This window comes from Lemur catta, chromosome 4, assembly GCF_020740605.2.
Source record: "Lemur catta isolate mLemCat1 chromosome 4, mLemCat1.pri, whole genome shotgun sequence".
NCBI classification, from domain to species: Eukaryota; Metazoa; Chordata; class Mammalia; order Primates; family Lemuridae; genus Lemur; species Lemur catta.
The window spans coordinates 1,638,351-1,883,505 of record NC_059131.1 but is presented as its reverse complement, the minus strand read 5'-3'; the positions used below and the strand labels follow the sequence as shown (position 1 = coordinate 1,883,505).

At 49.9% G+C, this 245,155-nt stretch overlaps 4 protein-coding genes across 9 annotated transcripts; 3 read left to right on the top strand and 1 right to left on the bottom strand.

The window, feature by feature from the left end:
* The first annotated feature begins 2,928 nt into the window (after positions 1-2,928).
* RNASEH1 (ribonuclease H1) lies at positions 2,929-12,525 on the top strand. Of its 3 annotated transcripts, none has more exons than XM_045548975.1 (8): positions 2,931-3,173; positions 4,857-4,972; positions 6,206-6,376; positions 8,035-8,134; positions 9,844-9,898; positions 10,406-10,490; positions 11,057-11,181; positions 12,136-12,224. In XM_045548975.1, the coding sequence occupies exons 1-8, from the start codon at positions 3,046-3,048 to the stop codon at positions 12,142-12,144; spliced, it is 789 nt and encodes a 262-aa protein (XP_045404931.1). In that variant the 5' UTR covers positions 2,931-3,045; the 3' UTR covers positions 12,145-12,224. The 3 variants fall into 3 exon arrangements, with proteins under 3 accessions (XP_045404932.1, XP_045404931.1, XP_045404930.1); XM_045548974.1 differs by having other exon boundaries at positions 2,935-3,173; positions 12,114-12,525; XM_045548976.1 differs by lacking the exon at positions 12,136-12,224 and having other exon boundaries at positions 2,929-3,173; positions 10,410-10,490; positions 11,057-11,144.
* A 15,005-nt stretch (positions 12,526-27,530) lies between these two features.
* Positions 27,531-36,031, top strand: ADI1 (acireductone dioxygenase 1). The gene is made up of 4 exons (XM_045548972.1): positions 27,531-27,734; positions 30,096-30,215; positions 33,353-33,532; positions 34,900-36,031. The coding sequence occupies exons 1-4, from the start codon at positions 27,615-27,617 to the stop codon at positions 35,017-35,019; spliced, it is 540 nt and encodes a 179-aa protein (XP_045404928.1). The 5' UTR covers positions 27,531-27,614; the 3' UTR covers positions 35,020-36,031.
* Positions 36,032-45,362: 9,331 nt separating this feature from the next.
* Positions 45,363-120,043, bottom strand: TRAPPC12 (trafficking protein particle complex subunit 12). Its single transcript, XM_045548971.1, has 12 exons — positions 119,915-120,043; positions 111,376-112,607; positions 104,956-105,072; positions 89,900-90,013; positions 86,649-86,787; positions 72,526-72,638; positions 60,824-60,896; positions 56,451-56,524; positions 51,671-51,769; positions 46,671-46,771; positions 45,941-46,028; positions 45,363-45,722 (listed from the first exon to the last, which is right to left on the bottom strand). The coding sequence occupies exons 2-12, from the start codon at positions 112,600-112,602 to the stop codon at positions 45,480-45,482; spliced, it is 2,388 nt and encodes a 795-aa protein (XP_045404927.1). The 5' UTR covers positions 112,603-112,607; positions 119,915-120,043; the 3' UTR covers positions 45,363-45,479.
* A 2,151-nt stretch (positions 120,044-122,194) lies between these two features.
* Positions 122,195-233,639, top strand: EIPR1 (EARP complex and GARP complex interacting protein 1). 4 transcript variants are annotated; one of them, XM_045548969.1, is made up of 9 exons: positions 122,195-122,423; positions 134,326-134,409; positions 144,199-144,331; positions 195,020-195,176; positions 215,745-215,844; positions 228,393-228,529; positions 231,031-231,198; positions 232,559-232,726; positions 233,134-233,639. In XM_045548969.1, exons 1-9 carry the CDS (start codon positions 122,382-122,384, stop codon positions 233,306-233,308), a joined length of 1,164 nt encoding a protein of 387 aa, XP_045404925.1. In that variant the 5' UTR covers positions 122,195-122,381; the 3' UTR covers positions 233,309-233,639. The 4 variants fall into 4 exon arrangements, with proteins under 4 accessions (XP_045404925.1, XP_045404923.1, XP_045404926.1 ...); XM_045548967.1 differs by lacking the exon at positions 122,195-122,423 and adding an exon at positions 128,143-128,279; XM_045548970.1 differs by lacking the exon at positions 122,195-122,423 and adding an exon at positions 129,067-129,185.
* The last annotated feature ends 11,516 nt before the right edge of the window (positions 233,640-245,155 follow it).

Here is a 245,155-nt window from a genome sequence, read left to right as displayed (position 1 = left end):
TGGTCACTATCACGGCCACCATGCACGGTGACATTATGTCCACTTTCCATAGGACAGAACAGAGACTTCGAGCAACTCACCAGATTTGAACAACGTGTAAATTGTCGAGCTGGAATTTGAAGCATGTATGTGAACTTCACAGCTAGGGCAGGAGGGGATTGGGTGCAGAATGGTTCGTTTTCCTCATTCAGTTCTCCAGAGTATCGATACCGACTACTGGACCTCACAACAGTCCTGCAGCATCAGTGCACCTGGAACTTCAACCCCGTTTTGCCAGCAAAGAAGCTGAGGTCTGGACAGGGTATGTCACCTGACCAAGCCTTACAGAAAAGAGCACCAGGCATCAAACTTGCACTAGCTTGGCCCCTGTTCACAGCTTACCTTTAGGGCCCATCATCTAAAAGGGCTAAGTAACAAAAGCACTTTGTCCTCCCTCACCCCCAAGATTGCAATTACAGTGCCATTAGCACAGTGGTGCATCCATGGGTCCAGGGCTGCCCGGGGGGTTTCTGCTGCTATTGGGTCTGAGTGGGGAAGCCAGAAGGATCTCTGCAAGGAGCAGATCCTGGGGAGTGAGCAAAAGGAATGATGGGGGGAAGTAACATTCCAAGCTTATTTGACACCCACAGTGGATTATTTTAACATCCTTCTCTGTTCAACAGAAGTATTTTCAATTACAATCATGTAATAGTCAGTAGTAATCATTATTTTCTCAATGCTTCTTTGGTTTTATTTTTATTTTTATCTTTTTGAGATACAGTCTAGCTCTGTTGCCCAGGCTAGAGTGTCGTGGCATCAGCCCAGCTCACAGCAACCTCAAACTCCTGGGCTCAAGCAATCCTTCTGCCTCAGCCTCCCGAGTAGCTAGGACTATAGGCATATGCCACCATGCTCGGCTAATTTTTTTCTATATATGTTTTTAGCTGTCCAAATAATTTCTTTCTATATTTTAGTAGAAACGGGGTCTCGTTCTTGCTCAGGCTGGTTTCGAACTCCTGACCTCGAGTGATCCTCCTGCCTCGGCCTCTCAGAGTGCTAGGATTACAAGCGTGAGCCACCACGCCCGGCCAAAATGTATTTTTTTTTAAATGTAATTGTTGATTTTAAAACCAAAGAGGCCAGGCTCGGTGGCTCACGCCTGTAATCCTAGCACTCTGGGAGGCCGAGGTGGGAGGATGGCTTGAGCTCAGGAGTTCAAGACCAGCCTGAGCAAGACCCAGACCCCATCTCTACAAAAATTAGGAAACAAAATTAGATGGGGGTGGTTTTTGCGCCTGTGGTCCCAACTCCTCCGGAGGCTGAGGCAGGAGGATCGCTTGTGCCCAGGAATTGAAGGTTGCTGTGAGCTAGGCTGATGCCACAGCACTCTAGCCCGGACAATAAATAAATAAATATAAACAAATAAATAAATAAATAGATAAAAAGAAATGAGGAATAAAATCCATAGCCAATTTTAAGTCAAATTAGAAAAGTTGAAATGTTTAAAATTTATGTTCCTTGAGTTCACACAAGAACTCATCTGACCACACTAATACATCTCACCTTTGCCCGGGCATCCCTTCTCCCGGGAATATGGTTCCTCCTCCTTTCAGTGAAATTCATGGGAAATGAACTTTTTTTTTTTTATTAGCCTTCAAAACCTCACCGAGTCATGACGTTATGTCTCACCTGACCTTCCAGGCACAGTTACACACTGTCTGCTCTGTCTGGCACGCATTTCTCAAGCAGCGTGTTCCACCTTGTAGTCTATTTGCTGACAGGTTCTTCTCTGGGGATTCCTTGGCGCTTGGACCTTGTGTCCCCAGAGCCTGACCAGCACACAAGGTGCTCAAAAGGGTTTGTTGAGATTTAAAGAAAATTAAAGTAGTGTAAAATTAATGTGGAAAACAAAGCTTGCCAATGGAGACTTTTAAAAGGATCTGATTTGCTTACAGAGCAAAAGGTCACATACTGAGCAGAACTCCGAGACGTCGCCTTCGCAACTACACCCCCCGCCCCCTCGGCTCCCAGTGCTTTCAGCGCCGACACCCCCTGGTTAAACGCCCACTTGCAGGGGTGCAGAAGGGGACCGCACCCTCCAGAGGTGTGAGCCAAAAATGGCACCCTCTTCTCCCGCCGTTTGTACTTATTCACTCTTTGTCTTTGTGCCCACTAAAAATAGGCAAGCGAGCAGCCTTTCTCTTGGTGGCCTGGGGGAGCCGTTGGGGGACCAGCGTGACGCCGGGGGTGCCGGGCCCCAGCGTGGACGAGCTCCCCGCGCTGGCCCCGCGGCCGAGGTGGGGAACCAGGCCCAGAGCGCCCGCGACCCCCGAACTGCCGCCCGGCGGACGCGAGCGGCGGCCTCCCTGGGGGCGGGGCCTCCGTGGGCAGGTGCGCCCCGGCCCGGCCCGCAGGCCCCGCCCACAGCCCCCAAGCCTCTCTAGGCTCCGCCCCACGCCAGACGAGACCCCACCCCGGACCTCCCCCGGGTCTCACTTTCTTTCTTTTTTGTTTTTTTTTGAGACAGAGTCTCGCTCTGTTGCCCGGACTAGAGTGAGTGCCGTGGCGTCAGCCTAGCTCACAGCAACCTCAAACTCCTCGGTTTAAGCGATCCTCCTGCCTCAGCCTCCCAGGTAGCTGGGACTACAGGCATGCGCCACCATGCCCGGCTAATTTTTCCATATATATTTTTAGCTGTCCAGATCATTTCTTTCTATTTTTTTAGTAGAGCCAGGGTCTCGCTCTTGCTCAGGCTGGTCTCAAACTCCTGAGCTCAAACGATCCTCCCGCCTCGGCCTCCCAGAGCGCTGGGATTAGCTGCCATCACTTTCTAATTGGCATCCCAGAAACCGACGCGCTCAAAATGCACAGGCTCCAGGCCCCGCCCCGCTTCCGCCTCCCCTAGACTCCGCCCTTCCCTAGGCCCCGCCCCCTCTGCATGGGCACGGGCCCGGATGTGCGTCATCTCTCTGCGCCGGCGGCGGCAGTGTGATTGTTGGGGGTTATTGGGGGTGCTTCCGCGTAGGGCCCGGAGCCAAGATGCTCGTCGGTGCCTGGGAGTGAGCGATGGGCAGGCTGCTGTCGCTGGCCCATAGAGTCGCCTTGGCCGCCGTGCACTGCAGCCGTGGCTGTTGCGGGCTCGGGATGTTCTATGCCGTGAGGAGGGGCCGCAGGACCGGGGTCTTTCTGACCTGGTGAGTGTCCCTCCCCCGAGGCAGCTCCCTGCCGGCGCTCGGTGAACCCGGCGGCGGGAGCCTGGCTGTCGCGGCGTGTGCCACGCCCGGCCTCTGTGGGTGGGTCGTGTCTGCGCCCCGCCTCCCTGCCCGGCTGGCGGGTTCCGGGAGGCTCCGGGCCTGGCGGCGCCTTCGCTGAAGTTCTGTTTGGAATACCAAAAACGCCACGTAAAGCTTGAGGGTGGCCAGGGGCCTGTATTTAATCCTTTTGTTGTTGTTGCAGTTAGAGAATTCCCAAAAGGTAACACGTAATCGATATCAAGCAGCATTGCCAGATTTTCCGTACCAGTTAAATTGGAGCTGGAACTCAGTACCGTATTTAGTCTTCCCTGTGTTTTTAGAAAGAGAAATTATGATAAACTGGTTTTTGCAATTGGATCCCTGTAACAATCCTTGGAGGTGGGTGGGATTATTCTCATTATCAGGTGTGTTTCCAGTGGCCAGGAAGCTCACAGGGCAAGCAAGTGACAGAAATAGGTCTGGAGCCCAGGTGTTTTGACTTCACGACCAGAACTCTTCCCACTGTGTGATATCCAGGTTTATTATCTGTGTTTACCTATGCGTGGCAGCTAAAGTATTGAGGAAGAAGCATCTCAGAAGTTGAAATTTTTGCTATAATGGAATGATTAATAGAATTTCTTTTACAAAGACCCCAGAAGTTCAGTATGCTTCGAGTTTGAGGGAAGTCTTATGGTGCTTGTGTACAGTCTGGCTGGCATACAGTAGAACACAGAGTGTAGAGTGATGTGCAAGATAAAACTAAGCACTATAAGGTGTGACCCTTTGCATCCAAGGAACTGACAGCCCATCTTTTTCACACTACAGTCCCTCCTCTGTGTCTACAGTCCACATACTTGGACTCAATCAACCATGGATCAAAAATATTTGGGGAAAAAATAATAAAAAATACAATAATAACAATTGAGCCCAGAAGTTCAAGGTTTTGGTGAGGTATGATGATGCCATTGCACTCTAGCTTGGGCAACAGACCAAGACCCTGTCTAAAAAGTAAACAAATAAATAAAACAATTTAAAAAAACACATAAAAAGACAATACAGAAGCCTGGGTGCAGTGGCTTACACCTGTAATTCTAGCATTTTGGGAGGCCAAGGTGGAGGGTGGCTTGAGGTCAGGAGTTCAAAACCAGCCTGAGCAAGAGTGAGACCTTGTGTCTACAAAAAGTATTTAATAGAAAAATTAGCCAGATGCGGTGGCATGTGCATGTAGTCGCAGCTACTCAGGCTGAGGCAGGAGGATTGCTTGAGCCCAGGAGTTTGAGGTTGCAGTGAGCTATGATGATGCCATGGCACTCTAGCCAGGAAGACAGAGCAAGACCCTGTCTCCAAAAAAAAAGTCAACACAGTATAACTATTTACATAGCATTTACATTGTATTAGGTATTACAGGTAATCTAGAGATATAGGAGGATGTGTGTAGTTTATATACCAATAGACCATTTTATTTAAGGGACTTGGGCATCCTCTGATGTTGGTATCCATCGGGAGAGCAGGGGGGATCCTGGAACCATTCCCCTTTGGATACCAAGGGACAACTGTATTCCCAACTTGAGAAAAGAATGTTAATTAAAAAGCAGATAAGTTAAAGGGAAGGAGGAAGGTAATAATACTGTATCTCTTTTCCAGGAATGACTGCAAAGCACAAGTGGACCGGTTTCCTGCTGCCAGATTTAAGAAGTTTGCTACAGAAGATGAGGCCTGGGCCTTTGTCAGGAACTCTGCAAGCCCAGACGGTTCAGAAGGTAGTCACTGCTCACATCAATGTGACATTTTAACCTATGCGAAGCTTTTCAAATCCCAGATGTCATTTGATCTATATAGCTACCTTCTAGGCACATAAAGAAGACACTGTATTTGTTTTCATTTTACAAATTAGGAAATGGGCTGGAAGCAGTTAAGAACACTGGTTTGTGTAAGTAGCAGTATTAGAGACAAGCAGGACTCAGATCCCCTGTTCCATTCAGTGACCTCACTGTGCCGTGATTTCTTGTCTTTTTAAAAAATGGTTGCACTGTTATTGGACTGAATAGGCTGTGATTTTAAAGGGATGAGTGTGGTTCCTTTCATGGCACGCACTCTTGTGGTGTTTCCTTCTTATTTAAGACAGAGCTATACAATCTGGATTTCTTCCAATTTCATGTGTGACAGAAAGCGTGGCTATTGAAGTTTAAGGCCTAATATAAAGGACATCAGATATACAGGACTCAGATAAGCAAGGTGTAGAGGACAAGTTTTAAGAATGTATCTGAACCTACCTTGAGGAAGTGATTTTTCATTAACTTTACTTATGTACCTTTTTACTGTAGAGGATTAAGACTGAGCAGAGCACAGTTTTAATCAGTTTCTCTTGAAGAGTCTCTGTCGAGCCCACTAAGATGCTCGTACACCAAGCAACTGCTCCTTTGGAATGTCACCACAATCCTGGACAAAGCACAGTTCAGAGAGAGGCAGGTCATCTCAGAACCCACCCCTAAGGGCTCGTCCAGAGGCAGGGAGACCATCGTTCAGTGCATTTCTGCTTTACCCTCTCCCTCCCCAGTGGCTGTTAAAGAGACTTCTGGTGGAGAAATCAGTTTTGGACAGAAAGCAAATTTGAAAGTATGGCTTTTGTCTTTTTGGTTGGGGTTGGGTTCTTAATACTTCCTTTTCACAGATATTTCATTTTTAAACAATTAGTAATTTATTCATATCTCAATTCTTTCAATATAAGTATGTTTCTCTTTATTAAGTACTCTAAATCTTAACAAAGGTTAATTCTTTTTTTTTTTTTTTTTTAAAGAGATTAGGTCTCGCTGCATTTCCCAGGCTGATCTCAAACTCCTGGCCTCAAGCAATCCTCCCACCTCTCCCGCCTCAGCCTCCCAAAGTGCTGGGATTATAAGCATGAGCCACTGTACCCAGCCAGATTTCTTCATTCTTAAGCATTTCATGTTATGTTCATTGTTTCTGGCTCATGAGTAGACTCTGTCTTTCAGGGCAGAAGAATAAACATGTACAGGAATCACCAATGAAAGCCAGCAAGCGACCCCGTGAGCCACTGGATGAAGATGAAGATGCAGATGAAAGCGCAGAGCCATGTGCAAAGCATGTCAAACAGGACACAGAATCCACCCCTCCAGTTAGCAAAGACACGTTTTGTTATATGGGTATTTTTTTTTATTTTTTTATTTTTAATATAACAATCGTGAAAATAATTATGTAAAAACTTTTTTCACTTTCTTATGGGGGAATTTGAGCTGTTGTTTATTATCCTCATTCTTATCTGTAAAGGTTATTTACAAATCAGTATGGTCGCTATTTAATATGATAATTGATCAAGTAGTGCAGAATTAAACTTTTGGATGTCTTGGGAAAACCATTATATGGACTAGAAATGAAAAACATTTTAATCCTTTGAAAGACAGGCAGGCATTCCCCATGCACACGGTACTTATGTCACTAAGGTAAGGAAAATGCCAAGATTTTAGCTTCTTTAAATAACAGAGGCCCTAGACGGAGCTGTTTATTACAATCAGTTAGCACCAGCATTTTAACCTTTTATTTTTAATATTTGCAAAACATAAGCGATCCTGCCTTACCCTGAGAAACAAAGTAGTAATGAACTTTTCTTCTACCTTTAACCCCAGGAATCAGCTGTATATATTTAGTGACTTAGGCTATATAAGTCTCCTTTTTGTCTTCTACATATATGAACAGAAAATAAAAATAGTATTTTTTATATAAATCAATATATTTGTAGGTTTTAATTTAATTCAGGGGAAACCAATAGGAAATGTTTTATCAAGCTATATTTTAGATCAGTTTTGTAGTTATGTAAAAAAAAATCAAACAAGTATTCTTTATTTGGTTATTTATCGATAGGAATTGAAGCAAGTCCTTGTGGAGTAGCAGGGGCGCGAGCCATTTGCAGTGTGCCGACAGCTGCTTGAAGTGCCTGTAACAGGTGCTCACTGCTTAGACAATTCAGTGGCTGGCAAGGCAGTTTGCAGTCATGCTGATAGAGTCAGGTTCCAGTGGGACCGAGGAGGCTGGCCTCACACCCATGTGCTTGCAGGCTCCTAGCCCACTGCTGTGAGGACATGTCCCCCTCCTTTCCCAGAGGCTCCTGTCCCCTCTGCCTCTGCTGTGCTCGTCTGCAGTCCTTCGGGCAAACGCCTCCTGCCCTGCTGCCTCTGTTTGCTCCCACGCCCTGCTCTTGACACTCTGCAGCCTGACTTCTCTTCCACCATGCTGCTCAAAGTGGTGCTGGTCACTCGTGGCCTGAGAGTGGCCCCTATCGGTCCTTTTCCACCTTGTTCTTTGCAGTCTTGGTATGTCGATCACACCCTCTGCCTTGATGGAAAGAAGCTAAGATGGGGCCACACTTGACTAGTGGCAGAAATGCCAGGGGAGAAATGAGAGCGGTGTTGGCCAGGGGACCGGGCCTCCTGGCAGGCAGGGTCGCCGTCATACTGAAGTGCTGCTTGTCTCTGGGTGGACGGCTTTCCTGAGTGAAGGTGACCCTGCATAGAAAGGACAGGGTCATTTGTCCTTTGACACCTCAATGTGGGTTGTAAGCAGCAGTGAGTTCTCATTTGCAAAGTGTCTGCCTTTGCCCTGAACTTGCCTGGCATGTGAGACCAAAATACAAGCGATTTCAAGCAAAAAGTGTCCGGTGCCCCATGTAAGGAATCGATCCTGTTTCTACAGCATTTTAAATTGCCCTCTGAGTTCAAAATGCTGACGCAACCACAGTGAAATTCTGAGGTGGGTCTCAGTGTTCAGTAGTGTTGACCCAGCAGCACTTACTGTTTCCCTCCCACAGGAGACTTTGTCGTCGTGTACACCGATGGCTGCTGCTCCAGTAACGGGCGCAGGAGGGCGCGGGCAGGCATCGGTGTTTACTGGGGCCCGGGCCATCCCCTGTAAGTAAGCAAAGGGAGCTGAGTTTGAGCTTCACGTTTTACTGAATCACATTCCAGAACTTGTGATAAGGTGAGGCAGGATCTGCTTATGGGGCGATTATTTGGAACCTGCCAGATAACGGCGTTGGCAGGAGATAGCAGAAGAGCAGAGCTGTGATCCGTGTTGATGTGGACTAGTGGTCGAGCCTCGCTCGGCATTGGCTTCCCGGTCCCAACTCTGGATTAGTCTGTCTCACTGGTGAGCTTTTACGCCAGAACGACCTCACTACCTCTGAACTGCAGTCACCTGGCACACCGGAGCTGGTCTTGGCAGGATGCCCCGGGGCTGGGAAGCCCTCACGTCATAGGCCCTCTTGGAGGTGGTCCCTTGTTTTTCAAAAGGAACAAAGCCAAGGTGATGTGAAACGCGATCATTCAAATACACCCAGCCCCTGGGCGTGAGTGCCCCTGCAGAGTAGCTGGTAGGCTGCTGGGTTCTGTGCAGGGCCCACAGCACTGGCAGGCTTATTTAATGTAAGTTGCTCATAGTAATTTCACTGTACCTTTCCATTGAGCTTATAGTTTACAAAGTTTTTCACTTTCTTTCATTGTAACTTCTCATTTTGGCTTGGAACCCCAGAAAAGGAGGCAAGCCTGTGTGGCACTGAGTGTCCGCGGGTTTAGTGCTTGCCTAAGACACCTATTAATGCCTCTCAGGTCCAGAAATTACACTTGCCTCTTGGCTTCCAGAAATTAAACAGGGCAATTGCTTTATACTGTTCATGCTGCGTTTTCAACTCTTCTAATTCAAGAAATGCCTGTTCTTTTAGGAAGCTCTGGTCTCCAGGTTACTCCAGGGTTTTTTTTTTTTCCCGTTTTTTTTTTCCCCCCCCTCAAAGACAGGGTCTCACTCTGTTGCCCAGGCTGAAGTGCCATGGTACTTTCATAGCTCACTGCAGCCACCGACTCCTGGGCTCAAGCGATCCTCCTACCTCAGCCTCCTGAGTAGCTGGGACTGCAGGCATGCACCCCATGCTTACCTAATTTAAAAAAAAAAAAAAAAAAATTTTTTTTAGAGACAGGGTCTCACTATGTTGCCCAGGCTGGTCTCAAAACTCCTAGCTTCAGGTGATCCTCTTGCCTTGGCCTCCCAAAGTGTTGGGATGATAAGCACCAGCTAGTGTTTTTTCTTTTAGTAGAGGTGGAGTTTGGTTTCCAGGCTGGACATGAACTCCTGGACTCAGGTGATCCTCCTGCCTCAGCCTCCCACGTAGGTGGGACTACAGGTGTGCAGCACCACACCCAGCTTACTCCAAGATTTAATTACCTGATACGAGGGTTTTTCTGGTTCCTTGGTTTCTTTTTCCTCCTTTACTTCCTGAAGCTATCTGGAAATTTCCGTCTAAAGTCTGACTTTCTCCATTTTTATTCCTGAGATTTCCCCTGGGAGTCTTCCCACTGCTGCCACAGGGCCTAACCCGGGTCTGCAGAGGACTAGCGCTTCCTCTGCCCGAGCCCAGGCAGGCCAGAAGGGGCCCGAGTGCAGAGACGTCCGTGCTCCTCCCTGCTTCGGGCAGTCTCTGTGGGCTTGAGTTTTAAAGGCTGTGTTTTTATCTGATGCTTTTATGTTTCAAGTGAAAATACACACTAGCTTATTGTTACCCATTAAGAGGAATCACTTTGAGAATCAGGTTTATAATTGTATTTTCTTTTGCACTGTTTTGAAACAGAAACATAGGCATTAGACTTCCTGGGCGACAGACAAACCAAAGAGCAGAAATTCACGTAAGTTATCAAATATATTTGTTTCATCATTTTTTAGCATTGACTATGAACATACCAATTTTTTAAAACTATCTACATATATAAGATTCTAAGTCTAGAAGAAACTTGGGGATAATAACAATTATGAAGGATAAGAATTTTTTAGAATAATTTTAAGAATTTATTTCAAATAGGTGTCTACACAGAATTGTATGTGTAGCATTATTTCACATGGAGAATATAGTCACAGTACAGAAAAAGAAGGGATTTTTTTTTTTTTTTTTTTTTGACAAGCACAAAAGTGAGGTTCACTGAGGAGAGAAAGGACTACAGGGCAAGAGCAAGGTACGGGTTTACAGAGTGTGATATATTCGCCACCGAGGACGACCAGACCCTTTGTCACAGCAGGAAAAGAGCAAAAGGAAGGGTGCAAAAAGGGCAGATTTTTCAATTTTGAATAATTTTGAGCATCAGTAATGTCCAAGTTGAACATTTTCTATAGCATGACTGTCAACTTATTTTTTCAAGGCAGCCTGTAAAGCCATTGAACAAGCAAAGGCTCAGAACATCAGTAAACTGGTTCTATATACGGACAGTATGTTTACTATAAATGGTAAGTTTTCGCATTTTGTTTCTTCGTGTTTTTCTGGTAACTATGAAGGGAAACAGGTATTTCTTTCCCTACTAGGAGGTGTTGTGACAGAGCAGGACCCAAATGGCAATGGGGGTGACATTTGGCTGGCCAGGTACAAGGGGAGAGTGAGGATTTTGGAGTCTCAGTTCTGCTGCTCCTGTATTTCCCACATGCTGCTTATTTCTTTGTTGGGTACTGGAGATGTGGTCACGAGTGGGGGAGCCTCTGCTCTCCTGGCACTTCTAGTCTAAATGTGATGCCGTGTGTAGGAGCACAGCGAGGATGGTTTTGAGCCCGGGAAGGCTGTCTGGAGGAAGTGACATCTTAAGCTGAGAGCTGTAGGCTGAATACAAGCTAGGAAAGGGAAGAGTCTTGGGAATTTCAAGCTGTGCCAAAGGCCAGAGCAACCAAGACCAACCAAGGAAGTGAAGAGTCCAGGATGGTGACTCAAATACAAGGGGGAGCAGTTGTAAGCGGTCAGACTAGGGAGGTGAACAGGCCGGGACACTCAAGAGTGACTCACCAGTGCACATACGTCCCCACAGGTATAACTAACTGGGTTCAAGGCTGGAAGAAGAACGGGTGGAAGACGAGTACTGGGAAAGACGTGATCAACAAAGAGGACTTCGTGGCGCTGGAGAAGCTTACCCGGGGTATGGACATTCAGTGGGTGAGTGTCATGGCTGTTGTCACCGGGTAGTCCAAACTTACTAGGGACGAATGGTTGCCATAAGTGATTCATGATGTAACGGTGTCCATGAAAGTATTACCATAACACATATTAAGACACATTTGATTCTTCTGATGATGGTGTGAGTGACACTGTTGTGAGGAGAGTATTGCTGGGTACAGACCACGCAGGCAGTGTGGTTTGGGGGTGCTCTGTGGTCGTCACGTGTGTTAGTTGCACGGTGACGCCTGGCCCAGGCCCACCTCGGCACTAGTGAAGGGAGCTGTAAGTCAGCCTGTTAGTGTATTTGGAATGAGCCATAATATTAAATAAAACTATCATAAGGTTGTGTGATAAAGCCTTAGTAACACAACTTTTATTACAAAATGGAAACTCTAATAAATCATTTTTATTAAAAAGTTTTTTTTCTCAAGCAATACAGAGCAAGATAAACTGCAACCGTGGTCTCAACCCTACCTTGTGTGCCTTCCCAGGGACCACTGGTAGCAGTTTGGTAGCCTGACATGTAAATTTCAGCAGCATAAATGGAAACAGTAGTTAAATAAGTACGTCCATTCTTTTAAAGACAGTAATGTGTGTTGTGTCTGTATACGTCCACCCAGCTGTACACACATGTGTTTTGCCTGGAAAGCTTGCCAAGTCCCATTGCTAAGTGGGGAAAAAAGTCAATGTGAACAGTAAAATCTAATTTGTAGAAAAACAATGGAATTTTTGTAAATACATCATCGCATAAATGCTTTGAGAACATGTATCGTGCTGTTCAGAATCCCGTTGGGAAGAGGAGCTGCAGAGGAGAGCTGGACTCCACAGTCTGCTCTGAATAGTTGAGCTTTTTCTTACAATGAGAATATAGTTGTATGTTGCTTGTGTAAAAATTAGTAAAAATAATGGGGAAAAATTTGTTTTAACAGATGCATGTTCCTGGTCACGCAGGATTTGTAGGCAATGAAGAGGCTGATAGGTTAGCCAGAGAAGGAGCTAAGCAATCTGAAGATGGAGCAAAGTGACTCTGGTACTTGAGGAAACTTGAGCCAGTGGCTGTGTCGCAACTTGTCCCTGCACGGACGGGAAGACTGCAGGCTGGGCCATTGCCGTGAATGGGCAGACCCGGCTCTCACACAGAATCAGGGAGGCACGTGGCTCTCTGTGACACGAAGTGGTTACCTGTATGATAAATTGAACATCTCTAAGATGTGAGAATTGTGTGAGATTTCAACTTTACCTTTATTAACACTGTTCTTGCTTGTTTTATTGCAGTCTGGCCCCAAATGTCATGGCTTTGGTTTTGATAAGGAATCAATAAAACATTGATTAAAAGATGCAGACAAGAAGTCTAGAAACATTCTGAAAGCGTTCATTTACCTTCCGATTTGCAGAATTTGCAGGATTGAGTCTCCTGCTTTTACAGGTGACCTGTGCCCGTGCGCAGGTTGGAGAAGGATGAGGCCCGGTGTCAGGGCCCGCAGCGCAGCAGGACAGCGTGAGCAGGGTCTCGGCCCGGCTTGCCTGCTCGCTGGGCACCTGCATGTGGGTTTTCAAAGCCTGCACACAGGCCACCCTGGCTTCTAGACAGCTCTCAAGGGAGTTACTACTTTTAAAGACCAAGAGGCATAAATAAATCTTCCAAAAATTTATTTGGCTTCTTTTGTTAAAAATACTGTGCAGGTTTTAAAAAAATGTTTGACATAACATATTTAGTTTCAAACCTTTTTGTCATAAATAAAAACAGAGGAAATGGCACAATTGCGTAGCTTACTGAGTTATTACTGTGAGGGGAGTGCCTGGCATCCACCACCCTGGTGGGACGCACCCTTTGCCAGGTGACCCCCCGTAACACCCCACCCCCTCCAAAAGTAATTCTGACTTATAGAAATGACTTCCTTGCATTTCTTTTTCATTTATTTGTTTTTTATTGAGGTAATATGTACCTACATAATTTACCGTCTTTACCATTTTTAAGCGTACAGTTCAGTGACTTCCTTGCATCTTTTCTTTTTTTTTCTTTTTCTCTTGAGACAGAGTCTCACTCTGTTGCCCGGGCTAGAGTGCCATGGCATTAGCCTAGCTCACAGCAACCTCAAACTCCTGGGCTCAAGTGATCCTCCTGCCTCAGCCTCCCGAGTAGCTGGGACTACAGGCATGTGCCACCATGCCTGGCTAATTTTTTCTATTTTTTTCAGTAGAGATGGAGTCCCCCTCTTGCTCAGGACGGTCTCGAACTCCTGAGCTCAAACGATCCACCCGCCTCGGCCTTCCAGAGTGCTAGGATTACAGGCGTGAGCCACTGCGCCCGGCCACTTCCTTGCATCTTGATGGCAGTTTAGCCTTGTCCACTTTTTTTTTTTTAACTTGACATGTCTTAAGTTGCAGTTCCCCTCCATCTCACTCTTTTCCCTACAGTTTCTCTGTTGAAGAACCTGGACCATTTGTCCTGTCATTTCCCGCAGTTTGGACTTTGCTGATCACATTTGTGTGGTGCAGTTCAGGGTTCCCCTGCCGGCTGCGTTCCCTGCAGCCGGATCCAGAGGCTTGACCAGACTCAGGTTTGACACCTTTGACAAGAGGAGACGTGGTTAGATGCTTTTATCCAGGAGTCTTTTGGTGGTGACAGCTGCCGATGCTCAGGCCAAGATCCATTAGTTATTTGGGAGTTGCAAAATGGTGATACTCTGCTGGTACCATTTTGCTTGAATTTGTTGGCCAGATGGTTTTGTAAGAGATGCTTCCCTACATGTACCAATTGGTTACCCAGTGGTGCAGTTCATAGAGGAAAGACAGCATAAGCGTTTGATCCTTTGCTTTTACATACTAAGTTTTCAAGATAATGAATTAGTTCTCTGTCATCTTAGAATATAAACACTTAACGTTTTATATATATATATATATACACACACACATATATATATATACCAAGAACTCATGGAGTTAAGCATATCTGATGGGTTTTAATCCGTTTCCATTTTTATCTCTATTTTTAACTCAAATTGTAGCTTTGGTCAGTGAGAGGGAGTCTCTTAGGTTGGCTCCCTATTCCTTTTGATGTGCGTGTGTCCGCGCACGCACACATACATGCCCGCACACAGACGGGCACACAGCCATTGATGGCCAGCTTGCAGCCTGGCATGTCAAGGTGCTCTAGGCCCATCTTGTACATCTGCTTCAGACCTGCGTTAAAAGAAAAACCTTAAACAAGTTAACTTTAACAGAGTTTCATTGAGCACAAAAAAGGTTCATAAACCAGGTGGCGCTCAGGACCAAAGCTGTGCAGAGTGCTCGTGTGCAGGCTGTATTTGTGGCCAAAGAAACACAAGATACACGGAAATAGCCGGATTGACTGCCTGCCAGCATTTGGCAGCCTTCGGCCTGCCTGCGATTGGCCGAGGCTCAGCTCCTTGTTACAGGAGTTTACCAGGTTAGGTTGCAGTTAGGTTACAGTTCACCATGTACGGAGGCCGCTTGAGGCCAAACTTAGTTCAGCTTACCACCTGGAATGCACTGTTTCTCCAAGAATCTCCAGTGGAAATGGTATTTCAAATCCACGATCTAGGATACTCACTGCTACAAGGTTGGTCAATGTTTCCAGGCCTTTTTATTGGACAGAACTATTAAAACATTATAAACGTGCACACACACACATTTAAAGATAAAATATTTTCTGAGCTCTATTGATATTCCCAATACAAATCAGGTTTCCAGGGCTTTTACTTAACTTTTTCTAATACGTCTGTGTCTCCTACACTGAGAGTCCTGGTTCCTAAGACATGGGATGATGGACTAGAATATCCTATAATCAGACCGGGCGTGGTGGCTCACGCCTGTAATCCTAGCCCTCTGGGAGGCCGAGGCCGGAGCATCGCTTGAGCTCAGGAGTTCGAGACCAGCCTGAGCAAGAGCGAGACCCTGTCTCTACAAAAAATAGAAAAAAAAATTAGCTGGGCATGGTGGCACATGCCTGTAGTCCCAGCTACTCAAGAGGCTGAGGCAGGAGGATCACTTGAGGCCAGGAGTTCAAGACCAGCCTGGGCAACACAGCAAGACCCTGTCTCTATAAATAATGAGAAAAATTAGCCAGGCGTGATGGCGCATGCCTGTGGTCCCAGCTGCTTTGTGGGGTGAGGCGTGCGGTGAGGCAGGAGAATCGTTTGAGCCCAGGAGTGTGAGGTTGCAGTGAGCTATGATGACACCACTGCACTCCAGCCAGAGCAAGGCCTTGTCTCAAAACAAACAAAAAAAGACACCAAAACACTACTTCTCTTCATATTAGCAAAAATGCAAAAGTTGCTGAGGCTGTGGGGACACACGCTCACCCTTCCCTATGGCAGGTCCGGATTAGTTGGTTGACCTTTTAAAAATTATTTAGACAAACTGTCAGAAAACTAGGAGGCAAAGATCACAGAAATTAGTATTTTTCAGTAAGTCCTTATTTTCCATTTTCAGAGATGTAAAATAACAAGCACAGAGAGGCTGCTCTGGTTTCGGGGCCCTCTCCTGGTGACATTCCTGTTTTGTTTTTTTTTTTTAAATACCCGAGCAGCACAAGATCCCTCTGTCTTGAGGCAAAAGTGCTGAGTCTCTGGTCAGGAGGAACGGTGCTGGCCCCTCACGTCCAGGACCGACAGTGGTGACACCCAGGCCCGCTGTGTCTCACCCCAGTCGGGTTTATGAGCACAGGCTTCTGGTTCTACTTTCAAAACATCCCAAGTCTGATCAAGCTAGTACCTCGTGCTGGCTCAGGCTTCCCAGCTTGTACCATGCACAGCCCCTGGCGGGTTTGCACCTTCCCCTCCCCCTCTCCTCCTCCCCCTCCTCTCCTCTCCCCTCCCTCCTTGTGTCACAGGTGGCTGCAGAATTCAGCAGTCACGTTCTGTCCAGGCTGGTAGGGGAGAAGCAATAAGCTGTGCAGCCAGGTGTGTCGTAGGCCACACCACCCCGGTGTGTGTGAGTGTGCTCTGTGACAGTCACCCGGCAGCGAAATCCTCAACGATGCATTTCTCAGACTACATCCCCGGCGGGCCGGACTTCTAGCCTCCGGGCCTGCAAGGCAATGAGCGTCTGTCGTTCTAGTCCACCCGTCTGTGGTCCTTTGTGACCTTCAAAACTAACACTCTATCCAACTGCCTACTAGGCTTTAGAAAAAATATAATGAATTAGAAAAAAAAAAGGATATATCCCCGTCGTTAAGTAACACGTGACTGTACTTATAAAAAAAATAAAATACACAGTATTAGGGAAGATCATAAAGATTAAATTTGTATGCAAATTCCAAATAAATGCTCTTCTAACATTTAATGATCAACTTCTGGGAGCAGAACGTTTTCCTATCACGTTTATGATTAAAATAGCTGTAGGCGGCTCCCCACGGGGGCTTGGAAGGAGGATCTCTTCAAAGTCTCGAAAGTCGCCACTGACGAGAAACTCTGTGCACTAAAAGTGGATGAAAATGTTACACAACCCTCATTTCCTTTCACCGACAAACGTAAAGTTGAAGTTAGATTTTGCACCCACTCAAACATTTCCACATCAGGAATTAAGGTGCTCAGTTGCAAAACACACGTGTGTTAATGGAAAAAAACCCAACTCCGTAAAAGGTTTATCCTGAGCTGAGTGTGTGTGAAGAGGTTGGACATCTTTTTTCAACATTGATCGGCCTCTCGTGTGCGTGGTTTCCCACCCAGAGAATGTGGCCTAGTGCTCTTACTTACGCCTTCTCTGGGGGGCTTCAGAAGGGAGACAGAGTTCCTGCGGCATCCTCGAAATTGCTACTACGTTTGCGCCAAGTTAATCTGCTTTCTAGTGCAATTACTAAGACTGATTATTGTTTATGTATTGAAGAGCCACTGTCTTTTGTGACATCAATGCCATGATACCGGCTTACTGAGCTCTTACTATTTCCAACACTCCCCCCATGGATTTCCTCGTGTTTCCAGGGATGCCATCCTGTCGTCTGCTAGCAGCTCATCTCCCCCCTTCTCTCGTGTCGCTCATGACAGCCCCACATCTGCCTGCCCGTCTCACACTCCCCGAGTGTGCCCTGTTCAGGCAAAGCATGCTCGGTTATGCGTTTGTCAACTCTTACCACTCAGCACGCTCTCTCACCTTCTCGTTGGCATCTCCCCACAATCCAAAAATGCACCGTCGTGTTCTCTGCAGTTGCACTGCAGCAAGAATAGTTACGCTGCGCAGTAGATATGGTTTTTTGGGAAAGCTCCATGTCCCCAGACGCCCCCGTCGCTCTGTGCCCCTCTCCCCAGCCACTGCCATGGCGGCTGACCACTGGCTTCCCCTGGCGCCCACGTGCCAGGCTCTCCCGGTGCAGAGGCTGGTCCCGCTGCCCAGAACAATCTTCCCGGCGCCTGCCCAGCGGGAGGCCTTCCTGCCGGCCCCCTCCCAGGAGCTGTCGGTTTGGGTCCCACACCTGGAGACCCCCTCACGCCTCCGGGGGGGGTGGGCCGTGGACTAGCAGCATTGGCAACACCTGGTGGTGATTAGAAACACCCTCAGGCCTCACCCCAGATCAGGATCTGCATGTTAGCAAGTTCTGTCCAGGTGGTTCATACGCACATTCAAGTTTGAAAGACGCTGGCGAGAAGTAGGAGCGAGCAGACTTTTCCTGTAGAGTCAGCTAGTAAATATCGCAGGGAATCTGGGCCACGTGGGTCTCTGTCGCAAACACTCTTCTCTGCTAGGGGACTGCAAATGCAGCCGCGTGTCCTACGTAAATGGATGGGAATGTCCGTTCTTGCGCTGTCCAGCCGCGGGGCACACGTCCTGCCTGGCCCGAGGCCCGCAGGGAGGCCGCACCGCAGCCCGGTGGTTCGCATCCCCGGGTCCCTTCCGCGACGTCACGGCCCCCCTGCAAGCAGGCGTTTCGGTGGTGGCTGCGATCAAAAGCAGGTACCTTGCGAGTCCAGCGTGGAACAGGAAGTGAGCGTGGCGTGTTCACTCCGATTCCCGGGTGGGAAAAGTCATGCGGGGTTCTGGGGCGCACACATCCCGATCCAGGGGTCCCCCATCTTTTTGGCACCAGGGACCGGTCTCATGGAAGACAATTTTTCTAGGAGGGGGCCGGGGCGGGCAGAGGGGTGGTGCGCGGAGCTCTGCTTCCCGCCGGGTCCCTAACAGGTCGCAGGCGACAGTCTGGGACGTGTCACCTGAGAATGAACCACAGGGGCCTGGTGGTGCGGCCTGCAGTCCCCGCTACTAGGAGGCTGAGGGGGGAGGAGAGCTGCCTGAGGCCAAGGAGTTCAAGACCAGCCTGGGCAACACAGTGAGACCCTCATATGTTTTTAAAATACTGTTTTTAAAAAGAGATGAAATAAAAAATATTTTCTTTTGATTTTTGAGTATTATCTTTTTAGATGACTACTAAATTGTTAGGGTATAACTGTGTCAATATTGATTAAGCTGGTTAGACTGTGTTGTACACAGAACTGTTAGGCATTTATTCTGACCCAGGGTGCATGGAAACAACGACTGAGACAGTAAGTAAGTGTCAGAGCTCTGGGCTCTGCCCTGGCGGTTTCTTACTGTTCTCTATAAATCGTTTCGTTCTTGCTTGACTCTCCAATGGGAATGTGAGTCCCCGGTTTGAGGGAGTTTTTTTTGTGTGTTTTGTTTTTATTAATCTTGTCTCTGTAAAAAGGGGCTCAGTTGCTCTCTGTTTCTTCCAGGACTTAGATGTGTCCTATCTCATCTGTCGTACTGTTAACCAAAAAAATATACTGAGGTTCACAGTGTGGGAAGCAGAGCTTTATGTCTCATTAAGGGCTGCAGCCTGTGGTGGCCATTCCGACAGGCTGGAAAGCAGGGCCCTGGCCACAAGGCAGGGCACGTGCTTCGAGGCAGGGACAATGGGAACAGGAATTTATACTGAGCGGGGTGAGTGAATATACATATCCTAACAAACTATCGAGGAGTCATGAACATGTACGAAAGGAGAAACATGCGCCTGAGCAGTCGAGCTTTATACCCCTTTCCTGAGTCCATGGGGGGTAGGATTTTATTTTTAGGTCACAATAGCACGGAGGCCCTGCCAGGAGTCTGTTTGGATGAGGCTGCAGAGGCTGCAAGCCTCTTGGGAGAAAACTTGTCCAAAAGGGAGATGTGAAAGCGCAGCCACAGCGCGATGCTCCCTCAGCCCGAAGATGCTCCTGATTGTATGTTTTAACATCTCCAAACTCAGAACGTCTTGTGATCAGCGATGTGTCGCTGCGTAGCTGTTTTTCCCCATTCCTAATGGCACCTAGAATGCTCATGTGCCTTATAACTGACAGATCTTAGATCCGCCGAAGTATGCAGCTTGATCCAAGAAAATGTCTCAGGTCTGGGGAGCTGGAGAGTCCTCCCAGAGGCGTGTCCCTGAGTTTTGGAGGGGCTTCAAGTAAAAATAAACAGAGTCCCTATGCCCAAATCTCTGCAATTGCTGGAAACACAAGGTGGCAGTGAAGTTTTGGGGCACAAATTAGGAAAAGGGATTCCTTGTACTTCCGAAGAAAACTTGCCCACCTCAGCCCTGCATGGGCAGGGAGCGTTTGCAGCATGGACTCACCACCAACCAGGCCCAACATGAGGGTTTCCATGGTGACAGCAGAGCCAGGCCCAGAGGTGATGGGCTGACTCAGGGCTGGAGGGAGAGAGGTGGTGCCTGTTCTGAGATTGCTGGGCTTGTGTCCAGGGGCACAGAGACACTCGGGTCCGAGGCGTGCAGAGAGGTGAGAAGGGACAGCAGAGGCTGAGAGCAGAGAAGGTACAGGTATCCCAAACAATGGTGTTTACCAAAGAATGTTCTATGGAACAGCAGTTTTAAAAGTAGGAAATGCCTCTCCAAAAATTGCAAAACCTTTTGTTAGCATTAAACCGCTTCTTCATTACAAGTCACCGCTTTTCAGAATGGAGCTGGTATACGCAGAGAGCCCCAAATTTTTTAACCTCAAAACCGTTTTGTTTATGTGACATGGAACACATTTTGGGAACTGTCTTATTGGAGTGTTTTGGGGACAACGTCATCCTGAACATGATGACAAATGAAGAATGAGATCGCCACCTCCCACTGGAATAAACGACTGGTTTGACTCTCATCCTGGGAGCACTCAGTTTGGGATAACTCACCGCAGTGCTGTAAAGAAGCCTGCATTTTCCTCCCAGGAAGAAGGGCCTGGAGTGGTGTGCTGTTGCCCATCTTTACTTCCGAGATGTGTTAAGATCCAGAGAAATGTTTTCCTTTTAATTAGTTTGAACAAAATTTTACTGACTGTGGCCTCCAGGCAGCTGTTTCTAATGCTGCTTCTTTGATAAGAAACCCGGACCCGTACTTCCTTTCTTCAGTTAAAATTTACATGCACAGATGGGTTTTTCTTGATTCATAAATGACATAACTTTTAAAAAAGATTACTGGGGGCCACACTTGGTGGCGAGAGGATCGCTTGAGGCCGGGAGTCTGAGACCAGTTTAGGCAACATAGCAAGACTCTATCTCTACAAAAAATTAAGAAAATTAAAAATAAATTAGCTGGGTGTGGTGGTGTGTGCCTGTAGTCCTAGCCGCTCAGGAGGCTGGGGCAGGAGTTGGAGGCTGCAGTGAGCTACGATCGAGCCACTGCACTCCAGCCTGGGTGACAGAGCAAGACCCTATCTCTTAAAAAAAAAAAAAATTAGAAATTTTCAAATATATACACAAAAAGAATGGTTTGATGAACATCCCAGTATCTCTGTCACCCAGCTTCAATAATTATCAACATTTAATAACCTAATTTTGAATAATATTCTGAAGTGTTTTTTTCATCTTTAGTACTGGGCGTGTCTCTGATACAGGACGTATTAAAGTCTCTTGGCATCTTGGGCATCTCCCAGGGAACCTGCCGGGCTTCCTGGGCCCGTGCTGAACAGGACAGTCTCACTGGCTGTTCTCACGCAGGCCTTTCTGTTGGCCCTTATTTACACAGGGGCCGTTTATTTTTAGCTCTTTGTGGTTGAGGGCTCCTGAAACAATCCTCAGTGGCTTGTAGCTGTCACCAGGTCTCCTGTTATCCATTGCGCCCCTTCACACTTTCCACAGTTCCCCCCGCACCGAGGCTGTTGCAATTGGAAGCCATGAGCTCCCTCTTGGCCCTCAGAGGCAAACCAGCGCCCACGGAGGCGCCTCCCCGGGACTGGGTTTACTACATTGCTCAGACCGGGTTCCTGCAGGGAACGGCCCGGGGTGCAGGACCTGAAAACAGGGGCTGAAAGCAGTTCTTCTGCCCATCTCTTTTATTCTCAGTCTATTAGAAACACACTCAAAAGCAGGACGCCTTGGCAGTGTGGTATCTGTCGTGACCATCTGCCGAGTTGGTCTGCCCTCTCCCCTCCCTGCGTGCGGGCCCAGCAGAGCGCCTCCCCCGCTGGACACCGGCCAGGCCTGTGCTGTGGCGCCTCGACCTCTGGCTCCCACGGGGATCTAAGGGGTGGACATGTGGCTCTAGCTGGGCCACCTGGAATCTTCCAAGAGACTGGATATCCGGATATTACATAAAAGAGCTCCTTTTTCCTTGAATTATAAGCAAGCACGGTTTTAGAGCTACTGGTGGGTGTGTTTCCTGACATTTGCAGAGAGCTCCTTATGGTAGATGAGAACTAAGCCAATGCACAGAGAAAACAGGGTGGAGACACGGAGGGAGGGAGGGAGAACGAGGGAGGGAGGGAGAATGAGAGAGGCAGAGAGACAGAGGGGAGCAGAGCTGTTGGCCTCCCTTGAGCCCCGAACCCAGTTCTGCTGAGGCAGCAGATCCGCCCTCACCCTTCTTGGTTATGTGATCCAGCATATCTTTGTTTTGGTTTGTTTTATTTGCTTAAGCATCTTGTTGGATTTCTGTCACCTGCAACCTAAAGTACCCTGGACAGTAAGTTGAGAGCTGTGGTTCTTAAGGCAGCGGGGTGCTCGAAGTCAAAACTATTTTTGTAACAATGCCAGGATGACATCTGTCTTGCTCATGTGACAAACATTGCATAACAGTGCAGAGTCCACAGTGGGCTCAGGTGTCGGTGCCCGAAACGAGCCACGCTGGAGTACAGACTGCACCAGCCACTTGTTCTTCACGCACCTGCACGGAAACAACAAAAACAAAAATAAGCCCTAGTTTCTCTTAAGAACGTCCTTGATGAAGCAGTAAAAATGATTGATTTTGTTAAAAAATCTTGACCCTTGAGTAGACACTTAATATTCTCTGTGACCAAATGAGAAGTATGCAGGAAGCATTTCTGCTGCGTACCTGAGTGTGACCAGTTGTCTTGCAGGAGGGATTTTGGTTCCCCAAGCTCAAGGTTCTTCTCCTCTAGTGCAACCCACTGAGAATGCAGCTATCATCCGTCTTCGTCCTCCGCCTGGTGGGAACTGGTGTTCGGGAACCTGTGCAAGACGCTGGCATCTGGCAACTGCTACAGCTGTTGCTCCTGAGCCTACGCTGTGCTTTGGCTCTGACCCAGGAGTCTCATGACTTCTGTCAACACCCAAGCGTCTGGGGCAGGCCATCTCGTTAGCTTGCAAGTAGGATAAAACCTCAGATGCTTCACAGTTCCTTCCAGAGGAAGGAATGACACTTGAAGGAAACTGCACTTGATCAGATAAAATTTAAATGTTGTTACGAGTACACAGCAGAGGTCAGCAAACTCCAGGCTGTGAGCCAAATTCACCGTGCAGCCTGGTTTTGTATGTTCCACAAGCTAAGATGGTTTTTACATTTTATTTGTATTTATTTTTTTAGAGCCAGGGTCTTACTCTGTCACCCAGGCTGCAGTGCAGTGGCCTGATCAGTGTAACCTTGAACTCCTGGGCTCCAGTGATCCTCCTGTCTCAACATCCTGAGTAGCTGGGACTACAGGCGCACACCATGCCCGGGTATATTTTTTTATGTTTTTGTAGAGACAGGGTCTCACTATGTTGCCAACATTGGTCTCAAACTCAAGGAATCCTCCTGCCTTGGCCTCCCAAAGTGCTGGGATAACAGGTGTGAGCACCCGCACCTGACTGGTGTTTACATTTTAAAATGGTTGTTATCTAAGTACCTACATACTACCCTCAATTTTGCCTCCTGACCTGCAGGGCCTAAAAGGTTCACGTGTCCCACCTTCCTGTGGCTTGGGTTTCCCTGGTCCTCTATGGCTCTGCTGTTTCCCTAGCGGTTTGCTGACGGGCCCCTGGGCTGGGGCACTTTACGAAGCCCAGACGGAGAACAGTCTGTGCCGGGCTGCAGCGACGAGACCATCTGCCTTTCAAAACATCTAAGCAGATTCTTCCCACGTGTCTTGCGTCAGGGAGATAAATTCTGTTCGGGAAACATACTGTTGGGCTGCTGCTGGCTATTCTTCTGGAAGAAACAGTTCAAGTTCAAAAGATTCCCCTTCAAAGGAGGAATCCCGTGGGCCAGCAAGGTCCACGTGAAATGACAAGTGCTGTCCTCATCTGACTGCCTGCTTGGATGGTGCTGGCAGCAAGCGCTGGGTTTCCTTGACAACTCTTCAGGCATCTTAAACATGTTGGTTTTCTAAAGTATGGGTTTTTGTTGTCATTTTTGTTTTTTTGAGACAGGGTCTCACTCTGTCGCTAGAGTGCAGTGGTGCCATCATAGCTCACTGCAACCTCAAACTCCTGGACTCAAGGATCCTCCTGTCTCGGCCTCCCGAGAAGCCAGGACTGTGGGTGCATGCCACCACGCCTGGCTAATTTTCCTGTTTCTTTGTAGAGACAAGGTCTTGCTGTGTTGCTCAGGCTGGTCTCGAACTCCTGGCCTCAAGCGATCCTCCCACCTCAGCCTCCCAGAATACTGGGATTACAGGAGTGAGCCACCGCACCAGGCCTAAAGTATGTCCTTTATGGCATGAAACTTCTCCCCTTCCCACCCCCCCAGTGGAAAAAAGTCATCGACTGAAGACAGAGGCCAGGAAATGGTGGCGACACCACTGAGTGTGCTGCTGCAGCCGAGACGGGAGCTGGAAACACTCGTGTGGTTCCAGGATGTGGATGCTACAAGTGAGTGAAACCATATCACTACTTCTCACGCTGCATTTCAGCAGTTATGTACACAGTGTTGGGCTGGGTGCCCTGGGTTCAAATCCCATCTTTGTCACTTCCTGGCCATGTGACCGTAAGTTGCTTAAGCTCTCTGCACCTCAGTTTTCTCATCTTTAAAATGGGGTAACAAGCAGCACCAACCTCACAGGGTGGTCAGGGGTTGACGGAATAATATACACAAAGTCTTTACCACCCAGCACACACCACTATTATTATTGTTTCTATTACTATTTTCTAGGGAATGACAAAAGCAGCTTTAGATATGAGATAGGAGGGCAGTTACGGTATGTTGTGAAGACTACTTGGAGTCTTTCCCATGCCATCTCTTCAATTTTCTGTCTTTTTTTTTTTTTTTTATGAGACAGGGTCTCACTATGTTGCCCAGGCTCGTCTCAATCTCCTGGGTCAACCAGTCTTCCCACCTCAGCCTCCCCAGTGGGGGATCACAGGCACACACCATGTGCCTGGCTTAATTTTCATTCAACACACTTTTTTTTTTTCAGCTTATTATGGGGGTACAAAAGCTCAGGTTATATATATTGCCCATGTCCCGTCCATCCCCCTGAGTCAGAGCCTCAAGTGTGTCCATTCCCCAGACAGTGCGCCTGGCACTCACCATGTAGTCGTACCTCCATCCCCTCCCCCCCCACCTCCCCGAGTCAGCACCTTCAAACATGGCCATTCCCCAGACGGTGCACAACGCACTCATCATGTAGGCATGCAGCCATCCCCTCCCCCCACCCTCCGTCTCAGTCTGATACCCAGTTGGTATCCTTCCTCGATGTGCATTTAGGTGATGATCAGGGAAACCAATTTTCTGGTGAGTACATGCATTCAACACACTTTTTAAGAAAAATTGTCTGCTCTGTACCAGGCACTGAAGACTAATAAAACACATTCTCCGATCTCAAGGTATGTGTCATACTCAGCAATACAGACAAATGCATTCATTCAGCAAGTACCAAAAACATGGGGTTGCCAGTCCTCTGGCGAAGCGATATCAGTCCAATGAATCATTACAAACCCTAACGAGCCCCATAGAAGTGTCTAACAGGGAGGTCTCACCTAGTTGTGTAGGGAGTGGTCAGAGAAGGCTTCTCTAAGGAAAGGAAATTAGGCTGAAATCAGAAGTATGTACGGGAAAAACGCACTTGGAGGAAGGAAGAGCATTTTAGGTGGGAAAACTGCTTGGGGAAAGGCCCTGAGACAAGGAGGAGCGGGAGATTCAGAGACCCCGGAAGGCCGGAGTGTCTGGAGAGCAGAGCACAGGGGCCTGGGCCGGGCGGTGGTCAGGGCCAGGCTGGAGAAAGGAGGGTTAGAGCAGAGAAGAGGCACGGCCTGGTTCACTCGGCTGCTCTGCATAGAATGGCTGGCACTGGGGTGGACGTGGAAGTGGGCAACTTCAGTAGTCAGTTCCATCGGCAAGAGAAGACGCGGAAAGAGTTGGGCTGGAGAGAGGTGAATGGATTCAGTGTGTTTTGAAGCAACGTGACTCGATAGATTGGATTGGATGTCCAGGGTGAGGGAAAGAGAAGACAGGAAGACGTTGAGACTTTTGGATTGAGCCTCCAGGTCGTCAGTGCTGCTGTTCACTGAGATGGGAAAGGGTAAGCGTGTTAGGGTGAGTGGGGGGATCGGGAGTTCTGTGCGGGTTTGACTCACTTACTGGCCATTGTGTGCGATACAAGCTGATCCTCAAGTCTGAGGCTCTGGAATCAGGTCCAGGTTGGAGACGTGGCTGTGGGGTCAGCAGCGGATCCTGGACTAAGGTCACGTGGTGTGTGTGTGGCTCAGAGCAGGACAAGGAGCCCACCTGGTACCATCCACCACGTAGTGGTGGTTCAGAGCAGCAGGGGCCAGCGGGGGCCTCAGGGGCAGTGCCAGGAGACGGACGGAACAGGAGAAGAAAACGTTTCAGGAAAGGCGTGGGCAACTGCCATGCGTGCTGCTGCCAAGAACAGAGTGCGGAGATTGGATCCAGCAATAGGGTAGTGTTTGGTCACCTTGTGAGTGGTCTCGACCGCGTGCTGAAAAGGGAAGCCTCGCTGCAGTGGCTTAGGGAGAGACAACGTGAGGTGAGAGACTGCGATTAGTGCAGGAGAAACATGGGCCACGACATCTTAGGCAGAGTCCTGAAGGATGAGTGGTGACTGGTCGAGTGCAGAGCTGGAGGGATAAGCTCTCTAAGAGGAAGTGGTTACACTATTTGCAAAGTCACGAGAGCAAGAGAGCGGAAATACATGTGTGCTTTCTGTGCAATATTTCTGGAAGTTCTAGAGTTGATCGTACGCTTTGGGGCTGCGCTCTCTTAGAGCGCTCTAGTTTAAATCCTGTAGGTTTTACAGTTACTTGATTCATTAAAGAGACTAAGAGAATGGCTGAGATAATCTGATCTTTTTTAGCTGATTGCTTTTAGAAGACAAATCTAGGCTGATCGAGCAGCTGGATTTTTTTTTTCTTGTCAGCTCTATTGATAATAAATTCAGAATTGGGAAGGGGAAGATTTTTTCCCCTAGGATGTAATATCAATACATTGCAGTATAGGGGAGGAAGAAGATAGGATGAAAAGAGGAAAAACGAGTAAGTTTTAAAAGTTGCGGGATAGTGCTGCAGACTGTTGATATTGCAAAAATCTGGGCACTGGCGCGGGGAGGGAAATGTCCCACGTGGTACCGGGGGTCCTCTGCGTGACCTGGTCTGGCTTCAAGCCACAGCTGTGCTCCGTATGGGCTGCATGTGCTTAACAAAGTCACTTTAGTTTGCATTTGCTTCTGCGAACTAAAATGAAATCCGAAGCCCCCACCAACTGAACGGACCCCCTTCCTGGCCAAGGAGGCCCCAGAGAAGCCTCTGCAGGGCGGGAGGCCCGCTCCCCTCAGACACCCGCTCCCTCAGCAGCAGCCATCAGGTGTCCTCGGCCTCCCTCTGTCCCACGCTTCCCGCCGGGATCAGGCTGAGCCCATTTTCCGGACGGGCCCGCGAAGGGCGCGGCGCTCACCCGCGCGCGCCTGTGCACGAGTGCCGCGCGCGCCCCGCAGCGTGAGATCCGCATTCTGGCGCCCCCCGCGGCCGCGGCCCTTCCGGGGAAACGCATCGCTCCTTCCCGCATTTGCGGCCTCCTCGTTTCCCCCGCGGACGCGGTCCCCGCTGTAAGACACCGGTCGTCGCACGAGGGGCTGGGGGGGGCCCGGGAGCCCACGGCGGGTCAGCCCGGCCTCCCCGTCTCACGACGACGACGCGGTGCGGGGCCGCCGCCCCCGAGCCGCCCAATCGCCGGCCGGGCGGCCCCGCCCCACGAGGGCGCCCTTCGCCCGCCGCAGCGCTCGCGGGCCCCAGGCACGACCGCGACAGCCCGGCGAGGCGCGACCATGGTGCAGGCCTGGTACATGGACGACCTCCCCGACGACCCCCGGCGGCCCCACCGCCCGGAGCACGGCCTCTCGGTGGGCCTGGAGCAGCTGCGGCGGCTCGGCGTGCTCTACTGGAAGGTACGCGCCGGCGCCCGGGCGTGCTGCGCATGCTCAGCAGTGGGTCGGTCGGGTGGTCGCGGCTCCGGGAGCCGGGCGTGCTGCGCATGCTCAGCAGTGGGTTGGTCGGGTGGTCGCGGCTCCGGGAGCCGGGTGGGTCGGTCGGGTGGTCGCGGCTCCGGGAGCCGGGTGGGTCGGTCGGGTGGTCGCGGCTCCGGGAGCCGGGCGTGCTGCGCATGCTCAGTAGGCTGGGTGGTCGCGGCTCCAGGAGCCGGGCGTGCTGCGCATGCTCAGTAGTGGGCTGGGTGGTCGCGGCGCGGATCCTTCCGCATGTTCAGCTCTGGGGCCGCCAGCGCCCGGGGAGGGTCGGGGTCGCGGGGTCCTTGGGATGGTCCGGCTCCCCCCGCCTGCCTGGTCTCCCTGGTTTAAGGACCCCGGGTCCCCACCAGGCGGGTGTGCGGTGTCGCCCGGCAGGCCGAGTTAGGGGCTGGGCGGCGGGCGTCCCCTCCGGGGGCGTCGCTCTTGGGCGGTCCCGGGGGGCGAGGGGTCAGCGGCCCGCGCGGGCCCTGCTGGTGTCCTGCCTGCGTTTGCACAGCCCTGGGCCCGGTGAGCTTGTTTGTTTCCCAGGTTTACCGCGGGGGGAGGACAGGTGAGGCCTCGGGTTGGTTAGGAATGTCCGGATGAGTACAAACACTGCTGCCCTGGGGCCCCCGCCATTCCCTGCAGGGGATCGTAGGGTCCTGCCGCATAACTTCCTTAGAGATACCTGGTCCCGCTTAGTTGGCACAAGAGGGGAGTGACCGTGTCCCTGGTACCTCTTGGGGGGTAGAGGGGCTCGCCTCTGCGTACCAGATGCCAGTCTGTGAGGGGCCATGCGTGTTAGTTTTTGTCGTTTCCTGGGTTAAGATTTAACACCAAAGCACTCAAGTGGCTTATAGTTTCTATAATGAGAGGAAAATAAGTTTTGATTTATAATAAAGTTAATTTATCCACAATCCAAAAACCAGAGGGTTCGAATTAATGCACTTCGGGAGTTTCCTTGCGCATTTGACAGTTTAGAAACAAGAATGAGATTACAGGTGGACTTCTAAATGTAGTGAAAGAGTAAAATAAGACTTATTTTAAATGGTAGCTTTTGGTTTATTTTATTTTTTATTTATTTTATCCCACTCTTTTTTTTTTTTTTTTTTGAGACAGTCTCACTCTGTTGCCTAGGCTGGAGTGCAGTGGCATCAGCCTAACTCACAGCAACCTCAAACTCCTGGGCTCAAGCGATCCTCCTGCCTCAGCCTCCTGAGTAGCTGGGAGTACAGGCACATGCCATCATGCCCAGCTAATTTTTTTTTTTTTTTTAGTAGAGATAGGGTCTTGCTCTTGCCCAGGCTGGTCTTGAACTCCTGACCTCAAGCAATCCTCCTGCGTTGGCCTCCCAGAGTGCTAGGATTACAGGTGTGAGCCACCACGCCCGGCTGAAATTGTATGCTCTGTGTTTTTGTTGTCCTGTGTATTTATGCATGCTTTCTTAATAACCATTCTGGATCAGTGGTATCAAAAGACAAAATTGCAACAAATTTAGTTAAAGATCTAATTGGCTTTTATTCTCAAGTCATGAATCTGGGCATCCTCTGTTTTACTAAATAAAATGAGAGCTCCACTGGGCAGTAGCAGAACAGCGAGTTTTGTAGGGTGGGAACAAAGAAACAACCACAGAAAAGAACAGAAAACCCCAAAGAAACAGAACAATAGGAAAAAAATGCTGATTTTTTAACAGCAAGTTAACTTCAACTGTTCAGGTTACTTTTTCTGGTAAGGGTTAAAGCAGAAGGGATTTCCTTATTACACTGACTCAGGTAGACTGGAATCTCCTGTTTTCAGGAAAATTTGGTCTGTTCGGGGATCTCCCTGTCGCCTTAAAGCTTTAGTTGGACTATGTGGCATTTGGCGCGAGCGACTCCATATTGGTTTGGTCTGGTCAGCTGGGCCCAGTGCAGGAGCTCAGACCAGGACAGCAGGCCTCCCACAGATTGATGAGACCCACCAAGGAGGATGGTGGCAGAGAAACAGGACACAGAGAGGGACCCGTGGACAGGTTGGACAGGCTTGAGGCAATGAGAATGTCACCTCAAAATATGAAAGAGTCCCCCAGGATGGACTGCAGCAGGGAAGGGAGGTAGAATCAAACAGAACTACATGACTTGTAGCTGGTGTTTGGAGCTTGGGACGTCCATTGAAGGAAGTGCAGAGGAGGTGGAGGAGGACGAGTTTGGGGTGACAAGGGGACACATGGTACATTTGGAGCGTGGTCGTACTGGAGACCTAGAAAGAGACTGTTCCCACATCTCGTATTAACGTGGCCTCCTTTTGTTGTTTAAACTCCTGTAGCTGGACGCTGACAAGTACGAAAATGACCCGGAATTAGAAAAGATTCGAAGAGAGAGAAACTACTCGTGGATGGACATCATAACCATAACCAGAGACAAGCTCCCGAACTACGAAGAAAAGGTGTGGGAGCGCTGGGTATTTGGGGAGGGGGGTCGTGTCCTCGCTTGGATTTTGATCCGATGCACTGGGAGGTGGCCCTCCTCAGTCTTGTTGAGTGCGTGGAGTGTTACTTTTCCTTACGTTTGCACATTCACCAGTGAAGCCATCTGGGCTGGGGGTTTTCTTCGTGGGAAAGTTTTTAACTATAAATTCAATTTCTATAAGAAATGCAGGGCTATTCCTGTGATCTGCTTCTCCGGTGCACTTTGGAGGTTTGTGTCCTTCAGGGCATTTGTGCTTTCGTAGGAGTGGTCAGATTTTCTGCCGGCAGGTTATTTGCAATATCCCTGTTGTCCTTTTGACATCCGTGGCGCATACGGTGCTGTCCTGTCCTTCCTGGTGTGGACATGTGTGTCCTCTCTCCTCCTGGGTCTGGGCACAGGCCTATCAACACTATTGATTCTCTCAGAGAAATGTTGGTCTTATTGATTTTCTCCCTTTTTCTATTTTTATTTCATTGGTTTCTGCTCTTTGTTATTTACCTTCTTATGTGGACTTTGGGTTTAATTTTGCTCTTCTTTTTCTGTTTTCTTGAGGTAGAAGCTGAGGTCACTGACGTGAATCCTCCTTTTTTAGGAGAGCCGTTCAGGTGGTCAGTTTGCTCCGGGTGCTGCCTCGGTGGCATCGCGCGGATCTGGATTTGTTCTGTTTTTATTTTCATTCAGTTCAAGAGACTTTCTAATTTCCTTTTTGATTTTATCTTCGGCTTATGCAGGGGTTTTTCCTTTTTATAAGATATGTGTTAGTTTCCAATTATTTGGGGATTTTTTTTTCCTAGAGATTTTTCTTTTATTGGTTTCTAGTTTAATGCCACTTAGAGAATATACGTGGTCTGATTTGAGTCCTTATAAACATGCTGAGACTTGCTCTGTGGCCCAGCATGTCGTCTGTCCTGGTGAGCGATTCGTGTGGGCTTGAGAAGAACGTGCTGTGCTGCCGCCGGGTGAGGTGGTCTGTGAGTGTCAGTCGGGACCAGTTGGTTGATGGTGCTGTTGGGGTCAACTGTGTCCTTCCTGAGTTTCTGCTTGCTGGATCTGTCAGTTACTGGTGGGGGGTGTCGAAGTCTCCAGCTGTAACAGCGGATTTGGGCCCGGAGGCTCACGCCGGTAATCCCAGCCCTTGGGAGGCAGGGGCAGGAGGATCCCTTGGGCTCGGGAGTTTGGGGTTGCAGTGAGCTATGATGACACCACTGCACTCCAGCCTGGGCAACAGAGCAAGATCCTGTCTCTAAATAAATTAAAACAAACAAACAAGCAGTGGATTGTCTGTTTCTGCATGCGTTCTGTCGCATTAGCCTCACATACTTGGATGCTCCGTTGTCAGATGCGTGCAGGGTAGGGATTGGTACGTCCTCTTGGAGAATTGGCCCTTTTGTCATTACGTAGTGTCCCCTTTGTCCCTGGTGCTTTTCCTTGTTTGAGATTAATGCAGCTCCTCCAGCTTTCTTTGGATTAGTGTTAACATGGTATATCTTCCCCCATCCCTTTCCTTTAAACCCGTTTTTGTATTTAAGATGGGTTTCTTGTAGACAATATATGTAGTTGATTTTTTAAAAAATCTATTCTGACCATTTCTGTCTTTTAATTGGTGTATTTAGGTCATTCACATTTCAATGGATTACTAATATAGTTGATTTAATATCTACTATATTTGTAACTGGTTTCTATTCGTTGTTCTTTTTTTTTTTTAATATTTTCCTCTTTTTCTGCCTTGTGTGGCTTTAACTGAGCATTTTATATAATTCTCTTTTCTCCCCTCTTAGCTTATCATTTAAATGTTTTAGTGGTCGTCTTAGAGTTTGTAATACGTATTTACCCAGTGCCTGAGTGTCCCCAGTTCCTCCCTCCTGTCCCTCAGAGCAGTGGTCCCCAACTTTTGGCACTAGGGACTGTTTGGTTTCATGGAAGACAATTTTCCCATGGACTGGGGCGTGAGGGGCACTGAGCTCCGTGGCTTGGTCCCCAACAGGCTACGGACTGGTACCTGTCTACAGCCTGGGGGTTGGGGACCACAGCTTTAGAGCATTGCTGTCATTTATTTCACTGTCCATATGTCATCATCAGCCAATACGTTGTTACTATTGTTACTTGGAGTATACAGTTACCTACTAGATCCATGAGGAATACAGAAAATAAAAGATTTTATTTTACTTTTTTTTTTGAGACAAGGACTTACTCTGTCACCCAGGCTGAAGTGTAGTGGCTCAATAATAGCTGACGTTACCCTTGAACTCCTGGGCTCAAGCGTTACTCCTGGCCCAGCCTCCTGAGTGCCTAGGACTGCAGGCACATGCCACCATGCCTGGCTAATTTTTTTTTTGAGAGTCTCACTCTGTTGCCCTGGCTAGAGTGCAGTGGCGTCACTGTAGCTCACAGCAACCTCAAGCTCCTGGGCTCAAGTGATCCTCCTGCCTCAGCCTCCTGGTCAGCAGGGACTATAGGTGCATGCCACCGCGCCCAGCTAGATTTTCTATTGTCTGTAGAGACAGGTCTCACTCTTGCTAAGGCTGGTCTCAAACTCCTGAGCTCAAGTGATCCTCCTGCCTCTGCCTCCAGAGTGCTAGGATTATAGGCGTGAGCCACTGTGTCTGCCCAAACTTTAAAAAAAATTTTTTGGAGAGATAGGGTCTTGCTGTGTTGCCCATGCTGTGGAGCATGGGCTGTGCGCAGTGCACCAGGGTGGGTGTAAGCATAGGCGTGACGTGTCTTTGGGGCAGTTTCGCTGTGTGAGGTTGGGCCAGTGACTTAGCCTCTCTGTGCCACCATTACCATATCTGTAAAATGCGGATGGCAGAGAGTGCCTACCTCATGGGGTTGAGTGCTTAGTGACGTATTTGGAACCTTGCCTGGCGCATGGTGCGATGTGAGTGTTCATTCTTTCTATTCCTGCCTGATCATTGGTAGGTTTTCTAAAACATTCTAGCTCCACCCCTTGGCCTTACGGTAATGATAACTCTCAGCAAGTGTCGTTTCCGTTTTTATAGAGAGGAGGTCCACTCCCCTCAGTTCTGGTTGTAGAAGGCTCAGTGCTGGGGGCACCTGGGCTACTTTGCATGACTGGGCTCCGGGAGACTTACAAAAATATCCCTCCTGCACTAGATTAAGATGTTTTATGAGGAACATTTGCACTTGGATGATGAGATCCGCTACATCCTGGACGGCAGTGGGTACTTCGACGTGAGAGATGCAGAGGACAAGTGGATCCGGATTTCCATGGAGAAAGGAGACATGATAACGCTGCCCGCAGGAATGTACCACCGCTTCACGGTGGATGAGAAGGTAGGAGCTGCCGGGCTTGTCCTCAAGTCTGGCCTGTGCGGGGTGTCAGAGACTCCCGACACTCCCCCTGGCTGTGCTGTCCTGCCAGCCGTGCTGCATGACAGTGACAGACCCTGTGAGTCCTGGCTTTGTGCTTCAAAGAGATCACCTGGAGCCGGTGCTGGGACACCCGAGGTGACAGCTGTGTATTTCATGGTAGCCTCAGCAGCCTCCACCTTCGTTCTGGGCAGACCGTGGCACTCATGTTAATGCGCCTGCTGCGGTCGGACAGAGAGACAGAGGTCCCGCTCCTGCGTTGCGAGAGTGTCCGACCCGCACTTTGCTGTGACTTCCAGGGGCACGTTGTGAGGCATCTGTTGGGTTGTTACTGTGTCATTTTTAAGAGCATTTCCGTTTAGAATTTAACAGTAGTTGCAGTCGTCAGGATTGTCAATAGAAACAGAAATAAGGCAGCTCTTCGGTTCTCTGGATGTGATTTGGATTAAGCCTGCGATTTAAGTGTCATTTTGGAGTAGACAGTAAACACACATGGTGTAAAATTGAGAATTGTGCAACGGTGTACAGTGGAAAGTTCCCCAGCCCCCCTGTTTCTCTCCCTGAAGGTAACAGTAGATGGTTTGGGAAGTTTTTTTAGAGACTTTATGCATAGTCAGGAGAATGTGAATCGGTATCTTTCTGTCCTCCTCACGCAGGAGGCAGCAGACTATACCTGCTGGCATTTTGCTTTCTTCTGCACGCTGTGCTTTGGGGACCATTTCCTGTCCCCGTGTCAGGAGCCTCTCCCCGCCGCAGCTGCCCAGTGCTCCGCTGTGGCTGCACGCGGATTCGTTTGACCACTGATGTACCCCACTGAGTGGATGGTCCCTGAAGATGGCGTGTAGATGGTTTCTGGTTTTTGCTGTCGTAAACAGGGCCATCATAAATAACCCACACGCTTGTCATTTTGTACTTAAGTGTATTTCTCTGTAGGAAGAATTCCTGAAAGTGAAAACTGGATTAAAAGGCACGTGCATTTTGTCTTGATGAACAGTGGCAAATTTTCCACTCCTGCCTGCCGGCAACACGAGGGCCCCAGTGCTAATTCTTAGAAAGCTGCACCCAAGGGAGACAGAGGGGAAAGTGGAGCGCCCTGCAGGCAGGAGACGGTGCTTGTTTTCATGGCGGGTGTGTTTCTGGAGAGCTTCCGCTGCAGGAGCCGGGCTGCCTGACTTGTCGGTGTCAGCGGATACAGTGTAACCTGAAACCGTGAAGACACAGAATAAAAACCGAAAGAAGTATTCACAGTCATTTGTGTTAATAAATTATTATAAATAAGTAGAAAGCCACCTGGTTTAATGAGCTGCGGGATGTGTTTGTCTGGTTTCTAGAACTACGTGAAGGCCATGCGGCTGTTCGTGGGAGACCCCGTGTGGACGGCGTACAACCGGCCGGCGGACCATTTCGAAGCCCGGGCACAGTACGTGAAATTCCTGGCCCAGACGGCGTAGCGGCGCTCCCGGGGAACTAGCACGTGCCTTGTGAAGGTCCTAAACAGGATAACTGAGCAGGAAATCAGCTGTTTTCTCTTTGCTTTTGTATGGTAGATGTGAGGCTAGATCGTCTTTCCTTTGCAAGATTCTTTGATCAGAATTTTTTTTTTTATGGAAGGAGCTATAAAAATGATTTTTACATGAAAGCAACCTGGAAATGTCAGCAAGTCACCTTCATTTTTTCTTAATCAACACTAATTCAGTAGCCCTGTTGGTAAAGCGTCCACCTGAGACACACTGGGCATTTCATCTCAACATGCAGCTCCTCAGATGCTCACTCCGGGTGCTGTCTCGGCCTTGCAGGGAGGTGCCACAGCCAATAACACAGCTAACCAGCTAGAAGACACTTTGTTTCTCCCAAAATGATGCCTGGGGTGGGGCAGGGTGTGGAGGAGGAGCTCTCGCGTCAGGGGCACACTCTGAGTTGCTCATGCCACTGTCTCGTTCAAAATACAGGAACCACTGTGATTTGTGCTCACGGCTTGGAGTTACCTTATATTCAAGTACATGTGGCATTTTGCCTGGTTTGTTAAAATCACCCGTTTGGAATCTTTGTATGATCATATATGTCGGTAACCAGCTTGTGTGTTATCTGTGTTAGTATTGTTTGGGTGTGAGATTTCTATGTTATTTTGAAATCAAGCTTTTAAATTTTAACAAGAGAATTAGTACATTGTGTTTCTACTTAACAATCCTGAGATACAATTACACCTAGTTTGTTATAATCATAGAAAAGCCCCAAATTCCCCTTACATTTTATAAGGATTTTTATCACCTCCATACTGGTCTTGGGGGTCTGTTTCCCACTACACAGAGGAAACTCAAGCCTTAGATGTTTAAGCAAACTTTTGTCTCAATTTTAGGATTAAAATGTACACAGGTAGCATGATATTAACACAAATATCCCAGGGCTTGCTTCTGTCAAGTATTATTCTATTTTAATAATTAAAATATGAGCTGATCTACTGGTTTTTGGGGTTTTTTTTTAGAGATTCATTTCTAAATGGTCGTTATAAATGGAACTTGTTCATTTTTACAGATAAAACATGAAAAAGACACGATCACTTTAAGTGGCTTTTTTTTTTTTTTTTTTTTGCTTAATATAACTTTTCGCTGCAGGGATCCAGAGAGTGCTGAGGGCCGTCCCTGGCCGGGGGGCACTGGGGTGCAGCTCCTCGCCCGTGCCTGGGTCTGTTGGTGCCAGGGCTGTGCTCACAGGCAGGGGCAGTTGGGCGGGGGACGCCTCCGCAGAGCACGTCGGGTGCCGTGTCGCTTGGCCTCCCCGAGTATCTCATGTCTGCATTTCCTAAAAGTCAGTTTTACCCAGGTACAATTTACACACAGTGAAATGTACTCATTTTAAGTGTATTTGTTTATTTATGTTTATTTTTAAGAGTAGAGACAGGGTCTCGCTGTGCTACCGAGGCTGGCCTCAGGCTCCTGGGCTCCAGCGATCCTCCTGCCTCGGCCTCCCAAGTCAGCTGGGGCTGCAGGCGTGCCCACGCCCAGACATTGTAAGAGTTTTTACAGCACGACAAGTGTAGCACAACCACAGAACAGTTTTCATAGCCCCCAAAGGTTTCCTGGGTCCCTTGTTAGTCCCTCCCCCACCCCATCCCAAGCAGCCGCTGTCAGTGGGTTCATTGTGCCTTTTCTGGCATTGATGCAAGTGGAGCCACAGCCTGTGCTTTTGTGTCCGGCTTCTTGTGTTGCAGCTTCTACCCCCTAACCCGTGTCCACTGTCTCTGGCAGTGCAGCCTCCCGACAGCATCCCAGACACCAGATGGGCTTCAGGGAGCTCGAGGGTTGGCAGACTCCACATGAGCGAGGGAAAGTCGACTAGAACAAGGCAGAACGGCAGCGAGGCAGTGGAGCCCAGGGAAATGAGGGCTGCTCTTTCTGGAGGCTTCACTGTGAAATAGCTGAGGTTTCTGGTTCACGCTGAGTGTTAGAGAAGAGACATCCTCTACAAACCCACGTTCACTAGGGCTCTAAATCAGGTACTTTCCCCAAGGAGCCCAGTCGTTAGTCTCCCGGTTTGTAAGCTGTCGGTTCAGAGCGGGCTGTGCTTGCTGGCTGAGTGAGACATACCTGGACATGTTAGTTTTTCAAATGTATCCTCTTTTTAAAGGCATCTGCGTAGCGTTTATTGCAGTGGCATTTATGACTGGGATCGTGACAGATCAGAACACAAATTATTGTACTTAGGTGTGGTGTCACACTGGTTAACGTGTTGGCATTTTAGAGAAACTTCCATTCTTTCCTGCTGTATCACGCTGGGGATAAAACCACACCACGGGGAGCCCAGGCCAGTGGGTCCTTCACTGTGAGGTGTAGACACGGATCATCCAGGAAATTCCAGCCTTGCTCTTTGTGGATCCAGATTAAACATTTCATCCTGAGGACGTCCTAGCCCCAAGGCACTTCACCTGTCAGAAATGTGGCTTTTCAAGACTCCTTCATTCCTGTGGTGTCCGCGTCCCTGTTTGGCTTTGCCCACCTCCCAGGTGAACAGGCTCCTCTCGGGTTCCGTTTCCTGCCTGCCGTCCGTCCGCTCATCCTTGTCGCTGGGTGTAGGGGGAGGAGCCGGGCGAGTGGGGGTCCACGGCACCCTGGGAGGCGCTGCTCAGCCGGGCGGCTGTCGCGTGAGCTCGTGAGAAACAGTCACAGCGTCCGCACAGCCAACTTACAATTCTGAACCCGCAATTTTAACAGGTCCTGAGCTGACATCTTGGAGAAGTGAAGGGAGGGCAGAGGCTCGTCAGGCTAAGCTGAGGCACAAGCCAGGGAGGAGCTAGACTCACGGCGGCCGCCCCGATTCCTTGTGCTCCAGCTGCCACGCACCGACCACGTCATCTACCGTTTGGTTAAGAAAATACAGCTACTAAATTCAGTTCTTGCATCAAAACAGTACTTTAAAATCTAAACATGTAGTCTATTATGGGTCTTATCTGGATGGGCTAGTTGCTCTGTTTACATACAAAGCCCACGTGTAATCCCACGTGTAGTTGCGTGGTTTCTGCTGTGGTCCAACGGATCCGTTCCAGAGGCTTCCACGCTGGCCGCCTCTTGCCACTAACACCACTGTGACCTGGTTCACGAAACATCCCCACTCTCCTGTCAGCCACCAAAGCTGGTGGTAGTTCCTCCGAGAATTTGGAGAAATATTTGTTAACATGTGTCTACAAGCCAGGCAGGTTTTCAGCCTCCTTAGAAGTGGGTATCCTGAGAGGAGCGTGGGTTTACTCTTCGTTTAGGGAGGTAAGAGCTTCACAGTAGAGACGCAAACGCGGCTGCAGTGGGCACCGCACGGCACAAAGGGCTGTTGATTCGCCGATTCGCAGGAAGCCAAACCCAGTCCCAGATGAATGGAGCTTTGTGTGCTCGCGTCGGTCGTGTGCACGCATGTGTGTGTGCGTGTGCACGCACGGGCTTTCCGTGTGCTCTCTGGAGAGCCCAGGTGAGGCCGACCATGACAATGCGGGCCGTGAAGGACGCGCCTGGGTTCCTGGGACTCTCCCTGTGAGCCCCCCGGCAGGAGCGGACGCCGCACCCCCCTCAGCAGTGCGCCTCGCCTCCAGTGAAGAGCAGCTAGTCCTGTGGACGGGGGCGTTTCATCCTAATTGCACAGCGCGGTTTTCAGCTTCAGACGTTTCATTTTCCTAATAGGGCTCTGACGGCTACGGTGAAGCCCTTCTGCTCACCGAGGCTTGCTGGTTTTCCAAGAGCGCGGCCTTTGTCGGGCGGACCGAGAGCTCTCATGGTGCCGGGTGGCTGTGAATTAGCACCTTGACAGCAAAACACCTCGCCGAGTGTGGGGGTCAAGGTGGGAGGGGCTTAGCGAGGAATTTTTTTTTTTTTAAGCAGCTGATATACTTTATTTTTTTTTTATTTTTTTATTTCAGCATATTATGGGGCTACAAATGTTTAGGTTATGTATATTGCCCTTGCCCCCCACCGAGTCAGAGCTTCGAGCATGTCCATCCCCCAGACAGTGCGCACTGCACCTGTTAGGTGTGTATACACCCATCCCCTCCCCCCCCATCTGCCCGGCGCCCGATTAATGCTATTCCTGCTATTCCTATATGTGCACTTGGGTGTTGACCAGTGAAACCAGTTTGATGGTGAGCACACGTGGTGCCTGTTTTTCCATTCTTGGGATACAACTTGCCAGTGTGAGGGTTTCTTGCATGTTTCCTGGTGCCTGGCGTTTGGTAGAAGTCAGTATCTAGAATGTTACATTCTGAAAAAGTCATTTTTCTGAAAGCTGTTTTCACTTGGAAAGTGTCTCATGCAAAAGTTTCTAGAAACCTCAAATAATGTCATGATTCACACAATGAAAGCTTAATTGCAAAAAGTCCAGCATTCTAGGGATTTCGAGGTGAAAGTAGAGGGAAGCAGGGCCTGCGTGTGACGCTGCTCTTGGGTCTGGAGCAGGGAACAATCCACGTAGATTCTCAGCTGAGTCACACAGCGGCCTGGCGAGGGGCACATCGATGAAATCAGTGGGATTTGCTCCGGTGCTGCACGCTCTCCAGCCTGCCCACCGCGGATTGATCCCGACGGCTCTCTGGCGCCAGCTTTATTGACTGCCCTGCAGAAGGGCACGGGGCCCTCCAAGGACACAAGGACAACACCAGCAGGCCCAGGGCCAGAGGCTCTGAGCAGGGCTTAGCCACGTGGTGGCACCGCAGCCGGCCCAGCGGTCCTGGCAGAGGCTCCACAGGGACGTGGGCACGAGAGCAGGACGGGGACGCTCTGTGGGCTGCGCAGGCAGGAAGGCGTCGGAGCGGACGGAGGTTCCACGAGGTGGTGAGTCCCGGTGCTGCGGCTCCAAGAGCCGTGTGACCTGGGCAGTTTTGCTAACCCCCCTGTGCCTCAGTTTTCTCACCTGTAAAAGGGAGCACCGTGCACCCGCCGAGCAGGGTGGAGGTGAGTCTGTGAGAGCTGTCTTGGTGCTGTGCGCCACACACAGGTGTGTGGGGAGAGGGTGTTCAGAAGGTGGCGTGTCACTTCTTCTGAGAGGCAGGACTTCATGGACTTGTGGTGTTCAAACAGCCCGAGGAGACCGGAAGGGCCTCGATGAGCGGAGGCCCCACCCTGTCCTGGCTGTGCCGGCGGCTCCAGCCCGAGGCAGGAACACCTGTGTCCAACAGCGCGTTGCGTTTGCAGGTTACAAATGTAGTTACCCCGTCACGGTATTACTTGAACAGTACTTGTGTTCCCCAATAAAACACAGAGAACATGCTGAAACAGCATTTGTGCAGGAGATGCCAGGGTTTGAAAGTGTGTTAGTCTGGTTGCTTTTCCTTCACATTCGGGGGCAGAAGCGGAAGGAAGGCAGCAGGCTCCTGGCAGGGAGAGTGGTGGCTTCATCGTGAGCGACTGTAACTGTGACGGTGATAGGAAATGGATTCCGTGACTCTAACACACACACCTTTAGGAACAGCGTGTCATCCTGGTTTCATGTACCGGGGGGTAACAGTGGCTCGGCTTTCTTAGGATAGCGAGCAATCCCTCCAGTGTGTGTAGCAAGAAAATCTGCGTGGATTTGCTTTAGTTCCCTTGCCCGGAGAGCAGCCCCGCACGCAGCACGATGTTTGTTCTTGTTCATGTATTCCGAAGGTACGCATTGTGTTTGAAAACGTGCCCAGCGCCGGAGAGAACAGACAGGAGGCAGGGTCTTGAGCCGCCCGTGTGAGGCTCATGCCGGCAGAGAGGGATGGCGGACGCCCAATGCCAACTGCTCGAGTGGGCACAAATCTTGGGCCACAATCTCAGGACTGCAGGAAATGTCCATTCTTACGTATTTTAAGTCAAATTAAATCTGTCTCTAGCCTCTGGCCTCTGAATTGGGGGGAATTCAGTTTTGTGGTCACTGGGTCTCCTTCCCCTGCAGAGGACGGGGCCAGAACTCCAGGCTCAGGCGTCTGTGTTGTCAGGACATCCTGTGGCCCTGGCACGCTGGCTGTCCCACCACACAGTGCCCCTGACCAGCAGGCGGCCGCCCTCTGCCCCCGGGGCCAGGCCTGGGAACCTGGTGGCCTGAATCCCCCTCCCAGGCTCAACGTGAGGAGGGACATTCTGGGTCCTGTCCCATCCGCGGAATCAGGGCCCAGAGCCCGGCCAGAGCAGCACCTGCAGACAAGCCCAGGTGGGGCAGCTTCTCTTCTGCCCCTGGCGGCAAAGCAGGAGTTATTAGCGTCATCTCTGTGTGCTTACACCTGACGCCAAGCGAACGCCAAGGACCACGTACGGGCCGCGCCTGCGCAGCAAGATCCAGGGAGAAGACGCGCAAGTTGGCACCTCAACAACTGTCCTGCAAGCTCGGGGCCTGCACATCTGCTCTGCTGGCCTGCAGTCTAGCACAGCGTGTCGGGATGGCAAGGGAGGCGCGGTGAGGCTGGGGGCACTGGAGCGGGTGTTGAAGGGGAGGCCCTCCCCGGGGGCTGAAGGCGGCGCCGGCCTGAGACTGCAACGCTCGCTGTGCAAGGGCTGCCCGGCCAGCAGGTGCAGCGGAGCCTGGAAGGTCCCAAGGTCAGACCCAGAAGGAGAAGGAAAGGGGAGTGTGGGCAGGAGGTGCCCAGCCCTGGCTTTGGGGGGCCATATTGGACGGGAAAGATGCGTGGGGGAGGTTCCAGGCAGAGAAGACAGCAGCTGGGGGCGTGGCCTTCGAGGGGACGCGGGAGAGACTCGGCAGTGGTGGGAGGCTGAGGCAAGCACCCCAGGCTCCAAGGCCTGCCGCACAATTGGCATCTTGTCTGCGGCCCTCAGACGTGGCTTCCCACACTTGCACGAGCCCAGGAAGGCCCTGGAAGCTGTGCAAGCCCAGACTGCGGGCCCAGGCCCAGTCTGAACCCGTGGGCTGGGCTGGGACCAGGACGTGCATTTCTGACGCGTTCTTAGGAGACGCTGAAGCTGCTGGTCCGGGGACCCCACTTTGAGAACCACTGATCTAACACTGCGTCTGGGGGAAGCGTGGGTGGCTCCCAGGTTCAGCTGAACAGACACACTCGGGGGGGGGGGGGGGGAGTCCAGCTCAGGCCCCGACGCTGCCCTGGCGACTGGCGGGCCGGGCGGCTCGGACCACACAGAAACCAGGACGGAAGCAGAATCCCGCGAGATGACTGTGAGCTGCTCTAGTTTAAGTCCAGAGTTTTGACAGAAGGAAATGGGGTGGGTGCAAAGCCGCAGGGCTCACAGCCAGAGCGCGTGCTGCAAGCAGACCCTCAGCTCCCTTTGTCACCCATGCGTGCTGGGGGCCTGCGGGCCTTGGGCGTGGGGTGCAGGCTGAGCCCGAGGCCCAGGGCGGCGTCTGCTGCGCGAGGGCCCAGAAAGGCCGAGGCAGGCGACGCGCGGCCCGGGCGAGCAGCCCGCGGCGGACAGGAGCCGTCTGCGCCGTCCGTGCGCCCCCTCCCCCTCCCCCTCCCCCTCCCCTCCCCCTCCCCCTCCCCTCCCCCTTCCCCTCCCCCTCCCCCCTCCCCCTTCCCCCTCCCCCTTCCCCCTCCCCCTTCCCGCCGGCCACTCCCGACTGCGCAGGTGGAGGCGGAAGGAGGCGGAAGGCGGGCAGGGGCTGCGCACGAGCCGCGCCCACCTCCACTCCGGGGGGGCCCCAGCCGGGCGGGTGCTGAAGTTGGAAGGACGACGGACACCTGCGACACAGGCGTCCGAGCCGGGACCCAGGGAGGGCGTCCCGCCCAAGCAGCGCACGCAGCGCCCACAGGCCTGTCGCACGACCGGCCCCTGCGCGGCGCCACCGGGCCACCGTGTGCTCACCGAGAGCACGTGGCCAGCTGCTCACGGGGTGCGGGGCCGCGCTGGGGAAGGTGGGCGCAGCTTGCACGGCGCCTGCGCAAGGCGTGGCTCACGCGGGGGACTTAATTGCGCGCGGCGCCTCCGAGAGCAGGAATCCCACGGCGCTGGCCCATCTCCCGCCTGATGAGGTCCCAGCTTCCTAGCTGGAATATTAATGCAAGCTCTGTGACGGCTAGCCGTTCCCTCTGCTTGGCTCCAGAGAAGATTTCAGGGATGCATTTATTTAATAAAGGGAAACTGAGCGTAAACTACAGTTATAACTGTCATCCCAGACATGACAGACATTCATAGCAACGCTTTCCTCTCCTAGCTTTAAGAACTTGCAGAGAAACGAGGCAAATGATGATGCGTCACCCCGGTGAGCTGAGCCTCACCCCAGGCCGGCTCCGAGTGGGCCCCTCACCGCCCTGGCCAGCCTCGGGCTGGGCTGGTGGAACTGGTTTGCTGGGCTTGCGTCCAGGGCCGGCCTGGGCAATGTTGGCTGTTTTTGTGCAAAACTGACCTGGGTTGGTTTTGAGCTACTGACCTGGGGACAGGTGCTGTCATCCACTGGCAGTGCAGTTTCTCTCTGCAGTGGGTGCCAGGTTTGAGCAGAGGAAAGGACTTGTCACTCATTCTTGTGGCCAGATTTGAAGGGAAACTCTCAAAGTGAAGGACTTTAAATGACGTCAGCTTTTTGGGATTTTTAAAATTAAAGCTTAATTTTTCTCTCCTTTTGAAGAGAAAGATTTTAAAACCTCCTTGGTGTTCTCTGGTCCTTTTGTCAGTCTGGTCTCTTTCTTCACCTATTTAATGTGCAGTTGTGCCGTATTTCAACAAGTGGGTTGAGACGGCCTGGTAGATGCTGTATTTGTATGTTTCTACTTTATTAAAGGAATGAATAGAAATAAAGCTTTGTGCAATAGACATTTATATTATAGAGTCTTTAAAATGACTTATATTTAAAAATGTATTAGAAAAGCTAGATATTTAAAGAATCTTTGCCAGGCTTCTTTAATAAATTGAAGAAATTTTCAGGTATTTTAAATGTTTTAAGGATAACTATGTGAATATTAAAGCAAATGTCCTGACTTTCTGGCATGGAAGAATATACAAATACTGTGCACCTGGGCTGGAGGACGCCTCCCGGCCCACCTGCCTGTCCGTACAGTGAATGGTCTCCTTGGTTTCATCACGCCCACGAGCGCCTCTGTCCTGTCACCCTGTGTGGCGTGCAGAGCCCAGGGACAGACTGGCCGTCCTGTCACCCCGTGTGGCGTGCAGAGCCCAGGGGACAGACTGGCAGCCCTGTCACCCCGTGTGGCGTGCAGAGCCCAGGGGACAGACTGGCAGCCCTGTCACCCCGTGTGGCGTGCAGAGCCCAGGGGACAGACTGGCAGCCCTGTCACCCCGTGTGGCGTGCAGAGCCCAGGGGACAGACTGGCAGCCCTGTCACCCCGTGTGGCGTGCAGAGCCCAGGGGACAGACTGGCAGTCCTGTCACCCCGTGTGGCGTGCAGAGCCCAGGGACAGACTGGCCGTCCTGTCACCCCGTGTGGCGTGCAGAGCCCAGGGACAGACTGGCCGTCCTGTCACCCCGTGTGGCGTGCAGAGCCCAGGGGACAGACTGGCAGCCCTGTCACCCCGTGTGGCGTGCAGAGCCCAGGGGACAGACTGGCAGCCCTGTCACCCCGTGTGGCGTGCAGAGCCCAGGGGACAGACTGGCAGCCCTGTCACCCCGTGTGGCGTGCAGAGCCCAGGGGACAGACTGGCAGCCCTGTCACCCCGTGTGGCGTGCAGAGCCCAGGGGACAGACTGGCAGTCCTGTCACCCCGTGTGGCGTGCAGAGCCCAGGGACAGACTGGCCGTCCTGTCACCCCGTGTGGCGTGCAGAGCCCAGGGGACAGACTGGCAGCCCTGTCACCCCGTGTGGCGTGCAGAGCCCAGGGGACAGACTGGCAGCCCTGTCACCCCGTGTGGCGTGCAGAGCCCAGGGACAGACTGGCAGCCCTGTCACCCCGTGTGGCGTGCAGAGCCCAGGGACAGACTGGCAGCCCTGTCACCCACCACCAGGCGCCAAGGTGTTTGGCATCAGGCTGAGAAAGAATCCGCTGAATAAAACTGGTGCGTGTGGTTTTGGGTGTGGGAGAGGAAGCGAGAGCAAGATGAGGGTAGTCTACGCATGCGGTTTCTCTTCCATTATTTATAAATCCTCCAGAACATTCAGGCATGTGTCGAGAAGGGCTCATATTACACCTTCCAGCCTTTCTCTGAGTATGCTCAGAATTAATAAACAAACCAGGCTAGTCTCCAGGAACAAACTCAAGGATCAATGTGTGCCACGGACTTCCTGTGCCCACAGCCCCATTCCGACCGTGTGACCATCCTGTGGTGTTTGCGGCAGCCGCAGAGCCGCAGGAATGGAGCTGGCTGGAGTATGACAGACTGCCAGGCAGTCTGGGCCTGGGCTGTGGCTCAGGATCACAAGACGACACTCCCAGACACCTGTAAAAGATGTTGTTTTATTGACTTCCCTAAAGTTGCATGAATACGTTAGCTCTATGTACACAGTTTACAAAGATCCAGGTTGTTCCGGAAGGCAGCGACACAGCGGCCGGGGGTGAACTACGCCAGCTTGAGGCACTGCGTGTTGAAGCTGTCCCCCTCCCTGCTGGCAACGGCCTCGAGCAGGCACTGCTTCTTCTGCATGCTGCGCGAGGACTCCAGCTCGTACATGGTGGTCAGGTTGAAGAGCACACTCTCGTGCAGGTAGTGCCCGGGGTCCCGCTGGACCAAGGCCTCCAGCTGGCGCAGGGAGTCCTTGAGCTTGCCCAGGTACAGCAGGCACACGGCCGCGTTGTTGTTGGCCTAGGAGAGGGCACAGGAGGGTCACACAGGGTCGGCAGACGCCCGCCCCCCCTGCCGGGTCACCACCCCCAGCGAGCACGGCAGCCGCCCGTAGCCCATGGACTGCAGAGAGGCCGCAGTGCCGCTCCAGATTCGTTCAGTGCGCGTTTCCAGCGCCTGCGAAATGCAGAAGGTGGCAGGCCCTGTGGTCACTGAGTGCGCGTCAGCTTGGATCGTACCACTGCGTTCGTGGGCTCCAGCCTCAGGATCTCGGTGAAGAATCTGTGGGCTTCTGCGAAGTTGTTCTGCCCGAGGTGGAGGAAGGCTCTGTAACACACGCAACACGGATGCAGTTACGGGGGTCAGGTGCTGGTGCACACAGCACAGGTGACGTCTGCCCGGGCTGTGGCTCCCAGCAGCGTGGCCGCCCTGCCCTGGTGTGCTCGCTGCCTAGCCCGCATCACGCATTCTGGCCCGCAAATTAAAACCACTCTGGTTTGTATTAATTTAGGCAAAGAAACTTCACCTAGGATTCCTGCCTGCCACTCGCACTCTCCCATCTTGCCTGTGAACTTCCTCCCGGGCGAGGCTTCCTCTTGACAGCCACACACGCACACAAAGCTGCACTTTGTCACACGCTGTCTTACTCAGAGAAGCCAATCACGGAACAAAACACATGCATCCAAAACAGCTGGTGCACAAGAGGCAGTAAACATTTACATGTTTACGTTGATGGTGGGGGCAATACACGCAGGACTTTGAAGAACACGGGAAAAAAATCAGTTTTTATGAGTAAAAGCGCAACACTGAAATTCAAGAAAATACCCATGTACTTCTTGGGTCTCTCAATTCTGACAGACAAGACGGGAAGAGGCACAAAGAGGGACATTTTCTCCAGATCAGTAAGCAGAAGTTAAACTCTTTGGGGAAATTTGATAAGATATATATATATAGTTTCAAAATATTTACCTGTTCATTAAAACCATTATTTTACCCTGTGGTCCATCCAATTTCTGTGTCACTTTCTCAACTTCTTGAAAATATTTTTCAGCTGTTTTTATGTCTCCAATCTGCTTTGACAAAATTATTTAGTCAGTTTAATTGACAAATGTAAGTCTTACACCCACATATACAGTTTCCTAATATCACATTATAATATGAAGACACTCATGTTTCGGGCAGGAGAATATGTCCATTTTAATCATTAGTAATTAGTAATCATTACTTTTTGTAAAAAGACAACAGATATTCAAGATACAGTGGAATGCCAACTTCTATATGTCAGAGATTCAGTTGTTAACATACATGCCTTCTTTAAAAGTCTTACAGCTAGTAATTTGTACCCTTTGAAATGAATTCTGGCATAGCATTAAGTAAAAAAATAAAAATAAAATGAATGATAAATAATAAAAAACTTAAAATTTTGGTAGACTATGGGCAGGCCTCGAGTCAGTTTTATTGGTTATTTGTGCCTAATAAAATGGTAGTTGTCATCAAATTTGCAAATTGCAAAGTAATATTTTGACCAAGTGATACAGAATTCTGCCATAACAAAACCATAACCCACTCTTATCGCACGCGTAAGAAAACCATCGGCTCCCTGAATCACACTAAGCTGACAGGGCTGGCGGCCCAGGGCGCGAGAGGACCTGCTGTCTCCGGCCGCCGTCCCTGCAGAAGCGCAGCGTGGCTGAGGCTGTTAAAAGGCAGGTTCAGGTTTTCCTTTGTCGTCAGAAGCACAGGGAAGGAAGTAAATGATCTAATGCTTACAATGAAAAATATATAAAAAAGCTTCGCACACAAGGCCTCCGCGTTCCAGGGCCCAGCTCTGCGTCACAACGTCCTTTGTCACACCACACACCAGGGGGACGTGTGCTGCTCACACGTACGTGCGGGGGAGCTCGGGCGGCAGTGACTGAGCAGTGCGGGTTCACTTCCTTCACGCTGCTCATGGCGAGCACCTGCCAGTCTCCAGCAGGTCTGCTAGACGCTCACAGGGCTGGCCGGGAGACAGTTCTCCTCGGGAACCGTGCGTCTGCGTGTCCACGCAGGGGCCCGGCTGCTTGGATGCTTGTGCAGAACACAGCGTGGGAGGCTGGAGCACAGCCCTCGGGGGCAAAGGGCACACGTGCTTATTGGCCAGTGGCAAGGATTTAGGTTTTCCAATCTCAGAACTGCTCTCCAGCGACAGAACCCATCACGAGTATCCTGGAAGTACCCCGAGGAGACCGGGGCTCAGTGTTGGGTAAAAAAAACGACTGTCTGGCTACACTGCTGCTGCTGGGATAAATATCCTTTGTCTCTGACCCAGGAATCTCACCTTTTGCCGCATTCATGACAATGGCAGCTAACTTCATAGCTTACAAGTAGGATAAAACCTCAGACCCTTCACAGCTGACAGTAAAACTGCCCTTTATAAAACTAATAAAAAGTCATAAGGTGGGAACAGTCGCAGGGCCCGAACTGTGCAGAGCTGTGTGCGTAGTTACAATGCACAGAGAGGTGTGTATCTCCGGCCGTCGTCCCCCAGCTGGCTTCCTACACCTGCTCCCTACTCAGGAGTCACAGAGCTGATGGTCATGAAGGTTCTTAGCTTTCTCCATTGCTGCCATAGACAGCATCACCCTGGTGACACCTAAGGCTGGCCTCTGAGATGTCTTCTGGACCCTGCACTCGGGTGGACCAGCTGACCCAGCCGGACCAGTGGCCCAAGGGGACAACGCAGCTGGTCTTGCAACCTGGGGACAGACTCAGCACGAGCAGATGATTTCTGCTTCCCGACCCCGTGAGTCCATCCCCAGCCAATCAGCAGATCCGATTCCCAGCCCTTTGCCCGACAAACTATTAGTGTCTTCAAAAATCCTTTCCCCCCAAGTCTTGGGAAGGCGGATTTGAGAACCCCCTCCTATCTCCTCACACGGCGCCAGAGATATTAAACCCTTTCTCGGCTTGTCACCCTGCCGGCTCAGCGTATTGGCTTCCCCGTGAGTGGCGGGCAGTGGACCTGGCAAGGCTGTAACAACAACGTCATCCCGCAAAAGGAAACACCACATGAGGAAGAAGAAAAACAAAACGAAATGAAACACACGAGAAAACACCCACAAAGAGAAAGCAGAGCGGCATTTACCCACCGCGTCCCTCCTACCCCGCGGTCTGAGGCAGCCCGCAGTCTCCTCCTACTGACTTCTCACTTCCGAACTGACTGCAAAGAAACCGGAGTCAGTGTGGGCTCAACAGCACGGCCCTCAGCTTGAACACCTGAATTTCCTGCAATGTGTTCACGTTAATTAAAATCCTGTTTAACAGGACAGTGTTTCGTATTCACCTGGAGATTATTACAGCTAATAATCAAGATTTAATAATAATCAGGTTTAATAGGCACTGGGGACTGTGCTGAGTGCTTCAAACACAGCTCATCTGACTCTATGGCAACCTGTGACACAGATGTGATTACTACCTTCATCTTCTAGACGAAGAGAATGAGGTTCTCAGGGGTTGGGCAAGTTTTGGAGGTCACACGGCAAACACCTGACACCTGGGGCTCAAAAGCCAGGTCTGCCCAACTCCCAGACCACACTGACCCCGCACCCTGAGGCCTCCCAGGTCAACAGAGGTCGGCAGGAGCAATTTTGGGGGAAGATAACAGAGAAATCTTGGTGTGTTCTTTGCCACCCACAGATTGTCTGATGATTTGAAAGCAAGTTTACAGGTTCATATTATTAAGATGTAATTGGGATTTAAAATCCTACCGATTGCTAAGAGTTAGAAGCAGCTGAAAAGAATTAAGCAATATAAAAAGGCAATTATAAGTTTTACAGAATGTCTAGAAAATAAATCAATAAAACACTAGTTATTTAAAAAACAACAAACAACAGGTATCAAAACTAATCAAGAAAAAGAAAGCATAAACAAACATAATTAGAAATGCAAAAGGGGAACCACCCCGGGCAGAAAGGAAGTGGAATTCGTGACAAAAGAGGACTATATTTTACTTTATGCAAAGACGTGTGAAAATAGGACCAAAGAGGTGATTTTCTAGAAAACTCTAAATTACCGAAATGGTTCCCAGAAACAGAGAGAGGAAACCACAGGCACAGAACAACACCGAGGCAGATTAGTAACAACAATAAATTATGAAAAATGCTCAGTGTCACCCCTAGAGCTCAGCATAGGCAGTTCTTAGGTGAATTATTCAAACCTTCAGGAACAGATAATTATTCAAAATTTTCCAAGGAACAGAGAAAAGAAGGAACACTTCTTACTTTTATGAAGACAGAAAACCCACCGTATGCCTTTGAGATGTTGCTCATGTGCACACACAGACCCAGAGACCAATTTCACCTATAAACGCAGAAGTCTGGGGAAATACGCCCCTCGGAGCTTCAACCTACCGGTCTGTCCCATGGAGCAACAGATCCTAAGGCGAGTGGAAACGAGCTCCACGTGGGTCTGGCTGGGGCTGGGGTGGGCTTTCTCCTCCCCTCTGCAGCCGCCTGTTCCAGGCTGTGCAGCTGCAAGAGGGAGCCGTCTGGATCCCCGAATTACCACGTGGAAGGGAGCTGCCCCCCAAGCTGCCCAAGCCCCGGGGCTCTGCCCGGGCAGGAGGCGCCGTCTGGCTCAGCAGAGGAGACCATGGCGGTTGCCCCCACGGACGCCGCCCCGACTCACTCCGCTGTGCCCCTCACCGGACAGCCCTCCGGCCGCGGGAGAGCCACATCCCAGGCCCTTCACCTTTCCCCTCTGCCCCAGCTGCCGGGCTCTTCACCATCTCGGTTGCACGGAAGCCCTTACAGATTGTCAATGGCCACGTTAACATGTTCCCAACACGGAATGTCCTATATGCTGCAGCTGTGAGCTGCCCGATGAAGAGGACGGTGGAAATGAGTTTTCTCTGTGGTACGGACATCAGATGATTTTAAACACATCGAAAGACAGCACTGCTATTTTAACAGCTGCAGTAGGTTGCCAGATTACGTTAAATTTACAGTCAGCTAAAATTCCCAGTCACGCGCTGTGACTTCTCCCGTGGGTGACAAGGGTTTCTACAAGCATCCCCGGGTATGGCCGGGCAGACGACGCGCACGGCTTGGGGTCTTGCTGTCACACAGAGCGAGGGCGCCCAGGCTGGTCGGCTCTGAGCGCACGATCCTCGGCCTCTAGCGCAGGCCGTTCTGTTGCGCTCCGTGACAGGGCCCCCACGCGTCCCAGGAAGGACTCACATGAGGCCATGCTTATCGGCTTCTCCTTCCCCACCCATCGTCACTGAACCACGGGGGACTCGGTTTGCTGTCCTGCTCGGCAGGGGCCGTACCTGTGCCGGTGCGCTCCTCCCCACCGCCAGCCGACCCTCGCTCAGTCCCGCTTTCCCTGCCCACGTTGGGACGTCACCTGTCACCTCACCTGTCACCTCGGAAGCCCTAGATGAGGGTGAGGGGCGAAGGCTGCCTTGTGCTGGGCCTGCGAGGGCGGGGGGACTGACAGAGATGAGGTAGGGACCTTCCTGTCACCAGATATTCCAGGGAAACGCATTCTAGCTTCACGACGTTCTTGGCAAAGAGGGTCTGTCCCAGCTTTCCGCGCTACTGAGGCCCCGTGGACTTCCCTTGGCCCAGCACACACGGTCCTAGAGTCCTTTCCCACAACCGTCAGCGAGCGACTGCTGAACTAAAATTCTGTGTGGGGTGGTCATCCCTGCTCAACTGTCCGCAGGGGCCATTCCAGTGCCCCTCCTGCCACGCCCTCTGTGAGTTCGCACTCAGCAGCTGCCACGGAGGCCGGGACTAACCACACTCGGACCCAATGACTGCAGGAGCCAGGCCTTCTCCCGGCGCACGCATGTGAACTGGAGTATTTTCTGCGCCATTTCGTATGTTCACAAAACGGAAACTAAGCAGTCACCCACCCAAGCAAAGCACCCCCAGGGCAAGGCCCCACCACAGCGCCCCTGCCGGGGCCCCGGGCCCAGGTACCTGCAGGGAGATGCGGCCGATGCCGCTGAGCAGCTGCGGCTCCTGCTCCGGGCAGCACCGGATCACCGCGTGATAGGCCTCCACCGCCAGCACGTAGTCCTGCGGGGGAGACAAAGCGCTCTCAGTGTTACCCGGTTAGCGGGGCACAAGCACGCGGCACGTCTGTGCGGAGAGGACATGCCAAGCCCGCGCTGCAGGAATCGGGGCAGCGGCGCCTCCGACAGAACCATCCCGGGCTGCGCGCTGCGTGGGGCAGAGGGGGCCACGCTCGCCTGGCTCCGTGGGTCACGGGGCGCTGGTCGTCTGAGTTGGGCCTGAGGGTCTGTTTCCCGCTTCCACCTTCCAAGCAGCGATTCATACTTTACTTGCACTGTGTCTCTAACCTGTTTCCTGACAGGTGATTAAATGAACTGGTGAGGTCCGTCTTGTCTCCGTCCTCCAACCACAGAAGCCGAAAGTTCCAAGTGTCTGTTAGGTAGAACACTGTCTGTGCTACGAACTGAGCTCAAACCTTTCGCTGTGACCAACCCACAGACACTGCGGAGAGGCCGTCCCTGCGCGGCAGAGCGCTGTGCCGCTGCTCTCTGCGGTGTGGCACGTCCCTCTGCCTGAGCGACAGCTGCACGGGGACCTCTTAAAAGGCTCTGCCAGCTGCCCTGCTTGGCATCCGCACTCTGCGAGGGCCCGCCCCAGCCCGAGGCCCCTCCTCGGGGAGGGCAAGGCCCGGTGGCCACCGTCGTGCGGTCCACCTGTTGCTGCAGGTGCGTGGCTGATGCCCGTCGGACGAAGGCTCCTGACAGCAGGTAACAAAGGGAGACCAGTCACCTTTCCCAGGTGTGAGGAAGTCGGTCTCAGAGAGAGGTCCTGCCAAAGGCGGGGGACACAGTGGTCGGCCCGTCTCAAGCACCTACCGAACCGGTGTTCTCTGCAGCATGGCAGTGACCACCATGACACGCACTGAGCAGGCCCACTGAGGCAGGCACTGGGCTCAGTACTTCCCAGGCCATCGTGCGGGTGACAGCACAGTCAGCAATAAATAGGGCCCCCAGTGGGGTTTTCTTCTGTCTTACTCCGAGTGAAACCCCAGAAGGTACCTTTACTTTTTATTCTTCCACATTTCCAATTTCCTCCAAACTGGGACTGGAGTTACCAGTTTGCTAATTGGGATGTTATAAAGAAAGAGGACAAAACTCCAGTCGGGCAGAAACAAAACGTAAAGACTCTCTCCCTTCTAGTACCTTCCAGCACAGCTCGTTAAAACTAATTTCATTCAAGGCCAGATGCTCTGGAACCAGACAGCACGTGCCTCGGTTTCCTTTCCCATGACTTCTTGCTGCCTGTCACTGCTGGCTGGCCGGGCCACCCTGCCTCTAGCTGTGCGAGCATGTGTGCGAGGGTGCACAGACCGGGCCACGGGGGAGCTGCGGCTGCAGCTGGGCCTCCCGCCCGGGGCTGGGTCCTGCTCTGGGAAGTGTGGGGAGAGCAGCCCGGCTTCCAGACGGGGGTGGCATCACCACACTGGGCCTGCCCACTCTCATCCAGCACACACCCCCTACTTAGTGTCCAGTGAACCACAGGCAACTTTTGGCTTTCTTGTTATTAGTCCTGAAGCGTCACTGGGTCATGCCTGTGCCTCACTCCCGCCCTAACGATACTCCTGGCCCCAGAGAGCCGGGTGGCAGCGTGGAGGGGCTGAGGCGCCCACTCCTAGCGGGCAAGGCCGAGGGTAGCGTCACCACCTTAACAACTCTGTCGGTGCCCGGGGCCAGGGGTCAAGGTTTCTGAAGATGATCTGATACAGCAAAGGAGAGATTTTAAAAAGACCAAACAAGGATCCTTGATGGGAAAAGTTATTTTAAAACACTGTTCCCCCAGGAGCACATTTCTGAGCAGACGCACGGGCTCGGCACCCACGAGAAGGCTGCACTCTGGGCTGATGGGCGCCACCCCCGCAAGTCGTCCGGCAGGGCCAGGCAGGACGTCTGTCCAGGAGCCGGCTGCAGCCGGGGGAATGAATTCTGGCACATTTCAAGGAGCCTATCATCAAATAAACCAGATCAGAGTTTAAGATTGTGTCAGAGAGCATCTTTAAGTTGATTATTATTTAATGAAATTGTTTATTCACTGAAGATGGAGGAAATACAGCCCCTTTAAGGGAAAATGGCTGAAAGCAGCTCTTCAGAGACAGCTTAATCTACTCTCCAGATTATACGTATTTGACTTTGAAAAGGACACGAATGACTTGCTTCCAGGGACAAACCTACTTTAGCTCAATCGTCACCCTTTTCTTCCAGCAGCCACGCTTGTTCAGTGGCTGTGAAACTAGATTTACAACCATTCTGCAACTGGACAGGCCTGCTGCAGTGCAATTTAAGCAAGAAAAAAGGAGGTTCATGCAGTTGCACCCTCCTTTCAGTGAGGTGAGAAGCCACAGCAGGGGGTGATGCCCATGCAGAGTGGGGACCCCGGGAGGGAAGTGCCCCTTGGGGGGCGCCTGAGGCGAGAGGCATGTGCACCTGGGTGGTCTGCCAGTGTGGGCACCTTAAGGCACCTGGAGGCCTAAGGAGAGGAAGCAACACTTAAAAAGTGGGAAAGGTGAAATTTTTAAAGCATTGTAATACACTCGACCATGCCTTACAGTATATTATGCAGATATTCAGGGCTGAACATATGAATAAATTTCTCATCATTAAAAAGTTAAATTAATATTGATTTCACTGTAATAATAATGTTATTCAAAATAATTAAATGGCTGATTAAATAACTCATTGGTAGTCCATAATTTAATTAACACGACACCCCATATAGTGAGACCACACACTCCTGCAATATCAGGCATGGTCACTAGATGGCACCAGAATGCATGTGCTTCAATCAGCCTTAATTGCAACATTTTTTCACTCTTTTTAAACTCATGAAAATGAAAGATTAAGCTAAACTTTCACATTAAATTACATCCATTGTAAAAGTATTTTTGAAACACAATAATATGTTCAGTACTGAGTCCCCACAATACAGGTAGAAGACTTACACTTGGTGCCTGCTGTTGTTATTACTACAATAAAGAAAAGTGTTTTTATTCCATAATTTTCTATTAATGTGTCTTAAAAAAGCAAATAAAAACCTGTGAGCGGAACAGGTAACTTTCCTCCCTGAGGAGTTTCAGCCCCATGATTAATGAGACATCAGTCCTGTGAATTTACAATTTGTTCTTCGTTTCTTTGCATAAGAATGTTCTGGCAAACCAGTGGCTTTCAGGTGGGCCACTGTGGATTGCTCAGGCCACTAGGTGGGGGTGTCAGGGTTGGCACAGCAGCACTGGGAGGATGGCCTGTGCTGGAGGCAGAGGGGACGGGGCCGGTGCTCCGGGGCTGTGGTTACTGCCAAAGCCTCCCTGTCCCCAGTCCGGGGAGCGCCTGGGTCAGGGGCGTGTGGGGGCCGCCCTCACTCTTCTCGGAGGGGAAAGCCCTGCAGAACCCAGGGAGGCGGTGGCACGGGCGGTGGGGGGGCATGGAACGAAGTGAGGACAGTGACCACAGTGACGCTGCAGGCAACTGGCCTCGGAAGGGATGTCTCAGACATGGCAACAAAGGGACGAACCTGTTCTGGGCAAAGACATGGAACTTACAAACTGTAATTTCCGTACCCAGCATGTGGCAGGAGACAGGAAAGCCATGTGGACGTGAGAGCCGGGAGGCATTTCACAGCCTCGGTTCTAGGCCCTCATTCTAAAGGAGGCGGCCAAGGCTTGCAGATGTGGGAGGTTGTGTGTCAAGGTCACTTGCTACCGAGGACGAGGACGGACAGCCAGCATCGCACACCGCCAGAGGCGCGGAGGCTGGGCCCTGGGACTGCTCTGGAGCCGAGGCTGCGCCCCTTCCTGACTGGCCCCAGGCTGCTGGCGGCTGTGACTCCACACCCACACCCAGCCTGCGGGGCGGAGCCCAGGGACATGGCCATCTCCAGGGCTGCCACTTCAGGGCTGAGCACAGAGCCCTGGGAGCACACATCTCCACTCGGCGCACGGCTGCTCTGCGGTGCCGGAACCAAGCTCAGCAATGACCTTGGGCAGCCTGAACGCCGGGCGGGTGTGGGAGGAATTATGATCTGTCTCAGAATAGCCCAGAAGATGTTGAGAGCGCTGCTCTGGGGCATCTGCTGCTAATTGATTCCAGACAGCAGCTCTCGGTGCCCGCAGCAGCTGCAGCGCCACGCTCGGCGGCAGGGAGCCGGTGCCCAGGGCGGGAGGTGAGCCAGGCGCGGGCGCGTCTCAAACAAAGAGGAGCCGGAAACGCTGCAGCAGGCTGGGGAGGGCTGGGCGGAGAACAGACTGGAAAACACTTGACTGACAGCCTCAGTGCGGCGCCTTGATTTTTAAGCTGTTTCCTCAGGGGGCTGAAAGCTCTGGGGCGAAGTCCTAAGAAGTAGGTCTTGTGGGAGAGCCTGTCTTCAGATGCTGTAAGCATCAATCACAAAGTCAAATTGAGATAAAAAGGAAAACACCCTCCACAAAGGCAGGGAGAACAAAGGACACCTTTTCGGGATGGAATTCAGAGAAAAACGGGGGCAAGTGATGATTTTAATTAAACGATTCAGACCCGTTTTAAACAACTAGGTTGATAATGTAAATTCCACATTCTGTTGAAATTTCTTTCAGGAGAAATGGAAGTAAATCTGGCTCCGGGGGGTGTTACTGAACCCCCTGCCACACAGTCCCTGCGCACTAAACCCTCCTGCCTCCCGGCCAGCCGCACCAGGGCACCCCTCCGCACCGGCGTACCTTCATCAGCAGCAGACAGTTGGCCATGGAGTACGTCACCCGGCCCAGCCGCGACCTCCACAGCTGGACGGACGCTGCAAAGCAAGGGCAGCCTGTGAGTGAGCTGTGAGTCCTCCCGTTGCCGCCCGGGTGTCAGCCTGGGATGCTCAGTGCTGCGTGTCACCACCCGGGTGTCAGCCTGGGATGCTCAGTGCTGCAAGCCGCTCCGTGACAGAAACCGCACGCACACGGGGACCACCGGTGCGGGCTCTGGGAAGAGACCGTCTGCATAAACGGTGCAGCAACAAAAGCCAGGAGGGCGACAGCTCGGCTTCAGCCCAAAGACCAAATAATCCAACCTGAGCCATGTTTCCACGAAACCCCAAGAAAAACAGCAAATGACATCCATGACCACCCCCTGCCCGCAGCTGTGACTCGTCTGGGAAGGCCCAGAGTGGCCGCAGGGCCTCCCCAAGCTGACCCGCAGGAGGCCGCTGCCCGGTGGGCTGCGCCCGTGTCCAGCCACAAGCCTCCCCGGCCCGGCTGCAGGGCAGGGGGAGAAGCTGCCAGTTGGCCGAGGAGCGCCCCACCCGGGTGTGAGACCCAAGCGGGGGCTCTGCTCCAGGTACCTGTGACCTTGGGCAAGGGACCAACCTTCTCAAGGCCTTGGCTCCTTAATCTTTCGGAAGGAACCAATTCCTGTCCTATCTCATTCACGGGGCTTTGCGAGGATTAGCCACGATGGTAAAAAGTGCTACTAAAAGGGTAGCAGGGTCAAAGCCGCCCTTCCTGGCTGTCTGCACGGTGGTGGCATGCTGCCCCGCACCTTCCACGGGGCCTCATGCTGCCCTGTCCGCGTGGCATCTGCTGCCACGGGTAGCAGCCGACCGTGGCCTGAGCCCGGCCTGGCCTCGTTCTCTCCTGCGCATCCGGTAGTTACCAGCTGTCTTTGTGGACTCTGGGGTGCAAAGGTCCCCTAGGAGCTGCCGTGGGTGACAGGAGGGCTGAGCAATGGCTCTTCTGTTCATGCCTGGGATGACCAGGGAGGTCTGGCAGGGGACTGAGCTGCTTTTAAACCCATTTCTGCCCACGCTGACTCGCCTGCCTCCTGAAGCTCACCTTCCGCTGCCGCACCAAACGTCAATTTTGAGGTGACAGTCACCTAGAAATTATGTGTATTCTTGGAGGGCTTAGGAGCATACAAAAAACTTAATTGCTACAATTAAAAACTTAACTCGCTTTGCCTTTCAGCAATTAAAAGTACATTAGCTGCTCGTATTCCCTTATAACATTATTTTTGTGAAAAGAAATTTTGAACAATATTTTCTTAATGAATGTAAAATTTGTATTGTTTCAACAAATTGCAGATTTATTTTGATGATCTCTGCCGATTCCTTTCCAGCCCTGAATCTTCCCCTATTCTCCTCGTAAATCTGATGATCTGTGTGACTTTTTGTTAGATTTCTAGGAATTGCTCTATGATGTCTAATAACTGTGTCCTCATTCCGGTCACAACAGCCACCCCATGAGAATAAAGTGGCCCAGGTGCCACCAATGCTGGGAATGGGACATCCCCGTGCACGGCGACTTCTCTCCTCCAGACCGTGGTGATTCACTTGCACTCAGATTCCACGATAGCCAGCACACACCTGCACACACACACACCCCACACCACACACACCCCACACCACAGACACCCAAACCTGGCAGTCATGTGGGTTTCTTAAATAAAGGACACACTATTTAAGCATAAACGGGGCCCAGGTCAGTGGGCCCAGCAGGGCAGCACCTCCCCTGCCCATGTGCACCCCTCTCCTCTCTCCGACAGGAGTGCTGGACCTGATTCCTGGCCTGGACCCGGTTCCTGGCCTGGCCCGCTCACTGGTGCCCACCCGGGTTCTCTCCTCTTCCACTTCTGGCTTTTGTCCCCTCAGAGCTGGCTGCAGAGGGAACCCCCAGCTTGCCAGCGAGGTCCCACCAGCCTGAAGTTCCTGAGAAGCCCCCCTCGTGTGAGGCCCGCGGAGACGCAGGCTGTGTCCCTGGACTCGGGAGGTCAGGTGGAGGAGGGGGGCGCTGCGGAGGGGAGGCGGCCGGGCAGCCAGGCCCGGGGAGGTGCCGCCCCAGGAACCAGGGAGCGAGGACAAGGGGTGGGGCCGTTCTGGGGAAACATGAGTAGTTCACCCTTGCTAGTGCACTGCACACACCTGCACTGCACACACTGTACACTCCACACACCTGCACTGCACACACTGTATACTCCACACACCTGCACTGCACACACCTGCACCGCACACACTGTACACTCCACACACCTGCACCACACACACTGTACACTCCACACACCTGGACCGCACACACTGTACACTCCACACACCTGCACCACACACACTGTACACTCCACACACTGTACACTGCACACACCTGCACTGCACACACTGTACACTCCACACACCTGCACTCTGCACACCTGCACTGCACACACTGTACACTCCACACACTATACACTCCACACACCTGCACTGCACACACTGTACACTGCACACACCTGCACTGCACACACTGTACACTGCACACACCTGCACTGCACACTATACACTCCACACACCTGCACTGCACACTGTACACTCCACACACCTGCACTGCACACACTGTACACTCCACACACTGTACACTGCACACACCTGCACTCCACACACTGTACACTCCACACACTATACACTCCACACACCTGCACTGCACACACTGTACACTGCACACACCTGCACTCCACAAACTGTACACTCTACACACCTGCACCACACACACTGCACACACCTGCACTCCATACACTGTACACTCCACACACCTGCACTCCATACACTGTACACTCCACACACCTGCACTCCATACACTGTACACTCCACACACCTGCACTCCATACACTGTACACTCCACATACCTTCACTGCACAAACCTGCACTGTACCTGCACACCCTGTGTACTGCACACACTCACTACACACTCCACATACCTGCACTGCACACACCTTTACTCCACACTGTACACTGCACACACCTGCACCGCACACACTGTACACTCCACACACCTGCACCACACACACTGTACACTCCACACACCTGGACCGCACACACTGTACACTCCACACACCTGCACCGCACACACTGTACACTCCACACACCTGCACCGTACACACTGTACACTCCACACACTGTACACTCCACACACCTGCACTCCGCACACCTGCACTGCACACACTGTACACTACACACACTATACACTCCACACACCTGCACCACACACACTGTACACTCCACACACCTGCACTGCACACACTGTACACTCCACACACCTGCACTGCACACACTGTACACTCCACACACTGTACACTGCACACACTGTACACTCCACACACCTGCACTCCGCACACCTGCACTGCACACACTGTACACTCCACACACTGTACACTCCACACACCTGCACTGCACACCCTGTACACTGCACACACCTGCACTGCACACACTGTACACTGCACACACCTGCACTGCACACACTGTACACTGCACACACCTGCACTGCACACACTGTACACTCCACACACCTGCACTCCACACACCTGCACTCCACACACTGTACACTCCACACACTGTACACTCCACACACTATACACTCCACACACCTGCACTGCACACACTGTACACTGCACACACCTGCACTCCACAAACTGTACACTCTACACACCTGCACTCCATACACTGTACACTCCACACACCTGCACTCCATACACTGTACACTCCACTGCACAAACCTGCACTGTACCTGCACACTGTATACTGCACACACTCACTACACACTCCACATACCTGCACTGCACACACCTTTACTCCACACTGTACACTGCACACACCTATACTCCACACAGCTGCACTGCACGCATCATACACTCCACACACGGCAATTAGAACATTCTTCTCATAGTGCAAATCTGCTTGTGTCGGCCTCCCAAGCCCCTGGGTGAAACAGCCGGGCATCCTCAGCCTGACCTCCCAGCCTCTGCACACAGCACCCACCTTCCTCTCCAGCTCCTCCTGCAGCAGCCCCTCGAGCCTCTGTCCCCAGGCTCCACACACCGTGCAGGGAGGCCTCCCCAGTGTGGAATGTCGCCTGGGGTGTGTGCGATTATGCAGTGAAGGTGCATCTTCTTCCCCGAGAGCGGGCTCAGGTCTAACTGTGTACATCGGACTCAACAGCACCAACCACTGTGCTTGGCTTACCCAGGAAAGAGTGTGTGCGTGTGCGTGCATGCATGCATGTGTGCATGCATGTGTTGAGAGGAAGAACGGAGCCTGCGGGCACTGTCTGACGGCCGCCTGCTTGGCTGCGTGTGGCCCACTCACCTTGTCTGTTCTCTGGGGTCATGTTGCTCACGCTGCCGTCCTCAGCCAAGCCATGCTCCAAATTGGTCAGGATCTGCAATCATTTCAAATGAGAATGACAAAACCGTGGAAATGCGACTTGCTCCTAGCCGTTGTCATAACGTATTCTTGGCACAGCGAATTTCTATGCATGAAAACAGTCTGTCAAGGGATGTTCCCACAGGCACATTTCACACATTGCTGATCAGTGTCATGAGGGGTGGATGGGGACTCTGCCCCCAGGTGATGGTGGAATTGGGGTTCGTGACGCTCATAAACGTCTCAGACAGTATATATAGGACATGTTTGTTTCTATATAGAAAAGCATCAAGCATGTTACACGTGAGAATGATTAACTTTTGTGAAAATATCAGTCTTATTTCTCCAGGACAAAGCAAGGTGCTGTGGCATTTCCTTTTTTTTTTTTTTTGAGACAGGGTCTCACTTTGTCACCCAGGCTAGAGTGCCATGGTGTCATTGCATCTCACAGCGACCTCAAACTCCTGGGCTCAAGGGATCCTCCTGCCTCAGCCTCCCCAGTGGCTGGGACTACAGCACACCAAACCACCACGCCCAGCTTATTTTTCTGTTTTTGGTAGAGACGGGGTCTCGAGCTTGCCTGGGCTGGTCTTGAACTCCTGACCTCGAGCGATCCTCCCGCCTCGGCCTCCCAGAGTGCTGGGATTGCAGGCGTGAGCCACCACACCCGGCCCTGTTGGCCTTTTTAATGTACCAAATAAATTAGATGAAACTGTCACTTCCATGGTTTTTACTGTTTGGTTAGGAACTTTTGGTTGCTTCTTCTGTGTTTTGGTTTTCTCTGAAATAAAAGCTTCTGTAATTTGGGTAGAAAATTCACTTTTTCTGAGGGCAGGGTGAGGGAAAAGAAGTCCTAAGTGTGAAGACTGTTTGTCAGGGAGAAAAGTACAGAAATGTTACGTGAAAGGAGGTGACACTGCAGCCACGAGCCTTTGGGAAAAGGTCTTGCACTTAGCGGGTCAATCACCACGTCCCCAAACGACCCACGACCGCTCCGGGAGGCCAGGGCACGGCCTGGTGGGGAAGCCACTGCGGATGCCCGGCTGGTCTGCGAGGTGAGGGGCCCAGGGGCAGCGGCTGTCTCCTCACCGGCGAGGGCCCTGAATTTGCTGTGAACAGAAAGGGTTTTTCCCTCTTAACGGTTATCTTGTGTCACCTTAATGCTTCAGAGGACACACCTGCGGTTCAAACTTGTGACCTTGGAAAGAATCTAGTGGGTTTAAACCAGGTCAAATGACAGTTTTCAGCAACTCTGTCTTCTGAAGAATAATCATAAACACAGAAACTGTCAGGAAAGAAAGTCTTGGTGTTACCATGGAACTAAGTCCCCGCGGGCCAGGGGTGCACGGGGAAGAGGCGAGGGGGAAAACCGTGCTCCGGGGCCCCAGGAGCCCCCGCAAACTCCAGCGGGCCCAGGTTCCACTGGCCAGGCTTAGTGCCTGACAGACCAGAGCCAACATGACGGGCGGGAAGGGTTTCCCTGGGCTTGAGACAATCCGCATTGCTCAGGCGGAGTGTAGATGGCCGGGGGTGGGGTCTGGGCCTGCCCCTCTCCCCTCGACACTGCAGGTCAGCCCCACACGCTGAGGCCGGGGGAGGGGGTGGGGGGGCGGGCGGGAACGCTGTGGATGTGCCTGGCTGGGAGGGAAGACCCCTGCCGTGGGCGTGGTGGTCTCAGCCTGGACTGCACTGACAGGCTGAAGCCCCCGGCGGACAGGAGAAGTGGGGTCCCGGGGTCCCGCAGAGGGGCAGCAGGGAGGAGGGTCGGGAAAGAAGGAAGGCTTGCTCAGCCCGGTGGGGCCGGGCCCTGGCAGAAGCAGGGGCTGCGCCTGCGGCCGAGGCACCAAAGCCACACAGACGAGGAGGGAGGCCTGCCTGTCTCTTGGGATGACCCACATGGCTGAGGAAGGCTCGCGGGTGAGAGACGGAGACCCTGAGCGGCCGCAGCCTTCGCTCCACACGGAAGGCTCTTGCCGGCTGGGGGCGAGGGGTGCGCCAGAAAGGTGAGTGTGGGGACCTGGGTCACCGCCGTGCTTCAGCCCGAGGGCGGGGACAGCTGGAGAAGGCACCCAGCGCAGATGGGCAGACACCGTAGCAACGACTTTCTGACCCTCCATGACTACTTTTAATTTTTAGGACGTATTATTCAATGATGCCAATTAATAGGTCCCAGTGTGACTCAGAAGGGCATCTTTGAATGGACTGAACGAAACAGCAGTGCCTAGTTAGTAGCTTGTCACTGTCTATCTAGAGACAGTTGTCTGGCTTTGTACAGTAACAGCACGTCGATTTACAAAAGGTTATTTCTGTAAAGAAAAGTGACAGACACTCTCAACTCAAAGCTCGAATTATTTAGGACATGCAGATATTGCAAGAAAAGGCTGAAAGTGTGTAGTCTGCAAATGTGGTGTGCTTGTCATTTCCTCCCTGGTTCCTTCTGCCCTGGACAAAGGGACCAGAGTCCAAGTCTAAATCAGACACCAGTTAGTCCTGCATTCCCCACGAGAATAAAGGCACGACGCACCGGCCCCACTCATCCTAGAAGACGCTCTGGAAAGGAGAAGCATGTTTTGAGCGTGGGTGGCAGGCCAGCGTCACACGGGACCTAGGTGCACAGATGGCTGCTATTTCTACTTTATTTGATATGAAGCCCCAAAGACCAAGTTGTTTCTTTCAGCTCCACCCAATTTAAATAAAAAGGACGTTACGACCCAGGTGAATGTGCCACCCAAGGTGCCGGGCTGTCTGGGCCGAGTAGGGCTGACTCGCGGCTGTGAAGACCTGCCTGCGCCTTTCACTAGCATGTCGGCTCCGTGGGCTCCCCCCCTCCCCAGGCCCCCGGCACCTGGCACCCCGACCGCCATGCTGCTTGCCGCTGGACAGACGCACACCCCCGAGGGCAGCGGTGACTGCAGGTGACCAGTGTGGGGTAAGGAGGGAGACACTGGGGTCCCTGTCTCTGCCCAGGACCCAGCAGCACAGCCGGCTGCCAGAGCGTGATGATGAAGGCCACGGGGCTCAGAGATGCGCACCGCAGGGGTGGGAATGGGTGGCTTCTACGTTCATTCTGCAATTTAAAAAAAACGGAAAAGATACAAAATCTGTGTTTTTAAGACAAAATCCCATCAACAGATTAATGGCTTTTAATGCTCTAGAGATGGCCTCAGCTAAGGTCTCACCGGCCTGTGGCGGAAGCTGCAGAGACAACCCGGTGCTGTGCTCAGGAAGGAGCCGTGCAGGCAGGCGCGGGGCACAGCGCCATCGGGTCCCTGCAGTCGGGTGTCCCAGGCTTCCGCTGTGATCACACAGACACCTGGCGGCAGCTTCCGTGTGCAGGGCACTGGTCCAAGTGCTGCACAAATGTCCTTTGATCTTGTAACAACCCTAGGAGTGGGTCCGGCTGTCGCACTGTCACACAGATGGGGAGACTGAGGCAGGGGGAGCCAGCACTCACACCAGGTGCATCTGTGCCCTCCCTGGCAGCTGCGACAGGGAGGACAGAGCTCTGGGTCCACGTGCAGGACTTGGGTGTGGACTACGCGGGGCAGGAAGGTGGCGAGGGAAGGGAGGACGCAGGAACAGAGCCCGCACTCCCGGCTGGAGCACAGTTCACCTGCCCAGGGGGATGGAGCCCTGCAGGGGACAGTGTGCTGGCTGGTTTCTAGGGTTACCAGCCTCGGTGGTGGGAAGCATGAGGAAACCATGGGCAGGAGCAGGAAGCGCAGAGCCAGGCCCGGTAACCCAGGCCTTCTGTCTCCCAGGGACGGCAAGCGGTTATCGTCTCGGGGAATCAGAAGCAGTAACCGTGACGGGACCCCACGCCGAGGGATGGCATCTCTGCACTACCAGTGAGTCCGAGTCTGCAGAAAGGGCCACGTGCTGCAGACGCCTTCCTGCGCGTCACCCGGGAGCTGTCCCTGACTGGCTCTAGATGGGTCGAGAGCTCTGCGTAGCTGTCTGGCCTTGACCATCGGTGTAGGCAGGGCTCAGCAAACGCCGTCAACTACTGGGCACTGTGTGCTCTACAGATGTGGGCGCATGACGGTTTCAAAGCACTAACAGTATTTGGTTTAATCACAGAAATAACCCTGAGGAGGAGGCACTGCCACACCCACCTGCAGAAGTACCTTCATGCTTTCTACGTGCCGAGCACAGTGGCACAGGACCAAGAACAGAGACGTCTGGCATCCCAGGATGCAGGTTCGAGGTCAGGCTGACCTTAAGCTAACTTCTCCAAATTTCTATTTCCTTAGTTTCCTATTTTCATATGCCCATATTACAAATTATGGAACTCCAGTGAGAATATACTTGAAGTGTTTCGTAAGCTTTAAAAGTGCTGAATGAAGATTAATTACAAATAAGAGGAGAAGCAACCAGAATTCTAAAAAATCCCACCGTCTCAGGCTTTCCCTGTGGTTTCTCTTCTACCCTCATCCTTGTAATAAACCATGAAAGGTTTAGATGTGTGTGATTTGGGAGCAATGAGATCAATGCTGCACTGACTGTCAAACAGTAAGTGGATCTTGGAGACTTCCAGGAGCGTCCCCTGCAGCTGTGGGCTGCCTCGGGGGAGGGGAGACCTGGGAGCTGCGCTGAGCTCTGGCTGGGAGGCAGGGGGCTGCGAGGCAGTCTCAGGGCCCCGACCAGAGCTGCTCTAGTTGAGGGGGCACCTTGCAGGGTCAAGCGGTGCTCAGGCCCTCAGGAAGGGACTGGGCTGGGGGCTGGCTCTTCTCCTGAAGGGTGATAAGGGGCCTGTGAGTCCAGAAGCGTGAGAGACCCCAGCTGACTGACCAAGGCGCGGTGGTTGGAAACACTCCCCACATTCTGGAACACTCCTCAAAGTGCAGAGCCTCATCCCCGTCCCCTTCGTGTGGGCTGCACTCAGTGACTCTTCTAACAAACTCCATCAGGCCCCCCTTGCTCCCTCCCTCCCTCTTTCAACTTCTCTGCAGGGAGCAGCAGCCACCGGGTGAGGACACCCAGGCAGCCCGAGGAAAGGCCCACCTGCCTGCATGCAGCAGAGCTCGACACGCGTGTGAGGGAGACCCTGGGGCCGATGCTCCAGCCCCAGCCGAGCCTTCGGATGATGTGGCCCTGCTGACATCCTGACTGCAGCCTCAAGAGATGCCCTGAGCCAGAACCACCTGGAAGCTGCTGCAGACTCAAGACCCACGGACGCAGTGAGACCACACGTCACCGCTGTTTTAAGCCACAGAATTTTGGAGTCATTTGTTATGCAGCAATAGGTAATTAACACGCAGGTAAATCAAAGCTACCCAGCACTTTTTATTTAAGGCTTCCCATGAGAAACAGTGTATTAAGGTCAATGTACTCAATCCCTTTGGAGGTTTAGTTTTCTTTAATTTGGAAATTCTGAAATGGGCTCCTCACTGGGTATGTTAGAATGAGCTCATCTCTGGAAGCAGCTGCAGTCATGAGAAGCTGCGTGGACTGGGGGTGGGGGGGGCGTGAGGAGGAGATGACAGCGGCGACACTGTCGGGCTGGAAGAGATGGGGCCGGACTCGGCAGTTCTGTGTGGCGCGGAGGGGCCGACCAGTGTGGAGGGGAGAGTGCCCTGGGCCGGCTCCGGGAGGGACGGGCTTTGCTGAACAACGCAGACAGCTGTCAACACCCGCCACAGCAGGGGAGGGAAGGTGCATTATTCAAAATAGAAAACCTGGTTGTGTTTTGCCCAAAGAGAAAATTATACGCCTTGAATGAATACCCCAGCTGCCTGACTCCATTTATAACCAATACTGCTTGATCTCAAACCCTATTTAAAAAAGCAATTTGTAACCTATTCATATTTAAAGAGACCCAAACCCATGTTCTCAATCATATGCAGTTGTTTGGGGAGGAGGTGAAGCAGGTGTTCTAGCAGGTACCTGACACCTTTGGTCTGGGGACTGCAGACTGAAGGAGGCTGTCCCCTTGGCGGCTGTCAGGGGTTGTGGGGTTGGGGTGAGACAGGTTTGGGGAACTGGTTTTATTCATGAGGCTTCCAGCATACAGACTGCTGAGAAGCCAGTGCTAATTCAAGAACCTGAAGACCCTCCTAACGGTTAGACGGTCCGACCCCGAGAGCCTCGGATTTCTCTGGAGTCCGAGGACCTTCCCGTCCCCCCCAAGCCTCCTGGGGGACCTTTCAGAAAAGACGCTTTCCAAAGTGAGAAGAGGTTTCTTGGAGCTGCTCCTGGGCACTTAAAGAGCTATCGAACACTCGCCACGTACCAGGCTGGTGCGGAGTCCCTTGCGTGTACCACTGACCCAAGCCTCTCCGCAGCGCAGGTGGTTGGTAACGTGCCGCGTTGGCAGACAGGAGGCGCGGCTGGCGCGGGCTGGGCAGCCGTCCCACAGCCAGCGGGTCAGGGTCAGACCCAAAAGGTTCCAGGCTGTCAGCCTGGCTCCAAAGCCACTCTCACAAACACTGCCTGGGGGGTGGGGGGGCAGTGTCCTTTGGGGCCTTCATGCCCTGAAAATACATTCTTTTTCCACTCAGATCACAGATTGAGAGAATAGATAGTGCCAAGAAAAATGAGGCAAAGAATGCAGAATGTAGGACCTTTTTCACCACATCAGAGGCCTGCTTTTCTCTGCGCCGTCATGATGCTCAGGGCTGGATCATCTGCTGGCTCCGTGGCCCTGTGGCTCACGACCGGGGCATCAGATTTAGTGTTGGGTTGGAGTGGCAGCGTGGCACTGTTGGGCGTTCCCAAGTCCACGTCCTTGGGTTTGCAATGCTGCACCCTAGAGGGCTCTGAAAGTGTGAATTCCCATCGTGAGCTGGGTCACGATATCAATCTTGCAAACCCCATGACAAGGGACGCCCACCCCGTTCGGCATCTCTGGCTCCCCAATTGTGAGCACAGCTGGGGTGCTAGGAGCACAGGCCCCCATAGCAAAGGGCAGGGACGTGGACTCCACTGAGGACACAGGGGTGATCCTCATTCAGTCTCTCCTGTCTTCTCTCTGCTCGCCAGTCGCCCCATCCCATCTGAGCAAGCCACTGTTCTCTGCCGCAGCAGCAGATGACCCAGGCAAACGAACCTCCGGGTCAGGCAAGGCTGCCGTCGCCGTGCCGACCACCCCACTGAGCAGCTGGCCCTGAGCACGCTGGAGGCCAACAATGGCTGTTCTCACTAGCATTTCTAACTTTGTTTATAAATAAAATAGCAGAACTGAAGATGTCCATCTGTCAGAAATCCTTTCTAGGAAAGATATAACCCTTACTAGGAAGAAGAACTAGTTCCCACTGCCACCTTTTTAGCAACCATCAGTAGAGACGCAAACCATGCTGACGTTGTTGAGTATCTGTCTTTGTCCGAGTGCACAAACACGTCCCTTCTCCTTGCCTCCTCCAGCTGGGGCCGAGTCTCTGAAGCGCTTCTTGGAACATGGGCCCCTCAGCCCGGCTGAGCTGGGGAGGTGGGGGCCGCAGGGTTGGAGGGAACAAGGGAGTTCGCTCGAGACTTTGCAGGCACGTCCACACCGGCCACACATTGTGTCTGGACTGTGTCTGTCTACGCAGACGGCTTCTAGAATTGTGTCTGCCTGGCTCTTCCCAAATGGTCTGCAAAGTTCTCTTGGACCTCAAGGTGGAGGGGCCCGCAGAGCAGGTGAGGGGGGCAGGTCGGGGACAGAGGCGTCTGCTGCTGCGGACAGTGTGGCCATTAACTCTTCCACGCCAGGGCTGCATGGAAAATTTATTTAAGTCATGGTATATTGTATTCTTCACTGATGTAATTATATTTACACCAAACATTTACTGATTCACTAAATGGCACAAAGACAATAGATAAAAGCAGTACTGTGGAGCACTTTGCAAAGATTGTAAGTGACGTCCTGCTAAAACCGGGCCCCATATGAACACGCACAACATCGTCCTAATGACGCCTAACACTCACACGCCGCGCACATGGACGGACGCCAGTCACTGCCGAGCCGCGTGGGGAAGCTGAACTCTGCCGCGGGGTCTGGTTCCCACCCTGCCCTGGTCGCCAGGAGCCCAGCACCGAGTTCACCCCAGCATCCTTCTACCTCACAGTGGCACTGCTGGCTTCGTTTTACTTTCTCTTTGCCCCATGGACCTCATTTAATTTTTTTCAATAGAAAAAAGTCTAATTATAAAATTAATACATGTGTTGTGTAAGACTTGAAGATAAAAAGGGAATTAAAATGGTCACATCGTCTACACCACTCACACATCGGTGTCTCTTTGCTCCAACATGTATTATTTCAGTGGGGTCATATCGTAACTGTGATTCTGTAGGCTGGCTGTGAAAATTAGTATCATGTCCCAGACACTTGCCCACACGACGGCCGTGGCGTGGCCATGCGGACACCCCACCACGCCCAGCAGTTCGCGTCATGACCAGCCTCCTCCTCTGCTACTTCAGCATCTTAAACCTATGCAACTCTGGCTTGTGACCCGCTCATGATGGAAGCGACAGGGGACAGCTCCGCTTGGCCTGTCCCCAAGAGCTGAACGCCATCTCCGTGCTGCAGGGAGGAGGCGCCACCGGGTGCAGGTGCTGCGCTGCCGTCGGCCCCACCCTGCACGGCCCTCTCTGCACCTCACTCTGCAGTCCCCAAGGTGCCTCCTTTCCAGGCAGGAAACCCACGCTGGGAACTGAACCCGAGAAGACCCGACTTCTGCTGGAGGGGCCGTTATCAGGCCGCAGGGCTCACGGCATCTGCACACACGGCAGCACACTCGTGTTCTGAGCGACCTGAATCCTCTGATTACTGCGGGATGAAAACCTGCCACTGCCCTTGTTTGGTTCTTGCTCTATCATTTACCCCCTTCCGAAGCATTTGATTCCACAGTCATTCTTGACCTCTAGCCTGGAAAAACTGCTTTGAAGAACAACAGCAGATGCCACACAAGCAATGAAAACAAATGGGACAGAGAGTTCTTGGGGAATATGGACCAAATAACTTACTTGCTTTCTTTCTAGAAACAACGGTCCCAGTTTTGCAGACTGTCCCTGAGTTAGGCATCTCAGATCACCACGGAGGCTCCTGGCCAGCCCGTGGCCACACGTGCAGCCCCAGTACTGGCCTCCTGCCTGTTCCAACCCCCCCAAAGATGCAAGAGGATGTGAGAGCTCAGCCTGGGTGTGGCCCAGCTCAGCAGCTGACGCTGGGAACAGCCAGGCAAACTGCACGGTGTGGCTTCCTAAGCAGCCCAAGCACGCAGGACGGGGAGTGTGACGCTGTCGTCTCTGGGCCGAGGCGTGAGGCAGGTGCAGAGGGCAGGGCAGGCTGGGGGGGGCACATGGAGCGAGGAGGCTTGATGGGAAACGGCACCGAGGGAAGGAAGATCTAACACTCTCCACTAATTTCTTCTCACTCTGTTGGACTCTCCGCACCCACTTAGAGAGTCCACAGTTCCCTGCACCTACGGGAGCCCAATTTTTGGCAAAGGCAAATGCAGTAGGGAGTTGCTAAAATTGCTGGCACTGTCAAATTGATAGATAAGACCAAACTTTAGAACTGCTGCCTTACAAGGCATCAGGGGAGAAACTGTATTTGGGGGAAAAGAAATACAGTATCTTGGAGGCCGAATTTCAAAGGGGCAATACTGCCTCTGCTGCCCACCTCACGGGGTTCCCGTGCAGGGTAAATGAAATAGGGCATGTGCAAGTGCTTTGAAAACTATGAAAAACAAGCAGTTATTAGGAGCCAGCTGCATATTATAATTTTTGCAAAAAATAAGGTCATATTTGTCAAATTCCCCCGTTCATTTCCCAGCCATTATGGAAGTTTCGTGGGGTCCCAGGATGGTGCTGGTGTCCGTACCCCAGCAAGGGAGCAAGGGGCCTTGGTCACCTGTGCGGACCCAACTGCAGAGCGGTGCTCAGGGAAGAGGTCTCTGAAGCCACATGGCTCGGCCTACGGCAGGCTCCACCCTCTCTGCTCATGCCTCAGTCTCCCCACCTGTAAATTGGGAAGAACCCCCTCCCCCCACCCCTTCATAGGGCTGTTATGAGAATTCAATTAGCAAGTATTTGAAAAATGCTTAGCAACAGTAGCTGACTCATGAGGACACACAGGTGTCAGTCCGGTGGAGTAAGTGCCAGTGCTGGAGCCGTGGCCTAGGCGGACCCACTCTCCGCCCCTCCCCCACTCTCTACTGCCTCCCCCCCCCCCCCAGAGCTGGTGCTGAGTGGTTCCTCTGATGGTTACACTGTATCATGCATTTAAGGAGCTCCATACTGTAAACAGGAAATACTTTAGGACCAGGAAAACTGATTTGCAAAACTATTTCAGCTGACTTATCTTTTCCACCTTCAAATCACCCTATGGCACAGAGTTTTCTCTTAAATACTATAAAAATTTCCCACAATGTGATACCGAGGTTAATGAAAAAATCAACTGTATACAATTTAGAAAGTCACTGATTTAGAATTTCTCAATATCAATTTATGTGCTTCCTATTTTTGAAAATAAATAATTTAACTGTTTTAAGATTTAAGAAAGTGGTACAATGTAAAAAAAAGTTGGTAACACAATTTCCCATCAATTGATCAAAGCATAAGTAACTTAGAAAACTTAGAAAATTTATAAAAGTCAACTTTTCATCTTTTAAGTTATGGCATTAAAAAAACTGAGGCAGATAGAAAGCCCAAGGGTAGCAGGTGCCCAGAGATGCCTGTGTCTGCCCTAGGGAGGGCTGCCTTCCGCACAGGTGAGCAAGGCCACTTGCTCCCTTGCTGGGGTACGGACACCAGCACCATCCTGGGACCCCACGAAACTTGCACAATAGCTGGGAAATGAACGGGGGAATTTGACAAATATGACCTTATTTTTTGCAAAAATTATAATATGCTGCTGGCTCCTAATAACTGCTTGTTTTTCATAGTTTTCAAAGCACTTGCACATGCCCTATTTCATTCACCCTGCATGGGAACCCCGTGAGGTGGGCAACAAGGCTGTATTATCCTAACCTGAGACAAAGAATCAAGAGGGCAGTGAAGCCCACAGCCTGTAAACAGCAATGAATCTAAACCCGTTTCTTCCTATGTCACTTAACGTCGTAATTTGATCTTCTGCTGATGCCACAGTTTGGTGCCTTCCACGTAATTGTCACTTCACAACCAAGAACAATTAGGAAGGCATTCTGAACTGCACATGCCTTTGGATCAGTATTACGAGTGACTGTGGCCAACGCACAGTGCCACCTGCTTTGACTCTGCGGAATTAGACCACCATCTCTTTCCTATTGCTCCAGTGCCTCTGTCTGGCACGGAGCAGGTGCTTACAGGCACTTCCGGGACACATGAGGGGTCCGGCACACTCAAGCACTCAGCAGGCTACCTGGGCACGTGTTCACATGTGTGATTCTCACACATGGAAAGCGTTTCTGCCTTTCATCTACTGATAATACTGAGGAATAAGGATTTCAGGGCTCAAGCTGTGTCAAAAACCATTCACCACCCCTAAAAAAGCTTTCAGCACGAGCAAGGAATACACAAGGAATACATGGTTGCAGGAGTTGGGTCACCTCGCCTTCCAAGGGAAGAGGTGGCGACAGTGTCACTTGTTGGGTGGGATGTGTAGGGACCCTGCAGTGCACGCTCGTGGGGAGGGGACTGAGGTATATGCTCTGGGCGGGGGTGGGGGTGTGAAACGCCGCCCTCACCTTGCTGCAGACGGTCTTCACCCGGTGCAGTCTGTCCAGCGACTCCTGCGGATTCCCCAGGTACTGCTGAAGTTCTGCGTGTAAGATGCGCATCGAGAAGGGGACCATAGAGCCTAGGAGCAAAACCAAAGTTGAGGCAGTTTGTTTGCTGTGACTGCGAACACGTTCACACCTGGCACACCTGACGGAGGCATCCTCAGAGGTCCCAGTGGAAATGACGACAGGATCCCTCTATATCTTGGTGAGATATTCAATGGTGTCAGCTATAACATAAACGCTGCATTTCTCTATAAAGCGCTGTGTATGTCTAGAAAATTATCCAAGGAGACAGGTGGATGTGACCACTATTTCCATAGCTGCACTGTAAACATGCAGAAACTATCACAAAATGAATAACACAGTAGAGCCAGCCCCTCCTCCAATAAGACAAGAGAGAGTATGCTCAGGTAACCCATAGTATTTCCTAAGCACAGCAAGCTCAGGTAGAAGGCTGCTTAGGTTGGGCTCCCCAGAGACCCTGAAGGGAGAACGTGTGAGCAAGCGACGGTTCCGGAAGTGCTTCTGGAGAAACCAGCAGGGAAGCAGAGCAGGGGTGCATCTCAGGCTGCATCCTGCAGAGGGCGGATGGGCCCCCTGTTCTCAGCGGGGCCCCTGGAGCCCAGATTCTGTCTCTGGGACATCCCGGCGGGAGGCGAGGGAGCTGGACGTGCGAAGTCCCTCCCCGGGGCTACCCTGGCTCTGTGAGCGTGTGGGGCAGAGGGAGGAGAACGCACAACAGGGTCCAAATGTGGCTGCCTCACCTCCCAGGCGAGGGAGCTTCCTCGTGGAATAGGATCGGAATCTGATCTGTATTATACATACTAAGTGCACACAAACCATCGCACAGCCTGTGCTGAACATGAATGAGATAACTATGGAAATGCCAGCAGAGGGCAATCACACGGATTCCGCAAAGGGCTTTTCACAGTAGTCCTGAGCTGTTAATGCTCAGATCCAGAACAGAGTTTGGAAGATGCTGAGAAAACAAGCAGTGTGGCTTCTGCAGGAGCCTCAGCCTCTGGCCTCCATCCGTCCGGCTGTTTGTCAACCAGCACTGAGGGTGCACCGTGAACCACACTGAGGGCAGCTTTATGTTTATGGTCTTTAATAAGAAGGTCCAGAAAGGATAGTAAAAAATAAGTAACACGATGGAAAATAGTTTCATTGTGAATGTAAGTCTGGAGAAAAGAAAGATAATTGTTGAATTTTAAAATGTTTAAGTTGACTTTTTTGATGACATTACATAATTTCTGTCTGAAGAGGATAAATGACTGAGTTGAATTTATGGCATGAGCCGTTTCAGTTTCCCAGAAAGGAAAGTTTCTTGGCCACCAGTGTGACTAAACGTGGGACTGGCCCTACGTGGCAAGTCCTGCGTATATCGTGCCATTTCCCCCCTCTGCACCAAGTAGAGAACAGGCAATGATCGCTCCCACACAGTTAGAATTTACCTCTAGGGAGAGAGTATACCAAGAACCCTTCGAGTTCTACAAGCCACGCACAGAACAAGACTCCACTGGAAGTTCTTGAACCCAGTTTATAAATCAGCTGTATACATGAAAGGTGGCAGGAGTTATCCGCACTTTACCATGACAACTGCCCACGAACCTGGGCAAGTTTCTGCATTTAAAAGGACATGTGAAAATACTTTGAACTAAATTAAAATAAAAGTACAACTTATCGAAATTTGTAGGATGCAGCAAGAGCAGCGCCCAGAGGGAATTTTTTAGCATTAAATGCATATATTAGGAAAAAAAGATCTAAAATCAATAATCTAAGTCTTCACCTCAGGAAATTAGAGACAGATGAGCAATGTAAGCCTAAAGTAAGCAGAAGAAAAGAAATAACAGAAATTAGAACAGAAATCAATGACATTGAAAACAGAAAATTAATAGATAAAAGCAACAAAACCAAAAGCTTATTCTTTGACAGGATTAATACAATTGATCAACCTTTCTCCAGGCTAACCAAGAAAAGAGAAGACATCAACTACTAATACCAGAAATGAAAGAGAGATCATTACTACTGATCCCATAGACACTAAAAGAATAATGAACTATTATGAACTGCTCTATGTCCATAAGCTTGCTAACCTAGATAAAATAAAAGCTTTCCAAAAAAAGCCCCAGCCCCAGACTCCAGATAGTTTTAGTAGTGAATTCCACCAAACATTTACAGAAGAAATGATATTAATTCTCTACAATCTCTTACAGAAAACAGAGGCAGAGCAACACATACTAATTTACCACGTGCACCCAACGTTACTCTAATGCCCAAACCAGAAAAAGACATTACAAGAAAACTGTAGAATACCACTTCTAAACATAAATGCAAATATCCTCAATAAAATTAGCAAATCAAATATAATAGCACTGAATTCAACAAAAAATTAGCAATCAAATCCAACAATATATAAAAAGAGGCTGGGTGCAGTGGCTTATGTCTGTAATCCTAGCACTTTGGGAGGTCAAGGTGGGAGGATCCCTCGAGGCCAGAAATTTGAGACCAGCCTGGGCAATAAAGTGAGATGCCATCTCTAAAAACAAACAAAAAAAAAATTACTTAGGAGGTTGAGGCAGGAGGATTGCTTGAGCCCAGGAGTTTGAGGTTGAAGTGAGCTAGGATGATGTTACTGGACTCTAGCCTGGGCAACAGAGCAAGACCCTATCTCAAAAAATAAAACAAAACAAAATGACAAAAAAAGAATTATAAAGAATGTCCAAGTGGAATTTATTCCAGATATACAAGGCTGGTCCAACATTCAAAAGTCAATTAACATAATCTGTCACATCCAACAGGCTAAAGAACAAAAATCATATTAATAGATGCAGAAAAAGCATTTGACAAAATCCAACACCCACTCACGATAAAAACTCTCGGCAAACTAGACATAGAGGGAAACGTCCTCAACTTGGTAAATAACACCTACAAAAGAACTGCAGTACTAACAACATACTTAATGGTGAGAAACTGGATGCCTCCCCCCTAAGATCATTAATAAAGCAAGAATGTTCCTTCTCATCACTCGTATTGAACATCATACTAACAGTCCTAGCTACTGCAGTAAGACAAGAAAAGGAAACCAAAGCTACATAGATCGAGAAGGAAGAAGTAAAACTGTCTTTGTTCACAGATGACATAATTATGAAGAAAATTTCAAAGAATCAACAAAAATACTCCTAAACTCATAAGTGATTAAAGGTCACAGGATATGGGGTAAATATGGAAAAGTCAAATGGCTTCCTAAATACCAGCAATGAACAATTCGGACTTGAAATTAAAACCCCAATACCATTTACAGTAGCATCAAAACAAATGAAATAATTAAGTGTAAATCTGACAAAATATGCACAAGATCTATATGAAGAAAGCTACAAAACTCTGACAAAAAAATCAAAGAATAAATGAAAAGATATTCCACGTTCATGAATAGGAAGACTCAAGATTGCTAAGAGGTCAGTTGTTTACAACTTGATCTATAGATTCAGTGCAATCCCAATCAAAATCGCAGCAAGTTATTTTGTGGTTATCCACAAAACGATTCTAAAGTACTACAGATGAGCAAGAGACCCCGAATATCCAACACGGTATTAAAGAGGGTAACAAAGCTGGAAGGCTCGTACCACCTAACTGCAAGACATACTGTGACGCCACAGTCATGGAGACTGCGTGGCACTGGCAAAAGAACGGACGGCGGAGAAACAGACCCTCACAAATACAGTCAACTGGTCTTTGACAAAGGAGCAAAGGTAATTCGATGGAGAAACGGCAGCTTTCTCCAACAAATGGAGCCGGGATATCCACATGGAAAAAAACGAATCTAGACACAGACCTTGCATCACAAAAATTAACTCAAAATGGATAATAGGCCTAAATGTAATATGTAAAAACTATAAAACTTCTTGAACAGAACAGAGAAGAAAATCTAAGGGACCTGGGTTTGGTGACAACTTTTTTGATATGACACCAAAATCACAAACCATGAGAGAAAAAAATGTTAAGTTGGACTTCATTAAAATTAAAAACTTAAGCTCTGGGAAAGATACTATTAAAAGACAATGAAGAGACAAGTCACGGATAGGAAGAAAATATTTGTAAAACAAACAAACCAATTAGTAAATGGGCAACAGATATGAACAGACGCCTCCCCACTGAAGGTTTATATTAACAAATGACAGACAAGCGTATGAAAAGATACTCAACATCATTCTGCCTTTAGGGAACTGCAAACCAAAACAATGAGATATCACTACACGTTTGTCAGGATAGCTAAAAACCCAAAAAACTGACAACAGCAAGTGCTCGTGAGGATGTGGACCCAGAGGAACTTCCATTCCCTGCTGACAGGAAGGCAAAGTGGAATGGAAGTGAAGCATATGTTACCATAAGAGCCAGCCATCACCCTGCAGGGATTCACCCAAAGCATTTGAAAACTATGTCCACACACACACCTGCGTAAGAACGTTTACGGCAGCTTTAGTCATAACTGCCAGTAACTGGAAGTAACCAAGATACTCTTCATTCGCTGAGCGGATAAACAAGCTGTGCTGCATCTATGCAGTGGAATGTTACTCAGTGACAAGAAATGTCCTACCAAAGCAGGAAAAGATACAGTGGGACAACAAATGAATATTCCTAAGTGAAAGAAGCCAGTCCGAACAAGTCCGATTATATTATCTTCTGGAAAAGGCAAAACCATGGAGACGGTAAAATGACCAGGGGTTGCCAGGGGTGGTGGTGGGGGGGGATTAACATGTGGAGCACTGAGGATTTTTAGGGCAGTGAAACTGTTCTGTACGATACTACGATGGACACATGACACTATGATTCTTTTTTTTTTTTTTAGAGACAAGATCTTGCTCTGTTACCCAGGCTGGAGTGCAGTGGTGTCACCATAGCTCACTGTAACCTCCAACTCCTTGGTTCAAGCAACCCTCCTGCCTCAGCCTTCGGAGTAGCTGGGACTACAGCTGCCACCACGCCCAGCTAATTTTAAAATATGTTTATAGAGGTGAGGTCTTGAACACGTGGCCTCAAGGGATCCTCCTTGCCTTGGCCTCCCAAAGTGCTGGAATTACAGGTGTGAAGAGTGAAGGGAGAACCTGGGGGGGGTTGTCCTCTCTCTGTGTGTGGCATCTACCCCACCTCTGCCGTTGGTTTACAGATGGTCACGGGGTCTCCTCCCCTGCACATGTGTGTATGTGTGTTCGGAGCTGTGTGCACACCAGTGGTCTCACATGACATTATGCATTTGTTAAAACCCACAGAATGTACACAACCAAGAGTGAACCCTAACGTAAACTATGGGCATTAATATTAATGAACCAATTCTGGCTTACCAATTGTAATAAATGTACCCCACTATTAGAAAATACTAATAGATATTAATAATAGTAATGCAAGATGTTAATAATGACATTTTCTAGATGGTATGTGCAGCTTCAAAGTTCATAGCTTTGAATGAAAATAGACACTTATTTTTAGCCTAAAGCTAAAAGCAGACTAAAGAAAGTTATTTCAATTAACTGCATATGCAAGCTGGCAGGGGAAGGTATCAACACATTTTGGAAAAGAGTTACAAATGCAAGGTGAGTTCAGAAGTAACAGGAAAGCCTATTGCATCTAAAACTTTGCCCCTCAAAGTGGTCCTCTGACCATCAGCAATTTTTACCACCTGAGACCTTGTTAGAAATGCAAGAATCTCAGCCCACCCAGACCTACTGCATCAGAGCCTGCACTCTACAAGGGACTGGGTGATTTGTATACATATGGAAGACTGAGAAGCACTGCTCTAAAACATTACCTTACTGATGTGAAATTAAAATGCACTAACCCAAAAGTTACCAGGCAGTATCATTTATATTTTTATAAAGAAGTCTCAAAATGAACATCTAAGCTCATTAGGATCAAATTAAAACATGTAATCAGAACTATGTAGCGTATTTATCATGTATTATATAAGACAACATCCTCCTTAGTTATTATATTAATATACATTGTTTCCTTGCTATTTCCTGCCCTTTAAAAAACCATACAGGCATTTAAAGACTATGGGGGTCGGGTGGGCAGTAAGGCAAGGAAGGTGGAGAAATTCTGCCTGAACTTTAATTGAGGACAGCAGAGAGCTGTGGGGGCCAAACACGGCCCCCCCACGGGCTCTGCTCTGCAGCCAAGAGCAGGAGGATGAGCCGTGGTCGGCGCTCCTGCGACAAACACACCTCAGCGCTTCCGAAATCTCACACGTGCTGAGGAGCTGCCACTGATACTGCCTAGCAAGGGCCTGGGCGGGACATTTTGTGAACAAAATTTACCCCTTTCCCTCCTTGAATTTGAGGGGCACGTTGAATAAAATCACAAATAAAACTGATATTAATGTAGCAAAATTATTTCAGAATTAAATTATAACACATTTTTTAAAAAGAAAATAATTTTACCATATTATTTTAAAAAATATTAATGAGACCTTTCCCTGCTCCTGACACAACACTTGAAAGTCAACAATGTCTCCAAGGAACTTCTGGGCACCTGTGTCCCATGGAGGGTGACAGGCGCCAGCTCCGCCTTCCCGCCCTGCAGTCCACACAGAAACCCGGCCTGAGGGCGACTGCCCAGGCCCTGCAGCAGGGGGACAGTCGTTTCCTCACTGTGCTGGCACTGTCCCCTCACCCCATCTTCTCCGTGTGCAGGGTCCTTTCCCAAGTAAACAGCAAAGTTCCCTAGTTTCTGCCAATTCATCAAAACCTGCCAACACGCAACCACACAGGCCCCTCTGCAGCGCCTCTGCAGGGAATGTCAGCCGGAAGGTTCTGGCGGCATCCACCAGGCGTCCCTCCCAGCCTCGGGACGGAGGCCGCAGCCAGCGATCCTAACGGGCTCCCTTGACTGGCATCTGGACACTGGACTCTCGCGGCAGACACAAAAACAAGGGAAGACGGAGACTGGCAGCCTGGGCCCGTCTCTTCCTCCAACACCTCGTCGTATTTGTGTCTTTCTTAGAAATAAACGGAACAAAGCAGCGACTGAAGCAGGAAGAAGGCTTCCTCCTGGTGGACTTGAGTCATTGAAAAGGTCTTGTATAGATCAAAAATCTTAAAGAAGAAAAATCAAAAGGAACACACATACACAGCCTCATATGAAAAAGAAAAATGAAGGAAATCAAATCAGAAAGAAAAACACCCCTGCCTAGAAAAACTATGCTGTTGGTAGAATCAAAACAAGAAAACAGCTGAAGAAACACTGCCTATGAATTCTAGGTGGAACATGCTACTTTAACAGACATTTATTCAGCACGTTTTAAGTGCCAAGCACAAGGCTAGACACTGGATATACAAAATGAGAGACATGGTCATTGCTCTCAGGGAAACCATTCCTTCTCTTCAATAAAACACACATACAAGCTGCTTTAATGTAATTCACACTTTTGTTTGTTTTACATAAATGCGCATAAAAGTACGTTTAAACTGATTCTCTCAGGGGCCAAACCCAGCCCGTCTCTAAAGAGCTACACTGGGAATCTCAGCAAAATCCTGGTGCTGAGGACAGCTGTCAGGCAAGATGACACAGGCAAGGCTCCGCAGCAGCCCCAGGGCCTGCCTCTCTCCTGCAGGGAGAGAGTGGGGGGGGTAGTCAAAACCTGTAAGGAAAGAGAATTCCTAGTGGATCTGTTTCTTTGGATATTCCCACGTATCCTTGTGACCGGCTGAAACCTAGGTTGCTATAAATACTGTAGAAGCGCTCTCATTAATCATTTAGAAAACAGTAAATGAAAATACTCCTACAAAATTCATTTTAGACAGTCCCCTGTCGTGCTGAAGACCCACACTGCCACTACAGAGGAGAGAACCGTGCCAGACATCACCCAGGCCTCGGTGCTGGGCGGTGACAAGTGAAGGGAAAAGGGGGCGGCTCAGCTTCATCGCAGCAGCCAGGCCGCTTCCCGCCCAATCCCACCCCTTGCCGTCCCTGCTGGCAGATCGCGTCACCTCTGGAGCTTCCTGCGCAAACCAGAAGACGCGGATGCGGCCAGGTTGCGTGAAGCCTGGGCTGGACACAGGGAAGCTGGTGCCACCTGCACGCAGAACGTGAAGGGACCCCGCCGTGCCCTCTGCCCAACCTTGGCAGCTTTGCTCTTCTTCAGTGAGGCACAGGCTGGGCTGAGCAACAGTGTGCCGCAGCTCCGACAGGAAAGCGTGTCGGAAAGCTGCGCACAGGCGCCTTTACTCGTCTCGGCCTGCTTGGCCGTGACGTACGGTTGGTCAGGTCACATCAGTCTGTTATTCCTGATGTGATGGTACGTGGAATCAAGACGATACTCCTAAAATGCATTACTTTTCAAACAAAAATGGTTACGCTGGCATTTTATTTTATTTATTTATTTTTTTGAGACAGAGTCTCACTCTGTTGCCTGGGCTAGAGTGCTGTGGCGTCAGCCTCGGTCACAGCAACCTCAGACTCCTGGGCTCAAGCGATCCTTCTGCCTCAGCCTCCCAAATAGCTGGGACCACAGGCATGCGCCACCATGACCAGCTAATTTTTTCTATATATATTTTTTAGCTGTCCAGATAATTTCTTTCTATTTTTAGTAGAGACGGGGTCTCGCTCTCGCTCAGGCTGGTCTCGAACTCCTGACCTCGAGCGATCCTCCCGCCTCGGCCTCCCAGAGTGCTAGGATTACAGGCGTGAGCCACCGCGCCCAGCCTACATTGGTATTTTTAAATTAGAATTTTTTTCAGGGTTGGAAAGAATATTTCCAAAATACATAGCAAAGTATTAAATACCTAAACTATAGAAAGAACATCAACAAATCCACAACAAAAAGATAACCCAATAGAAACTCAGGCCACGACTATGAACGCATGAGCCCCTGAAGAGGACACGCCCACAAAGGACATGAGAACCGGGCAGGGGTCAGAAAGACATAAGTTACGACAAGAGGCAGAATTTCAGACCCACCAGGTAAAAGTCTGACAGTACTTAGTGCTATACAAGTAAGGAAACACAACATTCACTGTTGTTGGGAGTGGAAATTCATATCGATACTTTGGAAAGGAATTGGGCTGTTTCTTATAAAACTAAAAACACAAATGCCATACTACCTCACAATGCCACTTTTAATTTATATTAATACCTCAGAGAACCTCTTGATCATGTGTACAAAGAGAAAAGTACAAGGATGTTTGTAACACGATTGTTCATGAGAGCCCAAACTGGAAAGATCCTAACTGTGCATCCTCACGGACGTGGATGGATATGAATGAGGTTAAGTGGGAAAAGGAAAAGCAAAATGAAAGATGCTCTCATGAATTACATTTAAAAAGCACATAAGACATTACTCTCTTGAGATATATAAAAGTGTCTGTATTTCCGTGTGTGCGTATGAAGTGAGTACGTAAAAACACGATCTGGAAGGAGACGCAACAACTGCACACTTGTGACTGCCTCCGGGAGGGGATGGAGTTGTGGCACAGGCTGGAACAGTGATGGACACTTCCATTATTATAAAAAGGTCAGAAGCCAACATGAAGAATGGTTATATTTGTCAACTGTCTGAGTGTTAACATATTTGTATTTAAAAATCTATTAAAATAGTAAAAAAAGTAAAATAAAAGTAAATAGTATATAGAACAATACAGAAAAATCAAAATATCTGAATGTGCACAAATCATTCCTTCTGGATCCTGGGTAGCGAAGCAGTGCTCTACCTGAACTGTGATTAGGATTCACAGACAGGGACTCTATTTCAAAGTCAGAGAACTACAAACAGGAGAGAAGATATACTTATCTTCTTCTCTGTCCCTGGAGACACATGATACATGGTATCACTATACAACTGAAGTTCAAGTTTTAGAGATAAGACAGTGGCTAAGAGCAAGTTTTCTGCCAACTATTTTTATTGTTTTGACATCTTCTACCAGCGTGACCAACAAGATCCTGAGTTTCCCAAAGCCGTATGACAACCACAGACAGAAGAGCTCAGTTGCAGAGTTTCATGTGCCAAGTCTGAGGTCACCAAGCTGCACGGCCTTTACGTGTGTCTCGCAGGGATGCAGGGAGCTGCCACTTAATGAAAAGATGTGGACAGTCTGCTCAACCCTCAGCCAGCTGGTTCCCAAACACCAAATCTGAGCCTGCGATGACCTCCCCTCCACCCACTGTATGAAGTCTGACAAGAAGCTTCATGCAGCTTCTAACCCAGCCTCCTGGGCCCTGGGTTCTAGGGAGGATGTCCAGCCCAGGAGGGGAAGCAGTGCATGGAGTGCGAGGAGGGCAACAGAGGAGACAGTAAGAGCCAGCAGGGAGAGGGGCACCGAGGTCCTAGCCGGCTGCTGCTCAGACCTCGTGCGGCTCTGACCTCAGCTCTGTGCCACTGTCCTCACTGCTCCTCCTGGAGCGGGAGGGAGAATCCCAAACCCCCAACTAAAAGACAGTGCTAAGTATGAGGAAGCAAATCTGTCTGGTTTTTTTTTTTTTTTTTTTTTTGAAGGAGGCCGAAAGTAATTGACTGAAATTGGTAGAAATGTCAGAGAACTATATCGGTCATGATACCGTTTGTTCCTTTCTTGGATGAAAATTTAAAACAAAAAAACATAATGATTTTTACACATGATTCATTACATGTCTTGTTATGAATATTCTGAATGGGTAAAAATTATGCCCAATATTTAAATGAAATATATTAAAGCTTATTCATAAAAACTATTTGTTTATATCATTATAGCCTCCTTTTTAAAGCACATTTTAACGACTTGCTTTGCTTATGTATTGCAGGCTAAAATGAAATGAATGAATCAAAATCCTACATTTATGCTTGTTACACCACAAAATGAGAAGAATTAGTAAACGTTCGGCATATTATTGTGGATGAATGTTAATACACTTTAGCTAAAACATATGTATGATTTATGTCTATCTCATAATTTAAATTAGCTGCTTAATGATGCATAGCTACTATCTTCCCTTTACCCACTTACCAATGCAGTTTAATTGCAGGCAGAATGAGAAGATACGTTCCAGCCCAGACTGCACGTCCTGAGGAAAGAAGCTCTCAAAGAGGAGAGGAAGGAGGCCGGGTAGCTCCACACCTGAACTAAGAGCTTTTATTCCTTATCTTAAGGGAAGCTCAGTGTCCTCTCCATCAAACTTCTCTCCTTAAAGACGACTGAATGTGCAGTGGCGTGTTCAGTCCGTTATAACGCGGGACCTACAATGGGATGCTGAGCATTCAGGGAGGCAAAGACCAGAAAGAGAAGGGAGCTGGAGGTTTTGGTTTGGCCACCAGAGGAAATACCGCCTTTTACTCCTACTTCAGAAGCAGCTGAGGCATGCGCGTTGTTCCGAATGCACAATCCTGCTGTATGTGGACCTCAACAGGAAAAGACGCCAGAGCGTGTCGTGCAGCGGGCCCAGGGCACCTGGGGGTTCAGAACAGTAAGAGACGGGCCTGTGTGCTCAGAGTCCTGAGTTTTTCTTGGCAGCAGACAAAACACCTATGGAAATGCGCTGCCAATTCCCAGGTCCAGGCAGAGAGCCCACAGAAGTGGGTCCAGATGCTCGCCTGTGAGTGTGAACGGGGCGGGAAGGGCAGGGCTGGAGGAGACGCCGGGCTGCAGTCAGCCTTAGAGGGAAAAAACGTTATTTTATACTGAAGGAAAACATAGCTGCCCCTTCGAAGAAATATGGGCACAGTCGTCTCTTGACTATCAGAGACACCAGGCATAATTGATTAAATAGAAACATCCCCAAATTTCCCCATTTAACAACGGCTGGAACCTTTCTATCTTTTCATCACAATTGTTAAGAAGGGACAGACATACTCCTCTTTTTGGGCTGGAAGTTTGCTCAAGGCCTTACATGCCAAGGATGACTCTCCAGTGGCTACAGAGTGGCGATGACGGAGTCAGGGAGCCCTGTTAATTTACAAGCTAGAAAAGTATTCCTTGAACAACCAGCGGTGGCTGCACCTCCCTGAATGCACAGGGGTGTGGGAATCACTGACATGCAGAGTGGACGGGTGGGCTTCGGGGAGGGACACGTATGAGATGTATTCACAGAGACGAGGATGGGGAAGGCCCTGCTCCCCAGTGACCATGCTCACAACCAGCGTGCGGGAGAGAAACACCCGGAAAGAAGTGAAGCATGTTTACCTATCAGGCCAGTGATGCCAGCAAGGGGCCCCTCAGAAAGTCCTAGAACCCTCCTGACCTCACTGTTTCCACCTGTTGGCCACGCCCAGGCAGATGGGCCCCACTTCTGAGCATTCTCCTTCACGTGGCTCCTGGCTTTGGTCTGTCCTCCCCGGGCGTGTGGAAGGCTCAGAGGTCGGGCCCGACAGACTACTGGGTGTAAGAAGTGTCACAAACCAAGGCCTGAGTCTACGTCCACAGATAACAGTGCAGCGGAGTCCCCTCTGTGGATGACAGTGCGGTGGCTGGTCCCTTCTGACCGCATCTGCCCACTTGGCTTGGGTTCCCGTCCGCTAAATCATGCTGCCCAGCCAAGACAACCTCTTCGGTTTATGCGCTCTTCTAGGTATTAAAACTTACTTTTTTACTTTTTCTTTTCTACAAGGGGTAAATTCCTTTAATCAGAAGGAGAAACATTTTTGATACTCGTGAGGCTAAAGGTCAAAAAGCATCCCACATCCAATATGATAAATATCCCCTTCCATTCTGGGGTAACTCAGGATAATACCGACTAGTTCCCGCCAACGCCACGTGAAAGGAAAAGCTGACGAGGACGAAGCGTGGAGGACAGAGGATGCTGACCCCCGTCCTGTCCTGTATCTCCTCCAAGGAAGCAGGACCCAAGTGATAAGGAAAGAACAGCACAAGAAGCAGCTGAAAGACGTGTTTTTACTTCTGGCCTTCTTAGTGCATCTATTTATCTACCAATATCAACCAAGTTAAAAAGAATGTTGATTTAAATTTTTTGAAAGTCTATAGAAATTATTATCTTTATTATTGAGCAGGTCTTTGTACTCTCTTGTACTATCATTATTTTGTATTTTCTACCTCCAGTTAGGCTCTAAGTTTCCTGACAACCAGGACCATTCTTTGTAGCTCCACTGTTGCATCCAACAAATGCCTACTAGTTGATCTTACAAAAAAAGGTCAGTATTTGAATGTCACGTGTTAATGATTAATTCAGAACAGAATAAGAAAAACAGCAAATGCAGCAATTATAATTATGTGCCAGCCACTGTTCCAAGCAAGTTACATACATGACATCATTTAATCTTCATGACGCCCTAGGAGGCAAGCAGGATCATCACCTGCTCCACTGATGAGGATGCTGGGCACAGAGACACCAACTAACTAGCCTGAGTTTCACGCGTCAGCCAGGAAGTCTGCCTGCAGAGCCTGGGCTTCCAGTACCTGAGCTCATGCTGCCTCTCCAGAGACATCCTTCCGAGGCTGTTCGCTATTTTGTGCGGGGTTTCAAAGGTATCTGTCAGGTCCTCCACCAGGGACGTACACTCCACTTCAAGGCTCCCGGTGGCACTGAGGTCTCCGTAATCTGCCCTCCCTGCCTCACTTCTTGTTTCTTGCCCCCTCCCAAACTGCCCTGTGCTGTGGCCCCGTGCTTTCCAGATAATCGTGTGACTGATCCAGTGGGTGGGCCATAACCAGACTCTGAAAACAAATTAAATCAGAACAGACACTCATAGAAAACATCGCAGTGTGCGCCACGTGGTAAGGATGAGTGTTGTTTTAGGAATGGTTCTGCTTCACTTATATGCACATCCACGTCCTAGGGGGTGGTATGGAACTACTTTTTACTGTGCAGTGCGGTTCGAAAGGCCACCACCAAAGTCCCTGCAGCAAATCACACTGCTTTGACGCAGCAGGTGCTTGATGAACGGTTGTTAAACGAACAGACGAATGCGTCAGTGAGCCCGCTAGGTCAGGGTATTTATAAAGCTGAGTGAGATCGTTTTGTGAGTCAAGGCTTGTTGTGAGGTACCTATTTGGCTTTTTCAGGACTGGGTGAATAAAGAGAACGGAGGATGCCTAATTATTCATAAATCAAAGTGAAGCACAGCACAATACACGCAAATGTACGAATAGTAAACAGCACTGCCTTACCCCTGCGCCCAGGATATACATGAGGGTAGTATTCATAATACAGATCTGGCTGATCAAGGTTTCCAAAGGGTTCAAATTCCATTTCAGCATTCTGGAAGAGGCCCAACTTCACTAGTAGTGCCAGCCTCACAAACCAAAGCTAAAAACGCAAAATAGAATGGAACAATAGGTTACCTATATGTATCAATTTCAGAAATTCCTATTCCCTCTTAATCTGTATCAGAGGTTAATCTCTAATATATTAACACAGGGGCTAACCTAACTTTCTATCTTTGCATAACCATGTTTATAAAAATACTCTGGCAGCTGGGCATGGCAGTACACGCCTGTAGTCCCAGCTACTTGAGAGGTTGAGGTGGGAGGATCACTTGAACCCAGGAGTTCGAGTCCAGCCTGGGCAACACAGCAAAACCCCATCTCCAACAACAACAACAAAAAAAGAAAAAAAATCTTGAGGTTAATAACAATGTAAACAATTTTATACTATTGTTTACTCAGTAAGTAAACAATACGCATTGAGCAGAGTGTGTGTGCAAAGCACTATGCCAGGTTTAGGGAGATAAATAAGCACAGCCCCTTCCAGAGTTTATCATCTGGAAGGGGTGGGCACTGATGGCAAAAATGGGCTGGGGGGCAGGAGAGCAGGAGGGGCTATAGGAGACTGGGCTGTGCTGGAGCACAGCCCTGAAGGGCGCAGAGCTGCGGAAGCTGCTGGCTAAGGGAGGGCCCACAGGCGCAGGGCATGGTGGGAACCGAGGCCCAGCGAGGGCAGCTCCCGCGTGGCCAGCAGGTGGTGTGCAGGGAGGAAACTGGGAATTCACGTTAGAGAGCTCCAGGGTCAGGACTTTTAGAATTATAAGGTACCGTCGAATATGACCTAATTCATTCTCACCTTCCCGATGAGAAAAATGAAGCACGTTCAGTGCCCACTGGTGGGTGAGTGGGTGGAGGAAGTGTGGGGCACGTGGAATACTACTCAGTCCTCAACAAGGAAGCCCTGTCCTTTGTGATGACAGGGACGAAGCTGGTGGACATTACCCTAAGTGAGATAAGCCGGGCACCGAAGGCAGATGCTGCACGTTCTCGCTCACACGTGGATCTAAACAAGTTAAATGCGTAGAAGCAAAAAGTAGAATGGTGGTTACCAGGGGATACCGGGGAGATGCTGGTCAAAGGGCACAAAATTTCAGTTAGACGGGAGGGGTAAGTTGAAGAGATTAATTGTACAACATGGTCACCACAGTGAGTAACAACGTATTGTATACGTGAAAACTGCTAAGAGAGTTTAAATTTCTCATCACAAAAAACACCCCTGAAACGGTAAGTATGGGAGGAAATGTATATGTTAATTAGGTTATTTTGCCATTCCATGTTATCCATATATTAAAACATCATGATAAATATATAAAATTTTTATTTTTCAATTAAAAATTAAAAAAAGAATTCCTGAAATAAGCTTAAAAATGAGGTAAAAAAGAAGCAATTGCTATAGATCATATAGCAAGTAACAGAATTAAAAGATGAGAATCAAATTGAGTCTAATGGTCTTATTATTATTTTTTTAATAGATGAGGTCTTGCTGTGTTGCCCAGGAAAGACTCAAATCCCTGGGCTCAAGAGATCTTCCGGTCTCAGCGTCCCCAGTAGCTGGGACTACAGGTGCACCTGCCTGGCCCCAGTGATCTCGTGCACGTGTCTGTGACTGTGCTGTGGAAGGTTTGAGAAGATGACATTTAATTTGGCAGCCAGTGGGAAGCTATTCACAGTTTTTAATCTGCTGTTTTCAGCCTGGGCCAATTCGCCCTCCTTAGGCAACCTGGGGGTCCCCTGCTCCCGGGGGGCCACCACAACGGCACCAGACTCAGCGTGGACACTGGCTCAGCACAGCGCACTACAGCCAGAACTCCTGGGCTCCAGTGCCCCCGCCTCAGCCTCCTGAGCAGAAAAGCAAGATGGTCCAAACTGTGCTCTAAGATCATTTTGGCGGCAGTTTATTGAATAAATGTGCACAGACTCCAAGTAAGTTCACACAGGAGGCTAAAGCAACATTCCACTGAGGGCCTGAACCGGGCGTGGTGATGGCTTTCAGAGAAGCAGAAGAAAAATAACCTACGATTTAGCAACTCACTGGATGGAGAGTCTGGGAGGCGAGACACAGGTCTAAAGTTAGAGCTGCTCTTACCCTTCCCCTACACCCGTGGTCCCCAACCTTTTGGACACCAGGGATCGGCTTCCTGGAAGACAGTTTTCCACAGAGAGGAGGGGCGGGGGGAGGCAAGGGGGGCGTTGTAGCCTCGGCTCCACCTCAGATCAGCAGGCTCTGCATTCTCACGGGGGGCACAACCCGGGTCCCCCGCATGCGCAGTGTGCAGTGGGCTTCGCGCTCCTGTGGGTCTGAGGCCACTGCTGATCTGGGGCGGGTGGGGCTTGGGCTGTGGGTGCAGCTGGGGCTTCGCTTGCTCGCCCGCTGCTGTGCGGCCTGGTGGTGGTCCGCAGCCCGGGGGTTGGGGACCGCAGCCATACACGGTCCCCTCTTAGGGGTGGAGACTGAAGAAAAAGGAGCCTGCTTAAAATACCCAAGCCACCAGGTCTCCCCAGAGTCATTCCTCTCGAAGCTCTTCAAGGTTTCGGAGTGTCTGGTGATCTGTTTAGTTCTGGGGATTCCCACGTAAGTCAGAAAAACTGTTTAAAAAACTCCCCAGGAAAAGGTAAGAATTTATAAAATTTCGCAGCTGTTCCTTCTCATCAGAGTTTCCTTTCATTCACAACTCTAGTCTGTGCATTCCTTTTTACTTTTTAAATCTTAGAGCAAGTGGCATTATTACACCAGGAAAAGCAAAGCCATGGTACGTGGACGCTCACTCCCGGGGGCAGACAGAACCAGCCGCCCACTCGGCCCAGACCCGCCCGGGAGTCCCAACTGGGAGAGGCGAACCTGCCTGCCAGCCTTAAGCCAGAGCCCGGCTCCACTGTGAGGTCGGATGCTGAGCACCCAGGGAGCGAGCTTCTGGGGTGCACAAAGGCTACTTCCTAACAGGGCACAGCGAGAATCCGGTTCCCGTGGGTATAATGTAAGCAGATAGATAAGAAAGGAAGAAGCAGGGCCATTTCATACTGAGATTAAGCTCAGGATATGAAAATCCATTTTTTTGTGCTCAACTTGTTCTACTGGCATGAAAGGCCACAGTCCCGTCCATGTCCCCAAGTTGTGATAAGCACAAATAAAAGCACAGCACCAACGGCGCTCTGACCTGCAGCGAATCCGTCGTGTGGCTGGTGGGCAGCCCGCTCTTGCCGTAGCCCTGGCCGTGGGCCGCGAGGAGGCGTCCGCACAGGTCCACGGCGGCCCTCCAGTTCCTGCAGCTCTGCAAGACACGACGGAGTGTGTCACCCAAACACAGTGCAGGACATGGCGGAAGGCGTGACCCAACACAGCCACCAGACACGCTGCCCGCCCTGCCGGAAGCAGCTCCATGCAGCCATCAGTGACCGTGGCGGACTCAGTCAGCCAGCCGGCATGGAGGGCAGTGCCATTTGTCTGCACGTGTAATCAGGCAGCAAGAGAGCCAAGCGGCACACAGTTTGAGATAAAATCATAACAACATTAAAATTTAACAACTGAGAGAACACAGACAGGAGACTTTTACTGGAAAGCCCCCCCATCCTCCAATCTGTAAGACTGGTTTCCTTTGTAGTCAATTGAAAGGTCAATAATTTAATTTTATGCTATGTGTTAGATATATTTGTTTGTATCTGCAAGATCTGCACGTGACTACAAGTGGTTTTATGTGTTCAACATAATTCTAATTTATCAATAAGAAAAAAAGTCAATGAACTATGCTAATGCCACATGTGACAGACCAGTGGGTCACTACAGGGCATTCTTCACATGACTTCTTGCTACAGCTTCACCCAGGGAAAGGCTGGCTGGTGTCACATACTGGTGCATTCACTTGGACGCGTGTGTTTATCTTTGTCCTTATGCAGTAGAGGAGGGAGGGGCTACTGGACAAATGAATTAGAAAATATTATTGGAAAGAATGTTTAAATCTTTTCAGAAGCTAGAACTGGATACTCAATATGTATTTTTCTCAATATAATAGGCACTACCTTTGAATACCATAGATGTGCCCATTTACGTAGTCAGTCAACAAACACCCTTTCAGTGTCTCCTGCCTGGCAGAGACTGCAAGGCTGGGGTTGGGGTACCACGGTGTGAATGAACACCATGTCCCTGACTCATTAAGTGTAGGATCTAGCAAGGAAGTCAGACATTAAACAGGCTGTTTTTCAAGGATTAATTAAATGATTTTGTGTGCAGCCATGTGCTTCTTTAGTAAGAAGTTTAGGAATTTACATACTTAAAAATACGTGTTAGAGCATGTCACACACCTCCTCTGCATATTAACTCCCGTGTGCACTGCTCCCTCTCGACATCTCCTCGTGGCATGCGAGGACACAGAGGACGCGGGCCTCTTAGTGAAGAGCTCATGAGGGAAAATGGTTCTCCACTTCTCACTAAAGTGGCTCTGCAGTCCTCTCTTCGGGACTCCCTGGGCGGGAGCTAATGATGTCCTCTAACTTCCTGGGAGGCGGCCGTGGCCGAGGGAGCGTGCTGTGGTCAGGGGCCGGGGAGCTCGTGCGTTTAGGGGCCCTGGCACGCTGCCTATCCTTGTGGGCTCAGCGCTGGCTCGAGTTTACAGAGCTGAGCTGTCTATCCCACCTCAGTGATAGGAGGATTAAATGAGGTGGTAACACAACAGTGCCAGGTATGAAGCAGACATCAGAAATGTTAACAATGCAGTTAAAAAATTCCCAAGTTGTTGCTACATAAATCCAGCCTGTTCTTCCCATTTAGTGTGAATTAATGATTTCTTTTTATAATGCTGTCAGCAAGGACCAACACGACCTCCTTGTGGAAGAATCTTTTTCTCTTTTCTATCTTTTGAGTATGTGTTGGCGTGTGCATGCTTAGTGAAATCGCACGTGTGAGGGAAGGAACCTCCGGACAGCCGGCTCTCTTGCTGATTAGCCCTGTGACCTGACACGAGCCACTGGCTCTCCCTGGGCTGCGGGCATCTCAGGTTCCTCCGGGTCTTCTCTGGGGACAGTAGTTCATTTTCTTTTCTTAGCTGAATAACGTCTCATGATATGGATCACCAGTTTGCCCACTCACCTCTCTTGGTTGCCACTAGTTATTGGCAACCATGAATAAAGCTGCTACCCACTGTGTGTGCAGGCTTCTGTGGGGGTGTAAGTATTCAGCTTCACTAGGTGAAACACCTAGGAATATGGGCAATAACCGAATCGCTTCACTGTACGTAAGAGAATGTTTGGTTTTGCAAGAAACTGCCGAATTGTCTTTCAAAGCGGCTGCACCACTTCGCATTCCTGCCAGCAATGAATGACAGCCCCTGTGCTCCACATCCTCACCAGCACCGGACGCTGTCAGTGCTGTCTCTGGGTTTGGGCCATGCTAACAGGTGTGCTGGTATCTCACTGTCGGAGGGAATTTTCCACATTTTCTCCCACGTGTTTTCCTTATACGGTACCTGCCGCAGCCCGACAGTGAGCGGCAGCCTCCGCGGCAGCAGCCAGCCAGCTGCAGATACTAACTGGACCACTCACATGTGATCCCTTCAAACCTTGTAGTTTCTGCTTTTGGTGATGAGAAGACTGCACAGCACATGCACTGCGGTTCCCACGGCTGACACGGCCCCACCACGCCTGTCCCCCACATCGCGCGCCTGGGCGTCCTCACCAGCGGGTGCTGCCGCTTCACCGCGGCTGAGAAGCACTGGTCAACCGAGAAGACGAAATTGGTGCCACCTTCCCCCAAACTGTCCAAGTTAATGCAAAATAGTTTCAAGTACCAGAGGATTTCTGTGTTCTGGTTGACAGTTCAGAAATATTTTTAGACTGGTTAAGATAGTTTACTGAAACTATCTCCAAATGCCTTCTCTGGTCTAAATGCAATGCAATAATCACTTTATATAATACAAACGGCTATGTATACTCTCTTTGAATTGCAAATGTGAAAAAGTGAGAGGGAAAGATACCCTGCCAAGTGTGAACCAGTTCTATTTATGTATCTGAGCAGATCCTGTATCCAGGGGCGATTAATGACTGCTCCCTTCCCCGGTTCCCCAGGTTGAACATTCTGGTCTCTCCTGCTGGTGGCATCTCTTCTAAACAGAGGCTGGAGCGCCTTCCCTCGGGAAGTGACCTACACTGCGGATGGGAGGAGTTAGCCAGGGAGGAGGGCGGAGCAGAGACCTGGGAGAATGTGCGCAAAGCCTGAGCACGCACGGGGAGCACAAGGTGCACCGTGACGGCTGCATGGACTGAGGGGACACAGTGGGGACCAGGGCACATGGGAGGCTGGTGAGGCTGAGCCCTGCAGGCCTCTGCAGGCTTCTGAAAGCGCAGGTCACAGTAGTGTCACGTCACCACACCCGTCCCCCTGCAGTGAGGGATGACATTGAGGAACCTGAGCAGATGTGAATGGAGCAACCACTGCCTGTTTCTGCCCACACAGCTGTTGGGGCCCCGCGTCACCCAGCCTCACGCATCTGTGTGCGAGCTGTCGAAGGCCTCGTGCCACCATGGACCAGACGGGCAGTCACAGCAGAGACCCCATAAGCAGAAGGCCTAAAATATTTATGCTGTGATCTTTTACAGGAAACACTGGCCGACCCCAGTCTAGACTTTTTACTGGGTCAATAGTTCATTGCCTTTTACTTCAAAGAGGACTGTGGACTGGTGTCAGACCAAAGTGGTTTGTGACAGGTCCGTGAGGACAGGCAGAGAAGCTGACACTTTTGCAGCAGTGAGACAGAGCTCTGTCTGCTAAATGCAAGGACAACAAAGAAGGGGCCTATATTTGGTATATGTTTTCCTTGTCATTTTCCGGTAATTAATTGCTCACTATACTGAATTTTACAGAAGTTGTAGTCTGCTAAAGATTAGAAATTTTTAAAAAGTACCAGTCTCTTCAGCACTGAGCTTGAAAAGCACGGTTGTGGGTAGCCTGAGCAGGGCAGCAGAGCACAGGGACCTGAGCGGGCAGTGGTCTGCCACAGGGTGAGGACTCAGGCTTCTGCTGAGTGCGGCGGGTGGGCGGGGTGACAGTCCTGAGACAGGGACGACGGAATGGGAACTGATCTGATCTGATTCTTGAGCTGTTGAATTAGATGGGCCTTTCAGATATCCAAGAAGAACAGAAAAGCAAACAGCTGTATGTGGGGTCCAGAGCAGAGGGGAGGGGCCCCGAGACGGTCCAGAGCAGTCACAACTGTTTGGGGGCATGGCTAAGGTGAGGCTGGCTAGAACCAGAGGGCAGGAGGGGACAACAGGATCCCCGAGGGCTGTGGGGAGAGACAGTCCAAGGATTAACCCTCAGAGTGGAGTGACTGCTGCCTGGATCATGCCGATGTGTTTATCTGGGTTACAAAATGAAGTGAGATTTCTTCTGAGATAACATGTGCCTGCTCTGAGTGACTGGGTACGATGTGTTCTGGCTGCCAAGTGGGTCACATTTCCCAAAACTGAATGAGCCTAATCTGCAGTCCTACGCGTGCTGATGGAAATATAATTAAATCACACACTCAACATACTATGTGCTAAAAATTAATTATATCCTTGTAAGTTTAAATTTATGATCAAACATTTTAAATAACTCATAAATGTGTGAGGGGGTACCTACTTGACTGATTCTTTTGGGGGTATTACGTTAACAAAAAGGGCTCTAAGCTGATTAGTGAATCACGCACAAAGAAACAAGGGCCTGAGTTAGCAAAGGGCGGGACACGGCAGGAGAGAAACAATTATGGTGAACATTCTGGAGGTAAAATTTCCAGATTTTAATCATTAGCTAGCAGAGGGGACCCTGGAGAAGCAGCAGGTGGAGGCGGTGGGAGGCGGTGGGTGCCGGTGGGATTATCACGTGTACTGACACCTTGTAAACACCTATCTCGTTGCCACGCAGGCGGCGGCAGCTCCCATCCACTGCACACCACCCACCCCTCGGGCACGTCACAGGACTCTTAGTGCCCTCAAATCTTTTCTTAAAACATGATTTTTAATGGTGCCTGATATTCAGTAACACAAACACGGACATCATTTGTCAATCTGGTTCCCTGCTGTGGATGCCTGCACACGGGTCGGAAGCGGTAACACTGACCACTCACCGAGAGCTGCTGGTTGCACTGACCTGGCCAACGACATCCGACTAGCACGCGTCTCTAGGATGACCGTGGGTCGCTAAGACAAGATCATCACTTTGCCACTACGATGACGAGTGTCTCAGGGTAAAAGAAATCAAGACCAGGCTCCCTGCAGTCTAAGGAGTCAACTTTCTGACTATCACAAACGGAAGCAGCACAGAAAGTCACAGAAAATCGAAAAGTGCTAAATGAGGAGACAAGGTATGTGCTGGTTAGATGAATTAACATTGCCAGTTTTTGTGAACAAAAGTTATAAGAAGTTAAGAAAAGAAACTGTAAGTAACAGTTAAGTTCTACCAGTACCCCTGCTGTCCCTGCGCACTGAAAGTGCCAACTGCTTTCCTCCGGATGTGTGCTTGGGAGAGAGACCACGTTCATCTTTGCGTAATAGAGGAATATGATCCTCTGCACACAGTGGACACTTACCAAGTGCACGGTAAGTGATTTGTAGTATATTTTCCTTATTTTGCTTTTATATAACTTCTATTTGTATCCAATACTCATTGCTCAGTCAGGTCTTTTCGGTTGTACTTATCAATGTATTTGCCTACCGTTGTGTAAAAAGCATCCTTAATTTTCAGCGAAGTTTTAAGTGTGCTGGTCAGGTGTAAAATAACAGTACAGGCCATGGGAACTGCAATTATATCAATTATTCAAAACAGATGACACCTCCAAGTCTCTGAGCTGGCCGTGCCAGAGTTGGAGACGACGGTGAAATGTGCCTTGGGTGAAGGTGCAGTGGCCTGTGTTGCCACGCCCCCGGGGACCCTTCGCGGCTCCCAGTCTGAACTCACCTGTCACTGCTCACCCAGAGATCCCACCTCTTCAAACCGAGCTCAAATCTGATCTTAACGATGTCTTTCCTGCCCATGGTGAAACCTTCCTATTCTTAATTCCTATTTCTCCTTAAGCTCTTTGGAGCAGTGGCTTTATCTACTGCATTGCTTTTTAACTTCTACAAATTACATCTCTAGGCTTAACGTGCTAAAAAAAGAAAAATTTCTGAAAGTATTTCTTTTGCATGGCATTTGGCATGTACAAAAATTGTGTAACAGACATTAAAGTCCTAGCATTACAAAAAGACGGTTAAAAAATAATATTTAACCACACTAGTAACCAAAATAAAGCAAATTACAATTTACTAGTGAGTTGATCTTCACTAGTAAAAAAAAAAAGAAAAAAGAAAAATGCAAATGCTGTTGTAAGCCTAAGAAATTAGGAAAAAAATTGTTTTTTAAAGATACAAGTCAGGGTAGGCAAGGAGATACTATAGCTAGCACACTCTTGTTGTTGATGAATGTAACTGGAATAATCTTTCTGAAAGACAATGAGTAATAAATATTAAGAGACTCAAAAAGGGCCGTACTTTTTGGCCTAGTAATTTGCTTTCTAAGACTTATCCCAAAGGAATGATCACACATGCAGAAAAGATTTCTGTACAAGACGGATTCATCCCAAGGTTATTTATAATAGCTTCAGATTATACAGCTATTGAAATGTTTTAAAAGATTCTTTAATATGGGGAAATGCCTACCATATGATAAATAATAAAAACCACAAAACTATATAAGCATAATATGAAAGTTGTGTATAGCATGTATGCACAAATACATATGTATCCATTCATTCTCAGATATACACACATATGTGTATATATATTCATATATACTAAAATGTAAAAGAGCAGTAGTTAGTTTTTTTATATTATATTTTTTTAGTTGGCAGCTCTCATCTTTAAGGGCAATGGTTAAATAAACGATTTTTTTTTCCAGTTTTTCTGCAGCAAGTAAGAACTTGCTATTTGTAAAACCAGGAAGAAAGAGGTTTGTGAGTCAGGAGCCATGCTGTGCACCCGCAGGAACAGCACATATGCAGACGAGGCTTCGACCTCCTGGGCCTCTGGCACCAGACTGTGTGCGTGCCCACTCTGTCCACGCAGTGGCGGCCCAGAGGGACCCGTCACTGCACTCCTGTGCCCAGGCAGCACCGGATGTGCAATCACCGGACTCGTGATTGCTGGAACACCACCGTATTTCAAACCAAGTATGGAAGGCACAGGTTACTAATACCTATAGCCGCTAAAGCAGGAGGAAAGTTTTGTTTTGTTTTTTCTGAAAAACATAAGGATTTAGACACAGTAGATACAAAGTCTCCTTATGTTCAGTTCCCTGACGCCTGTACAGCTCCCAGGGAACTCAATTTGTTACCTATCTGACAGATTCAAAGGCAATTAGAATTTGTGTGGGTGCAAAAATTTATAAATGAGAAAATTTGATTATGAATATTTATATATTTTTGAAAACAAATATGAAATATAACACAGTAAAGGCTCCTATTTCATTTTATCCCATATGTATAGATACACCAATAAAATATTTAAATGTATAATAAAATTACTTGCAAGGACTTTGCAAATACAAAGTGTTCCATAAATGATTAAAAATAGTAAAATACATCATATAAAAAGCCTTCAGCTCTTGCCATGATTTCATATACTACGATGTGGTTTTCTATATCTCAAACTATATTACTACTCTTAAACATGAAGCAAAAACCTACCATCTTAGTCATTTTTTTGCAAATGTAAATCTTTTAAAAAGTGGCTTCTTTCCTGACTGAAAAATAGAAAGCAGAAATGTTTATGCTCCTATTACAGCTTCCCTCAATAAAATTTTCCCATAGATGACTGAATATGAAAGATTTACTTGGATAATTGCTGCTATTGATTAAGTGCACACTATTAGGCTAAGCAATTTTCTGATTAATATTGATTGGTCTATAAATGACATGGAGTCATATCTAAACAAACTTATACTAACCTGATAGCCAATTTTCCAGATGTCAGAACAACTCGATTACTTGAGACAGTAACACGAAATATACCCCGTGGCAGGGAGTCTGGGCAGCCCTCTCCTCCTCCATTCTCAGATGGAGACTCGGTGGGCGTGAGGCTGGCAGACCCGTTTGAGGCACTGAGTGTGGGAGGGGAGGGGCCAGGCCCAGCCCAGCCCCGGTGCCCACCCAGCGAGGGCCCAGCCACGCAGGGCACCCCCGCAACTCAGGCCTCTAATCGCTAATTCAGATTTGAACTATCTGCTGGATTGAGAGTCAGACATGCCAGTAGAGGGAACAAAGAGATGAGGATGTTTCCTTGTATCATCATTAGAAACAAACAAACTAACAAAAATTAAAGGAAAAAGCACAAAAAAAATCATGTTAGAAAAGCCTACCATTTACAATTAATACTTTTCAAAATAACTTTTTTTCTGATGAGAGGACACACAATACTTGTTTGGCTACAGTTGAAGTTTACTTGGATTTCAAAATCACTTCCAGGCACAGGAACACCTTTGCTCACACCGAGGGGAACCGTACTCATCTCCCCGCAGGGTCAGGATTTGCCATTGCATCCCTCAGGGGGCTGAGGGACACGGCGGCCACCGCACTGCCATGGGGTCTCCTGAGGAGTCCGATGAAGGGACTCTGGCAAAGGATGGGAAGGGACAGTGATGCCCCCAGGGTCTGGCAACAGAGCGAAGCTCTGGGCAGGCCTGTGCCGAGGGGACCAGGGTGCAGGACAGTTGTCACAGCCTGCAGAGGTTCCTGGCCACCAGGAGACTGCTCAGGTGAGGCAGGGCATGGGGAGTGCAGCGCACCCCACTCCAGAGGGGGGTGCATGGGAATAGACTCATGGGGCAGGTGCCAAATGAGTTTAGTCAGGTCACATTTTGAGGCCAAAAACAATTTTCAGTTTTTAGGGCTTTCCTGGATTTCACAGCCATGGCTAAGGGATCACCGACCTGTTTCAAACATTAAGAAAAGCTAAGCACCTTGTGGGCAGCCTTTTGCAATTTACTTTTATTGCTTAACATTGGTTCTGAAGTTTATCCATACTGATGAACGTGGCTCTAGTTAATTTATTTAAATTGCTCCAAATTATTTAATTGTATATAACATAATTTTCTTTTTCTTGTTATTAGACGTTAAGGTTTTCAATAAAATTTTTGGCCAATACAAATAATATGGCAACAAACATTCTTGAACATGCCTTCTTACACACATGTACAAGCGCTTTTCTAAAGTATGTTACTGGAAGTGGGATCGGTGAACCAAAGGTTACACAAGTGTTTATTTTATTAGCGATTGTCAAGCTGCTCTGCAAGGCAGTGAGGCCAGTTCAGGCTCCCCCCACGACGCCGCCTGCCCTTGCCACGCGGGGCTGCTGGTCTGACGGGCTTGTCCATTTCCCCCCCTCGCCAGCATTTCCCTTGCAGGAGCCTCCCACTGGAGGCTTGCCCACGCACATCGAGCGTGTTGGGGGGTTTATTTTACCAGCCTGGACGAGCACAGCCTCCGCCTGCTGATATTCAGACCTGCCCGTGAAGTGACCTGGAGCGGAGGGCCGGGGCGCCTGGTGAATGCAAACACGCAGAGAGGAGAGAGGGGCCGGCTGCGCCCCTCCTTGCATTTCCCTGCGCAGCTCTGGGCACCGCCTGGCGAGTCAGCCGGGAGCTATGGGGACGGGACACGGAGTCCGGAGGCCAGGCCAGAGGAACCCGTGTGGCACAGGGCTGGAATGCCTGGCACTGTTTTCCTTCTAAAGTGGGACGTGACTTTGCCACCGTGAGAGACAGAGCCAGTTCTTATTACCACATGCTGTTTGAAATTATAATTACTTATTTTCTCAGCGTGTTTTTGTTATTTTTATCTCATTTGTTTTCTACCTTCTTGTTCCCCTTCCTGGTGGTTTTCCTCCACTGTCAATGACAGATGTCAGACATGTGCAATGGAGAAATCATCTTTAAAATCAGAATTTATACCACATAAAACTTTAAGCTCTTTGAAGGAAATCTCATGAAAGTCTCACAATTACTGTACACAACATGTGGAACTCTGATAATAAAGTTAGAGAGGAGAAAAATATCTAAATTTAAATAAATATTACTTTCTTTTACTAGGATTAAGATATACACTGTATTTGAAAAACCAAACAGGCATTCTACTACTTCCAAAAGATGAGAAAAACAGTCTAATAAAAATCACTCAAGTAACTAATAATATGTACATAACTTTTCTCCATCTAAGACTCAAACAGAATCATTAACTCTACATATGATACCACTGAAGTGATTAAAATGTCCTCTTCCCCGGGCTGTGACATTCATTTCCCAATAAATTACAATCTTAGAACACTCTGACATGACTTGGGAAAATACATTCAGAATCTCTTTCCTGGCCATAAGGCAATAGGAATTATTTTAGGACATACTGTAACTAAAATACCAGGGCAAGGTAATGATCTTTGTATGAATACATTTCCTACCTTACATAAGTTTCCTTGTTAGGACTGTTAATAAAATCTCTAATGGTCTCGAGTATTCTCAATGTATTAAAAAAAGGGAACCATTGTATATGTCTGTTAATACTGGCAACAACCACAGCAGGTAAAAAGCCTGCAGAACAGCTAACATGCACAGCTTCGTGTACGACTTTTAAACTCATCACTGTAAAATAAAGTCATACTTCAAACACAGCCTGTTACTCCTGATGATGTATGAGAGTTTTTTCAAGGCCAAATAAAGGGACCACCACCACCCTCTCAGCAAAGGGACAGTCAATCCACGTTATCAGTTTCACACGGGCCGGGCAGGGGCACCTGACAGGGGTGGGAACCTGCGGCCGAGGGATTCAGTCAAAAGGCCACACCACACTGAAGGATCTGGAAGGTCCACACCCCTGCTTAGGACCTATAACTTCATTAACAAATTCTCAGGTAAACAGATCTTAAAAATCAGTTGTTTCTTTCCCCCTTTAAAAAAGAGTATCTCTATATCTTTCCTTTCCAAAGCTTTCCAATCACAGTAATGACTGCAGAATCACTTCAGTAAAAGAAACTCAATGGAGAGTTTGATTGACATTAACTGAAAATTAAACTTTGTGTTATGTATAAAAAGTCTGCTAACCACCTAAACAGTGATTCTTATTTACCTTTTTGAGGACACATACTTCTGTAAATATGATAAAAGATGCTGAGAAAAAAGGCAATTTGGGGGCACACAATTTCCAGTGGTCTGCAGGCTGCCAGAGCATCTGTGTAGTCCACATGAAGATGCCCACAGTTACGATAATTTCCTACCTCTGCTTTAGGACAAGGTCTCTGCCTGGGTTTTGCATTTACCCGAGTTCGTGAATAAAGACTTTAGTGTGTGTTTTGGTGACGATGTGAGTGATGTTTCCACGATGGGGCGGAGGGAGGAGAGGCAGAGGCTCTGGGGAGGGTTTGGCTTCACAGACTCTGGGGTCCTTCAGTCCCTTCAAGGGTGAACAGGATTCTTGCTGGGCTCTCAGGATTCCCGCGAGTTAGAGAACCAGGATTCAGGGAACTGGTGTTCAAGACCCAGAATAATGAGCTGCTCTGCAGGAGGTGGATGCAGAGTAAGGGGAGGGAAAAGGGAGAGTTCACTGCTAGGGTCAGGATGCAGCTCTGTTTTTGTTATGTCTGAAGACACTGATGAAAAGTCACCCTTGAGTTATAATAAATTTGTGAATATGGAATGTATTCTTCCTTAAAAAAAAATAACAGCATAGTACTTCTAAATCTGAGTAAACTACGTAAGTGGTTAAGAAGGCAGAACTTCCTGCAGCAAGAACCGTATCTTAGCAACCTTTACTGCTATTGCTTGAAATAAGAGGCTTAATGTGTTTGCTGAATGAATACAAAAACTGGAGAAACACAATTGAGAATTCGTTTCAATTCCATCAGATATGAAAAATCTTCTTATGGGCAAATCCTACTCCTGGATACAACCCAGTCCTAGAAGCTACGGCAAAGTGTAATTCCCCCAGTGCATACATTCAGTGTTTCAGAAATACAAAGTCACTGGTAGGAAGCAGTCAGTGAGCAGAAACCACCACCAGAAGCGCGGTCTTCACTGGGCTGTGTGGACTGTTCGGGGACACAGGGCTATAGGGACAGCTCTGACGACCAGGAGCTAGGACCTCTGGGTTGTTGTACTGGGCCATGTTCTTCTCCTTTCTACCTTAGTTTTCTAATCTGCAAAGTGAGATTTTGGACTATATTAATTTTCCAAAAGAAAAAGAAATTCTTTTTGAGACAGGGTATCATTCTGTGGACTGCACTTGAGTACAGTGGCATCATCAGAGCTCACTGTAACCTCACAATCCTGGGCTCACGTGATCCTCCTGCCTCAGCCTCCAAAGTAGCTAGGACTACAGGCACACGCCAACAGGCCTGGCTAATTTTTCTATTTTTCGTAGAGACGGGGTCTTGGCATGTTGCTATGTTGAATCCTGGCCTCAAGCGATCCTCCTCGGCCACCCAAAGTGCTGGGATTACACAGGCCTGAGTCACCAAGCCCAGTCTTCAAAATTTTTAAATAGCAAAACTCACCCACCACTCCCTCCATCCCTCCCCCCACAAAAAGCAATCTCAAGAGAGACTTCAACACACAAAGCAGACACGGCTGAATGCTCCGCTGGCCCTGGCCCTCCCAGTTCACCCCCTGGCCATGCCCACGGCCACCTGGAGGCCCTCCCTGGAACCCCAGTGTTCTCGGAAACACAGTTTGAAAACACGCCGGATTAGACCTCAACTCCTATCGAATCCTCCTCTCCTTCTCTCATGGTGGAGGAAGAAAAGTTCCATCGTTTTCCAAAGTAATCTTCCGCTATGGTTTCGTTTCTTCTTCACTCTTCTGGGGACTCTGCTGGCAGTCCCCGCACCCCAGACCCCATATGAGTTTCTGCATCCATTTCTTGAAACCAACAGTCCGACTGGACTGTCTCAAAAGAGTAGCTTCCTCCCTGGGGCCCTCTTCTCTACCCATCGTTTTCCCATTTATTTATTCAAAAAATGTGCGCCCCTGGCTGCCCGGCTGTGCAGGCCCAGAGATCCACCGGTGAGTAAGACACGCCTTCCCGCCTGCCACGGCGCTTACCGCAGGTCTGTAACTGTGGTGGTCTGGCTCGGCCTCCACCCCGAGTTACAGCATTTATTATGACACTGATGACATGTCACCCTCCAGTGCAGACACGTGACGGAGTCAGGATAAAATCCACGTAACTAAGAGCTCTTTGCCAATGTTCAGGACTTTTCCAAAAATAGGCTCTTTTGGCAAGACCCCAAAAAAGATTTTCCAAGAAAAACATCAGCGATCAAAGGCAGATAACAATCAGGACTGAAGAATAAGAATATAAGAAATTAACCTTTCAATGAAATGGAGAGGATTTTAATTCTTTTTCCTTTTATAGGAAGCAAGAGATCTGCTGACAACAGAACACAAGAAAATTAAAGCTGGGCTGTGAAGTCAAAAGAGAGGGACCAGGAAATCCAGTAACTGAGGGAGCGAGGCCCCGGTTGACCTCCTGGTGGTGTGCAGCCCGCTCCGCTTCCCGAAAGGCCTGCACGTGGCAGACACTGGGGTCTGCTTGTCACAGCTGGGGGCTGCGCCTGGCACAGAGCTCTGGGCCGTCACTGCAGGGGCAGCCCCGACTTGTCCGGAGCCCAGGGAAGCTTCTAAAATGGTACAGAAGTCACAAAACCACACACAGGTGTGAGGATGTCTGAATTCAAGAGAACTAATCAGTTAAGAGAAGGAATTTGGTTACTTTGCTGAATGCTACTGTTAGAGATCAAGACACAACTCCCCTCCTGCGGTTCTGGTTTAAGACTCTGGCCTCTGCACACACCAGTGATCTCTGGCAGAATGAAGAGAGGAATACACCTGACTTTCAGATACTGACTTAAAGGTGGAGGCCATGTAACAAGAAAGGAACTAGGATTAATTTATTCTGAGTTTTACTATAAAGTCTTTGTGCAGCCAAGTGATTTGCATGCCACCACTGTCTTAACACCAGAGATGGTCGCCTCTCAGTGGAGACTGCACCGCAGGCTTCTCCAAGACAAAATTTTAAAAATCTCATTTTCCTTTTTACTTCACAGGCTCACTTTCCCCTGACTTAAATGGGCAGCAAACTTAAATCCTCAATATATTTCCACATCTCTCAACTATTGTATCTTATAGAACTTAAGCTTACTCACAACAGGTGAAATCTGGAGCTTCGTATAGAAGAATTAGTCACAACAAAGGAAAACGAGCTGGGGACTCTCAGAGAAGTGAAGCAAAGTAGGAGACTCCCTTCTCCTCTGCAAAGGTTGGCAAGTGAATGCGCGCCCTTCAGATTGTTCACCCAAACCACGATGAGCACAGAGACGATGAGCCACTGAAAAGTACTCAGGGCGAGGGCTGAATTTCAACACGAGAGTTTTTGACAGCCAGGGGGACCTGTTCCCAAAGTCACGCACCTCACTCTCCAACCCCTCTGATGAAGCACCCGCTGACTGTGCCCACACGCGGAGCAGGGTGTGGCCGAGCCCACGCTAGGACCAGCTGCGGGAACAACTCCACAGTGCACTGAGGAGGCCACGCTGCGGCAAGGGGGCAGTGGGGGACGTGGCTGTCCTTTCAGAGTATCTACCAGGTGGCTGCCTTAGGATTCCTGAATGAAACGTAGGCAAGAGAATTCCGGTATTTTCTCCTTAATAAAGGAAAGCAACTCAACACTATTAACTCTGTCTTACAGGTTAGAAATTCCCTGGAAACAAATCAACATGTACAGTATTGGTGATCCAGTATTAATGAATTTTTAAAAATCCACTTATGGAATTCCTGGCAAAGTTTAAAAATGTTTAGAACTCCACCTATTCAATAATAAAGTTTCTACCTGAAATGGAGAAAATGTATATTTTAAAAATCAAACATAACGTCATTCATCTCTGTTGTATTTGATGAAGCATACGTGATCAAAGTATATGACGCTTCAAGTAATTTGATCATTTAAAACAATGGGATTTTAACTGATTAGACTTAAAAATATCTGTGTATTAATATGATGTTTTTTGCTGTTACAGGACTGATACCTAATACAACAAAATTCTCACTTATGTGCAGGGCTCTGGATAACATAACACATTCAAAGTAACTAACTTCTAGAGAAGATATTATGAAGGAAGGTAATACCTATCAAAAAACAAACTGAAAATCAAACACATTGTTACTCACAATGAGCTGTTTCAACCCAACAAAAGACTGTTCCACTGAGCTGGCGTTTAGGACTTGTCTCTTTGCTGCAGCTTTTTCACCCAGAAAGCGAAGCATCAAGTCTTTAACTGCATCTCCCTGGAAAGAATGTAAGAAAAATATGTCAAGACAATAAAATGTCAATTAAACTCAGCAAACCAGAACTCATAACTAAACAAAATCCCTCTTTTCTCCATTAGCTTATAGAGGTAAAAATGTTGGTTACATTATCATAAAACTTCAGTCAACCAGAAGCTAAATTACCACGACTGTTAATAAAATGTATAATTTTAGTTTCTTCATTTGGAAGAAGAAATGTTAAATCACCACCACCTGTACCAGCTTACAGTAAGAGCCAAAACCAAGCCGGGAGAGGGGCTGCAGGTGAGGGGCTCGGGAGGCCTGGGACACGAGCGTGGCTGCTGGGAGGACCACCTGCAGTGGCCGGGCCCACGCTGGGGCAGGCCTCACCAGTCTGCCCGAACCCCCTCCATTCACTGTGGCTGCCTGCGCGTGCAGGAGAGGCTTTAGGGCCGGGGCGGAAGGTGAGTGACCAATGGCATGGAGCGGCCACCTTGCTTTCGACACTAGGCTCACTGGCCAGACGAGGGACAATGGGGCCTCCCTTCTCCCAGCAGGTCCTTCTCGGCCTTGCTCAGCCAGGCCCTCTGCTCACAGGAGTGGGGCCACTTAGTGCTGCAGGCCAGGGGGGTCCACATTCGCCCCTGCACTGGGGCCATTTCTATCTCCTAACCAGACTCTTCAGATGATGCCGATCTTTAGACCGTGCTAAAGAACATGGCAAGTGGAATCTGAAGCATGTTACTTTAAAGGGAAGACACAGAAGGGCTGGGGGAGCAAGGAGGAGCTTTTGTATGGGCCGGGCCGGGAGAGAAGAGATGTAGCGATGGGGGACCCACCAGGGATCAGTCTCTTAGCTGGGGTGGGACCGGGGACGTGCAAAGCAAGCAGCCAGGTGATCAGTGTTTCCAAGCCTGCAGAACTGCCTGTGCCTACAGAGAAAGGTAAGGCACGCTGACTGCAAGTTACCAAGTTCAATGCCGTATGGGGAGAAGCCGGTAAGCACCACTGTCACACCCGCGGTCTCCAGCGCTGTTTCCTGGCTGCAGTGGAGCCAAGGGCGGGGCCCACTGGCTGCACACCACACCCCTCAGGTCTGCAACAAGGACACTCACTACGGCATGGCCCACCACAAGGCAGCCCAGAACAAAGAGCTGTGACAGGGACAAAGCCATCCCTCTCCCTACGGGAGCCTGAGGAGAGGCGCTGCAGTGAGGGAGCCGCACTGAGGTCCCGGGAATCCCTGAGACAGGAGCAGCCCCAGATCCGCCGGCCCTCCCTGACGAGTGCCCTGGCGCCCTGGGGGCAGCGGCTGCTGATAGAGCAGCACAGCACAGGGCCCCAGGGTCTCTCTAAATCTAGGACAGCTCCAAGTGGGGGGCAAGGGTGGGGGTGTCTCGGCACAAAGCCTGAGCCCCAGGGAGGCTAACGCTAGTGCTGCAGGACAACAGGGAGCACATGGCCACCGAAGACGGAGAAAACTCAGTGTGGAGGTGCTCCCTGCACGGACCTCACCACTGGCTCGGATCCCTTCCCACTGTTCTATGCTGGCTGGGGGAGAAAGCACAGAAGCAGCTCTGCTAATAAGCAAGCTGATTTCAATCTTTTGGTATCTTTCAAAATGGTGACACTTAAAAGAAAAGCAATAACTAGACCATGCGAGCCAGAGATGCAGAAAAGCTGCTGACATTGTCTGCTTCTCCCGCTCTGCCGCCGCCCTTCCATGGAGACACTGACGGCCTGTGGCGGGGGTGGGGCGGAGCCTGGCGGCGCCAGGTCACGGGCCTGCCTTTCCCGGGGTCTCAGCCTTCTGCTTGCAGCGGCCAGGCCCCGCATCTTCCCACACGGGGCAAAGGTCTAGGAGCAGCAGTTTTATAATTTCTGCCTTCAGAGAGTTAAGGTGAAGTACTTCAAATACCAGAGCCACAGAAGCAGCTAACTGATCTAGGAGCGATAATTAAAGGGCAAAATAAAAGAGCTTAGACATATGGCTCCATAAAGCTTTGCAAAAATGCAACTCGTGTCAGACAAAGAGCATTATCTTAGCCAGAGGAGCGGGGCCAGGCAAAGAGCAAGTCAGATCTGAACGCCGGGGAGGGAAGGCCAATCTGAACCCCCATCCCTGCAACATCCTCAACTAATGAGACCACACGTAAAAATCTCTTGTCCTTAAAATTCTCTGTTAACACTGTAGTTACCACAGGAAGTTCCTGAAATATTAGCATATGACTAACAAATATCCTCCCTTTTAGAAGTCCAAGGATGTGACAAACGTCTTAAGACAAACCTAACCTGGCTGTGTCACTAAACTGAGGGCAATCGTGGCACAATGAGAGCAAGATGTTTTGGATGCACATGCTGCAGCGGGCACTGGAGTGTGGGGCCACTTGAGGAGAGGGCGCTGTCGCACCGGGAGGGTGTCCAGGCAGAACCAGCGGATTCTTAGAATCAGCAAACCATTAAGTGAGGGTCTGCTCTACCCAACGCAAGGTTCAGGGAACACGGAGCAGATCTGACGTGAATATGCCACAGTCTGGAACTCATCACAGTCTGACAACGTAGAACGCGGCCGCACTCTCCTGGTCGGGTATTTATGGAAGAGAAAGCGGCTGGTTCTCACAGCCAGCAGGTGGTGGTGGGCCTGCAGCCCCTCCTGCAATGCGGAACGGTCTTAGTAGTTCCTTCTTGGTTTTAATGGCCAAAGACAAAACAGAACCCAGAGCAGCTGATTCAGAGCGTATGGGCCGTACTGTCCGGGACACCTAAAGAAACAGGGGTCACGGGGCCATGTGTCCTTGAAAAGACGCAGCGCCTGCACCTGGCACACAACATGCTGAGCTTCCTGCCAGGTCTCCGGTGGAGCCACTCACTGTGTCCCTCCTGGGAGCATTCTGTCCTCTGGCTCTAGCGCTTGCTTTCTCCCAGGCAACGTGGAAACACCTGAACAAAAACTACAAACAAACAGAAACAAAACGAAACCCCCAACTCAAGGATATGGAGAAACTGGAACCCTCTTACATCACTGGCGGGAACATGAAATGGGACAGCCGTTCTGGAAAAGACAACCTGGCAATTCCACACCTGGCTACACGTCAAGAGAACTGAAACCACATGTCCACACAAACACCTGTGCATGATGTTTACATTCGCACTGCTCAACAGGGAAAAGATGCTAACAACCCAAATGTCCACCAACTGATGAATGGATAAAATATGGAATATCCATACAATAGACTATTTATTACTTGTCAATAAAAAGGAATGACATGCTGATCCATGCTACGACATAAATGGCCCTTAAAAATGCTATATTTACTGAAAGAAGCCAATCAGGAAAGACCATGTCTTGTATGAGCCCATTTACATGAAATGTCCAGAACAAGAAAGCCTGCAGAGATGGGTTGGCTGGAGCTGGGGTGGGGACAGGAGGACGGGGAGTGACTGCTAATGGGTTTGAGCTTCTTTTTGGGGTGATAAAAATGTTCTAAAATTAATTGTGACAATGGTTGTATAACTCTGCAAATATACTAACAGTGGTTGAATTGCATGTTTTAAATGTGTGAATTTATGGTATATGAATTATTAATATATCTCAACACTGTAGAACCAAAAACAAACATAAACCTCTTTTCTTATGAGGCCCTGAACAAATGGGGATTTTGAAAAATGTTTTCACAGGTAAACGTTACCAAGAGGCCTGGGCCAGCCTCTCCAGTCCCCCCTGCTCCGTGCACAGGCTTCAGTTCAGTGGAGGGTTCCTCAGACTGGGGACTGGAGGAGAAGAACAGAGGCCCACCTGTGAGTGTGGCAAACAAAAGCAGCAGCAGTAACTTTCGCTTCTGTCTGTTTCTGAGAAAGTGGGACTGGACTTACTGTCCTAATGTGAACAACCACAACAACGGACAACAAAATTTAACAACTGTTTTCAGACACGGAAAAGGCTGTAATCTGAGAGAAGGGAAAAATGAGTTGAAGCTGGGCATGGTGGCGCACACCTGTAGTCCCAGCACTTTGGGTGGCTGAGGCAGGAGGACGGCTTGACCCCAGGAATTTGAGGTCACAGTGAGCTGTGACGCATTCCCATATGCAACTCTAGCTCGGGCAACAAAGCAAGACCCAGTCTCAAAAAAAGAAAAAAAAAATTACTAGACATGTGACAAGAAAGTACATGTGGCCCATAACTAAGAGAAAAATTAAATAGAAATAGACCCAGAAATTACAGAGATAATGGAGTTTTCAGAAAGAACTTTTTCTTTCATTAAGAGACCTACATTGCTCAGGCTGGATACAAAACCCTGGGCTCAAGTGGTAGCTGGGACTACAGGTTCATGCCACCGTGCCCGGCCCGGAAGAGAACTTGAAGACATCTCTTATAAATGTTCTCAGGGAGCGAAAGTAAAACTTGAAAATGACAAGGAAAATAAAAGATATAAAAAAGAACCCAATAAAAATTCAGGAGACAAAAAATGTGGAAAAGTCACTGAACAGGATCAACAGCAAACTAAAAAGTAGAGATAACTTAAGGACACAGCAATAGGAATTTCAAACTTAACCATATACACACAAGAGACAGAAAAATAAAACAATACCAAAAACATAGGCTCAGTAATGCTGTGGCCACATCAAGCAGTATGTGTAACCGTAGCTTCCAGAATAGAGGAGAGAGGGAAAACACAAAAAATATTTGAAGAACTAATGACCAAAAAATTTCCCCAAATTGACAAAAATGATAAACTCCCAGATCCAGGAGGGTCATTGATAGATAAACAGAAAGCAAGATAAACAGAAAAGAAAACCATGTGGAGGCACACAAGAATCAAATTGCTGAAAAATCAGAGATAACATCTTAAAAGCAAACAGGGGAAAAAGTACACATTGGGTATGGAAGAGCAAGGGTAAGAATTTCTGCAGACTGCTCATCAGAAACTATGCAAACTGGAGGACAATGGGATGGCATCTTAAAAGGCAGTGGAAACCTGTCAGCTGGTTTTAGAGCAGTTAGAGCAGTTCCAGGTTCACAGCAAAACTGAGCAGAAGGAGCAGAGATTCTAGACGCCTCCTGCCCCCCCACATGCACGGCCTTCCCCACCATGGACCTCGCTCACCAGAGTGGTTGCATCGGCCACAATCACGAACCCACACTGACACATGAGCACCACCAAAGGTCCGTATCACAGTAGGGCCCACTCTTGGTGCTGTGCATTCCATGGGTTTGGAAAAATGAATGACACGTCTCCACCATTATAGTGTATATACAGGGTGTCCCCAAAGTCATCATACATAGGGAAAATGGGAAATTGTAGCTAAATGTACCTTTACTTACAAAAGATTCATTATAAAATTTTACAAAATTTTTCCTTTGTGTGGAGACTTTTGGGACACCCTGTAGTTTCACTGCCCTAAAAGTCCTCTGTGTTCCACCTATTCATCCCTCCCTCCCCCCAACTCCTGGCATCATTTTTGGTATCTGCACAAATATCCCACCGTAAAGATGAGAGGAGTCGGCGTCATCTCATCAGCATTTGAGCCTCCCAATAACGGGCTTTTACATTATTTCAGATTCTTTGCAATTACACACTTCGTTGTGATGGACATCACAATAGCTGGTTATTTGTATACAAATATGATTATTTCCTTATAATACATTCCTGAAAGTGGAATTTCTGGGTCAAAGGATATGCATATTTTGATGTGCATTTTAACTTTACTTAAAATGTTTGTATCAGCTTCTTGTCCCACCAGGGCCACCTTAGGGGGTTTGCCCACACTTCAACAAACAATAAATAATTACAAACAAAACATCTATTAGATAGAAAATGGAAATAATTTGATTATCTTTGATTACTAGTGAGACTGGACATTGCATATCACCATTTACCATACATACAACATTTAAATATGTATTATTTTTGGGGTTTTTTAATTGAATCTAAAAACTTTCTACATCAAATATGTTATATATAATACATGTATGTTTTTCCATATTTAGAAAAAAGCAGTGGGTTTATCATTTACTAGACTTCAGATGTCATAAACTGATCACACAAAGTGTAGCACTAATTCCGAGAATTATGGTGTAACTATCTACCTTGCTGGTATTTATTTCTATGACTCTAAGTTGTACATTCAATACATTATGTTAGGGAAACCAACTAGAATTCCTAATTACCTAGTGACAAAATTACATAGACTCTAACAACCAAAATTTTAGGAACTAGTGACAAGTAAGGATTTTCCCATCCTTTGAAAGGTGCTGTATGTATTTTACAGAGAGAGATAAAAAGGGACAAGGCGTGAACACAGAAACATTGCGTGTCTTACCTGAATGTTGTCGAACCTGAGGCCCGGCATGGTGAGGTTCTCCTTGTCGACGAACACGGTGCTGTACTGCTGGGTCGCGACTGCCGTCAGGATGTCCCTGGTCCCCTCGCTGGGCAGCCAGGCGTCATTCCTTCGGTCCATCTCACTCATGCTCAGGGCCGTGGCAAAGGGGTCATCGCTCCCCGCAAATACGGCCTGTATCTGTGAAAACGGTTTTGGAGACTCGAGAATTTCTAGAGAAGCCGTGGAAACACCTGATTCTGACCTTTCAGCCCCTGCTGAGCAAGAAGGGTCAGTGGAGTCCGGGGAGGTTTCTCCCACTGGAGCAGTGAGCGAAGACAGTTTTTCTGGAACCGATGCGCCTGCGTTGGGATTGCTGACAGAAATGAAAGAGGAAGTAGTGAAGGAATCAAAGAAGTCAGAGGCCAGCGAATTAGTGTTGATCGTATCTCCAAAAAACTTGCTCAGGCTGGGACTGGGCTGCACCACCTGAGGGGGCGTCCTGGCCGCCGTCTCACTGGCACTGCTGAAACTCGGCGACTTCACCATCTGAGACTCGAAGCCATCGTGCAGGAACAGGTGAGGCTGGGAAGGAGCCGAACTGGACTTGCTGAAAATGGTGCACACGGGGACAGGCTCGTCTTTGGAAGACGCCTGGCTGGAAGACGTCCCCGACACCTGCTCTTCTGAGGGAGCCTCGTCACCCCTGGGCGCCGGGTCCTCTGCATCTTCGCCCTTGAACTCAGGCGTGCCTTTCGCTTCCTCTTGTGCCGAGTCTTCTTTCAAAGACGCTCTGCTATCAGGGGTCATGTCTGAGATGTCTTTGGGTGTGTCGTCCCCATCAGTTTCGCTGCCATTACTCAGAGTGTCCATCTCTTCCTTACCTGTGACGTTTTCCAGTCTGTGGTCAGCGCTGCCTTCCACTGGCTCCATGACGTCCTGCAGACAGCCAAGGTCACCCGCGCCGTCTTCGCTGCTATTGGGCGAGTCGGAGATGAGCACGCTCTCCATCATGTGCTCGGTCAGCTTACCCGCGAAACTCCTGGAGCCTTCTGACACGGTCTCGTTCTCTTCAGAGCCAAACCCGTCCCCACCCAGATCGATGGTTTCCTCGTGGTAAAGAACCTGTCCCTGTCCTTCCGGAGGCCCCTGCGGAGAGATGCCCTCAGCGCCCACCTGCGCCGGGGGGCACTCCTCAGTCTGGCTGCCACCTTTAGCACTCTCCATGGCGCCTGAAACAAAGAAAAACGCAAATTGGCCTTCTCAGCCTTCTCTTTCAGTTACCATTAAACTAATTTTACCTTGTTTTTCAATTGAAGAAATGCTTATTGGTTATATATTCAAAAGATTCAAAATTCAAAAAAATCCATTTCTCCAGCCTCTTATCTATTTAATTTTAATTGTGGGAATATACACACAAAATATTTTACCATCTTAACCATTTTTAAGCTTAGTAGGGCTAAGTACATTCACATTTTTATACAATCTCCAGACTCTCTTCATCTTGTAAAACTAAAATTCGATCCCCACTGAACCACGCCATGTACACCCATCTCCCCAGCCCCAGCATCCGCCTCTCTCCTTTCTGTCTCTATGAATCTCACTGCTCTAGGGACTGCACAGAAGTGGAATCATAAAGTATCTGTCTTTTTGTGATTGGCTTGTTTCACTTAGCATAGTACCCTCAAGGTTCATCCCTGTTGACATACCTGTATGTCAGAATTTCTTTCCTTTTTATGGATGAATAATATTCCATTGCATATATGTACCATATTTTGTTTATCCATTAATCTATTGAAGGACACTGGGTTGCTTCCACCTTTTAGCTATTGTGAATATTGCTGCTATAAAAATGGGTGTATAAATATCTCTTTGAGACCCTGCTTTCAATTGTTTTGTGTATACAAGCAGAAATGGAATTTGTGGGTCATACGGTAATCCTATTTTAATTTTGGGGGGGAAACTGAAGAACTATTTTTCATAGTGGCTGAACCATTCTGTATTCCTGCCAACAGTGCAGGAGTGTTCCAATTTTTCCACATCCTTGCCAACACTTATTATTTTCTGTTTTTATTTTTATAGTAGCCATTCTAATAGGTGTGAGGTCTCCAGCCATTTGAATACTAATTCTTTGATTCTCAGTTGAAGTACCCCTCTTCCATGAAGCTTTCCCAAGACATTCCATCCTGTAATACTTTCTTTGCCTCTTTCCCGAAAACTTATGCTTAATTCTGGAAATTTGAGGCAGTGAGAACGAGACAAGCAAAAGTTAAATGGTAACAAAGCAAAGGTATCTTCACTGAGCACCGAAGCCGAGACAACAACAAAACCAGACAGCACTTACTGGCATGTGCCTAGCATGTGCCTGGCGTGTGCATGCGTGTGTGTGTGCTCGCTCGCTCCCCTCTCTCAGACCAGCCCTGTGACATTTTGCAGATGAGGAAACTGAGGTTCAGAGAGGCTAGGGACCTTGCTCAAAAGCACACAGCTGGTAAGTGGAGAAACCAGGACTTGCTGAGGCTGAAACACTGGGTTGCCACCGGTCGATGGAGGCCACAGAATGAGACAAAGAGCTTGAACTCTAAAAAAACATTTGTTCTTTTCCTTGAAGAACTTTTTTTTTTTTCTGGCAAAAGTTACTTTATATAGTCCTACTCTCATAGTGAATAAATTCAAATTAAGGAAATCTAAGAAACTATGATAATAGATGAGGGTTTTCCAGGAAAAAAAACCAAAACTACATACCTTTTTGACTTCAAAAACCACACTTAGCTGACCTCTAGATAGAGCCCCTTTCCCTCATTCGCAATACTTCCATCACAGTATCCTACTTAGCTGCCCCCCTTGTATAGCCAGGGGCACCCTGAAGTCTGAAAACATTATTTTAAAGTAGATAATCAAAGTCAAACATTTTGAAGAAGTTTCTGGTCCAGCATAGTTACTAATTACCCATTACTTATGTACTTACCCAATAATTATTAGTTATAAATGAGTCAAAAATACAATGAAAAGGCCTGTAATCCTAGCACTTTGAGAGGCTGGAGCCCAGGAGTTGGGGGCTGCAGTGAGCTATGATCACGCCACTGCACTCCAGCCTGGGAGACAGGATGAGACCCTGTTCTTAAAAAATATATATGTATACAAGGAGAAGGAACAAAATCCCCCTTTCCTGCAATGTCTCGCAGTGAGCCCAGGGAGGAAGCCACCCCAGAACACCAAAGAGGGGACGTGCCTCTACGTGGTAAGGCTTTTCTGTCAGGTCCCCTGTCAGGAAGCGGAGGCTGGGTGCAGAGACCAGGCCAACAACAAGCACGAGGCTGTGCCCTGTCCCTCCCCGGCCGGGACTCCACACCACTCCAGTGCTTTCACCACTGTACTCCAGAAATAAGGGTCTGTTCCGGATAAGATTACAATCAGAGAAAGAGATTCTCCCTCCCTCTCATCTCCCCTCAGCCCTAATAAGGTTTTAGTTTCTAAAATTAATTCTGATTTGGTCTCATAGATAGCTTTAACAATTTTATTTTCTTTTATGAAGAAGCTGTCAGAAAAAAAAATTACTACTATGAAGATGTTGCTTTATACCTTTAAGATTTGGGGAAATCTGTTTGCCAAAAATATGATAAGAAAGAACATTGTCTAGGAAAACATCACCAAAATAATAAAAACTAAGATAAATATGCTTCTTAATTATATAGCTTAAAAACTTTACAAATTGATAAAGAGAATTGATAAAATACAAACTTCTAAAATTTTCATTAGTGCCTGCAAACCACTCATGAGAAGACAGGCAAAGGAAAAAACAAACTTTATTCTTAAGTAAATATTAAAGTTATAAATTGCCCTAAAGGGATTATTACTTTCCCTTTTACACAAATAAAATCATCTAGATTTTATTCTACATTTTATCTTACAAAGTAAAATGCTTGTAAGCAAGGATCTGAAGGTTTACTTCTCTGCAAAATTAAGAAGAATGATCAAATGAAAATACTATAATAAAACACGATTTAGATGATGATTTTATATATACATAAGAAGACATTACGTAGAAAAATATACGCATATATAAACTATATACCTAACATTTTGTGGTAAGGCATGTACCGTCTGTAGCAAAACAGCCTCCTCATGTCTAAGGGTTTCCTTGCTCTAGCCTTATTCACATGTAGACACTAGTATCAACCATATACCTATAACCAGGATAGTTCCACAACCACTAAAAAGGTATAATCAGAATATGTTTCACTTCTTGGCATTTATATCTGGCAGATTTGGCAACTTTCCCGATCTTTAGGAACCTACCTCTGACTGCCATTCCTCTCTCGCTATTTTGTTTGTCTGTTTAAGTCTGAACTGGAGACAACTTGCTCCTTCCTTTCCTTCTTCTCCACACCCTCCGCCAAATAAAAGCACTCAAGGTTCAATCTTGTTGCTCTATTCTTTATTCATAGTCTCTTCCTTGACTTTTTCTATTGTTTTTTGTTTATTTGTTTGTTTTTAGAAACAAAGTCTGGCTATGTTGCCCAGGCTGGTCTCAAGCTCCTGGCCTCAGGCGATCCTCCCAGCCTTGGCCTCCTTGACTGTTTCTGAGATTGAAACATTTTCTGGGTAGAGCAAGCATGGTGGTGGGTCACATCTGTAATCCTAGCACTTTGGGAGGCCAAGGCGGGAGGATCGCTTGAAGCCAGGAGTTTGAGACCAGCCTGGGCAATATCGCCAGACCCTACCCCTATTGAAAAAAAGGTAACACAGTAAATAAATTAAAATATTTTTTTAAAAAGCAGAATCAGTAGTTAAGCCTTCCTACAAAGAAAATACAGGGTTCAGATAGTTTGCCAGTGAATTCTACCCAAAACCCTACTGTACAAAATTCTTGCAAAGAGAAAAAAAGGAGCATGACCCAATTCACTTTATACAGCTAATATAATCTTGATGCCAAAATTTGACAAGGCCATACTAAAAGGAAAACTATAATCTCACTCATGAACATAGATATAAAAATCTTAAAATATTAGCTAGCTAAATCCAGCAATGTATTTATTTTTAAAATAAACTGAGTTTATCCCAGAGATGTAATGTAGGCTTAATGTTAGGAAATCTATTTATGCACTTTAACACATTAATAGATTAAATAATAAAAACTACTATCTTAGCAGATGCAGAACAAAGTATCTGATACAATTCAACATCTGATCGAGATAAAATCTCTTAGCAAACTCGAAATAGAAAGTAACTTCCTTAACGCAATAAAAGGTATCTACCAAAAACCTAAAAGAAATCTCAAATGGTGAAATGTTTAGACCATTCTCTTTAAAAGCAGGAAAAAGATAAAGACGTCCTCTTCCAATATTTCTTTTTGGTCTAAAAGTGGATGCCCAAGGCAGCAGAATAAGACAAGAAAAATAACTAAAAGGTAAAACAAAAATTGAAAAGGATTAAAACCCTTTATTCTTTGTATGTATGATTATCTCCCTAGAATACATCAAAAATCTAGGGTGTGAAGATTAAAATATGGCAGGGGCAGCACTGGTCAGGGAACACGGAGCACCAATCGAGGAAGGACTGGGATTTTCAGAAGTGATGTTCAGACAACTCACGATACACGTGAGAAAAAGCGAACTGGAATCCTGCCTCACGTCAGACGCACGATCAATTTCAGGCACATTAAAAACTTAAATCTGAAAGGCAAAACTTTAAAACTTTCAAAAGAAAATGCAACAGAATATATTCTCCAGGTGGGGAAACCTCTTACACTAGGCATAATAAATAAGCACAAATCATAAAGGGAGAGATCAATAAATTTGTTGTATTAAAATTAAAAACTCTTATAAAAATAGCCCAAAGAAAGTAAAACACAAATACATGTGACTGAGAAAGGATTAATATCAAGAATATGTGAAGATTTCCCAAAAATTAACAGGACACTAAATGATCCACTAGAAAAATAAGAAAAGAGCTGCACATGTTGAAAGGGGCATACATCTGAATATCCAGGTTGGGAAACAACTTGGTACTATCTAGAAAAGCTTAACAAGCACATACCCTATGATACTTGATTTTTCCCATGACAATTCCATTTTTCACCTATGGTCTCAGTAAAATTGTCAGGTACTGCCTTTCACTCTTAAAGGAGTTTGGTTGAGACCGTAAATCTGTGGTCACGGTCCTATGACCTAGCAATTCCCCTGCCAGTTACACATCGTGGAGTAGCTCCTGCATGTGAGCGCCCTAAGCTGCGATGGTGAATGCTTATAAACAATAAATCAGAATACCTTTCCCTCAAAACCACAAAAGTAAAAAATCTGAAAACAGCCACTGCCTGTACACATAATAATAAAACAGACAGATTGTGGAATATTCAAAAATGGAGTATTAAAACAGTGGTAAAAATGAATGAACCATTTCATCTAACACATCAATACACCTGAATTTCACAAATATGTGCACAAAGGAGTAGGAAACGAGCATGACTCTATATATTAAAAAATATGTTATCTAAACAATTATTGTTTTAGGAACACAAATGCATTTGGTAAGACTACAAAGAAAAGCAAGGATAGAATAACACCCATTTTAGTTGGGGAGAGGGCTGCAGGCAATGGCAAGGGAGTTTTCAAAGCAAGGGGTAACGGTCCATATCTTAAGCTGGTGGTGGAAGCTTGGGCGGGGCTTACAATGATCTTTAGGTCTTACATGTACATTATAGGTAGTCTTTACAATTCATAACTAAAAAATGGAAAAACATGCATCTGTTCTTGATTTGTATGTGATATAAATCTTTATTCCCTACTATTATGGCTTCATTTTTATTAAACCACAGCTATGATTTTAAATTTACATAAGCATCATAGCGCAGCAAAGAAATCTTTCTCCTTGTCTAATTCAGTGCTCTGCACAATAATGTGCATAATTAACTCTTTAAATTTTTATGTATTACATTTGAGTAATTATATACTTGAAAAATAAAACATTCCTAAGAACAATTAAAACTTGGTTTTCCAGGTTCACTTCCTGGACACAGACACTTTGTAAATAGAAATCTTTTACCAAATTGCAGCAATGTAAACCTTCTTTCCATAAGAGTACTATGCTGTGTAGTGGAAATCTAATCAGCATATATTTATAAAACTTTCCATGTAATAAACACCTACAACAGATCGAGTGTTTTACCTATACTATCTTATTTAATTTTCACAATAAACTTATCAAGTACTGTTATTATCTCTATCACAATACAGAGAAAGCCAAGTGATTTGTCCAAAGTCACACTGCTGATACTTGATGGTGACAGGATCCTAACACAGAGTTTTCTGCCCATTGTTTTTCCACTCTGCTGTCCTTGTAAGATGCCGGGTGGATAATGACCCAGAGCAGCAAGAGTGGGGCAGAAAGAGCCCTGAATGCAGGGATGTAACAGCTATGCTGAGTCTTAGCCTCACTACTAAGCAAAGTGACATCTGTCAATCATTCACCCTTATAGATGAGGTTGGTACATCAGGATAAAGAGGATTAAATAGCACCCATGCACCGGCACCTTTTAAACTGTGAAGAGCTGCACAAATACAAGCATAGTAATTAGAATTTTAATGATAAAGCAGAATAGTTAACATGCTGTCTTGGAACTGTGAAGATCCTGTTAGAAATCACAAAATGTAAGAACTGAATGAATAATCCTCCAACTACGTGACTCTACTTGCATTCCACATCCTTCTCCCACCCAGTCCACACAAGGGCCTGGCTCATTGTCTGCCACTCAAGACTATCTTTTGAACTTATGAAAAGAAGCAGGGAGTAAAGTGTTTGAATCCAAAGACACCACATCTTCAAGAAGCTGTAAAAAGGTAGAAACTGTAGGTCCAAGAAAAATTTTCCTTGGGGTTAAACTCTTATGGTCAAGAGTGAAAAAAACAGACACACGTTAAAACACATCTTTGAACCCTATGCTTCTTTCCAAATAAATGCTTTTTCAGTACTCACAATATATATACTCTAGGGCAGCTTATTATTAACCTCTTTTCACAGGAAAGTCAACTAAGCATCGGAGAAGTTGAGGGGCTTGCTGGGGGACAAGCCGGCCGCACGGCATCAGAGTTTGGGGTCTCAATTCCAGACCCGAGCGCCTCCGTGCAGAGCCCGAGTGACAACTCCGCGTGTGTGCCGGCTGATCGTTTGCAAACTGACTTTCACCCTCACTTTAGAGGCCGCAGCCTGGGGGGAGTTGCCAGCCCTGTGCAGACGTGGAGAGCGACGGCGGGAGCGCGGCTGGCGGCATGGAGGTCTGGGCCCCAGGCCTGCGGAGCAGAGGTGCCCAGGGAGGAAAGGACTCAGGAAGACCCGGGGGGCCGGGCCGAGGGCCGGGGGCTCCAGCCCCGAAGTGGCCCCGGGAGGCGGACAAGCCCCAGGTAGGAGGAGGGAAGCCCGCCCCGCTCTGGGAAAGGACTCAGAGGAGACCCGGGGGGCCGGGCCGAGGGCCGGCGGGCTCCAGCCCCGAGGCGGTTCGGCACGGCCGATTCCCTCTTGACTGCGGGTCCCTGATCCTCACCTGCCACCCGCCCACTGGGGCCGTGACCAGGGTCCGGGAAGAAGGTGACGGAAGCCAAGAGGCAGGCAGAAGACAGCGGGCTCAGTGCAGCTTGTGCGCCTGCGCCTGCCGGTACGCGAACGGCCTACTTCCGCGCATGCCCAGTGCAGGAACCGGCGGTCCTCGCCGGAAGCGCGGCGCGTTTCCGGTTCGTCTGTGGTGGGCGGGACTTGGAGCCCAAGGTGTGAACGCGGGGCGTGGCGAGCAGTCGGGGTTGGGTGTGGAGCGGCCCTATTCTGGGAAGTGGGGCGGGGGCGTTAGTTACCCTCTGTCTAGCTCCACTCTGAATTCATTCTGACACTCGGAGGCCACAGGCAAACCTGTGGCAGAAGGGGCAGGTGGAGGGAGACGCTTAGGCTATTTGTATTAGCCACTATTTCTAGGAATTTATCTTTGTGCTTATCTGTGTTTTCTACCATGCACCTGTATTTGTATAATAATAACATTTATGATAAAGATAGTGGTAGTAATATCAATGATAGGTGGGTGGATTTGGTGGGTGGACTTAATCTAGATGTATGAAGACCCTGCATTCTCTTAGCAAGTTAATTTGGGCAGATGCTGCGGTTGAGTACTATTCTTAGGTGTGGACCTCTGCTTACTTGATTTCTAATACATCTCTGAAGTCTCCTCACTCACGCCTTAACTCTGTGCCAGGCAGGGTGCTGGGCACTGGGTGTGTAAAGGAAAATAAAAACTTCAGGATCCCCCCAATCTCCTTATGCAAAAGGGAAGGAGGCTGAGTCACATAATGCCCGCTTCCTATCGAGTAGCTAGCTGTTACTAACAGTATGCATTAGTCAGATCCCCACAGAAAAGTCCAAGCTACAGGCATCTACGAAGGATTGCCCCCTAGATCATTCAAATAAATTCTTTGCTGGCCTCTCATAAACAAAGACATGCCAATTGTAACTTTAGGCCTGAAGTCTAAGTACAGCTCCTGAAACTAAAGTCTATTTGATTTCATGCTGATGTTGATTACAAAATTATCTTCCCAAGTGCAGAACAGAGACAAGATGAGGTCACTCATTCCTCCATCCATCTAGAGATGTCTGCATAATTGATTCTTCCTTTACTCTTTTTCTCCCCATACATTCGCCTTATTTTCCTGGGCACTAACTAAAGTCTCATAAAAATGTAACCTTTTGCCTTGCCGCCTACCTGCCCTTCTTCCTATACACCTTCCCCTGCTTTAAAGAAATGTATAAATACTAAACATCTTGAAAATCTCTTCAGAAAATAGCCACAGATGCATCTGTGGCTTGCGTTTTTCCTGGAAGGACCTTAAAGCTGGCTTAATAAATCGATTGAAATCCTTGCCTCAGTCACTCATTTTGGGGGCCAGGTACCATTGAGCAAAACCAGACCCAGCCATCTCTGTCATGGAGATCAATTAAGGGGAGAGGGAAAAGCTAAATAATCACAAAAATGGAAGAAAGTTGCATGGTCCTGGACACCCTGGTGGAAGCACTGATGGGGGTTCAGCTATGATATGATTATTTCGTTTTCCATGCGATGTCATTCCTGCCTTCCAAAGGCACTGCCCAACGTCAAGGCAGGCACTTTGGGTCTGCTGCACAAGAGGGGCGACCTCTGGGGATCCACGGTCTTCCCTTCCGACTCCCATTCCAAGGCAAAAGCTGGCTCAGTACTGCCAGTGGCGCGGTGCCGGCTTTCGGCGTTACCTGACTCGGGGTAGTGCAGCCTTTGCCACAGCCGGTGCCGGCGCCCGCGGAAACGCATCAGGCATGACCTCTGACCTGGGGATCCTAGGCCGAGCCTGGGGGAGTCTGACGGCTCAGGTGCGCACCCTAGCCCCCTGACTACCCGCGCACCTGCAACTGTTACTCAAATTTGCACGTCTCATCTGTAAAGCGAGGTCTAACGCTTATTCGTAGGTTAGAGCGAAAACCTTTACGGCTGTGTAAAGCGTGGGCCCAGCGCTCGGGAATGCCACATAACAGTACAAATGACAAAACACGGCAGCATCTCAGAGACAGCCTCTCCCGCCACCGATCATTCTTTATCGGGTAAAACTCGGAAGGAGACTTTTAGGCGGCCTTCCGCGGCGACCTGAGGTCCGCACCCGCCCCGGGTCGCTGAGCTCCGCCTCCGCGGTCTCCCCACCCCGCCCACCAACCAGGAACCGGAGCGGCTGAGAACCCGGATGGGAGCGCAAATGGGCGTGCCCATGAGCCCTGCGCCGCTGCCATTGGCCTCCATCGAGGAGCGCGTTGATGACGCACGAGAAAAACAGGAAGTGGACCCTACGGGAGCCGGTGTGGGCCGCAAAGGTGCCCGTTCGGAGCCGTTTGCGGTGCGGAGGGAATGAATGGGCACTGGGAGCTCTTCTGCGAGGTGCTGATGCCGCGGCCCTAGCGAGAGCCTCAGTGTGTGAGCGGCCGGGGTCGGGCCGCCCTCCCGCACCATGGAGGATGATGCGCCGGTGATCTACGGGCTGGAGTTCCAGGTGGGTCACTCGGAGGGCGCAGGTGCGCTCGGCCCGGCTGCTGAGGGCATGCGCAGTCCCCCAGGGACGTGCTTTGCAGACCCGCCGCCGGCTCTGCGTGGACTCGCGGCCGCCCCTGGGGTCCCTTCTTGCAGAGGGGGGAGCTGAGGCTTCGGGAGGCCCAACGGTTGCAGAGCCAGCACCGAGTCCAGGTCCCTTCGGCCGGGTCCTGCATGACAGCAGGGTTGGCGGCCGTCCTCCTTCCACCTCCCATCCCATCCTGAACATTACTTCTGGCCTGGGAATGATCGCTCGCTTCGTGTACTCATTTGTCTACACGTACACCTTTTCCTCTAGAATTTGAGTTCCTGAAAGCAAGAACTGTGTCTGGTTTTTAAAAAATTGTTTAATTCTGAAACAACTTAAGGTATACAGAAGAATTGCAAAGGTGCGCATAAAGTTCTTGCGTTTCCTCCATCCAGCTTCCCCTGATGTGTGTAACGTCTTACATAACCACGGTAGATTTATCAAAGCTTAGAAATTAACCTTGGTATAATAAAGTAAGGCAAAGACTTTATTTGGATTTAACTGTTTTTCCACTAGTATCCTATTTCTTTATCATCCTGTATTCTCTAGTGCCTAATCACTGTGACTAGCACATAGCAGGTGCTCAACAAATGATTACGAACTCAACTCCCACAGCATAAGCATTGCACATGGCAGTTCTGGACAGCAAGAAAGCTGGTGTGGGCAGAGTGAATGAGCGGGAGGAATGAGGTAGGAGATGAGATGGGAGGGTAGATAGGTGAGAATTGTGCAGGGGCTGTTAGAGCCCTGTACTAGTTTTCATCTATTCCAGTAGCTTTTGAGAATCTGTTACGACGCTTAAGGCACTGAGGGATAGATAAAAAACACAGTTCGTTGCTATGGAAAGTACCTGATACATAATTGGATGCAGCAATATGTGTTAAAGATGTAAATGATATCTGTTTTCCTTTTTTTTTTTTTTTTTGAGACTGTCGCTCTGGGTAGAGTACAGTGGTGTATCATCATAGCTCACAGCAGCCTCAAACTCCTGGGCTCAAGCAATCTTCCTGCCTCAGCCTCCCAAGTAGCTGGAACTACAGGCATGCACCATCACACCTGGCTAATTTTTTCTATTTTTAGTAGTGGTAGAGTCTCGGTTTTCTCAGGCTGGTCTCGAACTCCTGACCTCAAGCCTCCCAGAGTACTAGGATTACAGGTGTGAGCCACCATGCCTGGCTGATATCTGCTTTCAAGTAGGTTACAGAGAGAGAGGCAGCAGTGTTAGTTACTAAAAGCATGGATGCCACGCAGACTCCTAAGATTTAAATCCTGGCTCCAGCACTTACTATGTAATCATAAGCCTCAGTTTTTTTGCCAATAAAATGGGAAAATAAGCATCTACCCCCACCCCTGTGGCTGTTACGAAAGTTCAATGAGTTAATACATTTAATTGAATCACTTAGAACAATGCCTGGCATACAGTGTGTTCAATAAGTGTTGTTCTAATCATCATAATCAGACAAAATTCTTACAAATAAATACCATACAAGGCTGTAACTAAGTGTCATATGAGTAATAAACTGTGTTACAGGGGTTGACTGATGGCTGTATCACATTCTTGAGAGTGACGGCTAAACTACCAGTTACTGAGCACTGAGCTGTGTCAGATACTCCGCATTGCACTGAACAGCTATTTCATTTAATTCTTACAGCAATCATTTTTGGTAGATGTTTTTATTCCTGCTGTATAGATGAAGAAACTGAGGCTGAGAGAGAACAGTTAGCTGTCCAAGGCTACTTAGCTGGTAAACGATAGATTTGGGATTCTGACCTAGTTAGGATTTAAACCCAAGCTGACTTCAAAGCCTCTTGACCGTTAAGTTCTATGCTTTCTCCTTAACTGGGTACACATGGGGCTGCATAGGGCGGGACCATATGGGTAGATATAAGGTTCCATAATCTTTTACTACCTAATGTAGTACAGTTACTTCTGTCAATGCTACTTAATAACGTATTGATCTCACTCAGAAATCTCCCAAATAACCCAGAGGTTTTGATCTCCAGTATTGGATCTTTGAGATTAACTTAAATGTTATTTCCTGAGATTTGAGAAACTAATAGAATTGATCCTCCTAAGGGAGTCAAATTTTTATTGGAATTTCTTTATCTTAAAAGAAGTAGCTGATTGTTGCACTTATTAGACAGTTCCACGGGCCATGACTTTTTTGAATTTGAAGAACCATCACTGCAGTAAGAATAACAAGAACTGAAAGTGATAGTAGTGTTTTGGTCATCAGTGATGTTCCCCTCACGTGGAGAACAGTTTACATTAAAAGCTGGAGAGCTGATATTGACCATTGACTGAAGGGAATGAGGCTTGGGAGGCAAAGTCAGGTACCACAGCTGCAAATAAAAGGCAGATGACCAACACAAAGGGTCATTCATTTAGAAAAGTGCTGAGCAGATTAGTGGTAATTGTTTTGAATTTTTTATAGTATAAATGAAATTTCAGATGCTTTTACACACTTTTAGTATACCGGTCAGTAGCAATCAGTTTTCTAAATATGAGTTTAATGAATAGTTCTTGGTTAACAGTAGATTTTTCTGACTATTTCAAAGTCTATACAAACAGGTTGATTTCTTTCCTGCAATCTTATTTCTTTGAACTTCTGACATTAAGAGACCTTTAGCTGTGTGGGTCACATCTCCACATGGTAAACATGAGAGCGATGGGAGGAGTGAGCCTGTAGCCATTGGTGGCTGTGCTAATATGTAAGTTGCCGGGGCAGGCATGGGATTCACGATGGACCAGCACAGCCAGTGGGTACTGCAGGTGTGGACAGAGCTGTGGGGTACATCTTTCAGCTCCCGTTTGAGTCCAGTGCTGCCCCAGTGAGCAGGGCCAGACCACAAAGGGTGGTCAAAGTTGGAGGGTGAGTGACAGAGACGACTTGGGCTCATTTCAAGTCTCTTTCCCCTGGGTTTACCACCAACATCACTAAGCAAGCAGAGCCAAGGCCATAAGCCACACGAGGATATGAGTGCCCCCTTTCTGTTCTGGGAGGTTCTCCTGAAGTCCTGAGGTCAGTGCAGCCAGGTCAGAAAGGTGAGAAGAATGTGGACTTGTTGCCTTTTCTGCCATCGGGCTGAGGGATGGATGGGCCAGGCCATCACTAAAGGGTCTGCTTGCTGCCAAGTAAGGAAACCCCTTTGCCATCACACCTACCCTAGAGGGTCTGCAGACTTTTACCTTTTCAGAGTTTTGAAGTCAAAGATGGAGATTAAATTTTTCAAATGCTTTTTTACATCCATGGAACTGATCATTTGGTCGTATTATTTTTCTCTTTCGATCTCTTTGGTCAGTTACGTTAGTAGCTCTCTAAACACTGGACCCCCCGTGCATGTTTGGAAAGAATTCCACTTGATCGTGGAAGGATGCTCCGCCGGATTCGGTTTACTTAGCGTTTTCTCATTAATGTTTGTAAGTAATTTTCTGTGTATTTTCTTGGTTGAGTTTTGCTTCACTGCTCTGCTGGCTTCATAAAAAGCACTTGGAGTTTTCCTTCTGTTTCCGTGTTTGAAACAGCTGAAGTGGTGGTGGTGTTGCCTGTTTCTGTGGCTTCTTGTTCTTATACCGCTGACCCTTTGGTTCACGGTAACTCAGACTTGTGTTTCTTTTGAAATCAGTATTGGTAACTTACATTTTCCTGGAAAATGCATTCATTTTTCAGTTGGGAAATATTTATTTATTGCCTGCAATATGCCAGGCACTATTCTATGCGCCTGGAACCCAAAAGAGAAGGAAGCAGACAAAATCCCAGCCCTTGTGGGTTTGCACATCCAAGGTGCAGGGCGATCCTGTGGCGCAGTGGAGCATCTGGGAATGCAGGGAGTCTTTTAGTTTGGTCCTTTTGTTTTTTTAACTTTATCAGTTAGGTGCTTAATTTATTTGTTTTCATTCTTTTTTTTTTTTTTTAATCAATATGGGCATTTTCGACCCATGGATTTTTCTTCTGAACACTGACTTCTTGATTTTATTGTTTCCTGGATATCTTGCAGTTTTGAATTTGATTTCTTTTGTGATCAGAAATTTGTTTAAGAGATCTTTCTGAACTCTGTCCGCTTTCCATGCGCTCTGTCAGCTCATGTTTAGTCCTCTCGAGTTGTCCTGCCATATCTTCTCTGATCTCTACTTTGAATTTTTTCTTTTTTCGTTTTTGTTAAAATAATTTTTTATTGATGTATAATGGATGTATATAATTTCAGGGTATGTATGATAACTTAATACATTCATATAATTTTTAACAATCAAATCAGTGTACTTGGGTTATCCATCACCTTCCATATTTGTCTTTTCTTTGTGCCAGAAACATTCAAATTATTCTCTTCTAGCTATTTTGAAGTGTACAATAGAGTATTGTAAACTATAGGTCTGTCGAACACCAAATCTTATTTCTTCTGTCTGTTGGTGTCTTTGTACCCATTAATCAACTCTTTATTCCCCGCTTCCCAGCCTCTGGTAACCGCCAGTCTACTTTCTATCACCAATGAGGTCCACTTTTTTAGCTCCTACCTAAGAATGAGAACATGTGATATTTGTCTTTCTGTCCTTGGATTATTTCATTTAACATTATAACCTCCAGTTCCATCCACATTGCTGCAAGTGACAGGATTTCATTCTTTTTTGTAATAATACTCTGTTGTGTATATATACCTTATTTTCTTTGTCCATTCATTGGTTGATGAGCACTTAGGTTGATTCCGTATTCTGGCTATTGTGATTAATGCTGCAGTGAACATGGGGGTGCAGATACTGTTTTCAATATGCTGATTTCCTTTCCTTTGAATATACACCCAGCAGTGGGATCGCTGGGTCATATGGGAGTTCTGTTTTTAGTTTTTTGAGGAGGCTCCGTACTGTTCTCCATAGTGGTTGCACTAATTTACATTCCCACCAACAGTGTACGAGGGTTCCCCTTTCTCCACATCCTCACCAGCATTCGTTATTGCCTGTCTTTTTGATAAAAGCCATTTTAATTGGGGTGAGATGCTATCTCATTGTGGCTTTGATTTGCATTCCCTGTTGATTAGCGATGTTCAGCACCTTTGCATAGACCTGTTGGCCATCTTCTTTTGCGAAATGTCTATTCAGATCTGTTGCCCATTTTTAATCGTGTTATTTGATTTTTTTGTGAATGAGTTGCTTGAGCTCCCCCCACACTCTGGTTATTAATCCCTTGTCAGATGGATGGTGTGCATGTATTTTCTCCCACTCTGTGGGTCTTTTTCCTTTCTGTTCTTTTCTTCTTTTTCCTTTTTTTTTTAGAGAGATGATTGTTCTATTAATTTTTATGAATTTATGTTCATATGTTTGTTCACAATTTTTAGCTATTCTGTGGCAACATTTTCTGGTTTGTGTTTTCCATCTTCTGATGTCTTTTCTGTTTGTCTTCCCTCCCTCTCTCCTTGTCATGCCTTTGCCTAGCACCTGTGCTAGTTCCTTTTGATCCTTGGTCTTTTAGTGGCGAGTCCTTCCTGGTCCGGCTTCCTGCAGGCTCTGTCATGGAGTCGTGCCAGGCCCACGTCGCAGGCTGGCAGGGATGCTGCGGCACGGGCCGTGTTTGTGAGGGATTCTTTTAGCTGTCACCTGTTGCAAGCCAGAGGAGACTGGTCAGTGCAGGTGGCCCACAGTGCAGCGCCTCTGTCCTGGACTCTGCTTCCTGAGAAGGTGCTGGTGGCCCTGTCTGCCTCCACTTCACTCCCACCATGTGGTGTGTGGGACGCGCCTGCCACCGGCCTGCACACCTGCTTCTGTGGTCCCACCCGGGGGCTCCAGCCTTGCCCCTTAAGGTCAGTCCGCAGAGCTGCTCCTGGGGCTTGTCTGGGATGTGCTGCCTCCAGCGTCTCCTCTTGTTTCTGACCTTCGAGGCCTCTGCCGTCTGTCTGTGTGCTGTGCTTTTGCATCATGGGTGTTTCCAAGTTTCGCTGCAGACAGAGTTTACATTTCTGTTTTTCATTCTCCTTCTTGCTTTTGTGTGATTTCCCAATTTGAGAGGAGAGAAATGGAGTCTTTACCCCATTGTTTGAAAACCTAAGGTCCAGATTTGATTTGGTAAAGTAGCTTTTGTAGCAAGGTTGAGGAGGAACTTGTGTCAGGAAAACTGGTTACGAGGTTGTTAAAATGTAATTTAAGCAAGGAATGAGGGAGGTGGTGCAGGACGGGAAAGGGGCCCTGCGGGAGTGAGGACCCAGGAGAGGACTGGAGGTGTGGAGTGGGGGTGTAGCAGGAGGTCTGGGGAGGCCGGCAGGGCTGCACAGCTGGGCTGCTGTGGGGGGTCTGCGGGCACCTAGCAGAGCTGGCTCACAGTGGCTTAGCGAGGGTCTGGCCGTGAGAGTCCCATTTGGAAATCATCAGCCTATCAATGATGATCATGCTTAGGGGAAAGTGAGCCGCCTACAAGGAGGGCGTGGACTGAGAGAGGCTGGCATGCAGCCCGGGCCAGCAGTGCAGGGTGCAGAGGGGAGGGGGTTGGAGCTGATGGGAGGGCCCCTGGTAGGACATCTGGGGGCTTGGGCGGGGTGGGGGACAGAGGTGGCTCTGAGATCTGGCAACTGGGTGACACCGGTGGCCAGAGCGGAGGCCAGGCCCTCACGAGGGGAGGAGCTCGTGGCAGCTGGAGGGCATTCCCTGTCTTCTTGCGCCATCGTGAATGGATAATGGAGGTGTGGCGGTCACCGTGGGAGGGCGCATCAGGGGTAAGGGGAGATGTGAGCTGTTTTTCCATAAGGGGCAGAAGCCAGAGCAGGGAGAGGTGAGAGAGCAGAGAGCTGTGGGGAGGTGTGGGGTGACTTCTGCTGCTGAAAACCAGGGGGCTGGGGTTACCCCAAGGGCTTGAGAGGGGATGACTCACAGCTTGTGCCGGTCCCGGCACGGTCCTTGGCCACGGGGAAAGGCCGGGGCTTCCCTTTGGCCTTGTGTGAATGAATGAATGAATGAATGAGTGAATACATGACTGTGAGGGGTGGAGCCTCGGGGCTCCTAGAAACAGTGTCACTACCTCAGTTCTCCCTGGGTGACCCAGAGGTTTTGTTTTCCTTCGATGCAGTCCAAACCTTTTGGGTGTGGGAGGTGAGACACGGGTATTTAGGTAGCACAGAATGAAAAGTTGGGATGCCCCCCTTTTCCTTTTACTTTTTTCCTCTCTTCCCGCCCTCCTACCTGCCCTCCTGGCGCCGTGGGAGCGGAGCCAGGCGAGGGGTCCTTTCTGGAGGGAGGCGCCTGCGGCAGGAGGGAGGCGGCTGCCCCGCCCCGGGGCCCCCACAGCTAAAGCGAAGCCCCCTCTGCCCGCCCGCCTTGGCTTCCTGAGTGCTGCTGTCCGTGGGGAGACTGGGTGGAGAACGGTAACGGGCACGGCTTGCTACCTAGTCCTAGTGCCTGTGGGAACCACTTAGTGCTTGGTCCAGTAAGCAAGTGCATGTGATTGTGACTTTCCAAGGACGCCGTGTGCTCAGCCCACACTTGTGGGTTCTGGTACTTACGGCTCCTGTAATGTCCTGACCTTCCTAATGACTGTCTCCTGCCGTGGTCTGGACCCCTGAGCGTGTCCCAGTGCTCTGGCTGGTTGGGTTCACTTCATGGGGCTGACAGACTAGGAACAGAGCTCTGTGAGGAGAGTGCCAGGGCCCTTCTTCATGAGAGCTGGGAGAACACGTGACATTTCTGTTCCGACTGCGACCACACGTGTCATTTGTGTTGCCAGTGACCCTGCTTCACGGTGAGAGGATGACTGGGCTTCACTAGGGAGTCTGGGTCCTTCTTCCTCGGCAGCTGCAGGTGACAGAGGCTGTGTCACTGCACCTCTCTGGTCCTCAGATGTTTTATCTATGAAGTGGGGATGCTGCTGTCCATCCTGTCTACCTCGCTGAATTCTGGGATGAACCAAGACAAAGCAGGTGGAGACACTTTGTCACCTATTATACTATAAGAATTTGATACCATGGTAGAGTCATTGGAACACCTATGAAACTATCACACTGCTAGACTTAGAAAGGTCATTTTATCATTGCTTTAATCAAAGAAGCAGAATTACAGACATGGATAGATGTCTATAGGTCTGTTACCGGAATGGCCAGAATTAAATAATTTTTGGAAAGCTCTTGAATTAAACTTTTATGAGATTTCACTGTGATTTTTAAAGATACATTTTAGATTTGTCTATACGAATGATTTCCCTCTTCCATTTTTAAAAAAAGAAGTGTCTTTCCTTGTGTGAGCTCGAACAAGACAGTTCCAAATTTGTCGTGCTTTTCTAAAACTGTGGCAGCTTTGCGCTCTCTGAAACAGATGATCTATTTAGGCTTTTTTGCTGCCTCTCCAGGTATGCCGTTCCTGGCTCTACAAATTGCTTTAGAATGAAGCAAATTGAATGCCGGTTCATTATCTTCACTCAAGTAGCTTCTGCATTCTTGAATTGCCCTTCTTTATTCAATATAATAGCTACTAATACAATCTGCTTATTTTTTCCTTCTATTTTATAGTGATGGCATTTAATCCTGCCTGTGTCTAATGTTGCGCTTGTGGGTGCATATTGATAAATGCTAATTTGCTGCTATTATGGTCTGTTCCAGTGTTTTTGATACTTAATCACATCTCATCTTGTCTTTCCGTCTTTCTGAGGCTCTGTCTCCTCTCTCCTCACGCGAGGCCACGTTTGCCGAGGGCAGAGGTGACGCCTCTCGCTCTTCGGTGCCTCCAGAGCACCTCCCAGGTGGGCACTCCTCGAAGCGCAGACAAGTCCTCTAATGCAAAGTATCATTTCCTTTCAGATAGGTCCTCTCCTGGGTCCTATTTTGGGGGACTTTCAGGCCTTTGTCATCTGGGTGACAGCATGTTCCTGTGTTTTGAGGTCTTAACGTCCTGTCTGAAGACGGGCCTGACCCTGCGTCTCCACTGCCCTGGCTCACCTTGGAGCGGCCGGCCCCGTGTCTCAGGGGTGGCTGGCACCCTCCCGCAGGTCCTGTCTTTGTAGCCAGAGGCGTTTCAGCTGGATGGAGTTCCGAGCCTCCGTGAACTTGCCGGCACTATATACACAATTGTATGTATTGTGTATGCACATTTTTGGCAGAAAGCCTATAGATTCACAAAGAATTCTTCGTTTCACAGAGAGATCTAAGGCTCCAAAAATTGTTCAGCCGAGTTTGCAGAAGAGGGTAGAGGAGTACTGACAGTGGGAACCTTAAAGCTGCTTTGAATAGTTGAATTGGCTGAAATAGATTTTTTTTCTTCCAATGTCTAATAAATGTGAATGCTGCTCTAGACATACGTTTTCTTGGTTCTATTGAAATGTATTTCGGTGGTTGATGTTTCTGCGCTGCTGACTATTTTGGGAAGGGTGGGAACATATATAATGTGGTTACGTTTTCTAAGAATAGGTCATGAAATTGTTATCCTGAACATTTTTGCGATGGACACCCCAGAGATCTGATTGTTTTGCTCCAGCTGTGGAAACCAAGTCAAAACTAGATAGACCAAGTGGTCAGGACAGCTGTTTAACTGTTTCTCTTACCCTGTTTCTAAATGAGAGAATCAAGAAATTGGGGACAATATGTAGGAACTGACGTGATGGTTGAAGTAGTAGGTGTGTTTCTAGGTCCTCGTGGGGAGAGGCAGCCATAACAAATTACTGCAAACTGAGTGGCTCAAAATAACATAATTTTATTATTCTACACTTCTGTAGGTGAGAGGCCCAACATGGGTCTCACTGGACCAAAATCAAGGCATCAGTAAGTCTTTCCTACTTCTTGGAGACTGTAGGGGAGAATCGGTGTCTTCGTCTTTCCTGACTTCTGGAAGCATCCACATTCCCTGGCCTGTGTCTTCGTTTGCACATCTGCAAAGCCAGCGGCGGCTGCCCAGGCCCTGCGGGCGCTGCAGGGTCCTCCTCACGCCGCCCCCTGTCTGATTCTCCCTTCTGTCTTCACGTCTGTCTCTGACCACGGCCTGGAAAGGTTTTCTGTTTTCAAGGACGCATGTGATCAAGTAATCCGGGATAATCTCCTCAGCTCAAGGTCCTTAATTTTACTACATCAGCACAGTCCCTTTGCCATATAAATGAACATATCCACAGGTTCTGGGGCTAGAAAGTGGGCATTTTGCGTGGGCCATTATGATGTCTACCTCAGGGACTTGGTCCAGGTACTAAAACAGAGCTGGGTGTGAATTTATAAGCCTGAAGTATGAGCCACAGCTCTAATAACCAGTTGTTTAATCTTTTCCTCTCTAAGCCTCAGATTCATCACCTGAAATTCTTAATTTTGTCTTTTAATTATTGAGCACATTAAGTATAGTTATTGTAACTTATGCTGTCAGATACTGCCTCGATTTCTCTTTCAGGAAATCTAGCAGCTTCTGAGACTGCTGGAGGGTGACAGCTCTCAGCTGGGTCTTGCTCCAGGACTTGCCCGCAGCCGAGCGGAGTCCCTGTGCCCATGTCACATGCCCTCCCCAGGGGCAGCCTGCATCCAGTGGTGACCCATGGGGGTGGGGGTTAGGAGGCCTGGCCATCTGGCCTCAACTCTGAAGGGCTGTCCAGCTGCGGAGCCACCGATGGGCTGGCAGAGGTTGCAGGTGCAGTGCCGTCTGACTCCCCCCTGCCCCACCCCACTCCCTTCACCCTCCTGTGGGATGGCTCCCAGGAGCACTCGCCAGGAAGTCTCCTCCTTGCGCATCCTGGAGCTTGCAGGGGCGGGGAACCTGCGGCCTTGGGGCCACATTTCGCCTTCTGGATCCTTGAGTGTAGCCTTCTGACTGAATCCAAATTTTACAGAACAAATCCTTTGAATAAAGGATTAACTTAGAGCTTGTTGCCCAGGGCACCTGGTTATTTGAATCCTCCGCAGGTCTTTTTTTGTTGGTGGTGGTTTCTTTTGGTTTTTGGTCATATGGTTTTGTCTTACTGTGTGACTGGCTGTTTTTGATTAAACGTTAGACATTGTATGTGCAAGACTTGAGAAACTTTGGATGTTACCTTCCTCTGGAGGACTGACTTCTTCTGGCAGGAGGCTCCTGGCCTAGGAGCACTGGGCTGCTCGGATCACTTTATTTCTTTATTTATTTTTGTATGTTTTGTCTCCCCCTTCCATTTTCTTGGATCACTTTGAATCCCATGGAGGACTGAGATAATTTGGAGCTGTAGTCTGTGCAGGCTGATCTAGTTCACCTAGTCCTGGGCTGTAAGCCTGTGGCGTTAGCCCAGCACTTTATGGGGCTCTGGACTTTGGCTTTTGTGCCCAAAGATCCACGAGTCTGCCAAAGCTCCTCAGCGTCGGCCTTTTAGCTGCAATCTCCAAATTGACAAACGCCTCTAGGTGAAAAGTGGCCAGATTTTGGGCTTCTTCTGCAGGCTTCCCTCCTTTCCTAGATCTTGGCATTTCTTTGTTGCCTTGGTAGTTCTCTGAGGCCTTGAAACAGATTCACAGTATTTTGTTTAGTTTTTCCAGTTGTTCTCCGCAGAAGAATTGGTTTAAATGCCCTACTTTGCAATTGCTGGAAGTTATTTTCTACTGTATTGTTGAAGTATAATTTGTTTAACCAATCTATTACCGTTAAAATAATGGTTTTGTTAAAAAAAGTAATTTAACCATTGCTATTTAAATAATTTACATCTTGTTGCTTAATTTTTGTGCCTATTTACAATTCTTTCCATATATAAATTTGAGGTAGAACTGTTGTGTTAAAAGTGTACAAAAGTTTATGGCTTTTAATACATGTTTTTAAATTGCCTTCCAGACAGCGTACTAATTTGTACTTTATCAACAGTGGATGAATAAACTGCCTTGTTAATCTCTATTAAATCTAACTTCATAAATGTGTATGCTTTTTCCTTCCCTCCTGCAGGCACGTGCTTTAACACCTCAAACTGCAGAAACAGATGCCATTCGGTTTTTGGTTGGGACGCAGTCTCTTAAATATGATAATCAGGTAACTATTTTTGACAAATGTATACATGTTAATTACTAAGCCTATTCTTAGTTTTATAACCATTTTGCTCTTGATTTTTCAAGCAACATTTGAGAACAAAAATTAACGCCACACAAACAAAACAGAAGCTTTCGTTGGATTTAAATGTATCTTTCAAATCAAAGAATATTATCCAACTATATATAATGATCGAGTTCAATAACTTAAAACTTATTCTGTTGAGCATTACTTTTGTAGTTTTGTTTTGCTTTTGCTGTCACATTTGAGTCAACGGTTATCTTCAGGTGGTGGGAATACCGGGGTACATGCCAAGACCCCCAGTGGATACCTGAAAACTCGGATAGCACTGAATCCTACATACGCTATGTTTTTTCTGTGCATACATACCTATGATAAAGTTTAATTATAAATTAGGCACAGCAAGAGATTAACAACCATAACTGCTAATAAAATAGAACAAATATAACAATATACTGTAAGGAAAGTTACGTGAATGGTGGTCTCTTTCTCTCTCTCTCTCAAAATATCTTAATTGTATGTCTTAATATACTGATATATGTAAGATACACAGTCTTCTCTTGGCGGTGACGTGAGGTGCTCCAGTGCCTGCGTGGTGAGGTGGGGTGAGTGACGCAGGTGCTAAGATGTGGTCTCAGGCGGCTGTCGACCTTCCCAGGGTGGAAGGAGGGTCGTCTGCTTCGGGCCATCCCAGATGGTCAAGCTTGGTGACGTTGGTGGTTGGACGTCAGGAACGGACAATGTCGATGACTAACGGGGAGTAGCTTTTATAGCCTGGATCCACGGGACAAGGGATGACTCAACGTCCCTGGTTCAAGATGTCATCACGCTCCCCAGGCGTGCAGTTTAAAACTTAAGAATGGTATATTTCCAGAATTTTCCATTTAATATTTTTGGCCCACATTTGACCACGGGTAACTGAGAGCTCAGGAAGCAAAACCTCGAGGAAGAGAGGACTGTGGTTCTGGTTTCTATCGTGCAAGTTGTCAGTCCTTGGACCTGGTGACAGAAATGTTTTCATATTAAATGAGAGATTTTTGTCCTTCTTAATGATCTGTCTTACACAGAAACTCAACTTTCTGAGTGTAAAAAAAGCTGTATATTTGATTTAAATTTTATGGCAACAAGTGTGTAAATGTTTGGTAGCCTTCTCTACACCCTCCCATCTGCCACAGAGACTTGAGCGATTTGGCTGCAGAACTGCCATTTCTCTGCCTTCTCGTTCCCTACAAACCTGCTCCTTAACCTGCTCATTCAGGCTTGTAGCCTCTGGCTGCAGTTATATTTTTTGAGTTGTGATTGAATTAAAGGATAAATCTTATGACTTCTATTTCCACACTTACCTACAGTTCTCTTTTGTCTGTGAATCCATATGATGGGTGTGAGAATGTGTTTTTGACATACTGATTTTGTCTTTCTGGGAAAGGTATGTGACATTTTTGAGATGTTCATCCATCCATCCATCGACTCATCAAATGCTTGTTTAGTAAATTAACAGAACTACTTATTTATTTTTCATTGTTTAAATTTTTCTCTACAGAAGGGATCTCACTATGTTGCCCAGGCTGGTCTAGAACTCCTGGCCTGGAGCAGTCCTTCGACCTTGGCCTCCCAATGTGCTGGGATTATAAGCATGAGCCACTGCGCCCAGCCCCAGAACTCTTTAATTCTTCTCTTTAATGTGCAGATTACACAAAAGTTGAACAGATTTGTGTGCCCTGAGTTGAGTGTGCTGTGAAATGGTGAAACTGACACGCACAGACTCACAGTAGCATTAGTTTCACCACTGCACGACATTTTCTGTGTCCCTGTGTCCCCCTCATCTCCTGGTGTTCCCCGCCCCATCTCACGGTGTCCCCATCACCTCACGGCATCTCCTGTGTCCCCGTCGTGTCTCAGTGGTGTTTGTGTGGTTCTTTAGCAGCGGAATGTTGTGGATCCATCTGGAACCAAGCGAGCAGGCTGTGTGGGCACGTGGCTTCGTGAAACAGGGCCCTGCCCCCGTCCCGGCCACAGGTGACTGAGCTGTGCTCCCAGGACAAGGGGGTGGGTGAGTTGGCTGCAGGGCTGGTGAGGGCTGGTCCCATTCTGATGCCTCAGTTGATAGACAGGTTTTATTGTCCCCATTTTTAAACAGATGAGGAAGCTGGCCATAATCAGTTACCTGGTTTTTAAGGGTGTGGAGCTGACGTGTGGCAGAATCGGGGGAAAAAAACACACGTCTACTTCTCCCTCCTCCTCCCTTCCCTGTCACTGGATTAACTGTAAGTCGTGTGCAGTAGCTATGCTCGTGTACCTGAAGCTTTGGTGTGCACTTTTGCTCAGAGACACATGTCAACAGTGCACATGTGCTGTTGCCATGCGGTGTCTCTATGAGATGAGATGTCCTGGGAATCAGGACAGCTCTGTCCCAGCCCCACGCATGGACCCCCTGGTGTCCAGCTGTGCACATTTCAACAGACAGGAGAGTGCTGGGGTGGGCCCAGGCTGGCTGTGGGCAGCAGCCCGTGCCACGCCTGTGACAGTAGACACTGAAGCCCCCCTGCCCCTGCCTTGCAGCTGGAGCTCTCGGGGCCTGTCCTGGGGATTGCTGGCTGGAAGGGTTGATGCCCCTGGCTTTGCCTCAGGCTGTCCCCTCCCGGGTGCTCATTAGCTCCCTAGAACATGCCGGCACCTGCACCATCACTACTTAATTCAGCTGTGCTGTTCTTCTGACACTGTTAGGAAGGTCACGGCTGCTGACCTTTCTTTGTGGTGTGGACTTTTCACTCTGCACCCTCGGTGCTGCGCAGGGCTGTGTCGGAGCTGTCCGTGCTGGGAGCAGGACGAGGGTTTCTGGGCTCTTTCCCCTCTTTCTGGGGTTCTCCTTTCAGGGGGAAGATGGAGCTTTTCCTGGAGGTGTGTGCCTGGGCTGCGCAGCAGGGGGGCGTGGTGCGGGGGGATCGCAGACGGGGACCTGTGCTCACGCACTGTGCCTTCTCCCCAGTTTGCCTCATCTTTCTAACACAGGAGGGGTGCGTCTCAGTCCTCCTTCCGGAGACGTCTGGGTGTGCCAGGGTGACAAAGAGGCCCAGGGTTGCCCTCTTCTCACGCAGTCCCGTGGTTAGGGTCCCCATCAGTGCAAAGGCTGATGGTGCTGCAGGGCGGTGACAGAATGGCTCCTTTCCCCCATAACTCTTACATTTTTTGGCCACAGTTGTATTGTTCTGTGTTTGTGTTCTGGTTAATGACGACTTCGTTCTTGCAGCCCCTCTGCCTGCACACCCTGTCCAGGGCTGTGCTCAGAATCACCAGGGTGACTGGCACAAATTCAGGCTCCCAGCCCCACTCAAGACTAACTAAACCTCCATTTCCACCCCCTCCCTCCTTCCTCCTCCTCCTCCTCCTCCTCCTCCTCCTCCTCCTCCTCCTCCTCCACTCACCCATCCTTTTCCTTAATGATAAAGGACTTTGCTGCCCTGGGTAACTGGAGGGTCACCAGATGGCCTGGCCTCCTCCCTGGAGGCCGGATCAGAGGCCCACGCCTGGTACAAGCACCCATCACTCTCATTTCTGGCCTCAGTGCAGGCCTTGTCCCCGCGGGCTGTGTGTCGGTGCACGGCCAGGTGTCTGCGGACTTGGGGAGCTCTGTGGTGGGCCCTTTCCCTCTCTCAGGTCAGCGAGGCTGAGGTGCAGTATCTGAAACGCTCCCTGGTGTTACGCTTTTCCTTACTCCTCTGAAGCATTGGCTTCTCTCAGGGCCGGCATTCCTGCCGATCCGCCTGGACGGTTCTTCAGCTGGAGTGGAATCTGTGATTCTTCTCCGAGGTTTCTGAGTCTTCACCTCTTCTACCTGTAGCTCGTATCATCTGTTCAGTCTTTCCCTTGTCAGCCCTTCTTCTAGTTCCCCAGCTTGCAGGGAATTGCCATCTTTTCTCTCTCCTGCCTCAGTGACATACGTCTCTTGATATCGTAGGATTTACAAATGTTGAAGCAAGGGCCCAGAAAGGGTTAGTAACTTGCCTGAAGTAACACAGCCAGGAAGTGGCAGAATCCAAACTAGAACCCAGGTCTCTTGACCCCCAGATCACTTTTGTTTCAGCATATCATGGTGAAGATAAATAGACTGCAGTAGAAAACGCATTTTCAGGGTACTAACTTTAACTGAGTAAAGAAAATTGTCTATATGAGACCATAAAAATGACTTGCTCTATTCAAGCTCTCACTGCAGGTGGCATTCTGTATTGTTCCTAAGGAACTGCACAGCAGTGGCTTCGGTAACGGGCAGTGAGGCAGGGGAGCATTCACAGTGAGCTCGGAGACAGAGCACTTCCGTGCAAGCCCGGATGCTTCCAGAAAGGAGGGAGGGTTGATTACGTTCATCTCGGTGGGCTTCCTAGTACATTTTATAACTCTTGCTGTAAATTTTTTTTAGAGGGTCAGCTATGGCCTTAGCCCAACACTGCTAGATTCAACTTAAAAAAATTTAATAATTGTCATTCACATTATGTGAGTTTGATCTTCATTGTAAGTGATTAAAACATTTTTAAAAATCAGATATGGCACGAGGAATTGAGGGTAGCATTTAGGCACAGCCACGGCATGCCCCGTCTTTCCCGACCTGCGAGCCCATCGCGGCGGGTCTGTCTTTTCTGCCCCACAGTCTTCTGCACTTGCCGTAATCACAGCGCTGTCTCCATTGTGTTGCTTGTTTTTGCAGCTGGCCTAGAGCTACACAGATTTATCCAACAAACACTTCTTTGTACCTCCCCGTGAGCGGGTTAGGGGTGGTGCCCTGCAGACGGGGTTGGGGTCCGGGCCCTGTCCTTGTCACGCAGCCCACGGGGCAGGGCTGCAGAGCACGTGCGCCCAGCCCTGGCACTGCTGTGTCCACGGAGTGAGCTGGGCACCTCACCTCTTCGGGCCTCAGTCTCTTCGCCTGTGCACTGTGGCTAATAATACTACAGGGCCATGTTAGGATTAGAGGAATGAGTGTATGTAAAATACTTGGCATGGTACCTGGTGCACTGCAAACCTCGGCCGTTACTGTTTTCGTTACAATTTGCTTGTGGTGGTTGCTGTCTTCCCATCCTTTCCAAACAGTCCGTGAAAATGTGCACCCGGCACCTGTCTGTGGGTCTACTGTAAAGTAAGGATTTGTGGAAAGATCTTAAGTCTCCTTAGGCCTAGAAATGAAGGTGAAGGGCCACCACCAGAGCATACCAGGAGTGCAGGCTCCGCTGTCCCTGCCCCCGGGACGCGCTGTCCCCTGTGCTTGCCGGGTGGGAGGACGAGCAGAAGGGAGACGCGCTTGGATGGAGCAGCAGCCTCCGATTGGAAAGCTTTGCCTCGTGTCTTCGCAGGAAAGGGAGCAGCTCTCGGGGCGGGGGGAGAAGGAAGGCGGGCCCAGACAGGGCGAGATGGCCCTGAGACTGGCGGAGGCTGAGGAGCCTCGTGCCAGGCAGGGGACGGGACTTCCTGGAGGGATGCGCTGTCCTGAAGCTGGTGCACGTGGCCCAGACGCGCTCCTGCTCCTGCAGAGCGTTCCAGAGATTTGCTGAAATAGTACATTTAAGTGCATTCTTTTTTCTAGTGTTAATGGATTTCCTGGTAAGTAGGAAATGTGTCAAATAATGAAGAGAAAAATTCCTGAACAACACAAAAATTTTTCACAATTTGTGTCTTACATTTTAGTCTGTGTTCACATGTGATGGTTTTATTTAATCATTTATAATCTGCTTTTAAAATTTAATACTCTTATACTATTTTTGGTATTTATAATTGCCCTTAATCATACTTTTAAAGCTACATAATATTCCACGATATACCTTTTTCATTTATTGTTTGGGGCAGATTTTAAGAAATCAGATTATTGTTTCGATTTCAACATTTATGAAGTTCTCATTTACACATTATAGTAAACCTTCTAAAAGAATTATACAGATTACAATACGTACAGGTTTTACTAAAGCCTTTTTAGGATTGGTTGTCACCACAAAAAAAAATTGGCTAATATAATAAACATTGAAAATTGGTATCACAGAATTCTTATTTTAAAAATTTTAAGTGATTGGTTATAATAAAGAATAAATTTTCCTCACCTACTTATTTTTTAAAATTTATTTTATTTTATTTTATCTTTTTGAGACAGAGTCTCACTCTGTTGCCCAGGCTGCAGTGCAGTGGTGTCATCAGAGCTCACTGCAGCCTCAGACTCCTGGGCTTAAGCAATCCTGCCTCAGCCTCCTGAGTAGCTGGGACTACAGGTGTGAGCCACCATGCCTGGCCCTTACCTATTTGTTTGTTACTTGTTTTTACTCCAGTGGATTTCTGCTTATAAGGTGTAACTCATGCATGAAGGTGCACATATCCAAAGTATACAGCTTGATGCATTTTTGCACACATTCTCCCACAGCTGTGCACACGTACATGCACCATGTGCACCTGTGTAACCCCCAAGGAGACCATCCCCCGCAGCCCAGCAGCCCCCTCAGGGTCTGAGCCGTGAGCAGCCAGCGTTCCCTCTCCAGATGGCTTTGCCCGTTCTTTACTTCATGTGACAAAATCATACAGCGTTGGTCTTGTGTCTGACTTTCTCCCTCAGCACTGTCTGTGTATGTGTTTGCTTTTCTAATGGTTGTATTTCACTTTGTGAATCAACCACTATTTATCTACCCATTCTATTGTTGACGGATATTTAGGCATGTTCACCATTTTTGGCTATCATGGATAAATCTGCTGTGAGAATTCTTGCACATGTCTTTTTCTGGCATATGATGAGTCTGTGCCCGGTAGTAGAATTGCTGGGTCAGGCTGGGTGCCGTGGCTCACACCATGTAATCCCAGCAGTTTGGGAGGCTGAGGTCTGAGGATCGCTTGAGCCCAGGAGTTTGAGACCAGCCTGAGCAACATAGTGAGACCCTCTCTCTACCAAAAAATAAAAACGATTAGCCAAGTGTGGCACGCCTGTAGTTCTAGTGTCTGGGAGGCTGCGGCAGGTGGATCACCTGAGCCTGGGAGTTCAAGGGTGCAGTGAGCTATGATCACACCACTGCATTCTAGCCTGGGTGATAGAGCAGAGTGAGACCCTGTCTCTAAAAAATAAAAAAAAGAATTGCCAGGTCAGAGGACATGTGTATGTTTAACTTTAGTGAGTTCTGAAGTTCTGCCAAATGTTTTTGTTAATAATTATTTAGTAATTAATGGTCAATAGGTTTTCAAATGTGTAACATGTCCATGGAGGGAAAGAGTGTTTGTAGATAAAATTTACTTGAGTGTGGAAAGGAAAAAGTATACAGTAAACCTTCACTTTAAATAAAAAGTGCTGTGTTAGTTTCCCTAGTTCTTAGCTGCATAATCTGTAATTCAGAAGCTGCCCACTAGAAATATTTCCAAACCCACTGTTAAAACCACATTGGCCAGCCTGGGCAAGGGTGAGACCCTATCTTTACAAAAAATAAAAAATTAGCTGGGCATGGTGGCACACACCTGTATTTCCAGCTACTCCTGAGGCTGAAGCAGGAGGATCACTTGAGTTTGAGGCTACAATGAGCTGTGATGACACCACTGCACTCCAGCTTGGGCAATAGAGTGAGACTCTTTCAGAAAACAAACAACAAACAAAACAACAAAAAACCCTACCACATTAGGCTATGAGTACAGGGAAAAACTTACTGAAAATAGTTCTAAAAATAATAGTAATGATTTTTAGTGTCTCCCCAAAAGCAAAGGGAAGACCCTCGTGTTCACCGGGCTCTAGCTCTGCGTGAGGCCTCGCCCTGCCACCCCTGGTTTCTCGTTAACCCCAGGAGGCCAGTGCTGGTGTCTTCGCTGTGCACATGGGGAAATTGTGGTTGAGTCTCACACAGCCCTTCTGTGCGGGCGCAGGTTTGAATGCTACTCTGAGTGAGTCCTGAGCGACTCTTATTTAAGAGGACAGGAGGTTGTTTTTTCATGAAAACATTGCATGAGAGGAAGCAGTCAAAGGTCTAACAAGAAGCCGTCTGAAGCAACATGGCGGGCAGATGCTAGTGGCTGTCATGGAAATATGTATTAAAATACCATTAATGTTTGTTTTTTTTTGTTTTTATTTATTTATTTTTTTTTGAGACAGAGTCTTGCTCTGTTGCTCGGGCTAGAGTGAGTGCTGTGGCGTCAGCCTAGCTCACAGCAACCTCAAACTCCTGGGCTTAAGCGATCCTACTGCCTCAGCCTCCCGAGTAGCTGGGACTACAGGCATGCGCCACCATGCCCGGCTAATTTTTTTTTTTTCTATATATATTTTAGTTGGCCAGATAATTTCTTTCTATTTTTAGTAGAGACGGGGTCTCGCTCTTGCTCAGGCTGGTCTCGAACTCCTGACCTCGAGTGATCCACCTGCCTCGGCCTCCCAGAGTGCTAGGATTACAGGCGTGAGCCACCGCGCCCAGCCCATTAATGTTTGTTTTGATTGCAAAAGTAATATATATTAATCATGAAGAAATGTTAAAAATACAAATAAGTCACAAAGAAGTAAAGGAAAAATACCTATAATCCTACCACCCAAAGATAACCAGTTTCCTGCTAGCTCTCTTGTCTGAACATTGAGTACCTTTTTAAAATAAAAAATGGATGTAGCATTTGTACAGTTTTTAAAATTTTCTCTTCTCCTTAAATATATAATGGACATTTTCCTGTGGCATTAAATATTCATTTACAGTATATCGAATGGCTTCATAGTATTATATTGCAGCCAGATACTGCACTTTATTTGAACAGTTCTCTACTGCAAACATTTGGGTGACTTGTACTTTTTCATTACAATAGTCAATGCATGGTGAACATTCTTGGATATAAATCTTTGTACAGGTCCATGGATATTTTCTCAGTGCAAATTTATTTTTAAAAGAATTATGTTTTATCATTTACTTGGATATTGATAAGAGATTGAATATGAAGTCATTTTAATTCTTTTAAAAATTATCATGAAAAGCATGGAGGTAGCATATTTAACTTTTTCATTTAGTGGCTAAAATAAAATGCTATCACAATTAACGTACAATGATAGGTCCTGACAGCTTGCTGGACCATCAGAAGTCGAGAGTCAAGCCTGGCGGCTCACACCTGTAGTCCCAGCTGCTTGGGAGGCTGAGGCAGGAGGATCCTTTGAGACCAGGAGTTCGAGGCTGCAGTGAGCTGTGATTGTGCCACTGCTCTCCAGCCTGGCACAGCAAGACCTTATTTCTAAAAAGTTAAAAATAAATAAAATAAGAAGCTTAAAGTCTGCTAATATACAGTCTTTTCTTACTGTTTCCTACCTTAATCACTTCTGATGTGTGAGTTGAGTTCTGCCCACTACGGAGTAGGCCGAACATGGTCAGTGTCAGACCTAATTAGGCAGCAGTGCCCTGCCACGTCCTTCCTTCCCGGCAGACTCACCGCAGGTCTGAGAGGTTCTTGGCCGATCTGGACAACCCTGAACAAGTCTGGCTCCAACACCAGTGATGGCCTAACCTTGGAGCCTCTCGAGGACAGAGCTTTTGGGGTCTTATTTCTTTAAGACTAGATATGGCCAGAGGGCAGTGTTGTGTAGCTTGCCATCCTAAAACTACTGTACAAGGATTTCATACCTTGTCTTTGGAGAGGAGTGCAGTAAGAATTAAATTACAGAAGTACATCTTGTTAGTATAATAGGAATAACAATTAAAGATGTGTCTGTCATGAAATGCATTTGATTATTCTTTGTAATCATAATGTTTAAGATGCTGAGGAAAGCATTTGAGATCCTGATGTGCTCTTTCCTTGTGTTTGTAGATCCACATCATAGATTTTGATGATGAAAATAACATTATAAATAAAAACGTCCTCCTGCATCAAGTGGGTGAGATCTGGCACATCAGCACCAGCCCCGCGGACAAGGGCGTGCTGGCGACCTGCTACAACAGAAGTAAGTGCGGCTTTCCTGCTATTCGGCAGCTAGGGGCTATTACGTAAGACTGGTTTTGTATTGCTAATGGGTCAATGCGTGACTTGTAAGACTTGACCATTAATGAAGATGCTGTGTGCACGAGAGGGAGGCTATGACACTGTGAGTAGATGTTTGCAGAAATCATTACAATCCTACGATTCTGAGAATTGAAGCTGGAATCACAGCTATTCCAGGAACTTTGACTTCTCAGATCAGGGGAGAACCGTGCTGGAGGTTCTGGAAAGGTGGACACAGGTGTCCTGATATGTTGACCACAGCAGTTGGGGCATAGCAGGGATTTGACCCTTTCTCATTGCCGGGGCGCAGGTGTGGCAAGGAGAGGCTGTGGCTGTCCTCCGGTGCTCCTGGTGGCAACGGCTCCATGCACACGTGCAAGTTGCATGTTAATACACCCAGATAGTGTCTAACCCCTGCTGCTGGTCTCCACCTCTGGGACTGGCTACATTTACGTCCATGCAAGCATCCGAGACACTGAACTAACTCTCAGTGCTCCTCGTTTTGTCATTGTCAGTAGCTACGTTCCAAATTCTGGCTTTGGGAAAAACTATCTATTTATTACCTCCTTTTCTCTTACATAAGCCAGAATAAAGTCTTTGTGTTTTTTCGATATGTAGTTTCTAAAACGTTTCCTTTTCTCCCACATGCTGGGATGCTTTTAAGACACTTTTAATGCATTCGGTCTCGTATTTCCTCTCACTGCCTTGCTTCCAGAGCATTCTGCGCTTCGGCTCTCTGCTGCTTAGAATCCTGTGTAAGTTTCTTTCTACTTTAATTTACATTGAAAAAAAGAAAAGTAGCTGTAAAGTTAAATAGTCAGTTATTTACTGAAGGGTCTTTCCCTGTACGCTTTATCTCTCGTGTTTAGCTTTAGAGCCAGGACTCTGTTCACAGGGACGTGTCTCCAGCCCAGCTTCACTCCTCCTCCTCCTGTCATCAGGATGAGCCCGGTCATTCTTCTGTGTGTCTTTGCCTCCGGGGACAGACAGCCCCGCCCACTGGACTGTGACCACCGGTGGTTCCCCCAAGTCCTCCCAGCAGCACATTTGAGATGGTGACCTCGTAGGCGCCTACAATTGTGCAGCTGTTGTGTTTGACAACTAGGGGTAAACACTGCCTGACGCTACGCAAGTGGCCCCTCCCCCACTCGGTGTTTGGTTTTGAGTATTTTCCCACTGGTACCTGGGTGCCTGCCCTGGAGGCCGCCTGTGCCCTGCGTGTTGTTCCTGTTGCTGCCCCGGCACCCCCGCATTGCTGGCACCTCTGCCTCCACTCGCCTAGGCCGCTGCTTGCCCCCACCCCTCTCAAGGGAGGTTGCAGCCTTCCTTTCTTGGAGAGAACCAGAAGCTTCCATCTATAAACATAGGATGGTCCTGCTTTAGCAAGGTGACTTTCACACTCTTTGGACCAAGCTCCCTTTTGATGAACTCAAAGTCAGCTGACCTCGATTCCATCTCCCAAATGGAGTGTCCCATCACCTTCATCATTGCCAGCCGGTCAGAGGCAGGTCCTTGGTCCTGCCGCTACTCGAGGAGGGGCTATGAAAGATGTGACCACTGGGGACCTACGCCATGGCCTCCCTGGGGTGTGTCTGAGCAGTGGCCTGCGGGCTGTGTGCCCTGGCCCTCGAGTGTGCAGAGCACGTCACCGCTTCCCCAGAGTCTCAGCCAGCAGCATCCCCGCAGAGTCCCAGCACGCACCAGCCGAGTCGAATCTGGGTGCAGATCGGACGTCCGGTGTGGTCTTTCGGGCACAGCTCCCAAGGCACAGTTCCTCTCTGCCTGCTGAGCTGTGGCACCAGACCAGCTGCCCCCACACACCCGACACACGGCGGTGGGCTGGGCACAGGATAGCAGCTGTCGATGTTCCATTCAAGCAGGGGGAGAATGGAAGGAAACAAGGAGCCACTGGTTCATTGAGGTCCCTGTGGGAGGCCCTGGGCCTTGTCTCCACCCTCCGCATCGTCCTTCCCCCACCCTGGAAGGCAGCGCATGGGTGTGCGCAGCTGGGCTGGGCTGGTGGCCTCCTTCCTGCTGGAGAAGTTGGGGGCTCCAAGGGCCGCCTTTTGTTTTGTCCACTCTCTGTCCCAGTTGGTCCAAGCTGATAGCGGCTCAGCCGGAACAAGTTCCCCAAGAATCTTGTAGGTCTTTAGTGGCTTTCATGGGGATGCTGTCTGTTAGACACAAGTCTAACTGCAGATGTTTTAGGGATGACCCTTCTCTACCTGGGCCTCCTGCTGAGATGGCAGAGGGGCCTTCACCCTTCACCCTTGACCCTTCACCCTCACCCTCTGCCCTCTGGTCTGACAGAGGATCTGTGAGATGCTCCCTTGACCACTTGAAAGGCCCTCCTGTGACCTTTCACTCTGACCTTGTGATCTTCCCAGGGTTTCAGCAAAAAGTTGTGTGGCCAGCCCTGACCTTTTCTCTGGGACACGCTCTCCTGACAGTCAGTCTCTTAATTTTAGCAGCTTTTGCCATCTGGAGAGGCTGTTTTCAAAGCTATCCAGCCGTCATTCCTTGTACTTAACAGCTCTTCCCTCCATCTGTCTCTCCTGTCGCATTTGCCCCACTGAGCTGGGAAACCCCTGTGTGCATGTGTGTGCTGTATGTGTTTGTGCATATGTGTGCGTGCACGTGCATGTGTGTGCATCTGTGTGTGTGTGTGTGTGTATGTGTGTGCGCGCACGCGCACGACCGGCTTGCCAGGGACAGACCTGCCCCCGAGTCACTGCAGCTTCCTGCCTGCAGGTCGCCAGTGCCCTCCTTCCCGTATCGTCCCGGGCAGGCTACGCTTTTCTCTTGCTCCTCCGAGGCCTCCCAGCCTCCACCCGCTGCCAGGATCCAAAGCCCTCCCACATTTGTGCATTTGTGAGAGTGGCAGCCACTTCCGTAGTTGTCACGTGCTGCACGAGAAATGACTACAAATACACCAGCCTATGGCGGCGGCACATACGTTGTCCCTCCCAGTTTCCATGGGTTACGCCTATGCATGGCTTAGCCGTGTCCTCGCCTGGGACCTGAAGGCTGCCATCCGGGCATCAGCCAGGCTGTGTCCCCATCTGGGCTTGGGTTGCTGGCAGAATCCAGTTCCTGGGGTTGTCGGACTGAGCGCCCACTGCTTGGCTGGCTGTCAGCGGCCGCTCAGCTCTAGAGGCTGTAAGTGGTCGTTGACTTAAGCTGCTGAATTGGTGGTAATTTGTAGCAGCGATAGAAAACCAGTGCAGTCACCAAGCACTGCTTAATCTTGTTCTGGTTATTCATAGGTGTAAGTTGATTGCTTCCTTGAAGTCACCCCAAATCTCTCGATTTCGAGTCGGGGGCTTCTGGAGACCAGCTCCTCCCACCCGTCTTTGGAGGCAGCACAGATCTTCTGTTAAATATTTCCCTAATCTGTCAACCTCTCTGGGAAGAAAGACAAAACTGTTTCACAACAGGCATGTCTAGGTTCCAAGAATTCTATTTTGTTCCTGCCACAGGCAGCACTGAAAGATTCTATCCTGTATGGAGGGCGGTTTTCCGAAGTGAAGTGTTCTTTCTTCTGCTCCGAGCAGGAGGGAGCAGCACAGCTTCGCGGCTTGTGCTTAACCTTAGCCCTTTGCTGTTTGGAGCCATTCCCAGGGTCGCGCCTAATCTAGCCTAATCTATATCAAGTCATCTGCCGACAGTCACTCTCGTGGGACCAGGTACAAACTGCCCTGTTCAGAGGCCTTCAGACGAGCTTGGAGTTAAAGAGCTAAGCTTGCTGTGCAGTGTTGTACAGAAGACACGTTTCAGAGGGACTTAATATGTTTTGCAAACAGACACTTTTGTTCCGTGTTTTGCACTTAGCCTGCGTATAAATTGCTAGGCCTCCATGTTTCAGTAAATTAAATATTAATTAAATCCAGAAGCACCACAAGACTGACGCCTTGCGTACGGCTGAGGCGCCATGCGCTAGAGGGTGTTCCCCAGAGCAGTTTGTCGGTTTCCGTGTAGTTCCCAACTGCTGAACCCCAGGAACTCACACAGGGGACCCTCGTCGACATCTGAGGACCTCATATGGGGGGCCGGGCTGGCACCCCCGGGTCACTGGGGTGTGGTGGACGGACCTGTGGCTCAGGGGAGGTCAGGCCGGCACCCCTGGGCCACTGGGGCATGGTGGATGGACCTTGGGTCCAGGGGAGGCCAGGGTGGCACCCCCGGGTCACTGGGGCATGGTGGATGGACCTTGGGTCCAGGGGAGGCCAGGGTGGCACCCCCGGGTCACTGGGGCGTGGTGGGCATGTGGTCAGCAGGCAGAAGAGGCAGCCCCCGGCAGAAGTGGTCCTCAGAGGGGCTGTTCTGTGTGGGCCAGGTCTTGCGTTTCCCATCAGGTGTAGTGTGCAGGGACAGGTGTGCGAGCACAGAGGATGCTAGGACCAGGAGGTCTGGGTCGGAGGAGTGATGCCAACACACGGCTCCCCAGGGGACTCCTGTGCCCTCCCCCCACCTCCGTGCCTTTCCGTGTCCCTGGTCCCCTTGCTGCCCTCCCTTCTGTCCATCGTGAGCTCTTCTTCACCCCTAGAAACACGGGATAACCTTGCATGTAGATCTAAACAACAGAAAAGGTTGACTGTGCAGATAGGGAGTGAGACAGTGCGGGTGGGGGAGGAGGTAATGGGGAGGTGTAGGTCAAAGGATACAAAGTAGCAGATCTATAGGATGAAGAAGTGTAGAGAACACTCTTCATAATAGTGTATGGCAGCGACCCCAACCTTTTTGGCACCAGGGACCAGTTTCATGGAAGTCAGTTTTTCCATGGACCAGGCAGGTGGGGTGGGGACGGTTTTGGGATGATTTAAGCATGTTGCATTTATTGTACACTTTATTTCTGTTACTATTACATTGTAAGATAATTATACAACTCACCATGACGCAGAATCAGTGGGAGCCCTGAGCTTGTTTTCCTGCAACTAGATGGTCCCATCTGGGGGTGATGGGAGACAGTGGCTGATCTGACAGGAGGAGGAGCTCAGGCTGTGATGCGAGCCATGGGGAGCAGCTGTGAATACAGACGAAGCTTCGCTGGCTCACCCGCTGCCCACCTCCTGCTGTGCGGCTGGTTCCTGACAGGCCACGGACGGTACTAGTCTGTGGTTGGGGATGGCAGGTGTATCGGACTCGGGACTTTTGCTGAATGACTAGATTGTAGCCTCTTTTGCCACACACGAGAAACTAGCAACTAACGAGATGATGGGTATGTTAATTTCTTTCACTACAGTAACCTTTTTTGCTATCCATATGTATCTCATAGCATCATGTTACACACCTTAAGTTTAAACAATACAATTTATTAAAAAAAAGAAAGAAATACAGCACACAGTCACCTCCTCCTGGAAGCCGCCCCCCCCAGCCCTGGCCGGGGTCTCCGCTCCGTGTCAGTGCTGCGCACGGCCACCTCTGCCCAGACTGTCTCTGTGTTTAGTCTGAGTTCATGCGTCTTCCCTGTGGATGGGACACCCCTAAGGGCCTGGCACGCATGGTTCGTCTCTGCGCCCAGGTGCCCTGGCTTGGGGGGCGGCATGGCTTTCGCCTCTTGTGCTGGCAACCTCTTCTCTGAAACGTGGCGCAGTTTGGATGAGAAACCGTATTGCTGTGAGACATAGCAGCTACTCAGACAGGATTGACAGATGGAATTGGCTGAGTTAAACTGTCTAGAAATAATCGTCTTGGTGAGATTTAGGAAGGTACGGTGGATTTGTTTAGGAGCTGTGGTGCTAAGAGTGCCGAGTAAATCAGTAGGAGGGAACGCGAGGAGAATGACAGCTGGACAGCTGCGTTCACCACGGCCCGCGCCCACGGGACGCAGTGCGCTGGCGGGAGGAGGCAGGACCCGAAGCAGGTTTCTTTCCTGCCTTTGCCTCGCTCCCTCCAGCACACACTGCTCTGTGCCCCTCATGAGGTGTCTTGTGAGTTTAGTGAGAGCCACTGTCAAAGCCCATGGAAAGGGGAAAGAGGGAAGCCACATGTGAAACGGCCCAGTTACTCTCCGACGTTTCTTTCACCTCGCCAGCAGGGAACGTGGAGCCGGGCAGCGGAGGCGGGAGGGGGCGGGCGCCGGGGTTGGCAGCTGGGAAACCTGCACCTGTCTTTCCCCCTGCTGGCTACTCTTTCTCTGATCCTGGACCAGGCAAGTGACCTCTGGGCTTTCATCTGTAAAGTGGGCACAATTAAACTAACATCATTATTTAAAAGAAAATGATGAGGAAACATGAGGCTGTGCTGAGTGGATGTACTTCAGCCTTGCATCTGTGCCCCGCACGGACAGGGCCCGGGGGCTGCCCCACAGTCCCGAACCGCGGTGCTCTGAGCGTCTGGACTGAGCCACGTGCTGGGTTGTGCCCCTGGTGCCCAGGGGTGGTGGGTCATGCCCCTGTCAGCCCGGCCTCCTCTGCACTGGAGAACAGCGGTGTGGGTGCCCCCGGCTCACGGTGCCGGCACCCGCCAGCCCGGGAACCTGTCAGTGCTCGCGCTTCCTAAACGGGGCACGGCGCCCTCCAGGATAGGTGGCAGAGTGCCCGGCGCGCTTGAATCCACAAGATAAATGTGGTGTGCCTTTCTGTAGTGTCAGTTTTATTTGATTTTACGTAACGACAGCATTTGTAGCCTGAGATGAGTGTAGACAAGTGGCCCCGGTGGAAGCCTGTGCTTGGCAGCGTGGAGGGTGAGGAGGAGACACCGGAAGGCTCGAGTTTAGGCCGCAACTTCATTGCTAGTGCTGGGTGCTTGGGAAGGTGCCCGGTGTTTTTGACCTTACATTTTTATCATCCTTGTGCTACGTGTGAGGAAACAGGGTGATGATGATGATGACGATGACAGCAACAAAGACCATGGCAGTGGCAGCTCCCACGTAACGCTCGTGTGCCAGGCCCTGGGATGCTTGGCGGGAGTCACCTAGTTTAGTCTGCTACCGCGTGCGTTTCACAGCCTGGGGACTGGCGAGGTGACTTGCCGGGCAGCGGCATGGTTAGGTTAGAAGTGTGCAGCTCGGCCCCAGAGCACCTGGCTACAGGGATTAGGCTCCAAGGATTTTGCTTCTGAGGCAAGAATTTTGTAAACTGCCTTGTTATAAAAATGTTTTCTTATTATTGGTTTTTGTTGTGTAGGATGGAAATATAATTGTTACTTTTGAGTGATGTTTATAATGACACTCAAATATTGGAGTTTAGAGGCCAGTGAGATTAAAGATCTCAAACACTTGTCTCCTTTATCTCTTTAGAAATACACTTAAATTTTATAGACCCAAATATTTTGTTGCTTGGGTAAGTTCCAAGTGTCTTAGTTCCTTCTTGTCCTTTTCGAGGACATAACAGAGTCCTTTGACCTTCTTCCTCTGGGCTCTGAGTGCCATGATTAGAAACATACTGTGCCAGGACGTCTTGTCTTTCCAAACTGGGCTGGACAGGTGGCAGATGAGTTCAAAGGTGTTATACGTACAAGTCCCCTCCTGAGTTTGGACTGCAAGCTTGGGGATCACGGTGTAGCACGTTCCCAGAGTCTATTCTGGGTTCTGAGTTTTGAATGTTTGGTAAGGAGAACTCTGATTGCCAGAGCGTTGCTGACTCTGTTGGGTTCCTGACACTGGGTGTGGGGACTTGAGTAGCAGGCAAGTCCAGGCAGCAAGGAGCATCGCCTCTGCGTTTTTTAATACAGTCTTATGGAAATTGGATGGAGTCCAGAACACAGGGAAAGTTTTGATTAGCTTCCCTGTTTTGAGATTGAATCCTGTATTGCTTCTCATGCTTCTCACCAACCTCTTTGGACCCCATTTGTGTAGTTTCTGCGTCCTCATTGACTTTCTGTAGCACCTCCAAATTTAGTATCATCTGGAAGTTTAATTAATGTGCTGTTTACTGCTCCTTCCAGATCACTAATGAGGATGTTAAATAAGACTTGATCCCAGAGCACCCGCCGGACACCTCCTTGCAGCTTAACGCCCTGTCGTTTGTCAGTGCTCCTTGTTTATGGTCCTTTCCCAGGCTTCCGTCCACAGGGGAGTGCTTGCGCGGAGCCCAGCTTGAATTAATTTTTCCAATAAGACTGTAAAAACACCGTGCCAAATTCCTCCCTCACCTCCAGATGTTATTTGCCGTGTTCCCCCACGGCCTGGTGATTTGTGCTCTGCCCTTGGCCCTCGCCCTCCTCCGATGCACCTGCAGTTCTGCCGTGGAGGTGCGGAGAGGGAGCAGCCTGCTGCCGTGGCTCTGTGCGGCTGGCACCCGCGTGAGGTGCGGTGGCCTTGAGATGATTCCCCGCCTGAAGTGCCGAGCATCCTGCCGCCATGTCAGCCGGGGCTGCCGCAGCAGAGTGCCACGGCCTGGGGGCTCAAGCAACAGAAATTCATCGTCTCCCCGAGATGAGGGTGTCGGCGGAGCGGGTTTCTCCTGAGGCCTCTCTCTGTGGCTCGCAGACGGCACCTTCTCGCTGTGCCCTCACGTGGCCTTCCCTCTGCGCACGTGTGTCCCAGGTGTCCCTCCCTGTTCTCGTAAGGACACCAGTCCTGTTGGTCGGTACCCACGTTATGGCCTCACTTAACGGTAATCACCATCGTAAAGACCCTGGCTCCGGCACAGCCACCCTGGGGTCAGAGTGTCAACCTGTGAGCCATGCAGCCCACGCAGCCACGGATTCTTTGATGCCGTTATTTATGTGAGAGGTTTGGGGGTGGCCCCCTGTCTCCATCGGGCTCTCATACCCGATGGGACGAGCGGTAGCCTGCCCGTCACCACACCGTGGGCCCTCGGCCTGCACACACTGTGCTTTTGTGGTTCTGACGACAGGTGGCATTGAAGGCCTGGGCTCTGTTTTGCTGAGGCATTTTGAGTTGCTCACGGTTGAGACTGTCTGGGACGGGCCAAGGAGTCCTTGTGGCCAGGACAGGTGTGTACCGGGTCAGGCCAGCGTCTGCCCTGCAGCCCTCTGTGTGGTCTTTCCTTGAGGTCTCTCTGCAGCGACCCCTCTGGGGAAAGTGAAAATTAAAAAGCTTCCTTGTGAAAAAAGCAAACATGAAGGAAGATGGAAAAACGTGGTAAAGGTTGAAAAGCAGTTAGCTGGAGGAATGGGCTCTACTCATAAGCACGTGCGTCTGGCCTGTGAGTGGGATTGGGCCTGGACTCCGTCTAGATGTTCGTGGATTTGCAAATCTGAGTGTGATGGTCGTCCGTGGATTGCCTCGTAGGAATTTTATTTTAAGTATGTCACTTAAATGTGTACCTAAGCCAGTGGGTGTGCCACTGTGGCCCTGCAAGAACACGGCAGACGAACGGGGAGGAGCTTGTCCTTCTGTGCGTTTGAGGGCTAGTTATTCTCTCTGTGCGGTGCCGGGGCAGGTGCTGGGGACACCGAGGTAGAAACACAGGGGGCTGTGGGGGTGATGGTGGGGGGGCTCAGGGTGACAGTGGGCCGTGCAAGTATGCGCAGAGCAAGGGAACACGAGCTGACGGGCAGTGGCGGTGACCAAGCTGGGGCGAGAGTGCCAGTGGGCGCCTGCTGCCTCTTGGCCCAGGTGAGCCTGTGCTGGGCCTGGGAGAGGTGGCTGGGGGTGGGTGGGGCTGGGTTTTCTGGAGGCGTCAGGGTGACATCAGAGCCCAGAGTCAGAGAATTTCTGGGATCCGATGTGCATTTTAAGAAGGTCACTGAGGGCCAGGGAGGGGCTGGGTGGTGAGACCCCGGCAGGCCGAGAGCCTGGCTGGGATTGCCACCTCCTGCTCCTCTTCTGCCTGTCCCTGTCACTCTGTGGTCCCATGACTCACCAGACATAACACTATGCAAAGGCAGTCTTTAAAAAAAAGAGGCACGTACTATGAAAATGAGAAAAACCTTTCAACATGCTGGTAAAATTTCAGGAAGACCAAAAAGGATTATATGCTTAAAAATGATAAATATCCAACCATGTTGTAGAATAAATGTAAAAAGATGCAGCAAAAGGGTTAATACATTAAGATTTTAAAGTTTTCTGTATAATTGGCAGCGTGCGCAGCTCATTCTGGGGCCCCAGGAAGGGTGGCTGAGTGGCAGCTGGCATTAGCGGCAGCCGGGATCAATCTCCTGCCTCTGCACTTGTGAGAGCGCGTCCCGCGTTAGCACTGGGGTGAATTTTTCAGCAGAGGAAGGTGAAATGTCAGGAGGACTGTAGATCATGCCAGCGCTGCGTCCTCAGGAAATTGGAACCACGAAGAGCTGTCAGAGCTGCGGTCCCTGTGAAGTACGGCTGGCGCGTGCTCTGTGTCCCCAAATCCTTCTCCCGGGGAGTGTGGGAGGAGGGCAGCGTTGGCCGGGGGAGCCCTCCCTGGTCCCAGGGCTCAGGGACACTGACCCGGGCGTGCAGCTCGGCTCAGGCTGGCCCACGCTGCTGCGGGGACCCTGCTAATGAGGACCCGGGTGAGGGTCAGAGGCGCATGACATGACGGCCCCACTCCCCGGTCAGCAGCCTCTCTGCTTCCCTCTCTCCCACCCAGCCTGGGCCTCGGGTTTCTCACGGGAACAAATACAGTTCAACTCCCACCACTGGTTTTCCTAAAACACAGATCCAGACCCTCAACTTAGAAGCTGGTGTGGTCGAGCCCAGGCTCCGTAAGCAGGCCCGACCTTGGTGGGGACAGCGGCGGCTTATGTTTGGGCGAATGGGGACATTTCCCCGGGCCGACGTTTATTACCTCTGAGGCCTGAGCAGCGTGTGGCCCCCCTGTGCCTGTGGGACCACGGTGGGTGTTTAACGCCCTGGCGTGTAAAGTCTGGACCACGTCCTCCTTCCACGAGCTCGCCCCAAGCTGCCTCCCCCCGGCCCCCACCTCCCGCCACGTCTCTCCACAGTCCCTGGGCTCTGTGCGTGGCCCGAATTCCCCCCGTGCACTTTTGTCATTCTCAGGTGGCTTTTCGTGGTACTCTCTCAACCTTAAATGTGCTTCCTCCACATCTTTGCCTGTCAGAATCCATTTCATCTTTCAGGGATCAAGACAATGTCCCCTCTCAGCTCTCCTTCTCCTTGCGTGAGGCTGTGTGTAGGGGAAGGGCTGCTTTCTGGCCTCCGTGGGGTGACGTGGAGCCCTCGTCCCAGCTGTGCCTCCTGCTGGCTGTTTGGGTGGAGGTGGCTGCCAGCGTCACTGGCCACCAGGTGTCCCCTGGGCTGATACAGGACGGTACCTTTCTCGCAGATGCGTGTCGAGGCTGAGGTGGGGAGTGTGCATCAGACCTGGGGTTGCCAGATAGAACACAGGATGCCCTGTCAAACTGGCATTTCAGATAAACAAGTATGTCCTGTCCTAAGTATTTTTATTTCTCAATCTGTTGGCCCTAACCAGTGGGCACACCCCAGATAGGACGCCTGGTTAGACACCGTGCACTGCAGGGTCAGGCTGTGGTGAACCCACGTCACAGACCAGCAAAGGCAGACCAAGCACCTTTACCCATCAAGAGCTTTCCTGAGCCTGGGGTTCCAAAGATTAGCGGAAGTACCCAGTGGAGGCCCTTCCCACCTCCACTGTTACTCTCAGGGCACAGTGGTGGTGGGCACCCCGGCCCTTCTCCCTGCCTCGTCCTCGAGGGTCCCTCTGGGAAGCCTGGGCTGGTGGCCTCTGCAGTGGGCGCCGATACCTTTCACAGCTGGTCCCCGACTGCTCTGCCGGTCCCACTTCTATGACTGTCCTGTCTCGTATGTGGCTGTGTCCCTAGTGCCCAGTGCAGATCCTTAGATATAAGAATAAGTACTTGAATGAACGAGCACTTCATAATGACAGCTGTCCCTCTGGACCCATGGGGGGTTGGTTCCAGGACCGCTGATAGATGCCAACATCTGTGGATGCTCAAGTTCCTGATATAAAGTGTAGTGTTTGCATGTAATGCATGCTCGTCTTCCCATGGCCTTTAGGTCATCCTTGGATTACTTACAATACCTAGAACAATGTAAATGATAGGTAAGCAGTTTTTATACTGTATTGTTTTTAAATTGCTATTGTATTGCTGTATTTTTTACTGCTCCCCCCCCAATAGTTTCTGTCTGTGGTTGGTTGGATCTGTGGAACCCCCCCGGACATGGAGGCCAGCGTGGCTATGCACCGCAGGGCCTGGCCCTTTCCTTCCGGTGATGGTGTTTGGCCTCCAGTTGTGTAGGGAGCTCCGCTGTGCTCAGATCGGAGGAGCTCTGGAAAGGCCGCCATGTCTAGGTTGTGTTTTATTTTTGTTTTAAATGAAAATATGCGTTTGACTCTTGAATAACACAGGGGGCGGGGCGCTGACCCCCTGGGCAGTTGAAAATCAGAGCATGACTTTTGATTCCCCCAGAACTTAACTACTAACACCCCACTATTGTCCAGAATCCCCACCGATAACATAAATAGTTGATTAACGCATACTTTTTATATGTATTACATACTGTATTCTTATATTAAAGTAAACCAGAGAAAAGGAAGTGTTATTAAGAAAACCGTAAGGAAGAGAAAACATATTTACCGTTCGTTACAGGAATTGGAGCATCCCAAAGGTCTTCCCGTTGCGTGGGCTGAGAGGAGGGAGAGGTTGGTTTGCTGTCCCAGGTGCAGGGGTGGGAGAGAATCCGGGTGTAAGTGGACCTGTGCCGTTCAAACCCGTGTTGTTCAGGGTCAGCTGTGTTTCTGTGAGGGTGATCATGTGCCTGCTTAGAAGCTCAAACTGCGCGAGGCTGTGTATTAGTAAACGTGAGGTCTCTCCTTCACCCCTGACTGCCAACCCCCTTCCCTTTGCCACGGGCAGCCACTGTTCCCCCACGGGTGTCGGTAAGTCAAGGTTACGCATTAGGGTTAATCTGAGAGGCAGCAGTGTCAGGGCCGGGTGCCAATGCTCTGGGAGGACAGGGAACCGTGCTTTCTCATACCATGCCTGAGAACTTGGACATCATTTTAAAAACAAACATGCTTTATTACACCCGAAAATGAGTGTGTAAGTGAATGAACCGTTCTTTGTTTGGAATGATACTTAACTCACCCCAGCTGAGAATCTGACGGGGTGCATGCTGTTTGGGCCTGAGAATGAAGGCAAAAACAAAAACTCGCAGAACTCAGCACCTTTCTGAGGCCTGCACAGCTCTGGGAAGAGAAGTGGCCGGGCGGGGAGTAGGTGGTGAAGTCTGAGCTGAGTGGAGATCCCACTGCCCTCGGTGCCTCCCCACTGTCTGTGCTGGAACTTGACATCTCACCGTTGGAAGCCTTTCCTTTTGCATCTTTAGGCTAATGTCCTTGGAAGGAACCACCCTGGAGAACTTGGAAGGAAAAGGATCTCTGTGTCCCTGGTCCAGCCTGCCTGGAGCTGTTCCCAGTCGGTGCCTGGTGGGGATCAGCTGCCAGTCAGGTCTCAGCTCACATACGGTCCCTCCAGGCGGGGGCAGGGGCAGCAGGGGTGCCAGGCAGATGGGCACTGCCCACAGTTTGGGTCATCCGCGTGGTCTCTGTCCCTTGCTGTCTGGCTGTTCCTTCCCTGGCTCTCAGCCTGCCCACAGGCTGCCACCCCTCTGTCCCTGCGCTAGCACTTTCCCAGGGCTCCCTGTTAGGCACAGTCCTGGCCACGGAGGATGTGAAGTGGCATGGGAGCAAAGGACAGAGCACACCCGCCAAATCACGGAAGCAAGAGGAAGCAAGTGATGGGTGAGGGAGCGGAGGGCGGAACCGTCACCTTGGAGATTATTTGGTGGGCAGCATGCTGGTGCTCCTGTCCGTGCCTGCCCTTCTGGAAGGAGTCAGGGTCCCCAGGTGTGCGTGAGTGGGAGGCTGTGGCGTGCTCTCCGCAGCGCCTTCCAAGCTGGCCTGGGAGGAGCGCTGCAGTCAGGCCCGAGTTTGCGTCTCAGCACTGGGGTGAGCTGCGGCCAGTCCTGCGCCCACCCCGCCAGCCTCACGTGCCTCGTTTATAAAACCGGGCGCGTGGCGCTCACCCTGCAGCATCGTGTGAAGACCACACGGTCACCTTACGTGGTGGCCGAGAGCAGTGTCTGCCACACTGCCGTTCTCGTCACTGATGATGGAACACTGGGATCTCCCAGGGGGCTTTTCTGCCCGCTGCCATGCGGCTGTGTCTGGGGCCCTGCTCGGTCCTGGCCTGGGTCCCTGGCCGTGGCCCTTCCTCACCGGGAGCCTGCGGTTCCTCCGTCACCCATGGCCTTCACCCGTGAAGCCAGGCATAAAACTTCCACTTTCGCAGATGACAGACACCTGCTGGAAGCAGGAGCAGGGTGGTGGGAGGCAGGGCAGCGCGGGAGGCCCTTGGGAAGCTGGAGTTGGGCAGGACGGAGAGTATCTGAGTAGGGATGACCGCAGGGTCCCGTCGTGAGTCTAAAACGCGAGCTGCACACGTGGGAAGTAAGCCTCATCCCCTGAGCAAGTCCACGAAACCGAGCGGGGCTTTCTTTGCCAGCAAACTCCGATTTATGCCACAGCCGCCTGACAGTCAATGCAGCCTGGGCCTCCCGTGGAGACGCTGCCGTCAGCGGGACAGCGGCTGGAAGGTCAGAGCACGGCAGGGACGTCCCCAGAGGCCACAGGCATAGCAGACAGAAAGGGCTGAGGTGGCTTCAGGTCACCTCTGGAGGAGAGTGGTTGACAGATCGGGAGGGAGAGACCTGGAGAACATTTGGGAAGCTCGTGAGACTGGTCAGGTTTTGGAAAGTGGGGACAGTGGTGTTTCCTGGCCCCCGCGGAGTGATCTTGGGTCAGGGCGGGGTGGGGGGTTTGTGCTGTGTGTTGGAACCACTGAGGCACGGTGTTTAGTGTCTCATCAGTAGAAGTGCCCCTACCTTATATGCTGTAATAGTTGATAGAGCAGAACAAAGCGAGCAGATTTTACTCCCCTGGCCTGTGTTACACACTCCCAAGCTGGTTCACTCCCAAAGATATATGATTTTCAATGATATTATAACTGCTAATTCTGTATCTTTTTAGTAACTCTTCCTACATGCAGCAAACTGAGTGCTGCTTTTCTGTCCTGTGACAGCCACCTCCAAAGCCCTGTCCCAGGGGGTTCAGCAGTGGCTGGGTGACACACCCCACTGCCCACGAGACCCCAGCGTCAGGGCCTGGAAGGCAGGGTCTTCACAGCTGGGTTCCTGCAAGCTCCACGTCGCGCCTGCCCATGCACTTGGTAGAGTGATGGCGGGGCAGGCGTAAGTGCGATTGTCTGGCCTATCTGAAGTCTCAACATTTTTTGAATTAAATGAAAGAGAATGAAACTGTTATAACAGAATATCAGATGTGTCCAGATTTCAAATATTTGACTATCTCCTATGTGTTCTAAGTGTGAACAAAAAGTCCCACCCAAAAATTGTTCATAATTAAATTCTAAAAATCTTTTTTTTTTTAATGTGAGAAGAAATCATTTCCAGAGTCTTCAGATTGTTAAAAGTGTGTTGAGTTTGCCACATCCAGTAACTTACAATGTTAGGGGTGTTGCCTTTGGTTGCTGAGCTATCTCAGAATTGCCAACTTGATTTCACATGAAATTGATGATACTCTGAAGAATTTAGAAATTTGGGGTCTCTGTGTGCATTTTACATTTGATTTTGAAAGAAGATTCAATAAGGAATCTTGCTTTATAAGGTTGTTTATAGCAGACACCTTGACTGCATGTGGGGCTGACCCTAGAAAGAATGCACAAGTGACAGGTGAACAAGTGGAGAGACGAGAGCCTAGGGATAGAGCAATAGAGATTTCCAAAACCTATGTAAATTTTCTATAAACATCCATATAAAATTACAGAGCCTAGATTATTAATCTAAAGAGTTAGCAAACTATTTTTAGGGGAAGATTTACTAAAAAGATAAGGAATTAGTAATTAATTATTGAAACTCATATTTTTTTTAGAGGAACCAGATTTTGAGAGTGTATAACATGAGACCAAGGAGAATAAAATCTTTTTTTTCCCTGATCTATAAATATTAAACCTTAGAAGGTAGAGGCATTCTATTGATAGGCACACTTCCATCTGTACACATAATAGGTCGAAGTAAATAGTAACTTATGTTTGCACACTGCTTTTCCGTTTTCAAAGCACTTTTCAAGCTGTTTCAGTTTGGTATTTCTGATAATCTTCTGAGAGTAGACATCTTCATATACCCTGTTTTAAAAACAAGAAAATAATAGAAGTTCATAGAAATGGATTTGTACATGGTCTCAGATAACATACCAGCATCAAGTTTCCAAGAAAAATTTACTTTTTTTCCAAGTGGTTATTTTCCCTAATGTACTGAAAACTACACTGATTTGCTTATTTGGAAAAAATTCGGTGTTTTGGGGAAAAGAATCATAAAACATTTAGTAGTATACCAAAGTCTAATATATAAAAATAATTTAGAAATATTTCTATGCCATTGAGAAATGCCACACACAGGTACAACTGTACTCTAAAGATTTTTGGGGGTTAAATATAAACATAATACGATCTTACTATAATGTTTAGGTACGTTTTTATTTTTAAATTATCAAGACTTTTAAAAGCTTTTGAGGACTTGCTGGTATCACAGATAGGGTGTGTCTGAGAGCAGAGACGGGGCGAGTCTGAGAGCAGAGGGCGGGCGTGTCTGAGAGCAGAGGGCGGGCGTGTCTGAGAGCAGAGGGAGGGCGTGTCTGAGAGCAGAGACAGGGGGCGTGTCTGAGAGCAGAGGGCGGGCGTGTCTGAGAGCAGAGGGAGGGCGTGTCTGAGAGCAGAGATAGGTGTGTCTGAGAGCACAGACGGGGCGTGTCTGAGAGCACAGACGGGGCGTGTCTGAGAGCAGAGGGAGGGCGTGTCTGAGAGCAGAGACGGGGCGTGTCTGAGAGCAGAGACGGGGCGAGTCTGAGAGCAGAGGGAGGGCGTGTCTGAGAGCAGAGGGAGGGCGTGTCTGAGAGCAGAGGGAGGGCGTGTCTGAGAGCAGAGACGGGGCGTGTCTGAGAGCAGAGGGAGGGCGTGTCTGAGAGCAGAGACGGGGCGTGTCTGAGATCAGAGGGAGGGCGTGTCTGAGAGCAGAGACGGGGCGTGTCTGAGATCAGAGGGAGGGCGTGTCTGAGAGCAGAGACGGGGCGTGTCTGAGAGCAGAGGGAGGGCGTGTCTGAGAGCAGAGGGAGGGCGTGTCTGAGAGCAGAGGGAGGGCGTGTCTGAGAGCAGAGACGGGGCGTGTCTGAGAGCAGAGACGGGGCGTGTCTGAGAGCAGAGACGGGGCGTGTCTGAGAGCAGAGGGAGGGCGTGTCTGAGAGCAGAGACGGGGCGAGTCTGAGAGCAGAGGGAGGGCGTGTCTGAGAGCAGAGACGGGGCGTGTCTGAGAGCAGAGGGAGGGCGTGTCTGAGAGCAGAGACGGGGCGTGTCTGAGAGCAGAGGGAGGGCGTGTCTGAGAGCAGAGACGGGGCGTGTCTGAGAGCAGAGGGAGGGCGTGTCTGAGAGCAGAGACGGGGCGTGTCTGAGAGCAGAGGGAGGGCGTGTCTGAGAGCAGAGACGGGGCGTGTCTGAGAGCAGAGGGAGGGCGTGTCTGAGAGCAGAGACGGGGCGTGTCTGAGAGCAGAGACGGGGCGTGTCTGAGAGCAGAGACGGGGCGTGTCTGAGAGCAGAGGGAGGGCGTGTCTGAGAGCAGAGACGGGGCGAGTCTGAGAGCAGAGGGAGGGCGTGTCTGAGAGCAGAGACGGGGCGTGTCTGAGAGCAGAGACGGGGCGAGTCTGAGAGCAGAGGGAGGGCGTGTCTGAGAGCAGAGACGGGGCGTGTCTGAGAGCAGAGGGAGGGCGTGTCTGAGGGCAGACACAGGGGGCGTGTCTGAGAGCAGAGGGAGGGCGTGTCTGAGAGCAGAGACAGGGGGCGTGTCTGAGAGCAGAGACAGGGGGCGTGTCTGAGAGCAGAGACAGGGGGCGTGTCTGAGGGCAGAGGGAGGGCGTGTCTGAGGGCAGACACAGGGGGCGTGTCTGAGAGCAGAGGGAGGGCGTGTCTGAGAGCAGAGACAGGGGGCGTGTCTGAGAGCAGAGACAGGGGGCGTGTCTGAGGGCAGAGACAGGGGGCGTGTCTGAGAGCAGAGGGAGGGCGTGTCTGAGGGCAGATACAGGGGGCGTGTCTGAGAGCAGAGGGAGGGCCTGTCTGAGGGCAGACACAGGGGGCGTGTCTGAGAGCAGAGGGAGGGCGTGTCTGAGAGCAGAGACGGGGCGTGTCTGAGAGCAGAGGGAGGGCGTGTCTGAGAGCAGAGGGAGGGCGTGTCTGAGAGCAGAGACGGGGCGTGTCTGAGAGCAGAGGGAGGGCGTGTCTGAGAGCAGAGGGAGGGCGTGTCTGAGAGCAGAGACGGGGCGTGTCTGAGAGCAGAGGGAGGGCCTGTCTGAGGGCAGATACAGGGGGCGTGTCTGAGAGCAGAGGGAGGGCGTGTCTGAGAGCAGAGACGGGGCGTGTCTGAGAGCAGAGGGAGGGCGTGTCGGAGAGCAGAGGGAAGGTGCATCCCAATCCACTGACAGCAAGGAGGAGGTGGAGTGGGGTGATGGGAAGTAGAAAATCCCTGCTGGATCACAGAAAGTCAGTTATTCACACCTAACCACCGTCTAGGTACAAACAGAAATACATATATTGTAGGGAAAACCGTCTGTTTCATAGACCAAGTGGAATTTTGGAATTTTGACATCTGAAAACTACACCTTACCATTGTAGGACATTCATTCTGGAGATGTGATAACTGAGAGATTAAAAGGCTTGCTTGAGATTTTAGAAGGTTGTACTGTATGAAATTCCTAACATTTGGCCAGTTTTGACCTATAAAAATGGCAGTTGCGTATGTTCACGTGGTGATCCAGCCACAGTTCCCAGTGTGCTGCTGTCCACAGCGTGCTGCTCTGCAGACTGCATTCCGGCACTGGGATTTCAGGATCACTGGCGAAAGGCACTTGGAGACCAGATGGTCTGACCTCATGCGTGTCTGTCCACCTAGGCGCTGAGTGCTGCAGTGACTGGCCTGCGGGCACTTGATGGTACCTGGTGGCGCTGGGGCTGGGACCAAAGGTCCTTTTCATTCCCTGTCAGAACCAGGCTTTCCACAGCTTGTCACAATGGGGGACGTCGCTTAGTGAATGACGTCTTAGGGACAGATAGGGTTGCACAAAGACTGCCAAGATGTCTCTCTTCCACCATTTGGCAAAACCTAAGAAGAGCTGTGTCACATGTATAGCTGTAACTTGAAGAGTGTGTGTGTGTGTGTGTGTGTGAGTGAGTGTGTGAGTGTGTGTGTGTGTGTGTGTGAGAGAGAGAGAAAGAGAATGTTTTCATTTCTGCAATTTAAAACATACATGTAAAGAAAATTTTACCTGGTTATAGGGTAAAAGCCAGTATGATTTGCCCATTGAAAAACAACAAGCCAGTATGCTCAGAGAGCTCTACTCTAGAGCAGGCAATGCTCATACCAGGCCACACTTGGCCCCCCGTGGCATCCAGGTCTCAGAGCAGCACTAGAACACTGGGCACAGCCGCCAGGACGGCAACCACTTGAGGCCGAGTGCTCCAGGGCAGGGTGGGAGTGGTGGAGGCTCATGTAAGAGGACCTGCAAGGAGACGCGGTGGCCATTCTCCATGACAGCGAGACTCCACGATCACCCCCTCGACTGTGCTCGCCGGGACTTAATGAATGGCATTAGGGCTGGTCTTGGCTTCCTGAAGTCCAGGTCCCACCCTGGTCATTTTATTGATTTTGAAAAATGAGAACCCCGTTTTAAATGTTTGAGGTTTTTGCACCTCACTGGGAGTGTCATGGTGGGGTTTTATTGTATTTGTATTGCTGATGAGCAGAAGAGGACTGGGGCTTCTCTCCCCAATTCCAGAGGGAAGATGGGGCGCAGAGGGAGGAGGTGGGCAAGGGAGTGGTTAATGCTGAGTCCAGCAGGGCCCTGCAAGGCGGGGCTTGAGTATGGAAGCCGCCCCCAGCCGCATGTTTCTTCCCCCGCCCCTGGGAAGCTTTCAGGCAAACACTGGGGCCTCCCCGGAGCAGGAGGAGGGCGCACACCTGACCGTGGCTGGGTGGGTAGGTTGGGGCCCTCTCAAGGAGAGCCTGAACGTCGGGGGACACGGCCTGGCTGTTGTTAGTGTTGGTGTGAAGCGTTTCTGAACACCTGAGTGTGCGTTGCAATGTAGCAGATCAAGAACCCAGCAAGCCTGTGGGGAGGATGCTACAATTTGCTTCTTGTGGTGGCAGAACCCTCAGCCAGGGGAGAATCATTGTCACAGAACCAATTTGCCAGTGCCACCCAGGGAGTGCGACCCCGGGGAATATCAGGATGACGCTGGAAGCTTTAACTGCCTTCAGATTGATCTCGTCTCCTGGGACACGGAGACAGGCCGGTAGGTGCAGGGGAAGCAATAGATGGAATCTGACGTTAGCAAGACGTGGATTCAGGGCACACAGCCTGGCCATCAATAACCTCGTCACGTCTAGGCCGGACCAGAGGTTTTAAACCTTATTTTAAAGCCACAGAACCTGTTTTTCATAAACGACAAAGAAACCTGATATGTAAGATGTTAAATAGGTTTATAAATGTCTGAAACCACAATATGTAAATATAGACTATAAATATACATAAAACCCCGGCGTACCAGGTGACTAAGAGCAGAGTCCCTGTGGCTGAGAGGGTGGGCTACGTGAAGTCCCGCCTCTCTGCTAACAGGTGTCTGTGGAGGGAAGGAGAGGAAAGTGCAGCAGGTGGAGAGGACACCTGAGCGTTACCTGGGGGTCCCTGCCGGAGCCGAGGCAACAGATCCGCCAATGGTGACCTCTGCTCAGCCCCACACATCGGAAAGTGCCCGGCACTTTGGAAAAATATTTGTTCAATGTAGTGAATGAGCAGATGAGTGAAGGGTTTCCCTGGATCTACTTAAAAAACAGAACAAAACTTTTCATGGTCTAGGCCAGGCTAACTCTGGCCCACTGCCTGGTTTTGTGAATAAAGTTTCATCGGCACACTCACACTCATTCACACTGGGTCCTGGCTGCTTTCGCTGTGCGACAGAGTAGGGTAGCTACAGTGGAGACTGTGCCATGTACAAAGACACGATGTTTATGGTCTGGCCCTTCACATAAAAGTTTGCTGTTCCCTGGCCTGGAATGCGAGGGAGGCTGGCTGACCCCGTGCGCCAGGCTGAGCGGGAGGTCGGCCCTGGCATTCAGCTCTTCACAAGGGCGCGACCTCGGCGTAGGAGGGAACCCACAGTCTGCTCGTCTCCACCCTTTATGTGGTGTGTGGGCAAACTCCTGCCGTTTCCTGAGCCCTGGGCCTAGGGTTTGCCTCCCCGTGAGGTGTGATGTCAGCGCTAGTCTCCGTGCCCAGCAGATGACAGCAGTGTGGCGGCCTGAACGGCGGCCCTCACGCCCCTGGTGTGGGTGCAGGGTCCACCTCCCACTGTCTCTTATCCTCTCCCCCTTTGCAGCCTCGGTCTCCCTCGCTGTCCCTTGCTCAGGAGTCAGACTCTGTGGATTCTCCGTCACTGTGCCTCTCACGGTCCTTCCTTCATAGTCACCAAATACGGTTGAGCCCCTAACCTGTGCCACGCTGTTCCAGATGCTGGAGCCACAGGGGTGATTGGTACCCACTGATCCCTGCCTCTCAGGAGCTCACGGACAAAGAGGAGCAGCTGTGCTACAGAGAGAAGCACCTTCCCTGCCACCGCCTGCCTGGCAGATGTGTGGGAGAGGCAGATGGCTTCCAGCTTAGGCAGAAGAACAAGGTTAGTGCCCAAACTGGCAACCCCTAAACATGGAAGTCAGAGACTGTGAGATGCTTGGTCCTGGACAGCTGAGGTAGAAGAAAGGGCAGAGCCCCAGGTCACGTGTAAGGGAAAAGATGTCCAGGAGGCCGGATGGAGGGTGTGTGCAGGGGGAGGACGGGCCGGATGGAGGGTGTGTGCACAACAATTCAAGGGTCCAGGTCAGGCCAGGCATGGTGGCTCACACCTGTAATCCAGCAGTCTGGGAGGCTGAGGCGGGGGAGGATCGCTTGAGCTCAGGAGTTCGAGTCCAACCTGAGCAAGAGTGAGACCCTATCTCTATTAAAAATAGAAAAATTAGCCAGGCATTGTGACACACCTTGTAGTCCCAGATACTCAGGAGGCTGAGGCAGGAGGATCGCTTGAGCCCAGGAGTCTGAGGTTGCTGTGAGCTAGGCTGACACCAGGGCACTCTACCCAGGGTGACAGAGTGAGACTCTGTCTCAAAAAAACAACAAAAAGGTTCGGGTCAAAGCCAGGTTACAGGTTCAGGTGAACTGATTGAAAACAGTCACATGATTATAATGATTCCTCCTGTGGGATTTTTCTGATGAAAAATATCACTATTATATGATAAAGTTTTTCATTTATGTCTTTAAACATATTTGTTAAATGTTTATTATATATAATTTTTTGTTTATTGATTTTGAAAAGTTCAAGAGGGAAAACATGATTTGCACTTTGCATACCATCAAAGCATTATTAAGGTTAATATCTGTTTGGAGTCTGTGGTGTTCAAATAGCCACTGTTTCATTTAATTAAATCCAAGGCAGAAGCATTCTTCTTACTGAATAGTCTGTGCGGCTTCTGCTAACTTCACTGCACATTGCAGGAGATGTTTAGACATTATAGCGATGCCGTCCCAGGCAATTCAGAGTTGTCTGTAACCAAGTTCAAGATAGCTTGATCATTCCTTGATAACAGCTACTTTCTGATTTGGGGAGGTAGGTCTTACCCAGAGCATATTAAGAGAGTTTGCCCTCTGTGACTTCCCCGCAAACCCTGGAGGATGGAACTGGGCGGAACGTGCCCTGGGGCAAGGGAGGAGCAGAGTGGGGTCGGGGGGTGGGGCACACAGAAGCAGAGTGGAGGTTGCAGGGTCAAGGTGCCCGTGGTGCGACCCTGGCTGATGCCCCTGGTTTTGAAGCAGGTGTTTTTCCTGCAGCCCAAGCCATCCCCCGGGTGCCAGGGCTGCTGCGGAGGCGGTGCTGTCTGCTCTGGGGCTTGTAGCCTTGCCGTGGAATGACAGGCACAGCAACACCCATCTGGTCCCACCCAGGCCCTCGTGCGCAGCACCGTTTCCCTCTGCCCTTCTCACGCACCTGCTGAAGCCTCCAAGGGTCTTGCTCTGCTGAAGCCACCAAGGGTCTTGCTCTGGAGGAGCCGCTGGCCCGGTTACCACGTCTGCCCTGGGCCTGCTGACGCGTCCCGGGACCCTGTTAGAGCGTGCTGGGGGCAGGCGCAAGGGGAGGCCGGAGTGCGAGCTCGAATGTCACTGGGTAAGCTGGAGGCGCTGAGCAAATGCCATTATTATCCTATAGATTTGGGTGTGGTGATTTCTCAAGATTGTTCGGTGCTGGAATGAGAAGAAACAAAGGCAGCCTTGAGAAGGGATGGCAGAGGACTTAGGAGGACTCACACAGTGGGAGAAGAATACCATTTTTATTGGCCTGGAAGCCTGTGTTTGAACTGAAAGGATTTGTAGCATTGGTTCAGCATGACTTATTTTGTTTTCTTTTCTCTTTCCTTTTTTTGAAACAGGTTCAGAAGGTATGCATGGCTTATTTTGTTTAATGTGGGACAGCAACTCTTGTTTTTGTTTTCTACCAATGACAATTTTTTTTCTAGGTTTAGCCCCTAAGATCTACGTTTCGTTTTAGTTTCTTTTGGCAAAACACTTTTCATCTCTGCCTTGTAATCTTACTGGTTTTGGTAACAGTTGGATCCATTATAAAGAACTGGGCATTATGTTAATCTTCCACATGCTACTAGCATCATCCTGGGGAATGTCACTGCTGTGTGGCTGAGGGTTTTGGTGGCTGTCACCTCTGCATCGCAGGAGGCTGCTGCCTCAGAGGAAGCCCAGACACTAGAGTCAGACACAGCGGGATTGGAATCCCAGCTCAGACTGGGGGCAGTGTGGCCTTGGGAAGTGTCAGGTTCTCCAAGGTGTAGAATCATCGTTTGTAAAAGAGAGATACACACCTATTTGGAAGGGTTGTTATGGAGACTGAAGAGACCTGCGTATGAGGTGTGCAGTCAAGGGTGGCCAGCGTCAGCCAGCGTCAAGGGTGGCCGTGGCGGTCGTCGTCCCCAGCGTGGGGCATACCTGGAACTCGTAAGGCTCATGGTCTTCATCGGATGAACATGTTATGAAGCGCACTTGAGGATGACATATGTTGACATGAGATAAAGGACTGGCCAGCCACTCACTGGTCTGTTCCTCACCCTGCACATCCGGTCACTGAGGACCTGAGAAAGTCCTGGTGCCCCAGCCCTCACTGCCATGCAGTGCGTCCCCAGTAGGCCCAGGTGTTGGTAGCTTAAACCGTTCTCTGAGTGATGTCAGCGTGTAGCCAGAATCAGAAACTCTTGACTTGAGACATTCCTCAAGAGCAGAGTGTGTGGCTGCAGGGCCCTGCAGAGCCCACGGTGAACCCGCGTGAGTGGCGGCCCTGGAGTGTGTGTGGCCCAGCCACAGCCCCGATGGCCAGCGGGCAGGGCAGGGAGAGGCCTGGGGCCGACAGAATCCCAGCTGCGCCACTTGCCAGCTGTGGGCATCGGCTGTGGACACGTGACTCTGTCCACCTGACGTTTGCCTAACGTCCAGTTGTATTTCTCCAGGAAAATCGGGAAAATGGCAGTATAGTTGACAGTTAGGAATTTTGGTTTTGCTCTTCATGAAATGATAGCATCACTATCACGTAAAAAGACAGTGACGTGCAGATCTGACATACAGATTAAACGAGAGAATGTGTGAAACGTGCCGGGATGAGTTCTCTATCTGCGGTTCCGCGTGGCGACACCCCACATACGTTTTATATATGCTCCCTGCCAAAGATGGGTGGATGCAAACTGATTCTGGTTACGTTTAAAACCATTGTTTTAGGAGGTATGCATTGTATTTAGGTAAAACTGTCTTTTAAAATGTGACATATTTTTTATAATATAATTTCATCTACATCATAATGTGTTTAGCAACTGGCCACCTCTGCTAGATCCCTCTGGACAGCAGACAGGTTCTGAGTCGTCAGTGTTCAGTACCTAGCAGGGCCTGGTACACAGAAGACGTTCAGGTGTGTAAGGAACTGTGTACCATTCACATAGGACAGTATCCCGTTTTGCATTGATGTGTGTCCTAATCACAAAAAAATCAAATTCCTGACCTCCAAGCGTGTGTAGTGAGGCTAGGTGTGACTGTGGCTCCATCCCGAGGTATCTTGCCTGTCCCCCGATGTCCCCACTGCTGTGGGGCTGGTGTCCGTCCTGCGTCTAAGGTGTGCCCTTCAGGCTGGACACCGGCCTTCGGTGTCCAGCACATCCTCAGCAATGCCAGAGGTGGGAGAATCTCCCAGGAACTGGGGCAGAAGCCAGATTTTAAACCCAGCTTGCTCCCTGCTGGGAAAACTGAAGGTCGGCTCCTGGAACATGAAGTTCACCCAGCTCTGGCCTCTTCCCCTCACTCCTGCCTGGCCGTAGCAATAGGTGAACATTCTATGCTCCCTTGCTTTGTTCAGCAGTGGCAGAATCACCACCCGTGTCTGCTGACACCCGCAATCTGATGGCAATTAGAGAAGGACCCCAAATACCAACGTCCACGTCAGAAAGCCTCTCCCTGTCTTGGCCCCACTGCATGGCCGGACATACCTGCCTCGTCCACAGTTAAGGGGACGGTGTGTCCCGCCTTCCCTCTGTGCTGTTCCCCCGTCACCTTCCTCCTGGGAGGGCCATGGCACTGCACACCCTAAATTCAAGGCCAAATGAAGTCTACAGATGGCCAAATGGCAAGTCCTGTTATAGAGCCGGAGTCACACTTCCCAACCTTTAAGAATTCTTTTTATTCCCGAAGAAGCACAAGCCATGATTGATTCCTGTCACCATGTCCTAGGGGAGAAGAGTTTTCTCGACTGTGGCTTAGGTTTCTGGGTTCCTGGGTTCTTGGGGTCTGATGGCTCCTGGGGTTCAGCATGGTGAGGACAGAGGGTGCGTCTTTGGACCTGCCAGCCATACCTGCCCTCTTCTCTCAGACGCACGTGTTCCTCCTGTCGGCTGTGGAGGTGCTAGAGACGTAAGAACATACCCAGGTCGCTGGGCCACGTGCCCAGCCTCTGTCTGCACAGAGAGCAGGCGCAGCCTGGGGGTGGCATTTTTTGTTTTAAAGCTACGCTGTGGAAGCTAACGCAGACAGAAGAGAATGACAGGGGAGTAATCGAGAGGAAGAGACAGAAAACGCGAACCCCGAGAGGTCGGGAAATATGCGGCAGAGCTTTGCCAGTTAGCACGAGCACGGCACCCCCGAGTCTCCCCTCCCCTGAAGCCAGTGGGAAATATTAGGAGAGCAGTCTGTTGCCTGGGAAGAAAGCAAAATGGGCAGCTAAAACACCAAAAGGCTGAGCAGTGCGTGAAAATCACGGATCTGAAAGACTGCGTTTTAATCATACGAGATAATGGATGTGAAGGCCCTTGGAGGATGCGTTTGGTGCCCTCACGCGGGGCAGGGCAGAGCCCTCGTGCACTCCTGTGCCACCAGGCCACCTGCGGGGGCCAGGGCTGCCGGAGCGGCCACTGGAGGGGGCGCCAGGTGGGGGCCACAGCACGCGGCAGCCCGAGGGTGCCGTCCAGAGCCTCCCCCTGCCCTGGTGCCTCACCCCGGGCAGGAACAGCGGACTGATCGGAATCTCCTTTAATAAGGCCTCCAGCCGACTTTAGGAAGCACGTGTCCCTGCATTTTGGCTTTTGAACATGACGCGTCTGTTGGCCAGAGTGACCGTGTGCGTCTGCGCGGTGCCGCGGAGTCTGGCTGTGCTTTCTGGGCGGAAGTCTTTCTCAGAGACAGTGAAAGGTCGGTCTTGACTCCTGGGATCTGCACATTTGGACTCGAGTCAAGTGGCTGCCACCCTCTGACACGGGCTGACAGGTCCGGCAGCGACACCGGGGCGCCCACGGGAGGGGGTCGCCCGCCATGGGGGAGGGCGGGCTGTTGCTTAGCAACGGATTCCTGTCTACATTTGTTCAAGGACCACAGTGATGCCCTAGCCTTGCAAACGGAAGTCCTTTTGTAATTGCTAGTATTCCTACATCGTTAGTAACTGCTGTTTACTGATACTGCCAGTCAGAGAAGCGAAAGGACTTCCCGAACACCCTGGCAGGCTGAATGATGGAAGACCTATTTTCAGCTGTAACACGTGGCATTTCACAGTCATCTCTTTGTCTGCCCCACGGTGACTCTCGAAGGACTCGGATAGTGTTAATAAAAATTCCTTAAACTGCTGAGGACTCCCAAAATGTGCTTCAGATCCAGCGTTTGAATCACTTTCTGGTCTGGAGGTGCGACAGTGATCTGCTTTCAGAGGACTCGTGTTCCTAGTTAGCAGAAGTAGCCGTGGCTGAAGAATATAACAACATGCTTCGTTTTCCAGCGAGGAACCTGGGGGACTGAATCACAAGCCAGTGATTGCAAGGTCACGGAGGCTGCTGCTCTCCCTGGAGGCGGGACCAGGCGCCTCGGTTCCCTCACCCACGTCCCACAGGCAGGCTGGCCGGGAAGGGAGGGGGGGGGGCCCTGGGCAGTCGGCACAGCCCCTGCCCGACCACGGCAGCTGCCACCATGGCGTTTGTAGGAGTGGCTCCGGGGAAAGGCAAGTGGGAGACTAGGCAGTGGCCGTGAGAATGCAGAGACTCAGCCCGTGCGGGAAGGGGCTGGAGGCTAGGGCAGAGTTGGGGCGAGTGGAGGAAAGCCCTGCCCGCCTCCCAGCCCCGTCCTTACCATGGGCCCTCTTTGTTTTCTTTTCCCCTGAGGAAAACACAGATGTCTGCACATGCCCTCGAGTATGTCTTGTCTTCAGGGCAGGCCTCTCGATGCTGGGAAAGTAGGAGTCGGGGAGACCCCTGCTCTCAGGGAGCTCACCCTCCACACGCAGCCCCTGCCCTCCGCAGACCCCGCACCTGGGGCAGGTCATGCTCTGGGGTCAGGCCAGGCTGATCGCTGCTCACTGCTGGTGTGCTCTGCCCAGGCCGCTCCGACTCTGAGCGTTGGTTTCCTCGTCAGCGTGTGACAGCAGTGACGTGGCCCCCTGGGAATGCTGGGAGCATGGACTGCGCAGCGCCCGGGGCACCGTCCGATGCGTTCGTTCCTCAGCGGGTTTCAGTGCCGTGCTCTGCCAGTCACCGTCTTAGGTGCTCTGTGATACACGCGGGACTCCAGGACACCCCCTGTCCCCCCAGCACACCCCCTGTTTCTTACCCTTAGGAAAATGCGCCCAAAGCCACTGAGGCAAATATGGTCGACGTCCCGGGACACAGGCTGCAAGCTTGGCACCTGTCTGTCCTGCTCGTGGACACCAGAATGTCCCTCAGCCCTAGGTCTTCCTGTGCCCGGCAGGCTGGCCGCCACCTCCTGGGTGTCCTCTGTCCTGCTCCTCCGTGTCCTCTCCTGGGGCTCTCTGAAACCTGTCATCTGACAACGGGAGATTAACGGAAGACGTATCATAGTAAAACATGTTAAATATAAATAGTGCATGTGTGTACATCATACACAGGTACATGTAGCGACAGCAGTTATAAAATTACCCTTGGCTTGTAAATAAGGTTGGCGTGCTTTCTCTTACTAGAACCACAACTCTTATGATGCTCGCGAGTGCAGAGGGTCGGGAACCAGGCGTTCTTGTGTCTCTGCCCATGTGCCTGGGGCTCGGCTGGATGAAGCTGGGATCGTAGGAAGCCTCGTCCACACCCGCGTGTGGCAGCTGAGGCTGCAGCACCTGCACGTGGCCCCCAGCGTGGCGGCTTGGCCTGTGCACAGCGCTGTGTTTCCAGGGCGCGAGCACAGAGGGAGTTGGCTGCCTTCTCGTCCTCGTGGGTAGGAGCTCTGGTGGCGTCAGGCCTGAGGCTCAGCCCAGACCTTGCCTCTGTGGAACCTTTTGGAACCTAGAAGCAAACTGCTCTCATTTGCAAGCTCCTTTGGAGCAGTTCTGAAAGAACGAGCAGACTCATGATTTGAAGTTAGAAGCACTCAATCCCCAGCGTCGGGCATTGAAGGGGCCCGAGTCTCAACTTGAGTGGAGGCTGGGGACGGTGTTTGTGCTCCCTGCCCTCCGCAGCTGTTGTCTGTGTCAGGGGCCTGGGCTCCGCTTTCCGGCCCTCAGTGTGACCCTAATCCAGACTTCAAGGTCTGCTCCAAGGTGCAGCAAAGCCAGCTGCTCCCTCTCCTGGGTGGGGCTCTGTGGCACGTGTGAGGAGGTGACGTGCTGGAAGCGGAGGGCATGGGTTGGGGGCCGGGGGCGACTGTCCAGCTTGCCCTGTCACAGAGGGAGACAGTCCCTCACAGGCCCTTTTCAGTGGTGGTGTGCCATGTCCCCATGTGTTTAGCCAGTTCTCCCTTGAGGGATATTTATTTTCAATATTTTGCTCTTTTGAACAATGCTATCCTGAAAATCCACACATGCACGCCTTTTGTTGTTTGACTTTTTTCTTTTGGACAGGTTTCTCGGGGAGAACGACTGGGTCTTTGGGTGTTCTGTGTGGCTTTGATGCCTGTGTTCCCGCCGTGGGGCATCGCGGGACCCTCCCTGCTGCCCTCTGCTCCCCCCTTGCCACCCCCAACCGCCATGTCTTCCTCTCTGACTCTGCCACTTGTGGGCCCTCCCCATGTGTGCTCTTCCCTGCGTCAGCCGAAAGGCCGAATAGCAAGATGGAGAAACAGACTCAAGTTGGACAGGCCTGAGTTTGAATCCTGCTCCAGTTTAGCTGCTCTGTGTCCTGACAAAGTGCACCTCTCTGCACCTGGTTTCTCATCAACAGGCTGGAAGTAACTCCTGCCTCCTGGAGCGAGGTTAGTGGGGTTGAGGGATGCAAAGTGCAGTCACATAACGGAAATTGAGTCAGCATTACTGCACTTCCTTTTTTCACGCTGCTGGGTGTGGTCTGGATGCTGGTCAGGTGGCCCAGCGTCTGGGCCAGGTCTCCGGGCTGCGCACCGATGGGTCAGCCTCCTCCGCCTGCTTCCTGGCCGGGCCTCTGCACGTCTGTCACGTCCCCTGGGGGGTTTCCTTTTTCTTTTCTCCTCTTTAACATGTGGCCCTCCTTAATTAGCTGGTGTCTGATTCTCCTCTGAGCGTCCTTTATGGTGGGGGAAGCCAAGGTGACACTTTGCTTTAGGACACAAGGTCCTGCGAGCCCTCTTCCTTCTGCACTGCACTCAGGTGGGTCGCAGAGCGGGAGACAGGAGCAGGCTGGGCCCGGCGGGGGAGGGCTGCCAGGTGGGAGATGGCCCTGGCTGTGCTGAGCCCCTCAGGTGCATTCGTGTCATTGTTAGCGCAGTGTCACCTGGCCCTCCTGGCCGGTGCACTGTGCCTCCCTGGTGGGGAAGGAGGCAGGCCCTGGGGTGCGGGCCGAGGGGCGGCTGTGTGAGTGGGCCCCTGGGATGCCCCTGCTCTGGAGGGCCTGGCGCCAAGACAGGACACAGCCCTGGGAGCTGCGGGCCAGGGCAGCTGGCCTCCTGCTGACCCTTCACAGCGGCGAGGGCTTATGCATTTTATCTGTTCTCCCGGTTGGGACTGTAAGGCCGGGGGAGGACTGAACTGGGGTGGGAGGCATTTAAAGTGCTTAAGTAAAAGGGCGGATCATTCCACGTGTGCAGGGCCACTGCTCTCATTCTAGTCGGCAGGCATCGCTTGAACATAGTGCGAGCACGTCCTTGAGACAGCTATTTCCTCATACTTACGCGTTTCGTTTGGGTGGGTGAGGGATGGGACATTCGTTAATAAGGCAGCCAGGTCAGCCGGTGTGTCAGCGGGAAGGGAAGCTTCTGGAACTGCTCCTTGCCCTGTGGCTGGAGCACTAGTGGCACCAGCTGGGACGCAGCTCCTGCAGCTCCGCGCTTCAGCCGAGCACGGCCTGGTGCAGACTCGGGAGCGCACACTTCAGCGGCTGTTCCCCGGGCAACGGCGTCGCGCAGCCAGCTGGCTCTGCCCCGAGCCCATCAAAGCGCACCCTGCCGGGAGCCGGCGCTGCAGCCCTGCGACCGTCTGCAGGCACCGATGTCAGGCGTTCGCAGGCAGGTTTCAAGGTTAAACACGAGGGAACGAGCGAGATGGCTAACTAGACAGCGACGGAACTTTGGGTGTGTTTAGATATGCACCAGGTGGGGGGAATGAAGCGCAAATAGCGAAAAGGAAGCGCTTGGCTTGCCGGAGCCTGCGGGGCTATTTCGTGTTTGCTCTCTACAAAAGGCTGGAAAGAATGAAGGGTTCTGTCCCTCGTCTGAGGGCGAAGCACGTTTGCAGAGTGGCCTGTCAGCCACGTCCAGCGAGCTGTGGCTGTGGCGTGAGCTGCAGTGTGGGCACAGCCATTGCAGGAGGGGACGTCCTGCCAGCAGGTGCTGCCTCACCCAGCACAGAGGGACAAAGGTGGGACAGGCCAGCAGCCTGGCACTGGCTGCTGACACCAACCCAGCAGAGAGCTGCACTGACTCACGCTGGCAGGGTTTGCGCGAGAATTTCCATGAACTTACTCGTTTCATTTTGCTGAGATTCCCCCTCGGCTGAAGGCTGCACCAGGTGGCTCCTGCCAGTTGTCTGTTCTGCAGTGTTGAGTATAAAATCCCCGTTTCCAAGCAGTGCACGTTTTAGAGCATTCTGGTATTGGAACTTGGCGTTGCCACGTAACACTAACTCGGTTCAATTAGTGAAAGCCCCTCTAGCACTTACGAACAGTCTCCGTACCATCCCATAGAAACTTTGGTTTTAATCTTTCACTGCTTTTAAAAGAGTTTGTTGTTTCTGTTTTTTTCCCTCTTTCTGATCTATAGGAATTTGAAATAAGCACAATTACATTTGAAGATCTACAAATAATTTATTTTTGAATCAAGTTTCAACATAGAATTTTAATTTGGGGTGGCTGGACAGAATTATTCGTGATTAAATACTATGATGTAATGAATTTAAATGATATTTGGAGCTGCCACCTAAAGGGAGCATGTCAGGATTTGCTGGGTGCGTCTGGACCCTGTTCCTGCACACGCTGCCGTTCGACAATAGGGACTTTTGGGACAGCTCACCGAATTTCTGAATTTTTCCTCATTTTTTTTTTATCTTGTGTCTTGGATTGCTGTCTTCTATTTGCCTTTTTTCATTATTTTGTGTTGTTTTTCTTTTTCATGAAACAGATATAAATATTCCTGGGTGCCTAATCCTGGAGCTGTTTTAGCTTTCATAACGAAGACTTTTTTTTCCTTAGAATTGCTTTCTCTTTCCTTGCTCCTCAAGAAAAGTGCACCCTGGCAGGTGATATCTATAAAAAAAATCTTCAGCCTTCTTGCAGGGATGCTACGAAGTGGGACAGGGCCACCAAACCCAGAGGGCACCTTTGAGCAAAGAAGAGAAATCTAATTTCTCTTATTTTCAAGTTGCTGAAACTTGAAATTTTTACATTAGTCAGTGTGAGCCAAACCATGATTGCAGGTGGACTAAAAAGTGCATAAGGAGCCCTCCCCCCGACAAAGGCAAGGACAGGGGGCTGTCCCTGGCGAGCATGGGGTCTGTGGGGGGGGGTGGGCACGGTGCCTGGGCTCCCTGAGAGGACTGTGTAGGGGACAGTGCCCCCCAGCAGGTGGCCAGTGACAGAGCGTGAGAGACGAGATGAGGCAGCCCAGGAAGAGGAAGAGTGTCCAGGAGTGGTGGCCGTGCAGGTGGCTCTTAGAAATGACCATGGGGGGGCAAACAGAGGCCAGAGGTGACCACACAGGCAGCGTGAGGAACATGCACTGGGCATGCAGCTTTCCTGGTCTTGTCCCAGGGCCAAAGGGAGCCCCCGTCCACCCCGGAAGGCATGCGTGTGGCGTGGCGCCGGCTACGTCCCTTGAGTGATGCCACACTCAGGGAACCACGTTGCGGAAGCCATGCCTGTGGCCTTCATGGAGTAGGGGACAGAGCTCCCCCAACAAAAAGGGCTTGCTTGCTAATACGGCAGAGCGGGCGCTTTCCCCGACTGGGAACAGGCAACCATCGCGTCCTTCCTGCCCACGGGGAGTTCAAGGTCGTGGGTGAGATGGGCAGAGCCCTGTTCTCCTGGAGCAGCTCGACCCTGCGTGGGGAGGGCAGAACCCGCACGTTCCCCTGCAGCGTTCCCTGGGTAGAAGCTGCTGTCGGCCGGACAAGCAGGGAGATGGTGCCAGGTCCCCGGTGCCACTCAGCCCACCCTGTTTCTCCCCCCGCACCAAGGGCTGGGAGAGTCCTTTGCGGACCCCGCACTGGCTGGGGCTGTTCAGCCCAAGAGGTACGATCTTGAGGCAGCGGGACGAGGGCAGGAGGCGAGAGCTGGGGCACTGGGCTCCAGGCCCCCTGTGTGAGCGAGGGTGAGTGGGTCACTGTCCTGAGGTTTGTTTTCTTGCCTGTAAATGCGGATGATGCCGAAGGTGCTTCGCGACTGTGAAGTACAAAACCTCAGGTTTAAAGGAGTGTTTGCTGCATAAGGTGGACGGTGTGGAAAGAAAAATGTTCTGGAATTAATGGCTGCCTCGTTGGGCTCAAGGTCACAGACGTCCTCCCTCCCAGTATTTACCAGAAAAAGTGTTTTTATATATAAATTGTGTTGACTGGATATTTTTATAGGTGGGTGTTTTTGATATTCCAGGCTGGGAAAAAATATTAGAAACCTAAACACGCCAGTCAACAAATCATTAGATTTTCATAGGATGAAGGTATTGAAGATTTGGGGGGAAGGTGTTAATTTCTGCTGTGAGGGGGTGCTGGAGCGGATTTATAACGGTGATTTTAGAAAAGCCAACCCTTAAGGTGATCCATGCCATTTTCGCTTTAGCTAATGCTGATGAATCCACTTTTTCTGTGTTTTAATGAGAACCTGGAGAGGTCACAGCCCAGGGAGCAGTTTGATGTCAAGCAAATGTCGGTTTCCTTTTTATAGGTATAAAAAGTGCATCCATATATTCAGAGCACAAGTGAATTTATGTGCCAGGTTGCTTTTGCTGGATAGGGGTGAGGCTGCTGGGCCGGTGGGAGGCCGGGCAACACCCCTGCGGCCCCTGTGACCCTGCACCCAGGGCGAGGCGGCCTCCTGGGGACAGTCACTGGGGCATCCCAGGCCATGGCGCAGATAGGAAACACAGACACAGCCGCCTGTTTGCTCGATCCTCTGGGAATACCTGAATCCTAGACACAGCCGGGATGGGCTGTGTCTATCAGAGATGGGCACACCCCTCTGATAGTCTGGGGGTCCCTGGAGCAGGCTCGGTTAGAAGAGGAGAGTCCATGGCCCCCCCAGTCCCCGTGTAAAGAAATGGCCACGAGACAAGCCTGTGGTGGAGCAGGCCGGGCTGAGCTGCGGGGGTTGGAACTCGTGGGGCAGAAGAGGTTGAGCTGGGCCTGCCGCTTCCCGACCTGCTCCCCGCCTGGGTGCCAGGACTGGGGAGGAAAGGGCTCTGGGTGCAGGAGGGCCAGTGCCCCGGGGCAGAGCAGCACCAAGTGGAGGGCATCTCAGGGAGCTGGCTACGGGGTGGAAGATGCATTCCTCTGGCTCCTGCAGAGCCGCAGCGGCATGGAGGAGGTTTGCAGTCGCAACCCCAGGGCCTGTGGGGCAGCGTGGCCCACGGGTGCTGTGTGTGGTGCAGTCGGTGGCAGCTGGCAGAGCAGGATGGGAGGATGCAGATGCCTCTCCATCACCTGCGTCTCGGCTTCCTCTCTGGGGCCTGTCACTGGCACCTGGAGTTGAGCTCCAGGGACAGACTGAAGGAGGCTGGGCACAGGGACAGGACCCAGGTAAGGTTCCGCTGCAGGTGCAGACACTGTTCTCAGGAATAATCGGGGAGGCTGAGACGGCAGTGCTGGTGCAGCCCGACAAGCTGGTGCTCGCTTGGCTCTGCTCACCGTGGGCCTCAGCCAAGGAGCCAGCAGAGGACGGGGCGCCTATTTAGCACGTCCACGCATTGGAGTTGACGCCAAGTGTGCGTTCTCATTGAACCCCCTTCACCCTCACTGCAGTCTGTGGGATTCACCGCGGAGGCAGCGGCTTTCCCAGAGGGTAGACGGCCCACCCAAGGTTGTCCAGGACATAAAAGGGGGGCTGGGAAGTGGGTCCAGGCCTGAGTGGACGTGGAGCTGCCTTCATGGTGTACCAGGAGGCCTCACTCACCCCACTCTTCCTCCTGGTGACAAAGAGGAGGCACAGGAAGCGCCTGGGGGAGGTCTGTCACTGGGTGAGCGAGTTAACATGGAGAAGCACGCGGGTGGCGGGCGCAGACTCGGTGCGGCGTAAACATTTGCAGGTGCTCTCGCCTCCGTCACTCCTCAACACGGTGACGCTGTTCGTCTTCGATGTCGGGTCAGGGCCTTTTCATGGGGCTGAGTGTCCGGCTTCTGTATCGTCCTTAGATAAATTATTCCCGTAAAACGTCACTACGATTGACAGTCTTAGTTTCAAACACTGAGGAGAGAACACACGAGGACCAGGGTGGGCTCTGTGCTTTTGTGGTCCTCCCCGCGTTTCACTTTGCCCTGCCTGCGTCTGAACAGGCAGGATTGTGGTTAACTGGCTTTCACCAAGGCTTTCCAGAGCATCCAACTCGGTTTCAGGGTGACTTCTCTCCCTCATGTTGGAGCGTTGAATCTCAGCCGCACACGCAACTGGCGCAAACAGCTTTGCTCCCAGGTGACCCTTTCCGTGGTTTAAGGTATTACTCAAAATATAAAACGTAAACTTAGAAATTTCAGTAAACTAATCCATCAACGCAGGTGTTGGCATTTTTAACCTAATACTATGGATGCTCTCTGTTTCAGTATTACTTACACCTGGAATTATGCTCCTTGTTAAAACAACCAGAACTTAAAACTATTAAATCAGTGTACATCAACTAAAAACATCTTCCGATAGATGAAATCTGTAGACCTAGAGTAAATCTCCCCAGAGTGTCCCAGCCCGATCCTAGTTCTGGAGAACTGCAACCGTCTCCCTGCTTTTTCACAGCAGTGGCCGTGGAGGAAGTGGACGCAGTCGCAGACCACGCAGCACGTGGCGGCCCCTGCGTGCTCCGGCCGGCAGGAGAGGCGCGGGCTGCACTGTGCTGAGGGGCCGCGGCTGTGGCTGCGGCAGGAAGGACGCTGGTGGTCTGAACTTCTGACCGTGTTAGGAAAGCAAGCTTGCAGAAAGACAGCTCTCAAACAGGCTGTGGTCTACCTCTTGCATGTTATAGGAAAAATTATGTAAAAGCAATCTTTTTCGTAAACGGAAGTTCCAGGGCTGTGGATAAAGTCAGTCCTTGCTCACTGTGGGATCTCCCATCACCTTTCTGTAGGTGAGTATTTGGAGCATCAAAATAGCTAATTATGTTGCCAATAAATCATCAAAGAAGAATTAAAAAAAATCTTTGGTGTAACATTTGCAAGAGCAAGGAAGTAAACAGTCCACTTTAGATTGAATTTCACCCTAAACGGCAATTTAAAAAAATTGGGGTACACTTATCTTGAAAATGTATCTGTGTGCAATAGCAATGCCTGTAGAATTGAATGGTTTTTGCACGTAAGTAGGGTCCTTTCACTGCTACCCTACTGTTAGGTAAATTTCTTAAATATTTATTTGATTAAGGTCATCGATACATACAGGTGTTATGGAATAGAAAAAACGTTAGACTTTTGCTGTTTGTGCTTTGCTGCTAGCAGTTGTGGGACCTCAGGCCTGGGTAGCTGCGGGCAGCACTGTTCTCAGTTGTTGGCAGCCAGATAATTTAAATCAGCAGTGTTTGCCTTAGAGGGTTTCAATCATCTTCCATTCCGTTTAGCCCTGGGTTTGCCGTGACCTTTCACAAGAAGGCGCTTGTGAAGATGCAACTGTTTCTCAGTGGCTCATTCTCTCTCAGTGGTTTTCAGAAATTCAGATACTGATGTGGAGTCTCATGTCTATGGTTGGATATCAGTGAAAAACAAAACGTGATTGTTTAATATTAATTCTTTGAAATATGTTGAGTTTTTAATGGACTATCATAAGGTTAATTTTTATATGTTTCATTTATGCTTGAGAAAAATTGTGTTAATTGTATTAGACTCTTTTATAACTTTACCGTTTTTATTTTTTTCTAACTGGCTCTACCAGTTATTGACAGAGTTGTGTCAAAGTCTCCCACTGTGATTCTGGATTTCTCTGTTTTGATTGCTGTGTCAATGTTTGCTTTATGTGTTTTGGTGCAATTTTATTAAGTGCGTATAGTTAGGAATTTTTTGTGTTTTTCTGGTGAATTGAAATTTTTTGTTATTAAGGAGTGACTTTGGCTTCCTTTGCACTGACGTCTCTCTTGGCTACACAAACGTGGCTGCAGCAGCTTCTGGTCACTCGTCTTTCTTTGTCCTTTGCCTTTCTGCGCCCGTAAGTTTCAGGGGTGTTTCTTTGAAACAACGTTTTGCTGATTTTTTAAAAATCCAGTTTAACAATCTCCAGCTGGTAAATTAGCTCATTACAATTTTGTGGTGACTGATCTGGTCATAATTTGTCTCCTTAGTTTATGCTTTTTTTTTTTTTGGTCCTTTCCTGTTCTTTTGAATGATTATAATCTTGTTTTTGCTCCATTTCACCCCCTCTATTGTTTAAGAAGTGCTGTGCTCTTTTTCTACTCTTTAAATGCTTACTCTTAACATTTATTATTCATATTTAACATAAAACTTGAAGTTAATTATTCGGCATCTCTCCATCCCAACAACGTGAGAGCCTAAGAGCTCTTTTGACCTACTTTCTTCCCCCCCATCTTGGCTATTTATTGGCTGGTATTTTAATTTTACCTTTGGGTCTTTTTACCAACCTCAAAATTAAATACTATTAGTATCACTGTTATTAACATCATCTGTATTTAGATGTTTTCTAGAGCTCCGCCATTTGCTTCTGATATTTTTTAAACTTCAGTTTGAGACCTTCCTTCTGGGTCAGTTTCCTTCTTTCCAGGTATGACCTTAGAGTGACATTAGAAGCCACATTAGTTGAAGGTGTTTTAATTATTTATTTATTTATTCTGATTTTTATTTTTTTTTTGAACCACCGAGAGAAAGAAAGTTGAGCGTGTTTTAGAGACCAAGTAGGTCTCTCAGTTTGGTTTGTCTGAAGATGCCTTTATTGTTGAGTAATCGTTCACCGACTGCATAGTTCTTGGCTGACGGTTCTTCTCCGGCACTTCGCTGTTTCCTGTTTTCCGGATCCCACTGTTGCCCTGGAGGAGTCGGCCCCCAGGCCAGCTTGGGACGATTTTGTCCTTATCTTTGATGTTCTGCATTTTTACTACATTGTGTCCAGAATGGGTTTATTTTTAATTATCTTACTTGGAAATAATTATGCTTCTGGAATCAGAGAATTTGTATATTTCATTTTTCTTCAATTATAGAAACTGCTCAGGTGTTCTCCCTTAAGACGCAGTACCTGCGTTCTCGGACGTACGTCCCACGGGGACCATCTCAGTCTTCACGTCTTTATTACAAACAGTTCTCACCGGTTATTTATAATCTGCTATTGAATCGCCAACTCAGATTTTTATGTCAACAACCATAATTTTTACTTCTAGATACTTTGATTCTTTAAAAAATATTCCTGGTGAATTTTAACAGTCTTTTGTTGCTTATGTTTTTGATTCAAACTTTTATTTCTTTAAGATTCCAATATCTGATGTCATTGGAATCCTAATTTGATGTTTTGGTCTTTTGAGGAACCACTCACTCAGAGTCAGTGTTCCTGTTGAACTTTATCACGTTTCCTGATAAGCCCCTGTGAGGCTGCCCTCAGCCTGGGGACCCTGCGGGGCTGGCCTGGATGCCTCCTCCAGAGACAGCTCACACTGGGTTCTGGGAAGTGCCCAGGGCTGCCAACAACCTAGAACTTCTTGAAGTTAAATTCTTGGTTTAGGATTTCCTGGGCCACCAGTAGCGTAAATTCAAACCCGAACTTGTGTAAGGATCAATGCAGTTTACAGGTTCTCAGGGTAGACTCTGTTTTCTACGCATGGAAGCCGATACCGCCTTGCAAGGCTTAGGGTTAGGAAAAGGGGACGTCAGAACCCGGGAGCTGCAAGGGGCTGCGGAGCACCCTGCACGCACTGCGCCCACTGGCGCGTAGCTGGCGTCCGTGGAGTGGACCTGCGAGCCCTCTCTGGAAGGAGACCCTGGGGACTGCTGTGTGGCCCAGGTGGGCTCACACTCTGCGTGCATCCTGAGCTCCCGTCTGCACCCTTCCCTGGGTCTGCTCCTCTCTGTGCTTTCCAAGTCCTCATTTTGTGGCCAGAATGGAAGCTGCTGCCTGTAAATTGATAAAGATCTGTGTCTCTGACCGTCTTCCCATCCGGACAACGTGGACAACCGAGTGCTCAGAGCTTTGCCTCCTGGCGTGATTGCTCCTCACCTCTTGCTTTCAGGGACACTCGGACACAGAGCCTTCCGCTGGTGCTGTGTGCGAGGCAGAGCTGCCTGCGGGCCGGGGCAGGTGCTCCTCCTTAGTCAGGTCCTAGGCAGCTGCCCAGCAGGTCAGAGCTGTGTCGGGGGAGCAGAGGCAGTGCCTGCTGCGTAGAGTCCACCCACCCAGCAGGGCCGGCCAGCAAGCAGGAGCTGTTTCTTGACAGGAGATTCGCTATATGCAGAAGGGACCCAGGAGCTGGCCTGTGATTGTCCCACTGGGGGTCCCAGGGCTCCATGCAGCATTCTCATTTGCCCCTGATGTTTTGGCTGCCAGTGGGGGTGCTGTGCTGGACCTGCTGCACCACTGCCAGCCCTGCGGGTCGCGGGGTGGGGCCCCTCTGCCCGCGTGTCCTGCGGTGCCTCCCAGATTCACAAAGGCACGCCAGAATCAGCCTCTTGGTGGTGAGGATGCCTCCAGATCACTGGGCCCTTGAAGCGCCACTGAGGCAGGGGCCAGGCTTACTTCCACCCTCTGTGCACTTGTTTTTCTTGGACATCTAAGTTGCCTTGTCCCTGTTGTCCAGCAGGCCCGTCGGCAGCTGTCTTCAGAGTGCTTTGTCCCTGTGATCGAGGTCTCTGTGGGTGAGGTCAGGCTGCGTCGGTCTGGAAACCAGGTAGCAGGTTAAACAGGGAAGTTTAGTGCGAAGAAGTGTGAAGGATGATCAAAGAGTAACTGCAGTCAGATGTGAGGACACTTGCTCAGGTACCCTGGGACTCAGTGAGGGAACTTGGAAGAAAACAGGCCTCGCTGGAGGAGGTGTAGCTCGGCCCACGGGCAGCGGAGAAGTTTGCTGCTTTGGCCAGGCCGGGGCTGGTCTGCAGTGGCTGGCAGCCAGGTGCTGCGCCCTAGAACGTGGTGGGGAGCAGGCGGCCACAGCTGGTGGGTGTGCAGAGGGGCGGAACCCTCGGGGCTGCAGACACGGTGCAGACGGGCCACCTAGGGACCTTCAGAGGGAACCAGAACGCTGGTGTGGGCTCCAGGCCTTCCAGAGCCGGTTGGGCAGGAAGCTTCGTGGCACCAGTTTCTGTGCTGAGAGACCCGTGGAGAGGTGAGCACCAGGCCGCAGCAGCGAGGTCACAGGGGGGCCAAGGGTCCTGTGCTGGGTGAGCTCCCCAGGCCACCGTCACAGCCACTCACGGGACCAGGCTGTGGGAGCCCCGTCCTTCTGCTGGGAACACGGGGCTCACTGTCAAGGAGGCGCTTAGAGGAGTCTGTGCCTCGTCTCCGAGCAAGTCTGCAGGTGCTTTCAGGGCCGAGGCAGGCGGAGTCGGCACGCTTTCCGTAAAGGGCCAGACGGTAAGTATTTTAGGTGTCGTAGGCCACACTCTTCTTCTTTGTGTCCTTTTATGTCTCTTTAAAATGCAGAACAATTCTTAGCTCGTGGCTCCCACAGAAACAGGCTGCAGGCCAGGTGTGGCCAGTGGGCAGCCCGTCCACGGGAGCTGGCGGTGAGCTCAGGAGTCTCCATGCCGGTTTGCAGCAGGAGCTGAGTGTCCGCTGCTGTCCCTGCCAGGTGACGGCCCATGGCTTCAGGCAGCCCTTCAAAGGGAGTTGTGAAAATACAACCCTAGATCGGTCTCTGTAATCAGAGGCCGGGGGCGGCATGGTTTTGCCTCGGCAACAGTAGCAGCTGCGGTTAGAGTCGCCTTCCTGATGAAGTTTAGGATAACGTGCTTCCATTCTCCAAGAACCTTCTGCCACCACGTAGGCCGAACGTAGATTCAGTGGGATTTGATAGAACTCAGCCGCTCAGCATCTTTCAAGGCTTTGATGGTGGTCGAGCTCTCTGTTCTCCCCAGGGTTGGGGTATTGCTTTTGGTTGGCTATTTTAACAGGTGAGGAAACTTCCTGGGGCTTCTATCTGGTCCTTCCTGTCCTAATTGGCTCTGCAGACCACGGGGTGAGTGCTGTGTGGGGACCCTACCAGTGCCAGGGCCACCTATTCCAGTGTGTACGCAGGCATCGGGGAAGTAATTGCTGTGGGGTGGACTTGGCCACAGCTGCCGGGTCCCCATTTGGCCACAGACTGTAGCGATGTCCATTCCGTGGGGATTGGCATCGACTCAGGGTCTGTGTGGCAGTTCTCACAGGTCTGGACCATTCCCCTTTCTCCACGGCCTTGTTACCGCCCAACCCGGCTCACCGCCCGCGACTCAGGAGGAAGCCAGGACACTGAGGCAGCAGGCGCTGCGGTGGGGAGGAGCGTAGCATCACAGGGCACCTGGCAAGGGGAGGAGAAGAATTTGTGAAATCCGTCGCCCAGAGAATTCGGGGGCTAAGGGTTTGAAAGATAGTTTGGTGGACACAGGGCTAGGGAATTGGGTCTGCTGATTGGCTGGGGATGAGCTCACAGGGTTGGGAGGCAGAAATCCTGTTCCTGGCTGAGGACAGGCCATGGGCAGAGGTTGCAGGACCTGTGGAGTCAGTGCCCACATGTGACCTCTGGTCCGGTTGGGTCACTTGGTCCCCGTGAATGCAGAGGCTGGAAGATACCTCAAAGGACAGTGTTAGGTTTTATTACACAGTAGGAGCGGTTGGGGAAGCCACAGATCTTGTCCCAGGCAAGGACGTGTGACGCCCAAGCAGCAGGTCATCGCAGGAAGGTAAGCGGGGGGCCGTGGCAGGGTATTTCCCTAACTGCCTGTGCCTTTGCAGGGTCCAGGCCCCTGCACGGTCCCCCTTGCAGCCCTGTATTAACTTTGTAAGGGGTGGTTTCAGGCAGCTGTCCTGTATCCCCAGTGGGACTGAAAATCAAGGGGCTCTCGGTCCGTGAACGTTTTCAGGTGAAGAGCTGAGGGCCATACCTGCATTGTGGTCACCTGGGCCAGCTTTCTGTGTCCGCCCGTGTTCTGGTGTGTGGACTGAGGGTCCTGAGCAGCCTGCCCACATCTTTTTCTCCTTTGGCCACTGTCACAGACCACCTGGGCTAAGTACTCTGACCGGCGTTTCATTCCCACACCCACCTGTCTCTGGGGCTCATGGCCAGTGAGTCCCCAGCACGCCCGCTCCTCAGTCCCCTTTCCCTGGCAGCGGGGGAGGCTGGCACCTCCTCCTGGCATCAGAGTTGCTGGGCTGCTGGTGCCCAGCAGTGCCTGGAGGATGCGGGAGGGCAGGGAGTGCCTGGAGGGGCGCCTGATGCCGCCGTGGTCCTGGCCAGCCTTGGGCCTCACTGCAGTCAGGCTCCACCCCTGCACGCTAGGGCTGTGTGTTCTAGACACGATGCTACCCCAAGGCCAGTACGCAAGAGTGTTTTTGGCCACAGGTCTTCAGGCATCCCCGTGCACACTGAGGTACACCTGCATCAGGTGACTGCTTACTGGAGCCGTGCGCTGCTTCAGTCATTCTGCTCAGCCTGGGCCAGGCTGCTGGAGATGGCTGCATCCGAAACAGCCTCAGAGCCTTAATGTGCTGGTTGTGCTGCAGCCCTGGAGGCCTCCTCCCCTCCAGCGGGGTCAGAGTATGCCCCCAGCCAGGGCATTGTTAGCCCTTCAGCAGAGCTGCCTGGCGCTGCTGTGCACCCACAAAGCTCTAATCTCCTTTGAGTCCCTCTCGGCCTTTGACGGGGAATCCCTTGCAGCAAGCCTGCACTCCCGGGTGCCCGGGGAGCCTCAAGTACGCCTCTTCATTCACTCTGCCCCGATTATCTTCTTATCTCATTAAGTGCCTTAGTCTGTGTTAACAGGTAAAAGGCAGATAGTGGCGTCACATTGGCCTTCAAGATACAACTTGGCATTTTCTCCTTCAAAGCGATCGTTCTGTGACCCAGGAGGCTTCATTTCACCCCGACTCTGGTGCTGATGAGCTGCGTGAACTTGGAAAAGTCAGTTAACTTCCCCGGCCTCAGTTTCCTCGTTTGTAAAACGAAGGGGCTGTGTTCATTCCGCGTGCTGCGTGGGTTCTCCCCCAGCCCTGGCGTCTGTGGTTCTCTGGCTGTCCCGGCAGCGGCGTGGGGTCGCTGTGCGCCGTGGGGCTGTGCTTTGTGCCCCAGGCTTGGTTTCATATGGAGGCCTGAGCCCTGCCCTCCAGGGGCTCCTCATCATGGTAATGTCACTTGTCACTGCAGCCCAGGCAGCCGGTTACATTGCGGGACCTAACCTCAGGACGGTGTGACAGAGGTGAGAGATGATTGCCTCCCCGCGTGTCACAGCATTTTCCTTCTAAAGGTCGGGGTTTCCTTCTGAAAAACGCCTTAGTTTCTCTGACAGCTGCTCCATGTGCGCTGAATGCTCTGCTGAGATCGTGGCGCTGTGGACATCCTCAGAGTTTCAGAGCTAGCGTGTGTGTCTCCGGTGTAACCCGCCAGTATTCCTCCTGTGAGAGTGACGCCCCTATAAGGATGGCAGGGGCTCAGTGTGTCACCTTGCTGCCAGGTGGACCGTGGGTCTCCAGTCCTTGTCTCCAATCTTTCAGTCTTTGTCCTCCCAGGCAACTGACCGGTCAGCCAGGAAGTCAGCCTTGCCCTTGAGCACGCGCCCTTGCGTGCACGCTGAGAGGGTGACTGGAGCAGTGCCCCTGGCTGTGCGCCTCATGACCTTGCTTCTCAGTGAGCTCTTTGCAGGGGCCTCCCCTGAGCACAGCTGGTGGTAGCCACTGCCCGCTTTTGGCTTGTGCCCCACACCGAGCCCCTCCATCTGTGAAGCACCTCAGCCTTGTCCTCCTCCCTCAGCTAAGCGTACAAGGTCCCCAGATGGCCACCGGCAGGCGTGCAGGGAGGGCGCTGGGGCTCCTGTGTGGTCCGCGCCTCTGCCACACAGTTTTCTTGTGCCCTTGGTCCCACCTGCTCTTCCCTGGTGCACTGTCTCTCTCGCAGCCGATGGATGCCGGCTCTGCCCAGCCCTGACACTAGTGGGTGACTGAGCCTGTCACGTGTGTGACGCATGGCATTTGGTGGCCCACGGTCAGGAGTTCCATCTGCCAAGGCCCAGAAGCATGGTCACGGCTGTTTTTCGAAAGGCACATGGTTCTCTGTGGCAGAGGCATGGCCGTGCTCCGGAACCCCGGGCACCACGTTGTGACTGTCTCCCTGGGCTGGATGTGGCGTCCACGACTCTCTCCCTGGGCTCGACAGCTACCACACCAGTGGTCTGCCAGATGGCGTGTCCCCAGCAGCAGGGACAGCCCAAACTTGCTGCAGAGCCTCGCGGCCCTGAGCTGGCAGCCCTGCCTTACCTGTCACCCGGCATGTGCGCCGGCCCGTGTTCCTGCAGAATGAAGAGGCCTGCCAGGCACTGCGCCTCCTTCTTTGCTCTTACTCTGGAGGGGCAGCCTCAGCATACCCTGAACTGCAACAGAAGGGACAGGTCCCTGTTTCTAGACGGGCGCGTGTCCCACCGTCTGGCCGAGGGCTTCTGAGTCTTCCTCCTGCCTCGTCAGCATGAGGCTGCCAGCGCGGTGGGTCCATGTGACGTTCTGTGGGATGTGCAGGCAGCTCTGGGCCATCATAGAGGGCAGGAGAGCTAGCGCTGTGTGGCAAGACCGGACACTGCTTTCCTCTGCTCGTGAACGCAGCTGGTTCTGATCCTGTCTTCACCAGGGTGGGACAGAACGCACTTGGCGTCAGTGTTCACGCAACACGGAGCCGAGGCCGTGTGAATCTGCTCCGACAAGAGTCCGCGTCCGGCACCGCGGCAGTGAGCAGGGCCCCTGCTTTGTTGAGCTTAGCATGACTTCCAGTGGTTCTGCGGGGCCGATGGCTGTCGGTGGAGGCCGGGTGCCAGGCCCCGCGGATCCGTGACCTCAAGGTGGTCCCAGGTCTCCGCCACCCTTTGATGGGCTGGGTGGGGGAGGACACTTTCAGAGGCTTCCATTCCACCTTCCGGCTAACTCCATGGCCCACGGACCCCAGTGTCGGTATTTCACGAGCTACCCGGTATGTCGATCTCATTTTTCACTCGTGACCTTGTCCAGGACTTTACGTGTTACCTGGAGTCCAAATGCCCCCAGCCTGGCGGGAGGACGTGATGACACTTTGGGTCACCAGGTGTCAGTGTGCACAGACTTTGTGTGCAGCATACCTTGAAACGTCTGGGGATTATCTCTTACCCAGTGCACGGCAGGCACTTAAGGAAATGTCAGCAGGTCCCTTTGGCTACAGACTGGCGTGACTGTTACACTGTATACCTGCCCTGGGGCTGCGGGTCCCTGTCTCCGGGGCCCCTGACCCTCTTCACGGTCAGTGGGCTCCAGGTCTGACACTGGCCGGGTCTGGACTGGGTGAGGGGTCGTGACTTCTAATGGGGCTCCCTCCCTCAGCCTCCTCGTTCCCTCCTGTTTTCCTTTGAATGTGTGTGTGCACATGCACGCATGCCCACACGCGTGTCAGGCACACGGTGCTGTCCGTGCTCGCCTGCCTGTTTTGGGCCCAGGACCACCGATTCTGTTACCGTCTCCACGGTCCCCTGGCCTCGCTGGTCATTGTGATAATTGCTGCCCCCAACTCCTGGCAGTTACATGCCGTCACCCGGCCACGAGTGCTTTGGGGCCACGTTTCACCGCCTGAGTCGGAGCTGCCACAACGCTTGTTGTCAACAAGCCAGGCTTTGCGCAGCCTCTCCTGCAGCGCAGTTACTGAGCCGTCTGGTAAGTGAATGTTCCACTGCAACAGTGTTTTCCAAATGTGTGTGCTGTTTCATGCTCTTTTTAACAATCTGTGACAGATCCAGTTGCTCTGTATCTGTGCCAGTACTTGGTATTGTTCATCTTTTTAGAATTAAATTTTAGCCACTTTAGGAAGACGTGCTGGTTTCATTTTGCATCCTCCGGTGACTGACAGCACGGAGCATCTTCTCTGGTGCTCGGTGAGCATTCGCACGTTTTCTTGTGGGAAGTGTCTGATTCAGTCTTCTGCACTTTCTGAAAATCTAGGTTGTTTTTTTATTATTGTTAAGTTGTAAGAGGTTTTTATATATTCTAGATACAGACCCTTTGTCAGGTGTATGTATTATGAATATTTCCTGCCAATTTGGCCCTTTTTTAAACAGCATCTTTCCAGGAGCAGAAGTTTCTAATTTTGATGAAGTCCAATTAATAGTGCCTTTGGCAAATAGAAGTTCGTAATCTAACGTAGTCTATGCCCCCAGTCTTTTCTTTATGATCTGCTTTCTTTCCCCTGCCATTGAAGAATTTTTGGTTGTCCCAAGGTCGTGAGGATATTCCATCATGTATTCTAGAAAAGATTTCTATTATTTTCTTTTGCATTTCATCTTCAGTCTATCTGGAATTAAATTTTTAATATGTTGTGAGGTAGTGTATGTTTATTTTTTCGTATATATAAATTTGATCCAGCATCATTTGTTGGAAAGGGCATCCTTTGTCCACTCTAATGCAATGGCATTTTTGTTGTAATGAAGCGACCATATATGTAAGGATATGTAAGGGTCTATTTCTAGACTTATTCTCTTCCTCTGGGCTGCTTGTCTATCTTTGTACCACCAATACTATACTGATACCTGGTTTATAGATCATCCAGTTTTGTTATCGTTCTTCGTGACTGTCTTGGTATCTGGGTCACTCATGTTTCCATGCAGATTCTCCAGACTTGGAAGCAGATTGTCGATTTCCACCAAAAACACCTGCTGGAATTTTGATTGAGGCATGTAGACTCTTGACAATGCGAAATCTTCCAATCCATGAGCATGGTCTATCTCCTCCATTTATTTAGCTCTTTAACTTTTCTCAGCAGTATTCTTTGTTTTACCATTTATGGGTTTTTGTGCATCTTCAGTTTGAGTTATTATTGGGTATTTGATTTTTTAATGCTGTTGTTAATGTCATTTTTCCAATTTCGTTTTCTAAGTTTTTGTTGCTATAGATATCCAATTGATATTTTATATATTACTTAGTAGTTCTAAATTTCCTGTTTTATTTCTAATAATCATTAGCAAGTAATGATATTTTTATTTCTTGCTTTCCTATTCTTATACTTTTACTTTTCCCTCGCTATGCTGAAGTGGCTATATTTCAAGTGTGATGCTATCTAGAAGTAGTGGTGCAAAGCACTGTTTCATCCACATCCTCGGGGAAAGCATTTCGTCTTTCACCTCAACGGTTATGCAGGCTGTAGGACCTTCCCCCTTTTTTTGTTTCTTTTTTCTGTTTTTGATGATCTCTGGATCAGAGTAAATTTCCTTCTTTTTCTAGTCTGCTAAGAGTATTAGAAATGAACATTGAATTGTATCACATTTTCTACATCTTTTGTGATGATCATATATTTTTCTCTTGAGATTGTTACTGTGATAAATTATATTGCCTGATTTTTCAAATGGCAAATATTAGTATTTTTATACATCACTGGATTTGATTTGCTAGTATTTTGTTTAGGATTTGTACATCTATATTGATGAGAATGAATGGCTTATGATTTTTCTTTCTGTTAATGCCATTTTTAGCTCTTGATATCAGGGAAATGTTCCTCATGTTTTTTTTTTTTTTTTTTCTTTCTAGAAGAGTTTGTCTATGCTTGTTTTTCTTCTTCTTTAAATGCATGCCTGGGAGAATGAGGGAAAGCATCTGAGCCTAGTGGTTTCTTTGTAGGAAGTTTTTATGTTGGAGTCAATTTGTTTAATAGATATTGGTCTATTAAGTATTTTTATTTCTTCTGATACCCATTCTGTTAAGTTTTGCTTTTTCTAGGAATGTATCATTTCATCTGAATTTTAAACATTTTAATCTAAAGCTGTGCATAGCATTTCATTTGGTGTTTTTTAATGTCTGTGTGATCTGTAGTGATGGTCGTTTATTTATTCCTGACATTGATAGTTTATGCACCTCATAAATGCTTTTGGAACAGATGTTCAACCAATCTTTTCTTTTTCTTTAAAGCTGCCCTCCCCTTCCTGTTCACCCCCTCTTCTGGAGGGAGCCTGGTGCCACCAGCTCCTGAACCTTATGGACAACACGAACGGGGTTGCTTCTAAGCCTTCCTCTGCTGTCTCAGTATTCAGTTTTTGGGGTATGCTAAGTCACCTGGTACTGAGCCATTTGCTTTCCAGCTTCCAGAATTTCATTGCTCTTCTTCTTATCCTTGTGTTGCTAAAATGGAACCAAAAAGCCCTCTTTGTAGTAATACTAGGAGAGCTTCAGGGTGGGGTGAAAGTGGAAGTGAGTGTATGTTCTGCTGACTGTTCCCTTGGAGCTTCCCCTGTGCTTCCCCTACGCTGTGGGGTTGGTGGACGCCGGGGCGGGGCGGTCACTCGTGTAGGTGAGCGGGATGTAGGGGAACTTCGACGTCCTGCCAGTCCTTGAAGTTTAGTATCTGCTGCAGACTTTGAAGGGAGACAGCTTACTAGAGAGTGAAAAATCTTATTTCATAAGCACCATTTTGCCCTTTCTGAGGGTAACACGGAAGCAGGTAAGGAGCTTGGTGAGCTGGCAGTTATAGGAAAAGTTACTTTCCTGATATCTGAATAGAATTCTCCGAAGAAGGAGTTTGCTCAGTAGGGAGTCTTCCATATAACAGCAATTGTTATTATTCCCTACCTTTGTCATTTTGTGTATTTCATTCATTTTGCAATTCAGCCACAATTTAGTTCTCCTGTTATTAGTTCTAACACTTTTCAGATTAGACCTTTCTTTTTCTGTCATTTAGAAAGATCAGTATAATCTGTGCCTCTGTTGGGTTAATGTTCCAGGCATTGATTTCTTCTTTCCAACTCAGAGTTGCCAACTTTCTTTTTGGTTATTTTTGTGTTTCCAAGACCGCCATTGCCAGGATCACAGGCTCTGCAGAAAGACTGGGTAACTGAAAATTTCATTTAAAAAAATCTCATGTAGACAGAAACCATTGTGCACTCCATTTTTGTAAAGATGGAAATAACATCATACATACATATATGATATATATGATTCTTTTTGTTTAAGCCACAATTACATATTTTTTTAGACCAAACAGGGTATATCAAACGAGCACAGAATTTGGAATCAGAAAACTCTGGTTGAAAACCTAATTCTTTCACTTACTATTATTTGATCGTGGGTGATATTTGTAATAATAATAATACCCATAAAGCTGGACAATTTGTCATGTGTTTACTGCTATATTTCTTGATTAGTTGATCCACTGATTGAAGGACTATTATAGCTAATAAGGGACACATTTTCATATGTGATATAAGGTCATTCTCCTTTTATAATGCCGTGTTTGTTTTTTTGTTAGTTCACGTGTAGGAAATGTTACTTACAGATTTTTTTTCCTTGTTCTAATATAGTATTTAATACTTTTATGTTCTTCATTTGATATCAGTTGATGGTTTAATGTTGAAACCTATTCATTGTGTTATAATCATTTATTAAAGACTATCTTTAAAAGGGGAAGGTGTTTGTCAATTTATCAGTGTATATGCAATTTAAAACTAAATGGAAAGCAAATTCTAAAAGGATTTATATTTAGGAATTTAATGTTGAGTCTGATTTTTTAAAAATTTGTCATACCGAGAAATTTTTTAGAGGGGCAGAGACCTAGCGCCTGGTACTGTCCCTGGACAGAAGTGGCCCCACCAGGCTTCCTTATGTAAGGTTAGTTTCTTTATCCACAGAGTGTTCCAAAATGCACAGATTCCTGGAGCATCTTAAAAAGGAAGAGTGTTGACTGGGGGAGAGGGGCAGACTGAGCAGCCGGCAACAGGACCGAGAGGACAGCCGATGTCTCTGGGAGGACACACCGTGCTGGCACAGTGGGTGACACTGCGGAGCACTGGCTGTCCCCTCGCCTGCCAGGCCCAGGGATCAAAGCGCGTGGGCTTCAGCCCGGCACCTCTCAGTGGTTCTGCCTCTGCTCCCAAACGCTCACCGCCCTAGGTAAAATGCAGCAGAATAACACTAATGACCATATTTTCAAATGGAGTGTTTCTCAGCATGCTCAATACCCATTTAAGATGGTCCCTAAAAGCTGTGAGGAAAGAACCCATTTAATGCCAGTCTCAGACGCGAACTGTGTGTGTGGCGATTATATCTCTCATCCCATTTTGTTCCCTTTTTTGAAGAACTGTTGAAGAAGAACAGAAGGAAATCGATTTTGAGGAAATTAAATTTTCTTCTGAAACAGAATGATGGTTTCTGAAACAAGGAGAAAGTGGGTTAACTGGATGCTAATTATGAGCTGCCTCGTTCTGCTTGCTGACTCCGGTCTGTGTCTTCCTCTCTGCTCTGTCTTTGCTGCCTGGGATTTTAAATATTTTAAGGAGCAGATGTGCCCTGCTTGTGAATGTATGTGAATGCTGGCGCTGCCTGCAGGCCGCGGCTGCACCCTGTGCTCTGTTGACATTGTCCTCTGTTGCGCAGCTTCAGACAGTAGAGTCCTGACATGTGCAGCCGTGTGGAGGATGCCGAAGGAATTGGAATCAGGCAGCCACGAGTCCCCTGATGATTCATCAAGCACCGCACAGACCCTGGAGCTGCTCTGTCACCTTGACAACACAGCCCATGGCAACATGGCCTGGTAGGATTTTGCATATTTTATTTGCCCAGAACAAGCCTGAAGGTTGGACAGGTGCTGGAGCTTGTGCGGCTTCATACTGCAGCCGCGATCACACACACTTTTAAAATGCTGCTTTCTTTTAAAAAGCTGCTATACGTTGATTATTTTTCAGCCCCGGTGTTTTCTAGATCACCCCCATTTACAGCAGCCACCCGCATGTGTAGTGGGAGAGTGTCCAGTTCTTCCTCCTCTTTGTCTAAAACGAGTGTTGCCCACGGCTCCCTGACGGAGTGACAAAGCCGTCAGGCACCGCATAGCTCTTGAGTCCTATATTGCTTTTCAACTTTGTAAATGCACTTTTATTCAGCACTTGTGCATAAATTATTTGTCACTTCAGGTTGAAGGCTTATAATTTCTTCCTCCTGTAGACTAAGTATGAGCACACGGCGTGCGTGTCTGGCTGTGTCCCCAAGCCCTCCCATTAGCCATGCAGAATGTCAAGGGACAGAGAGATGTGACCACTGCTCATGGGGGTCCTCGGCTGGCTGACTCAGTGTGGCTGGAGGGTTGGCTGTGTCCACCCACCGGCTGCTGCCAGGGCCCTCTGAACAGCAGCGATGCCTCATCTCTGGAGTCCTGAAGCCCTGGCAAAATTAGGAAGCCATGTTTTCTAGAAGGATTGCGGGGGCATCACATTGTTATGAGTGTTTGCAATAACAGTAATTATCATTTTACTTAATAGAATCACCAGTCCACACCTGTGCGTGTGTGTGTGCATGTGTATGTCTGTATGTCTGTATGTGTGTCTGTGTGTACATGTGTGTGCGCGTGCATGTGTGTGTGTGTGCCTGCAGGAAAAAGACTCATATTCTCTGTACAGTCAGTTCTGTCTTAGTCAACTCTACCAATTAAATAAATTTAATCCAACACATACTTATTAAGCACCTGCTGCACTCACCTCCTGGGGCACCAAGGTGACAAACCAGGGGACCTGGCCTCAAGCAGTCATGATCCCCAGGGGAGGCCCAGAGTGTAAACAGCTAACCGTGGCGGGACAGGCTGTGCTGCCCTGCACCGAGCCGTGATGAGCCATGTGCTCTGCCCCAGCGGCCGCAGCGGTTCATTACTGGAGGAGCTGGAGAGGGGGTCACTTAGGGGGTGCTATTTGGAACGGGGACTGAGGACAAGTTCAGGTGTCTGTCATCAGGTGTGGGCCTTGAAGCCACGAAGAACAGTGCTGCAGGCCGGGCACGGTCTGTGGCTCTAGTAGCCTTTTGCACGTCAGTGTGTGGTGATTTATTTCTATCATTGTGCTTCTACCAGGTCATGGCTATTTCTTCTCATAGAGGTGCTCTGAGTACGAAAATCACACGCAGTCTTGCAGAGTGAGGGGAGGCAGTTGGAGAATCCTAAAGTCCTCAGGGGTGATGGCCTTGATGCTGTCCCTCGGCCACCCGAGTACGGGATCTCTGTGCAAATTACACAGCACCATTCAGAGTTCCACATTTCAGGCAACAGCCATGTTCCCCAGCAAACAAGCATGTGCACGGCTGTGTGCGTTCATGTGTGTGTCTGTGTATGCATTTGTGCAAGTGTGCATGTGTGTTTGTAGGGGTGTGTGCATGCATGTGTAAGCACATTTATGCACGTGTATTTTTCCTTGTTTGCATGGGTGTGTGCACGTGTATGTACATGTGTGCACACATGTATGTAGCATGCACTTGTGTTCTAGGAGGCACCGTGGCACTGGGGGAGCAGGTCAGCAGTCACTTTCAGGGTTGATGTGTGCAGAAACTGTGAGATCCGCTGGCGAGTACGGAGAGAGAGCCCAGGACCACGCCCCGACTTCCCCCGTGTGCAGATCCTCTGTCACGTACTCCATGCAGAGAGGCAGCCGCACGTGCGTGTCGTAGGGCACTGAGCATCAGACTGAAATGGAACACAAACCCATGAAAGTAGTAGCTGATGTTTACACATAGGCAGATTTAACTATCCTCTTCAAATGCACCTTGGAATGCCGTTTGTTCTGATTTTGCTGCCATTGTTCAAAGTATTTCTTGAATTCTGTTTTGTTATCCAATATATTATTGCAGATTCTTTCTTCCCCGCTTTTTCCCCTTGAGCTTTTTACTCTGAGGTTGCAGATTCACCCGCAGGGAAATCTGGGTTCCTTCACCCCATTTCCCTGACAGTGTCACTGCGTATGACAGTGCAGTGCCACAGCCAGGAAGCTGGCGTAGATGCAGCCGCTGACCCTGTGCGCATTTCGCTAGTCGTACTCACAGTCATGTGTGTACACTTATTCTCTGCCATTCTGTCGCTCACGTAGCCACCGCTATGGTCAAGGTGCGAACAGCTCCGTCCCCAGCATCTGTCCTGCTGCCACCTCCCTCCCCCCACCTGTCCTTAACCCCTGGCAGCCACTAATCTGTGCTCTGTCTCTGTGACTGTGTCATTTCGAGAACGCCATGCAGATGGAAGTGCATGCCGTGTGGCCTTGGATAATTGACTCTTCACTCAGCTCAGTTTCCTGGAGGGCGCGTTGTCGCTTGGCTTCCAAGCTGGTTTCCCAGGTTGTTGTGTGTCCATCAGGAGCTCGGTTCTCCCTGTTGCCGAGTTGTATTCCGCAGTGTGGACGTCCCGTGGTGTGTTTACCCATTCTCCTGTTGAAAGGCATCTGGGTTTTTCCAGTTTTTGGCTATTATGAATTAAGCGGTAGTGAATATTAGTGCACAGGTTTCTGCGTGAGCGTAAGGTCTCAGACCCCCGGAGTGCAGCTGCCACGTCTGGTGCCGGGAGCAGCTGCTGCTCGTTTCCAGGGTGACGGCACACTTGACGTCTCGCCGCAGCGTGAGGACCCGGCCTCTGTCCTCACCAGCACTTGGCGTTGTCTTTTAGGCATCTTCAATGATGTCAAAGTGTTATTATTAGATAGGGAATTTCATTTTTGGAAATTTCAGTCTGGTGAATACAGTGTAGGTGAAGAATGCTGTTTGGGGTCAAAGTCAAGGCGATCGTGGTGTTTTCATTTGTTTGCTTCTCTTCCTGGTGTGTGAAGTTGGAGCCGAGAGCAGCTCCAGGAGACATTTCCTGAGCAACCTGCCGCTGTCGGGTTGCGCCCAGGAATGTCGCACGGCTCCCTGTACTCAGGTCGGCCGCGGTGCACGTGCCTGCGGGCTGGTGTGTGCCCCCTGCCGCAGGCAGCAGTGTCGGGGCTCCCGTCCCCAAGGCTCCCCACAGCGCACCCGTCTAGCGTGATGCTTCGACTGTTTCCGCACATGTCACGCTGTCATACTTTAGATTATGGGTGTTGGTTACTGTAAATTCTCTCTGGAGCAACATGGGATGTAGATAAATAAGGAGAATTAATAAAATTTGGGCTTTTTACTGTTAAAGAAACTGAGTCTAAAAGAGGTTAATCCCAATTTCCCCTTTGTAACCGATGACACTTTCTCCCTTTTCAGCAGTAGGTAAAGAAGGTCTCCTTAAAGCCCACTCTGTTTATATTGCATGTGGTTATTTCTTAGGTAAAGAATCAGGTTTCTCCTTGAATCAGTGGCAAACCGATAGCGAAATGCGTTTTATCGATACGTAGGGCGAACACGTTGATAGTGCATCGTGAGCAGTCGCTGCAGACTTGCCGCGTTCTCGCGCTTCCTGCACTTGACATCCTCCCGCTCATGTTTGTACCGGCGGCTTTTGGAGCCTGACAGAGGGGCGGTTTCCTGAGCTCTGCAGGTGAGAGCAGGAAGGAGGTAATTACCATCCGCGAGCACGTCTGGGTGTCAGCTCGCTGTGAGGCTGTGATGTGGAGTCTCCACAATGCATCATCGTCACCACCGGTTCGACGGCTGATTAGCCACAACAGGGTAATTTTACGGTTCTCCGTCTCCTTGTGATGATGAAGAGGACCTCCAGCTGCTCGAGAGCTGCGCACCTTGGCTGCAGATTAATGCTCCCCGCTGGCTGCTGGAAGCAAAGTCAAAATAATGGAAACCTGGGCACGTGCTCGTTGTGCCCCGTTTCCCAAGTGGCATATCAAGAGGAGTCATACATGTCGCCTTGTTTCTCGGGTGATGAAAACCTCCTCTAAAGGGGAAGTTACTAAAGTCAGTAACAAGAAGCTCTGCAGGGAGAGGGTACAGCTCACGACGGCGGCTGTGGCTGCTTCCCAGCCTGCCCCGCCCTGGCCCAGCACGGGCAGGGTCCGCGTGGGCTGAGCTGAGCCACGCGGCTCGGCATGCCACACGCTCCCTAACGTGTCCAAGGGCCCGTCGCACCACACGGTGGCCAGCTGACCTCTGCTTTCGAGCCTGCTTCTGGGGGGAGGATGCCCCTTGGATGCAGACGGAGGCAGATAGCACAGAGACATGGCGGGCTGAGAGGGTTCAGGAACGCCTGGGAACGCAGGTGTGCGTGTTAAGATCTGATCGGGAGGAAGGACCAGGGCACAGACTGGTGTTGAGATGGGAGAGGAGGGAGAAGAGAAGCAGTAAGTGTGGGTCCACCAGCACTGGACGCATTTTGTGTAGAAGACAAAAGAATGGGCCTCATCTCTCTTCATTTTTCTTCTTTTTAGTTTGGTGTGACAGACAGTGGAAATTGGCTTAGGTTAAATGTTACAAAGAGTAGTAAATTCACAGCTATCCATAAAATCTTGCAAAAGTTGACTTTGAGGGTAAGTCGTAAGAAAATGTGCTTGAAATTTTCAGGGATCCAATGTTGTTATTCTACTGTTAATGACAATAGAGAATTGTCCGTAATAATGAAAGTCAGGTCTCATCATTAAAGATTTATCTTATTTATTTATTTATGTATTTTGAGAGAGTCTCTCTCTGTCGCCCTGGGTAGAGTGCACTGGCGTCATCATAGCTCACAGTGACCTCAAACTCCTGGGCTCAAGCAACCCTCCCGAGTAGCTGGGACTACAGGCACAGGAAACCACACCCGGATAATTTTTCTAGTTTTAGTAGAGACGAAGTCTCACTCTTGCTCAGGCTGGTCTCGACCTCCTGAGCTCAAGCAATCCTCCTGCCTCAGCCTCCCAGAGTGCTGGGATCACAGGTGTGAGTAGGGTATTATAGCATAATATGAATGTAAACAGATGGAAAAATCTACCTTGCTCGTGGATTGGTAGAATGAATATCATTAAAATGTCCATACTGCCTGAAGTGATCGACATAATTAATGTAGTCCCTATCAGAGTACCATCATCATTCTTTACAGATCTAGAAAAAACAATGTTACACTTTGTATGGAACCGGAGAGGAGGGTTCAGAATGTGAACATCTGAACACACGGTGTAGGAAGTGTAGGTAATTATCTGTATCGCAAGGGAAATTCATGTTCTCCCTAAGATTTTAGTTCAAGTTTCCATTAAATAATATGGTTCCAAAGTGTGTTTTTGTCAATCGTCTTATGAACCAAATGGGTATTTCCCAGAGCGTGTTAGGCAAAGAGAGGCAGCCCAGCCTGCCCAGCGGAATCATGGCTTACAAGATGTCTTAACAAAATACCACAAACTGGGTCGCTTTTAAACAACAGAAATTTGTTTCTGTCAGCTGTGGAGGCTGGGAAATCCATCAGGGCGCTGGCAGGGTTGGTGAGGCCCCGCTTTCTGGCTCACGGAGGGTGTGTCCTCTACCTGTGTCCTCACCCGGGGGGAAGGAAGGACGGGCTCCCCCGGGCCTCGTTTATGAGCCACTGATCCCATTCCTCAGCTCCTGCCCTTGCGGCCTCATCAGCTCCGGAAGCTTCCAACTCCCAGTATCATCAGACCGAGGATTAGGGTTTCAACATATGGATTTTGGGAGGACACAAACATTAAGACTAGAGTAGAAAATATTTTTTTAAATGTTCTGTTATACTTGAGGTTAAATAATCAAAAAACCTGTAGGTATGCTATGTATACATGTAAGAATTTTTAACTATGGTTGACTTTTCTTCTACTGTTTAAAAAACAGGGGTGGGGAGAAGGAGAAGTGGTGGAAGAAACAGAAGGAAAGACTAAACTGCTCTTCAAATTTTAGATAGATTCTAGATAGAATGTTTCATTTCCAAATATGTTATGATTTAAAAGATGCCTTTGAACTTGCTGAGAAGACCCGGGGAGAAGAACGTTTGGTTTGTTAACGTTGCCCGCCAGAGTCGGGTGATGTGAGGCAGGCTTGCTCTCCTCTGCCCGTCTAGGGAGGACCCACAGGTGAACCCAGCGGGAGGCCGAAGGGCTGGGGCTGGTGTGAGTTCCACCCTTTCCAATGACGTTCTGGGCCGGCTCTGCCCTCCAGCTCTCCCTGCCACAGAGGGTCAGGATGGTAGAGACACCAGCACGGAGCCATGCGCTGTGACTCCTCACCCACCTTTGTCCCATGGACAAGTGTGCCCGACCCTGGAACATGGTCCACCAGGAGCAGGGTTTTGAGGTCCAGGTGTCAGTGTCATTGCTTTTATGTCTACACACTCAATAAACGGGCCCCTTGTCGCTTGTGAATTCTTAGTTGTTGGAGTGGGTGTTTCTGTGGACCTACGGACATGTGCTGTGGATTTACTCAGGCTAACAATTGATGTGAGCAGCCACAAAAAAGAAAAAAAATCTGAAAAAAAACTTTTCCCCTAACTACAGCCTGTATTCACCCTTTGCTCTTTGTCTGACTTAATTGGAGTTATTTGGTTGTTGGAGCTATAAATTTGTCCCAGTGAGAGATGTCAGAATAAACACAGACTTTTAAGTCCCCCAGTATCAAAAGTCACTGTCGGAAAGGGTCACCAGGCAGTGTATAAACACCATTCTGGTCCTGGAAGTGTGCATGTGTCACAGCATGCAGAACTTGTGCGTCTGCAGGTTTCATCAAAGGAGCTCGCTGACCGGGTGGTGCGACGTGACTCTCGGCTTCTGTCTTTCAGTCCTTGCGGTGCTATGGAAAGCTCTCATAAGCTCGATGGTGCATTTTCAAGCAGGAAGAAATTAACCACATTGCCAAGTCCGTATGTTGTAAGAGAGATTCGTAAGCTGGGGAAATACTTCATTACATGCTTTTTTTTTAAAAAGAGTTTTTCAAAACTTGACTGGTAACCAATGACTTAATCACCATTTTATAGATACTATTTTTTCTTAAGATTTTTCCTTTTTCAGTAAAGTAATAAATTTGAAGAATTTTAGAATGCATTTGGAACAGTCTTAACACAAGCGTTCCCATGTCATCTGAAATCTCTGTTCCCGCAGCTGCGGCTGCTGGCTCGTGCATGGTGTCCGCTCTTTCGGGAGCCGGGCCCCTCCTGTCACACGTCCTGGCACCTCTGCTTCCCATCCTAAATGCTGTGGGGCATCAGTGAGCATCTGCAGAGGACGTGAATTGAATGTCACATGGAGGTTGTTTTGAGAACTCCTTGGTGTCGCTTGAGCTGTCCTCACCCCAGGTGCTAAAATCCAGAATGGGGAACCACTCATTTTGGAACCACTTGTCTGAAGAAGAGCAGTATGTATTTTGCTTGATCAGCATGAAACTTGGCAAATTAGAACCATCACTTCTGCTACCGTGGCCCTTGTTAACTGCCACAAAGAAATTTAGATTTTTTATTTGCTTGTTTTAGTTTATGTGGGTTTATTTACACAAGGCAGCCTGACTCTTGTGTTTTTCTCAATGATTACGAAGGGCTGTAGTGTACTTACCTTAGGTACGTACTACTTTGTTCTTGACTTAATATCATTTTACGGCCTCTCAAATTCACTAGTAGAGAGTGATAAAGCAGAAAAGTGGATGATTTTTACGAACAAAGAAATAAACTTAGTTTGGAGTAGCAAGTGTGGCTGAAATTCTAGGTTTTTTTTCTCGTGTTTATAGTACTAGTTTCATGGTGATGATCCATGATAAAATACAATTTCTCTTTTTATTGCACTTTGCATACTCCGGTTATGCCAAGGTTTGTTGCAAACAGTAATGATTGTAGGGATTGCTACCTATAAAATAACAGCCGTTATTTCCAGATGTGTCACCCATGGATAAATAATGAAAGGTGTGATAAAGGAGCTCTCCCTCTAGTAGTTTTACTCGGCGATGAGGGCCCCGTGAAACGTCTAGTGTCTCATTTGCGTTCCAGCTCTGCAGAAACACTTGAGAAATGCTTTTCTGTAGGACGGATCTGCTGGCTTTGCTCAGTGTTCCAGTTTTACACCTCCCTGGAGAAGAGCAAAGAGACCTTGTTGGTTTGTTTATTAGAGCGTCTTATGTGGATATACTTTGTAGGATAAAAGACAAATACATGCAAGGAGTAAGGTGAAAAGAAAACAGGAGCCAGGAGGCGCTGGGGGTGGGTTAATGAGCAGACAGGGACGTGTACCCTGAGCATCTGTGCAGGGGGTGGGGTGGCCACACGCTGAGCCTGAACGGGCACCCGACGGTGTCGCGGGCTGTGCCAGGCACCCACTGAATGGCCAAATCAGAAGGAAAACCCGCAGGCACAGGGTGTGCTGTCCTTTTTACGTCTAAGCATCTACACATCAACTACAGAATCGTAGTTTTCTAAGGAAAGTGAACCTAGGTTGTTCCTACTTGAAGATTCTCTAATCATGACATTTCTTGTTGGATGGAAGCTTTTATGTACTCCCCCTTCTGTGTGTGGCGGGGGGTTGTTTGTTTTTCTTCTGGATTTTAATTAGTGAACTGGCACCAACTCACCTGTGATATTGAGGTCGGAAGAGGTAGCCCGATGGGAGCCTGTCACCAGAGGTACCCAGGTGCTCGGCTCTAATTTCTTGTCTTCGTGGGTGTCTCTCGTGGTGTTTAGGGGCAGCAGGGTGCATAGGCAGCAGTGAGAAGCCAGGACGTGTCCCCCGTGGAGATGGGGTGTGCTGTGTTGTCTGTTGGTTTCATGTCTTCTGCTTTTGGGACTTCTTCCAACTCCCCCTCGCTGCCCTGTCAGAGTCTTCACGCCGAATTTAGACCAGTCCCGGCAGGAGAAATCCGTGGGCTTCTCATCCGTCCCAGAGCACTAGTTCCTTTCTCCCTAGACAGGCTTTTTAAAGGCAAGTGAGCAAACAGTTAATGACACGATCGATGTAGTCATCCGGGGACTGTTGCAGTGTCCGGGTCACGCCCGTGAGGCTGGCAAGACCTGCTCTCCCAGCGTGGAAACGGCAGAGGTTGAAGTGTGGATCCTCTCAGAGACAAATGGCACATTCAGGGCAGCCCTGTTAAGAATGAAGCTGGTCCCAGAAATGCCCCATGAGGGCCGAACAGCTGCAAACGCTGAACCAAGAGTGGGCGTGAGTTGCAGAGGCGTTGGCCCGCCGGCTGTGTGCACTGGGACAGGTCGGGCTGTGAGCTGTAACTGCCCACTCTAGTTAGGGAGACGGCGGTGTAGACCAGGGCTGCACACACGGGAAGTGCTTTCCCAGCTGCGTTAGGAGAGTCTGGAGTGTTAGTGTGGCCTGATCACCGGTGCTCGTTTGGCAAAACACTCTCCACGGAAGTCCTGACCTGAGGGTCTCGCCAGAAGGAAGGTCTGTGTTGAAACTCCAGCCTTCACGTGGGGCTCGGGATGCAGGGCCGGACCTGGTGTGAAAGGCTTCCTAGCATCTAGACCAAACGCTGCTGCGGGTCAGTGTCTACTGGGAATTCCAGTAACAGCAAGGAATTATTGCTTGAAGAAAAGGACTTTGATTTACTTTCTCGTGAGTCTATTCACTTGTATTATGTGATAAACCTTTAAAATTTTGCGTTATATGATCAATTTGTCAAATTTTTACTTTAAAATAAGTTCTGCCACAACTTGGAGTTTTGCAATAAGACCATTTTGAGCCTCCTCAAAGAGCTTTAGCGGCAGGAGCACCCAAAGTGTCCCCTGTCGTCGGAGGCTTTAGGAAATTAAGCACCTCCAGGGCGTGAGCCTGAAGGCCCAGCCCACGGGCATCTGCCAGCCACCTCAGGGAGCACCAGTTTCTGGCGTGTGTGCGTGTGCAAGTGTGTGCAAGCACGTGTGTTTCTAAAGGAAACCTTCAATGAGACAAAAGCCAGCCGCTGGCGTGCGGGTGATCGCTGCGCTTGAATCTCAGACTAACGGAGGCAGAAGGAACGAAGAGCGAGTAGCTGAAGTAATGCCCCCTAATTCCACGTCGGAACCACAGTCGTCTGCTATGCTCGGTTTACTTCTGAATCTGTGAAGAGGGAAATGAGTTAGTTAGTAACAGGTAAATGGTCACCGAAGATTTTCATTTTCTTTTTCCTTTTTTGATTTACATTTTCCACGAGAATTTTTGATTTGCAAGTTTGCACGTCAGACTTAAGGTGTTCTAAGTTGCCGATAGAAAATGTATATGCACTTAGCATGAAAATCATTTTGTGGAAATTCTTAACTCACGCTTTATGGAAGGAGAACTCTGTTTTCATGAAGATTCAGGTTCCTACCCAGGAAGAAGAACCTGATGATGGAAGATTAAGGGCATGGAGGACGTGGCGACAGGCCTGGCACCAGCTGGGTAGATGAATCTCTGAGACGTGGACTCTCTCCTGGAGGCCGTGGCACTGTGGCTGCAGAGGTGAACACTTTTCTCCCAGAGCACAGGATTTCCACACCCGGGAAAGCGGTTCTCCGCAGGGGTGGAGTCCTCAAGCCCAGGCGCAGGGCAGGGGAGGGCTGCAGAGGCTCCCAGGGAGCAGCCCTTGCTTTCGTGAATGATGCCACTTTTAATTCAGCAGGTACATCACTGAACTTTTACAGTGTGGGCCAGGTGTGCGGCAGCGCCTGTAAGGACACAGAGATGAGCAAGTGACACGCTCCTTCTTTTTTCTCTTTCTGTGGGCATTGGCCACCATGTCCCTGGACCACGTCAGCCTGGGTCTGGGCTTTTTATTTCCCTTATGTGATGTGGAGCATCTTAACGTGGGGCCCTGGCTGCCGGAGCCATGGTGTGTGGTCCCCCACGTGGCTGTCCCCAGCTGACACGGAGCATGCCTGCCCACCCGGGGATCCACACCAGCTCTTGAAGGATGGAAAAGATAGACGGGAAAGGGTGAAGCTGGCTTTTTGGTTTCATAATTTAAGTTTTTGATGTACTGGGTATTTTCCATCTCAGCTACTCAGCAACACAAACCACAGTTACTGGCAAATACTCAGCAGAGCACGAGCACTTCGACACGTGTGTGGTGCTCCTCCCCACTGGTGAACACGGGCACTTCGACACGCGAGTGGTGCTCCTCCCCCCTGGTGAGCACGGGCACTTCGACACGCGAGTGGTGCTCCTCCCCCCTGGTGAACATGGGCACTTCGACACGCATGTGGTGCTCCTCCCCCTGGTGAGCACGGGCACTTCGACACACGTGTGGTGCTCCTCCCCCCGGTGAGCACGGACACTTCGACACACGTGTGGTGCTCCTCCCCCCGGTGAGCACGGGCTCTTCGACACGTGTGTGGTGCTCCTCCCCCCGGTGAGCATGGGCTCTTCGACACGCAAGTGGTGCTCCTCCCCCCGGTGAGCACGGGCACTTCGACACGTGTATGGTGCTCCTCCCCCCGGTGAGCACGGGCTCTTCGACACGCAAGTGGTGCTCCTCCCCCCGGTGAGCACGGACACTTCGACATGCGAGTGGTGCTCCTCCCCCCGGTGAGCACGGGCTCTTCGACACATGAGTGGTGCTCCTCCCCCCGGTGAGCACGGGCACTTCGACACGCGTGTGGTGCTCCTCCCCCCAGTGAGCACGGACACTTCGACACGCAAGTGGTGCTCCTCCCCCCGGTGAGCACGGGCTCTTCGACACATGAGTGGTGCTCCTCCCCCCGGTGAGCACGGGCACTTCGACACGCGTGTGGTGCTCCTCCCCCCAGTGAGCACGGACACTTCGACACGCAAGTGGTGCTCCTCCCCCCGGTGAGCACGGGCTCTTCGACACGTGAGTGGTGCTCCTCACCCCGCTGAGCACGGACACTTCGACATGCGAGTGGTGCTCCTCCCCCCGGTGAGCACGGACACTTCGACACGCGAGTAGTGCTCCTCCCCCCAGTGAGCACGGGCTCTTCGACACGCGAGTGGTGCTCCTCCCCCTGGTGAGCACGGGCTCTTCAACACGTGTGTGGTGCTCCTCGTTCCCGGCAGTTCCTTTTCACGCCGGCAGTGAGGCAGACAGCTCACCCACACCCCGCTCTGGGGCCCTCAGGCCGACCCAGCCTGCCTGCTGCTTTGGTAGATACAGTTTTGCTGGGTCCCGACGACGGCTGTTGGCTTGTGTGTTACTGGTGGCTGGTTTGTGCTACAGGGACACAGCTCAGTGGTTCCAAAAGCTGAGATTGGCCCACGAAGCCTAAAACATTTGCTATCTAGCCTCTTATAGTAATAGAAAAGCTTTCTGATGCCTGCTCAAGGTGTTTAGAATATTGACTTCTGACTTTAACCGAGATACTTAGAATTCTAAAGGAAAAGCTAGTGATTTCTCTATTACTGCAGTTCTTTACCATCTGGGCCGCAGCTCACTGGGAATTGTACCTTGATGGGACCCTGGTGTAGGACTAGTCCTCACAAGTCGGCAAACGTTCCTTTGAAGGCTCCCGAGTGTGACTGTCAATGTAGATGCTGTAAGTGACCAGCCATTCACAGAAGAGTGAGAACCAGCCAGCACACACCGGACAGGATGGGCAAACTCCCTAGTTGTCAAGGAAATGCAAATTAAACCCACAAAGATCACCTTCTGAGGCAGGCTGGGGAGTGTTTGTCGGCATGGCCAAGGTCAAGTTATGGCCGAAAGCTAGTGCACATGGCAGGACGATGGTGTGTGAAATGCACCTTTTGGGAAGACAGTTTGGGAAACATGTCCGTCTTTTGACCCAGCAATTACAGTTCTAAAAACTTATCTTAAAATGCGACAAGAAGTACATCTTCAGGATCCTTATTGCTTCATTGTATGAGTCAATTGTGTGAAAAATTGGAAACAACTGAAATGTAGGGAATTGGATTAAAAAATTATGGAAATTCACACAGTAGAAATCTGTGTAGCCTTTGGAAAGAATTATATCTATTTGACGTGGAAAGTTACCCAGGATATGTTTTAAATAAAAAGAAGCAAGTTGCAGCATAATGTTAATAGTCTAATCACACTTTTATAAGTAATAATTATGTTATTTTACATATATCTATAGAAAAGACCTGGAAAGCTGTACGTCATGTACTAACAGTAGTTTTCAGTGGGTGGGAATACAGGGGACTTGGACTTTTCTATATTTTTAAAAACGGGCATATGTGACTATACATTTACAATATAAAGTCATACAACTCAACATCAGATTTCACAAAGGCAAGGGGCTTCTGGTACTTTACTCAGAGGGGAGCGCTTTTAGTGCCCACTTAGGGTTATTTATTATTCTGTTAACAAAACTTGTCAGACATGAGTGTATGTGCCCTTCAGGGTCACTGACAGCAGAGAGAAGTCAGTGCTGACAGGGCCACACACTGTGACAGAGAGGGTAGGAGGTGGCTGTCTGCACTGCTACAGGCAGAATTTGTCATAAAAGAAAACCCCATAAAAAAAGAGCAAAGTGATTTGGGGTCACTTGAGGCCAACAGTCCTGTCTCCTAGGAGGAACGGGGATGCACTACTGTCCTAAAGCAGAGTGTGAAAGTGAGTCATCGAGCCTGGGCTGTGTTCAGGGAGCTCCTGAAAAAAGGAAAAAGGTGTGATACACCCCAAAGTAGATTCTAGCCAAATGCTTAAAATAAAAAGATTAAAATGGGAAATCAAAAAATGTCTTAAGACAAACAAAAATGGAACCACAACATACCCAAACCACAAGATGCAGCAAAAGCAGTTCTAAGAGGGAAGTTAATAGTGACAGACACCTACATGAAGAAAAAAGAAAGGTCTCAAATAAACAACCTAACTTTATAGCTCAAGGAACTAGAAAAAAGAACAAAGTAAGCCCAAAGGAAATGAAAAAGATCAGAGCAGAAATAAATGAAATAGAGATGAGAAAACAATAGAAAATATCAATAAAACTAAGCTGGGGTTTTGAAAAGATAAATAAAATTGGCAAGCCTTTAGCTAAACTAAGAAAAGAGAGAAAACTGAAGTAAAGTCAGAAATAAAGGAGGAAACGTTGCAAATGATAACACAGAAATATAAGGATCATAAGAGACTGTGATGAACAATTACACACAAACAAATTGGATAACCTAGAAGAAATGGGTAAATTCCTAGAAACATCAACCTGCCAAGAGTGATTCATGAAGAAATGCAGAATCTGAACATATATAAGTAAGGAAATCGAACCAGTAATCAAAAATCTTCCAAAAAAGAAAAGCCCAGGACCTGATACCTTCACTGCTGAATTCCTCTAAGCATTTAAAGAAGAATGACTGTTAATCCTTCTCAAAATATTCCAAAACATTGAGAAGAAGGAACACTTCCAAAGTCATTTTACGAGGCCAGCATTAGTCTGATGCCAAAGCCAGACAAAAACACTACAAGAAAAGAAAGCAACAAGCCAGTATCGCTGATGAATAGATGCAGACTCTCGATAGAACACTAACTGAATCCAACAGCACATTAAAAAGACTGTGCACCGTTATTAAGGGGGATTTATCTCTGAGATGCAAGGATGGTTTGACATATCCACATCAATAAATGTGATACAGATTAACAAAATGAAGAATAAAAATTATAGGAGTATCTCAATAAGTGCAGAAAATACATTTGAAAAAACTCAACATCTCTTCATGACAAAAACTCTCAACCAATGAGATACAGAAATAATGTACCGCCACATAATAAAGGTTACATATGACATGTATGTTAGCCAGTAGTTAACATCATGATCCACAGTGAAAAGGCGAAAGCTTTTCCTCTAAGATGAGGAACAAGACGAGGATGCCCACTCTTGCCTCTTCTTTTCAACATAGTACAGGATGTTCTAACCGGAGAAATTAGGCAAGAGAACGAAATAAAAGACATCCAAATTGGAAAGGAAGAAGTTAAATTCTTGTTTGCAGATGACATGATCTTATATATAGAAAACCCTAAAGACCTCTCCAAAATACCATTAGAACTAATAAATGAATGCAGTAAAATTGCAGGATACAAAATTCAACATACAAAAATCATTTGCATTTCTATACACTAACAACTATCTGAAAATGAAATTAAGAAAACAGTCCCATTTATACTAGCACCAAAAAGAATAAAATACTTAGGAATAAATTTTACCAAGGCAGTGAAAGATCTGTACACTGAAACTATAAAACATTGATTAAAAAAAATTGAAGATGACACAAATATTTAATGAAAAGATATTCAGTGTTCATAGATCAGCAGAATTAATATTGTTAAAGTATCCACACTACTCAAAGTAATCCACAGATTCCGTGCAATCCCTATCAAAATTCCAATGGTATTCTTCATAGAAATAGAAAACACTATCCTAAAATTTATACGGAACCCTAAAAGACCCTGAATAGGTAAAGTGATCTTATGAAAGAAGAACAAAATTAGAGGCATCATACTTCCTGATTCTGATTATATTACAAAGCTACAGTAATCAAAACAGTATGTTACAGCATTAAAAACAGACACATAGACCAAAAGAACAGAATAGAGAGCCGATAAGCCCACATGCATATGGTCACCTAACCTTTGACGAAGGTGTCAAGAATACACAACGGGGAGAGGACAGTCTCTTCAATAAATGGTGTAGGGTAAGAATCCCTAATCTGAAAATCTAAAATTCTAAATGCTGCCAAATCCAAAACTGTTTGAATGTTGACATGACACCACAAGTGGAAAATTCCACACCTGCTCTCATGTGATGGGTCCAAATCAGAATGCAGGTGCTCAGCACACAGATTATTCAGCATCCCCAAGGGAAAAAGGACCCTCCCAGCCCCCTTCGGCTGCAGTATATCTTTTCTGTGCACACCCAGATTCCCCCACAAAAACATCCCACAGAGGATAATGAAATGTCACATGTGTGGGCCGGATGCACTAACGGCAGGTTCCCCACGATGCCCCATGGGGGGCCAAGACCTATGTGCAGCACTCACTGTGTGGTTTTGCTTATTCTCTGCTCTGTGATATAAAGATATTCTTGAAAATGTCGAAAAGGTCCGCAGATACCCCTATGGATAGGAGGGATAAGAAAAGGAGGAAGCGTTTATGTTTATCCTGAGCGCAGGAGTGAAGCTGTTGGAGAAGCTGGACAGTGGGTGTGAAATGTCCTGCAGGGGGCACGGCGTTGGAGTGACCACCACAGACAGCCTGAAGAAACAGAGCACGGGCTGTTCAGGTTCTGTGCTGGGTGCGATGCACAGAAGTTAAAGAATAATAGAAAACATTGCATAAAGCTAAAAATGAAGATCTCAATCGTGTATTGAAATATGGATCCATCAGCGTCACCTTGGACACGCGACACTTAATGGTGTTCTGATCATGAAAGAAGCAAAGATATATCACAGCTAACTGAGAACTGAAGGGAACTGTGAAGATTCAGTAGTCTGTTTGTAGAAATTTAAGAAAAGCCATAACATTAAATTTTTAAAGACTTGTGGTGACAAAGCATCTGCTGATCGTCAAGCAATGGAAAAGCTTATTGATAAGTTTCCCAGGGTCATCTGATTCCAGAACAGCTCTGTGGTGCTGGTGAAATAGTGCTGCTTGGTGCTCTTGCTCCAGAAAGACACCGACTACCGTGCGTAAGCCCAGACTTGCCGAGAGAGGCAACGCTTTGTCCTTAGCGTTCTCAGGGCGTGAATTTTCTCCAGTCCGTTACTGGGCTTCCACAATGGCATAAACTGCCAGGGGCATCTTTTCTGATGGGTTCACAGCATTTTATACCAGTGGCTCGTGCTCACTGCAGAGATCCTGGCCTAGGTCACGACTGCAAAGGGTTGTCACTCCTTGACCGCTGTTCTGCTCATCGTCCAGCTGAAGTTCTCATCAAAGATAATGTTTATGCCGTGTACTTTCCCCCAAATGTGACTTCACTAGTTCGGCCATATGGCCAGGGTATCTTTAGATCAATGAGGGCCAGACATAAAACACTTTCTGGAGCAGCCTGCCAGCCCCAGTGAGCAGTGTGCAGGTGTGGAAGGTTTCGGAAGGAGTTTAGCACGAAGGCTTCCCTATGTGTTGCCACCGACACTGGGGACACAGTGACTGAAGACTTGTGCCTGCCCGGGACAGTCCCTGCCCGTGCCTATGTCCAGTGATGATGATGAACGAACAAAGTGGTGATTTTGAACGGTTCCATGTGTCAAGTGAGAAAAAAAATGATGCCTAAAATCCTTATATATGTAAAAAAACTACCTTCAGAGTGTGTCAGTAAGCTGCAAGATGTGGACATCGAGGTTTTTAACATCAATAATGACCCTCCAGTTGTCCATTCATTGACCGATGATGAAATAGCCAAAATTATTCTGAATCACCGTGATGGTGGTAACAGTGACGATGGAGAGGACGTTGGGGACGCTGCGGAAGTGCCTGCAGGTGGTGAAAACACACGGTGGGCGCACTGAAGGGCTGGAGCAGGTGCACTCACAGCAGAACGGGAAGTCACGTCAGCTTAGAACACGAGAGGCTTCTAAGACAAAAACCATCGCAAATGAAGCAGATGACACTGGAGGAAGCATTTATAAAGCCACCCAGTAGGACGCCTCCGCATCCTCCTGGGTGGGTAAGGACAGGGACTTAGAACACTGCGACACAGCTGCGATACAGTGTTGCCTGCAGCGCACAGACACTGTTGCAAATTCCACTCATTGTGAACTGCCCCAGCTTATCCATCCAGTCTTTTTAATTCCTGTGTTTTTGCTCCCTTCCTCCCTATCCACTGCTCTCAAGTAATCACTTCTTGTAGCTTGCTGTGTTACCCACACTTCTGTTTAAAACCGCCCCCTCCTCTCATAATCCACGGTTTTGTTCTCTCATGGACTTGGGCATCGGGTGGTAACCACATATGTCGGCACGTGGGCGAATCCATGGGCAGAGGCGGCCTCTGAGGCCTGGCCGCGCACGCCCGAGCCTGAGCGTGTGCTCGGAGTCTGAGTGTTCGGAGGCCTTGAACACTTTCCTCATTCTAGGGTAGTCGGCTCATTTCCAAACCCAAATGTACCAATGATTAACTGAATTTATTAAAATGGTCTCCATTTTTGTGTGGTGTGTCCACTCTTACCTGGGATTCCTCACCCTTAGAATTCATCGGCATGCAGCAGTTAAATGTCATGTACCCCAAACGCTGCTGGTCATTAAAGAGTTTTAGTAAATTGGAGGTACGATTCAGAGACCCTCAATCTGGCTGGGGAAACCTTAGTGAAATATTCGTGGCACGAGAAAAGGTAGCCAAGGGCAGTGTTTGTGTGTCATTAAAACTGGGCTGTGGGAAAGGGGCGGGGGATGTATGAGCTGTTAGCTTTGCTTCATCATTAGGTAATTAGATAGTCAGTCTTTGACGTCAGATGGGCCGATCCTTTATCCTGTGATCTGTGGGTTAGTTGGGAATGTCTGGTTTCTGGACTTTCTGTTAAAAGTTCCAAGTGTCTTGGTGATGACCGTCAAACTGTGTCTCGCCAGCACGGTGTGAGCAGTCACCGTCCCTGTATTCATGGTGGGGCCCACATAGGCTCTCCTGGACTCAGCCTTTTTTATTTACCCCCAATTTTGTGAGGGGAATGGGGGGAATGCATGAGTTATTAGTGAGACCTGGTGAGGAGCTTATAAAGCCATCTAAACTTAACGTACAGAAAACGTCCAGCACGGCTGAGTGCCTTCCTCCGCACCAGGACGAGGGCTGTGGCTGCTCGATTCCTCCCCTCCCCATGTTCGGTGTCCCTGGGATTCATCGTCAACCCGCCTGAACTCTGTTCACCTGCAAAGCACACTGCCAAGAGCAGTCCCACCACCCGGCTCTGAAGGAGAATCTTCAAAATTAGGATTGGCCGTTGTCTGAACTGCACTGGGGCAGCAGATTTCAGAGCAGGTTTCTTGGCATCCCTTCCAGCTGTGGTGTTTTTATTTTGTTTACTAGATAGTATGTGTTTTTTATTGTTGTTATTAGAAAAGATTCAGTAAACTCTTTGTCTAATACAGGAATAATGTACCTGTGATCACAGTGCTATGAGCTTTCTGTGTGTTCCTTACACTATAAGTGAGAAAGAAATTGTGGTTTTGAATTATATTAATGTTGTGATTAAAAGTAATAATAGCTCCACTGACAGTCTTGATGGCATAGGAAGCATGCCTGGCACGCCCAGTCAGTCGGCACTGTGTTCTGTGCGGGAAAGAACTAGCACATTCTCGTATTTTCCTGGATGGAGCTTCAGCCCATCCTCCGCAGTGAGGTATCACAAGATCGGAAGAACAGGCTCCACATGTACTCGCCGTCAAACCGGCACTGACTGATCAACGCTAAGGTGCTCACACGGCAGTAATATTCTTTAGAGGTTGGGGGGCCTGGGGGGTAAACTCCCAACTAACGGAGGCAGTGAGCGTTGTAGGGAGAAAGGCATGTCTCAAATCATGGTTTGGGTGTGGCAAAGTCATAACATGTAACCGAAATATTTGTACCCCCATAATATCCTGAAATAAATTAAAAAAAGAAATAGCACATTCCCCTCCTGACGTGTGCAGTTACTCCTGCGTTAGAGCGTGTGGAACAAAATTCTCTTCCTTACAAATAAGCACTCTAAGAATTTCATCAGGGAAAACAAAAATCCATATTTGTGACCAAGTTGAAAAAAATTTTGGTCTCTTTATGGCTTTACCACAGAGATGTGCTTTTTGGTCTTTTTTTAATGAATGCATTACATCAGTTATGATGATTTGGGCTGCAGATGATGAGAAACTATGGCTCAGATTGGCCCAAACATAAGGAAGAGCTTTTCACTTTCAGAACCGTATTCAGTAAATTACATGAGATAGTCAACACTTTATTGTAAAATAGGTTTTGTGTTAGATGATTTTGCCCAGCCGCAGGCTAAGTGTTCTGAGCACGTTCAAGGCGTGGCTAAGCCAGGGTGTTGTCAGCAGGTCAGGTGTGTTAAAAGGAAAATGTTAGTAACAGTTTAACTGAGCAAATAGCAATTCTGGAACTGGGCAGCCCCCAAACCAGACAGCTCTGCAGCTCTGACGCTGCCTCATGGTGAGCAGTTGGCCAAGACTCGGCTGCTTGTTACAAGAGCAGGTTACGGCCTGTTTACACATGCTGTTAGGTTATAGTTCTCTCTCTACTCAGAAACCTTGAATTTAAAGTATGTAAGGAGGCAGCTTTAGATTGAGCTTAATGTAACAGGTGTAGTAGATGCATTTTCAGCTTATGATATTGTCAGCGTATGTTGGGTTTATTAGGACACAACCCCATCGTGATTCGAGGAACATTTGCACCATCGCCCTGGGGGTTGGGGCTTCAACATGTGAATTTCGGGACACAGTTCACTCCACAGCAGTGAGATGACAACAGTGTCCCCCACAAACATTATCAGATAATAATGATAATCGACACTCAGGGTGACTGTGGGCCAGGAAAGCAGCTTGTCGAATTACAAGGTGTGTAAAAGCTCTTAGCTACCAGCCTGGTGTCTCCAGTGTCCGTGTTAATATCTGATACTTCTCGTTCCCTTAGTGTCACCTGGGAGCCCATGGGAGACGGGAAGAAGGTGATTTCCTTGGCTGACAACCACATCCTGCTGTGGGATTTACAGGAGAGCTCCAGCCAGGCCGTGGTGAGTACAAAGGACGGCGGAGGTTTCCTGTTTGTATTTTTACTCTGGGCCTTTAGGCTAAATTCAGAACATGCCTCTCGATTCACATGTGCTTAGAATATTGACATTAATTGTGAGATAACTGATGATCATACTGAATCATCAATCAAAGAATTGAGTGGCAGGGTCCTTCAGGGGACAGCTGTGCGGGTATCGCCAGGGCCACGCGAGATGCCACACAGAGCCCCACGGGTGACAGAGCTCCTGCCTGTCACCATGCTCTGCCCAGAGGAGGAGGTGGCATGTCTAACAATGTATTCGTCTGTTTCAAGTGTGTTGTCCTTTTAATGAATGGATTTTTAAAGTATATTTGGTTAAAATCACACCTTGAAGTAGGGGCAGTTGTAAAATATTAATTTCATGGTGTTGACTAACTCTTTTAACACATTTGCCTGAGTTATAAAAGTTACTTTTAGCATTTACTTTCTTTGAAACCAGTTTTGCTTTCAAATGTGCATCATTTCAAATGCTTTGTCTTTCATAGAGTATGTATGAATATATTTTTTTCATTATTTGATTTCTTAAAATTTTCTCTTTTAAAATGTGTTTTTTTCATGCATTCATAGTTTTATTACATTTGTTTGTGTCAAAATAACAACTGTAGGAAAGAGAAAGAGCAAGAACTTTGACACGATAGAGTTTGCAATGTCGTTTACCCCTGGGGCAGGACCCGCACACAGTCCTGGCAGTGGGGCCGTGGCTGGGCAGGTTTCCCCAGTGGGGACCCCCGTCTTGTGTTCATCTTTCCCTACGATGTGTTTCCCTCGTGGAGCCTTATGATATGAATAAATCCTTTCCTTACCCTCCTGGTTGAAGAGGTAGCATGAATAATGATTTATCATTATTAATTTGTGGCACAAAAGTGACACTTTTAAAAACATTAAGTGCCTTGTTAAAGTTTTAAACCTCTGCATGGCCGAAGCCTTCAGTGTGAAATTAAGTGCTGGCCCGACTTCCTAGAGCATCGATAGTATTTAGGGAAAAATCATTATTTTTATTAAAAACTTTAAAAATAAGATATATCTCCACATTCTGGAGTAGAATACAAATTTCACACAAACTTTTAAAATAAAACAGGAAACTTGAAGGAACCATAGTGCCTGAGTCCAGCCCCTGTGGCCCACCCCCCGGGCCTGGCGGTGGCTGGAGGAGATGTGTCCCCATCTGTCACCTTCTGGGAGGCCTGGTGGGAAGTCTGGGTCGTGGTCGAAGGGCCTCCGTTTCCAATCCCCCCCCTTCCACTTGCACTTCAGCAGGGAATTCCTGCATAACTACCCTTAGAGGAAGAAAGAGGATGAATACTTTGCTGTTAAAATGCCAGGCTCAGGGCCGGCTGTGGGGAGAGCCCTGAGTGGGCGAAGCTGAAGTGCCGCCTGGCGGGGCAGGAGGAGGGGAGGCCTCGAGTGCCACACCTTGGGCACGGCAGGTCCTCACTGGCCCCAGCTTTGCAGTCCCAGCCCGTAACCACACTGTGAGCACATCTTCAGACAGACCCTAAGTCATCTCAAAGGGATTTCATGGTAGGGTGATTAATCTGTAACTTACTTTCTGCAGAGATCAATTTAGTCTTCTCTCCCCCGTTTTTATCTGCTGTCAGCAGTTCTGTCAATATCGCCTGTGACCCTCGCCGTGGTGTTTAATACAGAACCTTCCTATCGATTTCAGCCATCTTCACAGCCAGCTTCTCAATTTTTTTTTATTGTTTGAGGATATTGCCTTCTGTGGTGAATCTAATCTTATGCTCACTGCATCATTACCTTTTGCAATTAAATTGGAGATTCTTTGCCATTTATAATCATTAGCAAGCTCGGGGGGGAGTCTGGGGGGAGGGTTCCATGGGTCCACAGACCCCGGTGAAGGCAGAGGGATGGCTGCTGTGTCCCCATTTGTGCTCATTCATCTTCACCTCCGAGCGGCTTTCAGCAGCCTTGGAAATAAACAGCTTCTGTCGAGGAGGGGTGGCGGCAGAGCTCAGAGAAGACAAGAACTCGCTGTGCCTCCGCTCTGACCGCGCAGGAGCTCCCCGCGGCGGACGTCCAGAGGGGGCTGCCTGCTTGGGGGTGCACGTGACAGCACCCTTTGAGGGGAGAGCGCGTGCTTCTGAGCACAGGGTTTTTGCTAGAAATTCGCTTATCAGACGTTCAAAATGCACCACAGGAGGATTAAATCACCCTAAGTCCGGGAGGAGCTTCTAGAGCAGGAAAATTGTTCAGTGCAACTACGTCGAGCCCGTCGTGCCTGTCAACAGAGATCGTGTGTGTTGGGGACAGAGAGACAGTGGGCAGAAGCTGAGTTTAATCTCGGGATTTGTGGGGGGCTAGAACTTCTCTGGGAGTCGGCGGGTGTTAATCGCACCTTGCCACCGCGCCCTGGGGTCACAGCTCGTTCTCCTCATTCTCCAGACTGAGCTCCTGGAGGGAAGAGACTGTGGCCTGGAGGAAGGAGGCCTGTGTAGTCCGTTGCGTCTGTTTATTCGTCTTAAGGTTTAAAACTTCGTGTCTGGATTCCAGCAGGGATCTGGCCGCCGACTGCAGCGTGGCCACAGGGAATGACCCACCCTCGCACGTGGGTCTCTCGTGCACAGCCCTGCGTGGTGGCTGGGATTGCCGCAGGCTTGTGCAGGGACAGCTTGCTGTGCCCATGTCTGTTCTCTCTGTCCTCTTTGGCAGCACAAACCAGGATAAGACCCCTCCCAGCCTCCTTCGCAGCTCGGTGTGGCTGGGGGCTGAGCTCTGGACAGATGGACATGTGTGGGACAGGCGTGTCCAGCTTCTGGGAAATGTCCCTAAACGAGGTGTTCCCTGTACCTCTCATGTCCTGCTCCTGGGACATGGATGCAGTTTGCAGATGTCTTCTCTGTTCTGTCACTTGTCTTTTCATCTTTTCAGTAGCGTCTTTCGCAGAGCAAAACTTTCTCATTTTTTATTTTTTAGAATAGTTCCAAATTTGCAACAAAGTTGAGTGGCCGATACAGAGATTTCCCACATAGCCCTGGCCCCAGTGCTCGCACAGCCTCCCCACTGTCAGTGTGTTTGTGACAGCTGACATGCCACCGTCACCAAGGGCCGTGGCTTCTGGCAGGATTCCCTCTTGTGTTGCACATTCTGTGGGTTCAGACAAATGTGTAATGGTGTGGCCAGTGTTTCAGTGTCACATGGCCCTAAAATCCCATGTCCCACCTAGTATTCTTTCCTCCCTCCCTCCCCCAGCCCCGGCAACCGCGGATCTCTCCGCCGTGGCCATAGTTTTGCCTTTTGCAGAGTGTCCCGGGGTTGGCGTCACACAGCACGTGGCCTGTTTGGACCAGCCTCCTTCACTGGGGTGTGCACTGAAGGCTCCTCCGTGTCTCTTCGTGGCCTGACAGCCTGTTTCTTTTCATCACTGAATGAGGTTCCATTGTCTGGAAGGATTTATATTTTGATAAAGCTCAGTTTATCCGTTTTCCCTCTTAAGGATTGTCCTTTCGGTATCGGGGCTGAGAAGTCTGTGACTGGCCTTGGGTCCTAAGGCTTTTCTCCTCTGTTCTTCTCTAAGAGTTTGATAGTCGCACGTTTTACGTCTCAGTCCCTGATCCATCTTGGTTTAGGTGTACAGGTCCCGTGGCCCTCACTGACACACCTGGCAGGTGAGAGCAGAGGCCAGGCCCCCACTGGGCCTGGCTGGCATGACTAGGCACAGACAGGTTTCTCTGGGGTGACTGGCAGGAGTCAGAGTGCTTATTGTGTAGAAATTTTCTTTCTTGCTCAGCTGCCCCCTTTGAAGGAGAGCCGCTCGCACTGGGGCTTTTCCGGGGCCGCACCTGGCGGTGTTTCCGGGTTGCCAGCCTCTCCGTGCCAGGCCCGGGGCGACTGAGGCAGAAGGGAAGCCCAGGAGCTCCACCGCGCGGCTCCTGTGTCCCGCGGCCTCGCGGGTCTGCCCTCTTCTCTCCACCCTCAGAACCGTCTGCGTGTCATGTGTGACGTCCGGGTTTTGTTGTACTTAGTGGGAGGAATAGAGGAAAAGGGTGAGCACCCCCTCTTGCCGGCAGCAGACTCCCCTGAAGCGACCCTGGGGTCACGGTCACCCTCCCTCACTAGTTATCCCCCTTCCCCCCTCACTGACGTCTGAAGACTTGATAACGTGAAAACTCGTCCACCGTCTAATTAGAGGGAAACGTCCTAACTTCCCAGATGAGTGTGACTCGACCCTGGGGACGTGCCACCGCTTGGCAAGTGCGGCCGCTGTGCGGGGAGCAGGAGGGAACAGCAGGCCGCCCGGGGTCCCCACGGCACCTGTGGCCCGTGCTCACATGAGAAGGGCTCGCTGGGTGTGGCTGTGGGGTTTGGGGCGCAGTTAGGACTGTGGGAAGCCAGCCCTGCGCCAAGCGCGCCAGCCTGCTTGTGCCCAGATGAATTCAACAAATACTCAGTGAGCTCATTCGGAGAGGGTAAGAAATGTTTTCCAACAAACTGTCATTCCTCACTAGTTTCAAGGTAGTCCTTTTAAACAAAGACGCAGACTTCGTGATCATACGGTTGAGCCCCTCCTTGGCAGACGAGAGAGGAAGGCCCACAAGGCGAAGGCAGTTTCCGAAGGTGCCACAGTCTGAGTCCAGGGCTGGGGCTGCAGTTCAGGTCGGGGCTTCAGGGGCTCCCGGAGGGCCCACGCCGGGCACCTGCCCACCCCACTCCGGCACTGTGAGGTGCTCAAGTATTAATACTCTGCTCATTATTTGAGTCAGTGACATTTGCCTTTGTGAGGTATGTGCCTGTTGGATAAGTGGATGGGTGAATGCGTGGATGGTGTGTGGCTGCATGGGCGGGTGCATGGATCGATGTGTGTGTACATGTGTGCATGGATACATGCATGGGTGCATGATGGATGCGTGCATGGATGGTGCATGAGTGCATGGATACCTGAATGGGTGCACGGACACACGGATGGGTGTGTGGATACACAGATATACGGGTGGGTGTGTGGCTCATGGGTACCTGGGTGCAAGGATGGGTGATGGAGCAGCTGTAATTCATGGTCTCCAAAACTAGATGATGGGTGAGGGTCCCCCAACAGGGTCACCAAGGAGATCCTAGTACAGAGGGAGGAAGTACAGAGGAAAGGAACTGAGGTACCATAAAGCAACCTGTGTTTACTTCATAATTAAATTACTTCCCCGAAGTCAGCAAGTGATCATTATAATTCAACCACGGAGGACACGATGTGCTTTCGTTACTGCTCTGCTCCCGGTTTCTCACGCCCTCATTATTCTTTATAGCAGATCTTTTTCCCTCTCCGGAGAATTGACTATAATTAGATCCGTCTCCCCAACAGATCACTGATGTCTCATTGGTGACACGGAAATATTTTTTGTGTTCTAGTCCATCTTGGTAAAATAATTTATACCTGCACTTGTGGCCTTTCCAGTCTTGATTGTGTGGAACTGAGGTCACCCCTGCATTTGTGGTTTTAGGACACACATTTTTCTCCAGAAACAGAGCTTGGATTTCAGTGTAGTGAAGTGGGGTAAAAAAATCTTGTAGTTCTATTCCTCCTACAAATAGAATCCTTTTAGAAATAAAAGTTTAAAATGACAATAAGTTTAAAATGACATCAAACTCTCTCCCCCAGTGGTGGCCCCTAACGCCCCATGTTTACTTTCTAAATGAGGAAGACTCTGGCTTTCCAGCCGTTGCCGTCCAGCCCTCAGCGGTGAGTCTGTGCGGCTCAGTGCGCCTCCCCGGGGGCCGCCCCCGGGTCTGTGTGTGCCGGGGAGCCGGGTGTGCAGCGCCCCCGGCAGACCCCACCTCTCTTCCTTCTCCGGCCCGGTGCTACCCGCGCCTGCCGTCCGCCACACGAGCCGGCTCTCCCAGATCCTCCAGCTCTTCTTTCCTTCAGGTCCTGAGGGTGGCGACGGCCTCGGGCTTTCCAGTAAATTCCGCTCACATGGCCTCCGTCAGACCCTGGCAGTGATGCTCTCAGCTGACGCTCTGTGCCCAGAAGACGCGTCAGCCTTCGCCTGCGTCCGTGTCCCCAGGACGGCTCAGAGCGCTTCTCAGTGTTCCTAAGTGTTGATTCTGAGTCACAGTAAAAATGAGGACAAAAATGTTCAAGGCACTTGCCACGTGCTAGGCGCTGTCTGGACACCTGGCGTGTATGACCTCACTTAATCCACATAACCCTCCAGGGAGGAAACTTCAATGTCTCCATCGTGCACGTGAGTCCCAGGAGAGGGGGCCCAGCCTGCCTGAGGCGAGTCGCTCGGACGCAGGGCTGGGTTCACACTCAGCAAGTTCATGTTCAAAGCTGGGGTGAAATTCCCAGCTGGAGACAGGGAGGGAGTTCCCGTAGGAGTCGTTCTCAAATGGGCACTGTAGGTGCGGCAGGTAGGATGCAGTTGGCTGCAAGACATAAGAAAGGGCTTGAGCAGTGAGGAAGTTTTATTATTTGATGTAACCAGAGACGTGGAAATAAAGCGATTCCAGGGTTGGTTAATTTGGTGTCTCGGTAATGTCCTCAAGGGCTGAGCTGCTGTGCATCTTCCTGCTCTGCCACGTCCACCTGGCACTGCCGTGTGACTGCAAGATAACTGCAGGGCTTCCAGCCGTCACAGCTAGACTCCACAACACCAGCAAAGAGAAAGCAGATTTCTCTGTGCACCTCTGTAAGAAAAGCCTCCCCTGGAAGTGCCTCTGTCCTGTCAGGCCTGGTCCCTGGCAAGGGGAATGAGTCCCTCATGCTTGGCTCAGAGAGTGTCAGCCCGTAAGGATGGGAAGGGACTCGAGGTGGGTGGTTTCAGCCCTTCGCAAGGCTGCCTTGCAGGTGGGGTGCACAGTGGGACGTGCCTCCGCAGGGTGCTGGTGTCCCCGTGCCCCAAACACCACAGCCCGGCGCTTCTTTATCCCGCTGTTCTCCTGCGGGAAGGCGGGAGGTGGTGCCTGCCTCCTCTGCCGGCCCGCGCTTCCCTCCCTGCTGTGACCTTGGTCCTGTGCTCCCCGGGGCTTCTCCTCCCCCCCAGATCTGGCCGCCTGCCGGCTCTGGGCTCCTGCTGGCGGGGACACAGCTCTTCGTCTCTGGGAATCTCACACGGAGACTCCGCTCAGACGTGCCCCACGCAAGCTGCTGCGGGGATGCGGGTCACATCGCTTTGTTCATCAGAAGGTGCTCTCTGTCTCGTTCACGTCCCGGCATTAGTAACATCGCGTCTGAAAGGTTTGTGGGATGCCTTTAATCATCCCTTTCTCCGGGCCCTGGACAAGCACTGAATATTTCTCTTTAATGCTGAAAAACAGATTACCACGCACATCACACCACACCCCGTGGAGCGCTTGCTGAGTTCTGTCTTCGTGTCACCGGGAAGCCAAAAAATGTGATTGATTAACCTTGCATCCTGCACCGTGCTGTCTGCCCTGAGTAGACCTCACAAATTGACGGCGACCTCTCTCTCGGGCTTTTATTAAAATTCGCCCTCAGACTTCTCTGCACCTGTGGGCACGGAGCCTTCAGAGCCGGGCATGCACACAGGAGTCCGCTCGGTCAGGGGAGGAGGATCAGGGCCAGGACGCGGGGCCACGGGGGCGTCACTGGCTCTCTGGGTTCCTGTCCTCCCCTCTGCGCAGTGCGGGGGTCCAGGGCCCGTCTCTGAGCGACTGAGGGTTCACTCGGGGGCCCCGCTCACCTCTGGCCAGTGCCCCCTGTGAGTCCCCCGGTGCCGTCTAACAAGTGGCCAGAGGTTACGCGCTCAGCATGGGCCACCTCTGCCATCCCGCGGTTCTCGTGGGGACAGGCAGGCTTCGGACCCTGGGCATGCTGCCCACCTCACGCCGACAGGTGAACCCGCCACCTGCCCGCTTTCTGAGTTCTGTGTTTAGCTCAAGGACACCCAGCTGCTGACTCTTCAGCCTGACTCCGCCCAGCCTGGGCCACCTTCCTGTTCCCCTTTGTCCCTGGCTATGCGTGCAGTCCCCTCCGGCAGCTTTGTTTACGTTTCCCGCGTCCTGCCTGGCGTGCACTTTTTTGCCGGGGACACCTCACTCCCCTGTTTCATGATGTAAGTTCTGCTCAACCTGGAAAACCCATCCTAGTCCTGAACCTCATGGCTCCTCCTCCAGCCCCTCCAGCCCGGGCACGCTCTCCTTTCTCTGAATCTCTGACTGTACCTTGCTGGTGTTACCCGGCCTGTCACCTGTGAGCCGGCTTTCTGGGCCTGCGCAGTTGTGCAGTCTCTGCGCCTCGGCTTCCTCACCTGTAAAATGGGCATATGAACACGCAGGTGACTACGGTGATGACTGCACTGAGAAGTGAGCACGGAATGCCAGCCTGGCGCTGATTAACTGACAGCTGGTTTCACCAGTGAAGTGTCTTCCCTCTGTTGCTCGCGTTGGCCGTTTGCCTCCGCGGCCGGACAGCGGCGTGAGGAAAGCACAGCCCCGTCCGCGACGCGCTCAGCGAGGCCCGGGCCTCCCTCGTACATACTTGTTGATCAGTTGCGTGGTTCACTGGTGATTGGTTGATGGATTAGTTAATTAACTAACTTGCTGTTTCAAAGCTCTAGACTAGTCTATGGCGCAGTTGAGGACATGTCGTGAGCTCTGTGGGTGTGGGAGCAGGCGGCCGCGGCGTGGCCGGTTCCGCCGTGAGACCTGGCAGAGGTGGAGTGGACGTCAGTGCAGGAGCTTCCGACGACAGAATCTCTTCTGAGGCTCGAACTCGGGTTGCTTTGCTGAGGTTTCGGGCCTTCTGCTGCTGGAGTGGCAGGTGGCGTCTTCCCAGAAAAGCTTCGTCACGAATTGGCTTGTCCAGTGCACTCTGCTGACCTTGCCTTACCTTCTAGAGATGTGAACGTGTGTTTTTATCTTTCTGAAGAGTTTGATAATAAGCCAGTCTGTGTAATAGAAAATGAATCAGAATACAGCGTGGATTAGTTAGAAAATATATCCAAGCCTTTTGTTATTTCTGCTTGTTGATCCTATGGTTTTTAGCATATTAGTTGTCACCAATGAATAATCATTACCTGATAACTAGGTCTTCAAAAACTAAATAGCACCTGCGAACATTGTGACTATTTTTTTTTTTTTTTTTTTTTTTACCTAAAAGGGATGCTACAAAAATATTTTTTCATTCATTTGTCTTTGTGGAGGTTAAAACGTTGAAAGGTAAAGCCAAAAACTAGCTCCCCCGGTGTCTCTAATAATGTATATTTTAGAGCCATTCTGGTGTTTCGTGGTGTTGCTACTGATGCCGTCTTTAGGTGACGAAGGTGTTCCGTCATTGCTGTTGGGAAGACTTATTTTGACCTACTCCCAAGTTGGCTTTTACCAGGTACAATCTGTGGCTTCGAGTTGGGGCCCGCGGCAAGAATTTCCTGCCCGTGTTTTCCTCCTCCCCTGTGGCTCTGCGACAGGGCTCCGCAGACCCCCAGCGCAGCCCGGCAGGCTCGCACGGCCACCTGGGCTTCCCCAGGAGCCGAGCCTTCCGTCCAGAGCCACCCCCGCCCACGCTCTCCGCTGTTCATCCGCACTGAGTGTTTCCAAGGAGCCCGACTCCCACGTGCCACGGAAAGTAACCGCACCCTTGCAACCAAACTGAATGTTCCTATGCTGTGATGGTAAGGAAAAGAAAGAGACTCTGTAGAATCCTCTAGAATGTGATGGGAAGGGAGGGCAGGAGACCATCACCCTATCGGCAGAGCTGTCCCCTCTCCTCTTGTTTTGTCTCTCTTGATTGTTCCTGGTGGCAGCCGACACAGCTGGACCAGTTGTCCTCGGGGAGTTTGGGGGTGAGGTCTGCGGGCGTCTGGCCTGGGGCTGTCAGACTGGTGCTCTGGGCAGCTTTGCCTCCTGCCCTGTGGGCGCCAGGAAGCCTGGCTGGAGGGGACATGTGAGCAGGCACGCGGGGAGCGGCGCCTGGACGGGAGGGTCCAGCTGCGGGTCCTGGCCGTGTGGTCCTGAGACACCAGGTTTCCCAGGTGCGGTCTCCCTCGTGCTCCAGCCGGTTCCAGTCCCGTGTCAGAGTGGCTGCGTGTGCTGCCTTTGTCCTGGGGAGGGTGTACAGGCCCCGGCCACCTCCCTGCACGTCCTCTGTGTCGGTGGCTCTCCTTCCTGACACCTGGCCCAGGCCCTGGCTTTCCTCGCCCGGCAGCACATGGCTCCCACCCGTCCCTACGGTTCTGCCCCCGCAGTTCTGCCCCCACAGCGGCCGCTGCCATCCGGCCTACCAGACGCTCCTGCAGACATCTTGGCCCGGGGTTCGGGCAGCCGGCTGCACCCTGCCTTCCCAGCCGCGGTGCCTGCCGTGGGGCTGCCTCTGCCTCTCCGCACTCCCGGCCCGGCTTCGCCTTTCAGTGCGGCCCACGCCCCAGGCCCCTCCGCTATGGCTTGCGGGTGATGTGCCGCTTAGACCCTCCGGGCAAGCCCATCGCGGTGCCCCGCACGGCAGGAGCACAGTTAACTCCGTGAGCCTGCAGCAGGAACGGCCTGCAGCTTTTTGTGGAGAAAATCCGTACGTCACACATGGTATATGTGACAGTGGAACAAACATTTTAACTGGGACGGTGTGAAACAGACCCCAGGCTTTCCCCAAGCGACATCCTGTGACTTCCCACAAGGCCCTGGGCTGTGGGGAAGAACAGGGTGGGTGGGGCTGGGCAGGGGCTGGGGGGCACTCAGGAGCTCCCAGACACGCAGGAAGGAGCAGGCCAGCAGCTGTCAGCTCGGAGGTCCAGGGGGAGCCTCAGGGTCCTTCTTGTGCCAGCCTGCAGGTGCTCCCTGCCCAGGCCTGTCCCCAGAGAGCGCTGACTGAGCCCTGTGGTCCTGCCCCAACTCCCAGAAATGCACCCACCCTGCCTCTGCCCAGATATGGGGTCATGGTTCCCTTGTCTTCCCCTGTGGGTCTCTGGTGTTCCCACCTCTTGGCCTCTTGTCACCGTAAGTCTCTGCTAAGCTGGTGGCTTTCGGTTTCTAGAAACGTCCCCTAAGTACCACGGTAGGATTTAGAAGTGGGAGATGGACGTGTGACCCTTCCTGGCCCGACACCTCTTCCTCCCAGCCAAGCTTAGCTTCTGTGCATCCCGTAGTGGTGACTGTCCCTCTCAGCTTCTCCCCAGGACCGTTTGGGTTCTCTGGTCACTCCGCAGTCTGTTCCCGTAGGATGGAGGCACACCGGGTGTTGTCCCTCCAGCCTCCAGGTGGCCACCTGCCAAGTTGGGAGCCTTCTGCTGTGGAGGGGACAGGTGTTCCCTGGGCCCAGGGGCTGTGAACCATGGCACCCCAGGCAGGTGGTGACCTCCGTGTTCTCACCGAGGACCCCACGTTCTCCCACTTCGTGAGGCACCAGCTTCCCAGCCGTGTCCCCGCCAGGCCCTGGCACAGCTGCACACTGTCGGGGAGTCCAGGCCTGGTTCTGTTCAAGCCTGGGTGGGCCCCGGCTGCTCGCATGGGCCCTGGACAAATCTCGTAAGACAGTGATGACCTCAGCTCGCCTCTCAGGGCCTCGCTGCCCGCGCGGCTCACTCCGACCCCTCCTGGCTCCCTCCGACCCCTCCCGGCTCCCTCCGACCCCTCCCGGCTCACTCCGGCCCCTCCCGGCTCCCTCCAACCCCTCTCGGCTCACTCCGACCCCTGCCAGCTCACTCTGGCCCCTCTCGGCTCACTCCGACCCCTCTCGGCTCACTCCGACCCCTCGCGGCCCGCCTCGCTGGGCGCCAGCCCCCTGGCGCTCAGGGCCCCTCTCGGGGGGCGCAGAAGAGCACATTGGTCTGGACGTTGGGTGAGCTGAGTGGCAGTGGGCTCGTGCACGTGGGCGGGTCTGGGGCAGGCGTGCCCGAGAGTGCCGCCAGGGCGGGCCTGGGTCCCCTCCGCCGGGAGCAGTCACCGTCTGAACCGACGTTCGAACCAGAGACTGAAGCAGGCTTTGTGAATGAAGTCCCAGGTGGGTGGGGAGGCGCGCCTCTGCCGGGCACGCGGGCCACCCCCTCTCTGCAGAAGGAGGTGTCTGCCCCAGCAGGCCACCCCGGGGGGTCCTGGGGAGTCTTCCTTATCAGCTGCCTGGCCTGCGAGGTTTAATTAACCTCCGCGTGAAGGATTCATAGATCCTCAAGATAAAGGAGAGGAAGAGGATGTGTACTGAAAACAATATTTGATCAGTAAATGTGTGTGTCCCTTTGTTATTCTAGAGCTGATCTTGTGGGCTTGTTTCATCTGTCTCTGGGGACAGGCAGATGTCTGAGCCACTCCGTATTGTCTTCTCCAAGTTCGAGCTGATTGTCTCTAATCACACACTGGCAAGCGGGTCCTCTTTAATAGACGTCTATTAATATGCGTTCTATTTTTTGCTGTGCTCAGTTTTATAGTCTTTTCCAAGTAAGGTTCAAACATTGTTGCCTTTTAAGGGAAGAAAACAAAGACAGAGCTCCCTAATTATTCTCAATAATTATTTTCAATAATATCCTTGAATATAGGATATCCTTTTGAGTTTTCTGAAATGAGTTAATTACTCCTCTTTTCTCCTTCCTTTGGAAAACCTCACGGCATCCCCAGCTGGCCAGTTCGGCATCCCTGGAAGGTAAGGGACAGCTGAAGTTCACCTCGGGACGGTGGAGCCCGCACCACAACTGCACCCAGGTGGCCACAGCGAACGACTCCGCCCTCCGAGGCTGGGACACCCGGAGCATGAGGTCAGTGAGCCGCGCCGACGCCGGCACCTCCTGCCCGTCGTGACGGTGACAGAGAGTGACATCAGCCAGCGCGCGGGGCACGGGGTCTGTCCGTCCGCATCTCCTGCCCGCAGGAAGCCGTAGACCCCGGCTCAGTCCCTCACCCCGGCCCGAGCCAGCCACCTGCCCCTCCGGTTGCTCTTTGCTGTCCCACACTGGTGTCTCTGCGCTGGCCGGGGTTTATGGTAGAAACCAAGGCCAGGGCTTTTGTGACACGCCGTGAGCAGGACGGTGACCGTGGCTGCTCTGTCACAGGACCGGCCACTGCGGGTTGGCAGTTGTCCCCTGGTTAAGTCTCTCTATGGAGTCGTCTGCCCATTTCTGAGCCTTCCAGAGACTTACCCGTCTGGTAATCATATTTTGTCATTTAAGTAATTATACACAGCCACCAGCAATTCTAATGGAACAAATAAGAGCGATTTTTCTGTTCCAGTTGTGATTTTGATAGGCAAAGGAGTGATGGTGGCACGTCTGTTGCCATGACAACAGAAGCCCACACAAGCTTTTTTAAGATACAGTTATCCCCTCGGCACACCGTAATTTATCACCGAGCTGAGAAGACGGATGTCATGTAATAGCTTGTGTGGCTTCCAGGGTGGGGGCGCAACTTTAAATTCAGTTCCGAGGCCCCTCTGAAAATTCAGGCTAATAAATAATCGCCGTTTCCTCAGCCCGGGCTGTGGGCGCGAAGGGCTTACTCCATTTCCCGAGCAGAAGCTGGAAGCCACAGGCTCAGACCCGACGCACATCCTTGCAGTGGCTCCTCCTGTCCTGTGGCCACCCCTCCCTTTGTGCCACGTGCTTTGAAGGATGTGAGGAATTTCAGTGTCTAAAGACCAGAAACCCGACTACTGGCATCACAGACCAAAGAGTAGATGCGCTTGGCTCGGCTGGTGACATCCGCGCCCCGCGGTGCCTCGGCCCAGCGCCTTCTCCTTGGCGCGCAGCCTCGGTTTTCATTTAGCAGGATGCCGCTGGTGATTCCTCCAGATCGTGTTAGGCTCTTGGGTCAAAGGTCCCGCCACAGGAGCACGCAGGAACCTTGTCAGTACCTAGTGCGTGTGGCCGTCCACCCAATTCCCTAGGAACTTGCCAAATTTTAATTTCATACCTTTGCCTGTTTCCCTCGAAAGATCTTGAGGTTTAGGGTATCTTATTTTAAGAAAAAAGATCAGGATATTTAAAAGGCACAAGATATAATATAAAAACTGGAAGATTTAAGGATGGTTTGGGGTTGGAAAATGCAGTGTGGGAGAAGAAAGGTGAAAGAAATTGAGTTTTTCTACCTTGGAGAGCAGAGAACAAGGATGGTCTTTGGAGGCATGAAGGAGAATCACTGAGAATTACAGGCACAGAAGTTCCTGGTTGTTCACCGTCCACCCGGAAGCCGTGGCGAGGGAGGGAGGAAGGTGATGCCGGAGAGATGTCAGTTCCACCTGGGTGGGGTGGCGGGACCGCGGGGGCCATGCTGTCAGCCGTGGGCCGTTGCTGTCGGGGCACACGCGTCGTGTTCCTCGCCCCATCCTGCCTTCCTGCATGGTCGGCCCTCTGTTTGGGGTTCGTGACCTCAGAAGGCGCCATGATAGGCAGATACTGTGACTTCAGACCCTGCACAGAGCAGCCAGAAGGAGAGGGGTCCGGGCTTAAGTTGGGTGTGTGTGCGAGCGTGTGCCTGCCCTCTCATGTGTGCACTCTGGTGCATGTGTGCAGTGTGTACATGTGAGCTGGTATGCGTGACTATGTGTGCGCGAGCGTGTGCCTACCCTCTCGTGTGTATGTGTGCATGTGTGAATATACATGCATACGTGTGTACATGTGAGCTGGTATGCATGACTCTGTGCACGTGCACATGCACTATTTCAACCCCCCCCCTTTGGAACGAGTGGCTCGCCCTGGACCCCCGGTGCTGACACCCTGAGGTGCTGTGACCGGATGAAGAACAGGCCTCCTGGTGGCAAACACCTTCTCCTTCATTTTTTCATGGATTTTCCACTTTTTCCAACCTTTTCTCTCTATGTATCTCCCAATGCCAACAACACAGTTTGTTCTGCCTTTGTCCCCTGTCTCTTTCCCTTTTCCTTTCTTTCTTCACTGTATCTTCCAAACACTTGTCAAGTGTCCTGTGCAAAAGTCCATTTCAGCCTCTCTGTGGCGTCGCAGCCTCTCCGGCAGCCTCATCTGCAAGACACCAAGTCACGTGTTTGATGGGCACAAACCAGCGTCACTTCCACAGCCGCCAGGAGGGCCAGAGATGCTCCCGGAGAGGCCAGCGCATTACTGCCATGTTGCTGGGCTGGGGACACCCAGTGCCAGCCTCCTGTCAGAGGGGGACGTCAAGGGGACCCGCGCTCCCCGGGCCAGGGGACCGGGCAGGATCGGGGAAGCTGGTGTGTGCCTGCAGAGCCGGGTGGCTTTTCATAACCCATTTGGTATTTTCTGTGCTGTTCTTTTTCTTCCCGCAGCCAGATCTACTGCATCGAGAACGCCCACGGCCAGCTGGTGCGGGACCTCGACTTTAATCCCAACAAGCAGTACTACTTGGCGAGCTGCGGGGACGACTGCAAGGTGAAGTTCTGGGACACCCGGAATGTCACGGAGCCCGTGAAGACCCTGGAGGAGCACTCCCACTGGTGGGCCGCCGTCGGCGTGTCGGGAAGGGGCTGTGCGGGTGGTTTTGCTATCACTTTACCATCGGAAAGACACGGACCAGCTTAGTTTGTGTTGCTGTGAATCATTCAATCAACCCAGTGTTATTTTTCCTAAAGAAACACTAATTCCAAATCTGAGTGTTTGTGATCTATAAACGTAGGGAAAGAAGAAAAACATTAAATTCTGTTTTCTCCTGAAACAGTGCCGGTTGAAGTATGCAAAAATGAATGTGCACAGATGTTCCCGCAGCATTGTTGCACTGCCGGAAAGCTGGAAGGCACCCAGTGTCCGTCATTAGGGACTGGTTAAGTGAATCAGGTGACGTGCGTGTAGGAGATCACGCAGCTGTCGGGAAGCGTGAGGCACATTGACGCGTGTGTGCATGTGGACGCAGGCCCCAGATCCCTCGCTGTTTCTGAAATGTTGTGAGTGTTTCCCGTGTGCTGGCACTCTGTGCTAAGCAGGTAGAAAGACCAAGTCGCGGCCTAGTGTGTGCACTATAAATCCGTCTCTGTTCACATCAAGCCCGTGTGTGCATGCGGGTGCACACGCACACGCACACGCACACGCAGAAGGAAAGGCTGAGAGGGCGAGAGCCGCGCTGTCACCAGAAGTCCTCTCCCAGGCGAGGAGGGGCCCGCCACAGGGATTTCGGTCCCGTGGCCCACGTCTCTGAATGGTTTGAATTACTTATCAGAAGCTCTATTGTTTCTGCAATCAGAAAATTAAAACCCCAGGAGACTGGCGTGCAGTTTTGATAAGTGCAGTGAGTCGCTGTGATTTCCTGCAGGCCAAGGGGCTGCGCCCAACTGTGCCCTGGGCCGGCGGGAGCCCCGCGTGGGCGGCGTCTGTGCTCTCTGCCGCCCAGAGGCGGGAGCTCACCCGCCCAGGGCACGTGTGGGCGGGAAGCCCGTCCTGCGTGGTCAGAACCCCAGGACGCACCCCCGGACCCCCGGAGACCTCCGTCGCTCCTGTATCAGGGCCCGTGGCCCCTGTTGGTTGGGAAGACGTCACAGGGCTTTGTTTGATGTTGCAGGCTGTTAGTAATCCACTATTACCTGGGGGGCAGTTTTTGTTGTTAGGATTTTAGAAAGTTTTCTGAAATACTGAGCAATGGGCTTTTTCCTCCTGTAGGTTTCAGTTCACATTTAGTCTCTTTTTATCTGCTGGGACTTAAGAGAATGTTTTAGAGAAACATACGGTAAACCTAATCCTCTGCTAAAACCACCTGATGTCAGACCGCAGGATTGGGGGTTGGTGGCCTGGCGGTGCCAACGCGGGCACAGTGTGCCCGCCGTCCACGGGACACGCGTGGCTCAGCGCTGTGCCTGCCCTTTGCAGGGTGTGGAACGTCCGCTACAACCACTCGCACGACCAGCTGGTCCTCACCGGCAGCAGCGACAGCAGGGTCATCCTCTCCAACATGGTGTCCATCTCCTCGGAGCCCTTTGGCCACTTGGTGGACGATGATGACATCAGTGACCAGGAGGACCACCCGCCCGAGGAGAAGTAAGGACACAGCCGCTCTCGCAAATGGTGTCTTGGTGCAGGTGGTTTATGCAGAAAGCAGCCAGCGCGTGGCTAAGGTGACATTCTCCTTCCTCACCACTCGGGGCGTTGGGATCGGCACCCACGACGGGAGGCCCCTGTGCCACCTCTGATAGGGTGTTCCCCAGGCTCCCACGGTCTGAGGGCCAGAGACACCACGGTAGCACCAGACGACGACATGGATGTCCCTGTCCCACTGCAGGGAGGGCTGCACTTGTGCAGGCGCCAGCCCGCTCTTCAGCACAGCCTCCGCAGGCCTTCCTGTCCTGTGGGGGAGACACTCGGGCCGTCTGGCCTTGTCCCCTGGCAGGAGCGCTCACGTCCCCTCTGTGCCGCCTTGCTCACGCCGTGTCTCTGTTGCGTTGCAGGAGTAAGGAGCCGCTGCAGGACAACGTCATCGCCACCTACGAGGAGCACGAGGACAGCGTGTACGCCGTGGAGTGGTCCTCCGCCGACCCGTGGCTCTTCGCCTCCCTGAGCTACGACGGGAGGCTGGTTATCAACCGGGTGCCGCGGGCTCTGAAGTACCACATACTGCTCTAGCACCACCCGCATCCCTGATTTACCCTCTTGGCCGATCCTTGACAGTCTGCAGCTGCTTGGAAGTAATTAGTTTTCCAAATAGATCCCAGTCTGGGGAACCCGCATTGCCTTCCAACGTGAGCGTTTATAAGCCACGGTGGAGCTTCTGCCCACGCACGGCTGACACCTGAACCAGGTCCCCTCGCAGGTGGGGACCTGACCGTGCTGGGCAAATCCGTGCCTACCGACCGCCGCTCCGTGTCCCTCCTCTCTTAGGGTGTGGGGAGTCTCACTTTTACATGTTAGCTCGTCTTTCCCTTGAGGTTGGAGAATAAAACGAGCCCACGCTGCACAGGTGCCAGCTCATCATTTCAGGGGCGCCGCTGCTCGTGGCCACGTCACCCGGGTCTTCGTTCACTTTCCCTTTCCTGACCCAGGAAAAACGCGGCTGGACGAGGTGCCCTTTCCCCAGCCGCCTCGTGCGGAACTGCGGGCCCTGCTGGCCGGCGGAGGTGGCTCCCAGCGCGCCCTGGGCTGGCGCCATGCGGACGCGTGTCCACTTTTGGGACGTCCCTGCCCGTCCCGTGCTGCTCCTGCTCCCGCTGGCCGGCAGCCGTGGAAATGCTGCTCTCTGTCATCCCCCAGGTCAGGACTGGGCTCCGTCCCTCAGCTGTTGGGGACCCCCAGCCCCCACACGCGTCTGTCATGGACACCCCTCCTCAGGGACCCCCAGAGACTGACCGCAAAGCCCCTGGTCCATTGCTCCTTCCGTGGACGTGCAGGGTCCGTTCTGCGCGTGCCTGGTGCAGGGTCCCGCCCGAGCAGCCCCGGGCCCGGACGCTGGGCCCCACCTGGCCAGGTGTCCTTGCAGGCACCACTTCTCCTCACCTGTGGTGGGAGGGAAGGGCGGGCGAGCTCACAGGCCCGGCCAGCTCTAAGGTGTGATGGTTCCACCCCAGGGCTCGCCTGACAGGTTCACCGCTGTTAGAAAACACCTGAGAATGAGACATTCTGGCTGGGGCCGTCTATTCTCCCGGAGTGTCTGTGTGTCGTCTAAGGTCACTGTGAGCCCAGAAGGGCACATGCTGGGTGTTGTGAGCGTCCCCAGCAGGGTGGGGACTGTGGGCGGGCAGGAGGGTGAGGGCGGCTGGCCAGGTGTGCCAAGGCCCTCCGGCATTTCTGCGTCCAGGCAAGACGTGCGTGCGTGGGGAGTGCAGAGCAGATCTGACGGGAGCTGGGTGTGCGTTTAGCAGCATTAGCTGAGGGCTCCTGGGTTGCAGGCACCTCCAGATGCTGCAGATGCCGCAGTGAGGTGAGTCTCGGCTTACCTGGTGTCCACACGTGTCAGCCCGTGCTCGGGGAGGAGTGCAGGTGGGCCTGGGGAGCCAGGCCCAGGTGGGGGGCCGGCCACACAGGTGGGCTGCAGAGGCCTGGGCGGGGGAGCAGGGCAGGGCATGGGGGACTCTGCCTTTTGAGACAAGAAGCCAACAGACAGGCACGGACGGAAGATTTGCAGTCACGGTGGAGGGTCGCTGCCCCTGCTGGGCTGTGGCCGTTCTGCCGGTCACATCCGTGGTGCAGTGGGGACGCTGCCTCCTTCGCAGCCGGCAGGCCGCGCTGTGCCCGGCGCTCCCCAGGAGCGGGGTGTGTGTCATTTCCACTGCGTGCTGGTTATGAACAGGTGCGCGTACCTGTGTGCAGGTATCAATATTTACGTAAACGTAGGCTTATCTTCCAGGGCAGAGTTGGCAAATGGCCCGCAGGCCGGATCCACAGGACCACCCGCGTTTGCAAACGCTCATTTGCATGTGTCTGTGGCTGCTGGTGGGACAGCGGCAGACAGCGACCTGTGGCCTCTAAGCGTTCACGGCCAGGCCGTCCCCAGAAAGCCTGCAGACCCTGCAGCAGCGTAAATGCCGCACCGCGGAGGCCTGGGCCATGTGGTGCCCGCTTGACTTGGAGAGAAGCCGCTGCCCGGCTGTTTCCAGAAGGCCGCGCCCTCCAGTTCCCACCGGGGGTGCCGAGTGGTCCACCCCGCTGACCCACCCACACAGGGTGTATTTTAGCCTCTCCAGGTGGGGGCTGTTTGTCATTTCAGTTTGCACTTTCCTGGCAGCTGAGGGTCCCGAGCAGCTTCTGTGATTATGTTCCATCCCTGTATCCTCTTTGGTAGAGCCTGTTTTTTAAATTAGATTGATTGTTAATTTATGTATTTAATTACTATCGATTACTTTTGAGAGTTCTTTATATATTTTACATATAAGTCCTTTGTCAGTTATGTGATTTGCAAATATCTTCTCCCAGTTTTTAGCCTCATCTTTCGTTGTCTTACCAGTATCTTTTGCAGAGCCACAGTTTTCAATTCCAATGAGTTGCAGCCTGCCCGGTTTTCCTTCATGGTGCTGGGCCTAAGAACTCTGCCCGATCCCAGGCCACCAAGGTTTTCTCCAATGTTTTCTTCTAAAAATTTTATAGTTTTCCATTTTACATTTAGATCCACGACCTATTTGGGGCTAATTTTTTAAATTAGGTGTGAGATTCAGGTTCTGGTTGTTTCTTTGCACATAGACACCCAAGCATTCCAGCACTGCTTGTGGAGAAAACCCCCCTATCCTTCCTCCGTGAATCGCGCTTGGTCCTTTGTCAGTGACCAGGGGGCCCTACGTGGGGGCTGTTTCTGGACCTTTGTCCTCTGATCCCAGCGTCTGTCATCTGGGAGTTTGCAAACAGCTTTGTGGGCTGTTGTCATGAGCCCCTGCTGCCCGGAGTCCCAGCTCTGTCCTGTGTCTGCGACTCCCCTTCTTGTCCTCCAGCCGTCAGACTGGGGCTTCGTCACCCTGTTCGCTGCCCCCTGTCACGGCTGCTGTGTCTGGGACCAGTGGCAGGTGGCCCGAGAGGGAAGAAGCTGCAGGTGCCCCTGGGACTGGTTGGAGAGGAAGGGCCCCGTCCTCAGGGTCACGCCTGCTGCCTCTGCAGCCCCCACCCCCAACCCCTGAGATGCCCAGGGCTGGGATGAGAGACCCCCCCTCTTCCTGAGGAGACAGGGCATCCCCCTGCTGCACGTGGCCCAAGACCCCTGTTTGCTCCTCGGCCAGAGCCAGAAGGCCTCGCCTGGGGTGGCCCAGTCCCTGCCGATGTCTGTTTCCAGTTCCGACCCGCGCCGGGTCTTGGCCAGGGGAGCCCAGGGGCATAAATGAAAAAGTGGTAAACTCGTGGGGGTTTGGTGGCACTTCACACTAGCCCCCCCGTTAGCTAGCACGGCCCCACGGAGCCACTCGTGCCGCCTGCCTGTGTCCTCGCTGCACTCAGTGAGGGGAGGCCAACGCACCTGCTCGTCCTGCCGGGGCCAGAGCTCTGGGGGCCTAACGCAAAAGGTCACCCAGCTGCTGTGTTGACCATCGACCGTAGGAGCAGTGAGACCTCCTGGAGCTGCGGTCCTCACCCCCCGGGCTGCGGACCAGTACCCGTGGGCTGTTAGGAACCAGCCGCACAGCAGGAGGTGAGCGGCAGGTGAGCAAGGGAGGCTTCATCTGTGTTTACAGCTGCCCCCATCGCTCGCATCACAGCCTGAGCTCTGCCTCCCGTGAGATCAGCGGCGTTAGAGTCTCGTAGGAGCCAGAACCCTGCTGTGAACCGCACACGCGCGGCATCCAGGCTGCCCCTTGTGAGGATCCAGTGCCTGATGGTGTGAGCTGGAGCTGAGGTGGTGACGCGAGTGCTGGGGAGCGGCTGCAAATACGGATCATCATTAGCAGACAGTAAATGTGATGCCCTTGAATCATCCTGAAACCACCACCCGCCCTCTCCGTCCGTGGAAAAATCATCTTCCATGAAGCTGGTTCCTGGTGTCCAAAAGGTTGGGGACAGCTGACTTAGAGTGCAATCGTAAGGAATGCTGGTGACACGGACCGTCTCTGAGAGATGACAGAGACGCTGAGCGGTGGCTGCATTTCGCAGGAGGAGCCCTGGGTCATACTGACAGGTTAGAAGTAGGCGCGAGGCGAGGAGGACGAGGAGGACCCGGTTCATAGCCTGAGCGGCCAGAGGGGCTGCTGGGACAGGAAAGACGGGCGGAGGTGGGCCCGGGTGGGGGACGAGCTTGCTTTGGGGCGGAGTCTGACATGCAGGTGGTGATGTGGGACAGGTGTGTGGATATGTGAGAGGAGTTGAAAGGAGAAGCCCAACTGTGCCAGGTTACTCAGCGTCATCCCGGTGCAGGTGGGACCCCGCGCCCTGGGCCGGGAGCTCACAGGGATCCCTGCAGAGCGGCCCACGCTGTGCCGGGGCGAGGAGCCCGCAGGGGAGTGGGGAGGAGCGTCAGGGAGGCAGGCGGCGTCTGGGAGCCACGAAAAGTGGGGGTTTCCTGTAGAAGGATCGAGGCTCTTCTGGAGCTGCTGACGGGGTGTCAGATAGGGTGAGAATCCAGTGGAGAGGGAGTGTGACAGTGTGACAGTGTGGCAGCACCGGGAGTCCCGCGGGAGGGGCCGGAGCAGTGGGACGGGAGGGACGGGAGGACGTCTGCGAACAGCTTGCTCATGGCCCTGCTACCAAAGGGAGCTGGACTCGAGGGGCAGCCCAGGGACCTGTGGCCACAAGGTCTTCCGTTTCTTTTTAAGGAGAAATAGCTCTGTGTTTGCGTAGAGGCCAAGAGAAAAATTCCCCTTCACCCTAAGGTTCAATGAAAAATCACTTTGAAAAAGCAGATTAATTGGAGAAAAGGCACACAAAATTTATTCTTGTGGCAGCCCCCAGTGGGTGCAGGGCTCATACGCCCCCTCACCCCCGAGGTCGCAGGAGGACGGGGCTGGCTCGTGGCCGACAGGCCGTGGGGAGGGCGCCGGGGCCGGGCCGCCAGGGTGGTCTCGTTCCGCAGAGGAAGCTCGGTAGCGGCCCGCAGAGCATAGACGGCAGGCAGAGAATAGACGGCAGGCAGAGAATCGATGGCTGGCGTTTCTTTCCGACCTTTAAAGGCGTCAGGTCTTGGTTAATCTCTCCTGGAGTGGGACAGGGAGGCCTGGCTGCGTCGAGCGGCTTCTGCAGACGCAAATCCCCCCGCGAGGACGGCTTGGCAGGGCCGCCTGTGCCGGCTCTCCGCGGCCCTCTCACAATATGCCGCAGAAATACATTTTGGGGTAAAATATTTTCATTTCCTTCAGTCCCACTGTGAAACTTTAAAGTCACACATTAGAAGCCAAGGTGACGGAGCTTTGGAGAGATTTGGGTTAGAAGTTGTTAGATAGACAAAGGAGTGGAAAAAGAAATTGAGATAAACAGAAAAGAACAAATTTAAATACACTGCTGCACATGGTTTTGAATCCGTCTCTTAGTCCCAAGAACAGGTCGGTTTGGTTAAACGCCGTCCCAGCCTGGGAGGTGGCGCCGCACCCGGCTAGGCCTGTAAACATGGTGCTGGCAAACAGATCTTTGCCAACTGGCGTTTCTATGGAAACAGAAGAAAAAGAAAGGTTAATGTGTGGAGTGGTCAATAGACTAGTTTTTCTGGAGTCTTGAAGTATCTTTGGACTGCAGTGGCAATTTGACAGGTTTTTTGGATTATAGTCCAAACGAGGTGGTTAAGTGAACTTTTGGGGTAATCTTTACGTCAGTAGGCAAGAAGTCTGTTTATACGTAAGTTGTGATTCTTCTCAAAGTTTATTTAAGCTGTCTAGTTTTAGTATGTAGGGCTTTAAGAAAAGCACAGTTTTAATTTTTAGTGATGTGAAGTCAGAAACATGGAAGAAAAGTTGAAAACAGGAGACTTGTAGCCAAGAAATAATTTAGAATTTAGTCTAAATTATAGGCAAATGATAAAAACTCAAAAACAATGGGTAAGGCTAGACTCTAATAAAAGTTATATTATAGTTTTGGGGTTTTTTGAAACATAATATTTTTTCTCTAGTCTCTCATTTTTACCAAAGACAAATTCTAGAAGGACCAATTTACTTGTAAAATAAGTTTTAGTCTATTATACTTGGCTTGATTACTTGTATAAAGTGTAGTGAGAAGAGTGGTTGGCTATATAGGCTCTGTTAAATTGCTTTGTTGGAACTTTTTAATGAAGAGTCTCAGATTAGACTTTTAAAAGGCTAAGAAGCCAAGCCAAGGTTTTGCCATCAGGCTGTGCTTATAATAACCATACGAATTGCGTGAATTCTTTTTTCCTCGAGGTCCCCAATCACTTTAGGTTCCTGGGCCTATCAGAAAGTGATGTTCTTTACTGGCCACCGGTCAGGAACCTTGTAAAGGAACCACACGGGCGAGGTACTAGGGCCAGCCCTCTCAAGGCACTTTTTACCAGCTCTGTAAACTCAACCTCAATTCTGTAAAGCAGTCTGGTCGTATCTGAAAATATGTCCTTCTAGGCAAAGCCTTGGTAAAATAATCGGCGTCTCCAATTGTGTCCTGTTGCAAAAGAAAATGGATTTTTATTAAATTATGTAAATAACTATATTGTCATAAATTAAGAATACTCACAAGTAGTTTTTAAATTTTGGAGAAAGGTAGAGAGAAAGATAAGTGCTCACAAAGGTATACTTTAGCTCAAAAGAAAAATCTGGAGAACAAGACAGTTAAAGTTTTAAACAAAAGTCATAAAAAATATTTTAGTTCTCTATTAGTTTAATCCCATGTAATTAATTTTACTCCACTTAATGTTGGGTTAGCAATCTACCTGAACATATCAGATTTTTAATCAGAGTCCTGGAAGTTTTTACATAGTCCCACGGTGTGATCTCTAAAGTTACCAGAAACCTGTATTTAAGAGTACATGTCACAGTCCTTTTTATGAATTTCCTTAAAGCAGCAGCAAATTTTGGACTATAGCTGATTATAAACTGCTTTTTGAGATGAATTAAAGTAAAACAACAATTGTGAATGACAAAAATCTTAGAACAGTCATGGGTAGAGACACAATTGATAAGGAAATTTGGTAATTTTTGTGGCACAGTAATTTAACATAATAATCATAATTACTGATAACATGTACTAAGACATACCAGAATTTTAGGAATCTCATACAATTTTGGAACTCATATTAAAAAACAGTTTATATAAATATAACCTAAAGAAAGTTAAATACCATTTTTTGTTAAATAGCTATCCCTGTATGATTTTAACATACCAAATAAGCCTAATATGTCTCTCTTGGACTTCCAGGTACCCTCATACTCAAAAAGTTAGTTTGTAGTAAAAAATGCTGAATTTAGAATTTGAAATTTTGATTTTGGAAAGTTTGTCAAATATCAAAAGTTTAAAACACTTTCTCAAAATGAGATCACATGTCACACTGTAATAGTCATTTAATTAGCCAAAAACGTTAATTTAAAGATTTTTAAAAGCAAAACCCTTTACTCTTGGATAGAGAGGAGACCCAGTCCCCCAAGGTTACAAGCCCTATTAAGACACCATCAGGGAAACTGAATCTGTCTCTCACTCTCTCACTTTTTTTTTTTTTTTGTAGTTTACTCTAAAGGTAAACAAAAGTCTTTTACCATCTCTTATTAATACTGAATGAAAATCTTATTTAAAAGAGAAAACCAAATTCTATCATTGTACCAGTGTGTTATTAATGCTAAAACTAATTTTAATAAAACCTTATAAACAAATTTATCCAATCTCAGTTTTGACCACAAAGTAAGATTTCCATCAACCTTTTATCACCTCTTAAAATTTTCCCATTGTCTTTCCAAACTTCCTAGGTCCATTTAAAAAAATTTTTTAATTTAAAACAACTTTCAAAAATTACTTTCTCTTTAACAAAAACCACATTTTTATTAAACGTTATTCCTATAACTTCTTGTTTACCAAAAACACTTCCTACTTTTCTTGTATACCTTGTATATAGAATTTTTTCTTATATCTGGTAGTTTTGATTATATATCAATTATAGTGTTAACTCTTAGTAACCCTGATTTTTAGTGAAAAATCTAGGAAGTGGGCAGTTTTGATTATATGCCAGACATAGAGTCCAGGACGAAGGGCAGACCTGTGAAGACAAAATCCAGAGGATCTTACCCTCCCAACACAGCCTAGAGATACAGCAGGGCCGGAGGACGGGGCCCGAGACCATACCAGGCCTCAGTATGGCTACTTGTCCAGACCTCAGAACCTAAAGGCTCAGATCCAAAGATATAAGATCAAAGACAAACTAAGCAAGTATCAAAAAATATTATAAAAGCAACAGTTTTATGACCTTAAAATATTTAGCAGAGATAGTATCAATCTATCTGACCAGTTGATCCAGGCAAAAGTGTCTAAATTAAATTCTGAAAACGTTTCTATTTTATTTTACCAGCAATTTTAAAACTATTTTTATTTACCAAAGATTACTAAAATCACATGAACTCAAAAAGCATTTGGGCTACTTATTTAATTTATGAGTACTCATTTATAAGTCCATTTCATATGATATAGATAATATATAAATAGGCATGTAGACATGTATACATAAAAATATAGACAAACACAAATACAGACTTGATAGCTTTGATTTTAAAATTTTAGGCGTGACATTGGTAAAACTCAGTAGTTTAAAAGGACAGTTGGATCTAAACTGTGTCCTTTGCCATGGAACAAGTTAATTTGTCCCACAGGGCGCGAGCCCTTGCTGAGTTTTATTGAAAACAGGGGAGCAAATCTCTATCTCAGGGCACGGACACAGAGAGAAATTTTAAGTTTTATTTTTTAAAAGAAGGAGTTTGAGTGTATTAGAAGAAAATTGAAAATGGATGTCAAAGTAACACGAAATTATAGAAATTTACTATAGGATTTTGTAAGGAGACCAATTTTATTTAGATGGTAGCTTTTAATTTAGTCTGTTTTTCAGCTGGCCCCCTGAGCTCAGGGCGGAGCCCCTTAAGGAAGAAGACTGACAAGGCCTTTGTAGTTTTTAGGGCCCGATAGTTCAACTCTGTACAGCAGGCACAGCTGGAAGGCAGCGCATCTAGACCTTTAAAACTTAATGATGTCACTTTTACCCTGAATCTCGGGTCCCCAAAAAGAGGGGAATGCCACGGGACTGGGCAACACGGTGCTTTCATAGCGTATTTTGTTGTGAGACTTTTTTTTAAGTGCTTAAGCTGCGTCTTTCTTATCTAAATGTAAAGAAGAGAGTAGCCCCGGTCTAGTAGTAACCATTTACTGGAAATGACTGTCGTCACTTATTTCTAAAACTGGTTCCCACCAGTGACTCACCGCATCCCACACTCAAAGGTCAAGCACTCTCGCCACACACAGTGATCTCCCGTCTCCCCCAAAGTCAAAGACTCAGTAACGCGGTGCATCAGGGAACAGAGTTTTAGACCTGGGAGGAACCTGTCTACAGCTCTTTAGACCCCCCAGGGAGACACACGACCCCAGAAAGGGGAGAGTGCAACCCTCCCTGCCTGTGTTCTGTAGGGTTCGGGGCCACTGGGAGTCTCCTGATCCCTTGTGTGGTCCAAAGACGGCAACGAGGGAGAAAGAGGGGGAGGAGCAGGAGCAAAGGGGAGAACAGAGGGACTATGTGTGTACTTTTTTTTAAAGAAAGGGGCTTTAGTCTACTGAAAAGAAAATTTTAAAAACAGGATTTAAATAGAGAACAAGTAGAAAGGACGTTTTAATGTAGATAGATAGAATATTAGCTTTTAACCACGGAGCTTTAAAACATTTTAAAAAAAGTTTTTATTATTACATTTCAGTTGGGATAAACAGTTGTCACACAAATATCAAAACAAAAGGGACAGGTTTTTTGACTGGGAATTGAACCCAGGTGGCAGTGAAAGTGTGGAATTTTAACTGCTGGGCAGTAAGGTGGAGCACTGTGTATTGTCAACCTTGCAGGGTCTCTAAAGCAGACAGTTTGAGCTTACAAAGGATTTTAACTTTGATTTAGGCCAGATTTTTAAAAATATTTTATCAAGATAATTTGTAAGGCTAGCCATGACACTATTTTGTGTCTTATTTTCAGTTTGCTCTTTCATAAATATCAATAAGGCAATTGTTTAGAATCAGAGATCTCTAAAATTTTTTTTTTTTAATTTAGGGGTCTTTTTAATTTAAAGGATTTAACTATTGGCTGATTAATGCTTAATGGTATATTTATTTTAATAGTGACTCAATCCAGTAGCCTCTTTATAGAAAGTCCAGGATGTAATCTTTTAGGTTTAGAAAATGGGGTGCTTTTCTGGAGAGCGGGTAGAAGAGACGATCTTAAAGCTGTCCCCCAGAATGTACTCTCAGGTGCAGGCTAAGGTAGTGAGAGTTGCCGCAGGTCGTTAAGGACGGTGCCTGCCTCTGGTAACCAATGTGCTGGGGGCTGTCGGCCACCCCAGGTTGGGCCTTCCCAGCACCGACCAGGCAACAGGGGTTGAGCTGACCAAAGCCCCCTGTGGGTGGGACTTCTTACGAAGACCAACCCCAAGAGCTTGACACAGTTGGAATAGAAAGTCTCAGGTTTCCAGCCATTTTCAGACCTGACGTGACCCAAAAATCACTCCCTCCCAAGGGTGGAGACCAAGAGAGAGCACCTCCACTTGGTCACGTGACAAGTGCTCAGAGGGAGCCTCACCCAGAGCCCCTCGTTAAGGACAGAACACCACGGAGAGACAGAGGGAAATATTGCCGGGAGGAAAGGAATCAAACAATTCGATTATTCGCACCACCAAGTGCCAGAAAGTACACCAGGCCTGCTCTACCCGGGCTGGTCACACAGATCTTTTCTTCTTATTAATCAAAATTTTGTGGAGAAAACGGTGATTTTTACTGTCTGCTCAACCAGACTGCGTGGAACGCACGGCTGGGAACCGGGCTGGTAGGAAATTCTTACCCTTCGACCGGCTTGTCGGGCCCCGGATGTTCAACTGTGGCTTCGGGACAGCGGAGCCTCGGCGTCCTGCTTGCTGCGCCAAAGCTGTCAGCGCCAAGGGAATAACTGCCCCATTGCCTCCGAAGTTTCACTGGAAAACCAACTCAGAAAGGGGAGATGAACTGGAGAGAAGACAGACAAAAGTTCCTAACGTGTACGCGGAGAACATCACAGTGAGGACCAACCCCCAGGGGGCACAAAAGCCCACACACTGCTCTGAGGCTAAAAAACGGGGTTGGGGGCTTAGGTCATGGCAGACCAGATGGGGGGATGAGGCCTGGCTGACAGAGGTGGTCCTGTCATGTAAATAAAACCTCACGGGCAGCCGCCCTCAGAGAAAACAGGTGACAGATGTTCCTTTCCCACCTTGGAAGGTGTCAGAGCCTCAGTGACTCTTGCCCAGCCCTGCACGGGGCCGGCTGCGCTGGTGCAGACACGGCCCTGCGGGCGGCACGTGCCTGCTGGCTCCCTGACAGCCCTCTCCAATCGAGTCAGATATGTCCTGGGGTAACATAGTTTGGTTTCCTTCACCGGAATTCAGATATGCTAATCTGAGGACAGGGAGGGAGAAACGAGCAGGAAGGCGAGGACGCCGCTGTGAGAGCCACTCCAGACCCGTGGGGTGACCCCAGACATAGTTCTGTTGAAACCGCAGGAGGATTTCGTCTGGGTTCAGTCACTTGTCACCCGAACTTCCAATTATTGGGACAAGGATTGCCAGGGAAGAAAGGAATATTTAATATGACAGAGGTCTTGTCGGGAGAATGGGAGAAGCTGCCTCAAATTACCTCTCTGACTAACGGAGATCACGGGCTTTGGAGGAGGGGCTGCATTCCTTGGGGCAGGTGTGATGTCCAAGTGCACTGGGGCAGGTGGTGGGGACGCGAGTCTCGTCAGGAGTCTGCCCAGAGGCCTGCAGAACCTCAGCTCCTTTGTCTGCAGAAAACCCACCATTTCTGGGAAACAACTCAAAGGTCAACTAATTAAGGAAGAGGATTATATAAGGGTCACTGAAATTTGTTCAG

Excerpts from the sequence above, each read along its gene's own strand:
- RNASEH1 (XM_045548974.1), top strand. The coding sequence starts at position 3,046 with ATGGGCAGGCTGCTGTCGCTGGCCCATAGAGTCGCCTTGGCCGCCGTG. Across the intron at positions 8,135-9,843 it reads TGGGGCCCGGGCCATCCCCT|AAACATAGGCATTAGACTTC; the intron begins GTAAGTAAGCAA and ends GTTTTGAAACAG. Across the intron at positions 10,491-11,056 it reads CAGTATGTTTACTATAAATG|GTATAACTAACTGGGTTCAA; the intron begins GTAAGTTTTCGC and ends ACGTCCCCACAG.
- ADI1 (XM_045548972.1), top strand. The coding sequence starts at position 27,615 with ATGGTGCAGGCCTGGTACATGGACGACCTCCCCGACGACCCCCGGCGG. Across the intron at positions 30,216-33,352 it reads TCCCGAACTACGAAGAAAAG|ATTAAGATGTTTTATGAGGA; the intron begins GTGTGGGAGCGC and ends CTCCTGCACTAG. Across the intron at positions 33,533-34,899 it reads GCTTCACGGTGGATGAGAAG|AACTACGTGAAGGCCATGCG; the intron begins GTAGGAGCTGCC and ends TCTGGTTTCTAG.
- TRAPPC12 (XM_045548971.1), bottom strand. The coding sequence starts at position 112,602 with ATGGAGAGTGCTAAAGGTGGCAGCCAGACTGAGGAGTGCCCCCCGGCG. Across the intron at positions 90,014-104,955 it reads TTGGGTTGAAACAGCTCATT|AGCTGCAGGAACTGGAGGGC; the intron begins GTGAGTAACAAT and ends CGTGTCTTGCAG. Across the intron at positions 56,525-60,823 it reads GACCCCAGAGAACAGACAAG|CGTCCGTCCAGCTGTGGAGG; the intron begins GTGAGTGGGCCA and ends CTTGCTTTGCAG.
- EIPR1 (XM_045548967.1), top strand. The coding sequence starts at position 128,196 with ATGTGGTGTGTGGGACGCGCCTGCCACCGGCCTGCACACCTGCTTCTG. Across the intron at positions 144,332-195,019 it reads GGCGACCTGCTACAACAGAA|CTTCAGACAGTAGAGTCCTG; the intron begins GTAAGTGCGGCT and ends TCTGTTGCGCAG. Across the intron at positions 195,177-215,744 it reads GCCCATGGCAACATGGCCTG|TGTCACCTGGGAGCCCATGG; the intron begins GTAGGATTTTGC and ends TCGTTCCCTTAG.